This window comes from Gymnoscopelus braueri (assembly GCF_963280865.1).
Source record: "Gymnoscopelus braueri genome assembly, chromosome: 21".
Lineage (NCBI taxonomy): Eukaryota > Metazoa > Chordata > Actinopteri > Myctophiformes > Myctophidae > Gymnoscopelus > Gymnoscopelus braueri.
In genome coordinates this window covers 38929399-39217756 of record NC_137623.1, presented here as the reverse complement: position 1 = coordinate 39217756, position 288358 = coordinate 38929399, and the positions used below count along the sequence as shown (strand labels likewise).

Below are 288358 nucleotides of genomic sequence, written 5' to 3'. Positions count from 1 at the left end.
TCAGAGTTATGGGGGTCCTTGAAATTAAAAGGTTTGAGAACCACTGTGCTACACTAAACAGAGCCTTCATTAGTATAATTGGTAACACCTGTGAAGGAAGTAAAGAAGAAGTCCCATTTCTTTCCAATATGGCTGCTGTGCACAGAGCCTATTACTCACCCCATGAATTTTTTGTTTTTTTTTCAACAGCTCTCACAGTGTAATCCTAGCCTTGGTAAACCACGGAAATTGCATTTCATTTGATTTGAACGAAAATGAAATTGAATTCTGCGACCGGGGAGGGTTTACCAGGCTAGCGTAATCCAGGGAGGATTCTACTGTCCTGCTTATAAGTGATAGTTTTAAATATAGTATTGGTCTTATTTACTTCCATGGAAATTTTGGAATATTGGATCAGGAATACGACAAAAATAAATCTCAAGGCTTCATGGGGTGAGTATACTTGATATAAATAATTTTTGGGGGATGAACTACCCATTTAAGCCCGATTGCACAATGGTGTAGCTGTCACACTTCTGTACTTTTTTTTGTAAATTGTTAATAAAGTATTCAGTCAATCAATCACACACACATCGAAAATAGCTGACCTACAAGCTCACAACGTGTCGCAGATTTGAAGCTTTGTGAGTTTGTAGGTCAGCTATTTAAGGCATGAAATGTTGTGCGATGGAGCATAAATTAGGCTTTATTAGTTATTTTAATCTGTACCAAGATGTTTCCCTGAACACAGTCAATGCACTGTCACTCTTTTGTCTATCATGCAGGAAGAATTAGAGAAATAAGAGATAAAGACCCATCCACCCATATCCCATGGGGGGAGAGAGAGAGTGCTGAGTTGAAATTTTTCCCTGTTTGCACTGTTATGGAAATTAAAGCAAACCTCAGGCACGTGCACAGATGGTATTGAGTAAAAAAAAGAAATCATTACTGTTATCATTATTATTATTATTGTATTGAAATGTGAAATGGTATCAAATACAAAGAGGGAAATGTTGTATTACAAAAAATGCCAGCATATCAATTGAACCACTTTCAATGGTGTCCCTATTTTGTGCATGTTACATTAGGCGAGATTTAAAATAAACAAAATAAAATAAATAAATAAATAATAGTTTTCTCCATTTCCAAACATTGCAAAAAAGATCTACAAGCTCACAATGTGTCCCATAGCGGCACGTTGTGAGCTTGTAGAGCTATATAATGTAGGGCTTAAGTGGCCAGCAGGAGCCCCTGCCCCCCAAAACGTGTGCACGGCCCTGACAAATCGAGTTGGCTGGAGGAACAGTATAGAGAGCAGAGAGCAAAGAGCAGCTCCATTGATCCATCATGTCAATGTCACTTCTCCTCCATGGAATCAATGCATCGCACTAATTGGGCTGCCCTTTGCCAGCTGCCACAACCCCATAAAGATCAGGGCTCTAAATGTAAACTGCTCTCTCAGTGAGGTTAATATCCTTAGTGAAGATAATGAACCTACGGAAATTATCAGATGGGGAATACCATCGTTAAGCTGTGCTGTTCAATGGCATTAATACGAAAACCCCCAAAACCCAACATTTTCACATTTGAACCCTGGGCGATCCTGGGGCGAGTAGACATTTGTTGTCTTCGCCAGGCCAACAGACGGCCAAGGAGGCGGAGAGTATGTTTTCGCACCAGTCCGTATGTGTCCGTCCGTCCCTCTGTCCGACAGACAGACAGCCGATAATTCAACAGCTCAAAGATCCGTCTTTATCACATGACTATAGAGATACTGTGTACCGATTTGTGCGATGCTTGGACAAAATCTGTGGAGTAATATCATTTTTTTTTGTTGCAAAAATCTGCCTCCTGGTGGTGCTATAACAGGCCGATCTGAAAAGTGTTTGTGCAAAGTTTCGCTGTTATCGGGCCAACTGTGCCGGTTATTAGCTGCTCGCAGACGGATGGACGGACGGACGGACACACGGACGGACGGACGGACAGGGTGCAAAACATAGTCTCGGCCACGCCTTTGGCCTGGCGGAGACAATAATAATAATGCATTGTTTATTGACACCAACAAACACAACATTCTTCCTAACCATAGCAGACTGTACCTTACTGGTACAGGTTAGTGGAACAACACTACTAACTAATATGCAGCCAAAACATTTAATCTCTCACGTACAAGTGTTCACAATGACAGTATGTGGATTAGAGTTCTCAACGGGCCTGAAAATTAAGGCCCAGTCCTAACCCCCCAAAACCCAGAAAAAAAAGAACGAAAAAAATGTTTTTTTTCAAATTATAGCAGAGTGAGAGAACGGATATATAATAGTTGGTGAAATGGCAACTTCACATGTTCAGTTATTCATAAAACATGCGAAGTTAGTAAGTTCTGCACAAAATAGGCTAAAGTGTACTGTTAAATCCCTGTTGTCATGCAACTCTCATTCTCTCTCTCTCTCTCTCTCTCTCTCTCTCTCTCTCTCTCTCTCTCTCTCTCTCTCTCTCTCTCTCTCTCTCTCTCTCTCTCTCTCTCCCTGATGCGCCACCACTGGCTGTGTAATTTACATTTCATCCTTCAACAGTGGCGCGCTGAACACGGCAGCAGTGGATCATCTTCAGGTCTGGACTGGGACAAAAATTTGGCCCTGACATTTTGGCCTACTCTGGGGAGATCATCTCCACTGGAGATTATGTAATGGACCTATTACAAACCTGGCCATGAGCAGTAGAGGACTATTGTGAATGGGTGAAGTATGAACAGGCTAGATTTATAGGCTGTATGAGGATGGAATACAGGATATGTCAAACTTATACATAGCAAAGGCTTTAATTTGTGTACTGTGTGTAAGCGAATAAGCTGTTTTATTGTAACATCAAAGTCATTCAATGTCTTTAATAACAGCTATGTATGACCCTGTGAACATTTTGAAAGGTCAGTAAAAACAATAACACTGTGACTGAAACAACATGTTCACTCCATGTATGGTTTCATGTCCCGACTGGATGAGTCCCTGAACAGTATTATTGAGGATATAGTCAATCCTGGGAAAAGCTGTCTCCGGTACTCGTCCAGGCTGCGGAAACACTGGAGAGCCTGCCTATATGTGTGATTTTATGTCCCTGTATGTTTTTATGTGCTGTTTTTTTTTAATATTGTATTTGTATGCTGTTTTTATGTTCTATGGGCCCCCTGAGTGTCTGAAATAAAGTTTGAATTTAATTGAAATTGAAAATGTTTGATCAATGTCCTTTAAGCCTGGGCAACAGGAACGATTTACAGCAGTGGCTGAACAAACCCAGTGGCCTAAACTAAAGAAAGTTCTCACAAACGAGACCCGTGGCAATTATAATAGTTTTGACCAGTACCTGTGAGACAAGTCAAAGTTTTGGACCCGGTCCGGCTCGCGTCTCGGGTATGGTCTGGGGTTTTCGGTTCCGAGTGATCCCGTGCAGACCTCTAATGCAGGGCATGTGAGCACAGTAATGGATAGCCATATAGATGCAAACAAAACAAATGAGAATCCTCGACTGATAAAAATGGCAACAGTAATGCCCCAAATAAAGTAATTTGCCAGAAATGACACCATGATCAGACAGATGATAATGAAGGCTCTCTTCTTCATGCTGTTGTCCCTCTATCTCCCTCCCCATCTCCCCTGGCATGGGCTGCTTCAGAACCCTGAGAATGGCGAGGCTGCACAACGTGAATTGGGCACAGCCAAGAATTGTGACAATGATGTCTCAATGAATGATGGCCTTGTGACGATCACAAATATCACCCAATGACATTTTAAATATTAACCACTTAAGCCCTATAAGTGGTTAACCACTTAAGCCCTTCAACAGGTAGTGCGGGACCCCTGGGGGGTCCTCAGAGACAGGGGCTGCCAAATCTTTGTGTGATAGGTACATTATTTTTACATTTTTACATCAACCACTTAAACCCTCGCAAACCCTATTCTGGGGGGAACAGTAGCCGAAAATAGCCGATCTACAAGCTCACAACACGTCGCAGACGCATTGTGAGCTTGTAGATCGGCTATTTTCGGCTCAAGAGGTTTGGTGTACAGGGAAGAAAGACCCAAGTACTGAGCCAATGTTCAGACATTTAAGTCGTTAAATGTCTTACAATACACATCATCCTATAATTCTACAAAGCTCTGTGCGTAGCTCTGTGCGTGTGTCTGTGCGCCTGTGCCCAAAATCTCTTCTGCCCGGTTCTCCTCAGTGGCTGAGCAATTGATCTGCATTTGCACACAGCCATTGACCATTACCATGTGCACGGAACGTCAAAGCCCGTTTTTCGCTTTCCCCAAATGTCAGCTGTTTATTAGCGTTTTTGTGTTTGCTGGCTCCCGGGTTGCCAAATCATGTGCATGAAACAAGTGCCGGTGTTGCCACATCCACGAAACAAGCGTGGGTGCTCATATGGTCTAGTTTAACATGAATCAAATATGTAGTGGGGGGGCTGCTTCATCTCTCTCTCAGCTAAGGGGTCCTTGGCCTGAAAAACGCTGAAGACCCCTGCTGTTGTACTTCATCGTAGGGCTTTCACGACATCGTAGGGCTTTTTACTGGTCGACTAATTTGACCCAGTGGTAGTCGACTAGTCGACTAGTTGAAATTTACATTCGAAACTTTATTGCTGCCTTTATTTTTATGCCGTTTTAAGGGAAGCGCTTCTGGCACAGCACCACAGCAGCGTCTCCAAGGATCCCCATTGCCCAATAATAGGCTATTATTGGGCATACTGTACTTTTGACCCCCTTTTGATAAAAAATAAAGTCAGGAGGATAATAATAATAGTAATGGGCCATTACTATGGCATTAAAACAAATGAAAAAAAAAAACTGTTCAACTATTCGACTAGTACCAACAAGGTCGACTAGTGGTTATACTAGTTGACTAGTTGGTGAAAGCCCTACTTCATCGTATGACAAAGAGCGAAAATAGCTTCTTTAATAATGTTTTTCTCTTCAAGGCTATGTCAGTGTGTCAGTTTCTAATCACCCGTCGGTGTTTATTTCACAGCGCTGATCTGCTCACCATTCATTATCCCTTACCTAATGTTTGTACTGTAGCAAAGTAGATTTTAGAATTCACAAACACAATACTTTAGCCCACACTACAAAACACTGGACCAGCAACATGTCACTTCGATCTTCGGCCGTGCTGTGTCCGTTGAAACACTATGCTATTTGACATAAATTTGCTTATATAGTTCGATATTGTTTCGTACCTTATTCTCAAAAACCATCAGCTTAGTATGGAAATGCTCTAAATATTTCTAGATGAATTCACAAACACACACACACACACACACACACACACACACACTATAACATCTTTATTTGCGTTCACAAACAAGACATTCTTGAACACAAACAATAATAGATGCACTTACTTGAGAAACTCAACAATAAGTGTTTCAGGATGATCACGTATACAGGAAGCATCGTCTCCTCCATATGTGGCGACTGCTAATTATCACAGACACTGAACAGAATTTAGCCAATGCCTTAGCTCTTGGCTTGGGGAATTCCTGCAATCTGCAGGCCTCTCACAACGAATTTATGGACATTACCGAGGCTTCCAAATATGAACACAAGCAGTTTAGAATTTTGTAACCAAGCTGTATAATAATGTATTGCTTGTGAAAACAAAACAGACATTCAACATTAACACAGGTTAATTCAACAACACAACTGGTGCATCCAAAATATATAACACACAATGACAGTATGTGGATTATGTTTGTCCAACAACAATAATAACTCCCTTTATATAGCACTTTTCAAAAGACAGTTACATAAGTGCTTCATGCAACAGGATAAAGTAGAAGAAACATAACATAGCAGAGGTAAAACAAAAATGAAAGTAGAGAATAAAATAACATAATATAGGATTACAAAAAGTATGAATCAAGGTTATGAACTAAAATAACGAAAAGTAGAATTGGAAAAACTAACTGTAATAAAGGCTTTGTAAAACATTTTTTTAGCTGTGCTAATTTTAACTGGATACATTTTAATGTTTTTATTGCACAGTGCTTTTTTTTTATTACTTTTTTTAATCTCACCCTTGACATATCCCATTTTACGATGCCACAGTACAGCAGAGGGGCAGGTCTCAGTCACAGACAGGCCTACGTTGAAATGTGCCCATCTTGATTGCATCAAACCTGAGGACGTGAGGAGTAGCCTATGGGCTACGTTGAAAAGAGTACGTTTAGCTTTGCCGACTTTCTTACCGCCCGACTAATGATAACCACAAAAGTTCTCCACACAGATGAGGCTCCTGGTGGCCTTTGCTCACTATATACTTTGTCTTATAGTTTCAATCAGCTGTTAACTTTAAGCGTGGCTCATACAATATGGGAGAACAGACAATATGGATTTTAGAACGTAATTACAAGATATATGTCTAATTTTAAGATTAAAGAGTGTAATACGGAAGTAAAGCAGATCGGGTCCTCACTGGGTAAATCAATTTCAGATTGACTTACCCGAGACCCGTGGCAATTATAATAGTTCTGACCTGTACCCGTGAGACAAGTCAAGGTTTTGGACCCGGAGCGGCTCGTGTCTCGGGTTGGGTCTCAGGTTTTCGGTTCCGAGTGATCCCGTGCAGACCTCTAATGCAGGGCAGTTTGCCAGTCTTTTGGCAAAGGTACAGCAGTGGCTGAACCAACCCAGTGAGCACAGTAATGGATAGCCATATAGATGAAAACAAAAACAATGAGGATCCTTGACTGAAAGAAATGGCAACAACAATGCCCCAAATAAAGTAAGTTGCCAGAAATGACACCATGATCAGGCAGATGATAATGAAGGCTCTCTTCTTAATGCTGTTGTCCCTCTCCCTCCCCATCTCTCCTGGCATGGGCTGCTTCAGAACCCTGAGAATGGCGAGGCTGCACAACAGCATCACTAACCCTAAAACTAGGCATTGGCCAAGGTAAAAATAATGTCCTATCTCTGTAAAATACCCCAACAGGGTGTTTAATAGTGAAAGTCCAATGATGACCAACCAGACCAACACTAAGCAAGCCACCCGGTACCTGAGAGGTTTGTACTTGAGGAAGAGCACTGGGTGAACCACTGCCATGAATCTCTCTACGCAGATACAGCTCTGGAAGACTGGACGTCCAGTTAACAGGAAACCTAAAGCCAAGTATTGCATATTTCGTATGAAAAGATGGAGAAAATTGAACAAGCTGAAGAGGATCTCACATACACTCAGATTGAATGTGAAGATATCTGTGGCCATTGTACCAGCTGGTCCGGTTAATACCAGCCACAGAACCCAGCTGTTGATGGGGACTCCCAGGACCATGTTGATTGATGTCCCGGTGATCTCTAAAATGTCCACGATGCTATCGATGGAGGACTCATTTGATGTGTTCATTTTCCTGGGAATTTTGCGGTTCACAATTCAGTAAAGTCTTTTGGAGAGATGGACAAATGAACAGACATAAAAGACAGAGAGATGGACACAAAGAGAGAAACATAGAGAGACATACACTTTAGTTAAACACCTGTACATAATCAAAACATCTGTAATACAAATCAAAATACCTCAACAACATTATACTTATCAAAACACACATAATGTTAGGTATAATATTTCCAATCATACCTTGTCCTGTGAAGTCCTCTTGTGCTCTGCTGTCCACACATGCAATGTACCACCTGTTAATGTCCTGACAGCTCAGCTGGTTCATTGATATCATGATGTAACCAACCCCCCGCCCTTTTATTCAAATGTCCTATAATGTGTTTATTTTGCATTCTGTTAATGTTCTGTATCTGTATCTGTTGTCTTAATGATTCATGTTTTATGTAAAGCACTTTGAAGAGAATACACAAATGAACCTGACTTGCGTTTCACAAATAAGGCTTACAACATCAAAACATTACAACATAATACTAGTACAAAACACCAGTACACATAATGTTTCTTTGCTATAATATTTGCAATCAGACGTTGGCCTGTGAAGTTCTCTAGTCTGTGCGCTCTGCTGTCCACACATGCAATGTACCACCTTTTAACGTTTTGCAGTGCAGCTGGATACGCAAATAGTTATCTTATTCTGACAGGCCATCAATGTTCATCCATGCATCACAAATCAAATCTGGCTATCAGTCATGGACAGTTGTCCAATCACGATGAGTTGAAATATCATATATTGATTACCAGATTAACAAGAACTGTACGAACACATTAGTTATAAAGAACAATAGTAAAACATAAACGTTTTTTACAGGCAGATGAACAATATAGAAAATATATTTGCACTTGTGTTGGAATGGTATTACAATTCATCATGTACTGAACAGCACTATCGGTTTCAACTTTCCACCTTGTCACACGTGGTGTTGGAGAAGAATGATTGTTCACATTTTCTTGTATTTGAATGAATCACTCTTGTAACGATTTAGTTCTTCATTCCTGTGGTGGCGTAACGGGAGGATGAACAAACCCGCTCTGGTTACCTATTATTAAGGCAATTCAATTAACAAAATTAAATGATGAGTCCAAACTGACTTAAGGATTATCATAATTACATACTGTATACAATATTGGTTACAATTCAGAGGTGAGGATGATTAAATTGTCGTTTTCTTAACTTCATTGATGTCTTGATTTTCTCTACTCCTTTCCCTGCCTTGGGTCGTTTGAGAGCCCTTAGAACCGAGAGGCAGCAGAACAGTTTCGCTGACCACAGCACCAGGCACTAAGTCAAGAAAGCATGAAATATTCCAAATCCCTACCAAGCAAAACCCAACATGAGCAACCAGACTGCACAGCAACAGACTATTCTTTATCTCAAGGGTTACTTAAGGTAGAGCATGGGGTGGATTACTCCTAAATTTCATTAACACATATAGCTCTGTAACAGCAAATGAGGCGCTATAACAGGCCGATTCGATTCGTGTTTTTACCTGTAACTGCACCAATCTGTGTGAAACCTTGCACGCACACTCCCCAGAGCAGAGGCCAAGGAAAAACCTCTGCCTGCATTTTTCACATCTGCCTTTTTATATTAGTCCTTCACATTCTGTCCAAAAATCCCGCAAATCGGTTTCCACACACATTGGCCTCTAGAATTTGCAGGATATGTCCGTTTTGAACAAAATGCCTCAAATCATGAACGCAGCATGCGATTTCCGAGATTTTTTTTCATACACATTCCCACTAGGCCGAGGAAGAAATGCCACCCTTTTCACATTGGCCTATTATAGCGCCACCAGGAGGCCACAATTACCTACCTGACTTGGCGGAGACCTGTGCTCCGAGGAGCATTTTTTCTAGTTCAACATGTTTCACACACTTTCAAGATTTTTATGTTGTTTAAATGTTTAATGTTTAAAAATAGCAGATGTACAAGCTCGCAGCGTGGCACGAAGTGACGTGCTGTGAGCTTGTATATCTGCTATTTTTTAATAGCCAATGCTAAAATCTAAAATGACCCAGATGCTTTCTCGGTTTTAATGGGTTAATGTCCTGACAGCTCAGCTGGTTCATTGATATCATGATGTAACCCCCCCCCCCCCCCGCCCTTTTATTCAAATGACCTATAATGTGTTTATTTTGCATTCTGTTAATGTTCTGTATCTGTATCTGTTGTCTTAATGATTCATGTTTTATGTAAAGCACTTTGAAGAGAATACACAAATAAACCTGACTTGCCTTTCACAAATACCTGCCCCTGTCAATGTCCACCAGATGTTATAGACATTGGTGGGGAGACTGAGATTGTAAAATTAAAGCAGTTGAAGTCATCGATAACGGTCTTTCATTTTCTTCATCTGGTGTCTGGAACTATCTCTGATTTGCTTCTGGACAAAGTTGTATTCTTTGTGGCTGATGTTGTGCTCCTGAGGTTTGGGCAGGAAGCCCTTCAAAATAAAAGTTCCAGGAACAACACATTTGTGAAATGGAAACCCTACTGTGGGTCCGATACATGGCCTATATGGAGTGTTGCATCATGATCCAAGGAATCCAGAGATTTCTTTTATTGCATTGCTATGCTTTAATCGCATGGTACGTTTCAAGAGGACAAAATATAAAGTGGTCTGTTATAGCGCCACCATGAGACCAATTAGAAAGATTTGGAGTGGAGGGTCTTTCTCCATGGTCTACAGAGAGAGCGCATGCGAAGTTTGATGAAGATCAGTCAAGCCATATTGTACTGTACCTGTCACATTGTGCAATAATGTGATGACGATTGGTGCACCTCGATGCTCCGGAAAAGCCAACTAAAGCTGACGTTGGGTATTGCTCAATCTAAGTGCGCATGAATTTGCAACGAGTAGAGGACTCTCACATTTCAAATCAGCTATAATAATTCCAGTGCCGAAGAAAACTGTATTTTATTTTGCTTTGGCTTGATTTTGGCTTATTCATTTGTGTGATTTTGTTTCGTATTTTTGTGTGGTTTGTATTTTGTGATAATTGCTTTGATTTCTTAATGCTTTCTATTTTTAATTTGAGTTTGTTAACCCAATACCCACTGACTGACACCAAAGCCTAGTCTTGATTGCTGAGGACCTGCAGCTGATGGCAATTGTGTGCACCTTCAGTGGCAGTCTAATAGAGCGTCGCAGTTCCCGCCCACTTCCTGTCTTTTTTGGTGCCGGAAGAAAAAACTCAATGCATTTTTCCATTGACATTTCCAAAAATATTTATATCTATTAATTTAAGCCTCGAATCAAGCCATCACGAGATGACATGAATCATGACCATAAAACGTTTTTTTCTGTGATTTTTTTTAATTTTATATTTAATTATATGATATACTATATTTAATAAATACCCTTTGTTTTGCCGTTTTCAACAAAAAAAAAATCACAGAATCAAACGTTTATGGTCATGATTCATGTCATGTCATGATGGCTTGATTCGAGGCTTAAATTAATAGATATAAATATTTTTGGAAATGTCAATGGAAAAATGCATTGAGTTTTTTCTTCCGGCACCAAAAAAAACAGGAAGTGGGCGGGAACTGCGACGCTCTATAGAGGCTATGCGCGTGACATCATCGTACCTGGAAGTTATGCGGGAACGCCTACTGAGTGGCAAAACAATACTTTCTACAGCCCATACAGCCAACCAGAAAAGTCCTATCTGATTGGATTAAACGACGTTAAACTCACCAACATGGCAGCTGTACGAAAAGCTTGAATTATCCTCTTTCTATCTGCAAAGTTTTTGTTTCATAAAAATCGTAGACATGTTATGAGCTGCTTTCTGGCATTAAATTCTGTGCAGGTGATTATTTTTCTAAGTGTCAGAGCATGGAAGTGCTCGTTTTCAATAACGCAACGTCCTGCTGCCTCCTGCATTATGTGCAATTTAGAAACAGGTGGTGCGCAGGACCGTTGAGTGATTTACAACGAGCGCTTCCAAACTCCAATGCTCCATGCTGCTCAATGTTTTGCCACTCAGTCTAGATGAGAGGGGGGCGTGTCTCGGTGGAAAAGTGATGCATACTCTCTATTAGGTGGCCTATTTTTACAGCTATTGTATTGCTGTTTTTTTTTGCTATTTTCTTGTTGCTAATATGACATGGGGTAAAGACACCATATACAGACCAATGCATCAAGAGCATGTTAATTGCTTACCAAGTATGTCTTTAGTAGATGTGACAGACTTGAAGTATTCATAGTTCCTTGGGCCAAATGTAATACTTTAACCTACATTCCTGCCCTTTGATGCTTCAGGGCTGTTCCACAAATGTTAATGATATATCTGCAGGTGTAAAAAATGTCTCTGAACTGTGTACATCCACGACTGCCTAGTAGACAAGTTTTCTGAGGACACAACAGTGATAGGCCTGATGACGACGATGACACAGCTTACAGGAGAGATGATGGAGAACCTGATAACAATGGTTTCAGAACAACCTGGCTCTCAACGTCGACAAGACCAAAGAGCTGATTATTGTGGACCACAGAATCAGTGGATGTGAACTTCCCTCCATCCAGGACATATACGATTGATGATGTGTCAGCAAAGCTTGCAGAGACTTATCAAAGATTCTAGGTACCCCAACCACAGACTTTTTCAGACCCTGATACTTGGCAAATGGCTTTGTAGCCATAGAGCCAATGGTAGTAGGCTACAATATGCCCATTTCTCTTTATTATTTATTTATTTATTTATTTATTTTTTTGCTGCTACAGGAGGCTACAATGTTGAAAAACCAAAACCAAAGAATTGTACTCACATTATAAAAGTGCAACACAATGTTAAAAGCCTTGACTGGTCTAGAAAGTGCATTACGAATTCAGCTTGAATTCCCATGACTTGACTTGAGCCATTTGAAATGAGGATTTTGTGTGGCTGTATTGCCTAGTCCTCGACTGCTGCAACACACACACACACGCACACACGCACACACACACACACACACGCACGCACGCACACACACACACACACACACACACACACACACACACACACACACACACACACACACACACACACACACACACACACACACATACACATACACATACACATACACATACACACACACACACACGGGGGGGGGCTACAACTACACACACACACACACACACACACACACACACACACACACACACACACACACACACCCCACACACACACACCATCTGCTCGCTCCTGGAGTCGTAGCCCACAGTCAGTAGACACAAATTCGGTCAGAGAACGTGCATAAAAAACAGCTTGTCCGTCCACTCTGCCTTGTCTTAGCCGGTGGTGGTGTGGGTGGGTGGGGGTCTGCATAGTGGTTGTGTGTGTAGAGCCTGCAGGGGGGCTGGGCTGGGCTGGGCTGGCTGCATGGGGGGGGGGACATCCACTGACACACAGACCGTAGAGAGATGGGAGGACTCCTGAATGATCGTCTCTGTGCCTGAGAAGGGAGAGAGAGAGTGGAGCTGGCGAGAGAGAGAGTGGAGCTGGCGAGAGAGAGAGAGAGAGAGAGAGAGAGAGAGAGAGAGAGAGAGAGAGAGAGAGAGAGAGAGAGAGAGAGAGAGAGAGAGAGAGAGAGAGAGAGAGAGAGAGAGAGAGAGAGAGAGAGAGAGAGAGAGAGGACTGGGGATTATAATACATACAGCAGGCAGCATGCACAGTGATGCGATGATGCCTTGCGTTTCGTGGATAATACAAAGCCAAAGAAAGCTGACGTGAATTTGACATGACCGGACATAATGCCCACAGGACTGCATGGGGATGCTGAAGAGACGCGGTGCTGATGAGAGAGCTGCTCCAGCCAGTGCCACCACATCTGCATCGACGACAGCACAGCTGGATAGAAGGTCTATGAAGGCATCAGTGGCTTATTGCAGAATGTATTGGTAAGCCTGGTAATATAACCAGTGTGGCTGTTTATTTATTTGTTGGAGGTAGAGAGCATGCAGCTGACTACAAATAAACAATGATCCATGCACTGACAGATTAGCAGCATTTTAGCTATACTGTACAATAATTCACATTTGTTTGTCTGTTTTCATCATGTTTTACTTACAGTACATGTGCAGAACCCACCCAATAGAATAGGCTACCTATCTGCCACTATAGTCGTTAGTGAAAACTGAAAAGAACAAGGTGTTTATAATAGCCTATTTTTTCTCATTTCATCAGAAAGGCCTGAATTCTATTTGTATTTCAAATAATACATATAATGATAATAATAATTACAATAACTTGGCTTAATGCTCCAGCTGGTCTGTGAGGTGAATAATAGCCTATTATGTTCAAGGTGACATTGGTTGAAGTTTCTCCACAGGTGTTTCCACTTCCAACATTTAGCATTTATCTCCTTTTATAAGTAAAAAAGAATAATAATATGAGTAAAATGTTAGCAAACTTTTCCTTTCACCCCCTTGAAGGGGGTGAAAGGAAAAGTTTGCTAACATTTTACTCATATTATTATTCTTTGTTTTTTGTACTTATATGTTTTCCTCCCCCCCAGATGGTCCACATGGGGAGTTCCAGGACATCACACACCACCACCACCCTTTAAAAACGCCCTCTCTCTCCTCCTCTCGTCCCGTCCAGCAGGAGCGCTCCCATACAGTCAGCGGTGGAAAAAGTACTCACATGTTTTACTTCAATAAGTAAAAGTATCAATACTGCAATGCAGAAATACTCTGTTACAAAGTACAACTTACAAGTCTGGTATTCAGAATTGACTTGGGTAAAAAAAAGTACAAAAGTATTGGTATCAAAATGTACTTAAAGTACCAAAAGTAGAAAGTATTCATTATGCAGAATGTCCCATTTCGCAAGTTTTCAAATGTATGAAATGTATACAAATCTTTTGAAAATAGCAGTCGCACGAGCTTAGATTTGCTATTTTCAAATGGCCTAAATGTTATAGGGCTGAAGTGAGTAATGAATGTTTTGTAATGATAATCAAAATCTACCAAGTAACTAGTAACTAAAGTTGTCAAATAATTGTAGTAAAAGCACAATATTTGTCTCTGAGATGTAGTGGAGTAGAAGTAAAAGTACTGAAAACTGGAAATACTCCAGTAAAGAAAAACATACCTGAACATTGTACTAAAGTACAGCACACTAAATGTACTTTTAACGTTACTTTAATTTCCACCATTGCTAAAAAACGCGCTCTCCTCCCGTCAAGCAGCAGCAGCGCACCTGTACAGTGTGTCCGTGCGAGGCCGCCGTCGCCATGGGAGACAACATGTCCAAGAGGCTGAAGCTGGTCTCTGCTACTGAAGCAGAGATGGAGGAGCGGTCGTTTATCAACCCCTACCCGGACTGTAAAGACCCCCAGGGTGGTCTCACCACGTCAGGCTCTGGCACGGGGGGAGAGGAGGACGAGGAGGACTGCCATAATGAGCCTTTTGACGCCAATGGGAAGGTGAGAAGTGTTGTTTAAAACCCACATTCACCTGAATGTTCAATGTTTATGATAGTGCTAGCCCCGATACATGACTGTCAGTCATGGATGAACGTCAACATAGTGTTTGCACTTTCTCCCTTTTTGGCCCGTACATCTACATAAACGTTCAAATTGTATAATTAAGTGCTTACCTCATGGCCACGGATGTTACAATTACGTACGGGTCCTCAAAAGTACCAGTATCTTCCGTATTGTTCAATAAAAAGCATTTTAATCCGATTGGTGGCTATTTATTCCATATGCTTTCAACTGCGTGACCCTATCGGTTGGGAGGTGTACTGCACTCTGATACATTATAACTATGAGAAAATGGCCACCGATCGGATTAAAATGCTTTTGATTGAAGAATACGGAACATACGGGTACATATGAGGGCCCGTACATAATTGTAACATCCGTGGCCATTGGTTAAGCACTTTATATTTGAAATCTGAACGTTTATGTAGATGTATGGGCCGTAAATGGAGAAAGTGCAAACACTATGTTGAAGTTCATCCATGACGGGACCGTCTTGGATCCATGGCTCCGATAGTGCTATTAAGCTAATACTGATACACAGTCAAGTGTTCTGTCTAGCTAGCCCAGTGGTTCTCAAACTTTTTCTTGTCCTCGGACACCCATAAGAGAACCCCGTAAGAGAATATTATGTGTAATTTTTTTTTTTACAATTATTCCCCAAAAATATTCCACAATAATTGTATTTAAGATTTTTCACAATGTTTCAAAGATAGTCCCAAGTATAAAATTGGGTTGAAGTGTTTTTTAGCTGGGGACCCCTTGGAACCTCCCCAAGGACCCCTGGGGGTCCCTGGTCTCTACATTGAGAACCTGCTATATCCTATCCTGTAGAGCAGTGGTTCTCAACCAGTCGTCCGGGGACCACCAGTGGTCCTTGCTTGGGGGGGGGTACCAGGGGGTCCCCAGCAAAATTAGTTAACATAGCGTCACAATCATTTTGACCACTTAGCTTTGGCTATTTTTGAAAAATCTTGAAAAAGTGTGTTCGAATATAAAGCGAGCATTTTTTAACTCAAATCTTCCTTGGCATGAAAAAGGTTGAAAACCACTGCTGTAGAGTATGTGGAGAAGTGCACAACAGCTCACACCAAGCTATTATGTTTGAGTAGGTTATCGCTCGGGCCTCATTTTTATGTGTAAACATAAACAACTTTAAACATCTGACCCCTGCCTGACTAGGGTTGGGATGGAACCTTTAGGATTTTTAACGATTTCAGTTCCTTAAAGGGATAGTTCACCCCAAAAATTACTATTTTTTTAATATCAATAGTCACCCCATGGAGACTTGAATTCATGGATATTTTTTTTGTTTTTGTCGCATTCCTAAGCCAATAATTTGATGACCAGCGGACCGGTAGGCATTGGTTCCGGTAGGAAACACAAAGGAGACTCTTTGTGTCTCCTACCGGAACCGCTGCCGGTCATCAAATTATTGACTTAGGAATGTGACAAAACCCCAAAAATATCCATGAATTCAAGTCTCCATGGGGTGACTAATCGATAGAAAAAAAAGTCATTTTGGGGGTGAACTATGCCTTTAACGATTCCCTCTTCACGGTTCAGATTCCTTAACGGTTTCCTTTTAACGATTCCTATAGGAGGTTCCAAATGGACCCTAACAGGTCTGTAACTCTGAGAGTGTACAAATGGACCCGTTAAGGGTCCGTTTGGTTCCATTTGTACACTCTGAGTTATGGTGGTCATGAAATGTAAAACCACTGGTAGAACCACTGGTATTGTAATTGTATAGCAGACGTGAAGTCCATATGCCAGCTCTTGACAGTGTAATTTAAAAACCCAGTTCCAGAAACTGTTCCAAATGTGATGGAACCGATTCTGGTTCCTCAATATTGGATCCGGTTCCCACCGGTTCCGTATCCCAATCCCTATGCCTGACCAAGTTACAGTATCGACTATCGAGTTTGAAGTCACCATTCAAAGTAATACAATAGGGCGACAGAAAGGAACAGGGCGGCCGTGTCCATGGAGTTCAAAGGAGAAGTGGCGCCATGTTCTATTCGGTTCCTCAAGCTAGGCTATATATGTCCTTAAATTAGCTGTGTTTGGTTGTGTAATGTCTTGCTTAAATGGAGTAAATTGTTCTAGACTCTAGAGCTTGCTGTAGGCAGCTATGCATCAGTCATTCAGCGCTATGGAAGAACATTGTACTGTAGGCTTACATCATAAACGGTGTCAGAATCACCTTTATTGTCACATCACAGGTTTACAGGTGTAAAACAGTGGGTGGAAGTCATTTTTGTCACAAGCTCCATCATGTCTCAATACTAGAAAGAATGGACTATTTTAATGAATGCATATAGCAGTAATTGCAGAGCACTAAATAAACTAGGCAGTAAAAGTCTGTGCCTTTTTGTCCAGTAATGCAGGCTTCTGGAATGACATTTTAAACTGAAGTCATACTCATGAATAACCCACCAGGTAAACCAATGACCTTTTTTTATTACCCACTTAGTGCAGGTGAATCCATCATTGGCTCATGGGTCACATGATTAATCAAGATGCCATCTATTGAAGGGTATAAAGGATTAGGCCAATTGAGCTGCATAGTCAATTGCGTTAACACATGCAATTCAATTAGAAAGACTAGTTTAGCTGTGTACTGTTTTTTTTTGGAACAACTTCCTCTGCTTATTTATTTACTTAGGTTTCAAATAAATTAGGCTTTGTCTCGTCAATTAGTCTTTTAAGTGTTGCATGGCATACTTATCAAACTGAAAACTAAGGCTGGATTCCCATTGGACGTGGATGCTCTGCAAATCGTGTTGAAACTTGCCCGTCTGTTTTCCTTCTGGCGCCCATTCCGTTCATACCGCCCACGCGTCCAGTGTGAATTGCAGCATAAAGCTGCTTTCTGTTGAATCTGTTTCAAGATTTGCAGCAGTTTTTAAGAGAACATTTAAAATTGTAGACAGTAAGTCCAGTATAGTGTACAGCTAGCTTTGAACCCCCTCAAAGACCCCTGTTAGTCCCTGGACAAGTGTTGCCACTTGTAACCGATGTTACACAGTGTACGGTAGGGCTGGGCGATGACTTCACATCAATATCGCAGATTATTTCAAAGTACTGAACAATTTCATACTTTAAAAAATATATATTGCCCTCGCCTCAGTCAGTTCCCTGACCCATTTTAGTTATTTTTTTGTGTGGCATCCATGTTCTTGATATCAATTCTTTAGTCGGATGACGGGCGGACTTTCATGCCGCTTGTTCGTACTCATATTGGAGAAAAGGCCTGGTGATTTAAGCCTGTGCTTCTCAAACCTTTTCATGTAAGGACCCCCAAAATGATATGTATTTGGCTGCGGACCCCCATCTCAAAAATATTTTGTGCCACAGTCAGAAGCTTTAAAAAAAATATTTTTTCTAAGATTTGCACAAATGTTCACGATTTTTCAAAAATAGATCTACAAGCTCACAGCGCATGCATGTATATCTGCAGTTTTTTGAATAGACAAGTATAAAACATGGTGATGCTATATTAATTTTACTGGGGACCCCCTGATGCACCCCCTTGGGGGGGGGGGGGCAAGTTGAGAACCAATGATTTAAGCAGTTTGTGCACATCTGACATGGACACTTGGACACTGGGCCTAATTGCAGCATCATGGATTTGAGTCCCATCTCTTTGACGCCATGTGTGCATGCCTCCATTGTGATAAGACAGAAAAATCATTTAAGGCAGACTGTACAGTATGAAATCTTTTAGTTGGGTTGCTCATGTAATCAACCCAGCATGTTGGGTTGTGGCGGGGCTTTCATGTCTGCAGCAAACCAACACAGAGAGAACAGTGACAGCTGAAGTGTTTGCCTCTTTTATGAATATTCTATTGTTAAGGCTGAACAGTACGCTTGTTTGTGTTCCTCCCTTGGAACGTCTTTCTCTCTTTTGTCTGCCTGTATCCATGGTTCTTGTTCTGTGTGCCAGCCTCTCTTCTCCCTCTGTGAGCCTGCAGTACTGAGGCAGAGCGTTCTCTGGTCACAATCCAAAGACAGAACAGATGCCAGTCAGGTCCCCTGTTCTTCTTGAAGCTCTTTTTCCAGCTCTCACACACACACACACACCCAAATACTGGTGTTCTCCTCCTAAAACGTCAAGAGCCAATTGTGAGTGTTGTGACGGGCTTGTAGATCAGCTATTTCTTTGTGCCATACTGTTCTACAACAAAGTATTAAAAAAAGAGGTAAATCAAACAAATACATGTAGTCAATTATCAAATAGATTTCGTCAATGATAAAAAAAAGTTATTAGAGTTATTTGCATCTAATTTGTTGTATAAACCAGTAGTTCTCAAAGTGGGGTCCGGGGACCCCCAGGCGTTGTGGGGGGGGGCTCCAGGGGGCCACTTTGAGAATGGATAAACCACTGTATCCATGTATATGTTGGCTATGCGAAAATAGCAGATGTACAAGCTCACAGCGCTTCACTTCGATCCACGCTGCGAGCTTGTACATCTGCTATTTTTGATGTTTGGAGGCTCTCCCAGTGAAACTCATCAGTGTGAAAAGAGGTGGCTGGTAACTGTGTATCAGCGGAGATGAAAGAGATCACAGTACATTGGCAATGAATACATTGACAAATGAATTACAACAAAACTAAATAGACATCTTTTGTTGTTTCAAATAAATCGTACTTCCCCAATAATAACTGGCATATGAGACAGCATTCTCCATCTTGTGTATACTGTATCTACAGTAAATGTAGCCTACGGATTCAGAGGGTGAGCTAACTCCACATGCATGATGATGCGTTCACAAGGCTTTGGAGCCCAGCATCAGCCTGGCCTATTAAAGGGCAAATGGAGCCTTGGGTCTGGCTAACTTAAACCAATTATTCAAGGCAATTTATTTCCTGAAATGAGGTCCCGGTGCAGAAGCACCGGGACCGTGGGGTCACAACCTTTCGGCCAAAATGTGAAGGAATATTAGTCCTTTCAGTTTATGGACAGCTTTTGGCTGGTTTAAAAAAGACGGTAGCCTAGTACGTAGGTCTTCATTGGCAGATTCAGGGCCAATTATAGCTTGCTGTATTAGGATGAGATGGTAGAAATAATAGGTGTGCAACTTAGGCGGTAGGTAGCACAGAAATTGTTCTATTAGAAATGTTATGCCAGCTGCTGCCATTTTGTCCCAAAGCACAACTTAGTATTATTCTATTTGTAGAAGTATTATATTCTATTTATTTTTTCATTTATAAAGAACAGTTTATAAATGTCCGTCTGTCTGTCTATCAGCCTTTTGACAAATGAATCCATTTCTATGGCATTTGTTGTTATTGATTTCTCATGGACCAAGGTCATTGCTCTGATTGTAAATACGTACGCATATAGTATTTTGTTGTTGATTGGGGTTGGTTTCTTCTCCAGGTGAGTGCTGCCTTCCAGAAAAAAGTCCAGAATAAGATTAAAGACCTCCTGATACAGATGGAGGAAGGTCTGAAGACTGCCGACCCTCACGACTTCTCCACCTACACCGGCTGGACAGGTCTGTTCTGGTCTTTACCATCTGACTGTGAGACACGCTGGCCCAAAATATGTCCCTCTCCCCAGGGATGAAATGACGATTTGACATTTAATACTTGATACAATTATTACAATATTATATCATATTACAGGATGTAACGGAATCTAAATGAAGAAGAAAAAAAAACATAGCCATACATCATAAACGTAGCTTCCGATCTGCGCTCACTGTTCCTAGTTTTAATAATTTTGCTGCATGTAATCTTAGAGAATGTTAGACATTCACCATAACTCCACTACAAGGCACGTGTGACACCCCTCAACTAGAGTTGTTCTGATACCGATACCAGTATCGGGAAAAAGCTGCCGATACTGTCTAAACTGCTGGTGTCGGTATCGGTGAGTATGCCAGTCTGTGCCATTCCCATACCACATCATTTATCACATGATGATATGTCATTTACACTGATCAATTATGTTGAATGCTTCAGTTGATATATATATAGATGTAACATTTGTATTTATCCCTAGATCAGTGGTTCTCAAACTTTCAAAAGTTTGAAACCTAAAAATGTCAAGGACCCCCATAACTCTGAGAGTGTACAAATACAGTTGTACACTCAGAGTTACAGACCTGTAAGGGTTCATTTGGAACCCACTCAAGGAACCTTGAGAGTCCCTGGACCCCACTTTGAGAACCACTGTCCTAGATTTATTTTTAACCCATTAAGACCTGAAGCCGATTCTACATGTCTCCTAAATCCCAATTCTATTCTATAATATTCTGAAAAACGTATGTTTCTATATTAGTGGTGCTCAATCTTTTTCATGTCAAGGACCCCCAAAATTATATGTATTATATGCATACTGGGCCCTGATTGGTCCCTCACTACTTCGGAGGGAGTGAAATCCAATCACAACTGAGCGGTGCCAGACCAAACCTGCCGAGGGCAATTATTTTTTTTGCAATGGCAGATTCGTCTGGTTTCCAGGCTATATCGGAATCGGGAAGGGAAAAAAATCGGTACGTTTCTACCCTCAATGTCTGTAGCAGTGTGGTTCAACTGTTATACTGTCAAATAGTCCTGTAGCTTCTCTCTCTGCCGTCGGCCCCACAGGCATCGCACTGCTCTACCTACAGCTGCACCGCACGTCCCAGGACGCCGCCCACCTGCAGAGGGCGCTAGATTACGTGAAGAGAGCCCTGAGGAACCTGAATGGCCGCAAGGTGACCTTTCTGTGCGGAGACGCGGGGCCCCTAGCGGTGGGGGCCGTGGTCAATCACAGGCTGGAGAACACCGCCGACAGCGAAGATTGTCTGACCAAGTACGTGTTATTAGTTAATCATCTTAGTTATCAGATAATTAGTGCGATTAGTAGGTTTTTGTAGGTTCTAAATGTAGTGTGAGGTCCCTTTTGGTTGAGCTGGTAATGTATGCTGATGTCATAGTGTGCTTAGGGTCAGTGGTTCTCAAACCTTTCATGTCAAGGACCCCCAAATTGACACTTATTAGCCCGCGGACCCCCATTTGAAAAGATATGCCAGGGACCCCCATAAGAGAAGATTTTTACGGCTCTAGCAGTGATTCTCAACCAGTTTAATTTCAAGGACCGCCAGTTTGATATTTACTAGGCTGCAGTCCCGCATTTAATTTCTATCTCTGGGACCCCAATTTATATTGTAAAATCAACATTAATTTAACTTAACGGGTCCATTTGGTTCCATGTGTTCACTCTCTAAGTTACAGACCCATAAGGGTTCATTTGGTTCCTAACTATCTTATCATTTAGCTGGGGACCCCCTGGAACTCCCTCAAGGACCCCTGGGGGTCCCTGGACCCCACTTTGAGAACCACTGGCTTAGGTGACATGCTAATGGTGGTGCTATGGTGTCTGAAAGATGCTCTAACATAGCATAGCCTTTTATTAAAGAAATATTGTTATTAATTATATTGGGTCTGGATATTTATGTTCACGGCAATGTTTAGATTCCAGGCTGGAACAGGTTATTGAGTCAATGTACAGTAGTGAAAGAAAGGAGCCCAGTCGTAATATATTCTGCTCAAACTGATCTTATTCTGGTGTGGTTTGCTTCTGTTTATCCCTAATGGCCACATGCTGCCTCCTGTCAACTTCCTCCTCCTGTCGTGTAAAACAAAACGCATGAATAATGAAAACAAATTAAAGTGTGGCAAAGCAATCTAATTATTACAGATGAGGCTGGAACAGGACATTCATTCTTCTCAACTCTGCCTTTTATCGCACAGTTTAGGTATACAATGACAGGTGTGATTAGGATTAATGAGCCGCATTGTTATCGCTGGCAGGCCAGTGGCGGAGATTTTGTTTTCGACCGTGTGTGTGTGTGTGAATCCAGAGCTACAGTAATCTCGCAAACGGAAGACACCGGAAGCTTCAACTTTCAAATCAGCCTCACGGTAGAGCTTTATGTTTAGGCTTATAACTCTTGAACCGTAGGTTGTACAACCTACGGATTCCTTGGATCAACTACTCACATAGGCATTGCACATTTCCATCTAACTAGATTTTCCACAAATTTAGCATTTTCTGACAATGAGCATCAACAGCGTTTTGATATTCCCTGCTGTTTGCCTGTAATTGGCTTTCAAAATGTGTGGGAGGGGCTTATCTCTTACCACAAATAATGCCTTATATCATGTATGCAAGATTCAATCAACCCCAAATTGAACTCACATGTTGAGGCTCTATAGAGCTTTCACCTCTGCCCATAGGGGCGCCGCAAATTTGAAAAGTTGAACCGTATGTTGTAGAAAGGCTAATTCCCTCGTAGCTTCCCCGGGTCCTTAGTCCTGCCGGCTGCAAACGACGACTTTCAGTGCACAGCACACGCCTGAGTAGGCGACCTAGCCTGGTGGAGATATGTGCTCCATGGAGCTTCCCTGTCTAGTTAACAATGTACTGTAATGCTGTAAGCACTGTGCCTTTTATAGACTGTTTATGTAGAGTTAGTGTTTTTTTGCATGGTGTTTGTGTATGCCTGCATGCACCTGTGTTTATATTGTTTGTGTGTGTGTGTGTGTGTGTGTGTGTGTGTGTGTGTGTGTCAGATTGCTTCAACTACAGAGGGCGGTACTCAGTCCAGAGGCAGACATGCCAGATGAGCTGCTGTACGGTCGAGCTGGTTACCTCTACGCTCTGCTCTATGTCAACAAGGAGATCGGACCCAACACAGTGGACGATGGCACCATCACTAAGGTGACACACTTTAATGTCACATTACACCAACAACAGTGCAGGAATGCACTACTTCCTGGTTGGATTTTGAGTGTTGAGAAAAACAGATCGATTTCAATGTATTGATGTCAATGGGAGATCCATCGGACGCCACTATGTAATATAATTCCCCCCCCCCCCTGACATTGTGGTTTACCGTCACGATTTAATCTTGTTTGTCAGGCTGCTTGTTTGTGACAGCGAGTAAGCAATACTCGGGTGCATTTCTCATGTGCGACGAGCATCACCCACTCATGCAGACCAGAACTACATTGATTGCCATTGACAGCCACCGTTATGCATCATGCTGTCTTTGCTTGCTGTTAACTCTTTCACTGCCAGACTTATTTCTGGCTGTGTGCGCCCACTGCCAGCGATTTTCCAATTTTCTTACCTTTTTGAAGTAGTCACAGAATATTTATCTCCAGTATGATCCATCCCTGATGGTTGCTAATCAGAGAGGGTTTCATTGTGCTTCCGAGAAAGGAAAAAAAATGTCATCGCGACCTCTCGTTCGCTTTTATACGCCTTTGAAAATAGCATGTCTCGGCCAAAAATACATAGTAAAAAAAAAAGTACACAGGAGCCGAGATACAGGATTTTTAAGTTCACTAGGAAGTGAATGGAGCAGTACATCTTCGGATGGCGTTATCTCTGGTTCTGTGTGAAAAAAAAATTAAAAAAAATAAATATATATATATATATATATATTAAAAAAAAAATCTTCAAAAAGTCATCATAAGTCGTTCTTGGCAGCCAGGGCGTTATGACGATGTCTCGTCATAAGTCGTTCCTGCCAGTGAGAGAGTTAATAATGCTTATTTTCAAAATGTTTTGCTACTTTGGCGAATTTCGCCTGACAGTGTGTCGCGGGTTCGACTCCCGTTCCGACGACCTTTGCTGCGTGTCACCTGTCAGCCTACTTTCCCAAAATAAAGGCATAAAATGGCCCAAAAAAAAACGTTAAACGGCATAAAATACGGCTTAAGTGGTTAAGGTACTCTTAATATATAGACAAATCTCTCCGAGCGCTGCCTGTAGCTGCGGTGTCGCGGTGCGGAGCGCCAGCCGCTTGACACCGCGGTTATGATTGCCGCTCTGTGGATTCGTCTATGGAAATAGATGTTAGCAGCAGTAACATGCATCGGTGAGAGCCCCCATCCCCTTCTGAGAACTAGCCGTGGTTTCAACCCCGTACAAGCCGCGGGGCTTCACCTCGTTTCTCTCCCCTTGCTCCAGCCAAGTGAGAAGGAAGCCGCAACCTCGTTGCGTGGCGTGCCCCGCCCCAGGGCCGTATGGGCCAAGAATAGCAAGTATCTGAGTCAGAGAGGCAGGGAGACCCGAGGAAAAACACATGGAGAGAGACCGAGCTCGTGTGCAGGTCCTGCTAACACTACACGGCAGCCTGGCTTCCAGGGGGTCCCCAGCTGAATGATTGATTGTTGGCAATCAATCATAAGGGTCCATTGGTCCTTTTGGGGTTTTCATTGTAGACTGCAGTCCCAGAGATAAAAAATCATATCAAACGAGGCAAAAGATTGCGAATCACTGCTCTAGATCACACTCTTTTTATCCCCCCCCCCCGTACGCACGCACACACAATTCCTACAGGCCTGAGATCTATGGAGAGGAAAGAGATCATGGTGATTATCATCTCTGTAGAACAATAGGATTATGGTTTTACTGTAGATATGAGGCAGCTTAACGTAACAGGACAAGATGATGATCACTCTATTGGAGAAAGCCTTCAGCTATGGCTTTAAAGCTACTATCTGGGATTTATTTTAATTATTCATTTATTAAACCACTCTGTCTGTATGGTAGAGTATGTTAACGCAATATAACTAGTAAACCTGCAGTGGTTGGAAGTGGTCTACTCTTCCATTTTGACCCTGGTGTCGGGAAGGGCACAGACAGGTTGACATTTATTGATGTCAATTAAGTTAATTGAAGCAGACGGCCCACTGGATTGGACACTAGATGCGCCGCCGCCTTTATTGCAGTTCAGACATGGTTGCAATTACCTCTCTTTGTTGGGAGAGATGTAAAACAGATTGTAACCGTATACATCCAGAGATGGCAATGTTTAGGATTACCATTTCTGGATGGGCGATGGCATCGTGCGGGTGGAAACCTCATATACATACAGTATGTATGTCCAAAACTGTTACTTTTCAAAATGCAAGGTCAAAATGTGTAGCTTGTAGATCTGCTACTTTGATACTTTTAGTTGTAGGGCATTAATTTTTGAAAAAACACAAAGTTAAAATATGGACATAAGAGGTTTCTGCCCGACATCAAAAACAGATGTGATGCATTGTGAGCTTGTAGATCTGCTATCAGACATATGCACTGGATGTGATTAACCTGGAGGAGGAGCCGGGCACAGGCTGGGTGATGTCTTGAGAAGCGGAGTGTGAAACACAATAAACAGAGATGTTGTCCTGGCGCTCCAAAGAGCATTACGTTCTTGAGTTCCTGTTACTATAAAGAGGATATGTGAAGCTCTTTCTTACGTATGTTTGCCTCTTTCTTACGTAATATTTGCCCAATTTGGTTTTTAAAATGTCTTAAAAGTCATTAAATTGTAACTTTAGAAATGTGCAGATACCCTGTATACACCTATACTGTACGTTGGTTTGTTTACTGTTGAATGAGAAAATAATGTTACATTAAGCTAATCATCTGTTTACCCCCCCAAAAAAAACAAGTTTTGGATCCACTAAATTAGGCATCACTTCACACTTTGTCACGCACGCTCCATCTTTGAGTCGACTACACCGCACAAAACCACACCACTCTTACTCAGACCCCAGTCCCCCCCACCCCTCTCCTGTGCCTTGTTTTGTCCTTTAACAACAATTTTGGCTTTTTCACCATCTATTAATAAAAAAAGCTCAGATGTGTATTTGCTTCAGTTCTACATTCAAATGAGCACATCTTCAAATATGTTCCGATTTCAATGAATGATACATCATATGAAAGCTTATATTCTGTACTTTAATAATCTGTCAAAAATGAAAACTTGCGGCATAAAGCATTGTACCCAGTCACAATTGTCCAGAGACAGCCGGTTATAGAGGCAGCTTCATCATCGAGCTGTACCCACACATGAAACCCGATTATGAGAGTGACCGTGTTGCCAAAGACACCCCCACGCAACTTACCCTCGCTTCAATACTAACGAAGCCAAAGATATTTTGTGTGCGTGTACGCGCAGGGCTGGGTGTCATGATTCTATAATAGATAACATGATTATTGCATACATTTTTTTTGCATTTTAATTTTCTGCTCAATTAAAATGCACGCACACACTCTCACTCCTGCACACATTTCTGCAGAAACTGCAGGACCTGCTGTCCTTATTGGTGAGGTGCCACACACACCACATAGGTGGTGTGAAGGTGTCAGCAGCAGGTTGACAAACAGCCGGTATTGTGGTCAGACATATTGGATGTGGATATTATGGTGACAAATGGAGGAATCAAGTTGTCAGGAGCGTGGCTTTGAGCACATCCGTCTTTCTACAACAACCATTCATCATGCCATCATCTGTACGCCGCCCCATAACACCACACACCACAAAGATTACAGCGGTAAATCCATTTTATGAGTTGATGAATGGCATTCTATATTAACCACATGAACTCCAGTGTCCCTATTCTGAGTCATCATAATAGGCAAACATTCAGCGAAAATAAAAAGGGCAATCTGCACAAGCTCTCAACGCGTTGAGACCCAGGTCAACTAAAGTATATAGGGTTTAAGTGGTTAAGAGTGATATATATATATATTGTCATAGGTTGCAGAAGTCATCTCCCTAGATGCAGGTTTGCCGGGGTTATGATCCCATCCCGATTTTAATTTCTCTCTCAAAAGACTCGTGAAGTATTCGTCTGCAGCGTTTGTGATGTTTCTCCCATCTTTTAACTTATTTATTTATTTTTATGGCAAAGTGTGCTGACAGGGTTTTTTTGTTTGTTTTGCAGCAATGTGCGTGTTTGTCTGTATTTGTCTGCGTCTCCTTGCATGCATGGCTGCATGACTTATTCGCCTCTATTCTCCGGACCCGTCAGTTTCATGTTTTGTGCCTTTTCTGCTGTGAATTTGTGCTCTGCTTCAGTGTGGAACCTCGGGGCTGAGGGGGAAGAAAACAAAACCCCCACCTCTCTTTGTTTCCACGTGACGTCTTTTCAAATTTGGTTATGATAGGACTGTTTAGACATCTCTGGCTAGTAATAGTAAGCCCAGCCTCTGAGGACATTTGACGGCTCCGGTTTAGTTTTTACAGCATTTCCACATTTTTCTCAATCATATAAGCGTTGCACGTACAGTATACTGTTAGTACGTGTATGCCTCGCTTTCGTTGTGCTGTGAAGATAAGAGCCATCTTGACTGAACGTGCACCACTGCCGCAGTCTGAATGCTGCAGATTTCTGCTATCAAAAGAATTTCTCCAAAGCTGTGCAACGGTATCTCTTCCCTAGTCTCCCAAACAACCATATAATGTTTTCGATGCCAAAAGGGAGATACTCTTTTGGTTGAGAGCCCTCCAAGTGGAGGTCCCAGCAGCTCAGGTGTGAATCCACTGATTCAGCGCCTTGCACAAGGGCACTGCAGCAGCGAGGGTAAACGGTTCCCTGCCCTCAATTTTCTCTAAGTATGCATACTGTGTTGATACCTTGTCAGCAGCATAAAATGAACTCCAAAGTGGCTTTTACTTCAGGAGTGCTATCCGATGTAGCCTCTAGACCCTGTTGACAAACTAGCTGCTGTCTCTGTCTGGAGTAACTGTATCTGTTGCAACTCCACTGTGTGTGTGTATACTGGTGATGCATTAGGGCTGTAAACAAATTAATTCCCTTTAAATTAGATCGGTATCCCTCTGGGGTGGCTGAGGACTGTGTGTGTGGGGGTGGGGGTGGGGGGGGGGGGGTTGCAGGGAATAGACCCATGTGAGTGAGGGAATGGATGAATGCCCATAAATGTGCCCTGTCACAAGGGAGGAGTTAACTGCTGCAGGATCTCTACCCCTTCTATTTCTCAATCGTTCGCTCTCCCTCCCTTCTTTTGTTTGATTTTTTTTCCTTTCCCTATACTGCGGCATCTCATTGCTTTTCTTTGTCCATGTCCCATTATATCGGTGCCACTCCCCCAACGTGTCTCTTTCTCAGCGTACCTGCCTCTCTCTACCTGCCTCCCTCTCCTCTGTTTCTGCATCGCTGCACCTCTCGTTCTCCTCGTATCTCGGTTCGCCCTCTCCTTTCCTCTCTGTCCGTGGGGGGGTGTGTGTGTGTGTGTGTGTGTGTGTGTGTGTGTGTTCACACAGAGACGAGAGGAGGCACGTCGACAACAGAAATGCGCTGTATCACGCTTTGCGTACTAGCCCGGCCTCCCTCTCTCCACCCCTCGTCCCTCTCTCCACCCCTTCTCCCTCTCTCCTTCCCTCTTCCCTCCCTCTCTTTCCTGTTTCCCACCTCCCTGTCCCTTTCATGCCGCCTTCTCTCCTTCCCTCCTCCCTCTCTCCCTCCCTTCTTCCGCTCCACCCCTCCTCCCTCTCTCCTTCCCTCCTCCCTCTCTCCCTCCCTTCTTCCTCTCCACCCCTCCTCCCTCTCTCCTTCCCTCCTCCCTCTCGCCTCCCTCTCTCCTTCCCTGTTTCCCACCTCCCTGTCCCCTTCACGCCTCCTTCCTCTCTCCTTCCCTACTCCCCTTCACGCCTCCCTCTTCTCTTCTCATCTCCCCCCCTCTCCCTCGCCTCTCTTTAACCCTCTGCCCCTTCAATCGCTCTGCCTGTCCTCCCCGCTGACCCCCCCCCTCTCTCTCTCTCTCTCTCTCTCTCTCCCTCCTGTAGTAGATGCAGTCAGTGTTTCAGTTCAGCGTCATTAGCGCTGTAGCGCTAACAGGCAGTCGTAATCCTAAAGGAAATCCATAAGAGCCTGTGTGTGTGCGCTGTAGGCTGCTGCTGTAATTGCTGCTTTTCTTAACCCATTAAGACCTGGAACTGTGTCATTTTTTAATTTGAGCTAAAAAGCATTATTTTATACTTTGGCTATTCAAAAATAGCAGATATACAAGCTCATAGCGCGGCACCGAGTGCCGCGCTACGAGCTTGTATATCTGCTATTTTTGAAAAATCGTGAAAATGTGTGCAAATCTTTGAATATATATATTTTTTAAGCGAGCATTTTTAACTCAAATCTTTGCTTTTGGGGGTCCCTGGAACAAAATATTTTGATGGGGGTCTGCGGCCAAATACATATACTTTTGGGGGTCCTTGACGTGAAAAAGATTGAGCACCACTGATATAGAAACATAGGTTTTTCAGAAAACTGTTGAGATTTAGGAGACATGTAGAATCGGCTTCCGTTCTGTAGCATCTTCTCTCAGCTTCTCACAAATGTCTTCCTCAACATGGAAGGCAGTGGTGTTTGGACCACTGGCCTTCTGCTTAGCTTCATGGCCATCGGTCGCGATCTGTATCATTTTCTTTCAAGCCTAATTATTAGTATTAATGATTATGTATCATTCATTCATTTATTGATATAAGCTTTTACAACCGGGCTCTGCGTGTGTGTTTATGTCATAAATGACTAACGTTACAGGCTGGCTAAATGAAGTCCCAAGTTCGACATTGGAGCCATGTCGTTCCCATGTGAATCCCAAGATCCGCCTGATTAGATTTTTTTTACGGTATATTATAAATGTAAGTGTACATTTTGTGAAAAATCTGAATGCACCGTAGAATCACAATTAAATTGATCATTAAATTAAATGCATCATACTATAAACGGCTCCATTTGATCCATGACTCTTTACTGTGAGAACAGCTTTTGGTTCTGTCTGCAGACAAATCTATACTCTGTGTAGAACAGCGGTATCGCTTAAAGCATGTGTGTCATTTTAGATTTTTGCGTTGGCTATTAACACATCGACCGCCAGAGGTTAATCTCATAATGTACTCACCAGTGCCAAGGTGTTTTTGTTGTTTTTTTCATGTCGCCATAGATCGTGTTAAAATCCTTAAGATTGAGCCATACACGGTCTGTTTACATCCGCGACATCTCAACGTATCTCCCAGTGAAATCCACGTGTCAAACGGGGCATCCATGTTGTAGTTAGAGCGGATTACGTTAAACGGTGAAATGCGAGGAGAAAAAACTACAGGAAGAGAATTGAGTTTCAGTTTCGTCTGTAGAACGAGGGCGGACGTGATCGTCAAAACCGGATCCCAAATAATTATATTTCCGGTCATCAAACCGGAAACGGAAGTGGATCAAAAAAAATCCGAAAGTGAACCCGGAAGTTTTTAGCGCGAAAAGACCGTGGACCGTAGGGCTACGGTCTCGGCGCTTAACAGTTGGATTTAACGGACCGTAGGACTACGTTCTTGGCGGTTAATGTGTTAACACATTCACTGCCATTGACGGAGAGCGCCGTCATTTAAAATCCACCCGTTCACTGCCATTGACGGAGATCTCCGTCATTTCAACAATTAAAAAATATTTTTTTTTTTTTCACACAGAACCAGGAGATAACGCGATCCAAAGATTTACTGCTCCATTCACTTCCTGGTTAAAGTATTTGGGAAATATTCTGTATCTCTACTCCTGTGTTTTACTATGTATTTTTGGCGAAACATGCTATTTTCAACTGGGTATAACAAGCGAACGGGAGGTTGCGATGAAATTATTTTTTATTTTACGGAAGCACAGTGAAACCCTCTGTGATTATTAACCATCAGGGGATCGATCATACTGGAGATACATATTCTGTGGTTCTTGAAAGATTAGTCAGAATGCTTTAAAATGCTGGCAGAAGCTACAGCCTGTTTTTAGAAAACCCCTGAATGTGTTAAAAAATAGCAGATTTACAAGCTCACACAGCACGTCGCTGCGAGCTTGTATATCTGCTGTCTTGTTTGAAAAATCTTGAAAGTGTGAGAACTACTGATCTAGAAGGCATTTGTAGAATCGGTCTCAGGTCTTTAATGGGTTAAATGAAGTGATCTTCACCGTCTTACGATGGAATTATAATTAACTCATTAACTGCCATGGACGAATTAATTCGTCAAATTCTGCTAAATCGCTTGTTTTCGCTGGCAGTAGCGTAACACTATTACACTATTACTCTGGCAGTTAAAGAGTTAACACCATTGGTTCCTTTGTGTTGTCTGTAGGTGGTCACTGCCATTCTGGAGTCTGGTAAGAACCTGTCGGCGGAGCAGAAGAAGACGGAGCGATGCCCGCTGCTCTACGAGTGGCACAAGAAACAGTACGTTGGCGCAGCCCACGGCCTGGCTGGCATCTACTGCATGATCATGCAGGTAAGCTGGTCTATCAGACAGTGGGTAGGATGGACAGACGGTAGGGCTCTCACAATTATGACATTTTACTTGTCGATCAATTGTCGCTCAAATAATTTTGCGATCTACGATTTTACATTGTGTTTCTGTCGTTGGAACATTGGAACATTATGAATGTAAATTCTGTTTCGTCGTGTAAAGTCGTTTAGCCATGCATGCAAGGAGAGGCGGACAAATACAGAACATTTCTGTTTGGCTTCTGGGCTTCGTAAACTAAAGTTGCACAGGGAAGTTGTGACAAATAACTTGCCTATTTAATAACTTTATATTTAACTCATTGAGTGCCATTCACGTGTTTTTACCGCTATGGCGCAACGTGCCAATGACGTGTTTGAAAATATATATATATATTTTTAAAATCGACTGTTTCCACCATTTTTGAAAATGTTTGAAAATATATGAACATTTTGATGATGATATGACGATTATGCAAAATAGTATTGCGATTATCTCAAATAATTGCAATTAGGCGATAATGTAATTGTTGTGAATTTGGCCTACCATGCACTTTTAAGGCTACTTTCATCTTGAGTGCTCACATCCCCTCAGTATGGACTAGTAAGCTGTATTTAAAGAGTCCTACAGTAGCCTCTCAGTGATTATTGGCAGCAGCAGCAGTCAGCTCTGCCAATCAGTCACCAAGGAGAAAGATTAGGTCTAATCTGGCTCCCTGAATAATACATGATATTTAAAATATTCAATGAGTAAACGGCAACGTTGACATGGTGCAACTCTCAGCAATATCGCACAGCGTTCAATAGCTGAGTTGGTTGGCTTATCACTTGCGCACACACACACACACACACACACACACACACACACACACACACACACACACACACACACACACACACACACACACACACACACACACACACACACACACACACACCCCCACACACACAGTGCTCAACGTGACCAGATTATGCAGCCATCAGCTAGCCTGGGACCAGACGAATCTGCCAGTGCAAAAAAAATAATTGCCCTCTGCGATTTGGGTCTGGCCCCGCTCCGTTGTGTATCCATTTCCTGCTCCCGAAGTCTGGGGTGACCAATCAGGGCCCGGTATCCAAATATGGGCGGGTTTATCACCTTTTTTGGAACAGTGACGTACAACGCAAGAGACTGTAGTTGGTTGCATGTCTAACCAATTGCGTCCAGAGCCATTCTTTTGAACCCGCCCCTTGGAAAAATAACCTCCCCATAGAAGCACCAGACTCATATCCACGCAAGGATATAGTCTGGCCATGCGAGGCTAGCCATCAGCTGGGTGAAGCTGAAACTGAATTTTCCACACAGGATTAAAACGGTGTACATTACTGCATTAAAATTGCATCTCTGGACCGAGTAGAGGGGTTCATACCCTACCGGATAACCTAAAGCCTGGTGCATCAACTTCACTTGCTGGGTCTGTCATTGGAGGCGTACGTACGTCGGCATTACCTTGCTTTGGTTGAAAAAGCAGTGTGTCCTATATTAGAAGAGCCAAGTACTTCTACACAGCTAATTAATGTTGGGTAACAAGACCGTCTGGGAATCGCAAGGTGACGGGGTTCACTTGCCCTAGTCTAGTTTTGTCAAAGTGTCCCTGAGTGTGAAACTTAACCCCCAACTGTTCCCCGGACCCTGTACTAATAGCAGTAGTTCTCAAACCTTTTTGACGCTGGCTACAGCTGCACTGTATAATTTCACAAATCGGAACATACTTGACGGCACAATGCGAGCTCATTCGTCGTATCTCTGATATTATAACAGTTTCTTTGGCCCACAAGGCTAAGCAATTTTGTTTTTGCCTCTACCCCTGAGCTTTCTTTTCTGCAAGTTTGTCCACGTCCCAAAGGGAGCCAGACTGTTCCAATCACAGTGTGAGCTCAGTAGCATCTGTACTCCGATAACGCAGCATGGTGTGAGTGCAGTGTAGAGTAACTGAAGCCCTAGTCGCCAGCCATTTCCCTCAGTAGTGTCTCAGGAAAAAATAAAGACTGTCGCTCTTGTCTCTTTGACTCGTCTCCCTTTCTTACACTCCTCTCAGCTTCGCTGATGACGCAGATTTGCTTCAAAAAAGAAAAAACCCATCAAAGCATCACAGATCTCATGCATAGACAATGAACTTCAGTACAATGTCCGCTTTGCTGAGCTATATCAAACGTCTGCTCTTTAAAATAAACCTTAAGAAGATGACGAAAATGCTGTAATTAGAACACGATCAAAGTCTTTGAAAAAGATTGTGAAGCGTGGGCTTGGATCAAAGTACCAGAAGGGAGTGCAGCATGTTCTGCTGTGACAGCTAACTTCACATACAGTAAGCGGTCACCAACTGTGCCGTTAATACCCGTAAAGCACTTCTTGTTGTAAGTCGCACGACCAGCTGTTATTGCTGCTGAGCTGATTGCTCTTGATTTCTCTCGCTTTTCACAATGTAACATCGTCTCTGTCGGGTGGAAACCTCATATGTCCAAAACTGTTACTTTTTCATGATTCAAATTTAAAAAAATCTAAAGTAGCAGATTTACAAGCTCGAAACACTTAGTATGATCAAGTAGGGAATTAATTTACGAAAAAACACAAAAAGTTAAAATGTGGAGATAAGAGGTTTCTGCCCGACAGCAACGATATCATATAACGTGTACAGTAGAAGAAAAAAAAATCCATCACCAGTGACTTATTTACAATGTTATAAAAGCCACAATAATGGAGAAAAACCTTTTCTGATCAGTGTTTGGTGCCGTTGCATCAGCGTACCCATAATCTCGGTAACAAATGCCCTCTCAGATTGTTATCTCTGCGTACAGCGGATCCAACACAGATTCTTAGTGTTGTATCAGATTTTGCCCCCGTGTTCCGAGACACTGAAGAAAAGATGTTTGTGTGGGCATTTCACGGTCGTAGATGTCGGTACAAGGCGGGTATCTCCCACCTCTGGAACGGAAATGGTCACGATTTATTTCTTATTACTTTTGCTTTGTGACCCCTTCAATTCCATAGCTTGGAGGTAGACCAGTTCTTTTGCTTAAGAGTGAATGGAAAGCGTTAGACTTTCAGTCTGTGGAGACTAGCCAAGTCCAGAACCATGTATCCTGATGACTACAGTCTGTTGTGTCTCTCTCTCTCTTTCTCTCTCTCTCGACAGATAGTATACTGTATAGAATAATTTCAGCAGCCTCGTGATTTCAGTGACATTTCGAGATTTGTGAGGGCCATGGTCTGTGTGTGTTTGTGTGTGTGTGTGTAACCATGATGTCCACACAGGGTTAGAATGACACGGAACATCTTTGCTCCTCTTAACACCAGGCATATGGCCAAGGGTTACTTGGGGTTAGAATAATGCTTCATATATCGTTGCTGTCGGGCAGAAACCTCTTATCTCCATATTCTAACTTTTTGCGTTTTTTCGTAAATTAACGCCCTTCTTGACCACACTACAGCGTCACTCAAAAGTAGCAGATCCGCAAGCTCGAAACACGGCTCGAAGCGGTGCGTTTCGAGCTTGTAGATCTGCTGCTTTTGCTGTTTTCGAATTTGAATCCTGAAAACGGTTTTGGACATATTAGGTTTCCACCCAACCGAGACGATTACGCTCCATCGTATGATGGTGTCTCGCGTCGGAAAAAATAGCAGATCTGCTTGCTCACAACGCGTCATGGACACAACACATTGTGAGCTTGTAGATTGGCTATGTTTCGATGTGTGTGACACTGACACCATCATTATGACAAATGGAATAAATCAGGCTTACGGTCAAAGGTTTCAGATTATTCTCATAATGATGAGAGTTATGAGCTGAGGATTAGTTCTGTCAAGTTGTGTCTTTGTGAACATAAGCTCTAAAGCAGCTTATTATTCATGTCAGCCTAAACTCTTTGCTCTCATATTTCAGAATAAGACGGCAAAATGACTAAATCTCTCTTCTTCACTTTTTGTCCCCCATTCATTTTTTTTCTATCAATCTCCCTCTCTCTCTCTCACTCCCTCTCTCCCTCTGTCTGTCTGTCTGTCTGTCTCTCGCTCCACACCACACACATGCACACTCACACACATGCACACGCACACAGCCAGGGTCAAAGGTGAATCCGGACGTGCTGTCGGAGGCGGTGCGGCCCAGCATCGACTACGTGCGCCACAAGAAGTTTCGCTCGGGCAACTACCCCTCGTCGCTGAGCAACGAGAGCGACCGGCTGGTGCACTGGTGCCACGGAGCGCCCGGTGTGGTGCACATGCTCATCATGGCATACAAGGTAAACGGACAGGCCTGTCAATTATTACATAATCGCCTGATCACAATTATTTGAGATAATCGCAATAATCTTCTCATAATCGTCGTCATTTTCATGTTTACAAACATATTCAAACATTTTAAAAAATAGTGGAAAAGGCAGATCTACAAGCTCAAAATGAGTTTTGAGCTCGTAGATCGAGTTTGTAGATCGGCTATTTCCACTATAATGTTATTAAATTGTATACGTTATTTTTCACATCTTCCCTTTGCACCTTTTGTTTACGAAGCCTAAAGGTGGTTACACACCGGCAAATATGCGAATATACGCAAAATTCGGACTCGTTCCGAATAATTAAAAGGCGCTTTTTTCGCTCCGCGAAACTGGTGTGGAAGCTTGCATTGACTTTATAAGGTTTAAAAAAAAAAACGTAATATTCGCATGAAAAAAATCGCCCCGGTGTGTAAGGACCTTTAGAGCCAAACAGAAAATGGAATTTATATTCATAATGTTCAAATGTTCAACGACAAACGGAATTAAATCGTTAATCACAATTATTTGATTTATCACAATTATTTGAGCGACAATTAATCGTCAAGTAAAATGTAATAATCGTGACAACCCTAGTAACGGACTGATTACCTTTGTGTGTGGGTGGGGCAGTCACAATCATGACCTTTTACTTCATGATTAATTGTCATAATTGCAATCAAGCGATTATGTAATAAGTGTGTGAGTGTGTGTGTATTTTGATTGATTGAATACTTTATTAAGTTTGCAAAAAGGTACAGTTATACAATCATGCTAAAAAGATAACACAAAAAGACCTGGGGGCTTTGTTCCATTGTGGTCCTGTGTATTCAATTCATCAAGACATACTGTATAAAGACATACAATACTATTAATGGCAGTTTTGGTGGTTTTGAAGGAGGGTAGGGAGTCGCACTTTTTGATGGCTGGTGGTAGGGCATTCCACATTTTGATGGCATAACTGTGTGTGTGTGTGTGTGTGTGTGTGTGTGACAGACAAAGAGTTTCAGTATTGCACAATTCATGAGCTTGTAGGTCGGCTCTTCTCGATGCGAGACACTGTCACACGACGAAGTATGCAACAGGCTTTTGGCTTCTCTGTTGGATCCTTTGTCTTAAAATGCATGTGCTTTGTTGTTGATGGTTTGAAGTGTGACAACTTGGGTGCACAGCCACTTATTCTCAGTGCAGATGAAAACACACACTTTTAGAAAACGTGGATGCAATTGTGAACAATAGCCAGATAATGTATCCATTTGGCCAATCATATGGTTCACTGCAGCAGAAAAGTTGCCCACAATAGGGACACCAGGGTTAATGTGTTCACATATGGGACACCCAGGTCCTCTCAACCACTGTCTTGAGGGCTCGCCGTCTACTCTAGATGCTGGCAAAATGCCACCTGTCTAGTCAGTCAGTCGCCTCATCAAACATATCGTTTTATATTTTAGGTTGTTTTGTTTTTTGCATTGTCTGGGATGACTATGCAACTGAGCTGATCTACTATGAGACGATAGTATATTTTCCCTTGCCACACCACTCTCCATCACAAACACATGAACAACAGCATCACCTAGTGGCGAGCATCTGCACTGCCAGCAGCCAGCACACAATGCCCCATACAGTTAACCTGGCATGGCCAGACTAATACCACAGTGTAGATATTAGTCTGGAACTTCGGTGTGGAAGATTCATTTCCAAGAGGGCGGTTACAAATGGATTCAAACGTCGCAACAAAATAAATTCCCACATAGAATATAGCAGGCTCTGATTGGTCACCCACGACTCTGGGGTGAGCTAAATGTAATTCAAACCGAGGAGTGCCAGACAAATCTGCCCAGGGCATTTTCTTTTTTTGCTGTGGCAGATTTGTCTGGTTTCCAGGCTAAAATACAGCATTTTGGTATGATCTAAAGTAAACTGTACACACACAGTGCACTGCTGCGTTCCCATTCACAACTTTACTGCTAGAGCCTAAATTGTACTTCGTAGTACGCCGGTGTCTCATGCCAAAAAAACAAGACTGGGTCCAATAACAGCGTGGCTTCATGTGCGCATGGTTTCAGCCCCATTCCACCGCCATTTTGTCGCTGTCGGGCGAAAACCTTGTATCTCCATATTTAAACTTTTTATGTTTCTCTGTCACTTAATGCCCTACTTTCTCGTACAAGAGTGTGAAGCTATGTAGCCATTGTCTGCTATTTTCACTATTTCTGAACGTTTTCGTTCCATTCATTCATCCTATATTTATCTTCTTGGAAATACATTGGGGGCAGGACCCTCATTTTCAATGATGCCGAGATTACAAAAAGCATAATCATGAAAAAACAGACTCATAGTATTGAAATAAGAACAGGATGAACTGGTAAAGCAAGCAAGGAACAGAATATAGAAAACGGTAATACAAAAATAACCAATAAGACACCATAATTAACCTATTTAGACCTGAGGCCGATTCTAAAAACGCCTTCTAAAAGTTTTCTGAAAAACTATTAAAAAAAAGTTTTGTTTGTAACAGGCCTAAATGGGTTAAAGCCTCACTATGGAACCTTTTTATTATGAATAAAATGTTTTAAAATGACATATAATTTTGTCCAATCTGTATTGCAGAGTATGTTAATACAATATTTTGATCATGTCAAAGGTCATGTCTCACCTAGACACAGGATGTGATGCAAATTCTGACCTCATGGTCAAGATTCAATTCATCCCCTGAGCAAGCAGTCAGGCTCTATTAGCTCAATGGTAAAAAGTTCAGCACTTGCGCAGGAAACCGGGTACAAATCCGGGGTAGAAGAGGAAAGTTACATAGTGCTGCGTTAAAACAATTACAATAAAAAAAACTACAAGATTAGCGAGCTGCAGATTTTAAACCTTATAAAGTCAATGCAAGCGTCCACATCAGTTTCGCGAAGCGAAAAAGCGTCTTTTAATTATTCGGAACGAGTCCGAATTTTGCGTATATTCACATATTCGCCGGTGTGTAAGGACCTTAACGGTTTTGGCTTCCACCCGACAGCGACGATGCTTCCTCTTGTACGGCCTGGCTCTGAAAAAGGTTGGGCCGATGACGGCATCTGTGCCCACATTTTGGAAAATGGACTTCCATTAATTCAAAAAGACACACACACACACACACACACACACACACACACACACACACACACACACACACACACACACACACACACACACACACACACACACACACACACACACACACACACACACACACACACTGTAATGAAATAACTGTGGGGAGTGCAGTGGAAAAATGTGCATGTGACAAATTTAGGACGTCAATATGCACACTGCCACGTTCCCCCTGCTGACGAAACACAAGGTGTCTTTCATTAGTCAGAGGCTGGCATATATGCACACACACACACACACACACACACACACACACACACACACACACACACACACACACACAGAAATGCATTGTAATCTCTCTTACCCATGGCCCATTAGCCAGCCACTGGGCACAGCTGATGTGTTGCTATTTTGGCCCTGTCATCCTTCTCGCTAAGGAGGAGAGGCACTTTCGAGAGGAGGACCCACTTCCACAATACATCGGGGGCGAAAGGCCGTTACTAATCTGTAACCGACATAAGAACAAGACAAAACAACCAAATAAACAATAGGCTAGCACTAGGGTATTGCATTTCTTTTAAAGTCCAGGTTCTCCCCAACTACAGCAGCTTTGTGGCCAAAGACTTAAGTTGCATTCTGCAGATCCATATGAATGCTGATGATCGCACACGCAGAGCCAACAGCTGCTATGTGATTCAGTGTTATGACTGGGAGCAGGAGGTTCAGGAGATTTGACAGATGTTGTCTCAGTGTGTGTCTCGGTGGGAGGCTGACCCAACCCCATATCCCTGTTCTGGACTCCCTGGACGGATCTGACCTCTTTGGTCAAACAGGGCCCAGAGGTTATTTGAGTTGTGCAGGGCAGGCTGCTGATTACTGGTGTCTTCTACCGGCCCACCTCTGCCATGGTTCAACTCATTCAATGCTTGATCTGAACTGGAGTCAGACGTGGTTTGTGTGATATTCCATGATGCAGCTACCTGTACAAAAGCAATTTCTGCTGTCATCTACCTCAAGGTCACTGATTCTGGAGGACAGTGATAAGGGGAGTTAATCTTTCAGACGGCTAAACTTGCCTGGAAAATACATTTGTTTTCGTGACTGTAGAAACTATGAGGTCAGGATAATGCTTGCAAAATTAATCATGGTAATTGTTGGAATGGCCAAAATGTATAGACAGGCTAACTGCGTTGCATTGTAAATATTGATGTTTTTATAGACTTATGATAGTCATCAACACATTTCAGTGCTAGATTTCAAATCCTGCTTACACAGCAGTGCAACAGACATTCCAGAGAAACTTCTCACCCACATTCTCATTCATACAGTCTCTCTTCTCTCTCTCTCTCATTCCTCTGATACAATAACGCCTTCACACACCTGCTCATAGTGCCCAGGGGATGTGACTTTCCATCTAAAACAGAGCAGTGGGTGCTGACGTCCCTTTTAGCGGCTCTCAGAATGCGATGGCATGTTAGTGTATAGCGGCTGGCAGCTACGTGCTGCTATCGCCTTCTGTATGATTTGAGTTTAAAATGTTCACTTTAAAATATACATATATATTCAAAGGTTTGCACAGATTTTCATGATAAAGATTTTGTGGCTGCAAAAGACACAATTGTAACCTTCAGTCAGCTAGTTGCTTTTTTAGTTTTTTTTTGTTCTGTCTCTTTCTCGCATGCATGCGCGCACACACACACACACACACACACACGCTGTAACCATACATCATCATGACTGTTAAAGGGTACATGATTGTTAAAGGCTTGGAAACCACTGTTCTAACCCATTGACTGCAAATCACATATAGACTCTACCTTACATTGCTGCCAACCATGTTCCCCTCTACAATCTCTTGGCCCTACAATAGACAATCTACAGTGAGCTTGTAGATCCGCTATCTTCGGCAAATGTTCGACTATTATGACATGCTCAGAAAAGGGACGCTAGGTTTCGTGTAGTTAAAAATAAATGAAATAAAGACGACACTTTGGTATGTGTGATTGTGGGCTTGTGAGTGAGTGTGATTAATAGAAAATCTTCCTGTGTGTTCCCAGGCGTTTAAAGAGGAGAAGTACCTGCGGGACGCGGTGGAGTGTGGAGAGGTGATCTGGCACAGAGGCCTGCTGAGGAAAGGTTACGGGATCTGCCACGGCACCGCCGGCAACGGATACGCCTTCCTGTCCCTCTACCAGCTCACACAGGAGAAGAAATACCTGTACCGTGCCTGCAAGGTGTTTGTTTAACCACTTAAACCCCCATATGGTTGAGCGGAGTCCCTCAGGGTTCTATACTAGTGCCTTTTCTGTTATTGTGGGGAAAGCATTCGCAAGAAAGTAGCCGGTCGACAAACGTTGCGTTGCGAGTTTGTGATCTTCCCCACGATACGGAAAATTATAATAATTACAAGCTCAGCTTAGAGACTTCACCCATTTTCAACATATCTTCATATAAATGGTCCTCACTAATGCTCATGATAAAACGGCGCCATTTATTTCTCCTCCGTCTCTGTCTCATAGGAGGGCTGTGGACATTTCAGAAACCCGCCCTACCAGTGACATCGTCATTAGGCTGTTTGGTTTTTTTTTCGAACAAGATTTCACATTCTTTATTTCGATTTGTATTAACGCGAGAACCATTATAGCACGCTAACTTTCCAGGAATAGAAAGCCTGCAGTTTCTATTAGCTTGGAGTCCCCATCGATGATGTCACTGGTAGGGTTGGGTTTCTGAACTGTCCACAGCCCTCCTCTGAGACAGAGTAGAAAATAATTGTAATTTATTTTTAATGAGCATTAGTGAGGACCAATTATATGAAGATAGGTTAAAAATGAGGGAAGTTGTCCTTTAAAGGAGTAGTTCACCCAAGAAAATACATATTTTCCTACTGGCCAGCCACGCACTTATTTTCTATCAATTACGCACCCCATGAAGCCTTGAATTCATGGAGATTATTATTTTTTTGTCGCATTCCTAAGCCAATAATTTGATGACCGGCGAAGTCTCTGGTAGGCAACTTGATTAACCTGCATTTGAGTCTCCGCCGCTTAGGAATGCGACAAAAACAAAAGAATCTCCATGAATTCAAGGTTTCATGGGGTGTGTAATTGATATAATATAAGTCATTCTTTGGGTGAACTACTCCTTCAAGGTTCATGTGCTTGAAGTCAATATGCCTGACCGAAAACACAAATGCCTACAAAGTGTGTAAAAATGGAAACATGCTGTACACGTACGTACACATCTTTTTATTCCGTCTGATAAAAAGCCATTGATGTTTTGTCCCCTCCTGCCTCCTGTAGTTTGCCGAGTGGTGTTTAGACTACGGGACCCACGGCTGTCGCATCCCTGACAGGCCCTACTCTCTCTTCGAAGGTAATGGATATCTGTTTGTCTGCGTTTTAAGCTACAATACTTACTTTAATGAATAAAACATTTTTAACCAATCTGTATGGTAGAGTATGTTCGTACAATATAGCCAGTAACATCTGCAGTGGTTGGAGGTGGTCTCGTTGCTCTTAAAAATGGAGATCCGAGGAAACGTTATCGGCTGATAATTAGGGTAACACAAGCGTAGTATTCTATGCTTGTTATTCTAATTAGCAGCCTATAATAAGAAAGTAATTAATTTAATAATATAAGCTAACAAAGAATGAGACAATAATTCAGCGTGAATAATAATGGTAAGATAAATTCTGACTATCTGGTGAGAAAAGTGTTATGCATAGATAGTGTTAATGGGTTGTTCGGGGGGGGGGGGGTCTTTGTTAATGGATGTTTTTGTGTCACTGGTGTTTGATCACCCTTTTTGGTACCTTATGTGCAAGCATTCGCCTAACCCAAACCCTGATTAGATTAGCGATGACATATATACAAATATATACAAATAATTGTGTTGACGTGATCGTGCAATGCGATTCATCACGCTCTTCCTCTTTCTTTCTTCCTCTCGCTTTTCCATCGCCGTCTCTCAATCGTGGTGAAAAAAACTAAAAAAAACGGCTTCATCTCCTGTAGCTGTAACTTCAGATTGGAGCTGGCACACACACACACGCACACACCTGCTGTGAATATGAAATGAATGTGTTCAAATATAGACATGAAAGTGCCTCAGCTGTCTTGCTTTACTGCCTGATATCCATGGTAACAAGTTGCACTCTATATACCTGGAGAATGATTGATGGTCACATCCATCTCTCCTCTCTCTCTCTCTCTAGTATATTCATTTTTTTCAGTCTGGCTCTGTCTGTCTGAATTTACAGTATGCAGTATACCAGGGTTCTCAAAGTGGGGGTCCAGGGGGTCCCCTGCAAAATCAGTTTACCGTAACCCTATATGCATTAGCTATTTGAAAATAGCTGATGTGCAATCAATTTACAACCATTTACAATTTAGGCATTTAGCAGACGCTTAATCCAGAGCGATTTACAGTAAGCAAGGACACAAGAAAATACATCATAATACATCAATTATACGTCAAATGCATAGAAATAGTAATCTAATAATAAATGAATACGTAAGTAAACCAAGAAACTATCATCAGCCTGTACATTGAAACTATACACACTATAGGATGCCAGGTCAACAATGACCCGGTATCTGTCTACATAACATGCTATCTAAGTTACATTTTAGCCTTTGCATAATCCTGCAAGGTCATCAAGGCTAGGGCAAGTGCTACAGGCTGCAGGCAAGTGCTATGGGTAATCTATGCAACGTGCGTGACCTTGAGCTTGAAGACATGCTATTTAAAAAATAAAAATAAACTTTAATTTATTTTTACAAATCTTGAATATTATATCATTTTGAATATTTAAACAACACACATCTTGTATGGGGGTCTCTGGCACAAAATGAGATGGGGTTCCGCGGCCAAATTCACATTCATTTGGGGGTCTGTGACAGGTTTGCGAACCAGAACCACTCATATATATACAGTACAGTGGATTCATATCTGTCTAGATTTGTCTTAACTGTACAGTATAATCCTGAGTGTTAAAAACCTTATAAAGTCAATGCAAGCTTCCACATCAATTTCGCGGAGCGAAAAAGCGCTTTTTTATTTATTCGGACCGCATCCGAATTTTGCGTATATTGGCATAATCGCCGGTGTGTAATGACCTTTACACTCACCCCTCCGTCAATACCCACAGTTGAAGTGCCATTGGGCTAAGATACTGAAACCCCCAACTGCTGCAGTGGAGTTGTATGATTTATGTTAGTTATATTGAATTGACGGTTAGTTGATCAGTCCTAAACGGATAGTGATACATTTTCATGTACGTACACTTTTAACCCAAACTTAGGACACCCCCAAAATTATATGTATTTGGCCACGGACCCCCATCTGATTTATTTTGTGCCAGGGACCCCCAGAAGAGAAGATTTGTGTTACTAAAAACTTTTTTTTTTCAAGAAATGCAAAAAATGTATCTATTTTTTGTTTTTAACTACTGTTCTAGCAACATACGTTTTCTGAAAAACGCATATTGCTATAATAGCGCAAATCGAAAATGACACAGATACTTTCCCGGTTTGAACAGGTTAAACATTTGCCCCCCCCATCCCTACTTGCATCTGTTGTGACATCTTTATGTTCCCTTCAGGTATGGCCGGTGCCATCCACTACCTGTCTGAGCTGGCCACGCCCGAATCCTCCCGTTTCCCTGCCTTTGAACTTTGACTCCCACACCCTTCCCAGACCGCGTGGTCTTGATGGGATTGAAGAATCTGACGAGGGAGGGGAGTGCAGTTTGGTGTCTCAACCGAGACGTCCTGAAGATGGAGGTTCTGAGTTCCGTGTCGGTTGGATAAATGAGTTCAAAGATTTGTTTTAAGACAAAACGAACAAACAAAACAGAAAATGTACTTTGTTTGTGGACAAATTGATCTGAACCTGTTTTGGACCCATTGGAAATGGATTGAGATCCGTCTGCATCTGGCAGACAGGCGCCGGCTCTCGTCGGACAGTTCTCTTCAGCGAGGAAAGACCTTTGTTCTGCAGGCGGAGCCCTTGGCTTTTGTGGGAAGAGTCGCACATGATTCAGGGCCACATACGCTCCAAAACCCCTGTCCCCCCTCCACTCCTTTATCCTGGAGCGAGGGACTCCCAGACCCTCAGCCCTCTTCCTCTCACTTCTTAACCCCCCCCAAATCTCCTGTAGCTGGCATGGTCGTGAAAAAGTCCACAGCCTATAATGCCTGTGTGTGTGTGTGTGTGTGTGTGTGTGTGTGTGTGTGTGTGTGTGTGTGTGTGTGTGTGTGTGTGTGTGTGTGTGTGTGTGTGTGTGTGTGTGTGTGTGTGTGTGTGTGTGTGTTAAAGCTGTTTCATGTCATTTCCATTGCTCTGCATGCTCTTGGTGCCTCATGTAATGTGGATGTAGTGATCTCCTTCCCCAGTTTTCTGTCTGTGCCCCCCTCCCCCACCCCATCATATTCCCCTCCTCCACATCGCCTTGCAGGGACTTAACAACATTCTCCTCACTTTGTCACAGTATGTAAGGGAAACTACACCTTTTGTGTAGAGCTTTGTCAGCATTCTCAGCAAACATCATCGGGTTGCGATGGGACACGGTTCAAGCGGTTCAAACTAAGTGTTTGAGCAGGAAAGCCAACTAACTTTCATGACAAAAACCTGCCTGGTGATTCATAACGATAACTAAATAATGCATTTCATGCCGTTTTCCTTCCGTCTTCAGTACATCTTAAGGAGTCCCTTGCCTCTGTTTGAGAGGGTCCTGCCGTTGTACCGTGTGGTATGTGCCGAGCTCCAAGCTCATAAAGATTGCATCTAGCGGTCCAGGCGCATACCACATACGCTGGTAATCCAGCTTGACAGTGTGTCGCGAGTTCGACTCCCGATCCCGACGACCTTTGCTGTGTGTCACCCCTCCATCTCTCTCTCCATTTCCTGTCAGCCTACTTTCCTATCAATAAAGGCAGAAAAGCCCCCCAAAAATATATATATAAAAAAAAGGATTGCATCTAGTAATACCCACTGGTGGAAATGGCCGATCTACCAAGCTTGCGACGTGTCGCAAGATTGTAGATCTGTTATTTTCGTTTTGTTTTGTTGAAAATGTTCGCCTCAATGACAAAATAGGGACACGAGGTGTACACCGCTATGGAGAAAGTAGCATGTTATCCAGACCAACCCCTCTCTATGTTCCTAGATGACGCATACTATTCCCCACTGGAACATACCTAGATATAGAAATAAAGGTAGATGGACAGACAGACGTTTTCATAGCAGCACTACAGTAAGGATGAAACATAGAAACGGGTAAGATTATAGAAGAACTAGTTGGGTAACACACGTTATAATAACATTCCACTTGGCCATGTGCACCTGGGGTGGTCATGTTTGCATAAAGTATGAATCATGTATTTATTTATCAAACCTAAACCCCTGTTCCTCCCCCGTGGCCCTCCCTCCCTCTCTGTCATGGTTGTCATTGCATGAGGATAAACGTCACGTGTAATAATAGCCTTGGAATGTTACCTGCGTTTGTCCGTCCGTATCTCTGTTGTCGGTCGAGTCTGTCCCGTGTATTTCAGGTGTGTGTGTTACCAGTGGAGCCCACTTAGTTTGTTCAGCTGTGTACATCAGGCAAAAGAACGTTCAAAGGTCCAAATGCTCTGTCCTGTGGCAGTGGCCACATGCACACGCACACCATTTTCACGTGATAATCAGTGTTTTGTTCATATTTAAGATTACTGATGCAAGTAAACATCAGTTAACCCAGTGGTTGTCAACCTTTTCTGGATCAGGCCCTGCTTGAAAATCTTGTTAAGTGTTAAATCTTGGTCAGATGGGTGGACCGCGTGCATTTTCAGAACATGCATTTTTCAATGATCAGTCAAACGATTGTGTTGTGGCTTGAACCAATGAAACTAATGTAGTATAGTATACCGTCACAATAAAGTTCATTTTTCAAGGCTTTAAAGAAAAAATGCCATGATTCGTTTTTTTTACATTGTTTTTTTATGTTATATTATCACTAAAAGTGTAGTGTTTTGTTAATTATTTGGGGGCCCAGTTGCAATATTCTCACGGCCCACAGGTTGAGAACCGCTGTGTTAACCTGTTTGACAGCATGAGCTAATGTCATGGTTGCGGACAGAAGTTACGAAGAACGTGAATAATTCAAATAAAAAATGACTGTTGAAGAACATATTTTACATGATTTTCTTGTAATCTTTTTTAAGGCCAAGTAAATGTAGCCCACAGTGACGCCAGCTATTCATGGGTTCATGGTGTGTTTGTGTCAAGTGGGAAACGGCCACTGTAGCCAGATTTTGTGAGAGAAATAAGCAGCCAGGGGCCTTTTACACAAAAGGAGAATTAAATAAGCCTGATCTAATTCAAATCCAGGTTTGACAAAGTCTGGTCCGTACAGCCTGGTTTATTCCGTTCCATGAACGCCAAGCCAGGCTGAAAAGGAGTGACTTTGTCGAGCTAGACCTTGTCAGGCCATGAATAAAGCGTCATGTCTCTCATTTTTTTTACAATGTTTTTGATTTTACCTTTATATTATTTAATAAATTATGCATTTCATCCTCTATATATTGTCCAGCAACCTTTATGATAAAGGCAAAAAAATTAGTAGACCTGTGGGAGCCAGATTGCTCAGATCCTGTGCTAGGATTCGATCCCATGACCTTGTGGTCTGAAGTCAAGAGCTCTTCCAACAGAGCTAACCAAGCACACTGACCTTTGTACATTGACATTACATGAACGTGATGGGTCATTCCACTAAATTAATTAAAGGCATTTGGCTCATGCACTTTACAAGTGGGCTTATTGTCAGCAACAGCCAAGAACACAGGAGTCTATCCCTATTACAGCACTAGACCCCAGGGAGACAGACACATGCTGATTTGCCATTTCCAGGATTTGATTTCCAGGATTTGAGTCTTGAGTCCCAAGACTCAAGACCCAAAAGAGTCTTGAGTCGAACCAATTACTCCCGCGGAGACATCAAATTTCTCTTTTGGGCCTTGAGTCCCAACTCAAGGCCCAAAAGAGAAATTTGATGTCTCCGCGGGAGTAATCGGTTCGACTCAAGACCCAAAAGAGAAATTTGATGTCTCCCCGGAATCATACGAGGAAGTAAAATGTATAATAAGCAAGAAAGGAGACATGGCCGCAATAAATGGATCCAGGGAGAAAGCGTGGCAAAGTATTGCCGACAAATTAAATGCACAAGTCGTAATAAACAAAATATAATATACAATTTATATGCAAGTTCATAAATATATTATTCAGTTAGGCTTAAACATGAGGAGTGTATAGTGAATATTGGCATTATCGCCTACTAATCTACAATGCGATAGCCTATTATATGCGCCATGCATCCAACCAATATGTCTGAGTCTGTGCTCAGGAATGTGTCAAAAACTAAAAAATCTCCATGAATTCAAGGCTTCATGGAGTGTGTAATTGATAGAAAATAAGTATTTTTTGGGTGAACTATTCTTTTAAGTGTATTGTTCAGGGACACTTTGACACATAGCTGAGGCCTGGGATCGAATTTGCAATTTACGGCTTGACAGGCAGGCTCTCTAACCATTCAGCTATGGCCACATCATCAGCAGTGATTCTAAGGCAGTTATACTCTGTAACAGTAAAAGGGTTTCAGGGGAAACCAGCAAAATGAGGAATAATATAATAAAAGACTGTCTTGCTAATAAAGCGTCATGTCTCATTTTCTACAATGTATTTGATATTACCTTTATATTATTTAATACATTTCCATGGTAACTAAAGTAGGATTGCGCAAATTTCATTTCGTGAAATCGATTCATGGATAAACGTATCCAGGGTGCTCTGGCTAAACTAATCTGGCAAGATAATCAGCTTTCATGAAACCGATTCATCGCTAATCCTGGCTAAATTAAGCCAGGATAGGTGTTAAATCCAGGCTTAACCCCTAATTCTGCTTTCGTGAAATAGGCCCCAGGTCTTTGAAAACAAGCCCAAAAGAAGCGACTAGGCTTCAGGAGCACTTTAAAGGCTAATTGAAAATACCCGATCTACAAGATGTCGCATTTGCGACGCATTGTGAGCTTGTAGATCTCTGCTATTTTCAAAACCTTTTTCAGATGGGGGGGGGGGGGGGGGTCTGCAGGGGAAATACATTAATTGGGGCGTCCTTGACATGCAAATGTTTGAGAACTGGTTTAAACAATCATTTAAAAAATTGGAAGCAAGCCCAAATAACTACACTTAAGAAAAAAGCTAAAAAACGTAACCCGCAAGAAAAGCAAGCCAAAAAACAAAAAGTCGCTTATAATAAGCAGACATGGCAACACTGGAAACGGCACCTTGAAGGGGTGAGAACCATATAGAAACCTAGATACCTCATTGGCCTCTGCAGTTCGTTGGAGCAACTGGTATCGCGGCCGCAATTTTAGCGTAGGCAAACTGACACTCAAAGTGACTACTGGCCAATCACAGCCCTCACAGCGCGTTGACTACTGGCCAATCACAGTGCATCTTTTCCGGGACTTGTCAGTGCAATGGTTCTCAACCAGTGGTCCGGGGACCACCAGTGGTCCTTGGGGGGGTTCCAGGTGGTCCCCAGCTAAATGATGGACAGTTGATAACCAAATGGACCCTTATAGATCTTTAAATCTTGAGTATAACATTTCACACTCTCAAGAGTCAAATTGTTAAACATCTGCATTATACTAATCTGAGTTCCCAGAAGTTTTCGCCAGCTCTCGCATACAAACGGGAGGGGCGAGGAAACTTCTGGGCCAGAGCCCTGGTATTTGTGGACGGGATGTAACTTACGCTCAGAATCTGAGCGGACACGCCTCTTACCGGTCTGAGAGCTGTGCAACTAGTCTAAACAGTCCGACGAGAGGCAAACAGCAGTACACAACAATGGCGGCCGCAATTTCTTCCCGTCGCTCCTATTTACATGCAACACCCACTGCAAGTGGATCCCGCCCCCTTTTCTTCATTGGCTGTTGATTTGAATCAGAACGCAGTGGCCGCGCCCCTGCTGTCCAGGCTCTGAGGCGAAGTCTCCCAGACTAGCATTATACAGGTACACAATTAGAAAACGTTAAAAAAATGTTATTTTGACAGCATCTTATCGAACGATAACAACATATTTTAAGTTTTGGGTGTGAGAGGCTAAAGCTCATCAAACGGTGTTCCGTGGCTCAAATGCCGAATAAATAATGGAAACCACTGTTCTAATGCATTTATGTCCATTGAAGCAGACGGTCTCTCCACAATTAAAATCATCACAACTCCCTGAATTTTCAACCTATTTTCAAGCGGTTAAGTTTGTCACAAATGCGAGACATGTAGTTATGGATCCAGTAGGCGTAGGCCTATATTTGGTTACATCTAAATTGCATATTTTCTACCAAAATACTTCAATAATTCAAGTAACAGTAATAGTCTCAAAATATTTTTGTCTCCATTCACTGACAGACTACATGAAATATGCTGGCCACATTGCAGAATTGCCATTATCCAACATCCTTAATGTTAGCTATTCAGGTCAGAACAGAGCTATCAACTTTGAAAGACCATGTCTCTAGGAACCTGTTTAAATTGCAGTAAAAGACGATTTATTATTGCACAAATCCAGAGTGTGGAGTTTGCCAAGTTCCGACTAACTGGATGCTGCGCAGTGCGCAGCTGCTGCCTTTTAAAGGGTTAAGAGCTGGGTTACAAAAAGACCCGCCCCCACCTGGCTCTGATTGGCCTACCGAACGCCCCCTTCTGTGACACACGCGGAAGCTTCAGGGATGCTTGCCTACGCTAAAATGGCGCCCGAGATACCGATGCCTCAGAGCCATAGAGTTAAAAATAATAGAGAGGGCACCCGAATTCTCCTCCCATCCACTTGCATTGAGTTGCTCACCCAGCGCATGGGCCTGTTTGAACCCTTCTTCCGGGTTGGAAATTTGGTGGGCGAGGCCTATTTGGGGCTCCAAACGCGTCACTTCTGTGACGCGTTTTGCGTCACAGTGACGCGTTTTGCGTCACAGAAGCGCGCAGCCCCGTGCGCAAGCTCGTGCGCATGCTCGTGAGTCGAGCCCATTGGTCGAAACCGTTTTCTCGTTCATGTGTTGAAGCCCCAGGCCTGCACGCGCCTGCACTACCATGAATGGCCACCATGTCCATTTGGCTTCAATGAAACCACTGGGTTCTGGGGGCTTGCTCAGAGCCGAAGGAGGCGTCTACCTTTATTCACCTGTTTCCTAGGCTGTGTGTTTTCCACTTCCTGTTGATTTGATCCAATGAAATCCAATGAAACTGGTCAGATGACCAATGATATTTTAATTAAATCGACAGGAAGGGGAAAACACACAGCCTAGGAAACAGGTGAATATGTCTATGGTGAGAACTTCCCACCTCAGAGCGTTCATGTGGTTGAGGCCGGAACAAAATGGACGTAGAGGAAAAAAAAAAAACGTAGATTTGATTGGCTACTTTCACAATAGCAGAAGCTGTGGAAGAGATGTTATGTTTCTATTGCCTAAATAGAAACGTGAAGGTCTGCTTAGACGTTTAGAAACACCTTTCATTATAATTTGGACTGTTCATGTGGATTTGACCTACTCAAGTCAGAAACTGAGAAACTTGCCAGGTCCCACTTGGCATAAATACACGCTCATAGTCCTAGAAATAGGGAAATTGGAAATGTGTGTGTACATGGTATATCCCCAGAAATGCCGTGAATGGGATATGAGTCAGTATTGTGGATATTGTGCTCATGTAAATGTAGCCGGTGTATGTCCTTACGATTTGGATATGATGTAAATGAGTGAGCCATTTCCCCCTGTGACTGTATTTGATTTCAGTCTTATAATGGATTCTGCATCCCCCAACTCGAGCTTCAGCAACAGAACGGCAGTGTTGGGGCGTTGTCTTAACCCCCATATTATACTTGGTTGACCGGGGTTCCCCCAATGGTCTATACTTGGTCCCCTCCTTTTTACCCCCCCCTGTACACCGCTTCTCTGTAGTGAAAATAACCGATCTACGCTTGTAGATTGGCTATTTTCACCGAACGTTCACCTATTTTCGACCATGTTCGCCTGTTCTGACATGCCCAGAATAGGGAAACATGGGTAATGTGGTTAAATGGAAAAAAAGAAAGAAAAAAAACATGCTCTGCTTCCTAGATAGCCAATGCTTTACAAAGAGAAGGAGCAGTGTCATGCAAGGTTTGATATTGTTGGAAATAAAGAATACATTTAAATGTGATTTGAGTTATTTCCTTGAGCAATCCCACACCTGATTTCCTGCCTTCACCTTGGCAGCAACATATTTTGTATGCAATTTATTAACTAAAATGGATGTTTCTGTATGTAGTATTCCATACTGTCCCTTCGGTTTCCTTTGTAGAGCAGTCAAACACTTTCAGTGCACACAATCAGAATACAAAACAACTGCATCTGCAACGCAGTGACAGCTCAGTCATATTTAACCCACATGCACATTCTCAATTTTTTTTTTACTACTTTTACTAAAACATACTGCAATTGGTGGATAGTAATTAAGTAGATAGATGTACTGTACTTAAATAGAATTTTGAGGTATGTTTTACTTTACTGGAGTATTTAAAATGTTCAATACTTTTACTACTTCTTCACTACATCTCAGAGGCAAATATTGTACTTTTTACTCCACTATTATTTGAAAACTTTAGTTACTTTGAAGGTTTTTATTATTACAAAACATACATTAATCACTTCAGCCCCCTACTTCAAAAATATTTTTTAATACATTTTAGACATGACAACCTGTGAAGCGGGACATTCTGCACAATGTGTACTTTTACTTTTGGTACTTTAAGTGTATTTTGATGCCAATACTTTTGTACTTTTACTCGAGTAAGTTTTGATTACCCGGACTTTTACTTGTATTCTACATTGTAGTATTGATACTTTTACTTAAGTAAACATTTTTAGTACTTCTTCCTTCCACCACTGCGTACTGCAAGGGGAAATGTGACTTCAGTTCCACAGTGAGTCAAAATCCTCTTATCAGAAGTGAACTTTATTTACAATTGTGTCACAGACAGCTAGTGATCATTTTCATGTTAAAGAATCAAGAGAGAAGCAGCAGGAGGATAAAGGGGAAAGACAAAATGGTGAGAACATGACAAAATGCTGATACAAACTTACAAAATTATCTGTTGCATATCATGTGAAAAAAGGTCAAACAATGTCATTTATACATAATCTACTTGCACATTATGCAATGGCAACGTTTCATGAACATTTTCTGCCAGGGAACCCAAAGTGAGAGAATTCAATTAGGCCCATGGGACCAGGCACAATATACATACTGTAGTAGTAGTACTGCTGATATTCAGACAATTCATCTGTAAGATGAATGATCTGACGCAACTCACAAAAAAACCTTAACTCACAGACCTCGACTAAACAACCATGAAAGGAGTAACCTCCTCAACTGCAAAATAATTTGAGCGTTTGAGTGGAGTCACACATTTTTCCATAGTTCTCCACAATCACATTTTTTTTTCCTTTCCTGTGTGCGTTTCCTAGACTACAGTATACCATTGCAGTCATATACTGCATCTGCTGCTATCTTTTTGAACCTGCACCTTATGTCTAACCTCATGTACATAGTACCTGCTACTTTTTACACCATATATGTCTAACTTCATGTATAATGTAACTACATACTACTTGTTATGCTTTGTGTATAAATGTACATATCTGCGATTTTTCTTTTGGCCGGTTTCTTTTTTTCCCCTTCTTGCTCTCCCACTCTCTGCCCCTCCCCCCTTTCTTAAAACTATGAAGGATGGAGCTTGCACAAAAAATAGTTTCACCCACTTCTTTACACCTGAAAACCTGTGATGTGACAATAGAGTTGATCCTGATTCTGATCTTAGCCATCTTACCAAAAACCCGGAACCTGAGCAGATCCAGTCCAAAAATATTGACTAGTCTCACAGGCACGGGTCAGAACTATCATAATTACCGCACGGGTCTCGAGTACTTTAAGTGAATCCTAAATGGATTTACCTGTGAGGAATTGATCTAATTTCCATATTAAACTCTTTAATCTTCGGTTTTAAAATTAGACATTATCCATATTGAAGGAGACACGCTTAACATGAACAGTGGATTGAAACGGAGCTAATCTCAAGTGCAGTGCAGTGCATGCCTGAAAACCACAGATGTTTTCTTTAGCGAGGTGAAACGCAAACCACAAGAGAAAGCATAGTGAGCTAGAGCCATAGAACGTCATCTGTGTGGAGAACCTTTGTGGTTATCGAACAGGGATGGTAAGAAAGTCTGCGAAGCTAAATGTACTCTCTGCAACACACTCAGATTTGACAAGGCAGACAACCATCAATAAAAGCCCATCAGAAGTTTTGAATGTCGTCAACATGTCTGCTTAAGACAGAATGGGGCCAACCTCTAGTTCAGAAAAGAAAAAAACAAATAAATCATGGAACACTTGAACTCAGTAGCTCTAGATTTTAGTGTCGAGACTCAGAAAAGGAAGAAGAACTCAAACAATTTGCATAATTTCTTTACAAATTATCTGCATATGGTATATTACCTGGGTATTTGTTGTTGACCAGTTATTCAACCAAGGCACCACAATCTCTTGTTGACTACAGACTTTGCTCTTTGCTAATTCCTGAACTCCATTTCCAGCTGTGGATGACTGTGTGCAATGCATGCTGGGATCACAGCAATGACATTGCTGCCCAATCGTCTGCTTTGGCCTTCAAATATTTCTGCTGTGCATTGGGCATCATAACAGAGAACCGTGTCTGTCCAGTTTAGTTGTCTGAACATCCATAAACTCATACAGAGAAATAATGCACTAAAAACAAACGTGTAGCCTAACTGTATTAAAAGTAAGGCGAAGAACAGAGGAAAGCTTATTTAGACTAGAATCCCTTTAAAACTTGTGTCTGAAACACAACCCAGCTTTTATGCCAGTGTGCATTAAGAAGCAAATTCCAAAATAGCAAAATAAATCGAGAAATCAGAAATGGGAAGGGCCTATTTGGGGAGTTGCATCATCATGACCCAAGGAATCCATGGGAAAATGCTGGATTCTATGACCTATGGTTCATGTTATTATATTCATTGTTTTGGGAGAGTAAGGGCTGTGATTTTAAAGCTCCTTACAAAGTGTGGTACTTGCACCTCATCTGGTTTCTGAATTGGAGAAATGTAATTCACATCAATTAAAATTACTTAGAAAATTACAAACGCACGATTCCTGATTTGACACAATATTATTACACATGTATGCGTAGTGCCAAAATCTTGCTGCATTGCACTTGCTGATAGGATGTAAGATACTGCCTATGAATTGAATACCAAGGCCCTCATTGGAAACAAGTCCGCAAGGACTTTTATGAACGGACGTGCTGTTTTACATTTTTTGCCTAATAAAATATTCAATCAATCAAAAAAAAACTGTAGGTGCATTTAGATACAGTTCAACTTTTAGCATTTGTGGCGCCCACTTAAGGCCAGAAATGAAAATGCTTTTGGCGGTACACTATAGAGGCCCCTGAACTAGGCCTGTTACAATTACTACATAATCGCAATTGTTTTTTTAGATAATCGCAAGTATTTTGCATAATCATCATAATTGTTTCCATGTAAAAAAAACAATCATACTGTACATTTTCCCAAAATAGCGGAAATAGCAGACGTACAAGCTCACAACGCATTGTGATGCGACACGTTGTGAGCTTGAAGATTGTCTATTTCCCCTATTTTTTAAAATATTTTGAAAGTATAAAATTATTATCTGCCCTGTGCATTTTTTGTTTACAAAGGCAAAAAGTTGTTTTTATTTATGTTCAATGCCAAAAACACAATTAAATCGTTAATTGTAATTATTTGTATGACAATTAAACGTCGAGTAAAATGTCATGATCGTGACAGCCCCACCCTGGAACATGTGTTTAAATTAGTGTTTGATTGGACATTACATTCATGATTTAAGATGTTTGTGTATATTATTAAGACAATTAAGCCAATAGATCTGCTACTCTTATAATTTTTCAGATTTTAGACAGAATGTCAGTCTAGATCTGCTACTTTGAATTTGAATCCTGAAAAGTAACAGTTTTGGAAATATGAGGTTTCCCCCCGGCAGAGACTAAATCAAGGTTTTGCGGCTGGATATAAGAATATGTGCATTCAATATACTTTGGTTGCCTATGGCATCCACACTATTACAACAATCTTACAAGGATGTAATCAATTCATTGTAATCACAAAACAATCAAGAAATGCACACATTCCGTCATTACAAATAAACAAAACAAAAAAAACGTATTTTTAGGGATAAGTTACAGCATATTACTGTGTAGTTACATCACGTTAAAGTCTTTCCAAAGGGCCGCTACAATGTTTACCGAAAACAAACACAAAGTGCAAACACGGACGATAATCCAGTGGTTCTGAAAGTGGGGTTCAATTCGGTTGCCGTGTTAAGTGGTCAGATGGGTGGGCGGCGAGCACACACTCAAGTGCGCCCTGATCCAGAAAAGTTTGGGAACCACTCATGTAATGTAGCCCCACAGGGGGGAATTCAGTTTCAGCTTCACCCAGCTGATGGCTGCTCAGGTGGTCATATTGAGCAGCTCAGGGGGAAGTCATTACGGGTTAAGTGTCTGGCTCATGGACCCCTCGACACATAGCCGGGGCCGGGAATCGAACCTGGGACCTTCTGTTTCCCAGGCGGCCTCGCTACCCAATCAGGTGTCCCTGCCTCTGCCTCTGCTTTCGATACCCCCCTCTGGTCATTCATTTGCATGGCCGGTGGGGATATGTTTTATTGAATCAATTAAGGAAATGTACACTGCGTTATGTTTGATAGTTCGGTTTGATAATATCACAATTTAAAAATGTAATAAAAAATGTATGATAAAAATATTAACGCTGGGGGGTCCATATTTCGGGCAAATTTGTCAATATTTGTCCAAACTGTTCATATGTTTAATTACAAAAATAGTGAGAATAGCAGATCCATAAGCTCACAGCATGTCACAAGCTTATAGATCGGCTAGTTTCGCTATTTGTCATTCAACAAACACATTTTATGTAGAAGTCTCGAGTTGGTGTTGGCTAGTCTGCACTCTCGCATCGCATCGTATCGATATAGGGCTTAAGTGGTTAAGAAACGTTTTTTTCTTCTTTTTTTAACAAATCGAACCGTAGAAGACAATGCAGGGCAAACTCAAAACACATTCATACGTTCAGTTTGCATGCCAAATTTCACGTCACCTTCATTTCACAGGTGAAACACCAACATTTCCATGTGGGTCTAAAAGAAGGTTGGGTGATTGCGTTTGCTAGAGAGACACACATGTCCACATTCGCCTGGACTGTAGTCCAACCAGGCTCACATGGTCCATGTATCTCATTTAGATAGATTTACACAGAGAAAGAGAGAGTGTGTGTGTGTGTGTGTGTGTGTGTGTGTGTGTGTGTGTGTGTGTGTGTGTGTGTGTGTGTGTGTGTGTGTGTGTGTGTGTTTGTGTGCGTGCGAGCTAGCGAGTGCGTGTTTGTGTGCGTGTCTCTACAAAGTACAACATAGTACTCGCTACAGTCTACAGTAGGTCCATTCAAAATTAAGTGTGAGGCTCCAAGTCCACATGATAAAAGACAGTAACGTCACTTCCTGTCCTCTGTCCCTCTCATGATGTCACCAAACACGGAAGGGGAGGTCTGAGGGGTCCGTCTCCCCTGCCCTGGACACCCCGGCCTCCTCTTTTCGTTCCCATGCATTCATGGGAACGAATGCAGGTTGGCTGTTTCTCCCGCCTCTCCCCCCCCCCCCACCCCCGTTCCTGACGTTACTTCTTGTCCGTGTTGAACAGTTGTTCGTAGGGCGGAGGCGGGTGGTTGTAGTAGGACGGAGGCAGGGGGTAGGGGCCCATCATGGCGTGAGCCGAGCCGGGCTGCGCCGCGTAAGCGGGGGCCGACATACACGGGTCTCCTCCAGTCATGCCGTTGACGCCGAAACCCGGCATGCCTCCTGGTTGCTGGGAAACTGCAGAGGAGAGACAAAAAAACTGTTATTTATAATGAATTACTATTGATGTATAGTTTATTACTTGTTAACTGACAGTGTGGGTTGCGTTGATTAATTATTGACATTATACCGTGATACTGACCATGATACTGACCATGATACTGACCATGATACTGACCATGATAATGACATGATACTGACATGATACTGACCATGATACTGACCATGATACTGACATGATACTGACATGATACTGACCATGATACTGACCATGATACTGACATGATACTGACCATGATACTGACCATGATACTGACCATGATACTGACCATGATACTGACCATGATACTGACCATGATACTGACATGATACTAGTGCTGCACAATTAATCGAAAAAAGATCGTGATCTCTATTCAGACACCTATGCAATCTCGATTTTAAATTATGGCAATTTTTTTTCAATAAAAACAAAACAAAATGTTTTTTTTTTTTTTGCTTAATATTTTTATATTTACAAGAGAATTGTGTGAGAATCGTGTGAGAATCGTGATCTCAATTCTTATGGAGGAAAATCGTGATTCACATTTGAGCAAGAATCGTGCAGCACTACATGATACTGACCATGATACTGCCATGATACTGACCATGATACTGCCATGATACTGACCATGATAATGACATGATACTGACCATGATACTGACATGATGCTGACCATGATACTGACATGATACTTGAAATAAAGGAACATCCGCACTCTCTTCAGTTATATTCTTGATTTATTTTTAAGGGTGAACAGCCGCAGCAGACAGGTCTATCTAGAGAAACGGACGCGTTTCGGCACGTCGGCCTTCCTCAGCGTTTCAAACTAGAATACATCAAACAGGATGTGACATATATAGCTATGCGATAGAGTACAGCTGATTCTCATTGGTGAATACAATTCACTTACAATTCATTGTACTATTAATGTATACATTAAGCATTACACATAGTATTTGTTTAGAAAAAATGTTCTTAAAGTTTCCACAACCTCCACAACCAGAGTAAACAATTCATAGAAAACATTTCATAGGAAACAATTCAATAATAATTCTTCATTCAATCCCTTAGGGAACTCAGTATTTAATGCATGGATCCAGTAAGCCTCCCTTTGTAATAGAACACGGTCTCTGTCCCCACCTCTTCTCAGTGGATTGACTACTTCTAAACCTTGAAATCTTAGTGTACATATGTCATGTTTAACCATATTATAGTGCCTGGCAACTGGAGACTTCTCATCTTTATTTCTAATATTACTCTTGTGCTCTGTAATTACAGTTTTCTATGAATTGTTTACTCTGGTTGTGGAGGTTGTGGAAACTTTAAGAATTTTTTTTCTAAACAAATACTATGTGTAATGCTTAATGTATACATTAATAGTACAATGAATTGTAAGTGAATTGTATTCACCAATGAGAATCAGCTGTACTCTATCGCATAGCTATATATGTCACATCCTGTTTGATGTATTCTAGTTTGAAACGCTGAGGAAGGCCGACGTGCCGAAACGCGTCCGTTTCTCTAGATAGACCTGTCTGATGCGGCTGTTCACCCTTAAAAATAAATCAAGAATATAACTGAAGAGAGTGCGGATGTTCCTTTATTTCATGTATTATCAAGAATCTGCACCCAGTTAATCCCAAGAGACTACTTCTCAAGATCCCCTTGAGTAGAGCACGCCTTCTCCTGACGGTAGTATCCGGGTAGGAGAGTTGTCCTCACTGACATGATACTGACATGATACTGACCATGATGCTGACCATAATACTGACATGATACTGACCATGGTCTGACCCATGATACTGTCATGATACTGTCATGATACTGACATGATACTGACCATGGTCTGACCATGATACTAACCATGATACTGACCATGATACTGACCATGATACTGCCATGATACTGACATGATACTGACCATGATACTAACCATGATACTGACATGATACTGACCATGATACTGACCATGATACTGACATGATACTGACATGATACTGTCCATGATACTGACCATGATACTGACATGATACTGACATGATACTGTCCATGATACTGACCATGATACTGACCATGATACTGACATGATACTGACCATGATACTGGCCATGATGATACTGACCATGAATGATACTGACATGATACTGACCATGATTTGCCTGAAAATTCACTGCTTTTTTAAACCTGGTGTCTATACTGATACTGTAGGCACACACACCCACACCAAAAAGAAAAAGTAAACTGTATAATTTGTATGTATTTTTGAAAACGTTCAAAAGAATTGGGACTGCCTAATGGAAAACCCAAAATGTGAGTAGAATGGAGTGGTTTTGAGCTGATAGTGGAAAAGTACCATAATATTCAGTTGCCCTGAGGGAAGAGAGAGCTCCAGTTCAGCTTATCCTCGATTTACAACATAGATTTACCTCTTCAATTATTTATCTCTTACTCTCTTTGCTCTCTCTCTCGGCCTCTTCAACCGCGTCAAGTTTCACATTGATTGTAAGATCAATGAGGTACAGAGCCCTTCAGAGATTTCTCCATAACAGCAGTCTAGAACAGGGGTTCCCTGATGTTTTCACTCCAGAGCCAAAAGGGATCAAAAACAAACATTGAAATGTGGAGATACAAGGATTCTGCCCGACAGTGACAAAGATGTGTGTGTGTGTGTGTGTGTGTGTGTGTTAGTGGGTGACCTGGTGTGGAGACGGGCTGCCTGGTGAAGGACACATTGAAGGCAGGTTCTTCACTCAGAGGGGAGGGGTACATCCGCCTGCGGACGAAGAACCCTGCTCCACAGCAGAACAGCACCCCCATCATCAACAACAGCCTGGGAGAGAGAGAGACAGACAGACAGACAGACAGACAGACAGACAGACAGACAGACAGACAGACAGACAGACAGACAGAGATAGAGGGCGAGAGAGTTTGGTCACGTTTGAATACATACTTGACCATTACTGCATCATATCCTTCCCTTTTGCCTTTCACTTCCACTTGTCTTCTTCCTTGATGAAGCCATTTTGCATACCTGTGGTATGTACCCTAAGCATTCGGCTATCGGATCGCCCAAAGATATTTTTAATCTGAAAATATAAACCAAACGTATGCACAATGCAATGGGCTTTGGTCATCCGTCTTTCAGTGTAAGTGCATTTAGTCCCCACAAGAATACAAGTGGCCTAAAAAAATGTGCATTCACACACACACACACACACACACACACACACACACACACACACACACACACACACACACACACACACACACACACACACACACACACACACACACACACACACACACACACACACACACACACACACACACACACACACACACACACACCCCCAATTGTACTTCACCAAGGCTGTGAGCTCATGTAACTGGTTTCCATGGCAAAGAAGCGCAGCACTTCATTTACAGAAGAACAGGGTGGGGGAGTGGGGTAAAGCCTGGCTAATTTATGTCGCACCGAGAACGGCCGAGAAATAGCAGACCTGCAAGCTTGGCTATTCTCGACGCCCGACACCCACACCCACAAACACACACACACACATGAAGTATGAATCATGCACAGGCATCATGTACAGTGAGTGACCGTGGCAACAAGGACAATGACGTCCTCATCCCAGTGAAATCAATGCGGTCGCCCACTCCTCTGCGCAGCGAAGATGGCCCCCCAGATGCAAACACCATGTGCAGAGATTGTGTGTGTGTGTGTGTGTGTGTGTGTGTGTGTGTGTGTGTGTGTGTGTGTGTGTGTGTGTGTGTGTGTGTGTGTGTGTGTGCGTGCGTGCGTGTGCACGCTCATGTGTGAATGCACATTTGTTTTAGGCCTAGGCCACTTGTATTCTTGTGGGGACTAAGTGCACTTACACTGATAAGACGGATGACCAAAGCCCATTGCATTGTGCACAAGTGTGTGTGTTGTCGTCTGTCTGTCTGTGTGTAAGTGCGTGCGTTTGTGCGTATTCTGTCCACTTTGACTGAATTCTCATGTACACTTGTGACTCGTGTCACCAGTGTGTCAATAGTTCACAGCGCCTTACCGTAGAGCTGTGGCTCAAAGGCGATGGTTCTCAAACTTATTGTGTGTTGCAGTTAACCACTTACGGACATTGGCACACTAGCATTTCACCGCTTTTACCTGTAGTGACAAATACAGGTACATTGTTTGATTCTTGGCTCCGATATAGTAAATGCTTGTATACTGCAATGATAATGTACATTTTTCACAAAATCCCAAGGGCACACTTGTGACTCGCGTCAAGGCAAACCAGCCTGCCTCGGCACACTGTTTGGGAAAAACACTGCTGTAGGGGATTCAGATCGTGATAGATAGTGTTGCTGTGGAGCTGCACAGCAAAATCTGCAACGTTCTTTTAACTCCCAGACTGTACAAATGTAAACAAAAGGGGGCCGTACACTCTCTGTTACTGGACGTGTAGTGAGATGTAGGGAGGAGAAGAGAGAAAGGTAAGGAAACCGAAGGCATACAGAGGAAACAAGGAGAGAAAGAGAGCAGTGGAGAAAGGCCTCATTTGTCACACAAACCCTTTTGGGCTGTCACAACTCAAACCAAATGGGCTGAAAGTACAAGCCCCATTTTCAGGCCTCGAGTGTATTCTCTCTGTATGATTAACCACATGAACCATAACCATCCCTATACTCTGAGGGGAAGACTCGCCGAAAAACCGCATATAGCGTTGCGATGCGTTGCGTGAGGTCGTACATTGGCTATTTTCGGCGAACACATTTGGTGTAGAGCAAAAAAGAAAAAAAAATAGCATTTGAACGAGCTCATAATCGCCATGTGACATGTTGTGAGCTTATAGATCTGCTATTTTCACTATGCTTCATACAACAAAGCGTGTATAAAAGCTCTCTTTCAAGTAGCTAGCTAGCTACACTATACGTTACAGTACTTAGTCAAGTAGCAGCCTACAGTACATTGAAGCTACTTTGTACAGTAGCTAATGCAGTTGGTAATGTTGCTGATTATGACGGAGTAAATGACCCTTTTAAGTCATGTTATGATCACTTACAGTATCAGTAGCTGCTTCATACTGCATTTATGTATTTTTATGTTTGATGGGATCATTCCTATGCCAAACCTTTATTTTAGTAACTTATGTGTATTGCATAGACTTTCGTTTAGAAATTGAGAAAATAATGATTACAGTGTGTGTTCTGTGCATGGGCCCCTGTCACACAAGCGTCTTTGTAAAAAAAAAGAGTTGTGGAGGCAGTCTGGCATGTGGCAGACACACACACATAGCATTCATTTAAGTACTATATGTCATATCATGTATTGATGTTGAGGATTGTGGCTAAACTGAACATTTACAGAGGAGATTGTGTGCACATCTTGTACCTGTGTTTAGGCCAGGTGCTGGACATCAAGGCAAGAATGAAGGGTAAGGTAAAACACTTCTCCTTGCACACTGGGTTAAAGTACCAAAAATTTATTTTATTAACCCATTTAGGGCAGGAACCCCTATTTGTAACTATACCTTTCAAGACGGGAACCCGTTTTGGGGTTGTTGTTGCTATGAACAGTATATAGCAACATGTTTTATATTTTTTAAATAAATATATATAATTTTTTTTTTTTAAATCTGAAAACTTAGGTCAGGATTTAGAAGGCGTTTTTAGAATCGGCCTCTGGTCTAAATAGGTTAATGGCACCATTAATAAAAGTTTTGGGAGCTTTGAACCAGTGTGCGGATGTTTTACCTTCTCCTTTAAACTGAACATTTTAACCACCTTCAACATGGCATTCCTTATTTTTTTAGGGAACACCAAATACAATGGATCAGGCATACAGGTGTGTGTGTTCATCTACAATAGTATAAACAAAATAAATAGAATAAATGAAATAAAAACCACAAGAAACAACGACAACAGTGTAGTAAATAGTATTCAAGTAGATGTAGATTTCAATGATGTTATACATGGAGGTACTCACAGGCAGATGTGTATAAAATGCAAAATTGTGTGGGGGGGGGGAGATTGTTCACACCGTTGTCAAAGATAAAGCAAGTAAAACTGATTCTAAGTTAGTAACTACAATGTAACTAAAAAAAAGGAAAGAAGAGGGAGAAAGAAAATGGAAGAGGAAGGAAAAAAGAGGAGGATGAAGACGAGAGGGAATGGATAGGGAGTGGGAAGGGACTAGGAGAGGGTACGGGGGGATTCAGTCAAGGGGCAGAGTTTGTTAACCTAGTTAAAGTAGGTTATAAAAGGATTCCATTCATGGAAGAAACTTGCAGAGTTACCCTTTACAGAGGATTTTATCTTTTCTAATTTAAGATAAGACATTACATCCCTGGGAGGCCCACATAGAGGTACGTAGATGGAGCCTTGGGTGATTTCTATAACAATAGAATGCAATGTCTAGCCAAAGAGGGATGTGAAAGCTAGTATATCTGATAGTGTAGAGTTTATCTGAGCGCAACCACTTACAGTATATCACTACTAAAGGGTTCGTCTGTATATGTAATCCCAAAACCTTTGACAATGGAGAAGAGTGACATCTTTCACATTGATCTAATATTGAAGGAAATATTTTGGATAGAGATTTTGAAAAGTGAACTCTGTGTAGTACTTTTAACTGTATAAGTTCTAGCCTTGTACGAGGTGTGCTTGATTGTATTCTGTGTATTGCTTCCTCCCACTCCCTCCCAATCTGTGAGATGTGTTCCCAAGCCAGCGCCGCACAGGCTTTAACTACAGGTCATAAAGCTTGTCATATATTCTGGAAATGAGTGATTGTTGATGGGGTTTAAAAGTCAGAAAGTCATCCCAATGCTCACTGCGAGGTAGGGATGGATAATAAGGGAAAAGAGCAGAGGCACCGTGTCTGACTTGAAAGTAGCGGAACAGACGTGATGCGGGTCAATTTAAATCTACGGTTAAATCGGAAAAACTGTGAAAAGGAGCCATCTTTGAAAAGAACTCTGAAAATCTTTATATCTTTGTTCTGCCAAAACATATAGGAAGTGTCTACAAGTGATGGGGTGAACAGATGGTTTTTCACCAAGGGCATCAGGGTGGAAGCTGACGTGAACTTAAAATGACGCCTACATTGAAACCAGATTTTAAGAGTGGCTCACACCACTGGTTTGACTGTGAACGTGGACGGCGGGTTGACTGGTAGTGGGGAGGTGAGTAGGGCCATTAGGGAGGATGAGGAACATGACTGTGCCTCCAACCTGCACCATAATGTCTCAGGTGAGTGGAGCCGGTATTGTTAGTTTGTGAATATGAGCTGACCAGTAGTAGAACAGAAAATGTGGCAACGCGAGACAACCATTGAATTTGAAATGTCAGAGTAATGATTTTCTCACCCAACCTTATGCAACCTGGCATTCCTATTTTGGTCAGATTATTATGAGTGGAAAATGTTCCACTTATAATTGTGAAAGATTGTGAAAAATACTTACATAAGCTCACAACGTGTAGATTTGCGTGTTTGTGTGTGTGTGTGTGTGTGTGTGTGTGTGTGTGTGTGTGTGTGTGTGTGTGTGGACGCTCACGACATGTGTGCATTCAAAAGCCAAACTTCCTGGGAGGAACAGAGTGGCGTGACGTCCAGACGACATGAGAGAGAGGATAAACTCACCAGAAGTACCATAGTCTCTGAATGGACAGCGCTCTGACACAGCAACGAGTCCCACAGCAGTCCTCATAGGAACGACATCTGCAACACACACACACACACACACACGCGATAAATATGCATTGTGATAAAATATGCAGACACACACATTAAGTATGTCATGTGTTGAGGATGTGGCTAAACTGATCATTTAACCACTTTCTTTTTAATTTAATTTTTTTTTATCCCGCGATTTTTGTAACCCATTTTTTTCACCCGGTGCCAATTTCCTAAGTGATCCAGGGCGCTATACCAGCCCTACACCAGCACTACACCAGTCCCCCACAGTAGGGAGGCCAGGGCCGAGCTCATGCTTCCTTCAATGCATGAGAGCCAACTGACCTTCTTGTCACCTGACAGGGGGGAGTTTCCCTGGTTGGACGTAGCGCGTGGAAGGAACACGTTATTCCAACCAGTTCCCTTCCCCTCCATCAGGCGCCCCGGCTGACCAGGGGGAGGCAGTATAGTGACCAGGATTACTACATGTTTTTGTGAGGGTATTAACTACCCTAGGAGACACGGGGAGAACATGCAAACTCCACACAGAGTAGGCCCTTTCGCCAACCCCACCTAGGGTATGGGCGCTGATGACGCGGAGGAGAAGACACGCCCCCAGCGCCCACAGCGTCCCCGGCGGGAATCGAACCCAGGACCTTCTAGCTGTGAGGCGACAGCGCTACCGACTGCGCCACCGTGCCTTCATTTAACCACTTTCAACCTGGCATTCCTATGTTGGTCAAGTTAAAATGAGTGGAAAATGTTCCACAATGTTCAGACATTGCGGAAATACTAGAAATATGTGGATTTTCGCCACACAGCGCTATCGTATGATGAGGAATCAAATAACTCATCATACGATGAGGTGGATAAAAACATATACCATGCCAAGTTTGCCTGGTTCTCATGGGTTGAGAGCCTTCAGATGTTACACATTTCCCAGTTGGAAGCATCATTTGTGTATCTGTCAATCATTGTCCATCAACCTTTTGTGTTATTATAAATGTTTTGCATTGCAGTAATACACAACACACATCTCCATCACCTTTGTGTTTGTTTTTGTTTGTGTCAGCCGGCCTAATACCCACAAAGGTGTGTACAGGGGTGAAATGGGGACTCTAGTGTATGTTGTCACTCCCATAAGAAATAGAAACCATTAAGAAAGCAAGATAAATAAACTCATGAACAGATTCAAAACAAATTGCTGCACTTTCTGTGGATTCTGCAACTTGAACTTGCGAGCACATTTTACCAAAATCTGAGTAATGTTTCAAATGTTTTTCCGGGTCTGATGAGAGAACTTGAATCAATGACTTTAGCTGTATTTATTTTACAATCTTCATCTTCCCACCAATGTCTATGACCTCTGGTTGACATTGACAGGAGCAGGTGGACTCAATGGACTCGGAGAGCTTAATTTTCAACATGACGTGTCTGATGTTGCATTGTATGTTCAATACCATATATTTTGTTTTAATGAAGGTGAACTGGAAGAATAGTCCTCATTACTGACTAAGTGACTAATGGGGATCTGCAATGAACAATAAACAATTCATACATGGTGTACAGTACACAGTGTACATTTGCTTTTGATCTGGTCTCCTTTCTTTTTTCCCCATTTACTCTTCCAGTGTCTTCCTCGAGTACCAATATGTCTGTGTAAATTCAAGAGGAACTACTTAATATTTCAAATACTTTTGCATTACATCTACATATTCACGGTGTCAATTCATCTCAGTTGTTCTGTCACTCTTATCTGTGATATTTCAACTCATCTTCATGCGGTGACTGTCTGCTTCATGGTCGTGACTGATAGCAAGATGTTATTTTGTTAGCCTCATAGCATAATTGCCAAAAAAGGGGTAAAATTGACATTTCTGCCTAACTCTACTCTCCTAACACTGCAGCTTCATTGTGCCTTATTAGTGTGGTTGCCCTAACAGGGCAACCAGACTATTGTTCTTGGTTAACTGAAGCACGCAATACTTTGGCACGCTACTCCTCCCACAGTTTATTTTCCCCAATTTAGTGCCATATGTCAAAATGACCGGCCTCACCGGGAATCGTGTGCTTGTATTTTGCTAAGAGATTGGTTGCATAGTTTTATTGATATTGATTTATTAGTGCATTAAATGTCCCCATCCACTTTAATGTAAAAGTGAAAAAACTCAAATTCAAGTTTTTTTTTCTCAGAAACCGTAAGAGCTAGAGTTACCAGATTTGGAGGGGAGGTTTATAATTTAGTCCGAAATTATTAAAATAATAATTGCACCATTCGGCCTCATGGTGGCGCTATAACAGCCCCCTTTACGTTTTTGCCTATAACTCTTGAACCGTAGGTCGTAAAATCAAAAAATTTCCCCTGGATTCCTTGGGTCATGACGCAACTCCCCATATAGGCCACGCCCATTTGCGTCTGGATAGATTTTCCGCCATTTTGAATTTTCTTCAAAACACACTTTTTGCTCCTTTTCCTACAAATTTTGTCCAAATCTCACACAAATCGGTACAGGTCATCTATGGACCCATGCGATAAATATATCCAAACGGCATTTTGATAGTCCTTACCGTTCGTCCGTAATTGGCTTCCAAAGTTAGTGGGAGGGGCCCGTTTTACCAAAAATGCCAAAAATCACGAACGAAAAGTCCAATCGATCCCAAATTTGAATCACATGTCGAGGATGGTTTACTCAACGAATCCCCAAAAGCATTTCCACTTTGACCCATAGGGGGCACCACAACTGTGCAAAACGTAACCGTTTGATGCAAAAACATGATTATTTTTGGACCAATCCACTCATGATCTCTGATGACATGTGACAATGTAATTGGCTTGCACAATTAGTGGGAGGGGCCTACAAAAAATGTAAAAGCCTGTGACTTAATTTGGACTAATAAATATTTTAATTTTACAATTCAATTTTTTTTATTATTTAATTGATATTTGTTGTTAATTAAATCTATTAAAATTGTTTAGGAGACATTTGACAGTTCCTGGTTGGAATCTACCTTGCTTTTGTTGTTTATAATAATAATAATAATAATAATAATAATTATAATAATAATAATAATTATTATTATTATTATATTATTATTATTAGTGTGGTTGCCCTAACAGGGCAACCAGACTATAGTACTCTATACCCTTTATTCTTTCTAGATAAACAATACTTTGGCGCGCTACTCCTCCCACAGTTTATTTTTCCCAATTTAGTGCCATATGTCAAAATGACCGGCTTCACCGGGAATCGTGTGCTTGTATTTTGCTAAGAGATTGGTTGAATAGTTTTATTGATATTGATTTATTAGTGCATTAAATGTCCCCATCCACTTTAATGGAAAAGTGAAAAAACTCAAATTCAAGTTTTTTTTTCTCAGAAACCGTAAGAGCTAGAGTTACCAGATTTGGAGAGGAGGTTCATAATTTAGTCCGAAATTATTGAAAAAATAATCACACCAATCGGCCACATGGTGGCGCTATAACAGCCCCCTTTACGTTTTGGCCTATAACTCTTGAACCGTAGGTCGTAAAATCAAAATTTATTTTCCCCTGGATTCCTTGGGTCACGACGCATCTCCCCATATAGGCCACGCCCATTTGCGTCAGGATAGATTTTCCGCCATTTTGAATTTGATTCAAAACACACTTTTAGCTCCTTTTCCCACATATTTTGTCCAAATTTCACAAAAATCGGTACACATGATCTCTGGGCCCATGCGATGAACATATCCAAACGGCATTTTGATAGTCCTTACCGTTCGTCCGTAAATGGCTTCCAAAGTTAGTGGGAGGGGCCCGTTTTACCAAAAATGCTACAAATCACGAACGAAACGTCCGGTCAATCCCAAATTTGAATCACATGTCGAGGGTGGTTTACTCAACGAATCCCCAAAATAATTTCCACTTTGACCCATGGAGGGTGCCACAAATGCCCAAAACGTAACCGTTTTATGCAAAAACATGATTTTTGGGGGATCAATCCTCTCAAAATGAAAAGCAAGTGATCTCAGGAGTGACGTGACAATGTAATTGCCGCAGCCTCCGACGGTATTCCTCCCAGCGTATTACTCGGGTCCCGGCGGCACCGACCCGCGAATCGCGTCGGCGCAACCACACTCTGCAATTGCCCTGAATTGCGACGCGTCTAGTTAGTGTGGTTGCCCTAACAGGGCAACCAGACTATAGTACTCTATACTCTTTATTTATAGATAAACAATATTTCAAACTGCTATTTCTCCCACAGTTTTTATCTCCCAATGTTGTGCCATATCTCAAAATGACCGTCTTGACCTGGAATCGTGCGCTTGTATTTTGCTAAGAGATTGGTTAAATAGTTTAATTGATATTGATTTATTAGTGCATTAAATTTCCCCATCCGCTTTAATGTAAAAGTGAAAAAACTCTAATTCAAGTATTTCTTTCTCAGAAACCGTAAGAGCTAGAGTTACCACATTTGGAGGGGAGGTTCATAATTTAGTCCAAAATTATTTAAAAAAAAATCACACCAATCGGCCACATGGTGGCGCTATAACAGCCCCCTTTACGTTTTGGCCTATAACTCTTGAACCGTAGGTCGTAAAATCAAAATTTCTTTTCACCTGGATTCCTTGGGTCACGACGCATCTCCCCATATAGGCCACGCCCATTTGCGTCTGGATAGATTTTTTGATATTGATTTATTAGTGCATTAAATTTCCCCATCCACTTTAATGGGAATTGCAAAAACTCCCATTCAAGTATTTTTTTCTCGGAAACCATAAGGGCTAGAGTTACATGACTTGGAGGGGAGGTTAATAGTTTATTGCAAAATTATTTTTAAAAAAATCACACCAGTCGGCCACATGGTGGCGCTATAACAGCCCACTTTACCTTTTGGCCTATAACTCTTGAACCGTAGGTCGTAAAATCAAAATTTCTTTTTCCCTAGATTCCTTGGGTCATGACGCAACTCCTTATATAGGCCACGCCCATTTGCGTCTGGATAGATTTTTTTATATTGATTTATTAGTGCATTAAATTTCCCCATCCACTTTAATGGGAATTGCAAAAACTCCCATTCAAGTATTTTTTTCTCGGAAACCATAAGGGCTACAGTTACATGACTTGGAGGGGAGGTTAATAGTTTATTGCAAAATTGTTTAAAAAAAATCACACCAGTCGGCCACATGGTGGCGCTATAACAGCCCACTTTACCTTTTGGCCTATAACTCTTGAACCGTAGGTCGTAAAATCAAAATTTCCTTTTCCCTAGATTCCTTGGGTCATGACGCAACTCCCCATGTACGCCACGCCCATTTCCGTCTGGATAGATTTTCCGCCATTTTGAATTTTCTTCAAAACACACTATGTGTAAAGTACAAAAAACACAAATCCTAATTCAGGTGCCCACTCCTCCAGGTGCCCAGTTGTCCAGATGCCCACATGTCCCAAGTGCCCAGTTCCCAGTTGTCCAGGTGCCCACATGTCCCCACTGCCCAGATGGTTTTGGTGCCCAGTTGTCCCTAGTGCCCAGTTGACTAGGTGCCAACATTTCCCTAGGTTTTGGTGCCCAGTTATCCCTATTGCCCGATGCGTTGTGAGCTTATCATGCTGTGTAAAGTACAAAAAACACAAATCCTAATTAAGGTGCCCATTCCTCCAGGTGCCCAGTTGTCCAGTTGCCCACATGTCCCAAATGCCCAGTTCCCAGTTGTCCAGATGCCCACATGTCCCTACTGCCCAGATGGTTTTGGTGCCCAGTTGTCCCTAGTGCCCAGTTGTCCCTAGTGCCCAGTTGACCAGGTGCCCACATTTCCCTCGGTTTTGGTGCCCAGTTATCCCTAGTGCCCGATGCGTTGTGAGCTTGTAGATCTGCTATTTTCTAAAGATTTGTATACATTGTATGCATTTGAAAACTTGAAATGGGACATTCTGCATAATTAGTACTTTTACTTCTGGTACTTTAAGTATATTTTCTGGGAGAAATTAGTAATGTAACTGGCTTCTGTGTTTTTTTAATTATTATTATTATTATTATTATTATTATTATTATTATTATTATTATTATTATTGCTGTTATATATTTCGCTAACTTCTTCTTTTTAACTTTTAAATTAATAAAATGACGTTTGCATTTAAAACAAATGTATCTATTTTTGGTTAATACTTCAATGTCTTTTTGTTTGTTCTATGAAAGCAGCATAAATTTTACATGCATTTCAGAGCCAACGGCTTTATCCGCTTTAGAAAGGATACGGAAATGGTTTAGTGTGTGTGTGTGTGTGTGTGTGTGTGTGTGTGTGTGTGTGTGTGTGTGTGTGTGTGTGTGTGTGTGTGTGTGTGTGTGTGTGTGTGTGTGTGTGTGGGGGGGGGGGGTTCCTCCGAGTTGGAAACACTGGTGACGCGAGGTTCGTGGGGGGGAGGGGTTGCGACAGGGCTTGCCCGGACTTGTTCTGACTCTTTTGCCTGAGCAGACCAATCACAGCTCTTGCTGATTTTGTCCCTCCCCTTAGACTCACAGCATTCACACGCTTCCTTCTCACAAATCAAAATCCGGCGATAGCCTCGGTCATTTACTATTGGAAACGGATCTTCTTGATTTAGCTTCATATTATATCATCGATCTACTTTGTTTTCTTCGGAAGACTTTCATTTCGTCGTCTTTTGTCTGAGGTGAGTAATACTTTATATCGCTTTCAGTTCATAACTCTGATTGTAGCCTTGGACCACACGACGGTCATGGATGAACTGCAACCTGGTGTTTGCACTTTCTCCCTTTTTGGACCCTCTAATCTACTTCAACGTTCAGATTTCAAACAAAGTTTTTACTCCATGGCCACGGATGTTATAATTATGTATGGTTCCTCAGAAGTAGCCGTATCTTCCGTATTGTTCAATAAAAAAACATTTTAATCCGATCGGTGGCCATTTTCTCATAGTTAGCACACTCTATCAGAGTGCAGTACACCTACCAACCGATGGGGTCGCGTAGTTGAAAGCATATGGAGGACATGCTGAGAAAATGGCCACCGATCGGATTAAAATGCTTTTTATTTAACAATACTGAAGATACGGGTACTTCTGAAGGCCCGAACGGAATTGTTACATCCGTGGCCATGAGGTAAGCACTTTATATTTGAAATGTGAACGTGTATGTACATGTACGGGCCTTAAATGAATTAAGTGCAATCGCCAGTTTGTTGGTGACTTTGTTTTCATACAATCACGTCACCATCAACCGAGCCTCGATCTCCAGGCTTTTATTGTTTAGTTTTGCCATCGACCTGTCTATAACAATTCATTATATAACGCAGAATGCAGCTTTTAATCAACATTGCATTTGTTATATCTTGTCTGCTAAAATTGAGCTTGTAGATCTGCTAAAACTAACTTTAAGCAGCGACAGTTGATCTGAAACTAGGTTAAAAACAACAAGGATTCGTCAGCTAGGCTAACCGATGCTAACGGCTATAAATGTATGCTTACAACTTCCGCATGGCAGTGACGTCACACACAGCTCCTTGGAGCTTTGTTTGTGTCTGTCTCGACACAGACAGGGCACGTTCGAAAATACAGCACTGAGCGCACTGGCCAATACAAACTAATAGGCGAGTGTGCTCCGGTGCGTAATTTCCGAACGCACCCACAGTTGGCAGGCATAGATAGATAAATATTCTGCTTGTACTTCTATCCACTATTGTACTTGTATTGTACTTCATCTCAGAGGCAAATGTTGAACTTTTGATCCACTACAATTATTTGAAAACTACTTTAGTTAGTTGATTTTGATTATTATTTAAAAAACATTGGCTACATTAACCACTTAAGCCCTACTCAAACTTTTCTATTTGAAAATGGCAGATCTACAAGCTCACAATGCTATACATTGTGAGCTTGTAGATCTGCTATTTAACAATTATCTCTAAAATTGGCAGACTCTGTAGCCATGTGATAACAAGGCATTATACATATTTGAAAATATGAGATCTACAAGCTCACTGTAAACTTGTAGCCTTTTTTAAATAGCTTATCTACAAGCTCACGTGTAGATCACGTGTGAGCTTGTAGATCTGCTATTGTCTATTGATATGCATGTACTTTCATAACTCTGTGTCTAAAATATTGTATTTCTTTTTTTACAGCTCTGGCTGTGGACCCAGGTGACAGACAGACTATCCCAGACCTACTGCAAGGTGTGTAACATCCTGATCCTATTTTCCATTTATTATGGGGGTCTGTGGTCTTGTGCATAGGCTAAAAATGGAAGCTCTTTGACATTACAATAGTTTGAGAACCACTGGCATCCAGGTGACAAGTATGTGTTGCTTCTAGTTTCTATAGAGTTGTCAGCTGACTGAAAGGTGATTAGAGGTGTTGTTAGGGGTTGAATAAATTGTGTGTGTGTGTGGTAACACCACTTAACCTTTATTTAAAATAGCAGATCTACAAGCTGATTTTCAGAGCTTGTAGCTCTGCTATTGTCCCTATATTGACATGCTCATGCCTTGTGCTCAGGCTGTGTCTGTCTAATCTATCTGTGTACATTTGCGTTGTGAGTACTGTACAGTGTTGCATTGCTTATTTGATATGTTGGCATTGATAGACAAATATTGTACTTGTAATCCACTACAATGTTTTGAAAACTTTTTAGATTTAGATTGTTGTTTAAAAAACATAGGCTACACTAACCACTTCAGCCCCACTTCAGCCCTATTTAAACTTTGGCAGATCTACTAGCTCACAATGCGACACTTTGAGCTTGTAGATCTGCTATTTTCCAATTATATCCCACATTGGTAGACATCTGTAGCCATGTGATAACATGGCATTATACATATTCGAAAATAGCAGATCTACAAGCTCGCTGTGAGTTTATAATGTTTGGAAAATAGCAGATCTACAAGCTCACTGTAAGCTTGTTGCTTCATTTTAAATGGCCGATCTACATAGCTCACTTGTAGATCACTTCTGAGCTTGTACATCTGCTATTGTCTATTATGCATGTACAGGTGACAAGTATGTGTTGCTTCAAGTTTCTATAGAGTTGTCAGCTGACTGAAAGGTGATAATAGGGGGGTGATTAGAGGTGTGGTTAGGGGTTGAATAAATGACCCATTGTTGATGCCATTTAACAGGCCTATTGTGTCTCATCTGTGTCTGTCTTATCCATATGTGGCACATTTTTCAGCACACTGACTTGTCTGGTTCAATTTTCAAGATCTCTCTGTGTGTGTGTGTGTGTGTGTGTGTGTGTGTGTGTGTGTGGTCACACATGGTCACACCACTTAACCTTTATTTAAAATAGCAGATCTACAAGCTGATTTTCTGAGCTTGTAGATCTGCTATTGTCCCTATATTGACATGCTCATGCCTTGTGCTCAGGCTATGTCTGTCTAATCTATCTTTGTACATTTGCGGTGTGAGTACTGTACAGTGTTGCATTGCTTATTTGGTATGTTGGCATTGATAGACAAATATTGTACTTGTAATCCACTACAATGTTTTGAAAACTTTTTAGATTTAGATTGTTGTTTAAAAAACATAGGCTACACTAACCACTTCAGCCCCACTTCAGCCCTATTTAAACTTTGGCAGATCTACTAGCTCACAATGCGACACTTTGAGCTTGTAGATCTGCTATTTTCCAATTATATCCCACATTGGTAGACATCTGTAGCCATGTGATAACATGGCATTATACATATTCGAAAATAGCAGATCTACAAGCTCGCTGTGAGTTTATAATGTTTGGAAAATAGCAGATCTACAAGCTCACTGTAAGCTTGTTGCTTCATTTTAAATGGCCGATCTACATAGCTCACTTGTAGATCACTTCTGAGCTTGTAGATCTGCTATTGTCTATTATGCATGTACAGGTGACAAGTATGTGTTGCTTCAAGTTTCTATAGAGTTGTCAGCTGACTGAAAGGTGATAATAGGGGGGTGATTAGAGGTGTGGTTAGGGGTTGAATAAATGACCCATAGTTGATGCCATTTAACAGGCCTATTGTGTCTCATCTGTGTCTGTCTTATCCATATGTGGCAAATTTTTCAGCACACTGACTTGTCTGGTTCAATTTTCAAGATCTCTCTGTGTGTGTGTGTGTGTGGTCACACATGGTCACACCACTTAACCTTTATTTAAAATAGCAGATCTACAAGCTGATTTTCTGAGCTTGTAGATCTGCTATTGTCCCTATATTGACATGCTCATGCCTTGTGCTCAGGCTATGTCTGTCTAATCTATCTTTGTACATTTGCGGTGTGAGTACTGTACAGTGTTGCATTGCTTATTTGGTATGTTGGCATTGATAGACAAATATTGTACTTGTAATCCACTACAATGTTTTGAAAACTTGAGTTCCTTTGTAGATTTAGATTGTTGTTTAAAAAACATAGGCTACACTAACCACTTCAGCCCTATTTAAACTTTGGCTATTTGAAAATGGCAGATCTACAAGCTCACAATGCGACGCGTTGAGCTTGTAGATCTGCTATTTTCCAATTATATCCCAAATTGTCAGACATCTGTAGCCATGTGATAACAAGGCATTGTACATATTGAAAATAGCAGATCTACAAGCTCACTGTAAACTTGTAGCCCATCTAGAGCTTGTAGATCTGCTATTGTCTATTGATATGCATGTACTTTCATAACTCTGTGTCTAAAATATTGTATTTATTTATTTTACAGCTTCGGCTGTGGACCCAGGTGACAGACAGACCATCCCAGACCTGCAAGGTGTGTAACATCCTGATCCTATTTTCGATGTAACTATCTAATGTTGGCTTATTGACATTGTCTTGGGGTTGAATACTAGGTTATGGGGGTCTGTGGTCTTGTGCATAGGCTAAAAATGGAAGCTCTTTGACATTACAATAGTTTGAGAACTACTGGCATCCAGGTGACAAGTATGTGTTGCTTCTAGTTTCTATAGAGTTGTCAGCTGACTGAAAGGTGATTAGAGGTGTTGTTAGGGGTTGAATACATTTTGTGTGTGGTCACACATGGTCACACCACTTAACCTTTATTTAAAATAGCAGATCTTCAAGCTGATTTTCTGAGCTTGTAGATCTGCTATTGTCCCTATATTGACATGCTCATGCCTTGTGCTCAGGCTGTGTCTGTCTAATCTATCTGTGTACATTTGCGGTGTGAGTACTGTACAGTGTTGCATTGCTTATTTGGTATGTTGGCATTGATAGACAGATATTGTACTTGTAATCCACTACAATGTTTTGAAAACTTGAGTTACTTTGTAGATTTAGATTGTTGTTTAAAAAACATAGGCTACACTAACCACTTCAGCCCTATTTAAACTTTGGCTATTTGAAAATGGCAGATCTACAAGCCCACAATGTGACGCATTGAGCTTGTAGATCTGCTATTTTCCAATTATATCCCAAATTGGCAGACATCTGTAGCCATGTGATAACATGGCATTATACATATTCGAAAATAGCAGATCTACAAGCTCGCTGTGAGTTTGTAATGTTTGGAAAGTAGCAGATCTACAAGCTCACTGTAAGCTTGTTGCTTCATTTTAAACGGCCGATCTACATAGCTCACTTGTAGATCACTTCTGAGCTTGTAGATCTGCTATTGTTCGCCTCCGACCAAGTGGAGCTTACTATGTAACTCTGCTTGGGTTGTGTGTGTGTGTGTGTCTGTGTTCATGCTCTCATTGGCTCACACACCCATGTGACTCACATGCGTGCCATGTGACTCGCATGCGTGCACTGCCTGTCAGCAGCCACCCGAGTGCGCCAGAGTGCAGGAATTGAGACAATGCTCTGATTACAATGCACAACAGCCTGCCCCACACACACACACACACACACACACACACACACACACACACAGTCAATGTTCTCTCCCCATCACTGTGAAATAACACAGATTACAAGTCCGTAAATACAAAATATTTTAGAGCTGCGTTCGCTTCCAGCGTTCGCGCGTCTTACTTGTCTATTATGCATGTACAGGTGACAAGTATGTGTTGCTTCAAGTTTCTATAGAGTTGTCAGCTGACTGAAAGGTGATAATAGGGGGGTGATTAGAGGTGTGGTTAAATAAATGACCCATTGTTGATGCCATTTAACAGGCCCTGCGTCTCATCTGTGTCTGTCTTATCCATATGTGGCAAATTTTTCAGCACACTGACTTGTCTGGTTCAATTTTCAAGATCTAGTGTGTGTGTGTGTGTGTGTGTGTGTGTGTGTGTGTGTGTGTGTGTGTGTGTTTGTGTGTGTGTGTGTGTGTGTGTGGTGTCACACCTGGTCACACCACTTAACCTTTATTTAAAATAGCAGATCTACAAGCTGATTTTCTGAGCTTGTAGATCTGCTATTGTCCCTATATTGACATGCTCATGCTTTGTGCTCAGGCTGTGTCTGTCTAATCTATCTGTGTACATTTGCGGTGTGAGTACTGTACAGTGTTGCATTGCTTATTTGGTATGTTGGCATTGATAGACAAATATTGTACTTGTAATCCACTACAATGTTTTGAAAACTTGAGTTACTTTGTAGATTTAGATTGTTGTTTATTGTTTATGTTGTTGTACATTTGAAAATAGCTGATCTACAATCTCACAATGCGACACGTTGTGAGCTTCTATATCTGCTATTTTACAATTATCTCCCAAATTGGCAAACATCTGTAGCCATATGATAACAAGGCATTATACATATTTGAAAATAGCAGATCTACAAGCTCACTTTAAACTTGTTGCCTTATTTTAAATAGCCAATATACAAATTCACTTGACAGCTTGTCACTACATGCATTTACTTTTATATTTTTTTCTAAATACAGTATTTTTGATTGAAAATTTCAGCTGTTGCGTGGCTGTACACCGGACCTGATATCTTGGCCAACACAGCAGTGGACTGAGGGGACCATCCCAGACTGCACTACTGCAAGGTTTGTTTAACATAACATGACTATCTAATGTTGGCATATGGAAATTGTCTTGGGGTCAATCCATTGTCAGTTTTTAAGGAGACATTGCCAATATGTATACTCTATTTAGTTTAACTCTTTGACTGCCATATCAATAGTGTGCCATTGCTGTCAGCAAAACGGTGATTTTACTGTACTTTTGAAAAATCATGGAATCTCTGTGACCGCCGTCCTCACAGAGATCGGCGCATTACATGCATTACAAATTATTTTGTTGGTCCCCATATGATTAGCTTAATTGAAACACATTTTCTTTATTTTTAAAATGCCAACTCCTATTATTTTTGCTTATTTTGCACTCTTTATTGTCTCCGTCAGGCCGGAAGGCATGGCTGAGACTGTTTTGCACACTGTCTGTCTTTTTGTGTGTCACTCTGTCTGTGGACAGTCAATCTCTGGTACCGTTGGCTTGATGGCAGTGAAACTGTGCACACACACTGTCTGGATGCCAGAGCAGAATTCTGTCCTTAGTGATCAAAAACAAATCTGTCCAGTTTTTCATATTCATCCTGATTGACGTATTCCAAACATTGCTGGCCCACAATAACCGACCTAACCTGGTAGAGACCTCTTGGAGCCCTTTCTCTAATTACATTCTGTTTCCACACATTTTTAAAAGGTAATAGGATCCAATTTAGTCAAAGCTGTCAGCCATTCTTAATCAAATAATTCAAATGGAATAAAACAAAATGGTTACACCATTACTCTACAGATAAATGGTAACATTAGTGTTTGCAACAGTAAACTTATGAATTAATGCATTATTTTCCCACACTGCTATACCTAATATAAACTATGCAGATGATATGCGTACTTCAATTCTATGGTGTACTCATCATATACATAATCTTTGGTAGACATATATGCTTATGTAATACTTTCTCTCTTTAGTTCTACTTTTCCAAATGTTTTGGTTAATATTGTATAAAATCTTGAATAGTTAAAGTTCAACAAGGGAATGTCAGCTATGTCTGTCATAGCCATAATTGCATGAATGGTAGATGTATATAAATAAAATAAGCACCATACATACAAATGCAGCTGTTAGATTGCTAACACACCAATAATGCACATTATGGAAAGCTGAAAGAACTCAACGCAGTCAGAGAAATGACTTCATATATACCGATACTTGATCATAGACAAAGATTTTCATAAAAAATGTGCCCTTTAAACAGCCATAACTACAGTTCAGAGCATGCTTAACGCCCCAAACTTGGTAGGTGCTATAGCAGTGTAAAACACTTTAAATGGCCATGCTTCAGTGACCAACGCTCTTAGCAGCGCAACAGAGGACTAGGTTTTGAAGGCTGCGCAGCGGCCTGAAAATCTACTGTCATAAAATGGCACACACGTTTTTTACACAAGAATATAACGGTAGAAAAAACTATAGCGCTAGTCTGAAATTGTTCTCTTTTTTTATTCTAGTGTTCATCAGATCGAAACAGCTCCTCTGGTGACTTTTTAACGGTAAGTAAGTTGATTCTTGATGCCTAGAGTGATTTGTGACTAATGCTACATTAGTATTGAAGGTTGAAGGTTGTTTTTTGGTAAAGAGTGTACATTTTCGTAAAAGTTCAGATCTAAAACTTGGTGACATCATGGGTCGTCGTGGAAAGAAATCTATTGCTAAAAAGAAATGCTGGGATGCTAAGTTGGCCCATACAGATTCACCAAACAGTTGCACAGTGGTCGATGAAGGGACACAAAAGACATTTAGTCCAGCCATGGAGTCTGTGGTAGAAATAGGTCAGCAACATGCACAGTCTGATGTTGAAGAACAAGACGACATTGGCGAGGCCATGGACCTTTCCAACAATGACCCTGTACAACAAGCATGCACCGTGCCACCCTCTGTGAAATCTGTGCAGGCATCCAAAAGCCAAAATCATCATAAGTTTTCCCAAATGTCAAAGAATCGGCAGTGTACATGCATGGGTCTGACATTTTTGGCACACCAACATGAAGGTCTTGACTTGAAGATGGATGATCTTGACAAGATACTGGACAAGGGAGACAGTCTGTATAAAAGAACAATAGAACAACTAAAAAGACAAAAGCTGTTTAAGTCATGCCAGCTGACAATGGAGGAAGTACCTCTCAAGGTGGAAACGGAATACAATACGTACTCCGTGAAAAAATCTAGCGTGGACATGGGATATATGAGAGCTGAGGGAGAGCCCTACCGACGGCATTGGTGGCTGAAGCTTCAAGAAAGACTTAAGTGTCTGTCTGAGAATGTGAAATATGCACTCCTAACAGTATCACCACACACCATTGCTGTTTTTAGAGACAGGTCTGGAAGATATGGACTGTTTGACTCTCATCAGAGAAGTGCTGATGGCCTACCTTTGCCTGGAGGAAAAGCTGTAATGATGACCTTCACACAGTTGGATGATCTGTTCGCTAAGATTGACCAGCTAATTGACTTCTCACATTCATCGAACATGATTGACAAAATGCAGTTTGACTTCATGCCAGTGACATTTGAACAGACAAATGCTCGGTCACCCCATCTGTCAACAACACAAGTTCATCCTGACAACCTGATTAACAAAGAGCCTGTCGATCTAACTAGCCAGGATGAAACGAACACTGAACCTCGAATCACCAAGCATTCTCTGCAGGCAGGCCATTCACCATCAACACAAGTGATGTCAGACACTTCAAATGAAGGAGCCAACAAAATGAGTCAACAACGGAAACGGAAAATAATGAGGAGACAAAAGGACCAACTGCAATCTGATACCAAGGAAAAACCTAGGACTCCGAGGAAGGAATACATGAACAAATACATTGCCATGAGATGTATAACGGATGCAAAATTCAGGACACGGCAAAAACAATTTAAGAACTCATACTTCACAAGAACATACAATGAAGATGAGGAGTTCAGAGGGCAGCATCAAGTCAAAATGAAGGCTTATGTAAACAAGAGGTTCAGAGGAGATGAGAAGTTCAGGGAAAAGGTTAGGGAACACATGAAGTCCTACATGGCCCGCAGATGCAAAACGGACACATTCTTCAACATGCGCCGTGACATCCGACGTTCAATGAGAATAAGAAATTATTACAAGGACTTATGTGATGACCTGCGCAAACGGGGCATTGCTGTAAAAGCGAGTAAAGATTTAGATACTGCGAGGATAGATTTAGCTCCCGCACCCACACAGAATGAGCTACTGCAAGGCGCTATAGCGAGTTTCCAGAACGTCATAAAACATGGACCAACTTTTGTTTGCACAACGTGCCATCGGACTCTTTTCTCTGATCAAGTGTATGTTTGTCATCGGTCAAATTACACGATCAAACCCCGCGTGGTTGCTGCCTGCTTAACAGGCAAATACCTTCATTCGTGTGATGATCAATGTGGAGGGCCGGAAGATTGCACTGTACCCGAAGAAAGGCGAAAAGAGTGGATTTGTCAATGCTGTCACAAAAGTGTAGTAGCAGGAAGAATGCCACGCTTGGCTGTCGCAAACAACCTGGAACTTGCACCCATTCCTCCAGAGCTCCGCCAACTCAATGTGCTGGAAAGACAAATATCGGCAATAGACATACCATTTGCCAAGATTCTCACACTTCCTAAAGGCAAACAGAGTGCTATATATGGTGCTGTGGTGTGCGTGCCAGCAGACGTGGAAACCACAGTAAACACCCTACCCAGAAGGCTCGACTCATCCCGTTTGTACAGGGTGAAACTGAAGAGACGTCTGCGGTACAAAGGTTATCATTTGTTTCACACTGTCAATATGACCAATGTCTTACTGGGCTTGAGGAAACTCATCGAGACACACCCCGACTACAAAAACATCACAATCCGAGATGATGAGAGCATCAACGATGAAAATGTGGAGGGCCATCTTGAAGACCTACCCACTGTTGAACTTGAAGACCTACCCACTGTTGAACAGACGGGCACAGACGAAGTCATGGACAGTTGTGACGACGCCGAAATGATGGAAGTAGCCGATGCGACTGAAACCCTCGACCCATCACAGAGAGTGGATCAACATCCACCCACTGCCCAAGATGAGCAAGATGCGCTGAGACCTGGACATGGCCTGGACAGTTGCTTGGAACCGGATGACATTGGACAAGAGACAATGACATACGGAGATGGCATATTCTGCATCGCCCCAGCTGAAGGAAACAGGCCTGTCAGCTATAGCACAGCCCCTAACCTCGAAGCAAGGGCCTTCCCTACATTGTTTCCAACTGGAGAGAACACGTTGGATCGGAAGAGAAAGCTCAAACTGACACCAAGCAGGTACTTCAACGCAAGGCTTTTCAATGTTGATGATCGTTTTGCAAGAGACCAAAGCTATCTCTTTTTTGCCCAGTTTGTTACAGAGACCCACTTGGCAAAAAACACCATCTCAATTCAATTGAGGAAGGGCAAACCCTTTACCAAGGATGGTCGCAGGATCTCCAACAAGATGTTGCAGGACAAGCATGAAGTTGAGAGACTGGTCAGAAACCGGGATGCAACAAGGTTCATGCAACCCCTTAGGGGGACGCCAGCCTACTGGCAGAAGACCATGTATGATTTGTTTGCCATGGTCCGTCAGTTAGGCCCACCTACCTTCTTTTTGACCTTAAGTGCTGCAGAATTCAGATGGCCAGAGGTCATAACGGCAATAAAAGCACAGCAAGGCCAAATAGTGGATTTTGACAAGCTAGACTGGAATGAGAAATGTGACATCCTCAGAAGCAATGCAGTGACTACCATGCGAATGTTTGACAAGCGAGTTCATTCTGCGTATTCAAAACTGCTGCGGTCTGATGCTCGCCCAATCGGACACGTCATAGACTGGTTCCATAGAATCGAGTATCAAAACCGGGGTTCGCCGCATGTTCACGCCTTAATGTGGGTAGCCGACGCCCCCAAACTTGGAGAAGACTCGGACGAGAAGATATGCGAATTTGCGGACCGCTACATTTCGTGCCAGCTGCCTGATCCAAACGAAAATCCTGTGCTTCACCGAATTGTCCAAGAAGTTCAGATGCACAGCAAAAACCACACAAAGTCCTGTAAGAAAGGTAACAAGACATGCAGGTTTGGATTCCCCAAGGCACCAGTGGACACAACCTGGTTAACTAACCCAACGCCAGTTGATCCAATGGAGGAAGTCACGGATGAAAACGAAAGGGGCGCAACAGGAGGAAATGAAGGAGCAAACGAAAGTGCAAAGAGGAGTACCGAAGGCATAGGCAAACAACAGAGGGCAAGAGCACAAGCTGCTTTGGCCAAACTCAAACCTCTGTATGATCTACTTCTGGACTTGCCATCAGAACTGACCGATCTCTCAGAGTTGCTGGCAAAGTGCAATTTGACTCACGAAGAGTACGACAGCTATCTTGAAGACTTGAGGAATGTCCAGGTCCTCTTGATGAAGCGTGGAGTCAAGGACTGCTATGTGAACAACTACAACCCAGTTTTGCTGGAGGCCTGGAATGCCAACATGGATATCCAGTTTGTCCTGGACCACTTTGTTTGCATCTCATACATGCTGTCCTACATATCCAAGGCCGAACATGAGATGGGTGAGCTTCTGAAACAAGTAGTCGAAGGCATAGACCCCACAAAAGTGACCGAAAGGGGTGCAATGAACGAACTTGTTCACGCATATGTGAAAAACAGACAGGTTAGCTCTCAGGAGGCAGTGGCCCGAACTTGCAGCTTGCAATTGAAGGAATGCTCCCGCGAAGTTGTCTTCCTCCCGACGGATGACAATGCAATGAAAATGAGCCTCCCGCTCAGCTTGCTGCAGAAAAGACCAGCCGATTCGAACCAAGTGTGGATGTCAGGGCTTCTTGACAAATACAACGCCAGACCCAAAACACTGGTGTTTGACAACATGTGTCTAGCAGAATTTGCATCCGAGTACAGGATTGTGTACGGTAGCGAAGCAAAAAAGCCAGATTGCCTGAAGCTGTCTGACAACATGGGAACCATTAAGAAGCGCTCGACGGATGGCCGACCCGCGGTTATCAGATACGCGAAGTTCTCGGAACAGAAGGACCCCGAGAAATACTTCGGCAACTTGCTGAAGGCTTACCTTCCGCATCGCTATCAGACCACACTGAAAACCGCAATCTTCCCCACCTACAAGGAGTTCTACGACTCTGCGTCTGTGAAAATACCTGGACAAAAATGGACATGCCGCGCAAATGCCATTGTTGATGAGAACAAAATGAGGTATGAAAAACACAGCAAATCGATGGAAGAAGCATTAGAGGAATTCATGAAGCATGGCCCTGCGGAAGATGCGTGGGCCAACATTGCCCCAGAAAATGAGCTCGAGCGGATGGAATGTCTTGCCGAACAAGATCAAGATCCACAGGCAGACGACGAACAAGACGACGTCCCAGAGTTCAGTTGTCAAGAGGTGGGTACAATTGTTGGTCACAGGGTATCGGCTCCGCAAATGAGCCTCGATTATCTGCGTTCAATGTGTCGAAACCTCAACCGGACTCAAGCCTCCATCTTTCACTCTGTACGTGAATGGTGCTTCAAGAGCGTACTCGACCAGAAACCCGAACCCTTCTTCTTCTTTGTCACTGGGGGTGCTGGAACTGGCAAATCACACCTGATCAAGTGCATCTACGGTGAGGCAACACGGATTCTCCGTCGACTCCCCAGACTGTTTGAGGAGACGGATGCATCCATGCCCACAGTGCTGCTGTCTGCGTTTACAGGAACTGCGGCATACAACATCGCGGGAAACACACTGCATTCCCTGTTGAAGTTGCCAAGAAAATTGAAACCACCCTACATAGGACTGGGAAACAAATTGGATGACGTGAGGGCAAAGCTGGGAAATGCGGAGATCATCGTCATAGATGAGGTGTCGATGATTTCAAAGGCTATGTTTATCTACATCCACTGGAGACTGCAAGAGATTAAAGGCAGTAAGAGGCCATTCGGCGGCATGTCGGTACTTGTAGTAGGCGACTTTTACCAGCTCCCTCCAACGTCAAGTGGGAAACCGCTCTGTGTGCTCGAGGAAGGCAAACCGGACCTTCTGCTCGAACACTTTCAGATGATCACGTTGACCGAGATCATGCGACAGAAAGATGATCTGCCCTACGCAGAGCTTCTGAATAGGTTGAGAGTCAAAGCGAAGAAGGATCCGCTGAGTGACGGAGACAAAGCACTCCTTGCTCAGAGAGTGACTGTGCGTGACCGTTGTCCTAAGGATGTTGTGCACATCTTCGCAACCAACAAAGAGGTGTCCGAACACAACGCCAAATCTTTGTCTGCGCTCCACAGCCACATCGTCAACATACCCGCGGAAGACTACAAGCAAGTCCATAACCACAAGACTCGCCTTGCCAGTCCCTGTACAGGAGAGCAGAACGATCTTCTTGACAACTTGCAGGTTGCAGAAGGCGCCCCAATCGTGATCATCAGGAACATAGATGTGGAGGATGGCCTTGTGAACGGGACATTTGGCAAGATGGCTAGTGTAGAGATGCACGTAAACGAGGACGGGAGTAGAGTAGCCAAGCTTTGGCTTGTAGTAGACAAGCCTGAAGCAGGACAGAAATACCGGAAAACTACACCTGGCAGTACACAAGTGTACGTCGAGAGATATGAGGAACACCTGAGCAATAACACGCTTCGTAGGCAATTTCCCATCAAGTTGGCATATGCTTGCACAGCTCACAAAGTCCAAGGCATGACTACACAATCTGCTGTGGTTTCCTTGAAACGGATCTTCCAACCAGGCATGGCCTACGTTGCCCTCAGTAGGACAACGTCATTGCAAGGATTGTACATCATTGACTTCGATGCGAAGAAAATCTATGCTGATCCTGCAATCACAGCTGCCCTGGAATCCATGAAGACCGCCTCACTGGACAGTGTTATGCCACTGTTGAAGTATCGAGAGACGACAGGCCAGGCGCAAACACTCGCGATTGTCCATCACAACACGCAAAGTTTACCGGCACACATTCAGGACATCAAAAAACATCACGAACTGACCCATGCAGATGTCCTGTGCTTGACCGAGACGCATCTCACCGGCTCCTTTGTGGCTGACAGTCTCCAATTGGATGGATACACCATGTTCAGCCGCAACAAGCACATCTCGTACACCAGCCGTCCTGAACGTGCAGAACAGAATGGCGGTGGCGTCGCTGTGTATGTGAAGGACCATTTCCAGGCATGTGAAAAGCGTTACCTACACAATGTGACAAACCTCGAGTTTGTGGTCGTCAAGATAGAGTCCCCTGTCAAGCTTCTGATCGCTGCAGTGTACAGACCACCACGTTACGATGACCCGTTCATGGAAAATCTGAAGGCGCTTCTGGACTCCTTAGAAGTGATGGACCACCATCCCATCGTAGTCTGTGGTGATTTCAACGAAAATCTACTGGCCAGTGTAGGTACTCCGATAGCGATGCTGCTCGAGTCCAGAGGATACACACAACTGATCAAGGAGAAGACTACTGACAAAAACACGCTGTTGGATCACATTTACATCTCAAGACCAGAGCAATGTCTACAGTCTGGAGTACTACGTACGTACTACAGCTACCATGATCCTGTGTATTGCGTATTATCCTCCGATCAGGACTAGTGCATAGCCTGCAAGACAAGCTTGCAAACACTGGAACCATGTAGACCTTAGTTTCAAGGACATCGTGCTCTTTCCCACCAAACGCATTCTGACCTGCTCTTATAAATCACATCTGCCGCACTCAATAACAAAAGGATTGCGAACAATGGAACCTCTTGATCACCAACCCTGTCATTGGATATATCACTGGAACATGTGAATGAGCTGCCCAAATAGTGGTCACCAGAGATGATCGTTTGACGGTATGAACTATTCATAGCCAACGCTACATCATTCTCTGGTGCCACTCCAGCGCAAAGTCTCATCTGCCACACTAAATAACAAACGGATTGCGAACAATGGAACCTCTTGATCACCAACCCTGTCATTGGATATATCACTGGAACATGTGAATCAGCTGCCCAAGTAGTGACCGGGCCTCATCGTAGCCGCACCTATACTTTGGAATCTCCCATTACGCAGCAGCCAAATCTCACCTTTTTTCTCTTGTCGCTAGTATTATTCATATTGTAGCATTGTTTTGTCTTTTTTCATAATTACTGATTGTGAAGCATTTGTTTGAAAAGAACACTAACACTTGTTTCCCTGTTTTTCAGAAGCCGTCCAGCACTGATATTGTTTTTGCCTTTAACCTTTTTCTACATTTCAGGAATGTTCTTTGTGAATAATTGTCATATTTCTAATTGTCATTTATGTTGTGGCTCGTGAACCGGTAGTACCCAATTTCTATAAACACAATATTGGCCATCCCTGAATTTAATAACAAACTCACACATAAAATAATCAATTCTAAAAAATGCATAACAAACTATTTTGGATTGTATACTGCCTTTTCATGATCCACTACCTTATATTTACATGTGCATGTTGTAAATGTTTTAACTCACCATTTGTTTTTAGGGCTGTAAGACTGTAACACTTATTAGGACTAAATTATTTTTTAATAAATGTTGTCAAAAAAAATAATTTTATTCAAACAGCCAATATACAAGCATTAAAATAGGACTTAATTTCTTAATTAAACTAATAAATGTAATCCCAAAATAATTATGGAAAATGTTACACATTGATTCATTGATAAATACAAAATTAGATATCTACAAAATACACTTTGAGATAATTCACTTAATCAATATAGTTGCAGCCCTAAAAGTTTTACTTATTTTTCAGAATGTTACATTTCTTAGTTTGTTTAATATATTTACCAGGAGCTTGCTTGATCGCCTTTTTTAACAAAGGGGTCGGTGCAAGAATTTTTTCCCCGTGCACTCCTAAATTGGCTGAAATAGGAGGCGGGTTTTTTGCTTCACCCTGGAAAATATTGAAATTACTTAAAGGTTAGAATATAATTTTGGACAATAACAGTAATAATAGTAATAATAATAACCATTATAGCATCAATAATATATCTGTCAATAATAATAAACTGTTTACAGGCATTGTAATAGTTATCATAAAATATAATTTGTTTAATTGTCACTAATAACTCATATTAACCTATATATAGAATCATAAAATATGACCATAATTACATATATAATCATAATAACTATAGTAAAAATAATTGATAGGACATTATACCAAATATATTAATGGTGTTGCTTACAGTAAAGGTACCAATAATACAATTGTGTTAATAAATACTTTAAACTATATCTGCTCTGCTTTGTCTCTACTTATTTTTCTTTTTGCCATGTGTTTGAAAAGTGAATCTATATGTTTGGTAATGTATTTAGTCACATGTATTTAACATTTACAATGAATACAGATGTGTTTTTACTATTCACAATCAGAAGGGTTCTTCACTACTAAAGCTGAACAAAAAGTGAAACTTTGGAATGTAACATCTCATTAATGCCTAAACCCATACACATATGAACATAATATACACAAGTTGTTCGTTTAACTGACAATAATTCTTGCCTTCTATAATTTGGTGTTTTAAGCTTGTAATTGAAAGTGTCAGACTATAATCTCTGCCTGCTGGACAAAATGGACTTCAATCCCTCTACTGTGTGTAAAATTGTGAAGCAATCTACATGGACATTAGAGCTTATCCAAAACTCCTGCCTGGTAATGACAAGTCTGTCACAATGTAGGCTAAACAATAGTTTTTCATTGTGGTATTGACACCATTAAGTAACACTGATGTGCCTGATATGCTGGGGAGTATCTATCTTACAATATACAAAATGGTATGGCTACTAGCCAGGTCGACAAGTATCGTAATGGTTCCACATGTATTATATGGTGAGACATTCACAAGTACATTACAAGGTATTTAATATCTATTATCAGGTTGGGGAAAAAAGGTGCTGAATCTTATACTAAAAACATGACATAATATAAGTGTGGGGAAAACGTGAAATGTCTTCCGAGTATTTACAACTTGTTTGCAAATCGCAGATATGCCATTTACTCTATATACACAGGGTATTTTCTCCTCACAATGTCTCAGATCAGAACAATAAGGTTTTAAAAAATGGCAAGTCTGCTTTAATAATTTATTTTGAGACCTATAACACCATCTGTTCCACTGGGGACTGAACTGTGAACTACTATGTGACGATGGATTCCTTGGACTCCCATGGCCGCAACCCAGAACTCTGCGTCGGCGCAACCACACTTTGCAATTGCCCTGAATTGCGACGCGTCTAGTATTAACATTGTTCTTGAACAATGTTAATAAACAATATTTCAAACTGCATCTCCTCCCACAGTTTTTATTCCCCAATTTCGTGCCATATGTCAAAATGACCGTGTTGACCGGGAATCGTGCGCTTGTATTTTGCTAAGAGATTGGTTAAATAGTTTAATTGATATTGATTTATTAGTGCATTAAATTTCCCCATTCGCTTTAATGGAAAAGTGCAAAAACTCAAATTCAAGTATTTTTTTCTCAGAAACCGTAAGAGCTAGAGTTACCAGATTTGGAGGGGAGGTTCATAATTTAGTCCGAAATTATTGAAAAAATAATTATACTAATCGGCCACATGGTGGCGCTATAACAGCCCCCTTTACGTTTTGGCCTATAACTCTTGAACCGTAGGTCGTAGAATCAAAATCTCTTTTTCCCTGGATTCCTTGGGTCATGACGCAACTCCCCATATAGGCCACGCCCATTTGCGTCAGGATAGATTTTCCGCCATTTAGAATTTTCTTCAAAACACACTTTTAGCTCCTCCTCCCACATATTTTCTCCAAATTTCACAAAAATCGGTACACATGATCTCTGGACCCATGCGATAATCTGGAGCGAAACAGAATTTTGATAGTCCATACCGTTCGTCCGTAAATGGCTTCCAAAGTTAGCGGGAGGGGCCCGTTTTACCAAAAATGCCAAAAATCACGAACGAAACGTCCAATCGATCCCAAATTTGAATCACATGTCGAGGGTGGTTTACTCAACAAATCCCATAAAGCATTTCCACTTTGATCCATAGGGGGCGCCACAACTGTGCAAAACGTAACCGTTTGATACAAAAACATGATTTTTGGGGGGATCACTCCCCTCAAATTGAAAAGCAGGTGATCTCAGGAGTGACATGACGATGTCATTGGCCCGCTACATTTGTGGGAGGGGCTTATTTATTTTAGTGGGAGGGGCCTATTTCTTCAAATCAAAACGCCATGTATCACGAACACAGGATCCAATCAGCACCAAATTCGAATGGCACGTCACGCGGCCTCCGATGGTATTCCTCCAAGCATATTCCTCAAGTCCCGGCGGCGGCGACCTGCGACCGGCGTCGGCGCAACCACACTTTGCAATTTCCCAGAATTGCGACCCGTCTAGTATTAACATTGTTCTTGAACAATGTTAATAAACAATATTTCAAACTGCATCTCCTCCCACAGTTTGTATTCCCCAATTTCGTGCCATATGTCAAAATGACCGTCTTGACCGGGAATCGTGCGCTTGTATTTTGCTAAGAGATTGGTTAAACAGTTTAATTGATATTGATTTATTAGTGCATTAAATTTCCCCATCCACTTTAATGGAAAAGTGCAAAAACTCAAATTCAAGTATTTTTTTTCTCAGAAACCGTAAGAGCTAGAGTTACCAGATTTGGAGGGGAGGTTCCTAATTTAGTCCGAAATTATTGATATAATAATTACACTAATCGGCCACATGGTGGCGCTATAACAGCCCCCTTTACGTTTTGGCCTATAACTCTTGAACCGTAGGTCGTAAAATCAAAATTTATTTTTCCCTAGATTCCTTGGGTCATGACGCATCTCCCCATATAGGCCACGCCCATTTGCGTCAGGATAGATTTTCCACCATTTTGAATTTTCTTCAAAACACACTTTTAGCTCCTCCTCCCATATATTTTGTCCAAATTTAACAAAAATCGGTACACATGATCTCTGGGCCCATGCGATAATCTGGACTGACACAGAATTTTGATAGTCCAAACCGTTCGTCCGTAAATGGCTTCCAAAGTTAGCGGGAGGGGCCCGTTTTACAAAAAAGCCCACAAATCACGAACAAAACGTCCAGTCAATCCCAAATTTGAATCACATGTCAAGTGTGGTTTACTCAACGAATCCCCAAAATAATTTCCACTTTGACCCATAGAGGGCGCCACAAATGCCCAAAACGTAACCGTTTTATGCAAAAACATGATTTTTGGGGGATCAATCCTCTCAAAATGAAAAGCAAGTGATCTCAGGAGTGACGTGACAATGTAATTGCCGAAGCCTCCGACGGTATTCCTCCCAGCGTATTACTCGGGTCCCGGCGGCACCGACCCGCGAATCGCGTCGGCGCAACCACACTTTGCAATTGCCCTGAATTGCGACGCGTCTAGTATTAACATTGTTCTTGAACAATGTTAATAAACAATATTTCAAACTGCATCTCCTCCCACAGTTTTTATTCCCCAATTTCGTGCCATATGTCAAAATGACCGTCTTGACCGGGAATCGTGCGCTTGTATTTTGCTAAGAGATTGGTTAAATAGTTTAATTGATATTGATTTATTAGTGCATTAAATTTCCCCATCCGCTTTAATGTAAAAGTGAAAAAACTCAAATTAAAGTATTTATTTCTCAGAAACCGTAAGAGCTAGAGTTACCACATTTGGAGGGGAGGTTCATAATTTAGTCCGAAATTATTGAAAAAATAATTACACTAATCGGCCACATGGTGGCGCTATAAAAGTGCCCTTTACGTTTTGGCCTATAACTCTTGAACCGTAGGTCGTAAAATCTAAATCTTTTTTCCCCTAGATTCCGTGGGTCATGACGCAACTCCCCATATAGGCCACGCCCATTTGCGTCAGGATAGATTTTCCGCCATTTTGAATTTTCTTCAAAACACACTTTTAGCTCCTCCTCCCACATATTTTCTCCAAATTTCACAAAAATCGGTACACGTGATCTCGGGACCCATGCGATAATCTGGAGTGAAACAGAATTTTGATAGTCCATACCGTTCGTCCGTAAATGGCTTCCAAAGTTAGAGGGAGGGGCCCGTTTTACAAAAAAGCCCACAAATCACGAACAAAACGTCCAGTCAATCCCAAATGTGAATCACATGTCAAGGGTGGTTTACTCAACAAATCCCCAAAAGCATTTCCACTTTGACCCATAGGGGGTGCCACAAATGCGCAAAATGTAACCGTTTGACACAAAAACGTGATTTTTGGAGTTATCAGTTCTCTCAAAAAGAAAAGCAAGTGATCTCAGGAGTGAAGTGACAACATGATGGGCCCGTTAAATGTGTGGGAGGGGTCTATTTATTTAGTGGGAGGGGCCTATTTCTTAAAATCAAAACGCTACTTAACACAAACGCGGGATCCGATCGGCGCCGAATTTGAATGGCACGTTGCGCGGTCTCCGACGGTATTCCTCCAGGCGTATTCCTCGAGTCAAGGCGGCCGCGACCCGCGACCAGCGTCGGCGCAACCACACTTTGCAATTTCCCAGAATTGCGACGCGTCTAGTATTAACATTGTTCTTGAACAATGTTAATAAACAATATTTCAAACCGCATCTCCTCCCACAGTTTATTTTTCCCAATTTAGTGCCATATATCAAAATGACCGGCTTCACCGGGAATCGTGTGCTTGTATTTTGCTAAGAGATTGGTTGCATAGTTTTATTGATATTGATTTATTAGTGCATTAAATTTCCCCATCCGCTTTAATGGAAAAGTGAAAAAACTCAAATTCAAGTATTTTTTTCTCAGAAACCGTAAGAGCTAAAGCTACCAGATTTGGAGGGAAGGTTCATATTTTAGTCCAAAATTAATAAACAAATAATTACACCAATCGGCTTCATGGTGGCGCTATAACAGCCGCCTTTACGTTTTTGCCTATAACTCTTGAACCGTATGTCGTAAAATCAAAATGTCTTTTCCCCTGGATTCCTTGGGTCATGATGCAACTTCCCATATAGGCCACGCCCATTTCCGTCAGGAAAGATTTTCCGCCATTTTGAATTTTCTTCAAAACACACTTTTTGCACCTTTTCCTATTTTTTTTTTCCAAATCTCACAAAAATCGTTACACGTGACCTATGGACTCATGCGATAAACCTATCCAAACGGCATTTTGATAGTCCTTACCGTTCGTCCGTAATTGGCTTCCAAAGTTAGTGGGAGGAGCCCGTTTTACCAAAAATGCCAAAAATCATGAACGAAACGTCCAATCGATCCCAAATTTGAATCACATGTCGAGGGTGGTTTACTCAACGAATCCCCAAAAGAATTTCCACTTTGATCCATAGGGGGCGCCACAACTGCGCCACAACTGCGCAAAACGTAACCGTTTGATGCAAAAACATGATTTTTGGGGGGATCACTCCTCTCAAAATGAAAAGCAGGTGATCTCAGGAGTTACAGGACGATGTCATTGGCCCGCTACATTTGTGGGAGGGGCCTATATATTTAGTGGGAGGGGCCTATTTCTTAAAATCAAAACGCCATGTATCACGAACGCAGGATCCACTCAGCACCTCAAGTCCCGGCGGCGGCGACCTGCGACCGGCGGCGACCTGCGACCGGCGTCGGCGCAACCACACTTTGCAATTTCCCAGAATTGCGACGCGTCTAGTTGCTTATGTCCTCAGCCTATCAAATTACTAAATCACTTTCTGCCTAAGTCATTTTAAGTCAACCTTTTGACTTAGGCAGAAATTATTTTTGAATGCAACAAGCATTCAGGCTGAGGACATTGGCAATAAGGCAGGATGAGTCGGCAGTGTTAGGAGAGTAGAGTTAGGCAGAAATAAATAAAGGCAGATAAACATGATTTAGGCAACAAAAAAAACATTCTCATGATTGCCTAAGTCAACTAGATGACTTAAAGTGATTTTTCATTTCTTCTTTTCTGAAAACCTTAAAAATATGACTTGGCAATCTTGCTATGAGGCTAAGCATGTGGCTTTTCACATTGTGTGTCTATGATGGATGAACAGAGGTGGCCTGTCAGAATATGAGAACTATTTGCATATCCTGCCACTGCAGAACATTAAAAGGTGGTACATTGCATGTGTGGACAGCAGAATACACAGACAAGAGGACTTCACAGGACACGTCAAGGTCTGATTGCAAATATTATAGCAATGTGTGCGCTGGTGTTTTGATTATTAATATGTTGTTGAGGTGTTTTGATTAGTATTATGTTGTAGAGGTGTGTTGATTAGTATTATATTGTAGAGAGGTATTTTGATTAGTAGTATTATGTTGTAGAGGTGTTTTGATTAGTATTATGTTGCAAACACAATTCAAAGTGTCTCTTATCATTATGTTCCTTTCTCTTTGTCTCTGTCTATCTGTCCTTTGTCTCTTTATATGATCATGTCTTCAAAAGACTTTACGGAATTGTGAAAACAGAGCGCACTCAAATCAAAGCTGCCAGGAAAATGAATTCATCAAATGAGACCTCCATCTACAGCAATGTGGACAACATTGTACGCATCACCAGCACAACAATCAACCTGGTCCTGGGAGTCCCCATCAACAGCTGCGTTCTGTGGCTGGTATTAACCGGACCAGCTGGTGCAATGGCCACAGAGATCTTCACACTCAACCTGAGTGTATGTGAGATCCTCTTCAGCTTGTTATATATGGTACTACTTATCAAGATAGTCACCCCCATCCCAATAGCCTTGCACTTGTTCATTGGTGGTATCCTGTACACTGGGCGTCCCGTCTTCCAGACCTGTATCTGCGTAGAGAGATTCATGGCAGTGGTTCACCCAGTGCTCTTCCTCAAGTACAAACCTCTCAGGTACCGGGTGGCTCTCTCTGTGTTGGCCTGGTTGGTCATCATTGGGCTTTCAACAGTAACTGCGCTGTTGGGTTTTGCAAAGATACTGTACTATGTTTCCCTGGGTCAAGTCCTATTTTTCATGTTAGTGATGCTGTTCTGCAGCCTCTCCGTTCTCAGGGTTCTGAAGCAGCCCATGCCAGGGGAGATGGGGAGGGAGAGGGACAACAGCATGAAGAAGAGAGCCTTCATTATCATCTGCCTGATCATGGTGTCATTTTTGGCAACTTACTTCATTTGGTGCATTGTTATTGTCATTTTTGCCAGTCAAGGACTCTTATTGTCAGAAGAAATGGCATTGGTTTCACAAGTATTTCTGTTCATTACTGTGGCCACTGGGTTGGTTCAGCCTCTGATGTACCTCTGCCTAAAGACTGGCAAACTGCCCTGTGTTAAACCTGTACAAGGTACATAGATAATCACACAGTGAACTCCCAATACTTGCTGTATATCTGTTGTAGGGCTGGGCGATATGACTTCAGACTTTTGCCTCGATTCCAATTAACGAACGGTTATTTTATACCCTTTCTTATTTTACACTGCCCTCATAGTTCTCTGTCAAGGTCTGTAAATATTACAGGTGCAACAGTTAATCGAACTAATCAATTTAATTGATACTCTTTAGTTATGGTCAATGTCCAAAACTGTTACTTTTCGTAGTTTTTATGCACCACATATCTTGAACAAACTCCCAGAAAACTGCAGGTCTTTAACGAAATACCTTTCTGTTTGCCCCTGCCTTCGAGTTATTTTTCTTTTTTTCACTTCTCTTTTCTTTTCTGCACTGTAACTGTATCTATTCATTTTTACTTTTGTTTTATGCATTTCATGCATGTTTTATGCATGTCATTTTGTAATTGTATAATTGTGATTCCTTGCTTGATGTTCTCTTTAAAGCACATTGAATTGCCTTGTTGAAATGTGCAAATAAAACTGCCTTGCCTTGCAGGATTCAGAATGAAAATAGCAGCTCAAAGCAAGATCGGCTATTATTTATACTTTTGTGTGACACTGTATTTTTTATGCTTTTGTGTGACACTGTGGTATAATCAAGTATGTCATTAATTTACGAAAAAACATGAAAAGTTAAAAAATAAGTTGTTTCTGCCCAAAAGCGATGATAAATTGTATGTAATCTAATATTATGTTAATTAATTGTTTATTTAAAAAAGAAATCTCTTCTACTGTACGTTATGTTTTTTGCCTGATTTCCCTGTGTTTTCTAAATCACCACCGTTTTTTCTAAAAGCAGCTGTACTATACAAATACATTTTATTATTGTTGCAGTGGGTAGAGTACGGAGACATACACCATATACAGTACTGTCATTGTGAACACTTGTAGGTGTGTTCTCCTTTAAGGTGTGGCATTACATTGGCTGCACCTGTTAGTTGTTGTTGCACTAACCTGTACCAGTGTACTGCTAACCTTCACAAGTAAAGTGGCTACGGCTAGTCTCTGAGAAAGAAGAATGTTGTATGTGTTTCTTTCCACAAACAATACATTGTACAGTGGTGTACAGTAACTAAGTACATTTACTCAAGTAGGTATTTTTTACTTTACTGGAGTATTTCCAATGTTCTGTACTTTTACTATCATAGACAAATATTATACTTTTGCTCCACCATAATTATTTGAAAACTTTAGTATTACAAAACATACAGTAACCACTTCAGCCCTGCCCCTATATACATTTTGGCAATTTGCATCGCGACGCATTGTGAGCTTGTAGATCAGCTATTTTCAAAAGATTTGTATACAATTCATACATGATGAGTACTTTCTACTTTTGGTACTCTAAGTACATTTTGATACCAATACTTTTGTACTTTTACTCAAGTAAATTTTGAATTCCGGACTTTTACCTGTAACAGAGTATTTCTACATTGCAGCATTGATACTTTTACTTAAGCAAAACCTTTGAGTACTTCTTCCATCACTGACAGTGTGCATCTGTGTGTCCACAGCTATGCTAACCACTACACTGTCCAGCGTCAGACTTCTTGTGTACGCTGCCAGTAGGCCAATGGATATTTCACATCGGTCACCAACTAGGGCTGTCATGACTATGAAATTTTACGTTACAATGAATAGTCACACATATAATTGCAATTAACGATTTAATTGTGTTTTTGTCATCAAACACTGGAACACATGAATACAAATTAACATTTCTTTTTGGCTTTTAAGTTGTACAGAGCAGATATGACAAATAACCTAAATATACAAATAAATGACATGATGCGTGTGTGTGTGTGTGTGTGTGTGTGTGTGTGTCCACTGTCCCTCCAAGTTATGGGATGAACCTGTACTTGGAGGCCAGTCTGAGGTGTGGAACTCCATATGGTTAAAAAATCCCAACAATTTGACAACATGACATATTTTAAGTGGGATTGCCAGTAGAGAGAAACATTATAATCGTTACACCATTTCAATGTCCCACATGCAGATATCAATGAACCAGTCGAGTTGTACACATCTCTGGCAATCTCCCAATGATCATGTTGCTATAATGTTGTTATTCTAAGCAAAGTAGTAAAATATGTCATGAATATAAGGTGCTGGAGTGAAAAGCAACTGTAAATGTTAACCGTAGTACAGTACATCGTAGACACACTGTTTTCCCCCATGGACACCTTATCCCTTCCCTCCACTGTCTCGTGCCATTTCATATTATGTTCACAACGCCACACGGACAAGGATGGAGGCAAGTGTTGCCATGTCTGCTTATTATAAGCGACTTTGGGCTTGTTTTTCTGTAAAGTCGCTTGTAAATATTGGTAGTTGCGGGTTGTGTTTTTTTGAGGGGCTTGTTTCTGAAGTGTAGTCGCTTATTTGGGCTTGTTTCCTAATTTTGTTTAAACCAGTAGTTCTCAAACATTTTCATGTCAAGGACCCTGAAATTGATATGCATTTATCCACCAACACCCACCTCCCCCCCCCCCCCTCAAGTACTCATGTGGCCTATCCTTGCTTCTTTTGGGCTTGTTTTCATAGATCTCGTTGCTTATATCTCTCGCAACATCTGGCAACAGTGATGGAGGCAGGCACACAATGATGGAGCCAGGGTGGCGGAGATTTGTGCTCTACTGTGCAATGGAACACTAAAATTAAATGGTTTAAAGATATATCGTCATGTGAACACATAGGTTATCTGGAGTTGAGAGCCTTCAGATGTTACACGTTTCTCAGTTGAAGTGTTTTAACAATCTACATTCCTTTACATGAACTTGACAGGGACACAAATCATTGTCCACCGTGCGTTTTTGCATTGCAGTACACACTACTTACACACCATCTCCATTTGATTAACTGATTCTGTGGCTCTTTTGTTTTTGTTTGTGTCAGCTGGCCTAATACTCACAAAGGTGTGTACAGGTTTGAAACCAGTGGTGGAAGAAGTACTCACATTTTGTACTTAAGTAAAAGTATCAATACCACAATGTAGGAATCCTTTGAAAATAGCAGATCTACAAGCTCACAACGCATCACTTGTGAGCTTGTAGATGGGCTATTTTTAAATAGCCAAAGTATATATATAGGTCTGAAGTGGTTCATGTATGTCTTTTTAACAATAATCGAAATCTACAAAGTAACTAGTGCTAACTAAGGTTATCAGATAATTGTATTGGAGTAAAAGTACAATATTTTCCTCTGATATGTAGTGGAGTAGAGGTAAAAGTATTGAAAATGGGAAATACTCCAGTAAAGTAAAAAATACCTCAAAATTGTACTTAAGCACAGTACTTGAGTACATGTACTTAGTTACTTTCCAACACTGGTTGAAACTGGGACTCTTCTATGTTGTCACTTCCATAATAGATAATGAACCATGAAAACAAGCCAAAGAAGCTCAAGAACAGATTAAATGTAATTTACCTCTGTTGTGCCAACTGCTCAAATGGCATTTTCTGTGGATTCTGCTCTGGGTGTGTTGCAGCTAAATAATCAGAACTTGCAAGAATATTTGACCAACATCTAAATGTTGAATAATGTGGAAGTCTCCAATAATGTTTAAAACTGTCAATTCATCTCAGTTGTTCTCCAATTACATGTCCCTCTCATCTGTGATATTTCAACTTATCATCATGGGGCAATTGTCTGCTTCACGGCCGTGACTGAGAGCCAGATTTGATTAGGGTTTTCACATTGCGCGTTGACGATGGATGAACATAGATGGCCTGTCAGAATATGAGAACTATTTGCATATCAAGCCACTGCAGAACAGGTGGTAAATTGCATGTGTGCTCTTGAGCACACAGAGTAGAGGACTTCACAGCTCAAGGTCTGATTGCAAATATTATATAACAATATATAGTTGCATTGATGTTTTGATTAGTATTAATGTTGAGATATTTTGATTAGTATTACGTTGTATTTTACTATTCAAAGTGTGTCTTATTGCCATGTTCCTCTCTCTTTGTCTCTGTCTTTTATTTGCCTGTTCATTTGACCATCTCTCCAAGATATTGAACTTCGAAAAGTTCGAGAGCGCGTTCAAAATCAAAGCTGCCATCAAATGAGACCTCCATCGATAGCATCATGGACATTGCACATATGGACATTGCACACATCACCAGCACAACAATCAACCTGATCCTGGGAGTCCCCATCAACAGCTGGGTTCTGTGGCTGGTATTAACCGGACCAGCTGGTACAATGGCCTCAGACATCTTCACACTCAATCTGAGTGTATGTGAGATCCTCTTCAGCTTGTTCAATTTTTTTCGTGTTTTTTTCACACAAAATCGCCCCTTACACTACTTGACTTCTGGTTTCCTGTTAACTGGACGTCCCTTCTTCCAGTGCTGTATCTGCGTAGAGAGATTCATGGCAGTGGTTTACCCAGTGCTCTTCCTCAAGTACAAACCCCTCAGGTACCGGGTGGCTTGCTCTGTGTTGGCCTGGTTGGTCATTATTGGGCTTTCAATATCAAGCATCCTGTTGGAGTATTTTACGGTGACAGCTTATTATTTTTACCTTGGCCAATGCCTAGTTTTAGGTTTGGTGATGCTGTTGTGCAGCCTTGCCATTCTCAGGGTTCTGAAGCAGCCCATGCCAGGGGAGATGGGGAGGGAGAGGGAGAGGGACAACAGCATGAAGAAGAGAGCCTTCATTATCATCTGCCTGATCATGGTGTCATTTCTGGCAACTTACTTTATTTGGGGCATTGTTGTTGCCATTTGTTTCAGTCGAGGATTCTCATTGGTTTTGTTTTCATCTATATGGCTATCCATTACTGTGCTCACTGGGTTGGTTCAGCCACTGCTGTACCTTTGCCAAAAGACTGGCAAACTGCCCTGCATTAGAGGTCTGCACGGAATCACTCGGAACCGAAAACCCGAGACCCAACCAGAGACGCGAGCTGCTCCGGGTCCAAAACCTTGACTTGTCTCACGGGTACAGGTCAGAACTATTATAATTGCCACGGGTCTCGGGTAAGTGAATCTGAAATTGATTTACCCATATGAACCAGTGAGGACCCGATCTGCTTTAATCTTAAAATTTGACATATATATTGTAATTACGTTCTAAAATCCATATTGTCTGTTCTCCCATATTGTATGAGCCACACTTAACTGAAACTACAAGGCAAACAGGACCTCCGTTTAAAAAGTAATAATTCATGCAAATCGGGTCCGGGTAACAAAGCCAGAGTCCAACTTTTTGGACCGTTGCAGACCTTTACATTGAACAAGGTACAAAGATAAATAATCACACAGTGAACTCTGAAGAATTATAATTAATTTATACCATGGCTATCATAGCGTGTGATATTTCCTTAGTTTTTTAGTTTCATTTGATTTAGATTTTGTTTTCCAATTTCAGTTTGTTTTTAATTGGTCTTTAAAGTAGGTTTGCAAGTTTAGTTTCTACTCAGTGAAAAACCCTAGTTTTAGTTTTCATTGTAAAATGGGTATTATCAGGGTGAGATTCAAAAAAGTAAAAACAGCACTGAGCAATAAAAACGTAAAAAATTAGCACAGCTAAAAAAATAGATTTCACATCCACCCAAAATGCTAGGCTTATGTATGACATTTTTTTTACAAAGCCTTTATAACAGTTTGTTTTTCCAATTTTAGTTCATTATTTTGTTTTAGTTAATAACCTTAATTTATACTTTTTTATGTAATCCTATATTATGTTATTTTATTATCTATTTTCATTTAACCTCTTCTATGTCATGTTTCTTTTACTTTATCTAATGTTTCATGAAGCACTTCTTTTGAAAAGTGCTATATAAAGGGAGTTATTATTGTTGTTGTAATGGGTAGACCAATAGGATAGGATAATCCACATACTGTCATTGTGTGTTATATGTTTTAGCTGCAACAGTTGTGTTGTTTCATTAACCTGTGTTAATGTTGAATGTCTGTTTTGTTTTCACAAACAATACGTTATTATACAGCTTGGTTACAAATGTAAACTGCTTGTGTTCATATTTGGAATCCTCTGTAATGTCCATAAATTCATTGTGAGAGGCCTGCAGATTGCAGGAATGCCCAAGCCAAGAGCTAAGGCATTGGTTAAATTCTGTTCAGCGTCTGTGATAATTGGCAGTCGCCACATGTAGAGGAGACGATGCTTCCTGTATACGTGATCTGTATCCTGAAACACTTAAGGTCCTTACACACCGGGGCGATTTTTTTCATGCGAATAATACGTTTTTTTTTAAAACCTTATAAAGTCAATGCAAGCTTCCACACCAGTTTCGCGGAGCGAAAAAAGCGTCTTTTAATTATTCGGAACGAGTCCGAATTTTGCGTATATTCGCATATTCGCCGGTGTGTAACCGCCTGTATTGTTGAGTTTCTCAAGTTTGTGCATCTACTATTGTTTGTGTTCAAGAATGTCTTGTTAAATGTGAACGCAAATAAAGATGTTGTGTGTGTGTGTGTGTGTGTGTGTGTGTGTGTGTGTGTGTGTGTGTGTGTGTGTGTGTGTGTGTGTGTGTGTGTGTGTGTGTGTGTGTGTGTGAGAATTCATCTGGAAATATTTAGATAATTTCCATACTAAGCTGATGGTTTTTGAGAATAAGATACGAAACAATATCAAATGATACCAGCTCATTTAGGTCAAATAGCATAGTGTTTCAACGGACACAGCACTCTGTACCCGAGGTGCGGTACGGCCGAAGATCGAAGTGACGTGTTGCTGGTCCAGCGTATTGCAGGCATTTGCAAGTATTGTGTTTGTGATGTTTAAAATCTACTTTGCTACAGTATAAACATTAGGTAAGGGACAATGAATGGTGAGCAGATCAGTGTTGAGAAATAAACACCGACAGGGTGAATAGAACCTGACACAAAGCGGAGGGGTCTTTATCGCCTTGAAGAGAAAAAAAACAAGAAGCTATTTTTGATCTTTGTCATACGTTAAAGTACAGTATATAGCAGGGGTCTAGTTTTAAGGACCCCTTAGCTGAGAGAGAGATGAAGCAGGGACCCCCCACTACATTTTGGATTCATGTTAAATGTGTATTTTCAGACATTTTACGACTTAAACCCTCTTTGTAAATACTGAAATACTTTGTATAGCATATCATAGCGTGTGATATTTCCTTAGTTTTTTAGTTTCATTTGATTTAGATTTTGTTTTCCAATTTCAGTTTGTTTTTAATTGGTCTTTAAAGTAGGTTTGCAAGTTTAGTTTCTACTCAGTGAAAAACCCTAGTTTTAGTTTTCATTGTAAAATGGGTATTATCAGGGTGAGATTCAAAAAAGTAAAAACAGCACTGAGCAATAAAAACGTTAAAAATTAGCACAGCTAAAAAAATAGATTTCACATCCACCCAAAATGCTAGGCTTATGTATGACATTTTTTTTACAAAGCCTTTATAACAGTTTGTTTTTCCAATTTTAGTTCATTATTTTGTTTTAGTTAATAACCTTAATTTATACTTTTTTATGTAATCCTATATTATGTTATTTTATTATCTATTTTCATTTAACCTCTTCTATGTCATGTTTCTTTTACTTTATCTAATGTTTCATGAAGCACTTCTTTTGAAAAGTGCTATATAAAGGGAGTTATTATTGTTGTTGTAATGGGTAGACCAATAGGATAGGATAATAAACATACTGTCATTGTGTGTTATATGTTTTAGCTGCAACAGTTGTGTTGTTTCATTAACCTGTGTTAATGTTGAATGTCTGTTTTGTTTTCACAAACAATACGTTATTATACAGCTTGGTTACAAATGTAAACTGCTTGTGTTCATATTTGGAATCCTCTGTAATGTCCATAAATTCATTGTGAGAGGCCTGCAGATTGCAGGAATGCCCAAGCCAAGAGCTAAGGCATTGGTTAAATTCTGTTCAGCGTCTGTGATAATTGGCAGTCGCCACATGTAGAGGAGACGATGCTTCCTGTATACGTGATCTGTATCCTGAAACACTTAAGGTCCTTACACACCGGGGCGATTTTTTTCATGCGAATAATACGTTTTTTTTTAAAACCTTATAAAGTCAATGCAAGCTTCCACACCAGTTTCGCGGAGCGAAAAAAGCGTCTTTTAATTATTCGGAACGAGTCCGAATTTTGCGTATATTCGCATATTCGCCGGTGTGTAACCGCCTGTATTGTTGAGTTTCTCAAGTTTGTGCATCTACTATTGTTTGTGTTCAAGAATGTCTTGTTAAATGTGAACGCAAATAAAGATGTTGTGTGTGTGTGTGTGTGTGTGTGTGTGTGTGTGTGTGTGTGTGTGTGTGTGTGTGTGTGTGTGTGTGTGTGTGTGAGAATTCATCTGGAAATATTTAGATAATTTCCATACTAAGCTGATGGTTTTTGAGAATAAGATACGAAACAATATCAAATGATACCAGCTCATTTAGGTCAAATAGCATAGTGTTTCAACGGACACAGCACTCTGTACCCGAGGTGCGGTACGGCCGAAGATCGAAGTGACGTGTTGCTGGTCCAGCGTATTGCAGGCATTTGCAAGTATTGTGTTTGTGATGTTTAAAATCTACTTTGCTACAGTATAAACATTAGGTAAGGGACAATGAATGGTGAGCAGATCAGTGTTGAGAAATAAACACCGACAGGGTGAATAGAACCTGACACAAAGCGGAGGGGTCTTTATCGCCTTGAAGAGAAAAAAAACAAGAAGCTATTTTTGATCTTTGTCATACGTTAAAGTACAGTATATAGCAGGGGTCTAGTTTTAAGGACCCCTTAGCTGAGAGAGAGATGAAGCAGGGACCCCCCACTACATTTTGGATTCATGTTAAATGTGTATTTTCAGACATTTTACGACTTAAACCCTCTTTGTAAATACTGAAATACTTTGTAAACTTCACCTTTGGCTCGGTACAAGGTCTGCTCTCATTTCCCTGTACACCAAACCTCTTCGCCGAAAATAGCCGATCTACAAGCTCACAACGCGTCACAGACGCGTTGTGAGCTTGTAGATCGGCTATTTTAGGCTACTGCTCCCCCCAGAATAGGGTTGCGAGGGTTCAAGTGGTTGATGTAAAAATATAAAGAATAATGTCCCCATCACAAAAAGATTTGGCGGCGCCCCTGCAGTATCTCTGATGACCCCCTTTTGAAGACCCCTGGTATATAGGGCTTAAGTGGTTAATATTTAAAATGTCATTGGGTGATAATTTGTGATCATCACAAGGCCTGACAATTATGCGCTGTATGATGGTTTCATTGAGACATAATTGTCACAATTTATTGGTTGTGCCCAGTTAATGTCACTCGTCAATCAGATGGAAACACATATTAATTAAATTAGAGATGGCAGAAGTGCATGCGGATCAGTGTTTTATGTGACCGAAACAAAAGCAGCCAGTCTAAATGACACAAGCTACAAGCTAAATGACACAGCTGAGCTACAGGCTCACAAGTTTTTGAGATTTTCTATTTTCACTATATGTGTATATATATATATATATATATATATATATATATATATATATATATATATATACACACATACATATATATATATATATATATATATAGGGCTTAAGTGGTTAAGACTTTGAAGGGTGATGTGTAGTCTACAAGACTAAAATGTTCTGCTTCCCTCAAGAATACAGTAGCCTACATTGGAAGTGCTGAAAAGCCGCAGAAAATAAAGCCATGTTTGATGAACATTTACCATCATTTTCTACTTTATTATTTTACTTTAACATCAATTGATCACACTAATTAGTGAATACCTAATTGAATAATTTCAGTCGTAATTCCCTTTTATAATATAATTATCCCAATATCATTCTATAGAAATACAAGTACTACTGTATACTATTGGTTATCTGGCATAGTTTAGTTCCATTCTGCTGATTCCATTACAGTATGTGCATTACAATTTCACTAAAAGTCGTTTCCAGCTGGAAAACATAAGATTCTACACATTTCATGATGTTTAGAGCAGTCGTTTGGAATCATTTAGAAAGGTTCTAACACCACAAAGCTTCTCTCATGGGGGTCCCCAAATTGGGGGTCCTTGACACACAAATGTTTGAGAACCTGTAGCTTGTGGGGATACAGGATTCAGGATTGTTACAGCGTGATATTTGTGATCGTCACAAGGCCTGAGGTCTCATGACTCTTCTGTGGCTGCAGTCAGAGTCCCCAACACAGACACCACTGCATCATAATAAAACAACCACACATATCAGACACATGATTTATTCACAGACGTACTTCCTTTTACAGCAGGAGCCATGGGAAGAGAAAGCAATAAATCAAAAGCAGGAAGACACGAGGAGAGGGAGGGATGGATGAGGGTGGGGATGTTGAACCGTATAGAATCACACAGTGGAGAGAGACAGACAGACAGCTCGTCTCCAAGTTCAATTCAGTTTTATTTTAGTGCCAAGTCACAACATGACACATTACATATAGAGCAGAGAGCCAGTGGCAAGAAAATTTCCCTTTAAACGGGAAGAAACCTCAAGCCTCTAGGGTGGGCAGCCATCAGCCTTGGCTGTGTCGGGAGGGGAGGGGGGGGAGAGAGAGAGAGACACAAGCAATAGCAACAACAATAGTAACAACCATAATGACTGTAATAATGATAATAGCAGCTATAATAGTAGTATGAAATAATAATAGTCCACAGTAGTGTTCCATGGAAACCCTTGATCCGTAAGCGAGGATCCAAAATCATGATCCATGATGGGAGATATAACGGTCCACAGCCGTATTCCACAGAAACCCTTAACCCACAGCCTAGTGGAATAGGAATGGAATCCTGTGAAATAAGAAGGCACAATCCGAGGAAGAGGTCTTCCATTGTCTTCTATTAACTTGATACAGTAACTTTTCATAAGCGCTTTCTCTGTAATCAGCTGTTGTTTGGAGAGAGCCAGAAAGGAAATGCCGTCTTATTTTGTTTCTCTATTGTCCATCTGGTGTCGAGGCTGTTGGGCGGGGAAAAAATGTCCCAGTCCAATCACTGTCCACAGAAATACAGGCGGATATGTGGGTAGTAGGTATTAAGACCATGACAACAATTGGTGACGGCGAAGAACACGTCCTATTCCGGTCAATGTGCCTTTCAGTCTCAATTGTCTTCACAGAAAGGTGTCGTTTCGGTTATTTTGTCACGCTCAGATTAGCCTTGCAATAATTGCATTTCTCGTGACACTTGAACACGTTTTCCCTGAGGTCGTACAACATACAGTAGTGTATGTGGTGAATTAGCCTTTGATACTGCAAAATCTCAACTGTAGCTCAGTTGTGTGCTTGTATTTCACTATTCACAACGTATTTCAGTTTGAAAACTTGACAACGTTTCATCTAAAATGGTTAACATGGCCCTGGCCTCTGCATGCGAATTGCAGAACATCATTCCTCCAAATATTCTATCAATACTGAATAAAAACAGAATTTTTAGGTTGTAAATTTACTTTCAAAGTCCCTTTTAAATTTAAGAGGAAATGTAACTTTCCTCTTCTACCCTGGATTTGAACCCGGTTTCCTGCGCAACTGCTGATTTTTTTTACCATTGAGCTAATAGAGCCTGCCTGCTTGCTCAGGGGATAAATTGAATCTAGTTGACCATCAGGTCAGAATCCGCATCAGATCCTGTGTCTAGGTGAGACATGACCTTTGACACAATCTAAATGTCTCAATAGAAGAGAATGGACACAAAATACAACCATCCCAATTGTATAAGTTATATTGTATTAACATACTCTACCATACAACATTAAATTGTATTCATAAAAAAGTGACATAGTTAACTAAACCATATGGACAAAAACAAATGAGTGTCATTGACCCAACAAATATGACACTGTAACAATCCAGAATCCTGTGAGTTGGTTCCCGGGCAGCATCACTCAGATCCTCTTAACACAACCTAGCCAGGATGTTTTTTTATCAGTTCATTTACTAAACACAAACTATTGTTGACTTTATTACTTACACACCAACTATGTACCATATGACACGTATACCGGCATAATATCTACTGTGCACTGTTACTAGAAATCTGCTTTCAGTGGTTATTCATTATTTAGTTCTGATAACAATTATGGATGCGTTTCTATAGTATCACATTTACAAACTGGCATAATATTGAAAAAGGAAAATTAAAAAGCCATAGAGTAATTGTTTCTACACGCCCACATGCACTCAGCTTCAAAAGTCCATGAAAACGCAATTGAAAAAAGAGGGGAAAAATCATCCCCTTGACACGTGTTGCATAGTGCTATAGTGGTTCCCTGCTGTTTTAAATTATTTGAGTGAAAGCACCAGCAGATAGCTTATTATAGTGTGTGTGTGTGTGTGTGTGTGTGTGTGTGTGTGTGTGTGTGTGTGTGTGTGTGTGTGTGTGTGTGTGTGTCCTTAAATCCGTTCTTGTCACCAGAAGCTAGGGTTGACATTTACATTGTATCCTAGTAACTAAATAGTTTTTCTTTGTATTCTATTCACATGACCATTTACGTTGATGTTGCCTTGCGTTCATCCCATCATCCCAAATTATAAACTGTGTGTGTGTGTGTGTGTGTGTGTGTGTGTGTGTGTGTGTGTGTGTGTGTGTGTGTGTGTGTGTGTGTGTGTGTGTGTGTGGGGGTGTGTGTGTGTGTGTGCCCATACAATAGCATAGAACAGAACATGGCATGCTTTAAGAGCCAGATTGTTTAACAATATAATAGATAAGACCGATAAATGGTACATACATGAAGTAGATGGGATATCCTCCTTCAAAATACCAGCAGTATTTTTTGGCCTCTACGCACTGGAAGAAAGAGAAAAGAAAATCCTGTTAATGATTTCACGCACACGCACACACACACACACACACGAAAATACAATAAATTGAACAGACAAAATATACTAAAAGTGCATGTCAACATACACTAGATAAAAGCAAAGCTAAAAAGCTATGTTTTAACCACAAAAATATTGTAGCCAATCACATCCCATTGTGGCTTGTACTGTAGGTCTGCTATTTTTGCTGAATGTTCACCAAATTCTCACCTAATTTTGCAGAATATTGCCTGACAGGCACAGAATAGGGATGCAAGGGTTCTTTGGTTACGTTTTATTTGAAAGATATCACTCTCTGCCAGCATAAGGTGCGTACAGTGTATGCATATGTAATAATAATACATTTTATTTATAACACACTGTACATCTTTGTAAATGCTACAGGGTTTAAAAACAACGGCATAAAAATACAAAAAACATCGGCAACAACATAAGACCCTTCTTTGGGTAAAAAGTAGATTAAGGCTTAAAGTAAAATACCTAAGGAAAGAAAGAAATAAGCAAAACGTTGTTAAAAATGTGTGCTTTTTAGTATTGCATTCCACAGGCGTGGGGCAGTGGAGAAGAATGCCCAGTCGCCCATGGTGCGGAGCTTGGTCATGGGGGCGAGGAGAAGGTTGGTATTGGAAGAGTGAAGGTTTTGAGTGGAGGGTTGTGGTTTGAGAAGTTCTTTGAGGTAGGGGGGAGCATTGCTGTGGATGCACTGATGTGTCAGAGGGGAGGTCTTTATCAGTCCTGAAGGTGATGGGGAGCCACTGAAGAGAAAGGAGGATGGGTCCGGGATCTCTTTCCTCCCAAGGACACATACTCGGTTCTGTCAGAGAGGTAGGATTGGAACCAGTTTAAGGCAGAGGCAGAGTCCAGTGGCACAGTGTCGAAGGCTGCAGTTAAGTCGAGCAAGATGAGGAGTGAGGGGGAGCCGGCATCAGCGGCCATCAACAGGTCATTTGTGACCCTGACCAGAGCCGTTTCCATGGGCTGTGCGGAAACCAGACTGGAATTTTTCGGCGAGACATCCTTGTTGATGTGGAGGTGGTTCTGAAGCTGTGCAGCAACAACTTTTTCCAAGACTTTGGATAGGAAAGGGGAGGTTTGATATGGGCCTGTAGTTGGCGAGGACTTCCGGATCCAAGGTGGGTTATGCACTGATGTACGTACTGAGCGGATAGAAACAGGCTTTCCGCAGTCAAATCGCTGGTTAACAAGTCATTACTTGTTCTTGCTTTTGGCTACTGAGACAGCTTGTGCTTGCTGTTACCACTAGAGGGTGCAAATGCAAAGAGATCTGCTCTCACACACCATCCATGGGTGGGTGATTAGAATGCAAGACATCCCATTGCTCATGGCTGCACAGCACTACAGGATACAATAATAATCTCCTTTTTTACAATGATTAAATAAGAAGTGCTCTTGAATTAATGGCAAGGCCACTTATTCAATGGCATTTCGATTGCCCCTGCACATCCCGGTACATTAGCATCCTAAAAGATTTTGCAACTTCTCCCTGCCCATAATTTTTATTAGCCTCGCGTGGCTCACTATATATGCCTATGAATTGAATACCAAGGCCCTCATTGGAAACAAGTCCGCAAGGACTTTTATGAACGGACCTGTTAGACAAAGTATTTTTAAATGTAACTGTGCTGTTTTACATTTTTTGCCTAATAAAATATTCAATCAATCAATATTCAATCAATCAAATTCAATCAATTCAATCATTATTCGATGTTGTGTTCTGGCTCAGGTAAGGCTCGAGCTTCAACTCACTTGGGTCAGGTTTTAATTTTCAGGCCGGTTGAGAACTCTAGTCTCTGCAACAAAACAAAATAACGTTTTGGTGTCTTACGCTTTTCAAAGATATGTAAAAAATATTATGTTCATGTAGTATGCATTTTCGCCAATAAAAACATCAGATAGAGTTACATGACAATGGCTCAGTCTCTTCCAAAGGGGAAAGAAAGTGAAGACAGACTCATTTAATGGAAAATAAGGACGCAAGCCACCGTCTAGCTACTGCATACCCCTTGCCAACACAAAGCTCTATAGCATCTGCCATTTAAAACACAATTTTCACAGCCTAATTGGATCCTGATTGGAGTGGGTCTCTCATGACAAGTGTGGCGGCAGACATCGCATTAGGCTCGGCGGGGAGCTTTCTGCATGCCATTACTGCAAACATCCTTCCATTAAGAGCTTGGTAAAGCCACAACTGTCATCTCATAACCGACACGAACCCATTATCTTTTTCATACCGGAGGTCACTGTTACCGGAGGTCACATAACCAGTGGTCCACAGACCACTGAAAATGTTCAAAACTATATACTGTACCTTTGTTAAATGCAGTGGTGGAAAAAGTACTCAATTGCTTTACATTAAGTAAAAGTATCAATACTGCAATGTAGAAATACTTTGTTACAAGTAAAAGCCCGGAATTCAAAATGTACTTGAGTAAAAGTACAAACGTATTGGCATCAAAATGTACTTAAAGTACCAAAAGTAATATAAAGTAATATATATTATATATATAAGTTATATAGTAATATATAGTATATTTTGTAATAAAAATCTAAATCTACAAAGTAACTAGTAACTAAAGTTTTCAAATAAATGTAGTGGAGTAAAAGATCCAATATTTGGATCCGAGATGTAGTGGAGTAGAAGTACAAGTTTTGGAAATTGGAAATTCTCAAGTAACGTACAAATACCTCAAAATTGTACTTAAGTAAATGTATGTAGCTCCTTTCCACCACTGGTTAAATGTAAAATATTTTATTAGCCACACTTTAAATAATCCGCCCTGTGAACATGTGGCCTGAAAAGTAGCACTGGAGAGCCAATGTGCTGCTTTATTATTTCCTGATGCCTGGCTGGTATCAGTGTCAGAGAAGAGCGAGGGTGGAACGGAGAGGGAATACAACCAGAGACATAATCCAGCTCATATTGAAGACGTACAAGGCCATGCCCCTGTGTGGCAGACTGCGCACATCTTGTCGAGTTTTTCATTAAAAACCTCGAGACATCCTTTCAAAGATAAGCGCTCAAAATGAAATGCCTGGGAAATGAAAACGTGGCTACGAAAGAGATATGAAATTCACACGTATTGTCATGCTGTGTTACTCAATGAACTCACTGCTGTGAACACACACACACACACACACACACACACACACACACACACACACACACATATATATATATAAATTCCATGTTACAGAATTTCAATATCAATGCCATACTTGCTCAGTTGAAGCAATAGGCTTTCATTCTATTTCAGGCTTTCTGCTGTAGGATGTTAATTTAAATGCAGCACATTGCAGTTCTGAGTTAAAATGGGTTGAACAACCAGGGAACCTTCAATAAACCTTTATAACACAAACATTTTCCTGTCTCGCAACATGACATACAATGTGTTACTGCTATTGTGTCCTTGAGTCTGAGACAAAAAGTATAGCTCAGACAAGAACGATATAACATAGCATTTACTTATTGACACACGTTAATATGGATTTGCATAAAACTACACAAAGCTATGTATCATGTGTGAGCACTGTGTGCTCTCATGTGCCTACAACTGATACTAATTTAGGGCTCTACTGTATACTGGTAAAAAAAACAGTGCTGCCTGGTTCACCATGGTGAAAATATGTTGAATGCTTAAAGTTCCACTAGCAGCCCCTAGAGGCTGTACTGCTCCTTTGATTTGATCGATTTGATTTGATTGATTTTTTATTCACCTCAGCTGCCCATTTTGTGTAAGCGAGCGGGAGAATAATAATAATAATCATATTTCTTTGTTAAAACAAGTGTTAAATAGCTCTAGATTGTGATAGTAATCATACAAACTGTAAAACTAGACTTAACATTAATGCAAAAAACACTGTTCACCATAATGTCTTGAGCTGAGCCCCGGATCTCTCAGGAACCTAGAATCGCCTCTGCAGACACATTATAATATCTACACATTACAATAAACATTGTGATTCGTGTGATTTGTGTTTCAGCACCAAAAGCAATCAAACTGAGTCCCAAACCATCCGTTTTCATTCAATCAAACAATTGATGGAAGCTGGTGTGATTGTCGTCCCTAGCATGTCCGATTCACTGCCCTTCAATCAGGCTGTCAATCAGCTTGGCCAGTTACGTATAGGGCCTGTATCTTGGCTGAGCCAAGCCTGGCTCTGCCAATAACAGCTGGCACCTTAACCATACGACTGCTTTCAGCAACTCTTTTTTCAAAAAACAATCAATTAAAATTGCCATCCAGTCAGCAGGCCATCATCCACCAGGCAGACCCTTCAACCCTTGGGTCAATTCTTCCACTTTAACAGTTAACAATTTTCTCTAACTTTTCTAGAACAACGGCGAAATTACATTTCCCTATTTTGGACATGTAATTACAGGTGAAAGAAAGTTGTCAATAAATATATATATTATTATAATTCTTTAACATTTCAAAGAGTTTTAAAAATATGTAAAATGTTTTAAAGTTTTAAAAAATGTGTGGATATAGCAGATAGATCTACAAGCTAACATTGTGTGTCACATCATTGCATGACAAAGTACACAGGGCGTAAGTGGTTAAATGAACTGCGTTGTGCTGTGAGGACGGGGAAGGCTGGCATGGAGGTCAGAGGTGGTAGTACCAACACAATAGGGTATTTGTTTTGAGGCCGTCAGAGAATGGATGCTGCACCATTTTGGCTCCAATGTAACCATCAGCCAAGAGAGAGGGACAGAAAGTGGTGGGGGAAAGAGAGACAGAAAAGGAAACAGAACACAAAACAGAATAAGGAGGAACAAGAGGTAAAAAACAGAAAGGAGGGGAGAGAAAAAAGAATTGGAGAGTCAGAAGAAAAAAGAGAGGAGAGAAAGAGGATAGAGAGTGAGAAACGGAGGGGGGAGAGAGATAGAGAGTCCGTGGGAAGAAAGAGAGGAAAAAGAAAAACAATGGCAGGGGAGAGAGAGACAGAGATGGAACGGAGTCTGCCAAATTGATGGAAACTGCTAGCCTACGTGCCAACTGTGAGCGCTCGCACGCATGCGCGCAAACACACACAAAATGAGAGGGGGAACGTGTTCAGAGGCATCTTCTATCCTATAAAACTCTAACGTCTCAGATATGTCATTAAAGCAATGGTTAAAGTCTGCAATTTCTTCAACTAGTTGGCCGTATGTACTGTAGAACAGCAATAACAACTTTACAAGCTACTCTGAACTTTATTACAGTCACAGCTCATGTTATGACACGCAAATTGGAAATGAAAACTACTCAATTTTTACAGACTGGGAAAAAGGAAAGAAAAAAACATGCATACATATTCTAGGCTCCAAAACATATATTTCCAATTATATTTTTTGGTATAGAATCCCACTAAAGTATAGCCTATAAAAGCTAAACTAGGGACATCCAAGGCACACTCTTGTGAACCCTCATGTATTTGGTTGGTGTCCATCTCCATTGCTTAGGAGCAGCACTCTGCTCTTGTTCATCAGAGCTACTACCTTTCAGTACTGTTCATTCTCTCTCCCTCTCTCTCTCTCTCTCTCTCTCTCTTCCTCTCGCTCTCTTTAATTGGGTCACAGTGGAACTGCGGATGGCAAGAGAAAGCGTCCCTCTATTCAAAAATGTCCCTCTTTGTTCCTGGGGGACACAAATGACCATTACCCGACCAAAGCATGAGGTTTGAAAAACCATTTCCTGTGGCTCAGATGGATGTTGGCTCAATGACATACAAAGGGGCAGATCTCTCCATATTGGTGTGCACATTCACCACTTAAGCCCCGTTTTATATCTCCGCTATTGAGCTTGTAGATCTGCTATTTTCAAAAAGAAAGCGGTCTGTTGGTTAAGGTGCCAGCTGTTATTTGCAGAGCCAGGGTTGGCTCAGCCAGACTGCAGGCCCTATCAGATTTGCCAAGCTGATTGGCAGCCAAGCTGATTGAAGGGCATCGAATCGGCATGCTTGAAGACGGGGATGACAATCACATCAGCACCACCCTGTCTGATGAACCGTTTGGTTGACGGAAAACAGAAGCTTCTGGACACAGTTTGATTGCTTTTGTTGCTGAAACACTAAAACAAATTACAACACAACCTGGGGCTGAAACCCTGTCTGCTGATCATTCACAACCAATTTGAATGTCACTCTGATGTTTGACCTTTGCGACCCAAGTAGAAATTTACTTCGGGGCAGTCTAGTGATCATTCCTTGCAAGGTTCATGAAAATGTAACACATCCTAACTATACATGGACATTCTGTTTCAGAGGGATGGGGCTTATCACACCTTTCTGCAATGGATTCTTAATTGCAATTTTATGGTCCATTTATGGTCCATGTAAAACCACAGAATGGGATTGAATTCCTCTGTATCCCTCTCAACTTTCTCGTCTCATCTTCACATTTTAGATAGGCTGGTCCCTCATGAGCCTGAGTGCAGCCTTAGATCCTCTGATAAGGCCCTCTTCGTTATTCTTTAAACTCGCCTCATTACTCGGTGCAATTGGGCTTTTGCAGCCCAGGCACCTACGTTTTAGAACTGAGGATCTAAGGGTGGAAAAGCCAGTGTCGTCTTTTTAATCACTTCTAAAAACGTAATATTATGTCAAGGCCTTTCTATAGTGTCTAATTATTGCCTCATCGGTCCGTAGCCTATGCCCGATGGCGTGAAACGACGCGTTTCATGTCATAATCGGCTCTGTGCCTAACTGTAGTCCCAGGTTTACAGATAGTGGCATACCTGTTTCTTTTTCAAGTTCATTTCCCCATAGCCTCATTTCATTGGCTCAGCAGCAGAACACACGACACCTTCACGCGTGTTTCAAGTTCAAATCAGCTGCTGAGTCAATCAAACGAAGCAATGGGAAAATGAACTGGAACAGGAAACGGGTGTGCCACCTTCTGAGAACTGGGACTACAGTTATGCATAGAGCCTATTTCACAACGTTAAAACATTCCACAGAGATATACACAGAAGACATGGGGTATGCTCACATCAGAGCAATGGGATTTAGGTTGAAAATCACAAAGTTTCCTTTAACTACAGTACTTTGCCTCATCATCTCCATCTTGCTCCTCCTAACCCCCCCCCTCCATCTTCATCCATCTTCCCCTCCTTCTATATCCTCCCCTAACATCAAACACTCATCAACGAGAGAGATGGCTAGAAAGACTGAGAGAGAGTGAGTCTCCATATAAGGGAGAGAGGGAGCTGGGACAGAGGGTGTCTTTTGTAATCCCTCAAAGGACTGTGTCAGTGATTAGCTTGCTTCTGTGCCGAGAGCTCAGCAGCGGGTCAGAGCACTTGTTCACTGGTGAGTGGTGAGACACAACAGGACGCTTCCCTGTGTCCTTAGAGAAAAGACGAAGGGCATACACCAACATATAGTGCAAGTAACAAGCAGTGAGCACTTCCAGGGTCGGAGTCATTTAAGACTCAATGTTGCTGTCATGATGATGATTATGGTGATGATGATGCTGATGAAAAATGACATACTAGTGTGGGTCAAGGGCTATTATTAGGGTTTTGTTCATTGTACAAATCAAGACGGAGGGTATAGATGTCGGACACAGAGGGGGGAAAACGGATTGTAACTGCAAGGGGAACCTGATCCAAGACCTTTCCACAGCACACATTAGTTGAGTGGGTGAATGTAATGCACAATCTATGTAAAAGCGCTTTGGATAAAAGCGCTATATAAATGCACCATTTACCATTTGAGTCAACGCAAGTGATGCAAAACTATTGTAATGATGCCATCTGTCTGTGTGTGTACACACTGTACAGTATGTAATGGATGTATGTCACTCTGTCTGCAATGAGTCAATACAATGTGTCATCGTCAAATCACAATACAAGAACATGAATATACTGTATATCGTCGGCATCATCAGAAACCTCTCATCTCCATATTTAAACTTTTTTTTTCTCGTAAATCCAACGCCCTACTTGATCATACTAGCGTGTCACACAAAAGCAGCAAAAGTAGCAGATCTACAAGCTCGAAACACGGCACGAAGCGACACGTTTTGAGCTTAATGTCAATCTGCTTCTTTTGCCATTTTTGAATTTGAATCCTATGTCCAAAACAGAGTAACTGTTTTGGACATTGGAGGTTTCTATGATATATTGCATCTCTAACTCTGTACAGTTTAGTGGTCAAAGGTCAAGAAGATAAACAACCTGTGCGGGCAGATGGGCAGATGTTAGGGTTCGTTTTGTTTTGTTGTATTTTGTTTTGTGTTTTCTGTACTGCATTCCTTGCGTGTTACTGTATGTCTTGCATTTTAAAATGGGGAAAAACTCAAAACATTTCATTTTAAAAAAAGGTAAATTATTGGTTTAAAACATTATCATTGTACAAAACGTATGAACTATTCATCACGGAAGGATGAGACTGATTGCATCTGAAAGCCTTGCATGTCTCAAGCCATTTCACTTCAGTGTTTTAAATGTCATACCGTCTATGTTCTAAAAATAAGTGTGTCATAATTTTTTTAATTGGCATAATTATGCAGATTTTGCCATTTCACAGCGAAATAAGGCAATATTTAGCCATTTGTTATGTAGCCTAATTGCTTGCTTTCGTATTTGGCTTATTCGTTCCCATATAATGAAAATCAATGAGAAACAGAGAGCAAATTGCAAAACCATTGATGAAATATACACCTGTATCTCTTAACGATTGACAGGCGACATTGGCATTACAATGAGAACCAATCAAAATAGTCTCTACAAAAATGAATGGAAGGAACTGTACTATGCAGTAAGCACTATCCTAATCTCTCAGCACCACTGCCCTAAACATGTAGTGTTGTTGTTAGTAGACACACAGGAGCACCCGGGAGGAAGTGGACTAAGAGAGGGGAGGAGCCAAACAGAGTTCCTGTTTCTACACAAAAAAGGAAGTGGTGCCCTCAGAGGCAAAAAAAATAGATAGGTCAAAAGTGCCCTATTTCCATTTACATATATTGCTGCAGTACAACCACCATAAGCAGGGTTCAATTTGTAAAAAACAAAACAAAAAAAACACAAGGGAAGGCATTTTCTAGTCTACTTTATCATCCTATTCTAAATGTGCAAAATAAAATGAACAAGGACAGAGAGATACAGAGATCTCCATGTAGGGGCATAAAAAGAAACTCATGCAGGCTGGTGCATAACTGGATGGGGGCATGCATTCCCAACTTGCATCCTTCCCGAGTAGGCTAGCACCCATCTAGTACAACACATGGCAAACTGCTACTTTTGCTATTTAAAAAGAAAAAACTTTTGAAAAGTTGAGGTCAGATCTTTTTTTGTATATTTGCCCAAAATATGGATACCAGGGTTAATCTGGTTAACATACATTTCTAATTAAATTGTGATATTAACAAACATACATATCAAACATAATTCAGTCTGATCAGAAGCAGGGATAAAACAAAAGCCAACTGAGGATATGGCCAGCAAATTCAAACCTGACCATAACCAACGCATCTGCATACAGTATGGAACAAACAAAGCCCCTATGCATTGATTACTTCCTCTTCCATGTCTGACACAGAAGCATGGTGATGGCTTTGCTATGAACGTATATTTATTTCTAAGTCATAACTACATGAAAGCAACCCCTATCTTGCTGCCTAAAATCATTCCTAAGCATATCAAATTCATACACAATACGTATATTGTATAGGCGGCACACAAACAATTACTGCAACAGGGGGCATGACAATCATCCTGCAGTGAGATGATTGCATTTGTAGTATTTCCAATATTTTGATGATCAGAGAGAGAGAGAGAGAGAGAGAGAGAGAGAGAGAGAGAGAGAGAGAGAGGGAGGGATGCAGCCCTTCTTCCAGGGACTTTCCAACAGTATACTCGGGCCCATCAAAGGAACAGCAGAGATACAGACATTAACCCTAGGAGTGGAAGTAAGGATGAACTCTGATGTTTGTGAGATAAAAAGCAGGGTAGAATCTAATGAGGTCTGTACTGTATATGGGCTACATGCCGCTGTGGACTCATTTTCCAAAGCCATACTGGTCCATAATACACAGATACACGTACCCAGGTCAGAGTAGGAGCGCTGATCGAACCCATTCTCTTTCAAAATGCAGTCGTAGTGGTTGTCAGTGAGTCAAGACATGAGTGTTTCAGCAGTTTTTCCATAGCCTAGACTCTCCCTGCATGTCTCATGTCTCCTATAGAGCCAGACCGATGCCAGAGTTTTTGGTCCGATGCTGATCTCAATTTTGGAGTCCTAGACCACCCATTACCAATGTTTTTACGGATATTGTCAAAAGTGCCTAATTAATTCTAATCAATTTGAAAAACAGACTTAATTTGATTTTTTTTAAGTTCTTAAAAAAATATATTCAAAATTAGCTGATCTGCAAGCCCACAATGGGTCGCAACTCAACGCACTGTGAGCTTGTAGATTTGCTATTATCTTTTTACTTTTGAAAATGTTCACCTACAGTATGACAAGCCTAAAGCAGGGATGCCAGGTCGAAAGTGGTTAAAAATCAGGACACATCAGCTGCAGATATCAATGTCATTAAAAAAAGTCAAACAATGGCCTATATACAGCATGAGCCAAGTCTGGCTTTGGCCTCCTGTTTGTGTCTTCTCTCAGTCACTCTACAGTCTTTGCCTGTGTTTTCCTGCGTTTTGCTCCCCCAGGCCAGATGTTATCCATCACATTAAACACTGTCCACCAGCTGTCCATGATCTCATTACCCCGCCTTGTGTATTTCATCTGTGCCCTTTCGTCAGATGCAGCCACTTCGTTCGTCAAGTTGTCTTCGTTAAAGCCGATCTACAAGCTCACAACGTGTCGCGATGCGACACGTTGTGAGCTTGTAGATCGGCTATTTTCACATAGCCTAGGTATAAAATAGAGCTAAAGTGGTTCATGTATGTTTTATAATGTAATCATTTATATCTGCAAAGTAACTAGTAACTAAAGTTTTCAAATAATTGTAGTGGAGTAGAAGTAAAAGTATTCGATTTTTTTTTTTACTTAAGTACAGTACTTGAGTAAATGTACTTTACACCACTGCTGCAGAGTGACATTGTCATGTGGCAAATTCAAAATGAGTTCCGTCTATTCTAGTGCGTGTCTAGTCCGCGTGTTTATCCTGTGCCTGTACTGTACTTTGTATCCTGCCAGCTTTAATGACAGCACAGTTGCTCATCCTTGCATCGACCTCAGTGTCCCATCTGTGTGTTCTACTCTTGGGTGCTCTCGCTACAACCTTGTTGATGAAAGCCACAAGGAATGGCTACTATTATCTTTGTGCTGACATCTCTTGTGGAGGTGGTAACATACAAAAGAAAACATACGCTGCAATTAATTAGACACAAAGGATTCTGCCTAAATCCAAGAACATGTTTGTGAATGAGGAGATGAATAACAAGCTACCACTGGGTGGGGCTAACCTTAAAGCAATATATACACATCTACGTATTGTCATACTGCAGCTCCTTACATTGCAGACACTAACTTGATGAGATGATTTCCCCCTTCAAGGAGTCGTTGCTGTCGGTCCGAAACCTCTTATCTTACCTCTTAAACTTTAGATGTTTTTTTTCCTATAAATTAATGCACTACTTTGTCAAACTACAGTGTCAAATAAAAGTAGCTAAAATACCTGATCAACAAGCTCTATTGCGACTTGTTTTGAGCTTGTAGATCAGCCATTTTGGCAATTTGATGTCCTGAAAAGTAGCAGTTTAGGACATATGAGGTTTCCACCGGACAGCGACGATATTTTATGTGATTCATATGTTATGTGACTGATAAGCCAAGAGGATACAAATATTAATCAACAACAAAAAATGTGTTGCAAAGACCAAAAACATGATAATTCTGCACTAAATTGAGTAAGTTTACAGTTAGACAATACACCATCCCTAGAGCAGTGGTTCTCAACCTGGGGGTCACGACCCCCAGAGGGGTCACCAAATAATTTGAAGGGGTCACCAGATGCTTTTCTGAATGTGCTCAAAGAAATGAAAATTGGAAGAAAAATACATACACGTGAATGTTTAAGAAACTTTCATACAGAAGAGCGAAAAGTTGATCTATGCAAGGAAACTGTTGCGATACACGAAACGGTGGCTCTCAACAGCCTGTGGACGGCGGATGGAACAATGTGATGGATTAAGATACTAAGAGCCATAAAAAATATCACACACACCCAACACCCCACAAGTATTGTCGACTTCGACCCGCAAGTGAGAAACTCAAAGTGGGCAAGTTGAGTCACCACAGATAGTCACCACAATATTCACCTCCCATTTTATTACATTGATCTACCCCAATGTGTCTGAGGTTCTGACACACGAACGCTTTATGTCAGTGAAAACTAATATTATGCATTACACCAAACATCCAAATCAGTGGGCCAAGGCCAACGTCGGTGGCCAGTGCCTACTGGCTATTGGAGCTGTATACAGGTGTATTTGTCTCCACCAGGCCGAAGGCGTGGCCGAGACTATGTTTTTGCCCCCATCCGTCTGTTAACAGCTAATCTCCGGCACCGTTGGACCGATCGGCGCGAAACTGTGCACGCTCACTCCCTAGAGGCCAGAGCAGAACCAGTTGCCCACATTTTTCACATCGGCCTGTTATAGCGCCACCAGCATGCCGATTTTTGCAAAACACATTTTTTTCTACTAATTTTGTCCAAACATCACACAAATCGGTACACATTATCTCTATACTCATGTGATAAACAAGGATCTGTCCAATTTCTCATATTCCATCTTGATTGGTTAAGATTGGCATATACTGTAAAGTTTGCAGGAGTGGCTCGTTTTGAACAAAATGCTCCAAATCATGAACGAGCCACTCTGATTGCCGTGACACTATAAATGCACATTCCCACTAGGCCGAAGAAGAAATGCCACCCTTTTCACATTGTCCTGTTATAGTGCCATCAGGAGGCCGATTTTTGCGATACAAACAACAAACTAATATAGCTATTTTATTTAGTATAGCAGTCTTAGTTGGTTTGTGCGCATGCACGTGTTTGTTCAGTATGCGCACGCGTCTGTTCAGTGTGTGTACAGTATGTGGTTAAGATCGGTGAGTCACGAGCCATGGCCAAGTCTTTTTTTGGCCATGGCCAAGTCTTTTTTTTTCTAAAAAGGTTGAGAACCACTCCACTAGAGGATGCAATCACTCCTGAAGGTTCTTCTGTTTTGGAGCGACAAACAGGGGAGTCATGGGTAAATTTAGGAGGAGGCTCAGGCTCATTAATTCAATCTGTGGTCTCTGTACTGCAGAGCACAACCTGCCTCCTGTTGTTTTCCATTTGGCTCTAACTTTCCCTGTTAATCCTCTTACAGTACATCACCTGCATGGAGGACTGGCTGTTACAAGACACTACTGTTGTCTGTACCATAACCACATACTCCTCTAGATCAGTGGTTCTCAACCTGTGGGCCGCGGGCCGTGAGGATATTGCAAGCGGGCCCCCAACTAATTGCGAAGATTTTAATGACAATATAATAACATTAATATAAAAAATGTTAAAAAATAAATAAATAGGAACTTAATGATAGTTCCACTGATCCAAGCCAGAACACAAATAAATATGCATTGAAAATGCAGTGGCCAGAGGGGTGGGCCTGATCCCGAAAAGGTTGAGAAATACTGCTCTATACTAATAATGAGTTGCCTCACTTGCCTGAAGTCTGTACTTGGTCCGATCTTTCCCCCCCCCTACACCAAATAGCCAATCTACAAGCTCACGTGTCACTTTGTAACAGGTTTTAAGCTTGTATATCTGCTATTTTCTGCGAATGTTCCCCCCCCCCCAGAATAAGGATGCTAGGGTTTAAGTGGATAACTCACTAATGCAGTCCAGGAGATGCACGTACATCCACAACTGGATAACAAAGACAAATGTATTGAAAAGAAGAACGAAATCCGCACTCCGTCTCTGATGTTCCCAGAACAACAATCATTGTGCCTGACGGAGACTGCAGAGGTCGAAACGTTGTACTACTGTATACTCCGCTTAAATTAAGTTAATGTGCACATTTCTTTCTTCTTTTTAACTCACTAATGCGCCAATAGCCCTGCGTGCCTATTTGCACAGTTGTCAGTATTGAAAGGCTAAGGGATACAGGTCTGAATCTGGGTGGCCCAGGGTCTCTGGCACAAATATTTCAGATGGGGCTTCCGCAGCACATACATATTAATTTGCGGGCCCTTGACCTGTGAATGTTTGAGAACCACTGCCTTATATCCATCCCTCTGACAGAGCTGGGCAGCAGCCACATCCAGCAGAGTTCAAGGCCAAGAGGATGCAGGCCATCTCGAAACCACTTTCTGTATGTGGATCCCATCTATCCAGATGCTTAGCTAAGCAGAAACTAATGCAGTCTCACCCTGAGGGCTGTGGGTATATGATTGTGTGTGTGTGTTGCAGGCGTGTCCCTTTTCCCTCCTTGCATCATGCAGAATGACATAGCAGCTGACTGTATAAATAGCCAAAGTCAACCAGCCTCCCCCCCCTCCCTGTCTAACCACTTAAACCCTATATACTCTGTTGACCGGGACCTATGGGAGGGCCCCATCCCTTTTACGCACTACACCAAATCTACACAAACTCTTCTCTGAAAATAGCTGAATAAGCTGTAGTGGATGAATTGCCATTAAATGATTTCCTCATTTATCAATGTTCTGGTCATGTCTAAGCACAGAGTTAATTAATAATGTGCATTTGAGATATAAGAGTATATTATATATAGCATAAAAACAGAATTTACCAAGATTTCAATACAGAACACCCATTGACAGACCCAGCACTAATGGTAGCCTGTTTAATGGATAGGGAAATGTCACCTAGCTAATTTGCAAACCATTGTACACAACATTGATAAATGAGGGCTCTGGTTTTAACAAAGCGTTATTTGACCCAAGGACTTACACATTTCCACCGTTGCCCTAATCATTAACAGGCCTCTTTGCTCCACTAGGTTTTTTGATTGAAACATCTGTGTAGTATCCTCAAATAAATCATGAGTCAGTCCATGGAAGCAATGACACTTCAGCCATGTATGTATGTATGTATGTATGTATGGTATGTACAAACATTTCACAATGCTACAGTATCTATGTTGTATCTGGTTCTATGTTTTAGATATCATTAGTTCTCCTAGGGGTTTGACTTCTAAAATGTTAAAACGATAAACGTTTTTTCAAATAATCTCTAGACATTTAAACTGAGAAAAATGATTAAGTGACCATATGTTTGACTTGTTTGTGCTTCCAACAGCACCGGAGTTATCCAAAAATGATTTCCTGACAGTAAGGCTGAGTGATGCTATAGCAATGGCACCATCAGTTCAAGCCAAACTACTTGACAGAAAACATCAATATGAGCTTTCACTTTGAACAAGTGCGACAAAACTTTCCATGAAAGTGTGAACGGGTTGATTGTCAAACTGATCACAAGTCATAAGAGATGTGCTGCCGATCTCTATTGTGGAAGATGAAGGCTTGACAAAGCTTATGGCCTACAGCATGTAAATGGTGCATTTATATAGCGCTTTTATCCAAAGCGCTTTACATAGATTGTGCATTACATTCACCCATTCACACACCGATGGCGGAGGAAACCATGCAAGGCATCAACCTGCTCATCGGGAGCAATTAGGGGTTCAGCGTCTTGCTCAAGGACACTTCGACAATAACTCTTCTGGGGGAGCCCGGGATCGAACTGGAAACCTCACGGTTACCATCCGGCCGCTCTACCACCGAGCCACTGCCGCCCCCATATAGAACTAGGATGTAGAACTAGGATGTAGAACTAGGATACGTCATACAGAGCCAAAAAATATGAACTACAATAATTGATAAGCTGCATTGAATGTGAATAAAGCCAATGATATATATCCACGTAGAAATAAAGTAAAAAAGTAACGCAAGTTGTTAGTAAGATGTTAGTAAAATGAACACACTTTGAGTTGTTGTGATATAAAACCAAAGAGAGATTCCCCCAGAAGTGTCAGGCAGTGACACATCTTACAGTTGCCTTACTGTAGGTCCCAATAAGCCACTGACTGTACCCAACAGTTGCCTCCTACTGAGCCCAGATCAGCTGATGACGCAACCTGAATCTTGTGGGATGCATTAAGCTGATCTGCTGCCAGCCTGCAAGTCTGGGAGCATCCGCATGACCACCGAAACTAGAACAACAATTGTGAGACTGGAGGACAGAGAGACAGACGGACAGACAGAGAGACAGACGGACAGACAGACAGACAGACAGACAGACAGACAGACAGACAGACAGACAGACAGACAGAGACGGGGGTGTATGGAGGGGGGAGGGAGGGGAAAGAGGACAGCTCTCATTCTTTATTGAATGACTGGGGAGAGCTGGCTTTGTTCTGATGTGCATCATGCGTGATTTTTACAGTCCATTTTCGAAGGCTGATTTGGCAGCTCGATGAGAGACGAGAGGACCAGCAGGCAGCAAGGGGGCTCTGATAATCAACCATCTACTGAAGAACAACTCATTTTGTGAAGTGATTAACGTAATTAACACAGGTGTGCGTGTGCCTGTGTAAAAATGGTAAGCTGTGTCGGGCAAATTGAGCACAAGCCAGCAAACTTTTAACAACCCCAACAAAATAGAACACAGGATCCAACCCCACGTCCTCCCAGAAATACTGTGCACATTTCTATCACTGTTCCTGTGTTCCATGTGTCCCTGTTTGACACATAGGTGTCAGGACTCAAACGTTTCTGCTTTTGAAAATGAATTTTCTTTTTCAAAAAGTGTATATATACACACGTGTGTGTGTGTGTGTGTGTGTGTGTGTATGTGTATGTGTATGTGTATGTGTATGTGTGTGTGTGTGTGTGTGTGTGTGTGTGTGTGTGTGAGAGAGATATATAGATATATATAGATATTAATACACACACATATATATATAAAACCACATTAACTCTGGTGTTCCTATTTCGGGCACATCTTCAAAAATGCTCCCTCAATTTTATTTACTTTTTTGTTTTGTATAACAAAAATTGCAATGCAATGTTCACAGAGGGACTGCAATGAGTAAATGGCCAGGCAATGAGCATGATTCCAGAGTTGAGCAGCAGAGCTCATTGGAATGCAGCCATGAATAGACAAGTGTCACAGTCAAACAGGGGAAGTCCTGTCAAGTCCACTCCTACATCTCCAAGTCTCTCTCTCTCTCTCTCTCTCTCTCACACACACACACACACACACACACACACACACACACACACACACACACACACACACACACACACACACACACACACACACACACACACACACACACACACACACACACACACACACACACACACACACACACACACACACACACACACAAAACTAGCTTAATTCAAACATCCTCTTTGATGTATCACAGCATTTTGCAAAGAAGTATTGTCAACAGCCATATAATTATTGCAGTCTGCAACTGTAGGCTTGCTGGCCTATCATTAATCTGGTCAAATAGCCTAGTAGCTATAATTTATAAATATTTCACAGTCACAGCAGCATCACATCCATCTATGTTAGCCTATCTGTGTGCAGACAAGCGTTTTGCAGCTCTGACTTCATATAGTGCAGATATTCAGTAATGTCCTCAGGCTCAGGCTGTCTCAGTCACTTACTAAATGTGGTTAACAGAAGCCACAGCCACAAAGACAAAGGATCATAGCAGCATCACAAGCACACTGACTGAGCTACTGTACTACTGACAGAAAGAAGATAAGCCGGTGCGTGCTTGGCTATATAAATAGGATTATACGGCGACACTACTAAAGCCCTATACTGTGTTCATAAGCAATTGTCAAATTATACTAGAGTACATCACACATATATATATATATATATATAAATTATAACAACGGTGTGCATATACTCACATCTAGAAATATCCAACATATCAGGGCTACGCCGGCTTGTAGATTCTTCATTTCTCCGCTTTTGTAGCTACTAAAATACATAAATAATAAATAAAAAAATATTTTTTTTAAATAAAAAAGTCTCTTGAAGCTGGGGAGTAGGCTAGTCCTTTAAATACATAAATAATAAAAAATGTTTCAGATTTAAAAATAAAAAAGCCTCTTGAAGCTGGGGAGTAGGCTAGTCCTTTAAATACATAAATAATAGAAATGTTTAAAATAAAATAAAAAGCCTCTTGAAGCTGGGGAGTATATAGGCTAGTCCCTTTCTTTGTCGCTTCTATGTAGATGTCATCCCTCCGGGCCAGAGGCTTTGGCAGCAGAGCGCACACGGACACATCGCACAGAGCGGCGCACAGCGGCCGGGATGCCTCTCTCTCTCAGCGGCGACCCACCGCCCTGACCGCTGCCCGTCCGTCAGTCCGGGTCTGTAAACTAAACCCCACCGCTGGTCCTCCTCGGTCCTCCGCTTTACTTTAGGGTTTGGAGGTCACTGCACTTCTACTGCTGCTGCTGCTGCTGCTGCAGACCATGGAGAAAGACTTCAGTAAAACACGACGCAGCGCAGAGAGGAAGGGCTTTGTTGTTGTTGTTGTTGTTGTTGTTTGTCCTGCTACGTCTTTTCTTTTCTATTGACATTGTTCTCCGGAGACGAACGATGATGAATCGCAACAACCGGCTGGAGGAGCCGCAGAATCAGCATCACCCAACCAGTGTTGCCAGGCTTTGAGAGAGAAAATAAGCAACCAGCTCTAGGAAAACAAGCCCAAAAGAAGCAACTTTTAAGCCACATGAGCACTTGTCTTTAACCATGAGCTATTTGAAAATAGCAGATCTACAAGTATATCTACAAGATCTACAATAATTTGTAGATCTGAATGTTTCAAAAACTCCAGTAATGTAAAAAGTGGAATATTTGGCTTTTTCTTTTCAACATTCTAACAACACAAATGCTCCCTGGACCCTGGCACAAAACATTTTCATGAAATATTTGAGAACCACTGGTTTAAAAAATAATTTAAAAACATTGGAAACAGCAAGTACACTTTGGAAACAAGCCCAAACAACCGCAACCCGCAAACTACCAATATTTCACAAGCGACTTTACAGAAAAAGAGTCGCTTATAATAAGCGGACATGGCAACACTGCGCCCAACACACAGGCTGTGATGTTTGTACATACCACGCCCCTTTTGGGTGGCGCGCGCAAGCACGCACACACTCATTCGCTGATACACACACACCTGCGATAATTACGTTACTTTCTTCTCGAAATTAGATGTTTCAGTAAATGTTTATCATCTCCCCCCCCTCTCCCTCTCTCTCTCTCTCTCTCTCTCTCTCTCTCTCTCTCTCTCTCTCTCTCTCTCTCTCTCTCTCTCTCTCTCTCTCTCTCTCTCTCTTGAAGTTGATTACACATGAAATTGGGGGGAAAGAAAAGAAAGAAAGAAAGTATTGAATCACCACATTAAGCCTAGCTAATGTTTATTATTTTCACAGCCAGTTTTGTTGTATAGATTTAACTGTAAAGAGTCTAACATAAGTAACTGAGCAGACTCAAACAATTAGTGTAATTTTATTCTTACCCTCTGTCAATGACTGGTGTTTGAGGCAATTTACAGCACCACTGAATAGATATGATTATGAAATTGTTTGAAATAAGTCTATGTTATTCAATGTTTATTTATGGTTCTTGGTAAAAAATAAATAAAAAAAAGGATCTCAAAGGAAGGGACCAAGGGTGGGTGTAAAGATGATTGGAATTTGGTCCATTTGCTCGCTTCTGGGTGTTTCACTTTCTGGAAGGGCTAGCAGGTAATATGCCTTGTTTTTCATACTCTGGGAATACACAAGTTGGGAATGCACCCGTTGTATCCCTCTGTCTGCCTGTGTCCCTTTTTATGCCTATGTGGAGACCTCTGTATCTGTCTGTCTGTCTGTCTGTCTGTCTGTCTGTCTGTCTGTCTGTCTGTCTGTCTGTCCTTGTCCCTTTTATGCCCATATATGGATATTCCTGATGTGATCAGTATATATGTATATGGCCATACATGGGCATATTGGTTGGATCGGTGGGTCTGGTAAACCTGATCTCCATATTAGGCTATGGGCATATCGGTTCTGGACAACCGCCAATCCAACAGACTTCACGCCGGGCACCTCGCTGTGCATGTTATTTATGTTCAACGTCAAGACGCCCAACTCCATGTTTGTGACACCACCTCTCCATATATGGGTATGTTACGTTTGTGACACCCACCGTCGGCGTCCACCAAGCCCCCAGAACTACGGTAGAACAGTGAAGCGGCCAAGCCTGGTCGTCAAATCTGAGAATGCACTTAAAATGCTACTGCGCGTGCGTCTCCCGTTTTGTGCGCATGCTCACGACGCGTCACGACCCATGGATCCATTCCAGTGGTTCATATTGGTTCCATATTGGTTCCTATTCTTACTTCCGGGTGCTTCAAAACGCCACTGAGCACTTTAGTAGAAATGAATAGCTGGGGGCGGGGCAATCCGCCCTCTAGATATATTATAACTCTATGCCACTCTAGGCAATGTTGGATATAGGATATAGGATACAGGTTTATATTCTGTCAGGTGCGAGATGTATGTATGGGTAGCTCTAGCTCAGTCGGTAGAGCTCTCGCCTTTGGACCACAAGGTCATGGGTTCAACCCCAAGAACCGCCAACTCAGGTAAGAGTGGCATGACTTTGGGTGTGGCAAGTTGTGTGTTAAGGACTGGGAGCTGATGGTAGGTATGGTGCTCCACCTCAGCGATCCATCTCCCACGGGCCTAGTGCATTGTAACTGTGCAGGGATAGACTCCTGTGCTCTCAGCTGATACAAACAATAAGCCTACTTATTTACGCAGCAATGTTGTGCTATTTTGGCTGCCCCCGTACAGTATTTCAACACCGTTACTTGCAACAGTTCGGTCTCTTTTTCTTTTTGACCATGAAGCGTTTGGTGCCCCCCTCGAGCTTGGTGCCCTGGTCTGCAGCCCCTAAAGCCTCTGCATTAAGCCGGACCTGTGTGTGTGTGTGTGTGTGTGCGCGTGTGCGTGTGCGTGTGCGCGTGCGTGTGCGTGTCTGTGTGCGTGTGCGTGTGTGTATGGCCGTCCGTCCGTCCGCAGCAAATCTTACAAACTGGGCAGATCAACATCACATTTCTTGTGCATGTTGCCAGTATAGGCCAGTGACCTCAATTCCCAAATATACCCATATACACACAACTATGTCATTTTTGTGAATTAATAATCACAGAGCAATTATCCCTCCAGGATATGGCATATGCATCCCTCCAGGCTATGGACCGGCAGTAGCCAATTGGGCACAAGCTGTCCATCTGGGATCTACTCTTCTTCTAGCCATGTTGTCCCTCTGGAAATTGTCAGTGCACATAATGACATGGCAAACGAAACGATGCGTGTCTTCACTGTTCACTCTACTGGCATCTTGTCTGTGTAAACGTAGGTGTGAGGCGAGCCTAACCTCATCATTCTCGGGCAGCTCTTACGATCGTTTCCATGAGAATCGTCTGATTCGTCATTCGCAGCAGCATAGTTGAATTTGTTTGTTGGTACACACAAACTCTGCCCTGAGACATTTGTATGTCCCAGAAAACACATATTTTCTGGGGGGAATAAGTAGTTGCAAAAAGTGTTTTGAAGAAATGCTAAATGGTGGGAAATCGCCTCAGCCAGCTAAACTCGCATTAACAATGCTCAGTTCACAAACAGAACACATAACTTGCTATCCATAGCTACAGACCGCACAGGGAAGCCACACCATTATTAGACCCTGTGTTTTTCTTTTAAATTATTATTATTGCGACCTTTGTCAAATAATCGGTTCCAAAAGATGTACGTTTTTTTTAATTCTTATTGTTACATCTTGTGCACGAGCACCTAAGAACATTATTTTGTTCTGGTTTCTTGGACACTGTAGCAGCAATAATAATAATCATACACAATCAACAAAAAGGAATGATCAAATAGTAAATACTTGGTCATAAACATGCTCTGAAAATGCTGTGTGCAAGGTTACAACTAAAGTCATAAATATGTAATGTAAACATGTATCTCATACTGTACATGTATGCATATATGAGATGTACCAGTGTCCATGGCATGTGGTTATCATACCTCTTATCTAAGACATATCACATGTTTTCTGATTTGTTTTTCGATAAGCACACTGTTCTTTTTTGAGGTATCTAAAGAGCACAGTAGACTGTCAGTTAATGAGCTCCCTGGAGCCAAGCGAATCTGTCATGGGAAGCAAACTAAACCTGTAAGTGGGTGAATGAGGGCCACAAAATGAGCAGAGACATGTTGTGTGTTCTTACTAAAATTACCATAGTTTTTGTTTTGGTGGGCTAATCCGTAATCTCTGTAATCAACTAGATGCCATATGTGCAGGCGTCAGACAGGGTACACAGGGGACATGTCCCCTGCATTTCCATCTGCCCCCCGCACTTTGTTTCCCCAAAATGACCTTCTGTGACATTGTGTGTGTCACATACTGTAGTTCAGGCCAGTTAAGTGTATACTAGATGCATTATGATATGGAAGTGCATTAGATGCAAGCAGATCTGGCAAAAATCTGGTCTATTTTGTCTTAAAAAGCCACAAAGTAAGGTTAATTTCAGATATACAGTAACAGACATTTGTATTTGAACATAGGCTGTTATTCAGGTCAGGCGTGGAAGAACGTTGCAACTTGGTAGAGCAAGGAGAAGTAAAGATGCTCCTTATAATGTCTGTGAAATACACAACACTCAGGAAAAGAGAGGGGAAGTCCGCACACCGTTTGAGCTTCATCAGGACCTGATGAAGACCGGTTACGGTCGAAACGTTGCCTAACAATAAACTAAAACTCTTCCACTGGGAGCTCAAACGGTGTGCGGACTTCCCCTCTCTTTTCCTGATGTACATATTGTTGTCCAGCACCCGATAACTTGTTTTAGGATGTGCGTGCACAACACTCCTCATATTTATGACCTCATGCAGTCATTGCTGGCAAGAGCTATGCACGGTTGCAACACATGCTGAAGGGGCTTCACTGTAGGCCTGTGACCAGGGGCGGAGCGTCCGGGGAGGCCAGGGAGGCGGCCGCCTCCCGGCCCGCGACACTCGCGGGCCCGTGCCGTCAGATAATAAATCGGTAAAATCAGGCAAAAATAAGAATTAAACAACATAACCCTAACCTAACCCTACCCTAACCCTAAAACCGAAATAAAGTGACAAAAAGCCCCCCAAAAAGTGACCGAATCCGCGGAAAACCAGCATTTTTTTTTGCGCGCGCGCTGTGCACCCACGCACGCGCGCGATGCGCAGGGGGGGCCTGATCACTGCGCTGTGCCTCCCGGCCCGGCTTTCATTTGTTCCGCCACTGCCTGTGACAGTATAACCTCACAGTACAGTGTGGTATACACCAAAATAGTATGGGTGACAGTACTTCATAGTTTAGTTTCCCCCCTTTTAATTACATTACATTAACTACTGCCCATCCAATAATATATACTGTAGTTTGCTTTAAAGAAATATATTGCTTTATTGAACAAAAATGTGTGTGTGTGTGTGTGTGTGTGTGTGTGCGTGCGTGCGTGCGTGCGTGCGTGCGTGCGTGCGTGCGTGCGTGCGTGTGTGTGTGTGTGTGTGTGTATAATGTAGGTGAGTAATATTTGACCAGGAGGAGTGTCTATACATCAAGTACTGCGGTTGAGTACTTTGTCCACCACTGGTCCTGTCCATAGACTGTCCGACATGGAGGCCAGCCTGCTGCCACATTGCCTGGCTTGTGCTCAGTGATGCCATCATACCATTGTATGATGGCATCACTGAGCTATGGCATCACTATGACGTATTCAATGGGTTAATCATGCAACACTCGTAGAGTATACATATTTTTGTTAATGTTTGACTACATTATCAAAAAAGGTTTAATATGTTGTATGTTCTTTAATGAGATCATCCTGTGTCTCGTTTAGTTGATTGATTGCTGTAATTATGATCCATGCATTCCCAGGAGACTCTCAGTCATCCAAGGGTTGATCAGGGACTGCAATTAAGCCTTATTTATACTTTGTCATACTTTTGTAGTGTGACAAAAATAGCAGACCTACAAGTTCACAACGCCTCGCAACCGTGGCACGTTGTGAGCTTGTAGGTTGGCTATTTTCGGCGTGCGATGCCGTCATGGAACAAAGTATGAATCAGGCTAAGGCTTTAGAAACGACTCAAATATAAAATGAGCTGTTTGCCTGCAGGTCTGCCACACAGATAAGAGAGAGAGGAGCTGTTCTCACTCATTTACATTTACCGTTATGTACTGGGGATGCTGATAAGGTGCATTTCATTACTCTGGCACAGTTGGACCTCCGGCAGTCAGATTATATTTCACTGTCATATTATTTAACCGTCTACTGTTGTACTTCCCCAAACAATTTAGAATGAGCAATTTAGGCATTTAGCAGATGCTCTGGAGCGACTTACAAGTTGTGTTTAACCACTTAAAACCCAGCATCCATATTGTGGGGAAAGCTTTCGCTGAAAATAGCAGATCGACAAGCTCACAATGCGACGCATAGCTAAAATAATTGGTTATGACAACACATAGGGTATTTATTTTTCCTCTACGTCATCACATCAATGAGTTCAATGAGGATAGTTTACAATCGCAGGTGTAGTCTGAATATGATCACGTTGGTTTATGATTTCAGTCACCTGGCTGAACTCCAATCCTGCTGTACTGCTTGCCTTTAACTGTATTTTACAGTCAAGCTTTGCTTGGAGCCCCAGAATTGCTAAATCAGTTGTTAACCACCATAGCTTGTTTCCCTTTAGCTTGGAGTTTCACTGTCTCCCAATTTATAACATTACCTCTTTCAAAAGCCACATTATTAGCCAGGGCATTGACCCTGTGTTGACTGATGACATGGTCCCACATGTTGACATCGGTGATCTCTCCAGCGAAACTCTGATGCCAGTCGAAGTGACCCAGGAGGCTGTCTGCGTCCTGCCCGAGAATGATCCTGCCTCCGACTTTGAGTTTGTAGCCCTGCTGGAGTTTAGTCATCATGGACCTCTGGCCGTTCCAGTAGGAGAAAGTCAAGCCCGTATTTGAGTCCCAGATGAAACACATGTGAGATAAAAGTGAGGTAATCTCAGGGAGCCTGAAGTGAACACTCTCGCCGCCCAGATAAACCGCATATCTAGATTTGAGAAAGAGAAAACATATGTGAGTCTAACCACTTAAGCCCTTTTGACCGGGGTCTGGGCTCTATACTTGGACCGCTCCTTTTTTGTAAAAAAAATAGCTGATCTACTGTACAAGCTCTACGAGCTGCTATTTTCGCAGAATGTTTGCCCCAGAATAGGGTTGCTAGGGTACATGTGGCTAAGTAATGTCCTTTGCACATCAAGTCATTCTCCTCTGCTCACAACACTTTGGAAATGGTGGGGTAAACGTTTGAGACTGGGGTCCCTTGGACGTCTATCCTTGGCCCACTCCTTTTTAACCTCTACACCAAATCTCTTTGACAAATACAGCTTTATATACAAGGCGTACAAGCTATTTTCGCCAAATGTTCACCTGTTATGGCAAGCCCAGAATAGGGACATTAGGGTTGAAATGTTCCTCGCCCCTCCCGTTTGTATGCGAAAGGCGAGAAATGGCGAAAACTTCTGGGAACTCAGATTAGGGTTGAAATGGTTAGATAAAACGATCAAATCAAGAATTTGCAAAGCAAGAGACGTTTGCACTCCATGAAATCTCCCATGATTTCTGGCTGTTTCCTGAACATAATTGAAACATAACTGACAGCCTTACTAGCTTTTCACATCAAATCAAACAGGTCTACATTGTTTTAAGTCAAGCAGGTCAACACAATATATCATTTGATTCATGTCTCTGTATGGTTGGACAACAAACTATCGGCATGGTCATGATGATGCAGATCTCCTGATTGCACATACTGCAACTCAAAACAGTTTGTCTTTATGGAGAGAGCACTCAGTTATATGTCATAACACTCTCCAGAAACATACATCAAAGTGGGATCTGGGGACCCCCAGGTGCCATTAACAGTAATGCATTGCTAATTAAATTTGAAATGATTACAGTGCAATACGAAACATGTATTGACTATTCTAACCATATGTTTCAATATCAGCGCTATGATTCTCATCTCCAATTATAGACAATTCAATGTATTTAAAACCAAAATATTTCAGGGTTTCCTGGACAGAATCATTTCAAATGCAGCTCCAGGGACTGATGAAAGCCAATCTGGGGGTTTGTGACATGAAAAGGTTTGAAATGGCTACAGTGGAGTGGACATTATAGTTGCTTTACCTGCCGTCCTTCATACGCCAGATGCTGAGCTCATCGCATTCTTTTGTGCGGTATTCAAAGAGGATGGTTTCCTTAAGGGGCAACGCTGAGCCCACACGCATGCACAGAGTGACGGCCTTCAATGCCATGGTCTGCTGTGGGAACAATTCCACGTAGCTGTAATAGTTCTGCTTCGGGAAAATCACCGACCTGCTCCCTGAAGTGATGGACAGTTGGGAAGAAGTACTCAATTGTTTTATAATGTAAAAATATAAGTAAAAGTCCTCTTTTTACTTTTAGTAGGCCTACCAAAAGTAAAAGTACTCATTATGCATGAAATGTCCCATTTCACAAGTTTTCAAGTGTATAAAATGTATACAAATATTTTGAAAATAGCAGATCTACAAGCTCACGACCGATCGGCTATTTTCAAATAGCCGAAGTATAGGGCTGAAGTGGTATGTTTTGTAATAATAATCAAAATCTACAAAGTAACTCGTTTTCAAGTTAACCCTTTTCAAATAACTGTAGTGGATTAAAAAGTACTCCATTTGCCTCTGAGATGTAGTGGAGTAGATGTAAAAGTATAACAAAATTGAAATACTCCAGTAAAGTAAAAAATACCAAAAAATATTACAGTACAGTACTTGAGTACAAGTACTTAGTTACTTTCCACCACTGGTGATGGATGGGCATTATGGCATCAGCAGGGATTCATAACTTCTTCCTCTAGCTGTCAATGAATGAATGAACACACACACACACACACACACACACACACACACACACACACACACACACACACACACACACACACACACACACACACACACACACACACACACACACACACACACACACACACACACACACACACATACATACACATGCACACATACACGAGAACATGAAACATATGGGATATACTGTGTACCTAAGACGGAGCAAAGAGAGAGGGTGCTGAGAAACAGAATGGTCAGAAGTTTCATTTTGTCTTGGCAAACCTAGAAAAGAACAAACGCTCAGCATTATGGACAATCCTCTGTATGTCTATCCAGGGAAAACCAGGCTTCCAGATAGAGGTGATCGACAAGTCAAAGGGGTGAAGTCTAAAAAGAGTTACAAGTCAGCCTGTATAGGCCTAAACACAGCCATTAACACATAAGGATGTTGCAATTTAACCTTCCTATATAAATAAAGAGAGAAAACGGTCTGATGACCTTTTCTGATTGGGCACACACGTCCAAAATAATATTGCCACTTACAAAACTAGGGTTGTTTTGAGTGAGGAATTGTACAGTGTATATATTCTTCCCCAGGGCCCATATTGAGTGCTTGTAATTTCAGCTTTAATACATTTTGCCCACTATTTTAGCATGTTTAAACCATTTCCTCAGCTGTAATTTACAGCTGAGGAAATCGGTTTATGCATTACCGTTGGTAAATGCAAATAATAAAAACTATAATAAAACAAAGCTGTATACTGTACCACAACGTACCTCAATGTCTATGAAGTTAGAAATGCAGTCAGTCTTGTTTGCAGAGCCCTAAGACAGGTTCTATTTTATACCTTTAAACCTCCCCCTCTTTAGCTCAAGGCTTCTTGCTCAAATAAGCTCAAACAAGCATAGTCAGAATGCAAATACAGAAACTAGACGACTACAATCACAAACCCGAGTGCATGTATGCATGTCAATTAGAATTAAGACAACCTTATTTAACAAGGTAAGCTCGGTCAGAACTCACTTTCACGTTACATAACTGAGACCCCACCACACACCCTTGATATTTCAGTTATACGTTTTCTTTCACCGTTTCTAGCTGTCAAGATTATACGCAAAACACAGAGTCAAGTAAAGGTATTTATTCACAACATGGAGTGGGGAAGAGTGGGCTTGTGAGCCAGCAGGCAGGCAGGGGTGCAGGCAGCGAAGCAGGTAAGTACTGTATAATATGGTTCAGAGCAGAGGCAGAGGGAAATTGTTTGAGTTGCAGACAAAAAACAAAGGAGCAAAAACTAGAAGAAGGTAACACTGTGAAATACAGCGAGAACACTGAGTACTGTCACAGGGAAAAGAGTGGCGTTGCGGCGATGAAGAGTGGAGACAAGGACTTGAAATACTGTGAGGTTGATATGAGCCGATGGCAGGCATGTGCATTGCTGAGAGAAACGAGGGAACTAGAGACAGGTGTGCCAAAATTGGAAGCCATGAGCCAGTACGTAGACATATACGCCCACACAATATAGGCCCAAACAAAGACAGACACAGGCAGGAATCACACATATACTGTAAAATAGACAGGTGGAGAGACAGACACTATATAGCGCAGTGCATTGTGTGTATATGTATTGTGCTGGATTGTCTTTAGATGTGAAAAGTGCAACAAGACCCAGTACAGTTGTCTACATGCGCAAGTGTTTTTTGTTTTGTTTTTACTGATGGGTGACCTATATTTGTAAGAATGAGGACTGCGGTTTGGACTGTGGAACAAGCATTTGGGATGTTCGGTCAGAACAGAAATCACTACATCTCACCACAGAAGAGACTTCTCGACCACTTAAACCCCAGCAATATAGTGGGGAAAGCTTAGCTGAAAATAGCTGATCGACAAGCTCACAACACGACGCGTTGCATCGCGTTGTGAGTCACTGTTTAAATGTATTCGTCTTTCAATAGAACTCATTATTATGACCACCTGTCAAAAAGAGTGGATGAAAGTAATTCAAAGTAATACAAATTAGTACCTATAGTCATGTGATCAAGACGGATCTGTTAGATTTATCATATTCCTTCCTGATTGGCTAAGATTGGCTTCCAAAGTTTACAGGAGTGGCCCGTTTTGAACAAAATGCCTCAAAACATGTCAGGTTGGCGTGAAACTTTGCACGCACATTCCCACTAGGCCCAGGAAGAAATGGCATTTTTTAAATCAGTCTCATGGTGGTGCTATAACAGGCCGATTGACATTTTTGGCCTATAACTCATGAACCGTAAGTCATACAATCAAAATTATTTTCCCTTCCTTCAATCCCCCAAACTGAAGTTGAGCTCAATTACACATTACATACAGTGTACTTATAAATCATCACACCAGTCCTCCGTGACCTCCACTGGCTCTCAGTCAAGCACAGAATATTTAAAAAATACTAATCACCACCTACAAGGCCCTCAACAACCAGGCTCCCCCCTTCCTCTCTGAACTCCTCCAGCGCCACGCCCCTACCCACTCCCTCAGTTCGGGTGGTGCCTTGACAAGGACAAAGAAACGAACCTGGGGTGACGGGGCCTTCTCAGTGGCTGCACCCTCCCTATGGAACTCACTCCCAGCTCACATCAAAGCTGCCCCCACCCTCGCCACGTTTAAAACCACACTCAAAACCCAACTTTTTCAGACTCACATTCCCTACCTACCCCCCCCCCCTTATTTTACCTTTACTTCTAAAGTTTTTAACTTTTTAATCTATTTTTTTCCTAATAAAGTTGTTTGTATTTTGTTTGTTTTGTAAAGCGACTTCGAGTTCTCAGAAAAGCCCTATATAAATTGTATCTATTATTATTAAAATTGTTGTCCATGTACACTGTAGCAGAGTAATGAAGACCCAAATTGTGTTCGTGCTTTATGCTCTGTTGGCAACTATTAATGCTGCTGCAGAGCAAAATGTGAAAGCTGCGGATAAGTCAGGTAACCAATACATGGAAAATTAATTGGTAACTCTGCACAGTGGTGTGTAAAGATGTATGGCCATTAGTTGTACTATCCAGCAAGCTTCACCAATCCAATCCACGTTATTTATATAGCACATTTTTACAATGCAAGGTTACCAAAGTGCTGCACAAGAGATCTAAAAAAACCGAAATACACATAAGCTAAAACACATAAAACAAACAAAAAGAATTGTTTTAAGTGTAAGTCCTCAGTACTTAAACTCGGAGCAACTTCGTAGCTGAGTAATATTTGACCAGGAGTATCTATACTTTGACTCAAGTAGAGTAGTTGAGTACTTTTGTCTACCACTGGTGACCTTTAATCACAAGCCGTTGTTTCAAGTTTTCAAAAACAGCGAAAATTGCTGATCTACAAGCTCAAAGCGCGCAGACAACTTTGAAATAAAGCCTTTACATGTTGTGTCATCAAGATGTTTTGAAAAGTATCAGTACAAGGATCTTCACCAAAATAATAATTTGTTTATCTTTTGGACTGAAGAGGTGGCAAGATCAGATGAGACCATAGTGGTGCAATCTATAGAGGTCCTTGAGTCAACATGCAATTCAAATTTGTGTTTCTACAGGATTTCATCTCTTTTAGCACTCTGCTCCCCTCTAGTGTCTATCATATTCCTTGTGAGTGACCCAGATTAACTGTAGATGACTGTACCATTAGAATAGTGGGAGTTCTGTCAATTTAACAATTGTGGAGAAAAATCTAAGAGGGAGTGAGTAAAAGTAAGTGTTAGTGTGTGTAGGAGCAAGCTCTAGAGTACTTTAAAAGTCGTATACAACCAGGCACAAAAAGGAGAACAGAACGAAGCTGTATAAAGATATTCATCAATATTGGATGAATTGAATTATGACATATATTTCCAGATTGTTGATTGTCCATAATACATAATATTTATTTATTTTTTCTTCTTTTGAAATATTTTCTTTCACTGATCAGGATGTAATGATCATTAGAACCCACCTATGTATCACCCAGACTCCCTCCCCAGTCAGAGAAACATTTTAATAAAATGGTTAGCTCTAAGACGAGGCTAATAGCAAGAGAGACAAAGAAGTATGGTTTGCGTTGGTAAATGTCATTATTTATTGTTCTTCAGTAGAACGAAGTTCTGACGAAAGAACATGGAACCAAATAAAACACAAGACACAAAAACAGATAAATCAAGCATCAACAAATCAATTTAAAAGAAACAATGTAACATCATAAGATACACAACATACCTTTTATATGAATGAAGCCCACAGAAACAGCCATGTTGAACGAAACAAAAGATTGAAGTGAAACTGAAGCCATTGTATAAACTACCCCAGTGGTTCTCAAACTTTTTTGTCAAGGACCCCCAAATGAATATGTATTTGACCACGGACGCCCACCTGAAAATATTTTGTGCCAGGGACCCCCAGACAAGATTTGTGTTGTTAAAATGTTTCAAAAATATTCATTTTTTTTTTAAATGTCTTAAAAACATTTCAGAAATAGCAGATCTACAGGCTCTATGTGTCAAGACATGTGTGAGCCTGTAGATCAGCTATTTTTAAATAGCCATGTATATAGGGTTAAAGTGGTTTTCATGCTATATTAACTACTTTTGCTGGGGACCCCCTGGACCCCCCTCAAGGACCCCTGGGTGTCCCTGGACCCCACTTTGAGAACCACTGAACTACCCCTTAACCACAAGAACCCTGGCGTTCCTATTCTGGGCAATAGGCAAACATTCTGCTATAATAGGTGAACAATTGGTGAAAATAGCCAAACTACAATCTCACAACAGCTTGTATGGTCTTTTCGCTATTTTTGGACTAGTAGCTAAATATGTCTTGAAGATAACGCAAAATGGTGTAAAATCTTGGAGTCCAGGGATATTTTTTTTTAAAGCTATGACCTACGGTCCAAAAACCCCTGGAGCTACTACTACCACAACAGAATCAGACTGATTTAGAAATCCAATCTACTTCAAAGCCTAGAAGGGTGTGGCCCCATGTTTCTTAATCTTCTCAGATAAGTATTTCATTTATCTCTATCTAGCATTCTTTTGGTTGCATTGTGATGACATACTAGGAATTTGAAGCTATGTTATCAGTATCACAGACTGTTCTGGTGTGTTTTTAGCTGAGTGGTGGAGTACACTAAAACACACACGCACACGCGCGCGCACGCACACACGCACGCGCGCGCGCACACACACTATGCTGTGTGTGTTTATATTGTAGCGAGTAGCGACTGACCCCACAAGAGATCCGGCCGTAACTAGCAAGCTTGGCACAGTGGATTGCCTGCCGGTGCAACGAAACGCTGTATGCGTAGTATGTATACGGTATGCCTATGGTACACTGGCATAAGTGTGAGAGAAAGGATTTTTCTACACGCATCGGTATGCAAACGATATCCTGCACATAATTCTACATTCATTCAACATCCGAACTCTGACTGGGGAGGGAGTCTGATGATCATTGCATCCTGATGTGACATCAAATATTTCAAAAGTAGAGGAAAACTAGAAAAAGTGCTCCTCGCAGCACAGGTCTCCGCCAGGTCACGTAGGTTATTTTGGACTCCTGGTGGTGCTATAATAGGCCATTGTGAAAAGGGTGCCATTTCTTCCTAGGCCGTGCACGGCAATCGGACACTGCATTCATGATTTGAGGCATTTTGTTCTAAAAATGTGTTTTGCTAAATTTGACCTGCTGGTGGCGCTACAACAGGCCAATGTTAAAAGGGTGGCATTTGTTCCTCAACATGGTGTGAATGTGCGTGGAAAGTTTCAGTGCAATCAGACGCTGTGTTCATGATTTGCGGCATTTTGTTCAAAACAAGCCACTACTGCAAACTTTAGATGTTAATCTTAGCCAATCAGGATGGAATATGAAAAATCAAACAGATCCGTCTTGATCACATGACTATAGAGACATGTGTACCGATTCGCGTGAAACTTGGATAAAATGGGAAGGAGTAATATAAAAAATGTTTTTTACATAAGTCGGCCTCTTGGTGGCGCTATAAAAGGCAGATGTGAAAAATGCAGGGCAAAGGTTTTTCCTTGACCTGTAGGGAGTGCGCATACAAAGTTTTATACAGATCGGTGCAGTTATAGGTAAAAACACGAATCGGACTGCTATAGTGCCACCATGAGGCTGATTTGAAAAATTTGAAGTGGCATTTCTTCCTCAGCATAGTGGGAATGTGTGTGCTGAATTTCAGGGAAATTGCATGCTGTGATCATAATTTGAGGCATTTTGTTCAAAACGGAGCACTCCTGCAAACTGTGGAAGCCATTTTTAGCCACGCACACACGGACAGACGGACGGACGGACAGGGTGCAAAACATACTCTCTCGCCATGCCTTTCGGCCTGGCGGAGACAATAAATAAATATAACACAAGCAAAATGTTGGAAATATTTTATTTTGGTGTCATAATTAAACTTAATGTTGACACACACACACACACAAACACACACACACACACACACACACACACACACACACACACACACACACACACACACACACACACACACACACACACACACACACACACACACACACACACACACACACACACACACACACACACACACACACAGCTCTGTGGTCAGTTTAGTGTAAATTGTTCACATAATTATGTATCTGAAACTGGATGTGTGAATCCAGGCTCTAGGTAGTTAAATCACAATAGAACATCTTCACAATAAAACAACAAACAGGTCACCTGTTACAGGTGAGTCCAAACAGATACGTACATGATGAGTCATTAGATAATGAAGGGCATAGAAATGCAGTGTAACTAGTTTGATTATCCTGATAAGCAGCAGAGAGAGAGAGAGAGAGAGAGAGAGAGAGAGAGAGAGAGAGAGAGAGAGAGAGAGAGACAGACAGACAGACAGACAGACAGATTGTTTCTCATGTCTGTATTGTTGAGCTGTATCATTCTTTTCTCCCTTTTGAAATGTAAGACAGCACAGAAACACCAGCAGATAGTAGCCATTCAAGAGAGGAAAGGGTAGAGGGAGAGAACGACTAGGTAACAACATATTATGTGTCATAGTATATTATGTTTATATATACATATATGTTTTTTTATATATATATATATATATATATATATATATATATATATATATATATATATATATACTGTATATATATATATATATATATATCCTTTCCATTGTTGACCTGTATCAGTATTTTCACGCTCTTAGAATACAAGACATTCCAGAAGCACCGCCTCGTGCAGCTGTAATCAGGTCCAGTCAGCGCCTTCTGTCACAGAACCAAGGTAAATTTATACTAACATTACCAAATCATTATTTTGAGAAATGTTTTTATAATCACTTATTTTTTCCCCATCACATTGGTGAAAATGTTCTTCCATATTGGTCTATAAAGTGCAGTGTAGGTGAACATGGTGAAATGGTTTAACTGTGGAATGAATAGAACAATGTTTGTCTCTTGGAAGAATCCACCTCAAAACAACCACATTTGACTGATGAACTTCAAAACAAAATGAAGTGAACACCGTCAAGTATACAACATGGCCGTCAACTGATTTGATGACTGATAATGACAGGAAGAAGGTGTAGTTCTAACCGGTTAAAATCTGTATAATATTGTTGATTATTGTTTTTAACTGTAAATTGGTACACAGTATAGTCATTAAACTAAACAGGTCTTACAGATTTTTCATATTCCATCCTGATTGGCAAAGATTGACTTCCAAAGTTTGCAGGAGTGGCCCGTTTTGAACAAAACGCCGCAAATCATGAACGCAGTGTCCGATTGCGGTGAAACATTTGCACTACATTACGGAACAAATGCCACGGTTTTAACTTTACCCTATTATAGCCCCACCAGGAGGCCGATTTTTGCACTTTTTTTTAATATTACAACTATTGTGACACTGCATTCAATATAAGTCCTGTCACGCCCTTCATTAATCACTTATTGTGTACTGGTTTGTGGGGCATACCTTAGACTTTCTCATCAACATAGAAACCTGTTCACCTGAATGGAAACCACAATTGGTGTCATAATTAAACTTAATGTTGACACATACGCACGCACGCACGCACGCACGCACGCACGCACGCACGCACGCACGCACGCACGCACGCACGCACGCACGCACGCACGCACGCACGCACGCACACACACACACACACACACACACACACACACACACACACACACACACACACACACACACACACACACACACACACACACACACACACACACACACACACACACACGGAAACGTCAAGGATAAAATGCCAATGGAATACTGGAACATGGAAACTTGAGAGACAAAAAAGATATGTAGGCCTGGTACATGATGAGTGATTAACACATTCCCTGCCAGAGGGTTTTTTTTATTTTACTTCCCCCAGTGCCAGTGTTTAATTTTTTTTTACACAGGAGCCGAGATACAGGATTTTAAAGTAATAAGTTAACCAAGGAGTGAATGGAGCTAGAAATCTTTGGATCGTGATATCTCTGGTTCTGTGTGGATAAATTAAAAAAAAAAAAAAAAAAAAAAAAAGTGTTATACTCGTGGATGGCAGTAAACGGGTGTATTTTTCATCAACGGTTATACTCGTGATTGGCAGGTAAAGTGATGGGCATGCCAGGATTTTAATTGAATGCAGTGTCAAAATAGTTTAATGCGAATGCACCTAACTTTGATCAGAAGTGAGCTAACTTTTAGGTTGGAGAAGGTTCCAGGTTGTGGATGGAGGGTTTCCTATGATTGTGGAGTGTTTATTGTCTCCGCCAGGCCGAAAGTCATGGCGAGAGAGTATGTTTTGCACCCTGTCCGTCCATCCGTGTGTCCGTCCGTCCGTCCGTCCGTCCGTCTCTCCGTGTGTGTGTGTGTGTCCGTCCGTCTGTGAACAGCTAATCTCCCGCACCGTTGGCTTGATCGCAGCGCAACTGTGCACACACTCCTTGGATGGCAATTCAGAATCTCTGCCCAAAATTTGATTACATGGGCTTGTTATAGTTTCACCCAACCCGATCTCCAGAGAATACCGTAACATTGCACGGAACGAGTGCACTTCATTCCGTGGATAGCCGCCTCGGAACTCCCGAATTGCGTGCATATGGTACGGCGCTGCCTTTGTGACAAAACCATTTCGGAGGCGCGCAGTCACAGGCGAATTGTCACCCCGTGAAGGACCACCGAGGGAGCTAAGGCGACCGAGTTGCCGTCCTGAACGGTGGGACATTCGCCTGTGCCTACTCAGCGCCGTTTGAGTTATGTACCGATAGGCACAGAATCGTAAATTTTATTGTGCGGACTGCTCTGCTTCCGGGTTTTTTCCGTGTTGCGACTGGTTACGCCCACCGTGGGACTCGCCATACATATGCACGCAATTTGGGAGTTCCGAGGCGACTATCCACGGAATGAAGTGCACTCGTTCCGTGCAATGTTACGGTATTCTCTGGAGATCAGGCTGTTTCACCAGGAGGCCGCTTTTTGCAAAACTATTTTTTTGACAGTAGGCCCACTCCTACAGATTTTGTCCAAAAGTCACGCAAATCGGTACACAGTATCTCTATAGTCATTAAACGAAACTTAAAAATGGCTTCCAAAGTTTAAAAGAGTGCTCCGTTTTGAACAAAATGCCTCAAATCATGAACACAGCATGTAATTTCTGTGACATTTTGCACGCACATTCCCACTATGCAGAGGAAGAATGCCACTTGAAAATTTTCAAATCAGCCTCATGGTGGCGCTATAACAGGCCGATTCGTGTTTTTACCTATAACTGCACCGATCTGTGCAAAACTTTGTATGTGCACTCCTCAAGGAGGTCAAGGAAAAACCATTGCCCTGCATTTTTCACGTCTGCCTTTTATTGCGCTACCAGGAGGCCGACTTATGTAAAACACATTTTTTTATATGACTCCTTCCGATTTTATACAAAATGCACGCAAATCGGTACACATGATCTTTCATATTCCATCTTGATTGGCTAAGATTCACGTCTAAAGTGGCTTGTTTTAAACAAAATGCTGCAAATCATGAACGCAGCGTCCGATTGCGGTCAAACTTTGCACGCATATTCACACTATGTTGCGGAACAAATACCACCCTTTTAAGATTGGCTTGTTATAGCGCCACCAGCAGGTCTAATTTAGCAAAACAAATTTTTAGAACAAAGTTTGCGGGAATGGCTGTTTTGCACAAAATGCAACGAATGAATGAATGCAGCAACAAAATCTGAAAATGCTAAATGGTGGAAAATCTTGTAAGGCAAAAATGGCCTATGTGATGAGTTGCGTCAGGATCCAAGGATTCCAGGGGGGGAAATGTTTTATTGTACAACCTAAGCTTCAAAGGTCATAAGGCAAAAATGTAAAATGGTCCGTTTTAGCACCACAATGAGGCCGATTTAAAAAAAAAAGCCTTTCGGTCCAGCGTTGATGGAGATGTGTTGCTCACAGTCACACACACAGACACATACACATACACACGGACGGACACACATGGACAGACAGGATGTTTTCAAACATTTTAGCACTTTTACTGTTGGTACTTTAAGTACATTTTTATGCCAATACTTTTGTACTTTTACTCAAGAATATTTTTGAACTCTGGACTTTTACTTGTAACAGAGTATTTCTATATTGGAGCTGGGCGACAGAGCATTTCCCAAGCTGCCGCTCCGTCCGAGAGGACGCGGCAGACAACATGTCCCTGGCTCTCAGTAACGTGTCCAATCCAGCCATGCAGCAGAGCGAAGACCGACTGCTCACCTTCGTAAACTGGCCCTCTCACATCCCTGTCCGTCCCGACCAGCTGGCCCAAGCCGGCTTCTACTACGAAGGTAAGGACTGTGTATCAAAGCAGAGTTGCCAACAATTAATGTAGTTGATATTATACAAAATAATGGTTATAAAAGCACTGGTCCGGTGTAATCGTTATGGCTGGACCGCACTACCGCCCTGTTAAAGAGGAGGTTAGCAGCACAGAGAATTCCTCACCATCTGTACTTTCATGGCTGTGTTTAATATAAATTACTTTAGCTTCACACTGAATTAAAGACTTTTGTATGCCAATTAATTCCTCCACACACACATTTGTGTGTTGTCACTGCTGTTGTGTCCTACTGACTCACCTGCCAGTGAGGAGCTCGCACCGGGAGGACATAGAGCCTCCATTCCTACTCCTCCCGCCCAACATTCCCTGCTCACAGGTGCCACCCCAGCCCGTAGGATTACATGGCCCGAACACAATTGTTCGTATAGACGCTCAACCAAGCCGGATGCACCGCGGTGAATTCTAACCCCCTTTTTACAAGTGATTATTAAAGATGGTGACAATAGTCTCCATTCTCCAACACAAAATGTACCGTGATTAATGTGGCAGTCGGGGAAACTGCAGTGAGTAGAAACGTAAATAAAACGTAATACTTCCCTGTCCCCGGGGGAGGAGAGTATTCACAGTACCGATGCGATGCTAGAGTGCGGTCTATTCAACACCAACTCAGGCTTACTGAATCGCTGCCCTCCACACATTCATATCTAACACCAGGGCCTTGAGCTCTACTGGGTTGTTAGCTATGTTGCACCGCAGTGCATCTAGGTAGGTGGTGCGCTTCTTGCCATCCTGGACACCACCTGTTTCAGACCCTCCCCTCGGGCAGGCTGAAGGTCTTTAAGGCCAAAACCAACAGGCTGTCAAACAGTTTTTTCCCAAAGGCTGTGAAAGTGCTGCTGGACTCGCATGCGCGCGCGCAACCACGTGCACGCACACGCACACACACATGAACAATTTGTGTGAGTTTTTATTGTCTATTTATATATTGTATATTTTATCTTAATTTATTTTCCTACTATATGCATTATGGATGTCCTTCTTATGAATTTTTGACAGGTGACTATGGACTGAACTGACTGACCTATTGAACAGACTAAGGGTTTTATTGCTCGAGCAGTGTTATATATTTTATATTTATCCTTTTTTCTCTTTGTTGCTGATGCTGTTGTTATGGATGTACCAAACAACATTTCGCTGTATGTTGATCATGCAATGACAAATAAACATCTTATCTTATCTTATCTTATCTTATCTTATCTTATCTTTCCTGGCTTTGCTCCCGCAGTGTCAGTTTGCTTGCCAAGTTCCAGGTGCCTGATTGCAGTGCCCTGCCAGCCTCATCCTTCTCTCTCTCTATTCACACCTGTCCTTCTTACTTGATATCAGGTAATTGAACTGTCCTGCGTTTCAGGCTTGGGTGATCGCGTGAAGTGTTTCTGCTGTGACGGAGCCCTGAACTTGTGGGAGTCGGGAGATGATCCATGGGTGGAACACACTAGATGGTATCCCAGGTAAATACCACTATAAAAATAATTAAACAAATGAATTAATTAAATAAATGTATAAGAAAATGCACACATCCCTGTCGGGTGAAAACCTTTTATTATTGTTAGATTTTTTTTAATAACATAGTGAAAATAGACAAGCTAAATCGGCTATTTTCACAACTTTTATGCAAAACTCTTGTATGACGAAGTAGGACATTAATCTATACGACAAAAACTGACCGACAGCAACGACGTGTTACCTTGAACAAATTAAACCTTGTTAAAGGTGCTATATTGTCAGTATTAGCTGCATTATCAGCAACATTATTGGTAACTCCAATACTGCAGGCCATCATAATGAATTCAATAAATCAATTAGTTTACATAAATGTGTTTTGTCACAATAAGTGCGTTTATGTGTGTACTAGGTGGTGGACTCCAGGTTGGTGTCAGTGATTGATGCCAGGGAGCTGGAGCTGGTGATCGCTGGTACAGCAGAGATCGACCTGATAGACTGGAGGACCAACACAGAATACAGAGGTGTGTGTGTGTGTGTGTGTGTGTGTGTGTGTGTGCGTGCGTGCGTGCGTGCGTGCGTGCGTGCGTGCGTGCGTGCGTGCGTGCGTGCGTGCGTGCGTGCGTGCGTGCGTGCGTGCGTGCGTGCGTGCGTGCGTGTGTGCGTGTGTGTGTGTGTGTGCCCGCCCTCTTCTTACAGCTCTGTACAGACAACAGCTCTAGGGAGTGTGTGGATCTCCCAGGTGAGCATGCAACAATAACTATAGATTTGACAAGAGTGGCAAACTTTGCACAAGACTTCTCCTTGCTCCTATGAGGGTAACATAGGGTAAAATTGTAAAAAGTGTTGAATTGAACTGCCTTGCATCTTCTATGATTAAAACCATTCGCTTAGGTGTTTTTTTCAGACACAAGTTGGTTGATTGATTGATTTATCAATGTTTTTTATTGACTACAATGCATATGAACATATACGTTTACATAGCTGTCAAATAGTAGAAGGGTTAAGCAACTTAAACTTCAAGTCATAATGTTGCTATGGAAGTACTTTAGGGCAATGGAAAAAAATTGATACAAAGACACAAGTTAGATCTTACTTATTTTGTAATACACATATTATTATTATTATTATTATTATTATTATTATTATTATTATTATTATTACTACCCTTATTATTATTATTATTATTATTATTAAATATGTTCTGAATAAACATAGAAATGCAAAAACTGCATGACCGTCTGTCTAGGATTCTGTTTAAAAAGTTTCTCAGTAATAAAGCTATGCACGATTATGCATTATGTGCATTATGAGCTTGGTGAAAAGAAAAACATCCTTTAACTTGTTAAAACCGGCAAAACATCTGCATCATTTTTTAGATTTTAGCGTTGGCTATTCAAAAATAGCAGATATGCAAGCTCACAGTGCATCACTTCCTATATTTTAACTATGTTTGAAAAATCTTGAAAGTGTTTGAAATATTTTGAATAATTTTGACTTTTTTTAACACAAATCTGGTGGTCCCTGGCACAAAACATTTTCAGATGGCGGGTCCGCGTCCAAATACATATCATTTTTGGGGTCCTTGGCACGAACAGGTTTGAGAACTATACTGATTCAGAAGGCATTTGTAGAATCAACCTCAGGTGTTAATGGGTTAAGTTCTTGGCAACACAACATGTTTACTATATTTAATGAACTTTTATTTTGACATGTTATAAGAACTTAACTGTAAATCGGTGTTGTTATGGTGCTTGTGTGCACATGAATGTTGCATGTCTAATTGTCTATCCAAAACTAGATATTCAACTTGATGGAATGATGGATATTCACAGATGGAACAAGATGCAACTTTTGGCAAATGTATTGTTTCCTTGTCACGCAACCTCCTCCACATTCTACTGTCAATCATGGTTTACACCAGTGGTTTTCAACCGTTTTCGCATCAAGGACCCCCAAATTGACAAGTATTAGCCCAGGGACCCCCATTTGAAAAGATATGCCAGGGACTCAACCGTTGAAATTTCTTGGGGATCCCAATCTACACTGTATCATCATCACTAGTGTTCATTTAACTCTGAGAGTGTACAAATGGAACCAAATGGACCCGTTAGGTACCATTTGTAAAGACATATAAGGGTCAATTTGGTTGCTAACTATTAATTTGGCTGGGGACCCCCTGGAACCCCCTCAAGGACCACCCGTGGTCCCCGGACCACTGGTTGAAAACCCCTGGTTTACACAGATCTAGTTCTCTCTCTTGACAGACTGGCTATTCAACATGATGTTCAGTTGATAGATAGAGACAGAGGGGGAATTACATTTTATATTTTGCAAAGAGTTTCCTTGTCATTCAACCTCCACCATCAGTTTGATACTCTTCCTCATACCTTCACCATTTTTTATTATCAGAGCCAGTTTACGTCTCTTTTCCACCAGCTATATAACACCAGTTTGTTTTATTTCATTTAATTTGATTTGATGGAGGTACAGGACAACAGCTGTAGCAAAACAGCATGTGCAATACATCGTCAATGTTTCGGCGATGATACAAACTACCCTGAGGGACTCCGGTCAATCAAGTATAGATGGGTTTCCGCGCGACGTCATCACAGAGCAGAGTGCGCAATTTGCGCATGCGCGGGGGAGAACGAACCGGAAGCGCCATTCACTCTCTCGTTATTTTCGGGATTTAGATAGGCATAATGCTGCTATTATAGGCATAATAGGCATAATGCTGCTATTATATACAAACAGATCCAACTTTCGACAAATCATTTTTATTGAGTAAAGAAGATATTACAAACTGCATCATTTAATCTACTTTCATTAAACCTGGTGAAGACCATTTATTTTCTGAATGTACAATGGCCAGAGCTGCTGCGGGTAATAGCGCCCTCTACAGGCTCATCCCGCCACTGCGCGCGCATCATCCTCTCATGTTTACAAACAGGAAACCCATCTATATAGAGGGTTTAAATGGTTAAGAACGTATCGATATTTACTTTGAAAATTGGAAAATCAAAGCACAGTGCCAGAACCGGCTACGTCTGTTGTGGCCACCATGAAACACACACACACACACACACACACACACACACACACACACACACACACACACACACACACACACACACACACACACACACACACACACACACACACACACACACACACACACACACACACACACACACACACACACACACCAACCAACCAACCACATCTTTCAAAGCATGCGCGGCACAAGGTGCGGCCATCGTTGAATGATTATAGAGGCCTTGGAACCCAGAGGTCTCAGGTTCAATTCCAGGCCCTGCAGCAATGTGTCAAAGTGTCCCTGAGCAAGATACTTGACCCCCAACTGCTCCCCGAGACACTGCCCCCTAGTGCCCACTGCTCCTGTCACTAAAGATGGGTTAAATGCAGATATACTTTTTTCCAATATATCCAGTGACAAACACCACAAAGGTGTGTGGACTACATTATTATTATTATTATTATTATTATTATTATTATTATTATTACCCTTATTATTATTATTATTATTATTATTATTATTATTATTATTATTATTAATGATATTAACAATAATTATAATAGATTATTATTATTAACAACAGGGGTTAAATGTGCTCATTTCATTGAAATGCATGCTTTCAATGGGCCACTCATTGAAATGCATGCTTTCAATGGGCCACTCACTGAAATAAGTGTGATAGTATTATATGGATGCAAGTGCTTGGTACTTTATAATGAGGCAACACGTTCATAACTATGTTCACAGTTGAATTGAGAGACCTAATTTGATGGAAAAACTTGATCATTTATAATGTTTTATGAATATTGTTATAAAGCATTATGCTTATTCTATACTTATACAGTGTTATAAACAGATTATAATGCATTATAATTATAACACATCGTAGACATGGGTTAACTTGGAGTTGACATTTTTGGGCCATAACCCCTCTACTAAAAAGGATAAAACAAAAAAGCTTGAGAGCTCATCTCCATTGTGGTGCATGTGTGTGTGTGTGTGTGTGTGTGTGTGTGTGTGTGTGTGTGTGTGTGTGTGTGTGTGTGTGTGTGTGTGTGTGTGTGTGTGTGTGTGTGTGTGTGTGTGTGTGTGTGTGTGTGTAAAAAAGTACCACATGTTGTGGGGGAGAGACATACAGAAAAATGTAATCAATACAAATGCATTCATACAATTTCCAATATACCAGACAACTAAAATGCAGGTAAAAAAAATAGCCCTTGGCAGATTGGTCTGGCGCTCCTCGGTTTGAATTACATTTGTGGGTTGACCAATCAGAGCCCACTATTCAAAGTAGGATTTTTTTTGCTATGATGTTTGAATCGGTTTGTAACCGCCCCTTGGAAATGAATCTTCCTCACCGAAGTTCCAGACTAATACCTACGCAGTTCATGATTTGAGGCATTGAGGCATTTGAGGCATTTTGTTAAAAAAAAAAGTTTTTTTAGCCTGAAAATGTTAGCCTGTTAAGGAGGAAGAAATGCCACTCAAAAATCTTCACATCAGCCTCATGGTGGCGCTATAACAGGCCGATTCACGCTTTTACCTCTAACTGCACCATCTGCGTGAAACTTTGCATGCACAATCCCTAGAGGCCAAGGAAAAACCTTTGCCCTGCATTTTTCACATCTGCCTTTTAGAGCGCCACCAGGAGGCTGACTTTTGTAAAACAAATTTTTGCTAATTACTCCTTAAGATTCTGTCCAAAAATCATGCAAATCTGTATACAGTATCTCTATAGTCATGTGATCAAGATGGATGTGTCCGATATTTCATATTCAATCAATCCTAATTGGCTAACATTGGCTTCCAAAGTTTGCAGGATAGGTCCTGATAGAGCTGATAAGGGAGCTGATAAGGGTCGTAAATCCTGCTCTATGTTAATTAAAACTATATGTAGTTAAACAGCTGAAAACCCAGTGTAAAAAGGATGAGACGAAATCGGTTCTCAAATTAAAAAGTTGACATTGTATTAACTCTTTGACTGCCAGAGTATTTTCATAAAGTACTCCCCCAGTGCCAGCAATTTTCGTGTTTTTTTATTTTTATATTTTGAATTTTTCTCATGAAAATAATTTAAGGGGACATAATGTAAAGACCCAGCACAAATCCGCCACTAGAGTGCAGCACATGACAGCTAGATCAGGTCGTTGGGTCTCTCTCAGCCTTCTTGATAGATTAGACAGTGAAAAACATGAAAACGGAAGTGACGTCGTCCCAGATTGTTTTGATCGCCAAAATGCCGTCGTGATACACGACGGCGATGACTGATCGTCACCCAGACCATAGATTATAGAAGAGAAACTGTCCGTTTGTCCGTCATACCGTGTGAAAGACCGTTTATTTACCTATTTTGGACGAAAATGACTGGGGAAAAGAATCAAAAACCGGAAACGGAATCCAGGTCATGAAACCGGATGCAGATGTCCGTGAAGTAAGTGGAACTCGAGAATAACATTGAATATTAAGCAGCATAGCGCAATCAGAGATTAAACAATGAACGCGCGTCCAGCGCGTCGAGCGCGTCGACGGCCAACTGGACAAAGTAGCACTTGACGCGTTATCGCGTCGTCCGCAGTCAAAGAGTTAAGAGAAAGAATCAATACACGAGGCACCGTACAACAAAAATATCTCTCTGACTAAACAGTCAATGATCACAATAGTTATACACAAATGAAGTTATCAGCTCTGACGATGACATCTGGCCATGAGGAGCCTCGCTCGTAGGTTGAGAGAGAAGATGACAAGCTGATGGTGTGACAGTTTATCATGGACAAACAGCGTCCAAATGTCTCAAACAACACATTGACCTCGGCTCTGACCGACGTCGCTGGAGGTGTTGTTGCTTTGTCATAGATGGTCAAGTTAACTCCAATTAGCTGTTATTGTATTCCTCCAGAGATAATCAGTGACCTCGGAGGGCCTGCGCAAAACACATGCCGTCTCTAGAGGAAAGGAGAGAACTAATACTAGAATTAGTTCCGTACAACCTCGAACTTAATACAATCATAAGATCGGTAGGCAAGTATACTGAAGTCACACTGATACAGCAAGGCCCTGACTCATGGGTTAAACATGTCAGTTTGACAGTGAGAAGTCATATAGAGCCAGGCTGAGTTAGGCGCTGAATATAACACAAGACTGTCACGGTCTGAGTCAGGGCGAATTGTAGGACCCAAGTGCAGGAGAGACAGAGGCAGAACAGGTCAGTTTAACAGGTTTATTAACTCAAAAGGGATTAATACAAGCAAGGGACTGAACTCATGATGTAACTTCACGCAACACAATACAATGAACAAGCAAAGACATGGTGCAAACACAGGGCCTAAATAGACAGGGAAATAATAGGACACAGGTGAACTCAACAGACAATCAACACTGGGATAGGCTAACAGGCAAACACAACACAGGTGACTAGGGTTACAATAATTACAGGGAGGTGAGACAAGACAGGAAACAGTAACTAGGCACAACAGGAAACAATACTACAAAATAAGGTACAGAACAAAAGCAGGGCAACAACAACAGAGTAACAGAATAACAAGACTAGATACAGAACAGAACAAAGGCCTAATAAGTCCAAGACCTTATAAGGGCAATGGCGGACTAAATAATAACATCAAAGTCCACGGCCCGAGGAGCGGACCGTGCAAAGACAAATTATTATTATTATAAAATATCTATCAGGTCCGTTCTGAACAAAATGCCTCAAATTATGAACGCAGCGTGCGATTTCCGTGAAATTTGAATGAATGCAGTGTCTGATTGCCGTGAAAGGCCTAAGAAGAAATGGCACCCTTTTCACATTGGCCTATTATAGCGCCACCAGGAGGCCACAATAACCTACCTGACCTGGCGGAGACCTGTGCTCCGAGGAGCACTTTTTACAGGGCCAAGCACTGGCACAGTGCAAGGCTCCGTTTTATTATAGGCATTATTTATCTTCTTCTTTACGGGGCCAATCACTTGCACAGTGCAAGGCTCTGTTTTATTATTGGCAGTATTCACTATTATTCTTCTTCTCCTTTTTCTGACGTTTTTCGCAGTTCTGGCTTAACCGTGCATACGCTTTTTACGAAACTCAGCCATATGGTAGTGTGTCATGAAAAACTATCAAGAAATGAATCTCACACTCATTCGTCATAGGGTGGCGCTATAGCACTCAATTGAAAGTGCCAACTTTGAACAGGTACAACTCATGCCGTTTGACCTACAGCCATGAAACTTCGATACACACATGTGTCTCCTCATGCCTAACAACTTTCATACTCTGACTTTTGACCTCTGACCTTTAGATTTCCCACCATTTTGAATTATATGAAAAACAGTTCAAATCAAACTCCTCCTGGGATTTTTGAGCAATCTGCACAAAACTTTTTACACATGAACTTTGGACCTATACCGACAGAAAATCCTGGTGAAATGTTTTTAAGTGAAAAAATGAAGCTTTTATGAGCCAATGAATATTGCAGTTTTATGACAATTATTCATCTGCCCCTAACACATACATGCAGACTCACATTACTTTGAAACTTTGCAGTAATGTAGAGGGTCATTCCAAATATCACTGAAACCAATCTTATTCCAATTGGCCAAATGTGGGCGCTATAGCAATTTTTTGAAAATGCACATTTTAGACAGGCATAAGTCATGCCTCGTTTGGCCGACAGCCATGAAACTGTGTGTCTTGACTCATATAGAACACATCTATCACTTTTACCAGTAAGCTCCGCCCTTAGATTGTCCGCAATTTTGAGCAGTTTGAAAAACACTTAAACCCAGGATTTCTGAGCAATTTGCGTGAAACTGTGTCATCTGTGTGAGCTTCTTTTTCACCAGTTCACCATTTCATTACCATTAGTGAAACAGGGACTTGGTTCATGACAGAAGGCAAGAGTTTATGATCTTCAACAGACAACATCAGCCTGGACGAAGCTAGAGCACTACAGGTAGTGTTGCAGCCTGTGAGTCCGAAGGTCGAGGCTTCGATTCCTGTCAATGGCAATAGGTTGAGGTGTCCATGAGGGAGGTTCTTAACCCGCTTTTTGCACTTCATTCTTGGCCCTGCTAATCGCTGTCTTTCTCAATCAATCAATCAATCAATCAATCACTCACTCACTCACTCACTCACTCACTCACTCACTCACTCACTCACTCACTCACTCACTCACTCACTCACTCTCTCTCTCTCTCGCTCTCTCTCTCTCTCTCTCTCTCTCTCTCTCTCTCTCTCTCTCTCTCTCTCTCTCTCTCTCTCAGAGTTAGACGAAATCAACGACATGAGTGCAGATCCAAGAAGCAAGAGGCTTGAAGGTATGTATATAATTGACATAGATGATGATATATATATATATATATATATATATATATATATATATATATATATATATAAAATATGTATTAATTTATTTATATTTATTAAAGCTAAGCTGCTTAGCATCCATGATCATATCATTTTTCTATTTAAAGCAATAGAGGAAGAGAAACAGAGAATTCTTAAAGAGAATGAAGAGAAGAGACGTAAAGAGGAAGAAGAACTGAAGAAAAAATTTGACGGAGAGGCTCTGGAAAAAGACAAGAAAATTAAAGAAGAACAAGCAAGATGTGCAAGAGAGATGGAAGAGAAGATACGTACAATGATGGAGGAGCTGAAGAAACAGGAAGAGCAAGACAAACATGCTAGAGAGCTGGAAGAACTGAAGAAAGAACATAAGAGACAGCGAAAGGAACAAAAAGAAACATCTAAAAGGGAGATAGAGGAGGCGATGCGTAAGATGACAGAAGAACGTGAGAGAGAAGCAAGGAAACACGCTGTTGTTAATTATTCATTATTTGGAGCGGTTGCTGCTGGGGCTGTGGCTGGAGGTGGAACTGGGGTAGCTATAGGTACATGGTTTGGCCCAATGGGTACAATGGTTGGTGGCACAATGGGTGCAGCAGTAGGAGGTATTGCAGGCTATTTTGAAAAGCAGGGGAAATAGTCAACAAGAAAAAGTGCTCCTCGGACAGGTAGGTTATTGTGGGCCAGCAATACTCATAATTTGCCAATCAAGATGGAATATGAAAAATTGGACGGATCCGTCTTGATCACTTGACTATAGAGATAATGTGTACCGATTTGCGTGATGTTTGGACAAAATCTGTCCAAGTAATAGCAAAACATTTGTTTAGCAAAAATCTGACTCCTGGTGCCACTATAACAGGGCATGTGTTCCTCTGCCTAGTGGGAATGTGCGTGCAAAGTTTCTGCACCACCTATCTTGAATCCAATAACCTCTTTGAAAACTTACAATCCAGTTTCAGCTCCAAACACAGTACAGAGACTGCCCTCATCAAAGTCACGAACAACCTCCTGCTCTTCTGCGACACCGGCTCACTCAACATCCTCAAATCTCACCCTCGGAATCTCCGGCACTGCCCTCTCCTGGTTCACATCCTACCTTTCCGACAAACATCAATTCATCTCCATGAATAACTCTAAATCCATCACAACCTCTGTCACCCACGGTGTCACCCAGGGCTCGGTGGTTGGCCCCCTCCTGTTCATTCTTTACCCTCGGACAGATCCTTCGCCACCATGGCCTCAGTTTTCATTGCTATTCCAACGACACACAGCTCTACCTCCCCTCCAAAACCATTACTGCTACCACCCTCTCCACCCTCACCACTGTCTGACTGACATTAAAACCTGGATGCAAAAAAACATGTCCTCATTATTGGTCCAGATGTCCTCACCCGCTCCACTCGTAATTTCACCCTGAATATTGACGGCTCCATTGTCACCCCCTCCACCAAAGTCCACAACCTTGGTGTCATCCTGGATCCCACCTTCTCCTCCTAATCCCAAGTCAACCACATTACCAAAACAGCCTTCTTCCACCTCCGAAACATCGCCCGCCTCCGTCCCACACTATTCCAAACTGCAGAAGAGACTATATCATCCATGCCTTCATCACATCCAGACTTGACTACGGCAATAGCCTCCTTTACGGTGCCACCTCCAAAGTTGTCAAAAAAATGCAATATGTGCAAAACTCTGCTGCCCGCCTCCTCACCAGAACCAGATCCAGAGACCACATCACCGCAGTCCTCCATGACCTTCACTGGCTCCCAGTAAAACAGAATAGATTTCAAAATACTCATCACCACCTACAAAGCCCTCAATAACGAGGCTCCCCGCTACCTCTCTGACCTCCTCAAACGCCACGCCCCCTCCCGCTCCCTCAGGTCAGGTGATGCAAACCTCCTGGACTTCCCCACGCACCTGGGGTCACAGGGCTTTTTCAGTTGCAGCCCCCACCCTTTGGAACCCACTCCAACATCACATCAAAGTTGCCCCCATCCTTGCCGTGTTCAAAGCCTCCCTCAAAACCCACCTTTTCAGACTTGCTTTCCCCACTTAACTCAAACCAAATCTCCCTTTCTGCTTCTTAGTCTTAGCTTAATGTTTTTAGCCTTTTAACTTATTTTTTTGCTCCTAATAAAATTGTTTATTTTAAGCTGTTTTGTAAAGCGACTTTGGGTACTAAGAAAAGCGCTATATAAGTCTGATGTATTATTATTATTATTATTATTATTATTATTATTATTATTAACCCAGCCAAAGTATCAGGTGCAGTGGGCGCTGCAGGGGCAACGCCTTGTGGAGCAGTTTAAGTGTCTTGCTCAGGAACATCTCGACACATTGCTCGAACCTTGGACCTTCTGCTTCCCAAGCGGTCTAACCATTCAGATATGGCAGCCCTTTTGTTTATAATTTGTTTGAATGTATTGTAGGAACCTTTATTGTGATTATGTTTAGGCCCTATGTTGTTATATCAAATTATGTACCTTTGATTCATGTTTTTCTATGTGCTACAGAAAACATTTTGTATCACATTTTTCACTGTAGTTTTCCTTTAATAGCATTATGTGACATCTTGTATTACGCCTTGTTTATTTGTTTATAGTGCTTATTTGCCATAGATATCTTTTTTTAATCATTGCTCACAGTTGATGTGGTATCGCTAACGCCCACCCAGTAAATGACCGTAGCTATCTCTGGTGCAAACTATTATACTATATTGTACATTGTCCCTCCCTGTCAAATAAACCAAAAGACAAACAAATAAAAAATACTTTAATGAACTACAGTAATAAAGTATCTGTGCCTCCAGTGTTCCTGGGTGTTGAAGTTCCAGTTCAAAACTGGATATTTATAAAGAAGGAAGGAAAGGAATATTATATATACGGTATATTGACTGTATCAACACAGAATATTGCTGACAAGAGTGTATGTGCCTCAGATCACATTAACTATTGTTAGATACTTTCCCCTGTTAAAAAGTGTGTGTATGTAGCCCACATAAGCCTTTACTTCTTTCCTGTTTTAGACCCATCTGCCTATTTACTTCATACCTAGTGGACCACTAGGTATGAAGTAAATAGGCAGGTGCCACGGTGAGGACCACTAGTAGTGGCCCTCAATAGGTGGACCACGGTCCGAATGCGGACTGCACCACAACTACACATATTTCCAGATCAACTCAGGGCAAATTATACTTCATGATTTATTTGTATTATCTGCAAGGTCTTACCGTGAGTAAAACATATACATTTGATACACTGCATGCAGTGCTCTGACATGCGACTGTTTCACACTGTGTGTGATTTGGGTTGGTCCAAAACACATGTAGTATTATGGGCTGTAATCTCCATGACAACGATGGTGTTATGTCTCGTCCGTCTTCGCCTCCACATCTAATGTTCTGTGGGCTCTCTCTCTCTCTCTCTCTCTGCACTCATCAGCGCCCCAAGAGAGCTCCACAGCACATCTCAGCACACCTGCCCTTCGTCTCCAATCACATCCAAACTCTACAAGAGCCTGGCCATACCCCACTCCTAGGCTGAGAACATACTGTAGGCAATAAGGCAGGATGAATCAGCAGTTAGGAGAGTAGAGTTAAGCAGATATAAATAAAGGCAGATAAACTGTCTTTTTTCTCATGATTGCCTAAGACTAAGTCAACTAGATGACTTAGGCAGATAGTGATTTTTCATTTCTTCTTTCCTGAAAACCTTAAACATATGACAAACTTTTGCCTATGTTTTCCCTATGTTTATCTGCCTTTATCTGCCTAACTCTACTCTTATCTCCTAACACTGCTGATTCATCCTGCCTTATTGCCTATGTTCTCAGCCTATCAGAATGCATTTTACATTCAAAAATAGTTTCTGCCCAAGTCAAAAAGTTTCCAGAAATCACTTTATGCCTACGGCATTTTGGAATGTAACAAGCAATCTGATAGGCTGAGGACATAAGGCTATAAGGCACAATGAAGCAGCAGTGTTAAAAGGCAGAAATGTCAATTTGGCAAAAAAAATAAAAGGGCAATTATGCTAAGAGGCTAACGATATACAATGACTGCTTATGAGAATTACAAATACATTCAGTGTTCTTATAATTGTTGTCCATTGTACACTGACTGTAGCAGACTCAACGGCATACAGAGTCAGATAACTACTGAGTCTGGCAGCTTTTTTTCTTTTTTCAAAGTTTTACAGTCTTGAAGGAAATGAAGACCCAAATTGTGGACTGCTTTTTGCTTGCAACTATTAATGCCGCAGCAGTGCAAAATATGAAAGCTGCGGATAAGTCGGGTAAGCAATACATGGAAAATGTATTGGTAACTACACAGTGGTGTCTAAAGATACAGTATGGCCATTAGTTGTAATATCCAACCGGCTTCACCAATCCAAATCCAATCCACTTTATTTATATAGGCCTAGCACAGTACAATGCATGGTTACCAAAGTGCTGCAAAAGAGATAAAAAGACTAAAAGACTAAATACACATCAGCTAAAACACATTAAACAAATACTTGGAGTATTTTGAAAGTAATTTTGTTAAGTCTAAAGTACATAGAAACATAGATCTGCTATTTTTGAAAAATCGTGAAAACTTTGAATAGGCCTATATATATAAGCAAATCAAATCTTTGCTTCTGGGGGTCCCTGGAACAAAACATTTTCAGATGGGGGTCTGCAGCCAAATGCATATCAATTTGGGGGTCCTTGGCACGGAAAAAGTTTGAGAACAACTAAGGTAGAGTATGGTTGCTGTCGGCTGGAAACCTTGTAATGTATGTCCAAAACTGTTACTTTTCAAGAAATGGAATAAAAGGATCTGTGTTCGAAATGGATCCAATGTAGTTAGTAGGCCTATTTAGTCACAAGCTCTTGTTAATACTTGCAGGGGTGAGCTCTAGGGGGTGCTCAGGGGGTCGGCGACCCCTTAGTTCTGACACTATGGGGGCGTGCGCGCGCCGTGACGTCATAAAATAGAGCCCCCATAGTTCAAAAATCCACAGCTCACCACTGAATACTTGCCATTGTTGGTTCAATATAAAACCCATACAGACTTAACCACTTTCAAAAGTTTTCAAAAACAGTTGCTGATATACAAGATCAAAGCGCGCAGACCACTTTGAAATAAAGTCCGTTTTGTGGCATCAATATGCATCAGTCAAAGGATCTTCACCAAAATAATTTGTTTATCTTTTGGACTGTGGAGGTGGCAACCCCTATGGTCAGATGAGACCATAGTGGTGCAATCTGTAGAGGTCCTCCAGTCAACATGCAATAGACCAATTATTTGTTTACTAGGCCCATTTAGAATCTCTCCCTCCGCTATGTAGCTCGGAGCTATAGAGCGTGCCAAAAATCCTGAAGGGGGCGTCAACAAGTGTCTTTTGGTAGCAGCGGACATCTTTGAGGGGTATAAACCAGGTTGACTTAACATTGCCCAAAACAAACATGTCTGCTCTACTATGCCGCGCCCCCCCCGTGGTGACGACGCGTTGGCACGCTCTATAGAGCGTCGCAGTTCCCGCCCACTTCCTGTTTTTTTTGGTGCCGGAAGAAAAACTCAATGCATTTTTCCATTGACATTTCCAAAAATATTTATATCTATTAATTTAAGCCTCGAATCAAGCCATCACGAGATGACATGAATCATGACCATAAAACGTTTTTTTCTGTGATTTTTTTTAATTTTATATTTAATTATATGATATACTATATTTAATAAATACCCTTTGTTTTGCCGTTTTCAACAAAAAAAAAATCACAGAATCAAACGTTTATGGTCATGATTCATGTCATGTCATGATGGCTTGATTCGAGGCTTAAATTAATAGATATAAATATTTTTGGAAATTGGAAACTGCGACGCTCTATACAGCGGAGGGAGAGGTTCCGCTTGGAGCTATTTGTTTACCAACATTGAGACTGGATGCACAGGTGATTGTTTCACGCAATCAATTCTCAAGCTGTTGTTTCAGCGCACCCCAACCACCTCTTGTGTGTTGGCTGGTGAGGCACGTCCTAACGAGACCTGATAGAATGGGTTTCATTGCGTGCATACTGGTTGCACGCATACGGGTTCTTATCAGTGTGATGTCGTCTGTTAATGCTGCTGCAGAGCAAAATGTGAAAGCTGCGGATAAGGTAACCAATAGAGCACCGAAGTCTGACGTAATTTACACATCCTACCTGGTTCGCGGTTTTCCACCCCCGTTCTGAATCCCTATAGACTTCTTTAATATGGCGTCAAATAAGAACTGTGTTCCAAAAATAAACAAATGATCCCGGCGGTTTGACTCTTATGGATATGAAGCATCAACTGACGGTGAGAAAACGCTAATGTTACTTCCGCCAAATTAGTTAAATTTTCGCCAGAAACAGACTGTATCAAATATGAGTGACTGACTATCATAAACGGTACAGAACCTCCTCCCTGACAATATCGCCGACACAGTTTGTTTATTTTTGGACCATAATTCTTATATGAGACAATTCTAAGATGACCCAATGTTATTCTCCATAGAGAAATTACTTTACGAACCAGGGGATGAACGAGTGACGTCAGGACTTCTGTACTCTACATGGAAAATTGATTGATAACTCTGCACAGTGGTGTGTATTGATGTATGGCCATTAGTTGTACTATCCAGCAAGCTTCACCAATCAAAAAAAATAAAAAACGAAATACACATAGCCTAAGCTAAAACACATAAAACAAATACTTGAGGATTAAAAGAAATATTTTTGTTAAGTGTAAGTCATCAGTACTTAAACTCGGAGCAACTTCGTAGCTAAGTAATATTTGACCGAGTATCTATACTTTGACTCAAGTAGAGTAGTAGAGTACTTTTATCCACCACTGGTGACCTTTAATCACAAGCTGTTGTTTCACGTTTTCAAAAACAGCAAAAATTGCTGATCTACAAGCTCAAAGCGCGCAGACAACTTTGAAATAAAGCCTTTACATGTTGTGTCATCAATATTGAAAAGTATCAGTACAAGGATCTTCACCAAAATAATAATTTGTTTATGTTTTGGAGTGGACTGAAGAGGTGGCCTCTTCAGTCCACTGCTGCCCTCTAGTGTCTATCCTAGTAACCTTGTGAGTGACCAAGAAGGACTGTTAGATGACTGTAGTATCACAATGGACCCTTCGCTAAGCCCCACCCACTCCACTCTGTGACTGGTGGTGCGAAGTTAGTCACACCCAGGCCTGGCAGCGCATGGCAAGCTCTGCTTCTCACCCATTGACTTGCATGATAAATGATGGTTTTTCCCCTTAAAAATAATCGATCATTTCAGGAGCAAGAGCTTCAAAATCTCTTCTAAATCTAGTCAACAAGGTCTGCAGTAGGCTATGCACTGGACAAATGTGCATGACATTATTTCAATAAACTAAAAACACCTTTATTAATTTTTTCTTCTTCTTTTGAAATATTTTCTTTCACTGATCAGGATGTAATGTCCATTAGAACCCACCTACGTATCTTCCAGACTCCCTCCCCAGTCAGAGAAAAAATTAAATAAAATAGTTTAATAGCTCTAAGACGAGGCTAATAGCAAGAGAGACAAAGAAGTATGGTTTGTGTTGGTAAATGTCATTATTTATTGTTCTTCAGTAGAACGAAGTTCTGACGAAAGAACAGAACCAAATAAAACACAAGACACAAAGACAGATAAATCAAGCATCAACAAATCAATTTAAAAGAAACAATGTAACATCATAAGATACACAACATACCTTTTATATGAATGAAGCCCACAGAAACAGCCATGTTGAATGAAACAAAAGATTGAAGTGAAACTGAAGCCATTGTATAAACTACCCCAGTGGTTCTCAAACTTTTTTGTCAAGGACCCCCAAATGAATATGTATTTGACCACGGACCCCCATCTGAAAATATTTTGTGCCAGTGACCCCCAGACAAGATTTGTGATGTTAAAATGTTTCAAAAATATTCAATTTCTTTTAAAATGTCTTAAAAACATTTCAGAAATAGCAGATCTACAGGCTCTACTTGTCACGACATGTGTGAGCCTGTAGATCGGCTATTTTTAAATAGCCATGTATATAGGGTTAAAGTGGTTTTCATGCTATATTAACTACTTTTTCTGGGGACCCCCTGGAACCCCCTCAAGGACCTGGGAGTCCCTGGACCCCACTTTGAGAACCACTGAACTACCCCTTAACCACAAGAACCCCTGGCGTTCCTAGTCTGGGCATGTCATAATAGGCAAACATTCTGCAACTAGAATATTCGCAATTCTGGGAAAATTGTAAAGTGTGGTTGCGTCGACGCGAGTCGTGGGTCGCGGCCGCCGGGACTCGAGGAATACGCTGGGAGGAATATCGTCGGAGGCTGCACCAATTACATTGTCACGTGACTCCTGAGATCACTTGCGTTTCATTTTGAGAGGATTGATCCCCCGGCCCCAAAATAATGTTTTTGCATCAAACGGTTACATGTTGCGCATTTGTGGCGCCCCCTATGGATCAAAGTGGAAATGCATTTGGGGATTTGTTGAGTAAACCACCCTTGACATGTGATTCAAATTTGGGATTGACTGGACGTTTCGTTCGTGAGTTTTGGCCTTTTTTGTAAAACAGGCCCCTTCCGCTAACTTTGGAAGCCATTTACGGACGAAGTGTGTTTTAAAGAAAATAAAAAATGGCGGAAAATCTATCCTGATGCAAATGGGCTTGGCCTATATGGGGAGTTGCGTTATTACCCAAGGATTTTTTTTTTTAATTCTACGACCCACGGTTCAAGAGTTATAGGCCAAAACGTAAAGTGGGCTGTTATAGCGCCACCATGAGGCCGACTGGTGTAATTCTTTTTTTAATAATTTCGCACTAAATTATAAACCTCCCCTCCAAGTTTTGTAACTCTAGCCCTTCAAGTTTTGTAACTCTAGCCCCGGCTTCTGAGAAAAATACTTGAATTTGAGTTTTTTCATTTTCCCATTAAAGTGGATGGGGAAATTTAATGCACTAATAAATCAATCCCTTAGCAAAATACACGCACACGATTCCCGGTGAAGCTGGTCATTTTGACATAAGGCACGAAATTGGGGGGAAAAAACTGTGGGAGGAGTAGCGCGGCAAAATAAAGTTCATCTAGATTATGAAATAAAGTAGGAAGAGTACTATAGTGTGGTTGCCCTGTTAGGGCAACCACACAAATAATAGGTGAACAATTGGTGAAAATAGCCAAACTACTATCTCACAACAACTTGTATGGTCTTTTCACTATTTTAGGACAAGTAGCAAAATATGTCTTGAAGATAACGCAAAATGGTGTAAAATCTTGAAATTGGAGTAACAATTGAAAAAGATACAAGCTACACTTGATTTGTTTTGATTTATTAGACATAATAATTACATTGCTTCTCACGGAAATTGGAGGGATAATTTTTTTTAAGCTATGACCTACGGTTCCAAAACCCCTGGAGCTACTACTACCACAACAGAATCAAACTGATTTAGAAATCCAATCTACTTCAAACCCTAGAAGGGTGTGGCCCCATGTACGCACGCACGCACGCACTAGGCCGGACTGGGACCAAAATTCAGCCCTGGCATTTTAGTCCGAACCGGCCCACCCCCCCCCAGGGACGTTTTGTCAACGGGGGGGGAGTGTGTTTCATTGTTTCAGCCCAGCACCTGGGCTGCACATGAACTCTGCAGCCGCACTGAGGCCCCTGCTGGAAAGCATCCCAGCCCAAACATTAACGTAACTAATAATTGGGCCACGCAACCTGGAAATGACTGTAATAATCATAAAACGGGAGCGAAAATATAAAAAAAAATAATAATAATTTGCCCATCGGCCCTCTGGCCCAGTGGCCCACCGGGCATTTGCCCGGTACGCCAAATGGCCAGTCCGCCGCCACGCACACACTATGCTGTGTGTGTTTATATTGTAGCGACTGACCCCACAAGAGATCCGGCCGTAACTTGCTCCGCCAACGGAGCTAGCTTGGCACAGTGGATTGCCTGCCGGTGCAACGTATGTATACGGTATGCCTATGGTACACTGGCATAAGTGTGAGAGAAAAGATTTATTATACAAATATTTCAAAAGTAGAAGAAAATAAATAAATAAAACACAAGCAAAATGTTGGAAATATTTTATTTTGATGTGGTGTCATAATTAAACTTAATGTTGAGACACACACACACACACACACACACACACACACACACACACACACACACACACACACACACACACACACACACACACACACACATACATACATACATACACTGTAAATTGTTCACATAATTATGTATCTGAAACTGGATGTGTGAATCCAGGCTCTAGGTAGTTAAATCACAATAGAACATCTTCACAATAAAACAACAAACAGGTCACCTGTGCAGGTGAGTCCAAACAGATACGTACATGATGAGTCATTAGATAATGGGCATGGAAACGCAGTGTAACTAGTTTGATTATCCTGATAGGCAGCAGAGAGAGAGAGAGAGAGAGAGAGAGAGAGAGAGAGAGAGAGAGAGAGAGAGAGAGAGAGACAGACAGATTGTTTCTCATGTTTGTATTGTTGAGCTGTATCATTCTTTTCTCCCTTTTGAAATGTAAGACAGCACAGAAACACCAGCAGATAGTAGCCATTCAAGAGAGGAAAGGGTAGAGGGAGAGAACGACTAGGTAATAACATATCATGTGTCATAGTATATATATATATATATATATATATATATATATATATATATATATATATATATATATATATATATATATATATATATATATATAATTTCCATTGTTGACCTGTATCATGATTTTCACGCTCTTAGAATACAAGACATTCCAGAAGCACCGCCTCATGCAGCTGTAATCAGTTCCAGTCAGCGCCTTCTGTCACAGAACCAAGGTAAATGTATACTAACATTACCAAATCCTTATTTTGATAAATGTTTTTATAATATTTTTTTTCTTTCTCCATCACATTGGTGAAAATGTTCTTCCGTATTGGTCTATAAAGTGTAGTGTAGGTGAACATGGTGAAATGAACAACATTTAAAGGTTTAACTGTGGAATGGATAGGATACAATGTTTGTCTCTCGGAAGAATCCACCTTAAAACAACCACATTTGACTGATGAACTTCAAAACAAAATGAAGTGAACACCGTCAAGTATACAACATGGCCGTCAACTGATTTGATGACTGATGATGACAGGAAGAAGGTGTAACCGCTTAAAACCTGTATATCATTGTTGACCAGAGTCCACTATGCATGGTCCGTGACATGAAAATATTTGAGTACCACTGGTTAATTTATAAATAATTTAAAATGGGGAAGCGAGTCCAAATAAGCAACTACACTTTAGAAACAAGCCCAAAAAAAAACTCAACCCGCAACTACCAATATTCACAAGCGACTTTACAGAAAAACAAGCCTAAAGTCACTTATAATAAGCAGACCTGGCAACACTGGTTGCAATCACCTTGTTTATGCAGGCAGTTGGACTTGGCACCAAAAGTAGGATACTTTTTTCATTTTATTATTACTTTGATCGGGATGTGTAATAATGCCATTTGTTTTATGAAAGCAACCACTCACTCCAGTACATTGCACAATATAACATGGCCTGGAGTGTCTGTGAGTTATAGCTTAAATATACAACTACAGTATATAAAGGAGGGGAGGGCAACATATCGCTGGTCTCCCAAATAAGGTTCCTTTAGGAAGAGAAGAAGGTCCAGGACAACAATGGTCTGTCCACATGTGCTTAGTTATATTTTAGCTCAGTTCCATGTCTATTGAAGAGGTATTGAAGTGGTTTGGTGTGGTCAGTGAAGCTAAAGATGAAGATTGTACGGAAAGACCTGAAGAAGCTGCAGAGGCTTCAAATGTAAACTCTGTTTCACAAAGGAAATACACACTAAACACATCACTTAAGTATTAGCTCCTTAGATTTTGTTTGGTTGGTTTGTTGTTGTTTTTCTTTCTAATCGTTTATGACTATTGAGGTGCCTAGGGGCCAGCTTCTTCAGAGTTGTAAATTGAGGCTGTATAGGAAGGCCCTAAGGAATTTGATCTAATCATCATCAGTCTTAAGGCTAATTCGTCCACAGGTACATGGGTATTTTCATAAATGCTGATTTTTATATGGGGGCTCGCCCACACGCAAACACGTTTTTGGTCCATGTAAACGCATCTTTTTGAAAACTCCTGCCACAGTTTTAAAAACAGCGTTTATGCGTCATCATGTGGACGGCATAAACAGAGTTTTCCACATTATAAGCATGCGCAGTGAGAGTTCTCTCTCTGTCACACACACTCATAAAATAGAAATGTCAATATAATATTATATAATAATTAGCCTATAGCCTACATCGTTTATTTAATATTTCTCACTGTCATTGCATGTTGACTGCATACACTTGCATTATAGTAGGCTATGTTCTATAGGAACTAATTATATTCTGTAGGCCTATGAATAAACAACATTGTGTTTGCACCGAGGAAACATTTTGCGAAATTAATGTTACTCTGTCAATCATAATTAACAATCAAATCAAACGTGTAGACTCAGTAAATTTCATACACCCTTTCATCCTCCTCTTTTTAACCCAGCACCCCAGCAGGTGATGTGCATTCAAATCTGCATTTTGATAATTAAAAAATGACCATAAATAGGCTAATGGGTTGTGGGAAATGTTGGGCTCCAGGCGCTCATTTATCAAATTTCCAAGTGACATGATTAGGCCTACAAGCAATTAAAATCAAGCGATTTAAAAACAATCTAACATATTTACAATTTTATAAGTTAGATGCTTAATCATTCACCCATTTAAAAAGTGTCATAACAATCATCAGATCTAAAATATTTTCATGGAGAGAGAGCGGTCTCTCAACTTGGATAGCCTACAGTTAAGGATATAACCAACATAAGCGCAGGAGCTCTTCTTCACGTTGTGTGTTTTTGACCACAGGACTTCAGCAGGAGATTGGAGATAGGTAACTCCCAAGTGGGGTAAAACGAAAACAAAAATCTGCGTTTATGAAAATACCCGTGTACGTGTGGAGGAAGCCTTAACATGCAAAGTTAGGTGCCTTCGCATACAACTATTGTGACACTGCATTCAATAAAAGTCCTGTCATGCCCTTAATCACTCATCGTGTACTGGTTTGTGGGGCATACCTTAGACTTTCTCAACAACATAGAAACCTGTTCACCTGAATGGAAACCACAATTATTGAAGGTACCGTGCAGAACAAAGCCGTATTTATATGAACAGGAGTGCACGCCCACATTCCATTCTGGGTGTTTCTTAGAGAGTGTTACACACTCTCAACCTTAGAGAGTGTTACGCACTCTCAAAAATAGCATCGCTGGTAGAACTTGGTCTCCTCCTGTCCTCAAGTAACACTGTCCTTTGACAAGCCAATCTCTATAAACCTGACACCCAATTTTAGTGCATGCCCTTATAGGCAAATTAATCGAGTCAACGACAGAATCATACAAAAGCAGAAATCAAGATACATGGATATAACATTTTTGACTATCACTGACATTGACAATGAACCTGCTTTTACTACAGATACATATGACTTAGACAACAATGAGATAAGAGTGGTATAGAATACTGATCAAAAGTGAGTAACAAACAAACAAACAAACAAAAACTGAGATAAAATTGAGAGACATTAAAGAAGTCTCATCAGTACAGACAGTGCTTCCATCGCAAAAGGGCCACTTAGCTGCAAAGGTGAGTGTGTGTGTGTATTATAGGCCGTGTGGTGACCCACCAAAAAGTGCCTAGAAAATGAATTTCGTTCCCACGTCTTGGATCTACTTTTTCAATGCATTTTTGCATAGACAATACCTGTGTACTTTGGGTTAAAAGGTCTCCGCACAATATCCTGCAGTATTTTTTCACAAGCCAGAAATGTATATAAAAGTGAATAATATAAAATTATATTGATTTTGGCAACAAAATCTTTCTCAAATGTCATAAATACATAATTATACCTAACATCTGAAACAAGTATTGGTGCCTTAGTATACTCATATTTGAATTTAGATCATGAAATGTAGCAAATTTGTTAAAGAAAACACTTCTACGGAAGTGATTGGCACCCAGCACAATGAAACATACACATAGCTAAAAGCTTATGTTTCATACATTTAAAAAATCACAACCTACTACCTCAACTCTCATCAAAGTTAGGCACCATTGAATCAAACTATTGTGACATTGCATTCCTTTAGATCATGCCGTGCCCTTCATGAATTACTCATCATGTACATAATTATCTGTTTTGACACTCAAGTCTTTTTCCTTTGTCCCATCGGCATGCTTTCTCATCAACATGGATTAGGTCTACTGTACCTGTTCACCTTAATGGAAACCATGAAGCTACGTAGACGAACAAAAAACTAGTTTAGCTGGAACTTCCTGTCACCTCAAGTAACACTGTCCTCTGATGACCTTGGTCATAAAGGCTTCCTCTAGGCTAGAGTCAAAAGTGCAGGCTATCTCTAATACAGACACCTCATCAACCACAACAACATCTGGTGTATTAGCTGTCAAAGATGTAAAGATGTCTGAGTTATCACTGAGATCAAACATGTTTTGTTTATTCATTCTCACTAGATGCATGACATTTTTACAGGTTTGTTTTGCCATAATTATAAAAGACATACTTGTGGTGTTTATGTATGTACCATAGTGTCCATGAGAAGGTAAATAGATGTTATGACTTATGTGTGAATTCCATGCTGCAAAACTAGCAGCATGGAATTCACACATAAGTGTCAATATCCTTGATCTGAACAAAATACCTTTATAAGTCTTCTTAACAAAAGGTGAATGCCTCCCAGCTTTGGGCTCAATTATATATATATATATATATATATATATATATATATATATACGAAGGAAATCGTTGAAATGCATTGTGAGCTTGTAGATCTGCTATTTTCAATAGATTGTTTTAATGTGATAACATAATACATAAGTTTTGAACAAAATGCCTCAAATCATGAACGCAGCTTGCGATTTCCGTGAAATTTCACACGCGCATTCCCACTAGGCCGAGGAAGAAATGCCACCCTTTTCACATCGGCCTGTTAGAGCGCCACCAATAGGTCTAATTTAGCAAAACACATTTTTGGAACAAAATGCCTCAAATCATGAATGCAGTGTCCGATTGCCGTGAAAGGCCTAAGAAGAAATGGCACCCTTTTCACATTGATCTATTATAGCGCCACCAGGAGGCCACAATAACCTACTTGACCTGGCGGAGACCTGTGCTCCGAGGAGCACTTTTTCTAGTTGTTAATGTGTTGATATTTTAAACGTTAAGTGCTACTCTTATAGCACTACCCTATAAAGAGTGTATTGCAGCTCATTTGCTTACGTGATAAAACACTGTTGCAATAGATTGTGTTTAGAACATCATCTGTCTTCTTAATTATGCACAATTGTTGTTATAAGGATACCAACGCGCTCTCTTGCGCTCTCTCTCTCTCTCTCTCTCTCTCTCTCTCTCTCTCTCTCTCTCTCTCTCTCTCTCTCTCTCTCTCTCTCTCACAGAGTTAGAAAAAATCAAGACTGACATGAGTGCAGATTCAAAAAGCAATATGCTTGAAGGTATGTATCGCCAAGACAAGCAAGGAGAATATTCTAATGAAATAAACTTGATATAATTGGGATAGATGATGATGATCATCATCATCTATATATATATATATATATATATATATATATATATATATATATATATATATATATATATATATATATATATATATATATCTCCTGCAACATATGTAATGAGCATGTTGCTTTACAAGTCAGTTATTCAAACACATTTTTTATGTTTCTATTTTATAATGAAGAAAATTATAGGCTATATTTAGATTTTTCAAAATAAAAAATGTGCCACGGACATAGACATGTCTTGCCACAGACATGTTTGTCCGTGTACGGACATGTTGATGACCCAATGGAATGATCCTCTATTGTCTATTGCATAACTTTTTTTTGTTGCATGATTCGACTGCCAATCTCTCAGCAGCTGAATCATGCAAAAAGTATATATATATATATATATATATATATATATATATATATATATATATATATATATATATATATATATATATATATATATATATATATATATATATATATATATATATATATATATATATATATATATATATATATATATATATATATATATATATATATATATCCGCTAGGCCGAAAGGCATGGGCGAGACAATGTTTTGCACCTTGTCCGTCCGTGTGTGTGTGTGTGTGTGTGTCTGTCTGTGAACAGCTAATCTCTGGCACCGTTGGCCCGGTCGCTGCGAAATTGTGCACACACACTCCCTGGATGCCAAAGTCAAACTCTGCCCCGAATATTTCAGATTGGCCTGTTATAGCGCCACCAGGAGGCCGATTTTTGCAAAACAATTTTTTTTATATTACTCCTACAGATTTTGTTGAAACATCACGCAAGTTGGTACACAGTATCTCAGTCATGTGATCAACACGGAACGGTCCAATTTTCCATATTCCATCCTGATTGGCTAAGATTGGCTTCCAAAGTTTGCAGGATTGGTTTGTTTTGAACAAAATGCCTCGTGTTGTTATTGTTATTCATTTTATTTGGTTCATTGTTAACGTGTTGATATTTTAAACGTTAAGTGCTACTCTTATAGCACTAGCCTACTCTATAAAGACTGTATTGCAGCTCATTTTCGTATGTGATAAAACACTGTTGCAATAGATTGTGTTTAGAACATCATCTGTTGTTATAAGGATACCCCCCCGCCCTCTCTCTCTCTCTCTCTCTCTCTCTCTCTCTCTCTCTCTCTCTCTCTCTCTCTCTCACACAGAGTTAGAAAAAATCAAGACTGACATGAGTGGGCGGTCAGATCCAAGAAGCAAGAGGCTTGAAGGTATGTATTGCCAAGACGAGCAAGGAGAATATTCTAATGAAATAAAGTTCATATAATTAACATAGATGATGATGATGATGATGATGATGATGATATATATATATATATATATATATATATATATATATATATATATATATATATATATATATATATATATATATATATGTATATATATGTATGTATATGTATATATATATATATAAAATATGTATTTATTTATTTATTTATTTATTTATATATATTATTTATTATTAAAGCTCAGCTGCTTAGCATCCATGATCAATGATCATATCATTTTTTATCCTCCAGCTCTCATAAGGAATGATGAAACAGTTCGGATTGTGATGGTTGGGAAGACTGGAAATGGAAAGAGCGCCACTGGAAACACCATCTTGGGGTTTAAAGCTTTTGAATCCAAGTTTGCATTTAAATCTGTGACAACAAGCTGTGATAACGTTGAAGGTGTAGTGGCTGCTAGAAAGGTCTCTGTTGTTGACACACCAGGATTGTTTGACACCAAGTTTAGCAATGATACAACCAGTAAAGAGATCAGACAGTGTATTGGTTTTGCTGCTCCTGGTCCCCATGTGTTCCTGGCTGTGATCAAACTGGGAAGATTCACAGAAGAGGAGCAGAAATCTGTGGCAATGATTCAGAAACTATTTGGTGAAATGTCAAATAAATACACCATGATTCTCTTCACATATGGTGACCTGTGTAAAGATTCACCAATTGAAGAACTTCTGAAGACTGATCCAGAACTACAAGAACTAATCAGAAAATGTGAAGGTCGCTATCATGTCTTCAACAACGAAAACAAGGATCCCACTCAGGTCACTGAGCTGATGGAGAAAATCAGCAAAATGTTGGAGAAGAACGGAAGAAGCCACTACACCACTGAGATGTTCCAAAAAGTAGAAAAAGCAATAGAGGAAGAGAAACAGAGAATTCTTAAAGAGAATGAAGAGGAGAGACGTAAAGAGGAAGAAGAACTGAAGAAAAAATATGACGGAGAGGCTCTGGAAAAAGACAAGAACATAAAAGAAGAACAAGCAAGATGTGCAAGAGAGATGGAAGAGAAGATACGTAAAATGATGGAAGAGCTGAAGAAACAGGAACAGCAAAACAAATATGCTAGAGAGCTGGAAGAACTGAAGAAAAGGTCTGGGAAAATGGAGAAAGAACATAAGAGACAGCGAAAGGAACAAAAAGAAACATCTAAAACGGAGATAGAGGAGGCGATCCGTAAGATGAGAGAAGAACGTGAGAGAGAAGCAAGAAAACAAGCTGTTCTTAATCATTCAACATTTGGAGCGGTTGCTCGTTGTGCTATGGCTGGAGGTGGAACTGGGGCAGCTATTGGTACATTTTTTGGCCCAATGGGTACAATGGTTGGTGGCACAGTGGGTGCAGCAGTAGGAGGTATTGCAGGCTATTTTGAGGTTCCCTCAAAACGTTAAGTCGGGTGTGTTTGCGCGATTTCACGTTGTAATGTAATTACATGAGATTATAAATAAAGATTTAAAATACTAATATTTTAGCCTGGGCTCGTGCCTAGTCTGCCTAGTGCAAATATCCGCCCCTGGAGATAATGTGTACCGATTTGCGTGATGTTTGGACACAATTTGTCCAAGTAATAGCAAAACATTTGTTTAGCAAAAATCGGACTCCTGGTGGCGCTATAACAGGACAATGTGAAAAGGGTGGCATGTGTTCCTCGGCCTAGTGGGAATGTGCGTGCAAAGTTTCTGCAACGTAATCACCAAAATGCTAAAATAATTACATACACTATATTATAAAATAAAAAAGATCCTTTACTAGATGGGACTCGGTGGTTGGCCCCCTCCTGTTCATTCTTTACATCGTCCCCCTCGGACAGATCCTTCGCCACAATGGCCTACATTTTCATTGCTATGCCAACGACAGCTCTACCTCCCCTCCAAAACTATTACTGCTACCACCCTCTCCACCCTCACCACCTGTCTGACTGACATTAAAAACTGGATGCAAAAAAACTTCTTGAAACTAAACTGCAATAAATATGAAGTCCTCATTATTGGTCCAGATGCCCTCACCCGCTCCACTCGTAATTTCACCCTGAATATTGAGTGACGGCTCCATTGTCACCCCCTCCACCAAAGTCTGCAACCTTGGTGTCATCCTGGTCCCCACCTTCTCCTTCCAATCCCAAGTCAACCACATTACCAAAACAGCCTTCTTCCAACTCCGAAACATCGCCCGCCTCCGTCCCACACTATTCCAAACTACAGAAGAGACTATCACCCATGCCTTCATCACATCCAGACTTCACTACTGCAATAGCGTCCTCTACGGTGCCACCTCCAAAGTTCTCAAAAAACTTCAATATGTGCAAAACTCTGCTGCCCGCCTCCTCACCAGAACCAGATCCAGAGACCACATCACCCAGTCCTCCATGACCTTCACTGGCTCCCAGTAAAACAGAATAGATTTCAAAATACTCATCACCACCTACAAAGCCCTCAATAACGAGGCTCCCCGCTACCTCTCTGACCTCCTCAAACGCCACGCCCCCTCTCGCTCCCTCAGGTCAGGTGATGCAAATCTCCTGGACTTCCCCACGCACCTGGGGTGACAGGGCTTTTTCAGTTGCAGCCCCCACCCTTTGGAACCCACTCCCACATCACATCAAAGTTGCCCCCACTCTTGCCGTGTTCAAAGCCTCCCTCAAAACCCACCTTTTCAGACTTGCTTTCCCCACTTAACTCAAACCAAATCTCCCTTTCTGCTTCTTAGTCGTAGCTTAATGTTTTTAGCCTTTTAACTTCTTTTTTTGCTCCTAATAAAATTGTTTATTTTAAGCTGTTTTGTAAGGCGACTTTGGGTACTAAGAAAAGCGCTATATAAGTCTGATGTATTATTATTATCATTATTAACCCAGCCAAAGTATCAGGTGCAGTGGGCGCTGCAGGGGCAACGCCTTGTGGAGCAGTTCAAGTGTCTTGCTCAGGAACATCGACACATTGCTGGTCCGGGAATCGAACCTGGGACCTTCTGCTTCCCAAGCGGTCTAACCATTCAGATATGGCAGCCCTTTTGTTTATAATTTGTTTGAATGTATTGTAGGAACCTTTATTGTGATTATGTTTAGGCCCTATGTTGTTATATCAAATTATGTACCTTTGATTCATGTTTTTCTATGTGCTACAGAAAACATTTTGTATCACATTTTTCACTGTAGTTTTCCTTCAATTGCATTATGTGACATCTTGTATTACGTCTTGTTAATTTTTTTATAGTGCTTATTTGCCATAGATATATATTTTTAATCATTGCTCACAGTTGATGTGGTACCGCTAACGCCCACCCAGGGTGACCACACAGGGACTACAGTTATAAATGACCGTAGCTCTGGTGCAAACTACTATACTATAATGTACATTGTCCCTCCCTGTCAAATAAATCATAAGACAAACAAATAAAAAATACTTTAATGAACTACAGTAATAAAGTATCTGTGCCTCCAGTGTTCCTGGGTGTTGAAGTTCCAGTTCAAAACTGGATATTTATTAAGAAGGAAGGAAAGGAATATTATATACTGTATATTGACTGTATCAACACAGAATATTGCTGACAAGAGTGTATGTGCCTCAGATCACATGAACTATTGTTAGATACTTTCCCCTGTTAAAAAGTGTGTGTAGGTAGCCCACATAAGCCTTTACTTCTTTCCTGTTTTAGACCCATCTGCCTATTTACTTCATACCTAGTGGACCACTAGGTGTGAAGTAAATAGGCAGATGCCACGGTGAGGACCACTAGTAGTGGCCCTCAATAGGTGGACCACGGTCCGAATGCAGACTGCACCACACCTACACATATTTCCAGATCAACTCAGGGCAAATTATACTTCATGATTTATTTGTATTATCTGCAAGGTCTTACCGTGAGTAAAACATATACATTTGATATACTGCATGCAGTGCTCTGACATGCGACTGTTTCACACTGTGTGTGATTTGGGTTGGTCCAAAACACATGTAGTATTATGGGCTGTAATCTCCATGACAACGATGGTGTCCTCACCTGCCCTCCATCTCCAATCACATCCAAACTCTACAAGAGCCTGGCCATACCCCACTCCTAGGCTGCGAACATACTGTAGGCAATAAGGCAGGATGAATCAGCAGTGTTAGGAGAGTAGAGTTAAGCAGATATAAATAAAGGCAGATAAACTGTATTTTTTCTCATGATTTTCTAAGACTAATTCAACTAGATGACTTAGGCAGATAGTGATTTTTCATTTCTTCTTTCCTGAACCTTAAACATACAGTATGACAAATGACTACTTTTGCCTATATGTTTATCTGCCTTTATTTATATCTGCCTAACTCTACTCTTATCTCCTAACACTGCTGATTCATCCTGCCTTATTGCCTATGTTCTCGGCCTATCAGAATGCATTTTACATTCAAAAATAGTTTCTGCCCAAGTCAAAAAGTTGTCAGAAATCACTTTATGCCATGCATTTTGGAATGTAACAAGCAATCTGATAGGCTATAAGGCACAGTGAAGCAGCAGTATTAAGAGGCAGAAATGTCAATTTGACAATTATGCTAAGAGACTAACGATATACAATGACTGCTTATGAGAATTACAAATACATTTCTGTACAGTTCTTATAATTGTTGTCCATTGTAGGCTACACTGACTGTAGCAGACTCAACGGCATACAGAGTCAGATAACTACTGAGTCTGGCAGCTTTTTTTCTTTTTCCAAAGTTTTACAGTCTTGAAGGAAATGAAGACCCAAATTGTGGACTGCTTTTTGCTTGCAAATATTAATGCGCGACAGTGCAAAATATGGAAGCTGCGGATAAGTCGGGTAAGCAATACATGGAAAATGTATTGGTAACTACACAGTGGTGTCTAAAGATACAGTATGGCCATTAGTTGTACTATCCAGCCGGCTTCACCAATCCAAATCCAATCCACTTTATATAGGCCTAGCACAGTAAATGCATGGTTACCAAAGTGCTGCAAAAGAAATAAAGACTAAATACACATAAGCTAAAACACATTAAACAAATACTTGGGAGTATTTTTTAAGTAATTTCGTTAAGTCTATAGTAAAAATCGTGAAAACTTTGAATATATATATTTGAAAGCAAATCAAATCTTTGCTTCTGGGGGTCCCTGGAACAAAACATTTCCAGATGGGGGTCTGCAGCCAAATGCTTATCAATTTGGGGGTCCTTGGCACGGAAAAAGTTTGAGAACCACTAAGGTAGAGTATGGTCGCTGTCGGCTGGAAACCTTGTACTGTATGTCCAAAACTGTTACTTTTCAAGAAATGGAAGAAAAGGATCTGTGTTCGAAATGGATCCAATGTAGTTAGTAGGCCTATTTAGTCACAAGCTAATACTAATACTTGTACAAGTTAATACTTGCCATTGTTGGTTCAAAATAAAAACCCATTGACAGACTTAACCACTTTCAAAAGTTTTAAAAAACAGAGAAAATTGCTGATCTACCAGATCAAAGCACGCAGCTAGACCACTTTGAAATAAAGTCCTTACCGTTTTGTGGCATCAAGATGCATTGAAAAAGTATCAGTCTAAGGATCTTCACCAAAATAATGTGTTTATCTTTTGGACTGAAGAGGTGGCAACCCCTATGGTCAGATGAGACCATAGTGGTGCAATCTGTAGAGGTCCTCCAGTCAACATGCAATAGACCAATTATTTGTTTACTAGCCCCATTTAGAACCTCTCCCTCCGCTATGTAGCTCGGAGCTATACAGCGGAGGGAGAGGTTCCGATTGGAGCTATTTGTTTACCAACATTGAGACTGGATGCACAGGTGATTGTTTCATGCAATCAATTCTCAACCTGTTGTTTCAGCGCACGTGTGTTGGCTGGTGAGGCGCGTCCTAGCGAGACCTGATAGAATGGGTTTCATTGCGCGCATACTGGTTGCACGCATACTGGTTCTTATCAGTGTGATGTCGTCTGTTAATGCTGCTGCAGAGCAAAATGTGAAAGCTGCGGATAAGTCAGGTAACAAATACATGGAAAATTAATTGGTAACTCTGCACAGTGGTGTGTATTGATGTATGGCCATTAGTTGTACTATCCAGCAAGCTTCACCAATCCAATCCACGCTATTTATATAGCACATTTTACAATGCAAGGTTACCAAAGTGCTGCACAAGAGATCTAAAAAAAAATAAAAACTAAATACACATAAGCTAAAACACATAAAACAAATACTTGAGGATTTAAAAATATATTTTTGTTAAGTGTAAGTCCTCAGTACTTAAACTCGGAGCAACTTCGTAGCTGAGTAATATTTGACCAGGAGTATCTATACTTTGACTCAAGTAGAGTAGTTGAGTACTTTTATCCACCACTGGTGACCTTTAATCACAAGCTGTTGTTTCAAGTTTTCAAAAACAGCTAAAATTGCTGATCTACAAGCTCAAAGCGTGCAGCCTTTACATGTTTCATCAATATTGAAAAGTATCAGTTCAAGGATCTTCACCAAAATAATAATTTGTTTATGTTTTGGAGTGGACTGAAGAGGTGGTAAGATCAGATGAGACCATAGTGGTGCAATCTATAGAGGTGCGAGTCAAATTAGTTTCTACAGGATTGCATCTCTTTTAGCACTCTGCTAATGTAGTGGCGGGATTTACTGTCTGTGCTCTGCTTCCCACTGAAAGCAAACCGAAACTCATTTAACAATAGCGTCCTCGGAGCAGACAACCACGGAAAGATATTCACATTTTAACTTGCTCTTTCATCATAGAAACAAGTGGGCTTATAACCAAAACGATCCATGTTCTCTGGGAGAAGTGGTGTTAGTGTTCCGTGTAGCAATATTGTTAGTGGGAATGAAAACGTAGTCGCACCACCGGAAGTGAAAGGCTGAAGGCAGACCAAAATCTAGGTCTGCAGTAGGCTATGCACTGGACAAATGTGCATGACATTATTTCAATAAACTAAAAACATGGGAAATGTTAGAGGGAGTAATAGCCATGGATACACGACGGTCGACTGTCACGACCGCCATGGATGAACTTCAACCTGGTGTTTGCACTTTCTCCATTTATGGCCCGTACATCTACATAAACGTTCATATTTCAAATATAAAGTGCTTATCCCATGGCCACGAATGTTACATTTATGTACCGGCTCTCAGAAGTACCTGTATCATCCGTATTGTTCAATAAAAAGCATTTTAATCTGATCGGTGGCCAATTTCTCCACATGCTTTCAACTGAACGACCCTATCGGTTGGTAGGTGTATTGCACTCTGATACATTATGAGAAAATGGCCACTGGTCGGATTAAAATGCTTTTTATTGAACAATACAGAATATACAGGTACTTTTGAGATGCATAATTGTAACATCCGTGGCCATGGGGTAAGCACTTTATATTTGAAATCTGAACGTTTATATAGATGTACGGACCGTAAATGGAAAAAGTGCAAACACCAGGTTGAAGTTGATCCATGACTGTAACAGGAGTTTTCATGTATCGCAGGGTAAGACTGCAGTAGCAGTTAATAAATAGACGAACACATGAATTAATATACTTTTACGTGTGGAATCCGAAACAGGCAGCGCTGTGATTCTGAATTTTGTTACGATTAAGGTGATTAGTAGCATATTATTGACACCACCTGGGAGAGGTAGTCGTGTAACTTTCCTGACGTTAAGCTGTGTATGTGTTCAACAACACAGCCATGCAGCCTTGCAGTTTAAGTGCAGATTTCAGCTTGGGAAAAGCAGCCTCCAACGGGTTTGGGTACGTGGTTCATAGTCACCATTGCGTTATCGTGGTATTCCTATTCTTGCTATTATGTTGCAAATGATTGTGTGTGTGTGGGCAAAATAACATTGACAGCTATGGCAGGCGACGAAAGCTTGCCAGACCTATGCCAGGCTAACAACGGTTGCTAAGCTGGCATTGGACAATCGCTTTTGGGGTGGGGTTTAGCGAAGGGTCCAATTTTCTGGCAATTTAACAATTGTGGCGAAATGTCAGAAAAAGCTAAGAGCGTGTGAGTAAGAGTAAGTGTGAGTGTTTGTAGGAGCAAGCTCTAGAGAACTTTAAAAGTCGTTTACAACCAGACACAAAAAGGAAATCAGAACGAAGCTGTATAAAGATATTCATCAATATTGGATGAATTGAAGTAAAGTCATTATGACACATTATTTCCAGATGTTGATTGTCCATAATACCCTACATAACCTTTATTTATTTTTTCTTCTTCTTTTGAAATATTTTCTTTCACGATCAGGATGTAATGATCATTAGAACCCACCCACGTATCACCCAGACTCCCCCCAATAAAATAGTTAGCACTAAGACGAGGCTAATAGCAAGAGAGACAAAGAAGAAGTATGGTTTGCGTTGGTAAATGTCATTACGGGGCCAGAGCTCAGCTCTGGACCTGTCTTATTATTGTACGTATTCTGTTTCTGCCACTTTTCGCAGTTCTGGCTGAACCGTGCTGTCGCTTTTTACGAAACTCGGCCATATGGTAGATGGTCATGAAAAACTATCAAGAAATAAATCTCACAATCTTTTGTCAAAAGGTGGCGCTATAGCACTCAATTGAAAATGTCAACTTTGAACAGGTACAACTCATGCCCTGTTTGACCTACAGCCATAAAACTTCAATACACACATGCGTCTACTCATGATGAACAACTTTAACCCTCTGACTTTTGACCTCTGACCTTTAGATCTCCCACCATTTTGAATTATATGAAAATCTCCTCCTGGGATTTTTGAGTAATCTGCACGAAACGTTTTACACATGAACTTTGGACCTATGCCGACAAACATGTGCAAAAGATTTTCCATAAGTGAAAAAATGAAGCTTTAATGAGCCAATGAATATTGCAGTTTTATGACAATTATTCATCTGCCCCTAACACATACTGTACATGCAGACTCACATTTCTTTGAAACTTTGCGTTAATGTTGAGGGTCATTCCAAATATTACTGAAACCAATCTTACTCCAATTGGTCAAAGGGGGGCGCTATAGCGATTTTTTGAAAGTGCAAACTTTAAACAGGCAAAAGTCATGCCTCGTTTGGCCGACAGCCATTAAACCTGCTTACACATGTGCCTTGACTCATGAGGAACACATGTATCACGTTGACCAGTAAGCTCCCCCCTTAGATTGTCCGCAATTTTGAGCAGTTTGAAAAACACTTAAACCCAGGATTTTTCAGCTATTTGCGTGAAACTGTATCATCTGTGTGATCTCCTTTTTCACAGGTTCTTGTCTGTTTGTCCAATGGCTTCTCCCTTCAACGTGTGCCTCACAACCTGAAGGTTGCCAGTTCAAGCCTCAATTGATGCAGACTTCATTAAAGTTGCATTGCACACAACATGATTGTGTCAATTAATACATGTGCAATTGTTAAACATAACCTGAAATACTTATTTGAGAGGGTATGTTTTTGCAATGTATGACATACTTCATTCTGAAAATAGCCGATCTACAATCTCAAAACTTTTCAGATAGCAACGTGTTTCTGAGTTTGTAGATCGGCTGCTTTCACTGGTTCACTTTTATCTTCAACAGACAACCTCAGCCTGGTCAAAGCTATAGCACTATAGGTAATGTTGCAGCCCGTCAATCCGAAGGTTGAGGGTTCGATTCCTGTTAATGGCAATAGGTTGACACGTCCAATCAATCCATTCTGCTTCCATCCTTCTCTCTCTTCAATCTATTGTTTCCATGTCTCTCTCTCTTCAATCTATTCCGTTTCCATGTCTCTCTCTCCGCCCTTAGATTGTCCGCAATTTTGAGCAGTTTGAAAAACACTTAAACCCAGGATTTTCAGTTAATTGCGTGAAATGGTATCATCTGTCTGATCTCCGTTTTCACTGGATCAGGTCTGTTGGTCCAATGGCTTCCCGCTTAAGTGAATGTTTCATAACATCAAGGTTGCCGGTTCAAGCCTCACTTGGTGGAGACTTCATTTAAAGTGCATTGCAAACAACAAGACTGTATTAATGAATACATATGCAATCGATAAAGATAACATGAAATGCTTATCTGAGAAGGTATGTTTTTGCAATGTATGACATACTTCATTCTGAAAATAGCCGATCTACAATCTCAAAACTTTTCAGATAGCAACGTGTTTCTGAGCTTGTAGATCGACTGCTTTCACTGGTTCACTTTTATATTCAACAGACAACCTTAGCCTGGACAAAGCTATAGCACTATAGGTAGTGTTGCAGCCTGTCAATCCGAAGGTTGAGGGTTCTATTCCTGTTAATGAAAATAGGTTGAGATGTCCAATCAATCCATTCTGCTTCCATCTCTCTCTTCAATCTATTATGTTTCCATGTCTCTCTCTCTCTTCAATCTATTTTGTTTCCATGTCTCTCTCTCTCTCTCTCTCTCTCTCTCTCTTCAATCTATTCCGTTTCCATGTCTCCCTCTTCAATCTATTCCGTTTCCATGTCTCTCTCTCTCTCTCTCTCTCTTTTGAGGGGCGGCCATAGCTGAGTGTTTAGTGAGCCAGCCTAGGGAGCCAGAGGCCCTAGTTGCCCCAGGTACGATTCCAGGCCAGGCCAGCAAATGAAATTTGTCCCTGAGCAAGACTCTTAACCCCTAATTGCTCACAGGCCCTCATTGGAAACAAGACCGCAAGGACTTTCATGAACGGACCTGTTAAAGGAATTATCCTTATCTATTCCGTTGCCATGTCTCTCTCTCTCTCTCTCCGATCTACAATCTCACAACTTTTCAGATAGCAACGTGTTTCTGAGCTTGTAGGTCGGCTGCTTTCACTGGTTCACTTTTATCTTCAACAGACAACCTCAATCTGTACAAAGCTATAGCACTATAGGTAGTGTTGCAGCCTGTTAATCCAAAGGTTGAGGGTTCGATTCCTGTTAATGGCAATAGGTTGAGATGTCCATTCAATCCGTTCTGCTTCCATCTCTCTCTCTCTTCAGTCTATTATGTTTCCATGTCTCTCTCTCTCTCTCTTCAATCTATTCCGTTTCCATGTCTCTCTCGCTTCAATCTATTCCGTTTCCATGTCTCTCTCTCTCTCTTCAATCTATTCCTTTTCCAAGTCTCTCTCTCTCTCTCTTCAATCTATTCCTTTTCCAAGTCTCTCTCTCTCTCTCTTCAATCTATTCCTTTTCCAAGTCTCTCTCTCTCTCTTCAATCTATTCCGATTCTCTCTCTCTCTCTCTCTCTCTCTCTCTCTCTCTCTCTTTCTCTTCAATCTATTCCGTTTCTCTCTCTCTCTCTCTTTCTCTTCAATCTATTCCGTTTCTCTCTCTCTCTTTCTCTTCAATCTATTCCGTTTCTCTCTCTCTCTCTTTCTCTTCAATCTATTCCGTTTCTCTCTCTCTCTCTTCAATCTATTCCGTCTCTCTCTCTCTCTTCAATCTATTCCATCTCTCTCTCTCTCTCTCTCTCTCTCTTTCTCTTTCTCTTTCTCTTTCTCTTTCTCTTTCTCTTTCTCTCTCTTTCTCTTTCTCTCTCTTTCTCTCTCTCTCTCTCTCTCTCTCTCTCTCTCTCTCTCTCTCTCTCTCTCTCTCTCTCTCTCTCTCTCTCTCTCTCTCTATTCCCTGGCCCCGCTTATCGCTGCTTGCAGCTATATTTATTTATTGTTCTTCAGTAGAACGAAGTTCTGACGAAAGAACATGGAACCAAATAAAACATAAGACACAAAAACAGATAAATCAAGCATCAACAAATCAATTTAAAAGAAACAATGTAACATCATAAGATACACAACCTACCTTTTATATGAATGAAGCCCACAGAAACAGCCATGTTGAACGAAACAAAAGATTGAAGTGAAACTGAAGCCATTGTATAAACTACCCCAGTGGTTCTCAAACTTTTTTTTCAAGGACCACCAAATTAATATGTATTTGACCACGGACGCCCACCTGAAAATATTTTGTGCCAGGGACCCCCAGACAAGATTTGTCAAGAAATGTTTCAAAAATATTCAATTTCTTTTAAAATTTCTTAAAAACATTTCAGAAATAGCAGATCTACAGGCTCTACGTGTCAAGACATGTGTGAGCCTGATCGGCTATTTTTAAATAGCCATGTATATAGAGTTAAAGTGGTTTTCATGCTATATTAACTACTTTTGCTGGGGACCCCCTGGAACCCCCTCAAGGACCCCTGGGTGTCCCTGGATCCCACTTTGAGAATCACTGAACTACCCCTTAACCACAAGAACCCCTGGCGTTCCTATTCTGGGCATGTCATAATAGGCAAACATTCTGCAATAATAGGTGAACAATTGGTGAAAATAGCCAAACCACAATCTCACAACAGCTTGTATGGTCTTTTCGCTATTTTAGGACTAGTAGCTAAATATGTCTTGAAGATAACGCAAAATTTTGTAAAATCTTGGAGTCCAGGGATATTTTTTTTTAAAGCTATGACCTACGGTCCAAAAACCCCTGGAGCTACTACTACCACAACAGAATCAAACTGATTTAGAAATCCAATCTACTTCAAACCCTAGAAGGGTGTGGCCCCATGTTTCTTAATCTTCTCAGATAAGTATTTCATTTATCTCTATCTAGCATTCTTTTGGTTGCATTGTGATGACATACTACTTAAGGAATTTGAAGCTATGTTATCAGTATCACTATCACAGACAGACTGTTCTGGTGTGTTTTTAGCTGAGTGGTGGAGTACACAAACGCACACACTCACGCGCACACGCGCACGCACACACGCACGCACGCACGCACGCACACACACACACACACACACACACACACACACACACACACACACACACAATGCTGTGTGTGTGTGTTTATATTGTAGCGACTGACCCCACAAGAGATCCGGCCGTAACTAGCTAGCTTGGCACAGTGGATTGCCTGCCGGTGCAACGAAACGCTGTATGCGTAGTATGTATACGGTATGCCTATGGTACACTGGCATAAGTGTGAGAGAAAGGATTTTTCTACACGCATCTGTATGCAAACGATATCCTGCACATAATTCTACATTCATTCAACATCCGAACTCTGACTGGGGAGGGAGAAAAAGTGCTCCTCGGAGCACAGGTCTCCGCCAGGTCAGGTAGGTTATTTTGGCCTCCTGGTGGTGCTATAATAGGCCAATTTGAAAGGGTGCCATTTCTTCCTGGGCAATCGGACACTGCATTCATGATTTGAGGCATTTTGTTCTAAAAATGTGTTTTGCTAAATTTGACCTGCTGGTGGCGCTACAACAGGCCAATGTTAAAAGGGTGGCATTTGTTCCTCAACATGGTGTGAATGTGCGTGGAAAGTTTCAGCGCAATCAGACGCTGCGTTCATGATTTGCGGCATTTTGTTCAAAACAAGCCACTACTGCAAACTTTAGATGTTAATCTTAGCCAATCAGGATAGAATGTGAAAAATCTAACAGATCCGTCTTGATCACATGACTAGAGATCATGTGTGCCGATTTGCGTGAAATTTGGATAAAATGGGAAGGAGTAATATAAACAAATGTTTTTTACATAAGTCAGCCTCTTGGTGGCGCTATCAAAAGCAGATGTGAAAAATGCAGGGCAAAGGTTTTTCCTTGGCCTCTAGGGAGTGTGCATACAAAGTTTTATACAGATCGGTGCAGTTATAGGTAAAAACACGAATCAGACTGTTATAGCGCCACCATGAGGCTGATATGAAAATGTTTAAGTGGCATTTCTTCCTCGGCATAGTGGGAATGTGTGTGCTGAATTTCAGGGAAATTGCATGCTGTGATCATGATTTGAGGCATTTTGTTCAAAACGGAGCACTCCTGCAAACTTTGGAAGCCATTTTTAGCCAATCAGGATGGAATATGAAAAATCTGACATACGTGTTTTGTTGAATGACTATAAACATACTGTGTACCGATTTGCGTGATGGACAACATCTGTAGGAGTACTGTCAAAAAATGTGTTTTGGAAAAAGCGGCCTCCTGGTGGCGCTATAACAGGCCCATGTGAAAAATTTGGGGCAAAGGTTCTGAATTGGCAGTGTATGCACAGTTTCGCTGCGATCAAGCCAACAGTGTTGGAGATTAGCTGTTCACAGACGGACACACACACAGACACACACACGGACACGGACACACACACGGACGGACGGACGGACGGACGGATGGACAGGGTGCAAAACATACTCTCTCGCCATGCCTTTCGGCCTGGCGGAGATGTGGTGTATTCAAGACTGAAGTTATGGAATATGAAATTATTATGATATTAATATATTATAAACACAAACCATTAAAGTGTCTAATAACAAGAGGAGACCAAAACGTCACTAGGCTATTTGGGAAGATTCTAGTGGTGACTGCCAGCTGCAGTGAATTGGTCAAGATAACACTTCCAAAAATGGTGTGAATCCAAAATACCACACCCCCGAGCGCTTGGTTCTCACAAAGTGTATTCTAGGATTAGGCAACAGTGCCTGTTGGACACTAAAAGCCGTTTCACACTCGGGTCCCGGGTGCGCACTCCAGACCGCTTGGCAGGTGTTGCGCTAGTGTGAATGTTGCGAATCGTCCCCCGAAACGGATAACCGTTCCGTTCCCGAAACCACCTCGGGAGGCAGTCTCAGATCCGGATCATGCGTATTTGGGTACGGTACGCTGCAATGTGAAAGCAAGCGTACCATTAGACGGAAGTGGCCCGCTATTTGTAATAGGTGACGGTATATAAACTCGACAAAAACAGTCAACAAACACATGTCGCAGATCAATCCACAGGGGTTCAACCATGGCCGGATCCCGCAGTTAATTACTGACCGCCGCTCCCTCCCGCAATAAAAAAAAAAATCCCATTCTGTCCCTTGTCATCCCATGGGTTCATTTAACATTTACTCCCGCCGCATCCCACGGGTTAATTTCATCATTAAATTATAAAATGAGTCCGCGGGATGATGCACTAAAACCCGCAATATTTATATATAAAACTTTTTTTTTTATTATATAAAACATTACATACAGAAAAAGAATGAGAGCACGAGATAGAAAGAGAGGCCGTGTCACGGCCATATAAGGACAGCAACTATATATATATATATATATATATATATATATATATATATATATATATATATATATATAGGGTGACCATATTCTGAATTCCCCAAAAGAGGACACTTCAGGCTATTTAACTATTTTTGTTGGAGAGGGTTTAGAAAGGACTGTATAATCTGAACTGAGTCTGTAGGGTAAGTTTCATTCGCCCCCGGGGCGTCGGTCAGGACACATTGACAAGGAGATTTGATGGGAAGGTTTATGACAGCTTTACTGGTATTGTAGTGCTACACAACTTTAGAATGTTTGCAGTGAGGTGAACGTGGATTTCACCGCTCTTCTAGCCGGTGCTACTGAATGAATGAAAACGCCCCAGAAGGCATTGCACACTTAAGGTGGGCAGGTGCATATTACTCTTAAGGTGGAACATAACAATTTAAATAATAATCAACTTATATGATGGGAGCCTTTCTAACAATTTTACTCATTCAATTCTGAACCGATTCTTAAAATTTAAAATTCTCTATTAGCTGTGAAGGGCCTTATTTCATGTCTATCAGTCATGAAACATTGGCGGGTCTCCATCGCGCATTTCAGGTGCGCGAGCAGCGCAATGGGGTCTGATTCAGAGTCTGAAATGGAAGAACCGTCGTCCTAAAACACCCTCGTCCCCGGTCTAATCCGGCGGCCTCGGCCTGCGAAAAAAATGGGGTAGTGTGTTTTAGGACGAGCGTTCCGTTTTCCACCCGTAGAAACCTCCAGCTCGAGTTTTTTTCTTTTTTCTTCGTCCCAGAAGTGGGGGGGATATCACCCAAACTCTCAAAACCCCGGACATTTGAAGGATTTTATAAAACCCCCCAGACAGGCCGGACAGCCCCCCAAAAGAGGATATGTCCGGGTAAAAGAGGACGTATGGCCATAGTATATCTTGTGGGTATCTTGTGGAGTTTCAGCTACTATGCATCCCAGAAATATATAGCTTATATATTGTAATTTGAAATTTGTAAGTAAATATGGTAACTCATTTAGATGTAGGCCTACGTAGGTTTATGGTTTCCCAAGGACTATAGCCGTTTCACTCATGATGCAAACTCTTTCATAACAGATACATACATGTGCCAGATAATCCCCACACCAAGAGAGTCAAAAAAGAAAAGACGTTGGATTGATGTACTTTATTTAGACATGAGACATGAGAAACAGTACATGGAAGTACAATTCACAATACAAGGTTTCAGTCATTCAGTCGGACTTCACTGTATAGGCTACTATAGTTGCCTTATCATAAATGATATATTTTTGTACTTAAAGGAGGAGTTCACCCAAAAAGGATTTATTCTCTATCAATTGCACACCCCATGAAGCCTTGAATACATGGATTTATTTGGGTTTTTGTGGCATTCCTAAGCCAATAATTTGATTTAATTTGGTGTATTTCCGGTAGGAGACACAAATAATCTACTTTGTGTCTCCTACCAGATACATTAGCCGGTAGGAGACGGGAATCAAATTATTAGCTTAGGAATGCGACAAAAACACAAATAAATCCATGGATTCAAGTCTTCATGGGGTGTGCAATTGATAAAAAATAAGTCATTTTTGGGGTGAACTGCTCCTTTAAGCTGTCGTGAAAATTTTTATAATATTTAGAGAAATTTAAAGTTTCAAATACAAAAGTATTAGTAGTTGTGAAGGTTAGCAAACTGGACATTTAGACTGAATGTTTCCTATATCCTCATCTTGCGCTAATGCACACAAGTGTTTCACCAGGTTTTATTTGTGTTGTTTCTCATAAGCGTACATCCGTTGTCCGTCAACAACACAGCAGTCTGTGCCTTGACCATGGCCTTGACGCGCTGAGCGCTCAGTGCGTTGACTCACCCACAAGCCGCAACCCTATATTTATGCGCGACCAGCACAAACATTGTCGCATAGTTCATGACGTCTGTGTCCACAGAAGAAACACTATGTGCATGTCGCCACCTGTAGGATCGGGGGTGTATATGCATGTGTTCTCTGGTGCGATAGGATCTATGGCCAATGTGAATGCAGGCCAGCATTCGTTCTGGGAAACGTTTAGAATGAAAACGGATCCAGTGTGCCCTCTTCAGTCAAGCCAGCCGAGATGAGTTAAGACAAACAGGGTTTAATATACAGTGTTTACTAGGCTTTTCTAAATTTACAGATAAATATAAGTTTTGGTAGAATAGGGCCGAGGGAAGACCCTTTAGTGGGATGGGATGATCATTCGGTGTCTAAGTCCGAGATTAATGACTGCATCATTATTAAAGGGATTTTGACGCTCTCTCTAGGAAGGAGGGGCTGAGCTCCGACAGTGGGGGAACCCAGGAGAAGAGCACCTTTCTTTTAAATAACTTTAACTATAAAGATCATTCATACAACGTTGGATATATTACTGTTTAGACTTATTTCGAAGCTAATAAAATGTTGTATAATAATGTCATATTGTGAACATATGAGAAAGTACGATTTCATAGATAGGGATAAGGAAAGATTTCATGTGTTAGAGTAAAAGGAGGCAGATGCTAATTCGTGTCCTATGAGGAGAAGGCGGGCCAAGCTTACTGTTTCGACAGGAGCCTATTTGTGATTGACTGTCACAGACAGCAGGTAGTTTATTTATACTAAACTGTCTGTATATAATGACTTGCATGGAAGCAAACGGGACTCTGTGTTTTGGCTACACACAGATGTCGCGTTCAACAGGGTACAGCAGATCCTATGAACAAAGATGCGCTATACGACAATTGACTGTATGTGTGGATTGCTAAAGGACTCTTACAATAAAATGGAATTGTTTGAGAATGAAAGCTCCGGTCTCTGAACGATGACTCTTTATTCCCCGCCTCCGGAAATGGACTCGTATTTCCGCCGGTTCCCTTATGACCCAGATACGACAGAGACAATAATTATCAGTGCAATGCCAATCAAAAACGTGTCCTTTCAGTCAGGGCAAATGTGTGCCCTAATGTCATTAGAGGTCAGAGTCTTTGAATCATCTATTTATTCCCGAGAATGTAATTCCAGAGAAGAGAACACTTGCCATAACAGACTGATCACAAACACAAACTGATGCAAGTCATGCAACGTTGAACATTGAACAACAAACAATGACCCGAAAAGGCCTGACTGGGGAACAAGTCTAATATACACACTTTATTCTGCACTTATCAACCTGGACACAGCACTAAAGTGTCCAGGGAAGGGTTAACTTTTATCAAAGTGCAACAGAATGTTTACTTGAATCTAACGATGTGCTGTTTGAGAATCAAAGGTGAAAGAGTGTTACAGCAGAGTGGCAGCTGAGATCATATTCTCTACAATAACCTACCATCAACAGGATTTTCCTCATTAACAGAGAAGACTTTAGCCTGGTGAGTATATTGTAGATATGGGAATTCAGTACACAACACATAACAAAAATGCCTGAAATTACACAGTTGTTTTGAAACAACACAGTTGTTGAAAATAGCCGATCTACATTGACACATTGTGAGCTTGTAGATCGGCTATTTGAACTATTTTAAAATGTGTTTCAAACTAGTAAAACATGCCTAACAAGTTTAGGCATAAGGGGGCACTAGCTCACTGAAATGCTTAATTCAGACAAAAATAACAACTGTGGCATTTCCCCAAGATAGGGCCCATGTCAGTGTGTCTGCATTATGCTTCTCAATACAATAGTATTGTACTCTACTGTATACACTTGGCGTACAGTAACTAAAGACTGTGCGGTCAGACTGTGGTGGGCATGCCATTTGTGAGTGATTCAGATTGCCACCTCGAAAGTATGCTACAAAGAGTATCTTGCTGCTATTTACACCACATAATTTTCTTTCAAGATTTCAAGATTTCATATGTTTATTGTCACAAGGATGTACAAGTACATGCACTGTAAAAAAAACTTAGGTTGGGGGTGCTATTTAATACACAGAGATAAAAACAGTACATAAATAACAATACTAAACTTATCTAAAAACAGTTCAAAACTGTTCAGCATACAAGGCCGTAATACCACAGAAGATGTTCATTGTTTTTTCTTATTTAGCCTGGGGGAGGAAACTGTTCTGCAGTGTGCTTTTGCTGGCTTTGAGATTCAGGGCGGATTCAGACTATGGTCCCGGGTGCGCACCCCGGACCACTTGGCAGATGTTGTGATAGTGTGAACGTTGTGTACCGTTCCCCGGAACGGATCACCGTACCGTACTCGGGACCGCCTGGGGAGGTAGTCTCGGATCCGGATCATCCGTACTCGAGTACGGAACGCTGCAATGTGAATCCATCCGTACCAACAGAAGGAAGTGGACTGCTAATCATATATCCTTTATATATTTTTATAATGACACAATATTTTACCTGGGTTATACCTTCTCATAGTTCTACTTGCATGTTGACAAGAAATAATAATCCTGCTAGTGGCATTTGTGAAAATAGCTGATCTGCAACGCCTCGCATTGAGAGGCATTGTGACCATGTAGATCAGATATTTTCGCAATATTTATCTGCGGAACTGAGTCAAACTAAATGTAATGCCAATTCCAAGAGCTTGTCAGGGTGGGGGGTCCCCAGTTCAAATATATATATATTTTTGGGGGGGGGGTCGTGGCCTGAAAAGGTTGAGAACTATTGATTACATAAAATTTGAAGTGGCATTTCTTCCTCGGCATAGTGGGAATGTGTGTGCTGAATTTCAGGGCAATTGCAAGCTGTGTTCATGATTTGAGGCATTTTGTTGAAAACGGAGCACTCCTGCAAACTTTGGAAGCCATTCTTAGCCAATCAGGATGGAATTTGAAAAATGTGAAAGACCCTTTTCGTTTAATGACTATAGAGATACTGTGTACCGATTTGCGTGACGTTTGGACAAAATCTGTAGGAGTACTCTAAAAAAATGTGTTTTGCAGAAAGCGGCCTCCTGGTGGCGCTATAACAGGCCCATGTGAAAAATGTTGGGCAGATGTTCTGAATTGGCATCCAGGGAGTGTGTGTGCACAGTGGTGCTGTGATCAAGCCAACGGTGGCAGAGATTAGCTGGTCACAGACGGACGGACGGACACACACACGGACAGACGGACAGACGGATGGACAGACGGGGTGGAAAACATACTCTCTCGCCATGCCTTTCGGCCTGGCGGAGACAATAAATAAATAAAACACAAGAAAAATGTTGGAAATATTTTATTTTTGTGTCATAATTAAACTTAATGTTGACACACACACACACACACACACACACACACACACACACACACACACACACACACACACACACACACACACAGACACACACACACACACACACACACACACACACACACACACACACACACACACACACACACACACAGCTCTGTGGTCAGTTTAGTGTAAATTGTTCACATAATTATGTATCTGAAACTGGATGTGTGAATCCAGGCTCTAGGTAGTTAAATCACAATAGCACAGCTTCACAATAAAACAACAAACAGGTCACCTGTTACAGGTGAGTCCAAACAGATACGTACATGATGAGTCATTAGATAATGAATGGCATGGAAATGCAGTGTAACTAGTTTGATTATCCTGATAGGCAGCAGAGAGAGAGAGAGACAGACAGACAGATTGTTTCTCGTGTCTGTATTGTTGAGCTGTATCATTCTTTTCTCCCTTTTGAAATGTAAGACAGCACAGAAACACCAGCAGATAGTAGCCATTCAAGAGAGGAAAGGGTAGAGGGAGAGAACGACTAGGTAACAACATATTATGTGTCATAGTATATTATGTTTATATATATATATATATATATATATATATATATATATATATATATATATATATATATATATGTGTGTGTGTTCTCCTTTCCGTTGTTGTTGACCTGTATCAGTATTTTCACGCTCTTAGAATACAAGACATTCCAGAAGCACCGCCTCATGCAGCTGTAATCAGGTCCAGTCAGCGCCTTCTGTCACAGAACCAAGGTAAGATTACCTAATTATTTTGAGAAATGTTTTATAATCACTTATTTTTTTCCCATCACATTGGTGAAAATGTTCTTCCATATTGGTCTATAAAGTGTAGTGTAGGTGAACATGGTGAAATGAAGAACATTTAAAGGTTTAACTGTGGAATTGATAGAACAATGTTTGTCTCTCGGAAGAATCCACCTCAAAACAACCACATTTGACTGATTAACTTCAAAACAAAATTAAGTGAACACCGTCAAGTATACAACATGGCCGTCAACTGATTTGATGACTGATAATGACAGGAAGAAGGTGTAGTTCTAACCGGTTAAAACCTGTATATTATTGTTGATTATTGTTTTTTAACTGTAAATCGGTACACAGTATAGTCATTAAACGAAACGGGTCTTACAGATTTTTCATATTCCATCCTGATTGGCAAAGATTGACTTCCAAAGTTTGCAGGAGTGGCCTGTTTTGAACAAAATGCTGCAAATCATGAACGCAGTGTCCGATTGCGGTGAAACTTTGCACGCACATTTGCACTACATTGCGGAACAAATGCCACGGTTTTAACTTTACCCTATTATAGCCCCACCAGGAGGCCGATTTTTGCACAAAATAAATGTTATATTACTCCTACAAATTGTGTCCAAACATCACGCAAATTAGTACACATTATCTCTATAGTCAAGTGATCAACACGGATCTGTCCAATTTGTCATATTCAACCCTGATTGGCGAATTCTGAACATTGCTGGCCCACACTAACTGACCTGTGCTCCGAGGAGCACCTTTTCTATTTTACACTGTGGTCCCCTAGATTGTGTTCTAGAAATGTTTTGGATTTTCCAGGAGTTTGTTGATTTCCACATTTAGTAAAGTTGAAGTTGGTCTGTTCCAAATGCTTTAACAACAGAAGCTGTGACCAGACTCAGTGCTCACCTCTGATCAAAGTTAGGCGCCTTCACATACAACTATTGTGACGCTGCATTCAATAAAAGTCCTGTCATGCCCTTCATTAATCACTTATTGTGTACAAAATCTGTTTGTGGGGCACCGGCATACCTTAGACTTTCTCATCAACATAGAAACCTGTTCACCTGAATGGAAACCACAATTATTGAAGATACCGTGCAGAACAAAACAAGAATTCATTGGTCGGTAACAACACAGCATGTTGACTTCAGGAGCTGCTGCTGCCAGTATCCTATCTGCACGCAGCAATGCCTCAGCCACCGTCAAAGAAGAGAAAGATACTCGTTCAAAGCAAACTTTTATTTTCAGCTCTATAATTCATGGCTTTCCTTGAATTTGTATTAGTTTAAAAAGACTAAAACTAAGCTAAAAAACATTTCCTATACAAACATGTTTCCTAATTTAAGGTAAAATAAAATGAGCGCGGTGTGCGCGTGCCGCGCTCGTGTGATGTCATTAAAATACCGTGTCTGCTGTAATGTTACATCCCAGCGCGATCCTAAATTGAATGGGCGAGGCCGGCCCGAAGCCCAACACGGGTCATAATATATCGAGACACACACACACACACAAACACACACACACACACACACACACACACACACACACACACACACACACACACACACACCCCCACACACACACACACACACACACACACACACACACACACACACACACACACACAACGTTTGTTGTTAGTTGTGATAGAGAGAAAAGTTTCGTCTCGTCTCTCTGCTCTGCCTCTCTCTTTCTCTCCGTCCTTCTCTCTCGGTATAGAATACTGATCAAAAGTGAGTAACAAACAAACAAAGAAAAAAAAGGAGATAAAATTGAGAGACATTAAAGAAGTCTCATCAGTAGGCCTACAGACAGTGCTTCATTCGCAAAAGGGCCACTTATCTGTAAAGGTGAGTGGGTGTGTATTATGCACAGGGGTCATCACCATGGCAGCTTGTGATGGTCATTTTCATTAATATTAAATTTTTGCCACGGACAAATAATCATCTTACCAAAAACACAGTGGCCTAGCCCTAAATGTATACTGATGGACTCCTAATGTGTCATAGGTTCTATTCCAATGTACTGCAAATTTTAAAACGATAGTATGTCTGCATTAACTACTGAGCCACTTAACGGCCAACAAATTAAATCCTCATTATTTTGGATAATAATAATTTAGTCTCATCAGTACAGACAGTGCTTCAACTTCAAAAGGGCCACTTAACTGCAAATGTGAGTGGGTGCGTTTTACACATCATATGGCTAATATAGAGATTGCTGGCTTTTCAAAAGACAGTGTTATTTGAGGACAGAAGGAGATCAAGTTCTACCAGCTGAACCGTTTGGTTTGGCAAGGTACGGTAGCTAGTGGATTCCATTAAGGTGATCATGTATTCTCTGTTGATGAGAAAGTCCAAGGCATGCACATGTAACAATTGAAAAAGACACACCCTACAAGCTACACTTGATTTGTTTTGATTTATTAGACATAATAATTACATCGCTTCTCACAGAAACGTCAAGGATAAAATGCCAATGGAATACTGGAACATGGAAACTTGAGAGACAAAAAAGATATGTACTGTACATGATGAGTGATTAATGATGGGCATGCCAGGATTTTAATTGAATGCAGCGTCAAAATAGTTTAATGCTAATGCACCTAACTTTGATCAGAGGGTGAGGAGCACCTTTTCTAGTTTACACTGTGGTCCCCTAGATTGTGTTCTAGAAATGTGTTGGATGTTTTCCAGGAGTTTGTTGATTTCCACATTTAGTAAAGTTGAAGTTGGTTTGTTCCAAATGCTTTAACCACAGAAGCTGTGACCAGACTCAGTGCTCACCTCTGATCAAAGTTAGGCGCCTTCACATACAACTATTGTGACACTGCATTCAATAAAAGTCCTGTCATGCCCTTCATTAATCACTTATTGTGTACTGGTTTGTGGGGCTGGGGCATACCTTAGACTTTCTCATCAACATAGAAACCTGTTCACCTGAATGGAAACCACAATTATTGAGGGTACAGTGCAGAACAAAACAAGAATTAATTGGATATTAATCCAATGTGAGATTGTGTGTGAAATATGTCAATATATCAACCAATAACTCATACCAAATATCAACAACGTTTTAGAAACAGGGACAAACCGCAACCACCGGTCTTTACCAGTGGAGTCGTGGAGGCCACACGGGGTGGGTAGGACGGCGTGTGGCCAGTAATGTTTTCACGTGCAAGGTACGGCACGGTACAGTGCACGCGCAGGCTAGAACGTGCACCCCCCCCCCCCCGTAGATTCACGAGTACGCAAATGGCTACCTTGCATAACAGGTTTACAAGTGAGTGTGAAAATGTTTCCTCAGATTCCTCACACCTCGCATCTATAGGCTACACGGTAACAACACAGCATGTTGACTTCAGTAGCTGCTGCTGACAGTATCCTATCTGCACGCAGCAATGCCTCAGCCACCGTCAAAGAAGAGAAAGATACTTGTTCAAAGCAAACTTTTAGTTTCAGCTCTATGATTCATGGCATTCATTGAATTTGTATTAGTTTAAAAAGACTAAAACTAAGCTAAAAAACATTTCCTACACAAACATGTTTCCTAATTTAAGGTAAAATAAAATGTGTGTGTGCCGTGCGCGCGTGACGTCATTAAAATACCGTGTCTGCTGTAATGTTACATCCCAGCGCGATCCTAAATTGAATGGGCGAGGCCGGCCTGAAGCCCGACACGGGTCATAATATATGGAGACACACACACACACATTCCTCCTTCGTTGTGAGAGAAACGTATCGTCTCGTCTCTCTGTGTCTCTCTTTCTCTCCGTCCTTCTCTCTCTCTCGGTATAGAATACTGATCAAAAGTGAGTAACAAACAAACAAACAAAAAAAGGAGATAAAATTGAGAGACATTAAAGAAGTCTCATGAGTACAGACAGTGCTTCCATCGCAAAAAGGCCACTTAGCTGCAAAGGTGAGTGGGTGTGTATTATGCACACATAATACAGGGGTCATCACCATGGCAGCTTGTGATTATTTTTTTGCCACGGACATGCAAAATAATCATCTTACCAAAAACACAGTGGGCTAGCCTTAAATGTATACTGATGGACTCCTAATGTGTCATAGGGTCTATTTCAATGTGCTGCACATTTTAAAACGATAGTGTAGGAGCCATTTTTATGGTAGTATATTATTTTGTAGGTTGGCATTATTACTTTTGGACACTGGGTGGCGGGCTCTAGTTTGGACAGCACTGGGTGGTCATTTAAGGGGTTACAGGTGCACTGATTAGGGAGATCATAGGACAGAGGAGGACACAGGTTGGTGAGGAGCAAACCGTTTTTACCAGCAGAAAGGAAGCAGACAGACAGAACCACAAAACCAGAGATTCACCACAGAAATATTCAATGGTATGTTCATCATAACTGCAAATGACAATAAATGTACCTAAAACTGGATTTCAAGACTGGACATTCCATACTGTTTGTTTTTTACTTTGGCTGCGTAGGATCACTCCATACACCACCACCTGTTGAAGTAATGTGCATTGGAAGGCCATTACAGATAGTATGTCTGCATTAACTACTGAGCTACTTAACAACCAACAAATTAAATCCTCATTATTTTGGATAATAATAATTTAGTCTCATCAGGGGGAGAACGGGGTAAGATGAACCACTTTTTACTTATGTTGACCTCTAGGCAAGGAAAAATGAGATGGAAGTAAAATCTAAACATCTACTAAAACTTCAAGATGTCTTCTATCAATTAAAATAATGAGTGTGCATCTATGACAAAAGGCTGTAAAAATATGGGTTCTAAAAAAAAAGTGGTCACGTGGTTCAACTTGCCCCAGGTAAGGGGTAAGTTGATCCTAGTCAAGGGGTAAATTTACCCATATGATATTTTACATTTTCAAGTTTAAACTTGAACAAATAATGTATTCACGTATCAAAAATAATTGAATAACACATTTCCCTTTTGAAAATAGTTATTTATTTTTTAATGGTATTTAAACAATATAAAACCAATTAAATAAAGTTTGTTATTCAGAACCTTTTAATATTTGCAATTGTTAATACAATATTGAAAACTTCTCTTAAATTAGTGTATTCATCCAAATGAAAGGTCATCCAGCATAATTTGAGAAGCAAAGACATAATAAAAAATATGAATAGTGATTAATATTAGGATAATTGGCTCAATTTACCCCAAGGCATTTGGTTCATCTTGCCCCATGGCCACCATTTTGACCTAACCTGGCTAGCTTAATGCTTCAGGCTAATCATTAGCTAAATGATTCACATGGTTTTATACATTGGAATATCACCAACATGCATGATATATAAGTTTAGACCTGGGTACATTTGCTTTAAAATAAAAATCATTATACCAGAAAAGTAAAAAATTAACTTTGACCAGCAAAAAACACTTTTTTTTGTGTAGAAATATGCTTATCACTTTGCCCATGTGTCTCTCAACTTCACAGCCAGGTGGAAATGATGGGTGTGTCCTGATTTTAAGGTCAAATGACAACTCATGTGTATAGTTTTAAAGATACAGGGGGTGGTTCAACTTACCCAGAAGTTCATCTTACCCCGTTCTCCCCTACAGACAGTGCTTCAACCTCAAAAGGGCCACTTAGCTGCAAAGGTGAGTGGGTGTGTATTATACATCATATGGCTAATATAGAGATTGTCCTTTTACTTGAGGACAGAAGGAGATCAAGTTCTATAGTGCCACCAGGAGGCCGACTTATGTAAAAAAAAATTACTCCTTCGGATTTTATCCAAAATTCACGCAAATCGGTACACATGATCTTTCATATTCCATCTTGATTGGCTAAGATTCACGTCTAAAGTTTGCAGTAGTGGCTTGTTTTGAACAAAATGCGGCAAATCATGAACGCAGCGTCCGATTGCGGTCAAACTTTGCACGCATATTCACACTATGTTGCGGAGCAAATGCCACCCTTTTAAGATTGGCTTGTCATAGCGCCACCAGCAGTTCTAATTTAGCAAAACACATTTTTAGAACAAAGTTTGCAGGAATGGCTCATTTGTGTGCTAAGTTTCATGCCTTTCGGTCCAGCGTTTAATGGAGATGTGTTGCCACACAGACTCACACAGACACATACACATACACACAGACACACACATGGACAGACAGGATGGAAAACATCTATTTTCAAACATTTTAGTACTTTTAACTACATTTTTATGCCAATACTTTTGTACTTTTACTCAAGTATATTTTTTTACTCTGGACTTTTACTTTTAACAGAGTATTTGGCTCTCAGTAACGTCCAAACCAGCCATGCAGCATAGCGAAGAGAGACTGCTCACCTTCGTAAACTGGCCCTCTCGCATCCCTGTCCGTCCCGACCAGCTGGCCCAAGCCGGCTTCTACTACATAGGTAAGGACTGTGTATCAAAGCAGAGTTGCCAACAATTAATATAGTTGATATTATACAAAATAATGGTTATAAAAGCACTGGTCTGGTGTAATTGTTATGGCTGGACCTCACTACCGCCCTGTTAAAGAGGAGGTTAGCAGCACAGAGAATTCCTCACCATCTGTACTTTCATGACTGTGTTTAATATAAATTACTTTAGCTTCACACTGAATTAAAGACTTTTGTATGCCAATTAATTCCTCCACACACAAATTTGTGTGTTGTCACTGCTGTTGTATCCTACTGACTCACCTGCCAGTGAGGAGCTCGCACCCGGAGGACATAGAGCTTCCGTCCTATACTCCTCCCGCCCAACATTCCCTGCTCACAAGTGCCACCCCAGCCCGTAGGATTACATGGCCTGAACACAATCGTTCGTATAGACGCTCAACAAAGCCGGATGCACCGCGGTGAATTCTAACCCCTTTTTACAAGTGATTATTAAAGATGGTGACAATAGTCTCCATTCTCCAACTTTTGTAAACACAAAATGTACCGTGATTAATGTGGCAGTCGGGGAAACTGCAGTGAGTAGAAACGTAAATAAAACGTAATACTTCCCTGTCCCCGGGGGAGGAGAGTGTTCACAGTACTGATGCGATGCTAGAGTGCGGTCTAGCCAACACCAACTCAGGCCTCCTGAATCGCCTCCTGAAAGCCCTCCACACACTCCTATCTAACACCAGGGCCTTGAGCTCTACTGGGTTGTTAGCACCGCAGTGCATCTAGGTAGGTGGTGCGCTTCTTGCCTTTCCTGGCTTTGCTCCCACATTGTCAGTTTTCTTGGCACTAGTTCCAGGTGCCTGACTGCAGTGCCCTGCCAGCCTCATCCTTCTCTCTCTCTATTCACACCTGTCCTTGATATCAGGTAATTGAACTGTCCTGCGTTTCAGGCTTGCGTGATTGCGTGAAGTGTTTCTGCTGTCACGGAGTCCTGCAAGGCTGGCAGTCCGGAGACGATCCATGGGTTGAACACATTAAATGTTTTCCCAGGTAAATACCACTATAAAAATAATTAAACAAATTAATAAATTAAATAAATGCTTAAGAAAATGCACACATCCCTGTCGGGTGAAAACCTTTTATTATTGTTTGAAAAATAATAATAATAGTGAAAATAGACAAGCTAAATCGGCTATTTTCGCAACATTTATGCAAAACTCTTGTATGACGAAGTAGGACATTAATCTATATGAAAAAACATAAAAAGTTGAAATATGGAGAAACATGGTTTCTGACCGACAGCAACGACGTGTTACCTTGAACAAATTAAACCTTGTTAAAGGTGCTATATTGTCAGTATTAGCAACATTATTGATAACTACAATACTGCAGGCCATCATAATGAATTCAATAAATAAATTAGTTTACATAATGTGTTAATTCATGTTCCTCTGGTTTATTGCAGATGTGAATATGTGCTCCAAGAGATTCATCAGATCCAGGCTCGGGTCCCCCCAGGTGAGTGCAACAAGAGTGCAACAAGAGTGGCAAACTCTTCTTGCTCCTATGAGGGTAACATAGGGTAATAGTCTAAATAGAGCCCCATTGTGAACCCGAACATGTTGAGTACACCAAGGTTTTATATTAGAAATGTTGAGTATGGGTCCCCAGCATGTGGAAACTGCCGGATGCTAACTTGCATGTTGAGCAATTTTCAGAATTAGCGTAATTCGCTTTTATTAGCATAATCACCTACTGGGCTACATCTAATATTTCAGCAATAGTCCTGGGCCTTAGGGCTAATCAGTCTTAATTGCACCAAATTTGGCCCAGGGCATGCTCTAATGATTTAGCTTGGGCGCCCGACCGGGCGACCTTTGGGGTTGCCATAGCGGCCAAATCCAAAATGCTTTTGGATTTGTTACAAATACAAACTTGGTGTCTATTTCATGTTTTTTGACCATTGCAAACACATTGGAATGCTTATCATTACGATTGGGTGTGTCTGGAACCCTAATTTGCATATTTCCAAGATGGCGGCTATGTGAAAACGTTAACTTTTGACAATTTTGGCAAACTTAAGCCGCTTTTCCATCACAGCATAAGCACGACACTGTCCAGTACAGTCCAGAACCGCACCGCACCGCTTCAAAATGTCTTGCGTTTCCATTGCACAAAAGTCCCCACTCGCAAAATCCCCACCCTCCCCTCCCCTCCCGAAGGAAATCAACGCCCCTTTCTTTAACACACCAACTTAGCCTCAGGCTACAGGGTTAGCCTAAATGCTAGCGTGCTTCCTCAGAGCTAGTTTGGCTCTTAAGTTATTATTTGGCCATGTTCACCCTGACTTTAATCTTCGCTATTGTTGGGAAGACCTGTGTGGTGTTTAAACACGTTGCCATCACTTATATAAAAAACATTATTAGCGTGTATCGTCGCACATTCATTGTTGCCAGGTTTAGCAGAAAAAAATAAGCAATCAGGTCTATGAAAACAATCCCAAAAGAAGCGACTATCTACGGCTATTTGAAAATAGCAGATCTACAAACTCACAACGCGTAGCGATGCGACGCATTGTGAGTGTGTGCATCTGCTATTTAAAAAAAATATATACATATATAATGTTGACAAATACATATTAATTTGGGGGTCCTTGACATGAAAATGTTTAAGAACCACTGGTTTCAACAACATATGAAACAAGCCCCAAATAATCAACTACATTTTAGAAACAAGCAGTGGTGGAAAAAGTACTCAAATGTTTTACTTAAGTAAAAGTATCAATACTGCAATGTAGAAGCACTCTACAAGTGAAAGTCTGGAATTACTTGAGTAAAAGTACAAAAACTATTGGTATCAAAATGTACTTAAGGTACCAAAAGTAAGTACTAAAATGTTTGAAAATAGCAGATCTACAATGATGCGATGCGTTGTGAGCTTGTAGATCGGCTATTTTCAAATAGCCTAGGTATAAAATAGGGCTTAATGTATGTTTTATAATGTAATCATTTATATCTGAAAAGTAACTAGTAACTAGTAACTAATACGTTTTCAGATAATTGTAGTGGAGTAAAAGTACTACCAATATTTACAAGCAACTTTACAGAAAAATAAGCCCAATGTTGCTTATAATAAGTGGACATGGCAACACTGCTACCGTAGTGTTTACATTTTACAGACACCTGAGTGGACAGACACAGCTGTGAGCCGACCAATCAGCTTTATCACAGCTTTAGCCCCGCTTAGCCCAGCTCAGACCTACCCAAGACTGGGTACTTTTTAGGCACCAGTTTAGTACCACTTACACACCACTCTACCCACTTCATTGTAGTGGAAACCGTCGCTGTGGTGGGCGGTGTGGGGTGGGGCTAGGTAAGTCCATGTATATGGAAAGCCGCCTTTAGTGTCTATTTTATTTTCATTAGAAACATATTAGAAATGCTCCGATTTTCTGATTGCATCCATCTAGAGCACTCTAATTTACTTATTAACAATATCAACACTTTCCCCAAAAAGGTATTCAACATTTTCACCCAGAACACTTTTAGGAACAACCTTAAAAGCAACCTTTGTACGTTACACATATAATGTATTTGAAAGAACAATGGAGTGCAGCACATTCCTATTGATATAGATAGGAGTATTTGAAACAATCTTACAATTAATGCACAAAAACTCTGTACGTGCATACGTGGGCTGGGCGTATCAGTATAGTATAGGCATATATGGAGATCCGGTTGTCCAGAAGCGCTGATCCAAAATATATGCCTCTCTCTGAAGACGGGGAGGGTGCCGCAACTGTGGCAATCTTCCTGCATTGTTCCGGTGCCTAAGAAAAGTCGCACCTTGTGACTACAGGCCAGTGGCTCTGACATCAAAGAGCATGAAGACCTTTGAACGTCTGGTACTGAATCAACTGAGACCGATTGTTAGTGAATACCTCAACCCCCTTCAGTTTGCATACCAGGCGGACATTGGGTTTGATGATGCCATCATCTACATGCTAAACAGGGCATTCACACACCTTGACACCCTGGGCAACACAGTCAGAATCATGTGTTTTTACTTCAACACTATCCAGCCACAACTGCTTGCTGAGAAGCTTGCGTTGATGATGTGGACCACGGCTTGGTGGCATGGATCACAGACTACCTCTCGGGCAGACCGCAGTATGTGAGACTGCAGGGTTGTCAGTCGGAGGTGCTGGTGAACAACACGGCTGTCCCCAGGGCACAGTGCTGTCACCTTTCCTGTTCACCCTATACACATCTGACTTCCGATCAACTCCAAGACATGTCCCCTACAAAAGTTCTCAGATGACACTGCGGTAGTCAGCTGCATCTCAGGTGACAACACTGTTGAGCACGATAGCATGGTGAAGGACTTTGTGGACTGGAGCGAGGCAAACCGCCTCCGGCCCAATGCTAGCAAGACCAAGGATGATGGTGGTGGACTATGGCACGACCAAGAGGGTACCTCCGGTCCCCAGTACCATAAATGCTGAGGTGGTGGAGATTGTAGCCAACTACAAGTTTCTAGGAGTGCACCTGAACAGGTCGTTGGACTGGTCTGACATACTCTAATGTAGGAGCAGGCTGTTCTTCCTGAGAAGATTCCGATGTTTTGGACTCCGGGGTTGATCAAGCCCCAACTTAGGTCCCAGGACCCACGGTCAGTCCTATAGGGAAAGACAGGACCACTCAGTCCGCTTCTCCGGAACTACTCTGCCGGAACTCGGGGAGGCTCTGGCACGTGGAGGGACTAGGCTCTGTGGGTGGCCCCCTGGCCGGACTCCTCCTTCGTCTCCAGCACTGTACCAGATCCGCTGCAACACCCCGATCCAAACATTTCCTTCTGGCGTGATGGTTCCTTGGGCCGGTTTGCTTGAATGGCCCTCCTAAAGGCCTCACCGTGGGTTTGTTGGGCTTCTTCCTCACGGAAGACACAGGCTGGGGGCGCTGACCCATACTGCTCCCGGTCATATAACTTATAAGATGTACCAAGGACTCTGACCACTAATTACACTTAGATAGTTATTGTACTGATTGCACTGTGGACACTTTGTCACTTTTCTTGGCATTGCAGTGATCGTACTGGTTGCACGGTTTGACAGGACACTGTAACCTGGTGTTATTGTAATTTTTCTGCATAGTGCAGGATAGTTTGTACAGGTGTATATACTTTTGTTCTTTAGTGATGGTGCATCTTATTGTTATGTCTTACCTTTGAATTGCTGTATACATTCCTTACTCTGTATCTGTAACTTTGTAACTCTGACTGCTGTGCTGCCTCTGGGTGACTGAAATTCCCCTGTGCGATCAATAAAGGTATCTATCTATGCCCATATATGGGCATGCCCATTGTGCTTATATGTTGTCGTCTGGACCCCTCATTGTTGGTGAGGCATCCTCACATCCACATAATCAGGCGCTACTGTGAGATCCAGTGTTGCCTCCCAAGCTGCCCATGCACTCTTTTCCCATGGCCAAGGAAGGCTGATGTAGTATCACATCCTGCTAGCGCATGGAAGAGAGGAAAAGCCGGAGTTTGTTACACCTCATCATGTGGATGTGAGGAACATTGAGGTTCTACACAACAAACCTTGTTGTGTGGTGCGTGGAGGGGCGCCCCCCCCCCTCCACGCACCGCATTTACATTTTTAATTGTATTGTTTAATATACTCTAGCCTACTGGCTATTATCTGTATCAATAGGGATGTGCTCCACTCCATTTTTCTATTGTTTCAATAAAATTGCTTAAAAAAACATAAAATCGACACCAAGTTTGCCAAAAGTGTCAAAGGTTAAGTTATAACTCGTTTTCACATAGCCACCATCTTGGAAATATGCATATTAGGGTTTCAGACACACCCAATCGTAATGATAAGCATTCCAATGTGTTTGCAATGGTAAAAAAAACGTTGAAATAGACACCAAGTTTGTATTTGTAGCTCATCTGGTTCAAAAGTTACAGCCCAAACCGTTTTACATGGCGGGCATTTTGGATTTGGTCGCTATGGCGACCCCAAAGGTCGCCCGCTCGGGCGCCCTAGCTAAATCATTAGAGCATGCCCTGGGCTACATCTGGGCTACATTTGGTGCATTTAAGACTGATTAGCGTGAAAATTGAAGGCCCGGGACAATTGCTGAAATATTGTCCATATAGGTGATTATGCTAATAAAAGCGAATTACGCTAATTCTGAAAATTGCTCAACATGCAAGTTAGCATCCGGCAGTTTCCACATGCTGGGGACCCATACTCAACATTTCTAACATAAAACCTTGGTGTACTCAACATGTCGGGGTTCACATTCTGGCAAGTGGACTATAAAATTGTAAAAAGTGTTGAATTGAACTGCCTTGCATCTTCTATGATTAAAACCATTCACTTAGGTGTTTTTTTTATTTATCAGACACAAGTTGGTTGATTTTGTTATACACATATTACTATTAATAGTATTATTAGGGCCAGAGCACTGCACAGTAGTGCGAAGCCCTATTGAAACTGCAATGATTATTATTAGGGCCCGAGCACTGCACAGTAGTGCGAAGCCCTATAACGGCAATGATTATTATTATTAGGGCCCGAGCACTGCACAGTAGTGCAAAGCCCTATTGAAACTGCAATTATTATTATTTTCCCGATAATGAATCGCATTTTTGAGGGGCAATGCGTACTCCAAAAGCCTAATGGCTCAATAGCGCCCCCTACAAAAGTTTGTGCTTCAAGCCTGACAATACGGTGATATAAAAATCGGTACACACCTGTATCATGTCACGACTTTCAAAAAAGTCTCTTGGAGCCATGACCTAAACCAATCAGGAAGTCGGCCATTTTGAATTGATAGTGGCGTTTTTGTGCATTTCACGCCATTTTCACGGGTTGTACTTTAACGAACTCCTCCTAGGCGGATTGTCAGATCTGCCTCAAATTCGCTCAGAGTACACAAAAGACCTTAACGATGAAAATATATCAAAAGCTTGAGTTTTCGTAAAACGGCGTGACTGTGGCGAAGCGTCAAACTTCAACGCCAAACAGGAAGTGAAAATAGCCGATCTACAATTCCTATTGGCTGGGCTTTAAACAGCCATAACTTCGGTTCGCAGCATGCTACCGAGTCCAAATTTGGTATGTGGACTAAGACCACCAATAGACCACCTGAAGCCCCTCTGTCCTCCTATTGGCTGGCCTTTAAACAGCCATAACTCGAGAAGCATTTATTTTGTCATTAGATACTTGTAAATTTACTTATGTTTTAGCTATTGCCATGAAACTTTGATCTCCTCATGACGAACAACTATCACAGTCCTACATATGACCTCTGACCCTTAGATCTCCCGCCATGTTGTATTATATGAAAAACTTTTCAAATCTATCTCCTCTGGCATTTTGATAGTATTCAATTTCAGTATTGTGACCTATTGCCTATAGGGCATGGCACAAGACAGAAGGCAAACCGTTATGCTTATCAGCAGACTTAAATAGGGCTGCCGTAGCTCAAACTCATCAAAGTATCAAAAATCATTTACAATCTTTTACAATTTGGCACAATAGGTATTATTTATATGCTCTTATCGACAGCAACTTAATTGATTGATTGATTTACATTTTGAATAGGCAAAAGAATGTAAAACAACACAGTTACATTTATAATACTTTTGTCTAAAAGGTCCGACCAAAAAAGTCCTTGCAGACTTGTTTCAAAATATAAAAATTTAAAATGTGAGTAAATTGCATGAAACGACTACTTACAGTGAGTTGTTCCTGAAGGTTCCTCCTCTGAATCTGGAAGGTCCTCCGATGAATCTGCATCTGAACTGTCCTCCTGTTTTAATCTGCTGCTGCTTTCATCTCCATCTTTGCAAAGACAAACCCAAGATCAGCCAATATTTGTCAGTTTGGCCTACTGTTTACATTTGAACAATGTCTTTTTTATACTCTAGACAAAAGATAGTAGCATGGATATTGGATATTGACATTTACTTTGTTTTCTATACAAAGTACTTCTACAGGGCCACCACACGTTGGGCACCGGCCTAGTCGGGAACGATGCAAGTTTGGAACGATGCAAATAGGGAATGCATGCCCTATTTGCTCCAATAAATGTGTTGCCCTATAATTCCAGCTTTCCTCCTAGTCAAGTGGTTCTCAACCAGTGGTCCGGGGACCACCAGTGGTCCTTGAGGGGGTTCCAGGTGGTCCCCAGCTAAATGATGGAGAGTTGGTAACCAAATGGACCTGTATCAGATCTTTATCTCTTGAGAGCGTAAAGTGAAACCAAATGGACCCGAGTTACATTATTGTTAAATATCTGCATTTACAAGAATTAGAGAATGTAGAAGAATTGTTATGTTTGATCAACGTTTGCCTGTTACCTCTCCTATGGTACCAACATCAACATAGCATGGAATTGTGGACAAAATCTTATCCAACGATAACAAAATATTTTGGGTCTGAGAGTCTAAATCTCATCAAACGGTCCGCGGCTCAAATGCTGAATAAATAATGGACCTAGTCAACTGGAGACCCTTACCTTTTAACTGGAGATCCCAGTTTTACAGTAACTGGAGTCTTTGATGGGTGGGTGATGGATTCATTACAGCATGGCTAGTAACAATTTATTTTATGCTAGTATGTAATAAAAGAAAATGCCATCTCTACTTACATTATTTCACTTGTCGTAAGGACACTGTGTACATACATCTACTGATGCCTAATCTGGACACATCTTCAGTGATGTTCCTGGAATCATAGGACGTTTCGGGCCTCTCAACATCATACGCCCTCCTCCAGGTGACCCAGCCGGGGCTGATCAGACCCCAGCTTGTGTCCAGATGGCTAGCTAGCTACCATGACTCCATGGCTCCCCTCTTTTGAGCCACAGCCATCTTGAGGCCCTCTCTGCCGCATCGGTGGTACTGCGGATGGCTCTCCTCTTTCTCTCTCCCTCGATGCCTAAACTACTGAAGGCTCTGACCAAGGAACGGGCTGCAAATCCTCTGCACCCAACTTCCACAGGGAAACACCTTGCTCTCCATCCCGCCTGCTGACAGTCGCTGACCAGTCCTGCGTACTTGGAGAGCTTCCTTTCAAAGGCTTCTTCCAAGCGATCTTCCCACGGGACTGTCAGCTCCAGCAGCACAGCTTGCTTGGTGGACTCAGACACAAGGACAATGTCTGGTCGCAGGGTGGTGACTGCAATATGGCTGGGGAACTTCAGCTGATGTTCAAGGTCCACCAACAACTGCCAGTCTCTTGCAGACGTCAAGATGCCTGCAGATGTTTTTCTGGCAGAAGTTGGCTTGTCCCCAGCTCTGACAAAGGCGATGGTGTTCTTGGAGTGTCGGAACTGCTTTGACCACGCCAGTCCTGTGCTGATGGCTTCAGCAATGGTCTTCAGGACTTGGTCATGCCTCCACCTGTACCGTCCATCTCCAAGTGCCTTTGTACAGCAACTGAGGATGTGTTCCAGGGTTCCTCGCTTGGAACACAATGGGCATGCTGGTGTCTCTGCTATGCCCCATGTGTGCAGATTTGATGGGCTTGGAAGCACATCATACACTGCCTGGATTAGGAATTTGATGCGGTGAGGCTCGGCTTTCCAAAGCTCAGCCCAGGTCACTTTCCTCTCAACCGCATTCTCCCATCTCGTCCAAGCTCCCTGTTGCTTCATTCCCACTGCCTTGCAGGTTCTTGTCTCCTCCACTGCTGCTCTCACCTCCTCCTGAACAAGACGGCGCCCTTCCTTCCCACTGGTGTTCATTTGGGGAGTTGGAAAGGATCCTAGCCCAGCTCGACCTCGTGTGACCACTCCCACCAGGCTCTTGTGACGCAGCCTTGCCTCTGCCTCTTGAACTGCTTCCTCTGCCCTCCATTTCCTGCCAGTCCTCACTTGGATCCCTGCTTTAGCCACCTTCGGATCACTTGAGTCCCTGTACTGAACCACTTCTCTGGCTCTAGTTACCTTGAATTCCTCCTCCAAGGATTTGAAAGGCAGTTGCAGTTTGTTGGTGTTCCCGTAGAGTGCAATGCTGCTCAGGCTCCTTGGTAACCCAAGCCATCTCCGGAGGTGGGTGCTGACCCTCCTCTCTAGGGTCTCAACTGTTGAGATAGGGACCGCATAGACAAGGAGGGGCCACAGAATCCTGGGAAGAATGCCATGTTGGTAGACCCAGGCTTTAAACTTCCCAGGTAGGCCTGACTTGTCCACGGATTTCAGCCAGCCATCCAACTCAGTGCAGGTTGACTGGATAGATGTTGTGTCTCTCAGAGAGCAGTCAAAAACTTTTCCTAAGCTCTTGACTGGCTTCTCTGAGATAGATGGAATGGCTGTGTCTGCGATGTTAAACCGGAACTTGTCCACCACCTTCCCTTTCCTCAGCACCATTGATCTGGATTTGGCGGGTTTGAAACGCATCCGGGCCCACTCCACCAGCTCTTCAAGCCCCTTCAGAATCCACCGGCAGCCTGGGACTGATTCTGTCATGACTGTAAGGTCATCCATGAATGCCCTGATGGGTGGTTGCCGTTGTCCGGAATTCGTGCGGGGCCCTCTGCACTCTGGCTCAGCAGACTTAGTGAGCATGTTCATGGCTAGGGAGAACAATGTCACAGAGATAGTACACCCTGTGATGATACCGATCTCCACCTTGTGCCAACTGGATGTTATTGCTCCTGAAGAGACCCTCATCCTGAAATTGCTGTAATAATCAGCGATGAGGTCTCTACACCTGCTTGGGACATGATGTTTTGTCAAAGTGAACTGAACCAGCTTGTGTGGAATGGAGCCGAATGCATTTTCCAGGTCAAGCCACAACACTGACAGGTTGCCCTTGTTCTCTCTGGCCTCCCGAATAAGCTGTGTCACCACACCGGTATGCTCCAGACATCCTGGCATTCCTGAAATGCCACCTTTCTGGACAGATGTATCGATGTAGGTGTTCTCTGCCAGGTAGGTACACAGCCACAAAGAAAATGCCATCTCTACTTACATTATTTCACTTGTCGTAAGGACAGAACAACTGGTAAATACGATACAAAAGAAGATTCAATTTATCCCCTGAGCAAGCAGGCAGGATGTATTTAGCTCAATGGTAAAGATTTCAGCACTTGCTCAGGAAACCGGGTTCAAATCCAGGGTAGAAGAGGAAAGTTACATAGTGCAGCTTTTATGTCAATACTTCAGAGGTCTATTGATGTTGTGGAACAACAATGTGTTCCCCCAGTAACTCACCTTTTCTCCTATCCCTGTCAGGCTGGGAGGTTCGTGTGGACAGCCACGGCAGCGTCTACTACGTGGACCACCTCAACAGGACCACCACCTGGCAGAGACCCAGCAATGCCCCCAAGTGCAACCACACTCTGCCCCGCTCCGGATCAGCCCAGCAGATGGAACAGCTTAACAGGAGGTAGGAGAGGAGATTGTACTCAGAAAGAGTTACACTGACCTCTGCTGGTTGTATAAAGAACTAGTCTCCTGTCATTCTCACCTTCTTTCTTCTGTGACTGTGGCTCTATGCACAGCAGCCATATTGGAAAGAAATTGGTCCTCTTCCTTACTTCCTTCACAGGTCTTACCAATTATACTAATTGAGGCTCCCATTCTGGTCAAACTTAAGTCAGAGTGCTGATATTGTGCATGTTGGCTCACTGGAAACACTCTGCTACACTAGTGGGTCTCAAAGTGTGGTCCAGGTACCCTCATGGTTCCTTGAGCCGGTAACAAATGGAGAGTGTACACATGGAATCAAATGAACTGTAAGGGTCCTTCCATCTGTAAGGGGCAATCTCGAAACACGTCTCGAAACGCGGTGCGAAGCGACGCATTTCGAGCTTGTCGATGATTTTGTGTGACGCTGTAGTATGATCAAGTAGGGTATTCATTTATGAAAAAACACAAAAGGTTAGAATATGGAGATAAGAGGTTTCTGCCCGACAGCGACACAATTCCGTTTCAGTTAAGTGTCCAGCTTAGCAGACCACAGGGTCTCCAGATGGAACGCCTCCGTTCTGAATAAATGTTTCTAATCACTGCTCCGCAATTACACTTTAATTCAATTAATGTTAATTTAATGTTAATTCAATGTAAAGAAATGGACCTGTAACTTCAACAAGCTAAGTAAAGAGAAAATGTTGTGGCAATCGCCTCAAAGCCCCTGTTGTTGTATCACAAGGAAAGAAGAGATTACCTATCTGGGTTGTATTTTAGATAGCAATCTTTCCGGTGATAAAATTGCAACAAAAGTAATCAAGAACGTCAACCAAAGAATGCGTTTTTTTGGGCAGGATCTCCTCGATGGTCAGTAGGAGGACACAAGCCGGAGCACTCATCCAATGTCATTTTGACTATGCATGCACCTCATGGTACTCTAGCACCTCAAAGGAATTAAAATCTAAAACTACAGACCTCTCAAAACAAACTAATCAGACTGCTTGTAGACGTCACACCTAGGCAGTGGTGGAAAAAGTACTCAAATATTTTACTTAAGTAAAAGTATCGATACTGCAATGTAGAAGTACTCTGTTTTAAGTAAGAGTACAGACTTCTACATTTACTTGAGTAAAAGTACAAAATTATTGGTATCAAAATGTACTTAAAGTACTAAAAGTAAAAGTACAAAATGTTTGAAAATAGCAGATTTTAATAGCAGCTCGCAATGCGACGCGTTGTGAGCTTGTAGATCGGCTATTTTCAAAAAGCCTAGGTATAAAACAGGGCTGAAGTGGTTAATGTATGTTTTATAATGTAATGATTTATATCTGCAAAGTAACTAGTAACTAAAGTTTTCAAATAATTGTAGTGGAGTAAAAGTACTATATTTGCCTCTGAGATGTTGTGGAGTAGAAGTAAAAGTACTGGAAACTGGAAATACTCCAGTAAAGAAAAAGTACCTAAAATGTTTACTTAAGTACAGTACTTGAGTAAATGTACTTAGTTACTTTACACCACTGCACCTAGGACTAACCCCTGCTCAGGGGACAGAGTACAGCAACTTGTAATGTCTCTGGTTTTCAAGACATTCAAGGGACCAGTGTCCATGTACCTGTCAAACTACTTCAAAATAGTGAGAAACACACACACACACAGGCACAACACCAGAGGGAGCTCCACTGATCTCATTCCCCCCAGATTCGACACAAACATGGGGATGAATGCATACTGTTATGCCACCAAAATGTGGAATGTCCTACCACCAGCCATCAAAAAGTGCAACTCCCTACCCTCCTTCAAAACCGCCATAAAAGCGCACCTGTCTTCTAGCTTGCCAAAAGAAATTACCCCCCACTGTTTTTCTGTAAATATACGTATTGCTCCTAGTATTAATGATTTCTTGTATAGTATTGTATTGTATCTGTCTTTATGTCTTGATGAATTGAATACACAGGACCACAATGAAAACAAGCCCACAGGGCTTATTGTGTTATTATTTTATCATTATTGCATAACTTTACCTCAGCACTTTTCGCAAACTGTTAAAGTATTCAAATCAATCAATCAATTATCTCTTCTCTTGTAGATACCAGAACCACCAGAGGCCCATGGCAACAGGAGAGGATTCTGGCAGTGGTGAGCTGTGGATTTTTAAACTATGGGGGCTATATTTTATGACGTCACGTGCACGCGCGCGGGCATGTGCACATAGCCACTCAGCTCAGTGCTAGTTGAAATACTGTATTCAACATGTGATTATTAATGTATTTATATTTCTTATTATTTTGTTGCATTGTTAATTTGTTGTTTTTATTTTTGTTTCAATTAATCAATTATTTTATTTTCCTTTACATAGACTCACCCACACATAAGTACTTAAAATAATCAGACAACTTTACTTCATCTTTACTTCAATGACTTTATCTTTTTTTAAAGACACAAGATGACAACTTCACTTACATTGCTTTCAACAGTGGTTTTAACAATCATTTGAACAGTCACAAGAACTTCCAACAACGGTCAGGGATAACCGTGTGAGTGTCTGGTACAGCTCTCGTTCTTGCGTCCTCTGCTAAACGATGGTATCTATGTGTGGCTGTTAATACAGTGTAACTGAAGACGTAAGTGAGAACGCAATGTTATGCAAAGCAGCCAGGTTGAGGCCATTGTTGTGTTAATGATTGACGGCTCGCGGGCGGCTGACGGTGTGTGCTCGCGCGTGCATGTGGAGCTCGCGCAAGCCCCCAGCCCCCATAGTGTCAGAAGAACTAAGGGGTCGCCGACCCCCCTAGCACCCCCTTCAGCTCACCCCTGGATTCTGGGAATCGTAGGCTGGAGAGGAGTAGCAGTACAGACACATCAGACACTGATCCTGCACAGACAGGTGGGACATGTGGATGTTTGTGAGCAGCTTTTCCCCCTTAGTGTAAACCACAACAGTGTTCTAGAACAATATGTACTTGATATGCTGTGGACACCCAAATGTTTTGTGCCAGGGACCCCCCATACAAGATTTGTGTTGTTGAAATATTCCAATTTCTTTCAATATATTTTTTAAAAAAGCCGATGTACAATATATACACATTTTTCTGGGGACCCCATAGACCCCCCAAAGGACCCCTGGGGGTCCCTGGACCCCACTTTGAGAACCACTGTTCTACAAAGTCCCTTGAAAGCACTTCCCCTCACACACATGTGACATCAATCATCGTTGTCCTGGTCATGGGATTTAATTATGATTAGATATGGTCTTTTTTCCCCGCTTGGGTGGCTCTGTCGAGCGTCTACACGTAGGGAAGCCGGGCTGGGAGGGTGATATCACTGCATGTAATCCTACGGGCTGGGGCGGCACTTGTCAGCAGCAGGGAGTGTTGGGCGGGAGGAGTAGGACGAAGACTCTAGGTCCTCCCGGTGGGGGCTCCTCACTGGTAGTTGAGTCAGTAGGATACACCAGCAGTGACAACACAGAAATGTGTGTGGAAGTGATGCTCGGGTCAGGTTTTTTCATAACCCGCCCCGCCCGCCTCAAGCAAAAAGCAAAAAAAAAAGATATGGTCTTTTGTGACCTGCATTGAACTTCTATAATGTCCTATTTGGTTACCTCCCCATTTACCTGTTTTTCTGACATGATGACCTACTCTAAAGAGTCTCACTTAGATGTCCCTGTCGGAGACCTGTTTTGTTCTCTGAATCACTATAAGTGTTCTCTTACACACTTCCCCCAGAATAACAACTTAGCAATCAGTGAACCTTGGACGGACCTGTTGTTTTTCCCATTATGAAGGCAGAGTAGAGTGTTTTTCTCCTTCCTGATAACCACAGCTGCGACTAAGGACCTGCTTCTCATTAGGGCCAAGTGGCAGGCCGGGTTCACCCATCTCGACATAGGCGGGTGCATATATGAAAAAAAAGCACCTTACCCTCAAAAAATTGGAACAAAAGGTTTCTCAACTGTTTTCTGTAGTATGTGGTGTCCTGAATAACATACTAAAAGTCTACCAAAGTTTGATCACTGGAAAGGTGTTATTTTCAAGATGGCGTCCAAGATGCCCAAAAAAACATTAAAACAGCTTAACTCCTTCATTATTTATCCTAGGCGAGTACTTTTTGTGTCTAACCCTATGTTTTGGGGGCCTAGGAATCCATTGGACTTGTCCAAATTGCAGAGATACAATTAGATAATTTTGAATTCCAATATTTAGTTTGTGACTCTATTAAAACCCTTTGAAATGGTCTCCCATTTCAAGTTAACTAGTACAACAATGCCATGCAGGAATTCAATGATCTCATCTACACGACCAGTGAGCAACACAGAGAATCCACAGATTCCAGGATGAAACGAGATCACGCTGACCAGGAAAAGATCAAAGAAAAACGTGGCACTTTTAAACCATTCTCTCTAGACCCATCTCTGAGAAACATTGTGACTGGTGTAGTCGCCAAAGAAGACGTGAATATTCATGAGTTTGAGACTGTTGGGAATGAGTTCATTGAAAAAAATGTTGGAAAGCCCATTTTTGGGATCTCATTCAAACGCAAAGACCGGGCAAAAACCCTTGCAGATGAGTCTAGCATCAAAGTTACCAAAGACCGAACCATTGATCCTGGTCTGTTGTTCCAACGATTTCTGATTATGTCAAAAACCGGAGACCTTTCACTGGAAGATGTAATGACCTATGAGCTCAGCCCATTCCCTGCAGCCCTGTTTGAAGCCAAATAAATATTCCGTAAGGCTGACAAACCCCAACTAGCTCAGGCAGTGACTGAACTGTCAAGCGAGGAATCAAAGAAAACTATACTGGATTCTATCCCACCAACTGAACAGTATGTCCTTGATGGTGGCTCCCTGATTCATCGCTTGCCATGGAAAATGGGTGACAGTTATGGTGTCATTGCACAGTCCTATGCTGACTTTACCATACACCAATATGGTGAATGGGTTTCTGCTCCCAAATCAAGCAAAAAATGTGGTAGAGGACCTTGGGAGCAAGGCAATGGCAGTTATGTTTGGTGGCAAGAATACAGATTCACTTTCATCTTTGCGCTACGAACTTCTTAGCAAGAAAATTGTGTCTGCCAAATCATTTGTCAACCCAGAACATCTCCCTCCAACAGAGTCCTTGACTAAATATCACTGCCAAAGAGTTTATTACCAGATCATGGTGTGGACTGAAATGGAGAGTGACATGAATCCGGTGGATTGGGGATGGAGATTGGAGGACAATCACTTTGTGCCAGTTATGACCAATAAAACTGCTGCCCCAGAAAGCCTCCTGCATATGGTCTACTGTAATTGCAAAACTGCTTGCCAAACATAACGGTGTAGTAGCAGACAATACGGACTGAATTGTGAGAAAAATACAAAAACAATATCTATACTACAATCCGCAGACTGGCTGAAAGCGGGGAAAAAATCAGTCACCGGTGTCAGTTGCATGTTAGGTTTCGCTTTTGGTTTGCATGATGCAGTTAGGTTTCGCTTTCGGTTTGCATGCTGCAGTTAGGTTTCGCTTTCGTTTTGCGCTTTGTACAGTACAGTACAGTACAGTACAGTACAGTACAGTACAGACCGTACAGTACAGTACAGTACAGTACGTACAGTACAGTACAGTACAGTACAGTACAGTACAGTACAGTACAGTACGTACAGTACAGTACAGAACAGACCGTATATACAGTACAGTACAGTACAGTACAGTACAGACAGTACAGTACAGTACAGTACAGTACAGACCGTACAGTACAGTACAGTACGTACAGTACAGTACAGTACAGTACAGTACAGTACGTACAGTACAGTACAGACAGTACAGTACAGTACAGTACAGACCGTACAGTACAGTACAGTACAGTACAGACCGTACAGTACAGTACAGTACAGTACAGTACAGTACAGTACAGTACGTACAGTACAGTACAGACCGTACAGTACAGTACAGTACAGTACAGTACAGTACAGTACAGTACAGTACAGACAGTACAGTACAGTACAGTACGTACAGTACAGTACAAACCGTACAGTACAGTACAGTACAGACCGTACAGTACAGTACAGTACAGTACAGTACAGTACAGTACAGTACAGTACAGTACAGTACGTACAGTACAGTACAGACCGTACAGTACAGTACAGTACAGTACAGTACAGTACAGTACAGTACAGACAGTACAGTACAGTACAGTACGTACAGTACAGTACAGACCGTACAGTACAGTACAGACCGTACAGTACAGTACAGTACAGACCGTACAGTACAGTACAGTACAGTACAGTACAGTACAGTACAGTACAGACCGTACAGACCGTACAGTACAGTACAGTACTTTTTTTTTTTTTTTTTTTTATCCCATGATTTTGTACCCCCAAACGACATTTTCTTTGGGGGGGTTAGGGGGGGTACTAGAATTCTGCCCGCGTAGCGGGCAGAACTTCTAAGTAAAATACAAAAGCATGAAAGAAAAAAGTTTAAAAAAAAATAGGGTTTAGCGGTACTGAGCCTTCACGCGGCGGCCCTGTTTTGACTAATTTCACAGTACCACGCAGTAATAATGCATTTATTCCCAAAATAAATGGTTGAAAGCTTCAACAGAATTTGAATTATAAGCAAAATCACCAATGCTGGGCATTATGTCACGACAAGTTTCTTAATTCTTTACATAAATACCCTTATAACCAATTTTTTAATACATAATTGTACTTATCAATACATAATTGTACTTATAATCACTTCACTATAATTTATATAAGCTAATTGGATTCCTAGATCACCAAAACATAGGGTTAGACACCAAAATTACTTGCCTAGGATAAATAATGGAGGAGTAATGGTCTTTTAAGGAACTGGCGGTGGCCATCTTGAAAATTTTACATTTCTAGTGGTCCGATTTTGGTAGACTTTTGATATGTTATTAAGTACACCTGATACTACAATAAACCATTGAGAAACCTTTTGTTCCAATTTTTTGAGGGTCAAACCATATTTGCACCCGCCTAACAACATTCCTGCTTAACCACGTTTCACTCACTAGTGCAATGCAAAATGTCACAATATAAAATGTCATGCTACAATCCAAAATGTCACACTACAATACATCTATCATGCTACAACAACTAGTTAGCTAAAGTACAACCCGTGAAAATGGCGTGAAATACACAATAACGCCACTATCAATTCAAAATGGCCGACTTTCTGTTTGGTTTTGGTCATGGCTCCAAGAGACTTTTTCGTAAGTTGGGACATGATACAGGTGTGTACCGATTTTTATACATGTAGGTGAAACCGTATTGTCGGGCTTGAAGCACGAAGTTTTGTAGGGGCCGCTATTGAGCCATTAGGCCACGCCCACTTTTTTTTTTTTTTATACGTAATTTTTCACCACTGATGATGTGTGTGCACAGTAACGTAACTTTTGGAGTACGTGTAAGCCTTCATTTTCCCGATTCATTATCGGGAAGAATCGGAATAATAATAATAATAATTGCAGTTTCAATAGGGTTCACACTACTGTGCAGTGCTCGGGCCCTAATTAAAGCTGCAAGCAGCGATGAACGGGCCATCTGCGTTCCGTCCACGATACAAGCCTGTATGGCAATCAGCTGAAAAGTTAGGCTACATAGCTTAAGCGATTACAGCTTGTCCCTATTGGCCGTCTAAGTGCACCTAGCAAGTTTCAGAAGTTTAGCATGCGGGGAACTGGAGTTATGGCTGTTTAAAGCCCAGCCAATAGGAACACAGAGGGGGTGGGGCTTAAACAATTACAGCCTGTCCCTTTTGGCCGTCTAAGTGTACCTAGGATGTTTTGAAGGAGTATGGGTCCCCAGCATGTGGAAACTGCCGGATGCTAACTTGCATATGTTGAGCAATTTTCAGAATTAGCGTAATTCGCTTTTATTAGCATAATCACCTACTGTATATGGACAATATTTCAGCAATAGTCCTGGGCCTTAGGGCTAATCAGTCTTAATTGCACCAAATTTGGCCCAGATGTAGCCCAGGGCATGCTCTAATGATTTAGCTAGGGCGCCCGAGCGGGCAACCTTTGGGGTCGCCATAGCGGCCAAATCCAAAATGCCCGCCTTGGATGTAACTTTTGAACCAGATGAGTTACAAATACAAACTTGGTGTCTATTTCATGTTTTTTGACAATTGCAAACACATTGGAATGCTTATCATTACGATTGGGTGTGTCTGGAACCCTAATATGCATATTCCCTAGATGGCGGCTATGTGAAAACGTTTTGACAGTTTTGGCAAACTTAGTGTCTGTTTTATTTTCATTAGAAACATATTAGAAATGCTCCGATTTTCTGATTGCATCCATCTCTAATTTACTTATTAACAATATCAACACTTTCCCCAAAAAGGTATTCAACATTTTCACCCAGAACACTTTTAGGAACAACCTTAATAAGCAACCTTTGTATGTTACACATATAATGTATTTGAAAGAACAATGGAGTGCAGCACATTCCTATTGATATAGATAGGAGTATTTGACACAATTAATGCACAAAAACTCTGTACGTGCATACGTGGGCTGGATGATGGTGGTGGACTATGGCACGACCAAGAGGGTACCTCCGGTCCCCAGCACCATAAATGCTGAGGTGGTGGAGATTGTAGCCAACTACAAGTTTCTAGGAGTGCACCTGAACAGTTCGTTGGACTGGTCTGACATACTCTAATGTAGGAGCAGGCTGTTCTTCCTGAGAAGATTCCGATGTTTTGGACTCCGGGGTTGATCAAGCCCCAACTTAGGTCCCAGGACCCACGGTCAGTCATATAGGGAAAGACAGGACCACTCAGTCCGCTTCTCCGGAACTACTCTGCCGGAACTCGGGGAGGCTCTGGCACGTGGAGGGACTAGGCTCTGTGGGTGGCCCCCTGGCCGGACTCCTCCTTCGTCTCCAGCACTGTACCAGATCCGCTGCACCAGATCCGCTGCAACACCCCGATCCAAACATTTCCTTCTGGCGTGATGGTTCCTTGGGCCGGTTTGCTTGAATGGCCCTCCTAAAGGCCTCACCGTGGGTTTGTTGGGCTTCTTCCTCACGGAAGACACAGGCTGGGGGCGCTGACCCATACTGCTCCCGGTCATATAACTTATAAGATGTACCAAGGACTCTGACCACTAATTACACTTAGATAGTTATTGTACTGATTGCACTGTGGACACTTTGTCACTTTTCGTGATGATCGTACTGGTTGCACGGTTTGACAGGACACTGTAACCTGGTGTTATTGTTATTTTTCTGCATAGTGCAGGATAGTTTGTACAGGTGTATATACTTTTGTTCTTTAGTGATGGTGCATCTTATTGTTATGTCTTACCTTTGAATTGCTGTATACATTCCTTACTCTGTATCTGTAACTTTGTAACTCTGACTGCTGTGCTGCCTCTGGGTGACTGAAATTCCCCTGTGCGATCAATAAAGGTATCTATCTATGCCCATATATGGGCATGCCCATTGTGCTTATATGTTGTCGTCTGGACCCCTCATTGTTGGTGAGGCATCCTCACATCCACATAATCAGGCGCTACTGTGAGATCCAGTGTTGCCTCCCAAGCTGCCCATGCACTCTTTTCCCATGGCCAAGGAAGGCTGATGTAGTATCACATCCTGCTAGCGCATGGAAGAGAGGAAAAGCCGGAGTTTGTTACACCTCATCATGTGGATGTGAGGAACATTGAGGTTCTACACAACAAACCTTGTTGTGTGGTGCGTGGAGGGGCGCCCCCCCCCCTCCACGCACCGCATTTACATTTTTAATTGTATTGTTTAATATACTCTAGCCTACTGGCTATTATCTGTATCAATAGGGATGTGCTCCACTCCATTTTTCTATTGTTTCAATAAAATTGCTTAAAAAAACATAAAATCGACACCAAGTTTGCCAAAAGTGTCAAAGGTTAAGTTATAACTCGTTTTCACATAGCCACCATCTTGGAAATATGCATATTAGGGTTTCAGACACACCCAATCGTAATGATAAGCATTCCAATGTGTTTGCAATGGTAAAAAAAACTTTGAAATAGACACCAAGTTTGTATTTGTAGCTCATCTGGTTCAAAAGTTACAGCCCAAACCGTTTTACATGGCGGGCATTTTGGATTTGGTCGCTATGGCGACCCCAAAGGTCGCCCTCTCGGGCGCCCTAGCTAAATCATTAGAGCATGCCCTGGGCTACATCTGGGCTACATTTGGTGCATTTAAGACTGATTAGCGCGAAAATTGAAGGCCCGGGACAATTGCTGAAATATTGTCCATATAGGTGATTATGCTAATAAAAGCGAATTACGCTAATTCTGAAAATTGCTCAACATGCAAGTTAGCATCCGGCAGTTTCCACATGCTGGGGACCCATACTCAACATTTCTAACATAAAACCTTGGTGTACTCAACATGTCGGGGTTCACATTCTGGCAAGTGGACTATAAAATTGTAAAAAGTGTTGAATTGAACTGCCTTGCATCTTCTATGATTAAAACCATTCGCTTAGGTGTTTTTTTTATTTATCAGACACAAGTTGGTTGATTTTGTTATACACATATTATTATTAATAGTATTATTAGGGCCAGAGCACTGCACAGTAGTGCGAAGCCCTATTGAAACTGCAATGATTATTATTAGGGCCCGAGCACTGCACAGTAGTGCGAAGCCCTATTGAAACTGCAATGATTATTATTTTCCCAATAATGAATCGCATTTTTGAGGGGCAATGCGTACTCCAAAAGCCTAATGGCTCAATAGCGCCCCCTACAAAAGTTTGTGCTTCAAGCCTGACAATACGGTGATATAAAAATCGGTACACACCTGTATCATGTCACGACTTTCAAAAAAGTCTCTTGGAGCCATGACCTAAACCAATCAGGAAGTCGGCCATTTTGAATTGATAGTGGCGTTTTTGTGCATTTCATGCCATTTTCACGGGTTGTACTTTAACGAACTCCTCCTAGGCGGATTGTCAGATCTGCCTCAAATTCGCTCAGAGTACACAAAAGACCTTAATGATGAAAAGATATCAAAAGCTTGAGTTTTCGTAAAACGGCGTGACTGTGGCGAAGCGTCAAACTTCAACGCCAAACAGGAAGTGAAAATAGCCGATCTACAATTCCTATTGGCTGGGCTTTAAACAGCCATAACTTCGGTTCGCAGCATGCTACCGAGTACAAATTTGGTATGTGGACTAAGACCACCGTCGTGTATTTGAGGCAGTAAACTGCGTGTTAGCAGGCTGGTTGGTTGTAATAAGGTAGAGGAGAAGAAGACAAGAGAGCTGTCAGGTTTCCAGGTTTCCAAATCATTCATTTATTCAGCGACAAACAAACAGCATAGCAGAAGCAGCCAGGGGCAGAGAGCCCCCTGTCCTCCCCAGCAGCCTCACGGCGTGTGACATAGCATCCAGGGGCAGAGAGCCCCCTGTTCTCCCCAGCAGCCTCACGGCGTGTGACAACAGTACTCTCTAACTAGTCACTTACAGTCACTCTTTATACTGTAGGTAGCTGACATTAGAATGCAGGCGGTTCATGTGGGGTGGGGGTCAATGAGAGCCTCCACCTGTTGACCAAGCTCTTTGATCAGTGCCTCTATCTGATTAGCAGCTGAATGCCAGGAAGCCTAGACCTGGTGTCTCCAGGTTACAATGGAGATGTAGATTGCATTCCACACCAGGGCAGAGTCGGAGATTAGCTATGCAAACGCCAGGCTGGCTCACAACACATTCATGATTCTTCCTACTTTAGTAAAATAACTTTAGTATCATTTCTTTATACGTTTTGACTTGCATACTGTTAAAATATAAGCAACTAATGACCAATATACCACACCACCAATAAGGACGAGCTGTAATTTCTGCCCCCTCTGTCTTCCTATTGGCCGGCCTTTAAACAGCCATAACTTCGGTTCGCAGCATGCTACAGAGTCCAAATTTGGTATGTGGACTAAGACCACCAATAGGGACGAGCTGTACTTTCTGACGCTCCGCCCCCTCTGTCTTCCTATTGGCCGGCCTTTAAACAGCCACAACTTCGGTTTGCAGCATGCTACGGAGTCCAAATTTGGTAGGGTGACCATACGTCCTCTTTTACCCGGACATGTCCTCTTTTGGGGTGCTGTCCGGCCTGTCCGGGGGGGGTTTATAAAATCCTTCAAATGTCCGGTGTTTTGGACTTCACTTGTCCCGGTAAAGGGAAGATGCATATAATAATAAAAAAAATCTGTGCGTCTGCCTGCCTATGTGTTTGTGTGCTGTATGCGAAGGGCGCTAGGACCCTGGGGGTGCCGCTCTGTTGATAGGGCAGGCAGTGTGCTTTCTCTCGTTTCTGCCTGTGTGAGACTTTCCTCATTGTGTATGTGGGAAAATGTGCGCTGGTTCAAGCGGGTGAAATAAAATAAAGGTGCACACGTGCATCTAACATTGGCATTGCTCTACCGAAAATAAGTTGCTGCATGTGAGGTTACGGTATATCATACTAACTAGCTTATAGTTAGTTAGACACGGACTGAGCTACAACAGCATAACAGCCAACGTGCCTGGCCCCAAACTGAATGAAAGAATGAGCTGTCTCCTCTCCTCCTCCTCCCCCCGCGGCTGCAGCAGCAGGTTAGCAAATGTTATAGTAACTGTTCCAAAATGCATAGATTTCTATGTATTTCAGGGGTTTGGGGGGCTGGCTTTTTTAATATAAATTTCTTAGATTTCTATGTATTTTAGGGGTTTGGGGGGGCTGGCTTTTTTAATATAAATGTATTAGATTTCTATGTATTTTAGGGGTTTGGGGGGCTGGCTTTTTTAATATAAATTTCATAGATTTCTAGGAGACATGCTTTAAATAAATAAATATATTATTTATAAAGCAATATTTTTCAGTACCTCAAAGAGGCCCAGAATTAACCGAATTAACCGAATTAAGGTACCAAAAAAAAAACCCAAAAGTTACAAATCCGGTGGAGAACCGCAAAAAAAATCGCGCGCGGAACGCAGCGCGCGCGTGCATTCGTTGGGTGTCCTCTTTTTGGGAATTCAGAATATGGTCACCCTAAATTTGGTATGTGGACTAAGACCACCAATAGGGACGAGCTGTAATTTCTGAAGCTCCGCCCCCTCTGTCTTCCTATTGGCCGGCCTTTAAATAGCCATAACTCGAGTTTGCAGCATAAGGATAAGGATAATTCCTTTAACAGGTCCGTTCATGAAAGTCCTTGCGGTCTTGTTTCCAATGAGGGCCTGTGAGCAATTAGGGGTTAAGGGGGTTAAGGGTTGCTCAGGGACAAATTTCATTTCATCGACACATTTGCTGGTCTGGCCTGGAATCGTACCTGGGGCAACCAGGGCCCTGGTTGCCCCAGGTACGATTCCAGGCCCTCTGGCTCCCTAGGCGGTCTCACTAACCACTCAGCTATGGCCGCCCCTACTCACATACCATACCAAATTTGGTATGTGAAACTGTGCACACACACTCCCCGGATGCCAATTCAGAACCTCTGCCTCAAATGTTTCACATGGGCCTGTTATAGCGCCACCAGGAGGCCGATTTGTGCAAAACCCATTTTTGAGTTTACTCAATTTCCAATATACCATACAACTAAAATGCAGGGGAAAAAAGTAGCCTAATAATAATTTATGAATAGAGGTAGCTTGGAAACCAGACGAATCTGCAACAGGTTGAAAAAAAATAGCCCTTGGCAGATTGGTCTGGCGCTACTCGGTTTGAATTACATTTGTAGGTTGACCAATCAGAGCCCACTATTCAAAGTAGGACATTTGGGACATGATGTTTGAATCTGTTCAAACCGCCCCTTGGAAATGAATCTTCCTCACCGAAGTTCCAGACTAATACCTACGCAGTTCATGATTTGGAGCATTGAGGCATTTGAGGCATTTGACTATAGAGATCATGTGTATCGATTTGCGTGAATTTTGATAAAATCGGAATGAGTAATATAAAGAAATATGTTTTACATAAGTCGGCCTCCTGGTGGCGCTATAAAAGGCAGATGTGAAAAAGAGGTTTTTCCTTGACCTCTAGGGAGTGCGCATACAGAGTTTTACACAGATCGGTGCAGTTTTAGGTAAAAAACATGAATCGGCCTGTTATAGCGCTGACTTGACATTTTTGGCATTTCTTCCTCTGCATTGTGGGAATGTGCGTGCAAAATTTCACGGAAATTGCATGGTGTGTTCATGATTTGAGGCATTTTGTTCAAAACAGAGCACTCCTTTAAACTTTGGAAGACATTCTTAGCCAATCAGGATGGAATATGAAAAATCTGAAAGACCGGTTTTGTTTAATGACTATAGAAATACTGTGTACCGATTTGCGTGATGTTTGGACAAAATCTGTAGGAGTACTGTCAAAAAAATTGTTTTGCAAAGACCTCCTGGTGGCGTTATAACAGGCTCATGTGAAAGATTTGGTGCAGAGGTTCTGAATTAGCATCCAGGGAGTATGTGTGCACAGTTTCACTGCGATCAAGCTAACGGTGCGGGACAGGGTGCAAAACATACTCGCCATGCCTTTCGGCCTGGCGGAGACAAAAATTTGTTTCAATCATTTTGGTGACTCATAAAGTGTCTCGATAACATGGTCATTAATATGTTGCAGGAGATTTGTGGTATTGATTGTATGTTGTGATGCAATCATGTACAGGACATGATTGCATCATATGAGGACAACAAGACAACAAGATTCCCTGAAAATGTCAAAACATCCGTTCAATCCTTTGTGGAATACTATTATTTTTATGTTTTAAGACAATGGATTAATGGAGTGTATGAGGTGTGTCAGACAATGAAACAATTAAAGCCAACTGTATGTGAGTGACCACAGTGAAAAAGGGTGCAGGAAAAGTGCAAAAACATGGCATGTCATCTGTTGAGAAGGAGCACCGAGGCAAAGGAGGGCAGAACTGGACAAGTAAAGCTGATTTATGTCAGTTGAGAGAAAGCGTTTCAAAGTGTCCAATAATACAATAATAATAACAGTCCACAATCATGATAATCCATGGAAATCCTTGATCCACAGCCTCACCATCAGACCTCCTCCTCACCTCTGATCAAAGTTAGACACCTTTGCATATTGATTGAATACTTGATTGATTGATTGAATACTTTATTTAGAAGTTTGCAGAAAAAAAGCACATGAAAGTACAGTTCAAATACAAGGTCAACTAAATAGGATTAAAAAAAGCCTATGGCTCGTTTCAATTGGGGTCCTTTGTACTCAATTCATAGTGATTGTACTCAATTCATACTGAGTACTCAATTCTGCCCCTCATGAATCACTCATCGTGTACTGTACATACCGGTAATTACCTGTTTTGACTCTCTCGTCATTTCTCGGCATACCTTAGACTTTCTCATCAACATAGACTACAGTACCTGTTCACCTTAATGGAAACCACAACTATTAAAAACAAGTTTAGCTGGTTATAATCAATCTCTACCTGTCCTCAAGTATGGCCCTTTTGCTCCTGCAATGTAAGATGGAAGCACTGTCTGTATTGATAAGACCCAATTATTTAAGTCCCAAACATGGAATATACTTCGACCATGCCACATTGAATGCCTGTCTCATGACTTCCACCTGCCAGTATACAGTGGATAACTTCTCAGTCTCCAGGTTCTGACATCCGAATTTTGGGCGTGTCATTATAGGCTAAAAAGAAAAGAAAATTGCTGATCTACAAGCTCACAACATGCTGTGAGCTTGTAGATCGGCGTTCCCCCCCAAATAATTAAACATTTATTTATTTGATAAGTGGCTCATTTTAAGATGTGTAGCGCTGTGGAATAGAGTAGACACTATGGCACTTTAGAGACTTTAGAGCTAGGGCTATGTGATTCTGGTAATATTACTGATTACTCGTTTTGCATGTCCGTGGCAAAAATACAATATTTATGGAAATGTCCATCACAAGGTGGCATGGTGATGACCTTTAATCTGAACAGATGACATGCCTTCTGTTTTTGCTCTTTTCCTGCACCATTTTTTTACTGTGGTCCCTCGCATGCCGTTGACTTTGATTATTTCATTGTCTGACCACACCACATACACTCCATGAAAAGTTTTTTTGAAAGCACATTTTGCTAAATTCACAGAATTCACAGGCATCAATTAGCAATCAGGTAACACTTGCTCTTAAGGTACCCGTAATTAACATCATTATTATTTCATTAAGCGTTATTTAAGCGTTAATTAAGCATTAATTCATCATGAATTCATGTATTAAGTAACATTGATGTTAGTTAATGATGAATTACCAGGGATTCATGATGAATTAATGCTTAATTAATGCTTAATTAACGCTTAAATAATATATTAAGTTACTTTGCTTAACTAATGATGTTAATCGATGATGAATTACAAGGAATTAATGCTTAATTAACACTTAATTAACACTTAATTAACACTTAATTAAAGCTTAAATAATGTATTAAGTAATCATAAATTAAGCGTTAATTACGGGTACCTATGAGCAAGTGTTACCAAAATCTCCTGCAACATATGTAATGAGCTGGTCACTTTATGAGTCAGTTATTCAAACACATTTTTTATGTTTCTACAATATAATAAAGAAAACCATAGGCTATATTTAGATTTTATTTTTTTCAAAATAAAAAATGTGCCACGGACATAGACATGTCCTGCCACGGACATATTTGCCCGTGTACGGACATGTTGATGACCCAATGGAATGATCCTCTATTGTCTATTGCATAACTTTTTTTTTGTTGCATGATTCGACTGAGAAATTGTCAGTCGAATCAGACTGATTCGACTGCTAATCTCAGCCAAATCAATGGCCTAGACAATGTTTTGCACCCTGTCCGTGTGTCCGCGTGTGCGTGTGTCTGTCTGTGAACAGCTAATCTCCGGCACCGTTGGCCCGGTCGCTGCGAAATTGTGCACACAGACTCCCTGGATGGCAAAGTCAAACTCTGCCCCTAATCTTTCAGATTGGTCTGTTATAGCGCCACCAGGGGGGAGATTTTTGCACAAAAAAAAATTGATATTACTCCTATAGATCTTGTTCAAACGTCACGCAAGTCGGGACACAGTATCTCAGTCATGTGATCAACACGGAACTGTCCGATTTTGAAGTTTGTTTTGAACAAAATGCCTCAACGCATCATGCGATTTCCGTGAAATTTTGCACGCACATTCCCATTAGGCGGAGGAAGAAATGCCACTCGAAAATCTTCCCATCAGCCTCATGGTGGCGCTATAACAGGCCGATTCACACTTTTACCTCTAACTGCACCGATCTGTGTGAAACTTTGCATGCCCAATCCCTAGAGGCCAAGGAAAAACCTTTGCCCTGCATTTTTCACATCTGCCTTTTAGAGCGCCACCAGGAGGCTGACTTTTGTAAAACCCATTTTTGCTATACTCCTTCAGATTCTGTCCAAAAATCATGCAAATCTGTACACACTATCTCTATAGTCATGTGATCAAGACGGATGTGTCCGTTATTTCATATTCAATCAATCCTAATTGGCTAACATTGGCTTCCAAAGTTTGCAGGATAGGTCCTGATAGAGCTGATAAGGGAGCTGATAAGGGTCGTAAATCCTGCTCTATGTTAATTACAACTATTTGTAGTTAAACAGCTGAAAACCCAGCGTAAAAAGGATGAGACGAAATCGGTTCTCAAATTAAAAAGTTGACATTGTATTAAGAGAAAGAATCAATACACGAGGCACCGTACAGCAAAAATATCTCTCTGACTAAACAGTCAATGATCACAATAGTTATACACAAATGAAGTTGTTATCAGCTCTGACAATGACATCTGGCCATGAGGAGCCTCGCTCGTAGGTTGAGAGAGAAGATGGCAAGCTGATGTGTGACAGTTAATCTTGGACAAACAGCGTCCAAATGTCTCAAACAACACGTTGAACTTGGCTCTGACCGGCGTCGCTGGAGGTGTTGTTGCTTTGTCATAGATGGTCAAGTTAACTCCAAGAGCACCGAAGTCTGACGTAAATTACACATCCTAGGTTTGTCTACCTGGTTCACGGTTTTCCACCCCCATTCTGAATCCCCATAGACGTATTTAATATTGCGTCAAATAAGAACTGTGTTCCAAAAATAAACAAATGACCCTGGCGGTTTTACTCTTATGGATATGAAATATCAACTGACGGTGAGAAAACGCTAATGTTACTTCCGCCGAATTAGTTACATTTTCGCCAGAAACAGACTGTATCAAATATTAGTGACTGACCATCATAAACGATACAGAACCTCCTCCCTGACAATATCGCCAAGACAGTTTGTTTATTTTTGGACCACAATTCTTATATGAGACGATTCTATGATGACCCAATGTTATTCTCCATAGCGAAATTACTTTACGAACCTGGGGATGAACGAGTGACGTCAGGACTTCTGTACTCTATTCCTCCAGAGATAATCAGTGACCTCGGAGGGCCTGCGCTCTGTATGGCTCAAAACACATGCCGACTCTAGAGGAAAGGAGAGAACTAATACTAGAATTAGTTCCGTACAACCTCGAACTTAATACAATCATAAGATTGGTAGGCAAGTATACTGAGGTCACACAGATAAAGCAAGGCCCTGACTCATGGGTGAAACATGTCAGTTTGACAGTGAGAAGACATAGGGAGCCAGGATGAGTTAGGCCCTGAATATAACACGAGACAAATTATTATTATTAAAAATATCTATCAGGTCCGTTCTAAACAAAATGCCTCAAATCATGAACACAACGTGCGATTTCCGTGAAATTTTTCATGCACATTCCCTCTAGGCCGAGGAAGAAATGCCCCCCTTTTCATATTGTCCTGTTATAGCGCCACCAGCAGGTCTAATTTAGCAAAACACATTTTTGGAACAAAATGCCTCAAATCATGAATGCAGTGTCTGATTGCCGTGAAAGGCCTTAGAAGAAATGGCACCCTTTTCGCATTGGCCTATTATAGCGCCACCAGGAGGCCACAATAACGTACCTGACCTGGCGGAGACCTGTGCTCCGAGGAGCACTTTTTACAGGGCCAAGCACTGGCACAGTGCAAGGCTCCGTTTTATTATTGGCATTATTTATCTCGCCGGTTAGGTCGCCGGTTCAAGCCTCAACTCATGCAGACTTCATTTAAATCGCATTGCACACAACATGATTGTATCAATTAATGCATGTGCAATTGTTAAAGATAACATGAAATGCTTATTTGAGAGTATGTTTTTTCAATGTATAACATGTGAAAATAGCCGATCTACAATCTCACAACTTTTCAGATAGCAACGCTTTGTGAGCTTGTAGATCGGCTACTTTCACTAGTTTCGGTTCTGAGGAGACATACCATTTCTCTATTGGTAAATGGTTTGTGAACGAGTGATCTTAGTGTTAGTGAAACAGGGACTTGGTTCATGACAGAAGGCAAGAGTTTATGATCTTCAACAGACAACATCAGCCTGGACGAAGCTATAGCACTACAGGTAGTGTTGCAGCCTGTGAGTCCGAAGGTTGAGGCTTCGATTCCTGTCAATGGCAATAGGTTGAGGTGTCCATGAGTGAGGTTCCTAACCCGATTTTTGCGCTTCATTGTTGGCCCTGCTAATCGCTGTCTTTCTCTGTCTGTCTGTCTGTCTTTCTCTATCACTTTGTCTGTCTATCTTTCTCTATCACTTTGTCTGTCTGTCTGTCTGTCTTTCTCTATCACTGTGTCTGACTGTCTGTCTGTCTGTCTGTCTGTCTGCCTGCCTGCCTGCCTGTCTGTCTGTGTGTCTTTCTCTATCACTTTGTGTGTCTCTGTCTGTCTGTCTGTCTGTCTGGCTCTATCACTTTGTCTCTCTCTCTTCATTCTTGGCCCCGCTTATCGCTGCTTGCAGCTATAATTCTAGTTGTTATTCATTTTATTTGGTTGTTAATGTGTTGATATTTTAAACGTTAAGTGCTACTACTCTATAAAGAGTGTATTGTAGCTCATTTTCTTAAGTGATAAAACACTGTTGCAATAGATAGTGTTTAGAACATCATCTGTTGTTATAAAGATTCTCTCTCTCTCTCTCTCTCTCTCTCTCTCTCTCTCTCTCTCTCTCTCTCTCTCTCTCTCTCTCTCTCTCTCTCTCTCTCTCGGAACCTCAAACTTCTCTGCTAAACCAGCTAAGTTCACCATAGGGGGGTGGAGTTAGCTGGTTTAGCTGACTCCAGGCTCCACCCACTTTTGACCGCATTGTGAGCTTGGAGGTCCATTCAGCAGTTCTTATCAATGATGAACAAAACCTCCTAACTCTACTTTTTTTTGTTTTTGTCATTTCCTGAAAAAATAGAGGAGGTGATGCGTAAGATGAGAGAAGAACGTGAGAGAGAAGCAAGAAAACAAGCTGTTGTTAATTATTCATCATTTGGAGCGGTTGCTGCTGGGGCTGTGGCTGGAGCTGGAACTGGGGCATCTATTGGTACATGGTTTGGCCCAATGGGTACAATGATTGTTGGCACAATGGGTGCAGCAGTAGGAGGTATTGCAGGCTATTTTGAAAATCAGGGGAAATAGTCAACAAGAAAAAGTGCTCCTCGGAGCACAGGTCTCCACCAGGTCAGGTAGGTTATTGTGGGCCAGCAATGTTCATAATTCGCCAATAAAGATGGAATATGAAAAATTGGACGGATCCGTCTTGATCACTTGACTATAGAGATAATGTGTACCGATTTGCGTGATTTTTGGACAAAATCTGTCCAAGTAGTAGCAAAACATTTGTTTAGCAAAAATCTGACTCCTGGTGGCACTATAACAGGACAATGTGAAAAGGGTGGCATGTGTTCCTCGGCCTAGTGGGAATGTGCGTGCAAAGTTTCTGCAAAGTAATCACCAAACTGCAAAAATAATTACATACACTTTATTATAAAATAAAAAAGATCCTTTACTACTGTAGATGGGACTGTTAACCCATGGGGCTGTTAACTGTCACCACCTATCTTGAATCCAATAACCTCTTTGAAAACTCACAATCCGGTTTCAGCTCCAAACACAGAACAGAGACTGCCCTCATCAAAGTCACCAACGACCTCCTGCTCTCCTGCGACACCGGCTCACTCAACATCCTTCCCCTCCTTGTGCTGTATTTGACACCATCAACCACTCCATACTCCTCTCACGCCTCAAATCCACCCTCGGAATATCCGGCACTGCCCTCTCCTGGTTCACATCCTACCTTTCCGACAGACATCAATTCATCTCAATAAATAACTTTAAATCCATCACAACCTCTGTCACCCACGGTGTCCCCCAGGGCTCGGTGGTTGGCCCCCTCCTGTTCATTCTTTACATCCTCCCCCTTAGACAGATCCTTCGCCACCATGGCCTCAGTTTTCATTGCTATTCCAACGACACACAGCTCTACCTCCCCTCCAAAACCATTACTGCTACCACCCTCTCCATGCAAAAAAACTTCTTGAAACTAAACTGCCATAAATCTGAAGTCCTCATTATTGGTCCAGATGGCCTCACCCGCTCCACTCGTAATTTCACCCTGAATATTGACGGCTCCATTGTCACCCCCTCCACCAAAGTCCACAACCTTGGTGTCATCCTGGATCCCACCTTCTCCTTCCAATCCCAAGTCAACCACATTACCAAAACAGCCTTCTTCCACCTCCGAAACATCGCCCGCCTCCGTCCCACACTATTCCAAACTGCAGAAGAGACTATCACCCATGCCTTCATCACATCCAGACTTGACTACGGCAATAGCCTCCTTTACGGTGCCACCTCCAAAGTTGTCAAAAAAATTCAATATGTGCAAAACTCTGCTGCCCGCCTCCTCACCAGAACCAGATCCAGAGACCACATCACCCAGTCCTCCAGGCTGTGTGCTACAGAAAACATTTTGTATCACATTTTTCACTGTAGTTTTCCTTTAATTGCATTATGTGACATCTTGTATTACGTCTTGTTTATTTGTTTATAGTGCTTATTTGCCATAGATATCTTTTTTTAATCATTGCTCACAGTTGATGTGGTACCGCTAACGCCCACCCAGGGTGACCACACAAGGACTACGGTTATAAATGACCATAGCTATCTCTGGTGCAAACTATACTATATTGTACATTGTCCCTCCCTGTCAAATAAACCAAAAGACAAACAAATAAAAAATACTTTAATGAACTACAGTAATAAAGTATCTGTGCCTCCAGTGTTCCTGGGTGTTGAAGTTCCAGTTCAAAACTGGATATTTATAAAGAAGGAAGGAAAGGAATATTATATATCGTCAGTGTCCAGACGGGACCAGCTAACTCCATTTTCAGTTTTTTTTTTTTTTTCATGAATCAACGCTATTGAACCCCCTCTACATCTGTGTAATTTTTTTTTTTAATAATAACATATGAAAAGTATTAAAAAGCGCCTCTGACGAAAACTCCTAACTCCATTGGACCCTCAAACTGTCCGTCAAAAACAAACAACTCCCCCCTCCTCTCAGGCTCTCGAGAAGCTCTGCTCTGTATGAGGCAGACAGGGAGAAGATTTTTCAATGCTTTTGGGAGAACATAAACTGGGAAGAGAAGAGAATGTATGTGCAAGGTTTGATAGATGTCACCCCAGTAAAGAGGAGAAGGGTGTCTTCACAAAGGTCATCTGCTCGTGTTTTCTTTTTAAATGTTAATGGACAGAGAATGAGTGTGTGCAGGAGTTTGTTTCAAACATCTCCAAGAGCTCAAGGAGATCATGCCAAAAGACTTTCACAGCTTTTATGACAATCTAAAGCACTAAGAAACATCCACCACACACACGCAACACACAACACACAACAGTGTGATAATAAAATGTTGATAGGTATATGATAGTTAAATTCAACTGTGGTTGTTATTGTTAGTGCAGTAGGCTACAGATTTGACAGATTCTATTTTTCATGAATGTATTTTGTATTTATATGCCATTTATTTATTGTTGGTGTGCCATGATCGCTTTTGTTAAATACATGATTGAGTATTGAGGCAGAATTGTTTGTTGCACTCAACTGTAGAAGAACAACAGTGGTAACAGTTAGATCCATGGTTGTTTACAATGCATGTTAAAGAGGTGGTGCCATGTTTTTGCACTTTTTCTGTTTTTCATGTGTCTATGAGGTTGATAGAACTTCATTAAGCCCCCCGGTGGTGTTTTTATGGTGTTTTATGTCTTCTCTGACTATTTGGAGTTTTTTCCTGGAGGCTGAAACCTTGAGGGTCAAATGTGCCAATAGAGAAACAGCGCTTTAGTGACATCACAAAGCCCACACCCTCCCCCTCATTATCATAACACAACAGGTGTGGGCATGAGGAGGAGGAGGGACTAGGACAGGTGGGTGGTGCTAAGGTGGTGGAGGAGGTGCTAAGGTGAGAACCAGGTATACTTAATGCACTGGTGGGTGTGTCTACATAAAAACAACATTTTAACACTTACACTTTTTTTTTGTTGAAAAAAATCCTTACATAATAATAATACCTTATGATCAGGTTTTAGGGTTGAAAAATATCATGGCACTCCATCTTTAAAATAAAAGTTGTTTAAGTACAGAATTCAGCTTGATCTATAGTATATGAGGATGGCGCTCACCATAAATAGCTGATCTCCAAGCTCACAATGCGTTGTGATGTGTTGTGAGCTTTGAGATCCATTGCCAGCTGTTCTTATCAATGATGGACAAAACCTCCTAACTCCACTTGCACTGGATTTGGGTTAAGTGGTGATAATATAATGACACATGCAAGTATCTGATAATATATAAAGTCACAATACCAAGTTTGATGAGGCAGTATTGCTTTGTTTTAAAAATATAAGGTTTTCTTCATTTTCTGAAAAATTTATATTTTGTTTTTCATTTCCTGAACAATTACCATTTTGGATTTAGCTGGTTCCGGCCGAACAGCAGAGATATAGGCCTACTGTATATTGACTGTATCAACACAGAATATTGCTGACAAGAGTGTATGTGCCTCAGATCACATTAACTATTGTTAGATACTTTCCCCTGTTAAAAAGTGTGTGTATGTAGCCCACATACTGTAAGCCTTTACTTCTTTCCTGTTTTAGACCCAACTGCCTATTTACTTCATACCTAGTGGACCACTAGGTATGAAGTAAATAGGCAGATGCCACGGTGAGGACCACTAGTAGTGGCCCTCAATAGGTGGACCACGGTCCGAATGCGGACTGCACCACAACTACACATATTTCCAGATCAACTCAGGGCAAATTATACTTCATGATTTATTTGTATTATCTGCAAGGTCTTACCGTGAGTAAAACATATACATTTGATACACTGCATGCAGTGCTCTGACATGCGACTGTTTCACACTGTGTGTGATTTGGTCCAAAACACATGTAGTATTATGGGCTGTAATCTCCATGACAACGATGGTGTTATGTCTCGTCCGTCTTCGCCTCCACATCCAATGTTCTGTGGGCTCTCTCTCTCTCTCTCTCTCTCTGCACTCATTAGCGCCCCAAGAGAGCTCCAGAGCACATCTCAGCACACCGGCCCTTCGTCTCCAATCACATCCAAACTCTACAAGAGCCTGGCCATACCCCACTCCTAGGCTGAGAACATACTGTAGGCAATAAGGCAGGATGAATCAGCAGTGTTAGGAGAGTAGAGTTAAGCAGATCTATATAAATAAAGGCAGATAAACTGTCTTTTTTCTCATGATTGCCTAAGACTAAGTCAACTAGATGACTTAGGCAGATAATGATTTTTCGATTTTTCATTTCTTCTTTCCTGAAAACCTTAAACATGACAAATGACTACTTTTGCCTATATGTTTATCTGCCTCTATTTTCTGCCTAATTCTACTCTTATCTCCTAACACTGCTGATTCATCCTGCCTTATTGCCTATGTTCTCAGCCTCATGTTCATCAGAATCATTTTACATTCAAAAATAGTTTCTGCTCAAGTCAAAAAGTTGCCAGAAATCACTTTATGCCTACGGCATTTTGGAATGTAACAAGCAATCTGATAGTCTATAAGGCACAATGAAGCAGCAGTGTTAAAGGGGAATTTTTTTTTTTTGGTGAGATCTGACGTTCATAGTGACAGAATACTGTCCCAAAAAAAAAAAAAAAAAAACAGAAGTCTCGCTAGACGAGATTGAAATCTCGAGATTTCAATCTTGTCTAGCGAGACTTCTGTTTTTATTTATTTATTTATTTTTGGTTGCATAGTGTTCTGTCACTATGAACGTCAGATCTCACCAATTAAAAAAAAAAAAAAAGCTATTAAAATATGTGATCTAACCTAAGGCCTATCCGCGCACCTTTTAAGCTGTGGCGGCTCAGGGGTGGAGTTATGAAAATTTTCTACTGTACCATTCATCCTAAGATATCATAACGTCATAGAAAAGGTAAGAAAACTTTAGTCCAAAATTCTCCTTTAAGAGGCAGAAATGTCAATTTGGCCCCAAAAAATTGGGCAATTATGCTAAGAGGCTAACGATATACAATGACTGCTTATGATAATTACAAATACATTCAGTGTTCTTATAATTGTTGTCCATTGTACACTGACTGTAGCAGACTCAACGGCATACAGAGTCACTACTGAGTCTGGCAGCTATTTTTCTTTTTCCAAAGTTTTATAGTCTTGAAGGAAATGAAGACCCAAATTGTAGACTGCTTTTTGCTTGCAACTATTAATGCGCAACAGTGCAAAATACGGAAGCTGCGGATAAGTCGGGTAAGCAATACATGGAAAATGTATTGGTAACTACACAGTGGTGTCTAAAGATACAGTATGGCCATTAGTACTATCCAGCCGGCTTCACCAATCCATTTTGAATAATCAATTTCTAATCAATGGAGCAATTATTTTTGATTTCTTGCCCACCTTTGGAGTTACAACTACACAACCGAAACCTCTACCAAAGTGGTCTTGCCCTTTAAGTCTATAGTAAAAATCGTGAAAACTTTGAATATATATATTTTAAAGCAAATCAAATCTTTGCTTCTGGGGGTCCCTGGAACAAAACATTTTCAGATGGGGGTCTGCAGCCAAATGCATATCAATTTGGGGGTCCTTGGCACGGAAAAAGTTTGAGAACAACTAAGGTAGAGTATGGTCGCTGTCGGCTGGAAACTGTATGTCCAAAACTGCTACTTTTCAAGAAATGGAATAAAAGGATCTGTGTTCGAAATGGATCCAATGTAGTTAGTCGGCCTATTTAGTCACAAGCTCATACTTGCCATTGTTGGTTCAATATAAAACCCATAGACAGACTTAACCACTTTCAAAAGTTTTCAAAAACAGAGAAACTTGCTGATCTACCAGATCAAAGCGCGCAGACCACTTTGAAATAAAGTCCTTACCGTTTTGTGGCATCAAGATGCATTGAAAAAGTATCAGTAGAAGGATCTTCACCAAAATGATTTGTTTATCTTTTGGACTGAGGAGGTGGCAACCCCTATGGTCAGATGAGACCATAGTGGTGCAATCTGTAGAGGTCCTCCAGTCAACATGCAATTAGCCTGAGGCTACGAGCTCAATCCATGGTCTTGAAGGGCGGACCCAAACACAGCCGCCCGGATTTGTGCGTGGCTTCCTATTGCTTCACCAATCTATGTCCCCGCCTCCCCTCCCCTCCCCCCCTCGGCCTGTGCACGGAGCACGCTGACGTCACCAAATTTAGAGCGACGCGCCTCTGCACTCTGATTGGTTAGGAGATAACAAGGTCCAAGACCATCGTTCCTGCATGGCTCCCCCAGGCTTTTTTTCTTTTGTAACAAAAAAAAAAGCCTGGGTTTCCGAGGCTAACATGCAATAGACCAATTATTGTTTACTAGCCCCATTTAGAACCTCTCCCTCCGCTATGTAGCTCGGAGCTATACAGCGGAGGGAGAGGTTCCGATTGGAGCTATTTGTTTACCAACATTGAGACTGGATGCACTGGTGATTGTGTCACGCAATCAATTCTCAACCTGTTGTTTCAGCGCACCCCAACAACCTCTTGTGTTGGCTGGTGAGGCGGACCTGAATGGGATTCATTGCGCGCATACTGGTTGCACGCAGACTGGTTGCACGCATACTGGTTCTTATCAGTGTAACGTCGTCTGTTAATGCTGCTGCAGAGCAAAATGTGAAAGCTGCGGATAAGTCAGGTAACCATGGAAAATTAATTGGTAACTCTGCACAGTGGTGTGTATTGATGTATGGCCATTAGTTGTACTATCCAGCAAGCTTCACCAATCCAATCCACGTTATTTATATAGCACATTTTACAATGCAAGGTTACCAAAGTGCTGCACAATAGATAAAAAAACTAAAAACTAAATACACATAAGCTAAAACACATAAAACAAATACTTGAGGATTTAAAAAAATATTTTTGTTAAGTGTAAGTCCTCAGTACTTAAACTCGGAGCAACTTCGTAGCTGAGTAATATTTGACCAGGAGTATCTATACTTTGACTCAAGTAGAGTAGTTGAGTACTTTTATCCACCACTGGTGACCTTTAATCACAAGCTAAAACAGCTAAAATTGCTGATCTACAAGCTCAAAGCGTGCAGACAACTTTGAAATAAAGCCTTTACATGTTTCATCAATATTGAAAAGTATCAGTACAAGGATCTTCACCAAAATAATAATTTGTTTATGTTTTGGAGTGGACTGAAGAGGTGGTAAGATCAGATGAGACCATAGTGGTGCAATCTATAGAGGTGCGAGTCAAATTTGTTTCTACAGGATTGCATCTCTTTTAGCACTCTGCTGCCCTCTAGTGTCTATCCTAGTAACCTTGTGAGTGACCAAGAAGAACTGTTAGATGACTGTAGTATTACAATGGACCCTTCGCTAAACCCCACCCAGTCTACTCTGTGACTGGTGGTGCGAAGTTAGTCACACCCTAACCTCTCAAGAACAGATTCTGATTCTGGGGGGGGGGGGGTTCGTCATAAGTCATAACATGTACACACTGACCTACAAGTGGGCGTGCCTTCAGATCAGGAAGCAGGCCGCGCTTTACCCAATCAAATGTAGTGGGCGGGATTTACTGTCTGTGCTCTGCTTCCCACTGAAAACAAACCGAAACTCATTTAACAATAGCGTCCTCGGAGCAGACAACCACGGAAAGATATTCACATTTTAACTTGCTCTTTCATCATAGAAACAAGTGGGCTTATAACCAAAACGATCCATGTTCTCTGGGAGAAGTGGTGTTAGTGTTCCGTGTAGAAATATTGTTAGTGGGAATGAAAACGTAGTCGCACCACCGGAAGTGAAAGGCTGAAGGCAGACCAAAATCTAGGTCTGCAGTAGGCTATGCACTGGACAAATGTGCATGACATTATTTCAATAACTAAAAACATGGGAAATGTTAGAGGGAGTAATAGCCATGGATACACGACGGTCGACTGTCACGACCGTCATGGATGAACTTCAACCTGGTGTTTGCACTTTCTCCATTTATGGCCCGTACATCTACATAAACGTTCATATTTCAAATATAAAGTGCTTATCCCATGGCCACGAATGTTACATTTATGTACGGGCTCTCAGAAGTACCCGTATCATCCGTATTGTTCAATAAAAAGCATTTTAATCTGATCGGTGGCCATTTTCTCCACATGCTTTCAACTGAGCGACCCTATCGGTTGGTAGGTGTATTGCACTCTGATACATTATGAGAAAATGGCCACTGGTCGGATTAAAATGCTTTTTATTGAACAATACAGAATATACAGGTACTTTTGAGATGCATAATTGTAACATCCGTGGCCATGGGGTAAGCACTTTATATTTGAAATCTGAACGTTTATATAGATGTACGGACCGTAAATGGAAAAAGTGCAAACACCAGGTTGAAGTTGATCCATGACTGTAACAGGAGTTTTCATGTATCGCAGGGTAAGACTGCAGTAGCAGTTAATAAATAGACGAACACATGAATTAATATACTTTTACGTGTGGAATCCGAAACAGGCAGCGCTGTGATTCTGAATTTTGTTACGATTAAGGTGATTAGTAGCATATTATTGACACCACCTGGGAGAGGTAGTCGTGTAACTTTCCTGACGTTAAGCTGTGTATGTGTTCAACAACACAGCCATGCAGCCTTGCAGTTTAAGTGCAGATTTCAGCTTGGGAAAAGCAGCCTCCAACGGGTTTGGGTACGTGGTTCATAGTCACCATTGCGTTATCGTGGTATTCCTATTCTTGCTATTATGTTGCAAATGATTGTGTGTGTGGGCGAAATAACATTGACAGCTATGGCAGGCGACGAAAGCTTGCCAGACCTATGCCAGGCTAACAACGGTTGCTAAGCTGGCATTGGACAATCGCTTTTGGGGTGGGGTTTAGCGAAGGGTCCAATTTTCTGGCAATTTAACAATTGTGGCGAAATGTCAGAAAAAGCTAAGAGCGAGTGAGTAAGAGTAAGTGTGAGTGTTTGTAGGAGCAAGCTCTAGAGTACTTTAAAAGTCGTTTACAACCAGACACAAAAAGGAAATCAGAACGAAGCTGTATAAAGATATTCATCAATATTGGATGAATTGAAGTAAAGTCATTATGATGACACATTATTTCCAGATGTTGATTGTCCATAATACCCTTTATTTATTTTTTCTTCTTCTTTTGAAATATTTTCTTTCACGATCAGGATGTAATGATCATTAGAACCCACCCACGTATCACCCAGACTCCCTCCCCAGTCAGAGAAAAAATGTAATAAAATAGTTAGCACTAAGACGAGGCTAATAGCAAGAGAGACAAAGAAGAAGTATGGTTTGCGTTGGTAAATGTCATTATTTATTGTTCTTCAGTAGAACGAAGTTCTGACGAAAGAACATGGAACCAAATAAAACACAAGACACAAAAACAGATAAATCAAGCATCAACAAATCAATTTAAAAGAAACAATGTAACATCATAAGATACACAACATACCTTTTATATGAATGAAGCCCACAGAAACAGCCATGTTGAACGAACCAAAAGATTGAAGTGAAACTGAAGCCATTGTATAAACTACCCCAGTGGTTCTCAAACTTTTTTTTCAAGGACCCCCAAATTAATATGTATTTGACCACGGACGAATGGACGAGGACAAGATTTGTGTTGTTAAAATGTTTAAAAAATATTCAATTTCTTTTAAAATTTCTTAAAAACATTTCAGAAATAGCAGATCTACAGGCTCTACGTGTCAAGACATGTGTGAGCCTGTAGATCGGCTATTTTTAAATAGCCATGTATATAGAGTTAAAGCGGTTTTCATGCTATATTAACTACTTTTGCTGGGGACCCCCTGGAACCCCCTCAAGGACCCCTGGGTGTCCCTGGATCCCACTTTGAGAATCACTGAACTACCCCTTAACCACAAGAACCCTGGCGTTCCTATTCTGGGCATGTCATAATAGGCAAACATTCTGCAATAATAGGTGAACAATTGGTGAAAATAGCCAAACTACAATCTCACAACAGCTTGTATGGTCTTTTCGCTATTTTAGGACTAGTAGCTAAATATGTCTTGAAGATAACGCAAAATGGTGTAAAATCTTGAAATTGGAGTCCAGGGAGCTACTACTACCACAACAGAATCAAACTGATTTAGAAATCCAATCGACTTCAAAGCCTAGAAGGGTGTGGCCCCATGTTTCTTAATCTTCTCAGATAAGTATTTCATTTATCTCTATCTAGCATTATTTTGGTTGCATTGTGATGACATACTACTTAAGGAATTTGAAGCTATGTTATCAGTATCACAGACTGTTCTGGTGTGTTTTTAGCTGAGTGGTGGAGTACACAAACGCACGCATGCATGCACGCACGCACGCACGCACACACACACACACACACACACACACACACACACACACACACACACACACACACACACACACACACACACACACACACACACACACACACACACACACACACACACAATGCTGTGTGTGTGTTTATATTGTAGCGACTGACCCCACAAGAGATCCGGCCGTAACTAGCTAGCTTGGCACAGTGGATTGCCTGCCGGTGCAACGAAACGCTGTATGCGTAGTATGTATACGGTATGCCTATGGTACACTGGCATGTGTGAGAGAACGGCTTTTTCTACACGCATCTGTATGCAAACGATATCCTGCACATAATTCTACATTCATTCAACATCCGAACTCTGACTGGGGAGGGAGTCTGATGATCATTGCATCCTGATGTGACATCAAATATTTCAAAAGTAGAAGAAAACTAGAAAAAGTGCTCCTCGGAGCCAGGTCAGGTACAGTAGGTTATTTTGGCCTCCTGGTGGTGCTATAATAGGCCAATGTGAAAAGGGTGCCATTTCTTCCTAGGCCGTGCACGGCAATCGGACACTGCATTCATGATTTGAGGCATTTTGTTCTAAAAATGTGTTTTGCTAAATTTGACCTGCTGGTGGCGCTACAACAGGCCAATGTTAAAAGGGTGGCATTTGTTCCTCAACATGGTGTGAATGTGCGTGGAAAGTTTCAGCGCAATCAGACGCTGTGTTCATGATTTGCGGCATTTTGTTCAAAACAAGCCACTACTGCAAACTTTAGATGTTAATCTTAGCCAATCAGGATGGAATGTGAAAAATCAAACAGATCCGTCTTGATCAAATGACTATAGAGATCATGTGTATCATGCGTGAAATTTGGATAAAATGGGAAGGAGTAATATATATATATTTTTTTTTACATAAGTCAGCCTCTTGGTGGCGCTATAAAAGGCAGATGTGAAAAATGCAGGGCAAAGGTTTTTCCTTGACCTCTAGGGAGTGCGCATACAAAGTTTTATACAGATCGGTGCAGTTATAGGTAAAAACACGAATCGGACTGTTATAGCGCCACCATGAGGCTGATTTGAAAAATTTGAAGTGGCATTTCTTCCTCTGCATAGTGGGAATGTGTGTGCTGAATTTCAGGGAAATTGCATGCTGTGATCATGAGGCATTTTGTTCAAAACGGAGCACTCCTGCAAACTTTGGAAGCCATTTTAGCCAATCAGGATGGAATATGAAAAATCTGACATACATGTTTTGTTGAATGACTATAAACATACTGTGTACCGATTTGCGTGATGTTTAGACAAAATCTGTAGGAGTACGGTCAGAAAATGTGTTTTGGAAAAAGCGGCCTCCTGGTGGCGCTATAACAGGCCCATGTGAAAAATTTGAGGCAAAGGTTCTGAACACACACACGGACACGGACACGGACACACACACGGACGGACGGACGGATGGACAGGGTGCAAAACATACTCTCTCGCCATGCCTTTCGGCCTGGCGGAGACAATAATTATCAGTGCAATGCCAATCAAAAACGTGTCCTTTCAGTCAGGGCAAATGCGTGCCCTAATGTCATTAGATGTCAGAGTCTTTGAATCATCTATTTATTCCCGCATGCAATTCCAGAGAAGAGAACACTTGCCATAACAGACTGATCACAAACACAAACTGATGCAAGTCATGCAACGTTGAACATGATGTGACAACAAACAATGACCCGACAAGGCCTGACTGGGGAACAAGACTAATATACACATGAGGGCTGATTACACATGAGATGCAGCTTTATTCTGCACTTATCAACCTGCACACAGCACTAAAGAGTCCAGGGAAGGGTTAACTTTTATCAAGGTGCAACAGGATAGGATGTTGACTTGAATCTAACGATGTGCTGTTTGAGAATCAAAGGTGAAAGAGTGTTACAGCAGAGTGGCAGCTGAGATCATATTCTCTACAATAACCTACCATCATCAGGATTTTCCTCATTAACAGAGAAGACTTTAGCCAGGTGAGTATATTGTAGATATGGGATTTCAGTAGGCCTATACAACACATAACAAAAATGCCTGAAATTACACAGTTGTTTTGAAACAACACAGTTGTTGAAAATAGCCGATCTACATCGACACATTGTGAGCTTGTAGATCGGCTATTTGAACTATTAAAATGTGTTTCAAACTAGTAAAACATGCCTAACAAGTTTAGGCATAAGGGAGCACTAGCTCACTGAAATGCTTAATTCAGACAAAATAACAACTGTGGCATTTCCCCAAGATAGGGCCCATGTCAGTGTGTCTGCATTATGCTTCTCAATACAATAGTATTGTACTCTACTGCATACCAGTGGCGTACAGTAACTAAAGACAGGCATGCCATTTGTGAGTGATTCAGATTGCCACCTCGAAAGTATGCTACAAAGAGTATCTTGCTGCTATTTACACCACATCATTTTCTTTCAAGATTTCAAGATTTCATATGTTTATTGTCAAAAGGATGTACAAGTACATGCACTGTAAAAAACTTAGGTTGGGGGTGCTGTATAATACACAGAGATAAAAAACAGTACATAAATAACAATACTAAACTTATCTAAAAACGGTTAAAAACTGTTTTAAAAAAAACAGTTCAGCATACAAGGCCGTAATACCACAGAAGATGTTCATTGTTGTCTCCGCCAGGCCGAAAGGCATGGCGAGAGAGTATGTTTTACCCATGGCGAGAGAGTATGTTTTACCCTCCGTCCGTTTGTCCGTCCGTCCGTCCGTCCGTCCGTCCGTCCGTCCGTCCGTCCGTCTGTGACCAGCTAATCTCTGACACCGTTGGCTTGATCGCAGCGAAACTGTGCACACACACTCCCTGGATGCCAATTCCGAACTTCTGCCCCAAATTTTTCACATGGGCCTTTTATAGCGCCACCAGGAGGCCGATTTGTGCAAAACATATGTTTTGACAGTACTCCTACAGATTTTGTTAAAATATCTTGCAAATCGGTACACAGTATCTCTATAGTCATTAAACGAAACTGGTCTTTCAGATTTTTCATATTCCATCCTGATTGGCTAAAAATGGCTTCCAAAGTTTGCAGGAATGTTTTGTTTTCAACAAAATGCCTCAAATCATGAACACAGCATGCAATTTCCGTGAAATTTTGCACGCATATTTCCACTATGCCGAGGAAGAAATGACACTTGAAAATGTTCAAATCAGCCTCATGGTGGCGCTGTAAGAGGCCGATTCATATTTTTACCTATCACTGCACCGATCTGTGTAAAACTTTGTATGCGCACTCCCTAGAGGTCAAGGAAAAACCTTTGCCCTGCATTTTTGTCTCCGCCAGGCCGAAAGGCATGGCGAGAGAGTATGTTTTACACCCCGTCCGTCCGTCCGTCCGTGTGTCCTTGTGTCCGTGTGTCCGTGTGTCCGTCCGTCTGTGACCAGCTAATCTCTGGCACCGTTGTCTTGATCGCAGCGAAACTGTGCACACACATTCCCTGGATGCCAATTCAGAACCTTTGCCCCAAATTCTTCTCATGGGCCTTTTATAGCGCCACCAGGAGGTCGATTTGTGCAAAACACATTTTTTGACAGTACTCCTACAGATTTTGTCCAGAAGTCACGCAAATCGGTACAAAGTATCTCTATAGTCATTAAACGACATGGATCTTTCAGATTTCTCATATTCCATCCTGATTGGCTAAAAATGTCTTCCAAAGTTTGCAGGAGTGCTCCGTTTTGAACAAAATGCCTCAAATAATGAACACAGCATGCAATTTTCGTGAAATTTTGCACGCACAGTCCCATTAGGCCGAGGAAGAACTACCATTTGAATTTTGTCAAATCAGCCTCATGGTGGCGCTATAATAGGCCGATTCGTGTTTTTACCTATAACTGCACCGATCCGTGTAAAACTTTGTATGCACACTCCCTAGAGGTCAAGGAAAAACCTTTGCCCTGCATTTTTCACATCTGCCTTTTATAGCGCCACCAGGAGGCCGACTTATGTAAAACACATTATTTTATACTACTCCTTCCAATTTTATCCAAATTTCACGCAAATCGGTAAACATGATCTCTATAGTCATGTGATCACGACGGATGTGTTTGATTTTTCATATTCCATACTGATTGGCTAAGATTGACATCTAAAGTTTGCATTATTGGCTTGTTTTGAACAACATTCCGCAAATCATGAACGCAGCGTCCAATTGCGCTCAAACTTTGCACGCACATTCACACTATGTTGAGGAACAAATGCCACCCTTTTTTTTTTTTTTTTAATAATTTTTATCCCACGATTTTGTAACCCTTATTTTTCAGCCGGTGCCAATTTTCTAAGTGATCCTGGGCACTACACTCCCCTCACCAGCCTAGGGAGGCCAGGGCCGAGCTCATGCCTCCTTCAATGCATGAGAGCCAACTGACCTTCTTGTCACCTGACAGCGGGGAGTTTCCCTGGTTGGACGTAGCGCGTGGAAGGAACACGTTATTCCAACCAGTTCCCTTCCCCTCCATCAGGCGCCCCGGCTGTCATGGGGGCGGTGTTATAGTGACCAGGATTACTACATGTTTTTGTGAGGGTATTAACTACCCTGAGAGACACGGGGAGAACATGCAAACTCCACACAGAGTAGGCCCTTTCGCCAACCCCACCTAGGGTATGGGCGCCGATGACGCGGAGGAGAAGACACGCCCCCAGTGCCCACAGCGTCCCCGGCGGGAATCGAACCCGGGACCTTCTAGCTGTGAGGCGACAGCGCTACCGACTGCGCCACCGTGCCCCCTTAAAATGCCACCCTTTTAACATTGGCCTGTTATAGCGCCACCAACAGGTCTAATTTAGCTAAACAAATGTTTTTAACAAAATGCCTCAAATCATGAATGCAGTCAGTGTCCGATTGTCGTGCAAGGCCTAAGAAGACATGGCACCCTTTTCACGTTGGCCTATTATAGCGCCATTATTTTTGAGTATTTTCATTTTAAGGCCCATCCGTTATGGCAGGGGTCTTCAAGTCTCGCTAGTCTCGCACCGCTAGGGTGCTGAGTTCACACTGGCAGCGACAAAAATACAGTCTACCATTAATTTTCAATGGAAGCCGGCGACATGAAGATACAAAAAGACACATCCGATGTAGCTGCTACAAAAGCTACAACAGCTACAAAGCTACAAATAAGTTGAACTGGCTTCAACATCAGAAGCAAAGCTACAAAGCGACAGATACATGCTGTGTAGCTTAATATCTTTGTACATTTTGTATCCGCCGGTGTGAACGCAGCATTAGAGTTACCACAGGGGGTCCTCCAAATCGTTGTGTGATAGAAACATTCTGTTTTGTTTGTTTTTCTCCAAAAATGTAAATGTCTGAAAATACACATTAACATGAATTCAACATATTATTATCAAAGCTAAATGTGTAAACAAACAAATGAACCAAAAACATTTAATTTACTCAACACTGATGAGTACTGTCAAATGAATCTATGAAGCCATCAAAGCATGCATCACTTGGAGACAAATATAGTCACTTAAAAGAAACACTGCTGTGGAATACTTCCACACTCTCAGTCTAAAATCTGTCAAAGGTCAACTAACATTGATGGTGAGTTTGCTTTGAAAGCATCTTATTATCAAGCTGCATGGAAGGTTTTCTAAAAAATAAAAAAGTTATACTGAAAAACGTTGAAGACCCCTGCGTTGTGGAATTATAAGACACACCAAAGAATAAATACATAATTACACAACGACACATTCACTTTCTCAAAAACTGAAAACTGCATGATAGGCACAACTTACACAAAGAAAGGAGTGAAATTATTTGTAACACAAATAATATCAGTATGTTCTTTTTGCTCATTTATCCCAAGCTTTCTCTAGGTAACATAATTGCAAATACCTTGTGTTCATTAAGTCGAAGTTTCTCACTTAACCACATGTGTGAGCTTTGACACCTATCAAATGATTTTATTAATGCAACTCGTGATATAAAAGACAATACAACAAAGTGGAACTCATTCTCGTTTACAGTGATGTCACAATAATTACAAATCCACTCACTGTTCGTCTATTTACCCCTCGGTAACGACTAGTCTCAGGGTGCAGGGGCCAAAACAAAGTTGGGCACATAAGAATAATGTAACACAAAGCATATTTTTTTTCACAGGCATAGCCCTTTTTTTTGTCATGCTAAATGATTTGGTTTATATACAATATTCTCTAACAAGATTTGTTTACCCAAGTAGATGTCTACAGTAATTTACTTTAGAATCTATTGTATGCCCCAATTCCTATAATCATATCCTGCATACACCTTTTACAGTTCAGGCTACTTTGTTCTCTGGTATTTGTATTAGTCTATTATTCCATAAAGCTACCAAGCTACCTCTCCATCTTATGGCTCCCATCCCATGTCTCCAATTTTTGCCAATACAGGACCGTGTGTGTGTGTGGGTGGGTGGGTGCGTGTGCATGGGTGCGTGTGTTGCACCCTGTTGCTTCACCAATCCAGTTTACAGGGGCTGCCACCCCACTCTTTTGCCCTTTGTTTACAGCGTTGTGAACTCTGTCCAATCCAGCTGACTGCCAGGCATACCAAGTCTGTCACACCAAGCCCCCCCCCCCCCCCCCTCTGAACACCAACAGTCATGGCTTACCCAGCTCCTGTTCTGTCCCCACCTCCTGTCCCATCTCATGTCCACCTCGCCACCTATCACCTCTACTAACCCACCCGCCCTACTCGACACCCTGGGCAAATATAGACCCAGAGGACTGGACTCCTTAGAGGAGGACGAGACACACACACACATTGGCCTTGGATATACTATCGAGAAAACACTGGCAACAGCGCTGTCAAAAGCTTGAGGATACTAATGTATTTCTTGTTTGGTTTTGGTGAGTATAGTTCATTAATTGCAGCAATAGCTTTACCTCAGATTTTCGCGTTTTCTTCTGTATATTTTCTATAGCTTTCTTTCGGTAGGCATTCAAAAGAAGGTTTGTTGTTACTTGGGGAAAGTGAGAATTTGAAGATTCTTGGAAAGAATGATTATTTAACATTCTTTAAAGCAAGCTATGCTAAACATGTAGTTGTTTTAAACATTGGGAGCCACCTCCTCCATGTATCATCCCAGTTATATAGGTCAAATAAATAAATGATGCAGAGTCATCCTCTCCTGCTGGTTACCAGTCAATATTGTCTCTGCAAGTGTATTTTAAAATGGCTTTAGGCTGGCATGCACTTCACACCGTATGACACCACTTAATGGGGCATGCAACCCTAGGCAGTTTTATAGTTAGATTTAGGCGTGCCAATGTGCCAGCAATGACAATACTGTTGACTTCAATGCTTGCACTTTGGCACACCTTAACCTAACACACCCATTATCAACTTTATTAACTGCAGCGGCGCTTACATCACAGTGTACTGTAAGGTACAACCTGACATTATTTTACCCATCTGCAGTTTTTAACCTATACAGAAAAATGTACAGTACTAAAATAAAAATAATGAATTTGTTAATTTATGCACATACAGTGTACATGCTTAGTTTTATCCATCATAGAAAGAAATGTGAGGATATTGCCCTTATTTTCAACCTTATCACCAGAGGAAACGTTGTAATTGAACGTTTCTCCAGAAACGTTCAATGACAACCTTTCTGGACCACAACAATGTTACACTTTTAGGTATGTTGCATTTCAACGTTTAGGTTTATGGTTAGATTTAGGCGTTAGGGTTAGGTTAAGGGTTAGGGTTAGGGTTAGGGTTAAGGTTAGGGTTAGGGTTAGGTTTAGGGTTCGTTAGTATGCAACGTACAATTGACCATTGACTACATAGTTCTCACCTGCGGACCATGTGGACCATGTGGGATACAAAATGTTATCAACGTACATTTCTGCAGAACGTACTGTGACAACATTTCTCTAGCGACCAGGCTGTTATTGTTGATAGTTGTCGCTCTGAAATCAGAGCGAGGCACTGAAGTCACACTGCACAAATACCTGAGTGTTTACTTAACTCAGAGTTTAACCACTTAATCCCTATTATATATACTTTGTTGACAGGAATCCTACGTATGAGCTTGGGCTCATATGATTAATCATCACACAGGATTGTGCAGTGTGCAGTCAGAGATACATCAGCACTGTGTGCTTTGGCTTTGTTCAGACTTCAGGCAAATCTGATTTGTTTCTCAAATCTGATCTTCAGAACTTGACTGACTGTCCACGCTGTTAATTGCAAGTGATCAGATTGAATTTGTGTTGTTATTCAGAGTCAGACAGCAGCCAGGATAGCAGTTATACAAGCTGACAACGTGTGGTGATGCAACGTGTTGTGACCATGACCAATAGATGGGTTTCCTGTTTGTAAACATGAGAGGATGATGCGCGCGCAGTGGAGGGTTGAGCAGTAGAGGGCGCTATTACCCGCAGCAGCTCTAGTCAAATGTACATTCAGAAAAGAAATGGTCTTCACCGGGCTTAATGAAAGTAGATTAAATGATGCAGTTTGTAATATCTTCTTTACTCAATACAAATTATTTGTCGGAAGTTGGATCTGTTTGTATATAATAGCAGCATTATGCCTATTATGCCTAAAATAGCAGCATTATGCCTATCTAAATCCCGAAAATAACAACAGAGTGAATGGCGCTTCCGGTTCGTTCTACCACCCGCATGCGCAGATTGCGCACTCTGCTCTGTGATGACGTCGCGCGGAAACCCATCTATAGAGTTATGGTTTGTGACCTTGTATATCTGCTATTTTTGGCAAGCACCTATAGGAATGTGGTTCAAATCTGATTAACAAAAGTTGTTTTATGCTGTTCAGACTTGTTAAAAACAATCTTATTCCAATCTGGATAGGCTAAAGATGGGATTTGGGCTGCCTGCCTGCCAGTGTGTACATGGCCTTTGTGGCTGGTTTAAGGGTCAGCTGCAGGGCATTGGACACTATAGTCTCAAACGAGGGCTGGAGTTCATTCGAACCCAAGAGCTTAAGAGATGGCCAGGTGCAGAGTGACGGCGAGAACAGTGACAGTGGCCTGCATGGCAACAAGCGCTCATCAGGTGTTTTTCACTGGACAAACGTCAGGAAACACTGCAGCTTGTTGTTATGTACACACATGATCAGTGTTCATTTACTAACAGAGAATGTACAAATGGTTCCATTTCTATGCTCTGAGTTACAAATGGATAAATGAACACTGAGGATTTTACTGTGTTGTCTGAATATCCTCAGTATATCACAGCTCAACTTTAGACTATGATTTGCATACTCATATGCTATCAGTATATAGGTCATATTATGGTACACTTGTGTTTTTCTGAAATGAAGTACCATATAATATATCATATTCCACAAATGATGCAGGACAGTGGACTGGAATAAAGTGTGACAGCTGATGACAGGCCAGAGATCTATTTATATAGTCTTTAGTATCCAGGTCAGTGCTCCGTGGTTATATGTAAACACACCCCACACAAACCACACACACACACACACACACACACGCACACGCACACGCACACGCACACGCACACGCACACACACGCACACACACACACACACACACACACACACACACACACACACACACACACACACACACACACACACACACACACACACACACCTCTGTGGTCAGTTTAGTGTAAATTGTTCACATAATTATGTATCTGAAACTGGATGTGTGAATCCAGGCTCTAGGTAGTTAAATCACAATAGAACATCTTCACAATAAAACAACAAACAGGTCACCTGTTACAGGTGAGTCCAAACAGATACGTACATGATGAGTCATTAGATAATGAAGGGCATGGAAATGCAGTGTAACTAGTTTGATTATCCTGATAGGCAGCAGAGAGAGAGAGAGAGTGAGAGAGAGAGAGAGAGAAGAGAGAGAGAGAGAGAGAGAGAGAGAGAGACAGACAGACAGACAGACAGACAGACAGACAGACAGACAGACAGACAGACAGACAGACAGACAGACAGACAGACAGACAGACAGACAGACAGATTGTTTCTCATGTCTGTATTGTTGAGCTGTATCATTCTTTTCTCCCTTTTGAAATGTAAGACAGCACAGAAACACCAGCAGATAGTAGCCATTCAAGCAAGGAAAGGGTAGAGGGAGAGAACGACTAGGTAACAACATATTATGTGTCATAGTATATCGTCTGTGTCCAGCCGGGACCTCCATTTTCATTTTTTTCATTTTTTTTTCTTCATAAATCAACGCTATTGAACCCCCTCTACATCTGTGTAATTTTTTTTTAAATAATAACATATGAAAAGTATTAAAAAGCGCCTCTGACGAAAACTCCTAACTCCATTGGACCCTCAAACTGTCCGTCAAAAACAAACAACTCCCCCCTCCTCTCAGGCTCTCAGAGAAGCTCTGCTCTGTATGAGGCGAGAAGATTTTTCAATGCTTTTGGGAGAACATAAACTGGGAAGAGAAGAGAATGTATGTGCAAGGTTTGATAGATGTCACCCCAGTAAAGAGGAGAAGGGTGTCTTCACAAAGGTCATCTGCTCGTGTTTTCTTTTAAAATGTTAATGGACAGAGAATGAGTGTGTGCAGGAGTTTGTTTCAAACATCTCCAAGAGCTCAAGGAGATCATGCCAAAAGACTTTCACAGCTTTTATGACAATCTAAAGCACTAAGAAACACCCACCACACACAAGTAACACACAACACACAACAGTGTGATAATAAAATGTTGATAGGTATATGATAGGTAAATTCAACTGTGGTTGTTATTGTTAGTGCAGTAGGCTACAGATTTGATAGGCTACAGATACTATTTTTCATGAATGTATTTTGTATTTATATGCCATTTATTTATTGTTGGTGTGCCATGATTGCTTTTGTTAAATACATGATTGAGTATTGAGGCAGAATTGTTTGTTTCACTCAACTGTAGAAGAACAACAGTGGTAACAGTTAGATCCATGGTTGTTTACAATGCATGTTAAAATAAAAGTTGTTTAAGTACAGAATTCAGCTTGATCTATACTTAGTATATGAGGATGGCGCTCACCATAAATAGCTGATCTCCAAGCTCACAATGCGTTGTGATGTGTTGTGAGCTTTGAGATCCATTGCCAGCTGTTCTTATCAATGATGGACAAAACCTCCTAACTCCACTTGCACTGGATTTGTGTTTGGACAAAACCCCTAACTCCACTTGAGCTGGATTTGGGTAAAGTGGTGATAATATAATGACACATGCAAGTATCTGATAATATATAAAGTCACAATACCAAGTTTGATGAGGCAGTATTGCTTTGTTTTAAAAATATAAGGTTTTCTTAATTTTCTGAAAAAAATATATTTTGTTTTTCATTTCCTGAACAATTACCATTTTGGATTTAGCTGGTTCCGGCTGAACAGCAGAGATATAATGTTTTTTTTATATATATATATATATATATATATATATATATATATATATATATATATATATATATATATATATATATATATATATATATATATAATTTCCATTGTTGACCTGTATCATTATTTTCACGCTCTTAGAATACAAGACATTCCAGAAGCACCGCCTCATGCAGCTGTAATCAGGTCCAGTCAGCGCCTTCTGTCACAGAACCAAGGTAAATTTATACTAACATTACCAAATCATTATTTTGAGAAATGTTTTTATAATCACTTATTTTTTTCCCATCACATTGGTGAAAATGTTCTTCCATATTGGTCTATAAAGTATAAAGGAATGGATAGAACAATGTTTGTCTCTCGGAAGAATCCACCTCAAAACAACCACATTTGACTGATGAACTTCAAAACTAAATTAAGTGAACACCGTCAAGTATACAACATGGCCGTCAACTGATTTGATGACTGCTGATGACAGGAAGTAGGTGTAGTTCTAACCGGTTAAAACCTGTATATTATTGTTGATTATTGTTTTTTAACTGTAAATCGGTACACAGTATAGTCATTAAACGAAACGGGTCTTACAGATTTTTCATATTCCATCCTGATTGGCAAAGATTGACTTCCAAAGTTTGCAGGAGTGGCCCGTTTTGAACAAAATGCCGCAAATCATGAACGCAGTGTCCGATTGCGGTGAAACTTTGCACGCACATTTGCACTACATTGCAGAACAAATGCCACGGTTTTAACTTTACCCTATTATAGCCCCACCAGGAGGCAAATTTTTGCACAAAAAATTAATATATTACTCCTACAAATTGTGTCCAAACATCACGCAAATTAGTACACATTATCTCTATAGTCAAGTGATCAACACGGATCTGTCCAATTTGTCATATTCAACCCTGATTGGCGAATTCTGAACATTGCTGGCCCACAATAACTGACCTGGCGGAGACCTGTGCTCCGAGGAGCACCTTTTCTAGTTTACACTGTGGTCCCCTAGATTGTGTTCTAGAAATGTGTTGGATGTTTTCCAGGAGTTTGTTGATTTCCACATTTAGTAAAGTTGAAGTTGGTCTGTTCCAAATGCTTTAACCACAGAAGCTGTGACCAGACTCAGTGCTCACCTCTGATCAAAGTTAGGCGCCTTCACATACAACTATTGTGACACTGCATTCAATAAAAGTCCTGTCATGCCCTTCATTAATCACTTATTGTGTACTGGTTTGTGGGGCATACCTTAGACTTTCTCATCAACATAGAAACCTGTTCACCTGAATGGAAACCACAATTGGTGTCATAATTAAACTTAATGTTGACACACACGCACACGCACACACACACACACACACACACACACACACACACACACACACACACACACACACACACACACACACACACACTCAAGTTCTACAGTGACAGCTAAACCGTTTGGTTTGGCAAGGCAATGCACCTAATGCACCTAACTTTGATCAGAAGTGAGCTAACTTTTAGGTTGGAGAAGGTTCCAGGCTGTGGATGGAGGGTTTCCTATGATTGTGGAGTGTTTATTGTCTCCGCCAGGCCGAAAGTCATGGCGAGAGAGTATGTTTTGCACCCTGTCCATCGGTGTGTGTGTCCGTCCGTCCGTCCGTCTCTCCGTGTGTGTGTGTGTGTGTGTGTGTGTGTCCGTCCGTCTGTGAACAGCTAATCTCCCGCACCGTTGGCTTGATCGCAGCGCAACTGTGCACACACTCCTTGGATGGCAATTCAGAATCTCTGCCCAAAATTTGTTTACATGGGCTTGTTATAGCGCCACCAGGAGGCCGCTTTTTGCAACAAAAAAAAAATTGACAGTAGGCCTACTCCTACAGATTTTGTCCAAAAGTCACGCAAATCGGTACACATCTTAAGTTTGCAGTAGTGGCTTGTTTTGAACAAAATGCTGCAAATCACGCAGCGTCCGATTGCGGTCAAACTTTGCACGCATATTCACACTATGTTGCGGAACAAATGCCACCCTTTTAAGATTGGCTTGTTATAGCGCCACCAGCAGGTCTAATTTAGCAAAACAAATTTTTAGAACAAAGTTTGCGGGAATGGCTGTTTTGCACAAAATGCAACGAATCATGAATGCAGCAACAAAATCTGAAAATGCTAAATGGTGGAAAATCTTGTAAGGGAAAAATGGGCATGGCCTATGTGATGAGTTGCATCAGGATCCAAGGATTCCAGGGGGAAAAATGTTTTATTGTACAACCTAAGCTTCAAAGGTCATAAGGCAAAAATGTAAAATGGTCCGTTTTAGCGCCACAATGAGGCCGATAAAAAAAAAAAAAATGGCTGAGGTTCTTCCTTGGCCTACTGGGAGTGTGCGCTAAGTTTCATGCCTTTCGGTCCAGCGTTGATGGAGATGTGTTGCCACACAGACTCACACAGACACATACAAATACACACGGACACACACATGGACAGACAGGATGGAAAACATATATTTTCAAACATTTTAGTACTTTTAAGTACATTTTTATGCCAATACTTTTGTACTTTTACTCAAGTATATTTTTTAACTCTGGACTTTTACTTGTAACATAGTATTTATTTGGCTCTCAGTAACGTGTCCAAACCAGCCATGCAGCAGAGCGAAGACAGACTGCTCACTTTCGTAAACTGGCCCTCTCGCATCCCTGTCCGTCCCGACCAGCTGGCCCAAGCCGGCTTCTACTACATGGGTAAGGACTGTGTATCAAAGCAGAGTTGCCAACAATTAATGTAGTTGATATTATACAAAATAATGGTTATAAAAGCACTGGTCTGGTGTAATTGTTATGGCTGGACCTCACTACCGCCCTGTTAAAGAGGAGGTTAGCAGCACAGAGAATTCCTCACCATCTGTACTTTCATGACTGTGTTTAATATAAATTACTTTAGCTTCACACTGAATTAAAGACTTTTGTATGCCAATTAATTCCTCCACTGAGGAGCTCGCACCCGGAGGACATAGAGCTTCCGTCCTATACTCCTCCCGCCCAACATTCCCTGCTCACAAGTGCCACCCCAGCCCGTAGGATTACATGGCCTGAACACAATTGTTCGTATAGACGCTCAACAAAGCCGGATGCACCGCGGTGAATTCTAACCCCCTTTTTACAAGTGATTATTAAAGATGGTGACAATAGTCTCCATTCTCCAACTTTTGTAAACACAAAATGTACCGTGATTAATGTGGCAGTCGGGGAAACTGCAGTGAGTAGAAACGTAAATAAAACGTAATACTTCCCTGTCCCCGGGGGAGGAGAGTATTCACAGTACTGATGCGATGCTAGAGTGCGGTCTAGCCAACACCAACTCAGGCCTCCTGAATCGCCTCCTGAAAGCCCTCCACACACTCATATCTAACACCAGGGCCTTGAGCTCTACTGGGTTGTTAGCACCGCAGTGCATCTACTGTAGGTGTGGTGCGCTTCTTGCCTTTCCTGGCTTTGCTCCCACAGTGTCAGTTTGCTTGGCACTAGTTCCAGGTGCCTGACTGCAGTGCCCTGCCAGCCTCATCCTTCTCTCTCTCTATTCACACCTGTCCTTGATATCAGGTAATTGAACTGTCCTGCGTTTCAGGCTTGCATGATTGCGTGAAGTGTTTCTGCTGTTACGGAGTCCTGCAAAGCTGGCAGTCCGGAGACGATCCATGGGTGGTACACACTAAATGGTTTCCCAGGTAAATACCACTATAAAAATAATTTAACTAATTAATTAATTAAATAAATGCTTAAGAAAATGCACACATCCCTGTCGGGTGAAAACCTTTTATTATTGTTTGAAAAAAAAAGAAAAAAGTGAAAATAGACAAGCTAAATCGGCAATTTTCGCAACATTTATGCAAAACTCTTGTATGACGAAGTAGGACATTAATCTATATGAAAAAACATAAAAAGTTGAAATATGGAGAAACAAGGTTTCTGACTGACAGCAACGACGTGTTACCTTGAACAAATTAAACCTTGTTAAAGGTGCTATATTGTCAGTATTAGCTGCATTATCAGCAACATCATACTATAATTTGAGTAACCTCTGTCTTGGGTGCGCGTCTTGGGTGGGTCGTGTCCCCGACCGGGTATGGGCTAGTTATTGATAACTACAATACTGCAGGCCATCATAATGAATTCAATAAATCAATTAGTTTACATAAATGTGTTTCATGTTCCTCTGGTTTATTGCAGATGTGAATATGTGCTCCAAGAGAAGGGACAGGAGTTTGTTCATCAGATCCAGGCTCGTTTCCCTCAGCTGTTAAAACAGGTTTGTACAGAACCGCCCACCTTTCTGGATTGGAACGTTAGGCATTTGAAAGAACATTGTAGAATACAATACATATGAAAATAAAATAGGTGTGTGTGTGTGTGTGTGTGTGTGTGTGTGTGTGTGTGTGTGTGTGTGTGTGTGTGTGTGTGTGTGTGTGTGTGTGTGTGTGTGTGTGTGTGTGTGTGTGTGTGTGTGTGTGTGCGCGCCCTCTTCTTACAGCTCCTTACAGATAGAGACAACAGCTCCAGGGAGTGTGTGGATCCCCCAGGTGAGCATGCAACAAGAGTGGCAAACTCTTCTTGCTCCTATGAGGGTAACATAGGGTAAAATTGTAAAAAGTGTTGAATTGAACTGCCTTGCATCTTCTATGATTAAAACCATTCGCTTAGGTGTTTTTTTTTATTTATCAGACACAAGTTGGTTGATTTTGTTATACACATATTATTATTAATAGTATTATTATTATTATTACCCTTAATGATATTAACAATAATTATAATTAATTATTATTATTAACAACAGGGGTTAAATGTGCTCATTTCATGTGTGTGTGTAAAAAAGTACCACATGTTGTGGGGGAGAGACATACAGAAAAAAGTAATCAATACTAATGCATTCATTTCCAATATACCAGACAACTAAAATGCAGGGGAAAAAAATAACCTAATAATAATGTATGAATAGAGGTAGCCTGGAAACCAAACAAATCTGCGACAGGTAAAATAGCCCTTGGCAGATTGGTCTGGCGCTCCTCGGTTTGAATTACATTTGTGGGTTGACCAATCAGAGCCCGCTATTCAAAGTAGGACATTTTTTGCTATGATGTTTGAATCTGTTTGTAACCGCCCCTTGGAAATGAATCTTCCGCACCGAAGTTCCAGACTAAAGGCGGTTACACACCGGCGAATATGTGAATATACGCAAAATTCTGACTCGTTCCGAATAATTAAAAGACGTTTTTTTCGCTCCGCGAAACTGGTGTGGAAGCTTGCATTGACTTTATAAGGTTTTTTTAAAAAACGTATTATTCGCATGAAAAAAATCGCCCCGGTGTGTAAGGACCTTAATACCTACGCAGTGATAGTAGTCTGGCCATGCCAGGCTAGAATAGAGGCACTCTTATTGACCATTTTCACATGGCAACCATTTGGCACTTACTTCATTATTGAGTGATTGAGTATGAAGTAATACCAATATTTAAGTCTTGAGTAGCCAGATGATCAGTGATATGATACTAATATGACTGGTGACGTCTAAATTCAAAGAATGGGCTAAAACTGGATGGAAACAATTCAGAAATGTAAAGAATCACGGCTTCAAAGAACCAATGGAAAGACTTTATGGCGGTCCTTCATATAGGCTATTATCAGCAGTGGGCATAAACACAGCTTAACTATTGGCATACCGGTTGCTTCTCTTTCTCTCTCTCGCTCCTAGTGGTGGACCTCGGTCTGGGTGAAGAGCGCACTGAGGATGCGATCATGATGAACACTCCGCTGATTAAGTCTGCCTTGGAGATGGGCTTTGAGCGCAGCCTAATCAAGCAGACAGTCCAGAGTAAAATCCTGACCGGAGAGAACTATGAAACAGTCGACGAGTTGGTTACAGAGTTGGTTTGCAAAGGTATTTAACTTTTTGTTTCCACCAATCTTTTTTTCTCTCCCCATGTCCCCAGTTTAGGGGCTCCATAGATTACTGACAGATTGTGATTTTAATGTTATTGTCTCCGCCAGGCCGAAAGGCATGGCGAGAGAGTATGTTTTACCCCCTGTCCGTCTGTCCGTCCGTCCGTCCATCTGTCTGCGAGCAGCTAATATCCGGCAACGTTGGCCCGGTCACAGCTAAACTGTGCACACACACTCCCTGGATGCCAATTCAGAACCTCTGCCCCAAATGTTTCACATGGCCTGTTATAGCGCCACCAGGAGGCCGATTTGTGCAAAACCCATTTTTGGATATTACTCAATTTCCAATATACCAGACAACTAAAATGCAGGGAAAAAAAGTAGCCTAATAATACTTTATGAGTAGAGGTAGCCTGGAAACCAGACAAATCTGCGACAGGAAAACTAAAATAGCCCTTGGCAGATTGGTCTGGCGCTCCTCGGTTTGAATTACATTTGTGGGTTGACCAATCAAGAGCCCACTATTCAAAGTAGGACATTTTTTGCTATGATGTTTGAATCTGTTTGTAACTGCCCCTTGGAAATGAATCTTCCGCACCGATGTTCCAGACTAATACCTACGCAGTGATAGTAGTCTGGCCATGCCAGGCTAGAATAGAGGCACTCTTATTGACCTATTCACATGGCAACCATTTTGCACTTACTTCATTATTGAGTGATTGAGTATGAAGTAATACCAATATTTAAGTCTTGAGTAGCCAGATGATCAGTGATATGATACTGATATGACTGGTGACGTCTACATTCAAAGAATGGGCTAAAACTGGATGGAAACAATTCAGAAATGTAAAGAATCACGGCTTCAAAGAACCAATGGAAAGACTTCATGGCGGTCCTTCATATAGGCTTCATATATATATATATATATATCCTTCATATAGGCTATTATCAGCAGTGGCATAAACACAGCTTAACTATTGGCATACCATATGGTTGCATCTCTTTCTCTCTCTCTTTCTCTCTCTCGCTCTTAGTGGTGGACCTCGGTCTGGGTGAAGAGCGCACTGAGGACGCGATCATGATGAACACTCCGGTGATTAAGTCTGCCTTGGAGATGGGCTTTGAGCGCAGCCTAATCAAGCAGACACAGACAGTCCAGAGTAAAATCCTGACCGGAGAGAACTATGAAACAGTCCACGAGTTGGTTTCAGAGTTGGTTTGCAAAAGTATTTAACTTTTTTTCCACCAATCATTTTTTTTCTCTCCATGTCCCCAGTTTAGGGGCTCCATAGATTACTGACAGATTGTGACTTTAATGTTATTGTCTCCGCCAGGCCGAAAGGCATGGCGAGAGAGTATGTTTTACCCCCTGTCCGTCCGTCCGTCCATCTGTCTGCGAGCAGCTGATCTCCGGCACCGTTGGCCCGGTCACTGCAAAACTGTGCACACACACTCCCTGGATGCCAATTCAGAACCTATGCCCCAAATGTTTCACAAGGGCCTGTTATAGCGCCACCAGGAGGCCGATTTGTGCAAAACCCATTTTTGGATATTACTCAATTTCCAATATACCAGACAACTAAAATGCAGGGGAAAAAAGTAGCCTAATAATAATTTATGAATATAGGTAGCCTGGAAACCAGACGAATCTGCGACAGGGAAAAAAAAATTGCCCTTGGCAGATTGGTCTGGCGCTCCTCGGTTTGAATTACATTTGTGGGTTGACCAATCAGAGCCCACTATTCAAAGTAGGATATTTTTTGCTATGATGTTTGAATCTGTTTGTAACCGCCCCTTGGAAATGAATCTTCCGCACCGAAGTTCCAGACTAATACCTACGCAGTGATAGTAGTCTGGCCATGCCAGGCTAGAATAGAGGCACTCTTATTGACCTATTCACATGGCAACCATTTTGCACTTACTTCATTATTGAGTGATTGAGTATGAAGTAATACCAATATTTAAGTCTTGAGTAGCCAGATGATCAGTGATATGATACTGATGGTGACGTCTAAATTCAAAGAATGGGCTAAAACTGGATGGAAACAATTCAGAAATGTAAAGAATCACGGCTTCAAAGAACCAATGGAAAGACTTCATGGCGGTCCTTCATATAGGCCATTATCAGCAGTGGGCATAAACACAGCTTAAAGGATCTACACCATGAATTAAAAAAAAAAAATTGATATTTAATATCATATGGTGTATGTCCCTCAAACCTTTTTCAAAAGGTTTGAGCCTAAATCATCACTCAGATATACTCATCCCAAGTCAATTGTCTCTGGCTTATACAGCACTTTCAGCTGCAATACCAAAACGTCCTCTTGGGCAGGGGGGGGCTACTGAGCAATTCTGTCTGTTAATAAATAAATAAAAAATTTAAAAAAAAAAAATGGAAAAATTCTGCATAAAAAGAAGCATTTAAGAAAAATACAAAATCGAAAAAAAAACACTTTGAACATTTTTGAACAATTCCACCAAGTGTTTGAGATGCCTGTTTCACCCACTTCCGGGGGGCGGAGCCAAAATCCGAGCCCGAAGTATTTGTTTGTAGACCCCCACTTAGGGGGGGTAGAAAAAGTTTCGGAGCGATTCGGGCACTTTTCATTTAACATTGGGTTTGCCATCATTAATGTTTGTGACATCAGAAACATTTCCATTCTGAGATCGCCTGTTCAGACACGCCCATTCTGGAAATCCATGAAATGAGAAGGAATGACTGAATTAAAAAAAAAAGTACAAGAGACACTGGGGACCCCAAAAAATACAAAAAAACAAGAAAAAAGTGATTTTCATGGTGTAGACCCTTTAACTATTGGCATATGTTACGATCCTTAGGTCTAGGGAGTGAAGGACCATGACATAAGGTTGGTGAGTGAAATGCAGCTTTATTGCTTTGACACTTTTTTTGTTTTGGTACAGAAAGTGACACAGATAATACAGATATACAGTTGAGTGACAGTGAACTTAAATTATATAAACTTATAAAGTGACCCCAGTGCAAAAACCAATAAACAAATATAACAAGCTAACCTATTCTTTTTAAACCCCTATGTAGCCTAACCTCTACCAAATCAAAATTACATTAAGTCCCTAATCTAATCTAACTTCCCTAATCTAAGCTAAGGCAAAAAGATGACTGTGAACAAAAACCTGGCACTGGTGGTCAACCAAAAAACACCCAACAGGGTTATGATTACTTTTACTCCTTGGGAGATAATCACTCATCTTTAACTCAATGCTACTTTAGCAGGCTCAATTTAAACAAGGTGCCACTCACACAGGGTAATACAAAATACAAGGGGTACTAAACTCTTAGCCCCCAGAGTATTGACTTTGATACATTCAGGTGGACAGCATGTAACTGCACTGAATCGCATGCTACACACTGCCAAAGTACACAGCTGATGACAGCTCTATTATAATGGGAAGGCGTCCTCCTGATTGGTCCACTCGTCTGATAGATGGTCTCCTCCCCAACTAGGTCTCCTCCCTTGTAGGACCTGAGCTGCAGGAGCAGGAGTCAGTGGGACTACCAAATCACTGTGCCATACATAATATAATAAATGGAACCCTTCTCGGATACAGATATGTAACAGCATACCATATGGTTGCATCTCTTTCTCTCTCTCTCTCTCTCTTTCTCGCTCCTAGTGGTGGACCTCGGTCTGGGTGAAGAGCGCACTGAGGATGCGATCATGATGAACAGTCCGCTGATTAAGTCTGCCTTGGAGATGGGCTTTGAGCGCAGCCTAATCAAGCAGACAGTCCTGAGTAAAATCCTGACCGGAGATAACTATGAAACAGTCGACGAGTTGGTTACAGAGTTGGTTTGCAAAGGTATTTAACTTTTTTTTCCACCAATCTTTTTTTCTCTCCCCATGTCCCCAGTTTAGGGGCTCCATAGATTACTGACAGATTGTGATTTTAATGTTATTGTCTCCGCCAGGCCGAAAGGCATGGCGAGAGAGTATGTTTTACCCCCTGTCCGTCCGTCCATGTGTCCGTCTGTCCGTCCGTCCATCAGTCTGCGAGCAGCTAATCTCCGGCAACGTTGGCCTGGTCACTGCGAAACTGTGCACACACACTCCCTGGATGCCAATTCAGAACCTCTGCCTCAAATGTTTCACATGGGCCTGTTATAGCGCCACCAGGAGGCCGATTTGTGCAAAACCCATTTTTGGATATTTCTCAATTTCCAATATACCAGACAACTAAAATGCAGGGAAAAAAAGTAGCCTAATAATAATTTATGAATAGAGGTAGCTTGGAAACCAGACGAATCTGCGACAGGAAAAAAAAATAGCCCTTGGCAGATTGGTCTGGCGCTACTCGGTTTGAATTACATTTGTGGGTTGACCAATCAGAGCCCACTATTCAAAGTAGGATATTTTTTGCTATGATGCTTGAATCTGTTCAAACCGCCCCTAGGAAATGAATCTTCCGCACCGAAGTTCCAGACTAATACCTACGCAGTTCATGATTTGAGGCATTGAGGCATTTGAGGCATTTTGTTCAAATGCATTTAGCTAAATTAGACCTGTTGGTAGCGCTATAACAAGCCAATCTTAAAAAGGGTGGCATTTGTTCCGTAACATAGTGTGAAAATGCGTGCAAAGTTTGACCGCAATCGGACGCTGCGTTCATGATTTTGTGCAAAACAAGCCACTACTGCAAACTTTAGATGTGAATCTTAGCCAATCAGGATGGAATATGAAAAATCAAACAGATCCACCTTGATCAAATGACTATACAGATCATGTGTACTGATTTGCGTGAATTTTGATAAAATCGGAAAGAATAATATAAAGAAATTTGTTTTACATAAGTCGGCCTCCTGGTGGCGCTATAAAAGGCAGACGTGAAAAATGCAGGGCAAAGGTTTTTCCTTGACCTCTAGGGAGTGCGCATACAGAGTTTTACACAGATCGGTGCAGTTATAGGTAAAAACATGAATCGGCCTGCCCTGTTATAGCGCTGATTTAAAACATTTCAAGTGACATTTATTCCTCTGCATTGTGGGAATGTGGGTGCAAAATTTCACGGAAATTGCATGCTGTGTTCATGATTTGAGGCATTTTGTTCAAAACAGAGCACTCCTTTAAACTTTGGAAGCCATTTTTAGCCAATCAGGATGCAATATGAAAAATCTGAAAGACCGGTTTTGTTTAACGACTATACTGTGTACCGATTTGCGTGATGTTTGGACAAAATCTGTAGGAGTACTGTCAAAAAATGTGTTTTGCAAAAAGCGACCTCCTGGTGGCGTTATAACAGGCTCATGTGAAAGATTTGGTGCAGAGGTTCTGAATTGGCATCCAGGGAGTATGTGTGCACAGTTTCACTGCGATCAAGCCAACGGTGCGGGAGATTGGCTGTTCACAGACGGACGGACACACACGGACGGACGGACAGGGTGCAAAACATACTCTCTCGCCATGCCTTTCGGCCTGGCGGAGACAAAAATGTGTTTCAATCATTTTGGTGACTCATAAAGTGTCTGGATAACATGGTCATTAATGTTGCAGGAGATTTGTGGTATTGATTGTATGTTGTGATGCATGTACAGGACATGATTGCATCATATGAGGACAACAAGACAACAGGATTCCCTGAAAATGTCAAAACATCCGTTCAATCCTTTGTGGAATACTATTATTTTTATGTTTTAAGACAATGGATTAATGGAGTGTATGAGGTGTGTCAGACAATGAAACAATTAAAGCCAACTGTATGTGAGTGACCACAGTGAAAAATTGTGCAAAAACATGGCATGTCATCTGTTGAGAAGGAGCACCGAGGCAAAGGAGGGCAGAACTGGACAAGTAAAGCTGATTTATGTCTGTTGAGAGAAAGCGTTTCAAAGTGTCCAATAATACAATATAGTCCACAATCATATGATAATCCATGGAAATCCTGGATCCACAGCCTCACCATCAGACCTCCTCTTCACCTCTGATCAAAGTTAGGCACCTTTGCATATTGATTGAATACTTGATTGATTGATTGATTGATTGAATACTTTATTTAGAAGTTTGCAAAAAAAAGCACATGAAAGTACAGTTCAAATACAAGGTCAACTAAATAGGATTACAAAAGACCCCAATTGTTTCAATTGGGGTCCTTGTACTCAATTCATACTGTAGTGATTGTACTCAATTCATAGTGAGTACTCAATTCATAGTGTGCAGCAAACTATTGTGACACTGCATTCCTGCCCTGCCCCTCATGAATCACTCATCGTGTACTGTACATAATTACCTGTTTTGACTCTCACGTCATTTCTCGGCATACCTTAGACTTTCTCATCAACATAGACTACAGTACCTGTTCACCTTAATGGAAACCACAACTATTAAAAACAAGTGTTGTGAGCTTGTAGATCGGCGTTCCCCCCCAAATAATTAAACATTTATTTATTTGATAAGTGGCTCATTTTAAAATGTGTAGCGCTGTGGAATAGCGTAGGCACTATGGCACTTTAGAGACTTTAAGAGCTAGGGCTATATGTGATTCTGGTAATATTACTCGTTTTGCATGTCCGTGGCCAAAATACAATATTTATGGAAATGTCCATCACAAGGTGGCATGGTGATGACCCTTAATCTGAACAGATGACATGCCTTCTGTTTTTGCTCTTTTCCTGCACCATTTTTGTGGTCCCTCGCATGCCGTTGACTTTGATTATTTCATTGTCTGACCACACCACATACACTCCATGAATCCGTTGTCTTATTTTTTTGAAAGCACATTTTGCTATATTCACAGAATTCACAGGCATCAATTAGCAATCAGTAGATGATTATATATATATATATATATATATATATATATATATATATATGTATATATATATATATATATGTATATATATATATATATACATATATATATATATATATATATATACATATATATATATATATATATATATATATATATATATATATATATATATATACATATATATATATATATATATATATATATATATATATATATATACATATATATATATATATATATATATACATATATATATATATATATATATATATATATATATATATATATACATATATATATATATATATATATATATATATATATATATATATATATATATATATATACATATATATATATATATATATATATATATATATATATATATATATATATATATATATGTATTTATTTATTTATTTATATATATTATTTATTATTAAAGCTCAGCTGCTTAGCATCCATGATCATATCATGTTTCTATTTAAAGCAATAGAGGAAGAGAAACAGAGAATTCTTAAAGAGAATGAAGAGAAGAGACGTAAAGAGGAAGAAGAACTGAAGAAAAAATGTGACGGAGAGGCGCTGGAAAAAGCCAAGAAAATTAAAGAAGAACAAGCAAGATGTGCAAGAGAGATGGAAAAGAAGATACCTACAATTATGGAAAAGCTGAAGAAACAGGAACAGCAAGACAGATATGCTAGAGAGCTGGAAGAACTGAAGAAATGGGCTGGGGAAATGGAGAGACAGCTAAAGGAACAAAAAGAAACATCTAAAAGGGAGAAAGAGGAGGCGATGCGTAAGATGAGAGAAGAACATGAGAGAGAAGCAAGAAAACAATCATTTGGAGCGGTTGCTGCTGGGGCTGTGGCTGGAGGTAAAGCTGGGGTAGCTATTGGTACATGCTATGGCCCAATGGGTGCAATGGTTGGTGGCACAATGGGTGCAGCAGTAGGAGGTATTGCAGGCTATTTTGAAAAGCAGGGGAAATAGCCAACAAGAAAAAGTGCTCCTCGGAGCACAGGTCTCCGCCAGGTCAGGTAGGTTATTGTGGGCCAGCAATGTTCATAATTCGCCAATCAAGATGGAATATGAAAAATTGGACGGATCCGTCTTGATCACTTGACTATAGAGATAATGTGTACCGATTTGCGTGATGTTTGGACAAAATCTGTCCAAGTACAGTAATAGCAAAACATTTGTTTAGCAAAAATCGGACTCCTGGTGGCGCTATAACAGGACAATGTGAAAAGGGTGGCATGTGTTCCTCGGCCTAGTGGGAATGTGCGTGCAAAGTTTCTGCAAAGTAATCACCAAACTGCAAAAATAATTACATACACTATATTATAAAATAAAAAAGATCCTTTACTAGATGGGACTGTTAACCCATGGGACTGTTAAAGGTAGGGTAAGTGATATTTTTTGGTTAAAACAAAAAGTATTTTGTTAAAAGGTTAAAGCACTATATTCTGATAGTAATCATTGCTATAGAGTGTTTGTTCAGTAACAGGAGTCTCTCCGTCTCTTCAGCTCTTTAATAAACAGAAAATACATTTTACGGTAGGTGTCCAAATCTCAGCCAATCAGGAGAAAGTACCTATTTTTTTGCTTCATTTTTAAAGTGTTCCAGTTCCAATTTTGCCTGCTCATTTCTTAGTGTCATCACTACCAATTTCACTTGTTTAATCTATATCCTGATTGAGTTCTCTATCCTGATTGAATAAAATTGGAAATGAAACTGAAACTGAAACGAAAATGCATTTTCTGTTTTATTAAGAGCTGGAGAGACAAGGAGACTCCTTTTACTGAACAAACACTCTATAGCAATGAGTAGGCTACTATCACAATATAGAGCTATTTAACACTTATTTTAACCAAAGAAAATCACTTACTGTACCCTACCTTTAACTGTCACCACCTATCTTGAATCCAATAACCTCTTTGAAAACGTACAATCCAGTTTCAGCTCCAAACACAGTACAGAGACTTCCCTCATCAAAGTCACCAACGACCTCCTGCTCCTGCGACACCGGCTCACTCAACATCCTCCTCCTCCTTGTGCTGCATTTGACACCATCAACCACTCCATACTCCTCTCACGCCTCAAATCCACCCTCGGAATCTCCGGCACTGCCCTCTCCTGGTTCACATCCTACCTTTCCGACAGACATCAATTCATCTCAATAAATAACTTTAAATCCATCACAACCTCTGTCACCCACGGTGTCCCCCAGGGCTCGGTGGTTGGCCCCCTCCTGTTCATTCTTTACATCCTCCCCCTTAGACAGATCCTTCGCCACCATGGCCTCAGTTTTCATTGCTATTCCAACGACACACAGCTCTACCTCCCCTCCAAAACCATTACTGCTACCACCCTCTCCACCCTCACCACCTGTCTGACTGACATTAAAACCTGGATGCAAAAAAACATGTCCTCATTATTGGTCCAGATGTCCTCACCCGCTCCACTCGTAATTCCACCCTGAATGTTGACAGCTCCATTGTCACCCCCTCCACCAAAGTCCACAACCTTGGTGTCATCCTGGATCCCACCTTCTCCTTCCAATCCCAAGTCAACCACATTACCATAACAGCCTTCTTCCACCTCCGAAACATCGCCCGCCTCCGTCCCACACTATTCCAAACTGCAGAAGAGACTATCATCCATGCCTTCATCACATCCAGACTTGACTACGGCAATAGCCTCCTTTACGGTGCCAAATCCAAAGTTGTCAAAAAAAATTCAATATGTGCAAAACTCTGCTGCCCGCCTCCTCACCAGAACCAGATCCAGAGACCACATCACCCCAGTCCTCCATTACATGACCTTCACTGGCTCCCAGTAAAACAGAATAGATTTCAGAATAGAATAACGAGGCTCCCCGCTACCTCTCTGACCTCCTCAAACGCCACGCCCCCTCCCGCTCCCTCAGGTCAGGTGATGCAAACCTCCTGGACTTCCCCACGCACCTGGGGTGACAGGGCTTTTTCAGTTGCAGCCCCCACCCTTTGGAACCCACTCCAACATCACATCAAAGTTGCCCCCATCCTTGCCGTGTTCAAAGCCTCCCTCAAAACCCACCTTTTCAGACTTGCTTTCCCCACTTAACTCAAACCAAACTGAGTTTGGTTTGAGTTAATTTTTTTTTTGCTCCTAATAAAATTGTTTATTTTAAGCTGTTTTGTAAAGCGACTTTGGGTACTAAGAAAAGCGCTATATAAGTCTGATGTATTATTATTATTATTATTATTATTATTAACCCAGCCAAAGTATCAGGCGCAGTGGGCGCTGCAGGGGCAACGCCTTGTGGAGCAGTTTAAGTGTCTTGTGGCTCAGGAACATCTCGACACATTGTTGGGCCGGGAATCGAACCTTGGACCTTCTGCTTCCCAAGCGGTCTAACCATATGGCAGCCCTTTTGTTAATACTTTGTTTGAATGTATTGTAGGAACCTTTATTGTGATTATGTTTAGGCCCCATGTTGTTATATCAAATTATGTACCTTTGATTCATGTTTTTCTATGTGCTATAGAAAACATTTTGTATCACATTTTTCACTGTAGTTTTCCTTTAATTGCAATCTTGTATTACGTCTTGTTTATTTTTTTATAGTGCTTTTTTGCCATAGATATATTTTTTTAATCATTGCTCACAGTTGATGTGGTACCACTAACGCCCACCCAGGGTGACCACACAGGGACTACAGTTATAAATGACCGTAGCTATCTCTGGTGCAAACTACTATACTATAATGTACATTGTCCCTCCCTGTCAAATAAACCAAAAGACAAACAAATAAAAAATACTTTAATGAACTACAGTAATAAAGTATCTGTGCCTCCAGTGTTCCTGGGAGTTCCAGTTCAAAACTGGATATTTATAAAGAAGGAAGGAAAGGAATATTATATACTGTATATTGACTGTATCAACACAGAATATTGCTGACAATAGTGTATGTGCCTCAGATCACATGAACTATAGTTAGATACTTTCCCTTGTTAAAAAGTGTGTGTAGGTAGCCCACATAAGCCTTTACTTCTTGCACCACAACTACACATATTTCCAGATCAACTCAGGGCAAATTATACTTCATGATTTATTTGTATTATCTGCAAGGTCTTACCGTGAGTAAAACATATACATTTGATACACTGCATGCAGTGCTCTGACATGCGACTGTTTCACACTGTGTGTGATTTGGTCCAAAACACATGTAGTATCATGGGCTGTAATCTCCATGACAACGATGGTGTTACGTCTCGTCCGTCTTCGCCTCCACATCTAATGTTCTGTGGGCTCTCTCTCTCTCTGTCTCTCTCTCTGCACTCATCAGCGCCCCAAGAGAGCTCCACAGCACATCTCAGCACACCTGCCCTTCATCTCCAATCACATCCAAACTCTACAAGAGCCTGGCCATACCCCACTCCTAGGCTGAGAACATACTGTAGGCAATAAGGCAGGATGAATCAGCAGTTAGGAGAGTAGAGTTAAAGTAATACTAGGTAACGTTTTCAACAAAACTAAAGTTAAATTGTATATCTTTTGCGAGTGGCAAAAGTTTCACAACACCCACTCCGTGAATTTCACCCCCGGAAGCCTTTTATTTATATATTTTCTATTGAAAGTGGACTGGGGGGACATTCCCGGGGAAATGACGTTCCTGGCCAACGTCATGACGTCGTGGCCGACGTCCCCAGGAACTACCGCAACGGTTTCCTGTTTGGCCAGGAACTACCGCGCTATAACAAAAAGGAACCTCACGCTGATGTTAAGATAATGTAGGATTGGAAGATCGAAAAAGAACAGAAAAAGAAAGCACAGCTCATGGTAACTAATGCTCCACTGGCTAAGAGAAACGATCCGTAGATAGTATAAAACAATTAAAAGATCGCTTTTTGAAACGCTTCCGGCTTCCGGTGAAAACGAATGGAATTCTGGGTAATCGAGGATTACGGAAATTGTATGCAGTGACGGTAGTGACCAGCAGAGGTTGCTAAAAATCGTTATTTGGGATTCTGCATTGTATAACTTTAAGCAGATATAAATAAAGGCAGATAAACTGTCTTTTTTCTCATGATTGCCTAAGACTAAGTCAACTAGATGACTTAGGCAGATAGTGATTTTCTTCTTTCCTGAAAACCTTAAACATAATGACAAATGACTACTTTTGCCTATGTTTATCTGCCTTTATTTATATCTGCCTAACTCTACTCTTATCTCCTAACACTGCTGATTCATCCTGCCTTATTGCCTATGTTCTCAGCCTATCAGAATGCATTTTACATTCAAAAATAGTTTCTGCCCAAGTCAAAAAGTTTCCAGAAATCACTTTATGCCTACGGCATTTTGGAATGTAACAAGCAATCTGATGCTGAGGACATAAGGCTATAAGGCACAGTGAATCAGCAATGTTAAGAGGCAGAAATGTCAATTTGGCCCCCCAAAAAATGGCTAACGATATACAATGACTATTTATGAGAATTACAAATACATTCAGTGTTCTTATAATTGTTGTCCATTGTACACTGACTGTAGCAGACTCAACGGCATACAGAGTCAGATAACTACTGAGTCTGGCAGCTTTTTTTCTTTTTCCAAAGTTTTACAGTCTTGAAGGAATTGAAGACCCAAATTGTGGACTGCTTTTTGCTTGCAACTATTAATGCCGCAGCAGTGCAAAATATTAAAGCTGCGGATAAGTCGGGTAAGCAATACATGGAAAATGTATTGGTAACTACACAGTGGTGTCTAAAGATACAGTATGGCCATTAGTTGTACTATCCAACCGGCTTCACCAATCCAAATCCAATCCACTTTATTTATATAGGCCTAGCACAGTACAATGCATGGTTACCAAAGTGCTGCAAAAGAGATTAAAAAGACTAAAAGACTAAATACACATAAGCTAAAACACATTAAACAAATACTTGGAGTATTTTGAAAGTAATTTTGTTAAGTCTACTGTACATAGAAACATAGATCTGCTATTTTTGAAAAATCGTGAAAACTTTGAATATATATTAAGGCAAATCAAATCTTTGCTTCTGGGGGTCCCTGGAACAAAACATTTTCTGATGGGGGTCTGCAGCCAAATGCATATCAATTTGGGGGTCCTTGGCACGGAAAAAGTTTGAGAACTAAGGTAGAGTATGGTCTCTGTCGGCTCCACCTTGTAATGTATGTCCAAAACTGTTACTTTTCAAGAAATGGAATAAAAGGATCTGTGTTCGAAATGGATCCAATGTAGTTAGTAGGCCTATTTAGTCACAAGCTCTTGTTAATACTTGCCATTGTTGGTTCAATATAAAACCCATAGACAGACTCAAAAGTTTTCAAAAACAGAGACAATTGCTGATCTACAAGATCAAAGCGCGCAGACCACTTTGAAATAAAGTCCTTACCGTTTTGTGGCATCAAGATGCATTGAAGAAGGAGTAGAAGGATCTTCACCAAAATAATTATCTTTTGAACTGAAGAGGTGGCAACCCCTATGGTCAGATGAGACCATAGTGGTGCAATCTGTAGAGGTCCTCCAGTCAACATGCAATTCAAATTTGTTACTACAGGATTTCATTTCTTTTAGCACTCTGCTTCCCTCTAGTGTCTATCATAGTAACCTTGTGAGTGACCAAGATGAACTGTAGATGACCGTTTTGGCAATTTAACAATCGTGGAGAAACGTCAGGAAAAGCTGTTGAAAGTAAGAGCGAGAGTGTGTAGGAGCAAGCGCTAGAGTACTTTAAAAGTCATTTTAAAATCAGAAAGAAGCTGTGAAGAAGATATTCATCAATATTTGATGAATTGAAGTAAATTCATTATGACACCACATAAAAATTATATAAAAACAGATTTTGATTGTCGATAATACATAACAACCTTTATTTTGTATTCTTTTGAAGTATTTTCTTTCACTGATCAGGATGTAATGATCATTAGACCCCCGGGCCATATTTTCGCCGGTGCCTTACCCATTATCCCTAAACTTCTTTGCCATTGTCATTTTCAAATAGTTCAACTAGCCGATCTACATCGACACGTTGTGCGCTTGTAGATTGGCTATTTGAACTATTTGAAAATGTTTTTTAAAAATAGTACAAAATGGCAAAGAAGTTTAGGGATAATGGGTAAGGCACCGGCGAAAATAGGGCCCCCGACATATCTCCCAGACTCCCTCCGCAGTCATAGTTCAGAGTTTGACTGAATGTAGAATTACGTGCAGGATGTAAATTGCACACAGATGTGAGGGAACTTAATTTAACTTGTTTTTTTAAATATATTATTTATTTTAAAAGAAAAAATCCTCTCTTTTTCCACTGCACGTACTCCTACGGGCTGCTGCGGCACCTGTCAGCAGGGAGTGTTGGGCGGGAGGAGTAGGACGGTGGCTCTACGTCCTCCCGGTGGGGGCTCCTCACTGGCAGGTTAGTCAGTAGGATCCAACAGCAGTGACAACACACAGAAATGTGCGTGTGGAGGAATCAATTGGGATAACGACTAAATTGGGGAGAAAAAGGGGTAAAAAGCGAAAGATTAAAATAAAATGGTTATCTCGAAGACGAGGCTAATGGTGAGAGAGACAAAGAAGTATGGTTTGCGTTGGTCAATGTCATTATTTATTGTTCTTCAGTAGAACGAAGTTCTGACGAAAGAACCGAACCGCTTCGTAGAATAAAACACAAGACACAGAGACAGATAAATCAAGCATCAACAAATCAATTTAAAAGAAACAATGTAACATCATAAGATACACAACATACCTTTTATATGAATGAAGCCCACAGAAACATGTTGAATGAAACAAAAAGATTGAAGTGAAACTGAAGCCATTGTATAAACTACCCCAGTGGTTCTCAAACCTTTTTGTCAAGGACCCCCAAATTAATATGTATTTGGCCACGGGCCCCCACCTGAAAATATTTTGTGCCAGGGACCCCCGGACAAAATTTGTGTTGTTAAAATGTTTAGAAAATATTCAATTTATTTTAAAATGTCTTAAAAACGTTTCAGAAATAGCAGATCTACAGGCTCTACAACGTGTCACGACATGTGTGAGCCTGTAGTTTGGCTATTTTTAAATAGCTGATGTATATAGGGTTAAAGTGTTTTTTATGCTATATTAATTACTCAAGCAACCCCCTGGAACCCCCTCAAGGACCCCTGGGCGTCCCTGGACCCCACTTTGAGAACCACTGAACTACCCCTTAACCACAAGAACCCTGGCGTTCCTATTCTGGGCATGTCATAATAGGCAAACATTCTGCAATAATAGGTGAACATTTGGGGGAAATAGCCAAACTACTATCTCACAACAGCTTGTAGATGGTATTTTCGCTATTTTAGGAGTAGTAGCAAAATATGAGTTTTGAAGTTTTTTTTTAAAGATTTTTAATGGACCTCCTAGCACTACAGACAGCCTCTAGAGTCAGCATTTATTTCCAGAGGGCCATAGTGACTTCGATAAAGTGAGTGAAGGGCCACACATTGTACAATTGAATTGAAACTTGATAGTGTTTATTCAGTGTATATTCAACACATAGTGCTGAATTATGTTAAAACTGCATGAATTTGGTAGACATGCCAGACTACTTTAGAATAAGGTCCTTGCTTTCACAACAAGAATTTTCTGTTACAAATCTGTTGATCTTTTTTCTTTTTTACAGCTGTACTGTATATCACTCTGGTGTACTCTGTACGAGGTTAAAATGAAAAGATGAATTACATAAAACAATCCACATCAATGTCGTATCAACTTTTAAATTAGTCTATAAATGTATACAGTATCATATCTTATGATATGCACCACTCCCATAGGTCACTGATAAAACACATCATGGACTCAAACAAACAGGAGAAGGGCACACGTAGCCTACACCAGTATTGATGAGGTGCTGCTGACCTTGGTAAATACGTCTAAAAGTAAAGAAAAGGCTGCACACTCGTAGCCACGATGCAGGATACTTTATTAAATTAATACCTACGTTTCGACCTGGAAAGGTCTTCTTCAGGGATTGATTCAATACAACATACAACAATAACCCAAACTATTTTCTCCGCCAGGCCGAAGGCGTGGCAGAGTTTTGCACCCTCATAGAAAGGAATGCCAGCACTCACTTAAGTCCATTTAGGCTCTTTATTTATTAAGTCATAGCTCCCCAGCATACAGCGTCAAAACCGGACGTTTCGGCCCAGAGGCCTTCTTCAGCGTATAAACAGAGTTTTGCACCCTGTCTGTCCGTCCGTGTGTCCGTCCGCGTGTCCGTCTGTCTGTGAGCAGCTAATCTCCGGCACCGTTGATTGCAGTGAAACTGTGTTTATTAATGAAAGCAACGACAACAGTTTTTAGGCAAATGTACACAGTCACAGATATTTTTTGTAGACCACACCAACTACCATGTCAGACATAATAATAAATTCGTGGAACATTAAAGGCTTGGGAAGTCCTATTAAAAGGATTCTTTTTTTATCTCTTCTTAAAAGAAATAAAGTAGATGTAGCTTTTTTACAAGAAACATATTTGTCAGATACTGAACACGTTAAGTTAAAAAGGGACTGGGTGGGTCAGGTCTATTTCTCATCATATAAAAGTCATAGCAGAGGAACAACTATCTTGATTAACAAAACAATACCATTTACACTAGAAAAACTAATTACAGATCCAAATGGACGATTGTCTTGGTTTCAGGCTGCATTTGGGGAACATCCATTACTTTTCTGAACATCTATGCTCCCAATGCAGACGAACCCACATTCATGTCTGACATGGTGCTGCTTTTCAATGAAAACTGTAAAGGCTTTGGAGTGATGGCAGGAGATTTTAACCTGACAATGACAGCCTTGGATAAATCTAATCAGACTAACTATAGGTCCAATTCCTCAAAGGTTCTTCAGGGGCTATGTGCAGAAAGTGGCCTAATTGATGTCTGGCGTGAATTACATCAAGGTATTAAAGACTACAGCTTCTTCTCAAATGTGCATAACTCGTACAGTAGAATAGATTATGCCTTTGTTTATTCAAAACATATACACATGATAAAGATTAGTCAAATTATTTTATCGGATCATGCTAGAATATGCTTGACTATTCAGTTTAATAGGAACAAATCATTCTCCAAACAATGGAAATTTGATAATTCATTACTCCAAGATGAAGAATTTAAATTAAAAATGCGAACATGGATTACAAACTACATAGGGGAAAATAATGACCCCCTCATAGACCCTAACATTATATCTGGGAGGCGGCAAAAGCCACTTGGAGAGGACTAATCATTTCATATGGATCATTTAAAAAGCGAGTAAACCTGATCTAGATAAACATCTAACCTCAATTAATATACAGAGGTGGGCCCAGTTGGGGATAAGTCTATTCAAAGATCTGTTTCATACAAATATGTTAAAATCATTTATAGACTTAAGAACAGAATATGGCATCCCAAATACTAATTTCTTGAATACTTACAAATGCGAAATATTATACATTCACTTAAAAGAGAAAATAAATTAAGACTAGAATTATATGAAATAGAAGAAACATTCATGTTATCGACCACAATTAAAGGTAAAATTAGTGAATTGTATGACATATTTTCCAAATAACTCATATTTTTTGCCTTTGTTGAGGATTTGGGAGACAGATTTAACAATGAAATTTGAGGAAAACACCTGGCTAAATATTTGTGATAGAATACATTTCCCATTTACAAGTAACAAAATCAAAGAAGCCAATTATAAATTCATTCATAAATTGTATCTAACTCCAATAAAAATGCATAAATTGTCTGGAGACAATTCATTAAACTGTCCTAGATGTAAAACCAGCGAAGGAACATTTTTACACATGTTTTGGCAATGTGAAAAACTAAAAAGATTCTGGAATGGTGTTCACTCATTCACAAAATCTGCATTAGAAACCGAATTTGACTTGTCCCCATGTGTCTACTTACTAAATGAATTGCCTAATATACAGATGGATCCCAAAAAATACAGATTGTTAATTATTATAACATACTTTGCCAAGAAATGTACTCTTCTATTATGGAAAAATGAAGCTTCACCCACTTTTAAGATGTTTCAGGATCAGAACTTAGTTTAGTTTAGTTTAGTTATTTGCACATTAAAAAATGACATTTGATAAAAACAAAGCAAAAATGGAAAAACAAAACATTTATATGAAAAGAAAATATCATAATCAAAACATGATGTGCCGGAGAGGCCAAAAAAACCCAGCTGGGCTTGTCGAGTGGTCTTCCTAAAAGTCTTCAAAGCTTAGAATATATAGATATATACTAGAATATATCTAAAACAACAATAATAAAAAAAATAAAAAAAAAATATAGAAATATCAAAATATCCTTAATAAATGGGAATATGACTATACATATATATCATATTTATAAATACACGTACCTGTATATTATATGAACACACATACATACACACCCTACAGCAGAGTGGTTAAGATGTGCTACTTAAGTTGGATAATAATAGCTGCAGTGTTTGTCTCTTGAAAGAGCTGAGGCTAGTACAGTCTCTAATATGAGGTGGCAAGCAATTCCAAAAGTGGGGTCCTCTAAATGTTATGGAAAATTGGGCAGTTGATGTTCTGAAACCAGACCCCTAGTGGTTGATATCTGAATGGCTGGGTGGGAAAAGAGGGACAGACCGACCGACCGACCGACCGACCGACAAAGCCTCCTGTGGTAGGCCGACCCCCTGAAAAGTGGAATGAAGATCACCAGCTGACCTATGTTATGGCTATGAATTTCATTATTAACCTGAAATCTATTTTGAAAACAGATTGGGAGTAATTTGTGAATAGATTGAAACAAGAAAATGCATATTTGAAGGTTATTTAAATCAAAGATGGGAAGAATTCTAAGAGACTGAAACAAAGGAGTGGAACTGGTGAATTTGTTAGAGAAAGTAATCATTTTGATAAAACGTTTTTGAAGCAGAAAAATACAATTGAGATTGGTTTTGAAATTGCTTGCCCAAACCATATTGCAGTATGAAATGTATGGATAAATCATAGTATAATATAAATTAAGTAGGATTTTTCTTGCCACAAGGTGGCGTATTCTTCTGATGACTCCAATATTCTTACCTATTTTATTAGAAATGAGTGCTATATGATTTTTCCAGGTGAGTTTTTCATCTATAATTACTCCAAGAAATTTGGTAACAGTAACTATCTAGGATATTATTATCTATTTGTATATTGGGAAGAGTGCTTATTACTGGATGATTATGAGGCATAAACATCATGTATGCACTTTTCTTTACATTCAAGGATAATTTGTTAGCCTTGAACCAGGTGTCTACCTTTCTTAACTCTTGGTTCATTTCCACTATTAATTTCTGTTCATCTTTACCGGATAAAAAAATATTGGAGTCATCCGCAAATAGAATAAAAAACATATTTGGAGAAGTTAAATATAAATCATTTATATAAATGAGGAACAATAGGGGTCCAAGTATTGATCCTTGGGGGACTCCACAGGAAATCAACTTGCAATCAGAAGAGACGTTATTCCACATTACAAATTGATGTCTTGCTGATAAGTAGCTCTGAAACCAAGACAAGGCTATCCCATTTAAGCCATAAAGTGAGAGTTTATGTAATAAAATGTTGTGTGGAACTTCTCCCACTAGAAAAACAGGGCCGGGAACAAATGTTCCAAGACCTATGGAATCCACTGATTTCCCTACTAAGCAGTGAGACTGTTGATTGATGTGGTTAATGTGGTTCTGCTTTTTTGGGGGGAAAAAAGAAGGAAAAAAAAGATGTATATGATGAGTGCTGTCTACATGCTGAAGGTTGTTGTTGTTGTTGTTGTTGTTGTTGTTATTATTATTGTTATTATTGTTTCTTTATTTTTCTTTATTATTACTGTTTTGTTTTTATTTCGTTTTGTTTGTCAGTGGGGTGGGGGGGGGAGTAGTGCAGCGGCTAAAAGCAATATTTTGGGAGAATCGTTCACTTGGTGATACAAGCGTGAAACTTGGTACAGATCATCTTTAGAGGTCATTTATCGATTTTTTTAATCGAGCCACTTGAAAATCAAAGATGGCGGCCATTTTTCAAGATGGCCGACATCTTAGTGGGCAGTTAAGTGATATGATGGTTTATTTGGTGATACAAGCATGAAAATTGGCATGAGCAGTCTCTGTGGGTCACTTGACAATAGGCCACCCACAGCTACTTGAAATTTCAAGATGGCGGCCATTTTTCAAGATGGCCAACACTTTAGTGGAGCAATTAAGTTATATAATGGTTTATTTGGTGATACAAGCATGAACATTGGCATGAGCAGTCTCTGTGGGTCACTTGACAATAGGCCACCCACAGCTACTTGAAATTTCAAGATGGCGGCCATTTTTCAAGATGGCCAACACTTTAGTGGAGCAATTAAGTTATATAATGGTTTATTTGGTGATACAAGCATTAAATTTGGCATGAGCAGTCTCTAAGGGTTGCTTGACAAGAAAACACTCCCAGCCACTTTACATTTCTATTTTCAAGATGGCCGCCCCCTGGATCCTCAAAAGATACATTTTCTCATAGAAATGTATGTTTTTTTTTCATTAAGGACGATTATACGATTATTATTATTATGCTAAAGAACAACTTTTAACACATCACAATATAGTTGTGTTGATTTGTTGATCATAGATAGATTAGATAAGAGTGAATATCTGCACTACCAGGGCACACTGGTGATATATCACTGCTGTTAAACTCAGAGTGGGGTTCAATGTCAGCTAATTGAAAGTTGGTATCCCAAATGCTGTCTAATTTACCCCAAAACAGTTAGATAGCCGCACCTGAATTGACAGGTTGTGCCAGCACGGGAGAGCCGAGCCAAGGTTAATGGGGTTTTAGTTAACCGGATGGTGTACAGATCGCTCAGGATTTAAATGGCATTGGATGAACGATCGAACTAAGTGTAGGGTTAAGGCACGAACTTACTTGTATCCCATACATCAAAGTGCTTGGTAAAAGGTGGTAAAAGGATAAACCCTCGGCCTCTGCCTATGCTGCAGACATGGCAGAAGCCATCATAACAGTTGTGAAAACTAACTGGGACAGATGTTTAATTTGTCAGCAGGTCACCAAGGAAAAACTCATTCAGCCGAGTTTATTCAACAGAGAGCACGATCGTACTGGTTATGATACCATTGCAAGAAATGTTCCATTATTTCATAAGATCAATGCTCTGCCTATCTTACTTAGTCCAACCCGACTAGATGAAGGTGATGGCATAGAAAGCACATCGACAAGAAACAGAGCAAAATATAATTCAAGCTGTAAACTTAGGTTCAACAACACAGAGCTGGAAAGGGCCCAAAAGAGAGCATCTACATCTGCTGAAGACACTGAAGATACCAAAGATATCCATGTCAAGAGGCCAAGAAGATCTAATGTATGACCGGTCCAGCGATGTCACAACTGTGAACGAGGCCAGGCTTGATCTCTTTGCCAGAAAGCAAAGACAATATGACTTGATCCCACCAACTCAAGCAGCACTCAAAGAGCATGCCAAACATGCTTCTTATGAGGCTGGATACGTGTGGGGACAGGCATTGAAGCGACATCCACAAATGCCGAGCCCATCTGACTGGGGATGGGTGGAACAGGACGAGAAGTGGAAAGTCTTCTGGACTCCACTTCCACCTATTGCGGAGAGTTGTTGGGAGTTGACCAAATGTGGGTGCTCCAAGGCATGTACTGGAAGGTGTAACTGCTTCAGATATGGACTCAGTTTCACATGCCTATGTAGTTGCCCCTGCTAGAACCTATTTGCATGTTTATTTTGCCAGAGTTATTCCCTGTTGTCCTCTGTGTTTTCAAGTGGAGGCCTATGGCTCGGCTTCCCCTCGTCACATCGACGCATCATGTTTTACTTTTTATCTAGTCTATTACTGTGTAATTTTCAGTTGTTACTTTGTAACATTGCTTCCACTGCCTTCCACTGCCATATCTAACAGTGAAGCACATTTTCAGTTTAGTTCCTTAGTATCGTTTGTCATGGTTCCGTGGCTATTGCCATTCAGTATTAGCCATTACTCATAATTTTGGAGCACTGTCCGTTCAGCACCACAACTGTGCTTATCAGCACCACAACTGTGCTAATTTATTCATCTTATTTTTTGTATCCCCACCCCTTAGTATTTATTTGACACATGTAATGGCTGTTAGTTTAAAAAAAACAATATATATATATATATATATATATATATATATATATCCTCCCTTGTGACTGTTACCTTGTCGTGGTAAGGGAGCTTGTTTAGGCCTACCTCAGTGAACCCTGAGAGCTATGCCGGTGGGAGGCAACTCCTGACAGGTCTTACCAAACTGGACAGGTCGTGGGCGAGGAGTCAGACAAAACACAGTCAAACAACCTCTCTTGACAGAGCTTTTTGAGGAACCCAATACATTTCTATGAGAAAAGGTATCATTTAAAGATTGACATCTTGAAATTTCAAGTGGCTGTGGGCGGTTTCTTGTCAAATGACCTTTTGAGACGGCTCATGGCAATTTTCATGCTTGTATCACCAACTAAATGATTTCTTAAGCTTAACTAGTCCACTAAGGTGGTGGCCATCTTGAAAAATGGCCGCCATCTTGACATTTCAAGTAGCTGTCGGTGGCTTATTGTCAAGTGACCCACAGAGACTGCTCATGCCAATTTTCATGCTTGTATCACCAAATGAACCATTATATAACTTAATTGCTCCACTAAAGTGTTGGCCATCTTGAAAAATGGCCGCCATCTTGAAATTTCAAGTAGCTGTGGGTGGCCTATTGTCAAGTGACCCACAGAGACTGCTCATGCCAATTTTCATGCTTGTATCACCAAATAAACCATCATATCACTTAACTGCCCACTAAGGTATCGGCCATCTTGAAAAATGGCCGCCATCTTGGATTTTTGAGTGGCTCGATTAAAAAAGTCAAAGAGTTGACCTAAAGGAATGTTCATGCCAATTTTCACGCTTGTATCACAAAGTGAACGATTGTTCCTACTATCCGCTCTACTAGAGGGACTAAGGAATGGGAAGATTGTAGAATGCTGTGGGGCAAGTATTTGCTGTACCCTGCGATTTCTTAAAAAAAAAGAAACTGTGCACACACACTCCCTGGGCGCCAGGGCAGACCCTCTTCTCCACCTTTTTCAGATCGGCCTGTTATAGCGCCACCAGGAGGCAGACTTTTGCAAAACAATTGTTTTGATATTACTCCTACAGATTTTTTTTCCAAACATCACGCAAATTGGTACACACAAAGTATCTCTATAGTCATTGAGACGGATCTGCCTGATTTTCATATTCCATCCTGATTGGCTAAGATTGGCTTTTTTGGCCGTTTTGAACAAAATACCTAAAATCCTGAACGTGTAAGTTCCATGACATTTTGCACGCACATTCTCACTAGGCCGAGGAAGAAATGCCATTTGATTTTTTTTAAATCAGCCTCATGGTGGCGCTATAACAGGCTGATTCAGATTTTACCTATTTTTGGCCTATTACAGTGCCACGTACCAGGAGGCCACACTAACCTACCTGACCTGTGCTCTGAGGAGCACTTTTTCAAATGTTCAAATCAACCCCTGGAGAAACTACTACTACTACAACTACTTGTCAACAGAATCAAACTGATTTAGAAATCCAATGTACTTCAAACCCTAGAAGGGTGTGGCCTCATGTTTCTTAATCTTCTCAGATAAGTATTTCATTTTTCTCTAGCATTCTTTTGGTTGCATTGTGATGACATACTACTTAAGGACTTTGAAGCTATGTTATCAGGGGTCATCAACATGTCCGTACACGGACAAACGTGTCCATGGCAAGACTTGTCTATATCCGTGGCCATTTTCTTTTGAAAAAACAAAACAAATATGGTCTATATATATTTTTCATGATACAGTAATGTAAAGACATACTAAATATTCACAATCTAATCTCTGAATTCAAATTGGTTTGAATACTTTTGGTGACTCATAAAGTGTCGGGATGACATGCTCATTAATATGTTGCAGGAGATTTGTGGTATTGTACATGGTACTGCACATGATTGCATCAGGTGAGGACAAGACAGCTAGAAGTAATGTTTGATGATGGCTACCTTAATACCCTGAAAATCACTAAATGTGTGCTTAATCCTTTGTTGGGGAATCCTTTTATTTTTTTAAGACAATGGATTCATAATGGTGTGGTCAGACAATTAAACTGTAGGAAAAGATCAAAAACAGATCTGTTCAGAAGGACCCATTTGCTACAAAAGCAAAGGAGGGCAGAACTGGACAAGTAAAGCTTGTTGAAAAAGATTTTCACCGTTGAGAGAAAGTGTTTCAAAGTGTCCAAAAATAACAATATATAACTGTAATAACACTCATAATCAGTGGAAAGCACAGCCTGGGGTCCTCAATCACCATCAGACCTCCAGCTCATACATTTGCTCACCTCTGATTAAAGTTTGGAGCCCTTGCATGAAAGTAGTTGTGACACTGCATTCCTTTAAATCCTATCATGCCCTTTATCATTATCTAATCACTCATCATGTACATACAGGTGTATGATGTTTTTGACTTTTCTTTTTTCCATTGTTCCACATTATCTTACATCACAGTTACGCAAAGACATCATGATAGAAGATGTCTCATCAAGATGTCACAGTAATGGAAAGAAACCACAACTATCGAAGCTACCATACCAATCCAAAAAATAGTTTTGGATTGATAAGGTAGAACTTGATCTCCTGACCTCACGTAACACTGTCCTCTGAAAAGCCAGCAATCTCTATATAACCATGACACCCACTCACTTCTGCACCCAAATGGCCCTTTGCTCATGTAAAGTGCGATGTAAGCACTAACTGTACTGATATGACCAAATTATTGAAATCCCAAATACGGAATAGACTTCCATCATGCCACATTTAATGCCTGCCTTAAGGTCCTTACACACCGGGGCGATTTTTTTCATGCGAATAATACGTTTTTTTTTAAAACCTTATAAAGTCAATGCAAGCTTCCACACCAGTTTCGCGGAGCGAAAAAAGCGTCTTTTAATTATTCGGAACGAGTCCGAATTTTGCGTATATTCGTATATTCGCCGGTGTGTAACCGCCTTTAGCCACCTGGCAGTCTTAAGGTTTTCTTCAGAATAAGTAACCTCTTTAACCCTGGCATCCCCATTTTGGGCATGTCATTATAGGCCAAGTAAATAAATACATAATTAGAAACATTTCTGAAATGTTTTGAAAATACCAGATCTACAATCTCTCAACATGTCATGATGTAATGTGTTGTGAGCTTGTAGATTGGCTTTTAAAACAATGACTTATATTTCTTTGTGGCTCAGTGGTTAATGCAGATATACTATCATTGTAAAATGTGTAGCACATTGGGAGCTCATTATGTATTTCTGGTCATATTAAAAGAAAAAGTATTTCTGGTAAAAAAAAATATATATATATATGAATCACTTATTTTGTATGTCTGTGGCAAAAATAAAATATTGATGAAAATGTCCATCACAAGCTGGCATGGCGATGATCCCTGACACACACACACACACACACACACACACACACACACACACACACACACACACACACACACACACACACACACACACACACACACACACACACACACACACAGTGACCTCTGTGGTCAGTTTAGTGTAAATTGTTCACTTCAAATTGTTCAAATTGTAAGTGAAATTATTATGTATCTGAAACTGGATGTGTGAATCCAGGCTCTAGGTAGTCACAATAGAACATCTTCACAATAAAACAACAAAAAGGTCCAAACAGATACGTACATGATGAGTCATTAGATAAGGAAAGGCATTGAAATGCAGTGTAACCAGTTTGATTATCCATAGGCAGAGAGAGAGAGAGAGAGAGAGAGAGAGAGGGACAGATTGTTTCTCATGTCTGTATTGTTGAGCTGTATCTTTCTTTTCTCCCTTTTGAAATGTAAGACAGCACAGAAACACCAGCAGATAGTAGCCATTCAAGAGAGGAAAGGGTAGAGGGAGAGAACGACTAGGTAATAACATATTATGTGTCATAGTGTATTATGTTTTCATATATATATATATATATATATATATATATATATATATATATATATATATATATATATATATATATATATATATATATATATATATATATACATACATACATACATACATACATACATACATATATATATATATATATATATATATATATATATATATATATATTATTATTATTATTTTTTCATTGTTGACCTGTATCATTATTTTCACGCTCTTAGAATTATACAAGACATTCCAGAAGCACCGCCTCATGCAGCTGTAATCAGGTCCAGTCAGCGCCTTCTGTCACAGAACCAAGGTAAGGTTTATACTAGCATTACCAAATCATTATTTTGAGAAATGTTTTTATAATCACTTATTTTTTTCCCATCACATTGGTGAGCATTTTCTTCAATATTGGTCTATAAAGTGTAGTGTAGGTAAACATGGTGAAATGAACAACATTTAAAGGTTTAACTGTGGAATGGATAGAACAATGTTTGTCGGAGAATCCACCTAAAAAAAACACATTTGACTGATGAACTTCAAAACTAAATTAAGTGAACACCGTCAAGTATACAACATGGCCGTCAACTGATTTGATGACTGATGATGACAGGAAGAAGGTGTAGTTCTAACCGGTTAAAACCTGTATATTATTGTTGATTATAGTTTTTTAACTGTAAATCGGTACACAGTATAGTCTTTAAACGAAACGGGTCTTACAGATTTTTCATATTCCATCCTAATTGGCAAAGATTGACTTCCAAAGTTTGCAGGAGTGGCCCGTTTTGAACAAAATGCAGCAAATCATGAACGCAGCATCCGATTGCGGTGAAACTTTGCACGCACACTTGCACTACATTGCGGAACAAATGCCACGGTTTTAACTTTACCCTATTATAGCCCCACCCAGGAGGCCGATTTTTGCTAAAAACATTTTTTATATTACTCCTTCAAATTGTGTCCAAACATCACGCAAATTAGTACACATTATTATCTCTATAGTCAAGTGATCAACACGGATCTGTCCAATTTGTCATATTCAACCCTGATTGGCGAATTCTGAACGTTGCTGGCCCACAATAACTACCTGACCTGGCGGAGACCTGTGCTCCGAGGAGCACCTTTTCTAGTTTACACTGTGGTCCCCTAGATTGTGTTCTAGAAATGTGTTGGATGTTTTCCAGGAGTTTGTTGATTTCCACATTTAGTAAAGTTGAATTTGCTCTGTTCCAAATGCTTTAACCACAGAAGCTGTGACCAGACTCAGTGCTCACCTCTGATCAAATTAAGTTAGGCGCCTTCACATACAACTATTGTGGCACTGCATTCAATAAAAGTCCTGTCATGCCCTTCATTAATCACTCATCATGTACTGGTTTGTGAGGGCATACCTTAGACTTTCTCATCAACATAGAAACCTGTTCACCTGAATGGAAACCACAATTATTGAAGATACCGTGCAGAACAAAACAAGAATTCATTGGTCGGTAACAACACAGCATGTTGACTTCAGGAGCTGCTGCTGCCAGTATCCTATCTGCACGCAGCAATGCCTCAGCCACCGTCAAAGAAGAGAAAGATACTCGTTCAAAGCAAACTTTTAGTTTCAGCTCTATAATTCATGGCATTCCTTGAATTTGTATTAGTTTAAAAAGACTAAAACTAAAGCTAAAAAACATTTCCTATACAAACATGTTTCCTAATTTAAGGTAAAATAAAATGAGCGCGGTGTGCACGTGCGCGTGTGACGTCATTAAAATACCGTGTCTGCTGTAATGTTACATCCCAGCGCGATCCTAAATTGAATGGGCCCAAAGCCCGACACGGGTCAT

General features: G+C 41.2%; 6 protein-coding genes and 1 long non-coding RNA gene across 15 annotated transcripts; 5 read left to right on the top strand and 2 right to left on the bottom strand.

The window, feature by feature from the left end:
* The first annotated feature begins 14647 nt into the window (after positions 1 to 14647).
* On the top strand, positions 14648 to 47418 carry lancl2 (LanC lantibiotic synthetase component C-like 2 (bacterial)). Its single transcript, XM_080417713.1, has 9 exons — positions 14648 to 14845; positions 20290 to 20407; positions 21504 to 21711; positions 23475 to 23622; positions 31817 to 31963; positions 36055 to 36237; positions 41400 to 41576; positions 42645 to 42717; positions 44949 to 47418. The coding sequence occupies exons 1-9, from the start codon at positions 14654 to 14656 to the stop codon at positions 45023 to 45025; spliced, it is 1323 nt and encodes a 440-aa protein (XP_080273839.1). The 5' UTR covers positions 14648 to 14653; the 3' UTR covers positions 45026 to 47418.
* A 10769-nt stretch (positions 47419 to 58187) lies between these two features.
* Positions 58188 to 127432, bottom strand: vopp1b (VOPP1 WW domain binding protein b; the record flags this gene model as incomplete). Its single annotated transcript, XM_080418045.1, has 5 exons — positions 127033 to 127432; positions 109029 to 109087; positions 66034 to 66111; positions 61103 to 61236; positions 58188 to 58384 (listed from the first exon to the last, which is right to left on the bottom strand). The coding sequence occupies exons 1-5, from the start codon at positions 127111 to 127113 to the stop codon at positions 58188 to 58190; spliced, it is 549 nt and encodes a 182-aa protein (XP_080274171.1). The 5' UTR covers positions 127114 to 127432.
* LOC308077376 lies at positions 72560 to 89231 on the top strand. Its single transcript, XR_013932391.1, has 6 exons — positions 72560 to 72718; positions 74188 to 74238; positions 76740 to 76787; positions 78886 to 78971; positions 80439 to 80480; positions 88198 to 89231. It is a non-coding gene; the product is annotated as an uncharacterized lncRNA (long non-coding RNA).
* LOC308077374 (uncharacterized protein) lies at positions 80533 to 88199 on the top strand. The gene is made up of 2 exons (XM_080418044.1): positions 80533 to 80729; positions 80790 to 88199. Exons 1-2 carry the CDS (start codon positions 80612 to 80614, stop codon positions 87599 to 87601), a joined length of 6930 nt encoding a protein of 2309 aa, XP_080274170.1. The 5' UTR covers positions 80533 to 80611; the 3' UTR covers positions 87602 to 88199.
* Positions 127433 to 130797: 3365 nt separating the features above from the next.
* On the bottom strand, positions 130798 to 135558 carry LOC308076993 (C-reactive protein-like; the record flags this gene model as incomplete). Its single annotated transcript, XM_080417517.1, has 3 exons — positions 130798 to 130835; positions 133957 to 134288; positions 135431 to 135558. 3 exons carry the CDS (start codon positions 135556 to 135558, stop codon positions 130798 to 130800), a joined length of 498 nt encoding a protein of 165 aa, XP_080273643.1.
* A 7483-nt stretch (positions 135559 to 143041) lies between these two features.
* On the top strand, positions 143042 to 271226 carry LOC308077311 (GTPase IMAP family member 4-like). Of its 5 annotated transcripts, none has more exons than XM_080417942.1 (10): positions 143042 to 143151; positions 143333 to 143409; positions 146751 to 146962; positions 148367 to 148466; positions 258950 to 259028; positions 259251 to 259299; positions 260469 to 260654; positions 261691 to 261882; positions 264311 to 264496; positions 267933 to 271226. In XM_080417942.1, exons 3-10 carry the CDS (start codon positions 146827 to 146829, stop codon positions 268433 to 268435), a joined length of 1431 nt encoding a protein of 476 aa, XP_080274068.1. In that variant the 5' UTR covers positions 143042 to 143151; positions 143333 to 143409; positions 146751 to 146826; the 3' UTR covers positions 268436 to 271226. The 5 variants fall into 5 exon arrangements, with proteins under 5 accessions (XP_080274068.1, XP_080274072.1, XP_080274071.1 ...); XM_080417943.1 differs by lacking the exons at positions 143042 to 143151; positions 143333 to 143409; positions 146751 to 146962; positions 148367 to 148466 and adding exons at positions 245261 to 245355; positions 254889 to 254965; positions 257328 to 257464; positions 258348 to 258447; XM_080417944.1 differs by lacking the exons at positions 143042 to 143151; positions 143333 to 143409; positions 146751 to 146962; positions 148367 to 148466 and adding exons at positions 250184 to 250233; positions 254889 to 254965; positions 257346 to 257464; positions 258348 to 258447.
* On the top strand, positions 194438 to 234735 carry LOC308077313 (baculoviral IAP repeat-containing protein 7-B-like). Of its 5 annotated transcripts, XM_080417951.1 has the most exons (11): positions 194438 to 194568; positions 194723 to 194799; positions 200263 to 200297; positions 200388 to 200426; positions 201057 to 201189; positions 202122 to 202221; positions 202637 to 202689; positions 212427 to 212580; positions 214690 to 214739; positions 232902 to 233030; positions 233592 to 234735. In XM_080417951.1, exons 5-11 carry the CDS (start codon positions 201090 to 201092, stop codon positions 233696 to 233698), a joined length of 693 nt encoding a protein of 230 aa, XP_080274077.1. In that variant the 5' UTR covers positions 194438 to 194568; positions 194723 to 194799; positions 200263 to 200297; positions 200388 to 200426; positions 201057 to 201089; the 3' UTR covers positions 233699 to 234735. The 5 variants fall into 5 exon arrangements, with proteins under 5 accessions (XP_080274077.1, XP_080274076.1, XP_080274074.1 ...); XM_080417950.1 differs by lacking the exon at positions 200263 to 200297; XM_080417948.1 differs by having other exon boundaries at positions 200263 to 200426.
* Positions 271227 to 288358: the final 17132 nt, after the last annotated feature.

Bases quoted from the DNA above. Each gene is read 5' to 3' on its own strand.
- lancl2 (XM_080417713.1), top strand. From the start codon at position 14,654: ATGGGAGACAACATGTCCAAGAGGCTGAAGCTGGTCTCTGCTACTGAA. The intron at 20,408-21,503 runs GTCTGTTCTGGT...TCGGCCCCACAG, and splicing joins CACCTACACCGGCTGGACAG to GCATCGCACTGCTCTACCTA. The intron at 42,718-44,948 runs GTAATGGATATC...TGTTCCCTTCAG, and splicing joins GCCCTACTCTCTCTTCGAAG to GTATGGCCGGTGCCATCCAC.
- LOC308077311 (XM_080417942.1), top strand. From the start codon at position 146,827: ATGTCCCTGGCTCTCAGTAACGTGTCCAATCCAGCCATGCAGCAGAGC. The intron at 148,467-258,949 runs GTAAATACCACT...GGTTTATTGCAG, and splicing joins CACACTAGATGGTATCCCAG to ATGTGAATATGTGCTCCAAG. The intron at 259,300-260,468 runs GTGAGCATGCAA...TCTCGCTCCTAG, and splicing joins GGAGTGTGTGGATCCCCCAG to TGGTGGACCTCGGTCTGGGT.
- LOC308077313 (XM_080417948.1), top strand. From the start codon at position 200,313: ATGTGTATAGTTTTAAAGATACAGGGGGTGGTTCAACTTACCCAGAAG. The intron at 202,222-202,636 runs GTAAATACCACT...GGTTTATTGCAG, and splicing joins CACATTAAATGTTTTCCCAG to ATGTGAATATGTGCTCCAAG. The intron at 233,031-233,591 runs GTACATGGTTTG...ATCCGGTTTCAG, and splicing joins TGGAACTGGGGCATCTATTG to CTCCAAACACAGAACAGAGA.
- LOC308077374 (XM_080418044.1), top strand. From the start codon at position 80,612: ATGGGTCGTCGTGGAAAGAAATCTATTGCTAAAAAGAAATGCTGGGAT. The intron at 80,730-80,789 runs GTCCAGCCATGG...CTGATGTTGAAG, and splicing joins AGGGACACAAAAGACATTTA to AACAAGACGACATTGGCGAG.